At 40.6% G+C, this 267,057-nt stretch overlaps 7 protein-coding genes across 15 annotated transcripts in view; 3 read left to right on the top strand and 4 right to left on the bottom strand.

Annotated features, from left to right (window-relative positions):
- Nucleotides 1-27,001: 27,001 nt before the first annotated feature.
- On the bottom strand, nucleotides 27,002-56,346 carry LOC115052338 (transmembrane protein 132E-like). The gene is made up of 10 exons (XM_029516406.1): nucleotides 56,277-56,346; nucleotides 51,910-52,837; nucleotides 46,352-46,498; nucleotides 42,282-42,453; nucleotides 39,122-39,265; nucleotides 35,524-35,732; nucleotides 32,187-32,367; nucleotides 31,874-31,987; nucleotides 31,598-31,789; nucleotides 27,002-28,501 (listed from the first exon to the last, which is right to left on the bottom strand). The coding sequence occupies exons 1-10, from the start codon at nucleotides 56,344-56,346 to the stop codon at nucleotides 27,002-27,004; spliced, it is 3,657 nt and encodes a 1,218-aa protein (XP_029372266.1).
- A 10,671-nt stretch (nucleotides 56,347-67,017) lies between these two features.
- On the bottom strand, nucleotides 67,018-104,296 carry rimbp2a (RIMS binding protein 2a). The gene is made up of 22 exons (XM_029515605.1): nucleotides 104,169-104,296; nucleotides 91,670-91,759; nucleotides 89,827-89,949; nucleotides 87,281-87,385; nucleotides 86,413-86,463; nucleotides 84,166-84,370; nucleotides 83,081-83,235; nucleotides 82,867-82,946; nucleotides 82,625-82,734; nucleotides 80,110-80,928; nucleotides 79,832-79,855; nucleotides 78,592-78,743; nucleotides 76,739-77,512; nucleotides 76,277-76,432; nucleotides 75,789-75,935; nucleotides 74,693-74,795; nucleotides 72,610-72,779; nucleotides 72,299-72,467; nucleotides 72,040-72,140; nucleotides 71,792-71,863; nucleotides 71,486-71,650; nucleotides 67,018-69,086 (listed from the first exon to the last, which is right to left on the bottom strand). The coding sequence occupies exons 4-22, from the start codon at nucleotides 87,380-87,382 to the stop codon at nucleotides 68,859-68,861; spliced, it is 3,783 nt and encodes a 1,260-aa protein (XP_029371465.1). The 5' UTR covers nucleotides 87,383-87,385; nucleotides 89,827-89,949; nucleotides 91,670-91,759; nucleotides 104,169-104,296; the 3' UTR covers nucleotides 67,018-68,858.
- A 15,921-nt stretch (nucleotides 104,297-120,217) lies between these two features.
- noc4l (nucleolar complex associated 4 homolog) lies at nucleotides 120,218-124,347 on the bottom strand. The gene is made up of 15 exons (XM_029516237.1): nucleotides 124,195-124,347; nucleotides 123,955-124,075; nucleotides 123,625-123,731; nucleotides 123,051-123,158; nucleotides 122,722-122,871; nucleotides 122,494-122,596; nucleotides 122,319-122,353; nucleotides 122,184-122,234; nucleotides 121,963-122,074; nucleotides 121,743-121,803; nucleotides 121,512-121,622; nucleotides 121,222-121,385; nucleotides 120,981-121,063; nucleotides 120,714-120,827; nucleotides 120,218-120,558 (listed from the first exon to the last, which is right to left on the bottom strand). The coding sequence occupies exons 1-15, from the start codon at nucleotides 124,345-124,347 to the stop codon at nucleotides 120,439-120,441; spliced, it is 1,593 nt and encodes a 530-aa protein (XP_029372097.1). The 3' UTR covers nucleotides 120,218-120,438.
- Nucleotides 124,348-125,488: 1,141 nt separating this feature from the next.
- On the bottom strand, nucleotides 125,489-127,892 carry pus1 (pseudouridine synthase 1). 3 transcript variants are annotated; one of them, XM_029516150.1, is made up of 6 exons: nucleotides 127,566-127,892; nucleotides 127,124-127,350; nucleotides 126,901-127,038; nucleotides 126,631-126,733; nucleotides 125,792-126,483; nucleotides 125,489-125,680 (listed from the first exon to the last, which is right to left on the bottom strand). In XM_029516150.1, the coding sequence occupies exons 1-6, from the start codon at nucleotides 127,627-127,629 to the stop codon at nucleotides 125,648-125,650; spliced, it is 1,257 nt and encodes a 418-aa protein (XP_029372010.1). In that variant the 5' UTR covers nucleotides 127,630-127,892; the 3' UTR covers nucleotides 125,489-125,647. The 3 variants fall into 3 exon arrangements, with proteins under 3 accessions (XP_029372010.1, XP_029372011.1, XP_029372009.1); XM_029516151.1 differs by having other exon boundaries at nucleotides 125,489-126,483; nucleotides 127,124-127,370; XM_029516149.1 differs by having other exon boundaries at nucleotides 125,489-126,483.
- A 4,112-nt stretch (nucleotides 127,893-132,004) lies between these two features.
- atp2a2b (ATPase sarcoplasmic/endoplasmic reticulum Ca2+ transporting 2b) lies at nucleotides 132,005-154,571 on the top strand. Of its 3 annotated transcripts, XM_029515102.1 has the most exons (24): nucleotides 132,005-132,609; nucleotides 132,947-132,964; nucleotides 133,095-133,177; nucleotides 135,237-135,341; nucleotides 138,164-138,302; nucleotides 142,923-143,003; nucleotides 143,770-143,855; nucleotides 144,405-144,560; nucleotides 144,746-144,887; nucleotides 145,170-145,336; nucleotides 147,131-147,219; nucleotides 147,354-147,456; nucleotides 147,570-147,701; nucleotides 147,854-147,973; nucleotides 148,138-148,356; nucleotides 148,466-148,589; nucleotides 148,761-148,972; nucleotides 149,095-149,315; nucleotides 149,404-149,606; nucleotides 150,040-150,125; nucleotides 150,259-150,392; nucleotides 150,711-150,828; nucleotides 151,008-151,128; nucleotides 153,561-154,571. In XM_029515102.1, exons 1-24 carry the CDS (start codon nucleotides 132,492-132,494, stop codon nucleotides 153,572-153,574), a joined length of 2,991 nt encoding a protein of 996 aa, XP_029370962.1. In that variant the 5' UTR covers nucleotides 132,005-132,491; the 3' UTR covers nucleotides 153,575-154,571. The 3 variants fall into 3 exon arrangements, with proteins under 3 accessions (XP_029370962.1, XP_029370960.1, XP_029370961.1); XM_029515100.1 differs by lacking the exon at nucleotides 153,561-154,571 and having other exon boundaries at nucleotides 151,008-153,512; XM_029515101.1 differs by lacking the exons at nucleotides 132,947-132,964; nucleotides 153,561-154,571 and having other exon boundaries at nucleotides 151,008-153,512.
- Nucleotides 154,572-155,248: 677 nt separating this feature from the next.
- On the top strand, nucleotides 155,249-253,801 carry bcr (BCR activator of RhoGEF and GTPase). Its single transcript, XM_029515604.1, has 24 exons — nucleotides 155,249-155,540; nucleotides 155,809-157,727; nucleotides 199,560-199,744; nucleotides 205,548-205,652; nucleotides 206,942-207,127; nucleotides 211,298-211,405; nucleotides 212,964-213,024; nucleotides 213,161-213,213; nucleotides 235,308-235,448; nucleotides 240,848-240,969; nucleotides 241,250-241,415; nucleotides 241,545-241,664; nucleotides 241,981-242,056; nucleotides 242,293-242,397; nucleotides 242,815-242,889; nucleotides 243,332-243,429; nucleotides 244,109-244,240; nucleotides 246,364-246,423; nucleotides 246,713-246,822; nucleotides 247,794-247,933; nucleotides 248,442-248,576; nucleotides 248,709-248,814; nucleotides 249,521-249,683; nucleotides 249,789-253,801. The coding sequence occupies exons 2-24, from the start codon at nucleotides 156,119-156,121 to the stop codon at nucleotides 249,876-249,878; spliced, it is 4,146 nt and encodes a 1,381-aa protein (XP_029371464.1). The 5' UTR covers nucleotides 155,249-155,540; nucleotides 155,809-156,118; the 3' UTR covers nucleotides 249,879-253,801.
- An 8,430-nt stretch (nucleotides 253,802-262,231) lies between these two features.
- adora2ab (adenosine A2a receptor b) overlaps nucleotides 262,232-267,057 on the top strand; it is a 7,548-nt gene continuing 2,722 nt past the window's right edge. The window contains exons 1-4 of one of the 5 annotated variants that reach the window (XM_029516165.1): nucleotides 262,234-262,559; nucleotides 265,055-265,148; nucleotides 265,228-265,508; nucleotides 265,716-265,847. In XM_029516165.1, coding sequence (XP_029372025.1) covers nucleotides 265,309-265,508; nucleotides 265,716-265,847 — 332 coding nt within the window. In that variant the 5' untranslated portion in view covers nucleotides 262,234-262,559; nucleotides 265,055-265,148; nucleotides 265,228-265,308. Of the gene's footprint in view, nucleotides 265,509-265,715; nucleotides 265,848-267,057 lie in introns of all 5 variants that reach the window. The other 4 variants (XM_029516163.1, XM_029516162.1, XM_029516164.1 and 1 more) reach the window with 4 other exon arrangements.

Raw genomic sequence — 267,057 nt, 5'->3', positions numbered from 1 at the left:
CATGTCAGCAATTATAGAACATAGGAGAGAAGAGTTAGGAGCAATTTTGTATTGTATATAAATGCAGTTTGATTTGAAGGTAATATATGTATTGTAACAAGTGCTGTTTGATTATGTTTTGTCTTTGCTCTTAGTTTTGTTTCTGTTTTGTCTCCAGAAACCAGATCCATGCATGATTTTATTAAAGAGGAGGCTGATCTGTTACTGGAAATTAAAGCGTGTAGATAAATAAAACCTCTGGAGACAATTCAGTTTAGTATTACTGCACTCATTTATTGTGGAGCTGAGTTTTGGATTGGTTTCAATATGTTGGTATCGGTTTACAAACTTGTGTTAGCACTAAATTTTCGCATCTGAGGTTAGTATTATTTATATGACCCCCTTTCTGCTGTACATTTCACAAAGAAAGATTTTTATTTTCTTTTTTTAAATGTAAAAACAGTATTACTGCTACTCAGTAAAACGCTGATCTTCATCAAGACTATCAATAGACAATCAAATGAGCAGTGTATGACTCAATTCATTTACAATGTCAAAGAAAAATCTGTCCCTCGAATACGGCCTGAATTAGAGCTCAGTGAACACAACTAATGTTTATGGCATTTTGGATAACACAAAAGAAGTCATGACAGTCACAAATGAACACAAACTGTGAAATGAAAGCCCAAATCTGACCTCTTCACTATGTTTGTCATGTGGCAGTACTAGTCAAGCGCATCCTTTTATATCTCTGTTTAAAAACTGGCTGCTGGACTAATTAAAAGTGAAGGTGACTCTTCTCCACTATGCTGCTGTGTGATTCATTGATCTGTCTGATGTACTTTTCCCTCAGCCTGTCTCATTCTGCTCATTTGACTGGTTTATGTGAGTACACAGACAGTGGCTTCTTCAAATATCAAAATGAAGTGCCTGTTGTTGTTGACAGTCAGTGTGGCTGCCAGCTGAGGCAGAAGAGATAAGTTATCTGGCATCAATCGTCCCGTCATTAGGAACCACTGATGCATACAGATATTCCTGTAGTTTTTCTGCCCAGTGCGTGTCTGTTACGAATTTATCTTCAAAAGAGAAAATGGTCAGGTAAAATATATTTATTATTGAGTTGTTGCAGCTCACATTGTGATTAGGATTAGGTCGAAGGTAAAACCGTCATCTACATGGACGAGCTTGTCCTAGAAGCCACATGTTGTAGTAACTGAGCACGGCTAGTGGATAAACAGAAAGAGCCAGTTGAAAAAACAAATGTCCAAAAAATAATGCAGTATTCAGAATGTGTTTGATAAATCCTGTGAATACCAATAGGTTGCTAAGAAGGTTTTTAAGCAAAGTTCAACAGCGCCCTAAAAACCTTGTAACACACTAGGATAATTAGCCTTTTTCTTCAGGATCACAGGCATGCACCCTTTTTCAAAGGGCATCCTAATTAGAAATTACTTAGTTCAGTCTCATTACATGTTAATGTGGCATTTCCTATGCAATTTGTCATTCCCACTTACTGTACCTATGAATTCAGTCGAATGTAATTTACACGCTAATCAAGATGAACTGGAGGACCTGTGCACTGTGGATGTCCCCAAGTTGCCAGGGAGGTGTGAAGGTCATGAACATTTTATTTGAAAAAGAAACAGAGACAGTGACGCTGTTTACAAAAGTGCAAATTGCAAATAAATGCCTTTTAACAGATACGCATAATAAAAGTCTGTGCAGCATCTAAATTAACACTGAGCAACTCAAGAAGATCTTAATAATTATGTGGTGATGTGATTCAGACTTTGAGCAACAGGAAGGTGCTAATAACAGACATGATTTATAATGTACAAATATTCCACATACTGAGCTCGCTCTCTCACTTTCTATCACTGCTGAGCGTTAAAGCCCTCAGACCTGTACTTGTGTTCTGGACACTGGACTTTTAGGTGCTCCCCTGGCTGCCAGGTTCTCCAAGCGTGCCGTTAAGCTCACTAACTAACAGACTGGCTGACTGACGGCTCCCATCAGGTACAATGGAACCTCCCACTGTTACAAATCATCTCCTCTGACATTCACTCTGCAGACACAGAACTTGTTCTCCCCTTATACAAATTTTACTACCACTGCTATTGCCAGTGATACTCAACAAGACTATATTTCCTTTGCATCTCCTTTCAGTTTCCTTCATTTGACATGCAGGTTGCAGACATGCATCACCAATTACACTGCTGATGTTCTTTATAAATCCACCATGTCAAGGCCATGTCTCTGTGACTGCTGAGGCAGCAGCAGACAGCAGACAGAAAATGACAGAATACCAAATGTGATTGTAGAGAATTGACCTTCATCCACCTTTATCCTATTTCTTAAGTACGCCCCACGTGAAATTATTCCAAGAGACAGGTCTATCCCAACTATCCCAAGCAATTTGTGTAAAAAAAAAAATAATAATAATCAGGAAAATAGGTTCATTGCAGCTCACTTAAGCTAGAAATGCAATAAGACCTATTTTAAAACGTTACTTTACAGTAACCACAATTTCTTCATACACTATTAGCAGTTACACAGCTGCAAATTGTTTTACTTGCTTTCCAGAGCTGAAGTGTAGTCAGGCTCACTGTTGGCGTATTGCTATCTTGAGGCAGCAGAAATGGACAGCTGACCAAGAAAAAACTGGTTTTACATCAGCGGCGCAGTATTTCACTTTTATTTTCAGTGCACATTTTCAAGAGAGAGATACGCTCTTACACAAGCAGTCAAACAACGTACCAATTTCCCATGGGCAGAGTAACGAAAATGTTGAAACTTCAGATGTTTGGGTAAGCCAAGTGGAACATTAGAGTGCAATCTCAGAAGAGTGGAGCATTTCTTATGACTTATTGTCTGTTGCACTACATTGCCAAGTGTCTCTGCAGAGAATTGCTCTTTCTTACTACCTGGGAAAAAGTTTCACACACACAAAAAAAAAAAAAAAAAGAGAAATAGATTTATTCACACTTTTCTTAATGTTTGAATAAGATGCCATTCTTTGGAGAGTTGTGAGCAATACCGCAAGAGTCGACAGGAGCTTCTAGCGACATTGCTCTTTGATCCCATCGCTAATATCATCCACGAAATTGGCATGCACTGTAAGAACGGATTACCAAAGTCATTAGAAGTGATTTTCTGGGAGATGTTAATGTCTGTACCAAAAGGATTAGTGTTAATAGCAATCCATCTAAAACTTTAAAGTCAGTTGGATATGCAACTTTAAAGTCCAAGTATTTCATTGTGGGTCGAAATGGTGGACCAACCCGCAGCACAATGCCAAAGATGAAGGTAATGTCTCCTGTTTATCTAGCCAACTGTCCAAACAACAAAATTGTTCAGATAGCATAATAAAACCGAGCGGCAAAAGCAACACATTCAGTTGTAGTCTGTAGTGTAGATGTTGCTACAACCTTTATTCAATATATCACAGCTTTGCATTATGCTGATTAAAAAATAAACTCAAATTTGTGGCCTTAAACGCACTGAGTATTTCAATGTGTTTGCACACATAATTGTTGTTCCGTTCATCAATTTAAGCCAAATGTATTTAGGAAAACAAACCTGGATCTGGTGTGTGAGCTATCCGAGGGAAGAGGCCTTGCATTACAATTGTTAACACGGATGTGCATTGTACACAGGCCAGGGTGAACTCCTGCTGGCACAGTTTATCTTTTCTTGTGGGTTCAGATAAACTGAGAATTCTGGGTATGTTTGTGTCAATGTGATTCATGAGTTAGGCCAATGCAATTAAGGTTACTTTAAATGTGATATTGTTTTCTTTATTCTGCTGACATTGAAACAGTGCTGTTAGTGTAGATGAAAACATTTTTATTTTTTTTTTGGTCCTGGCTACATTTGTAAACGACTGTGTAAGACACATCCGGCCCTAGAGAATGTCACAATAAGTAGTTTGACGCAGCCTTGGCAAACAATGAAGAGCTCAGTGAGGGAAGTGAATGATGGGCTTTTTGTAGCTGCGCGCACTTGATCATTGGAAAACCCTGTGGTGATGGCCTTATTGAGCGCAAAGATGAGACAGGACTGCAGCTGTTAACACACACCTTCAACTTTACACAGAGCACCACTTCAACTCTCCTCTGGAATTAAATTCTGCTTATTTTAACTCTGATGGTATTTTTGTTTTTAGGTCTGTGCTTTCCATTGCTCTGAGGGGAATGTGTATTCTCAGTCCCTGAAGTGATAATGATGGCTTGCTTTCTGGTTTCTTTGTTCTGCAGCACAGTGTAACAAAGAGACCAGCCTAAGATATCTGCCCTTGGTAGTATCATAGAGAGGGAACTTCAGGAGCTCAGGAATCAAACAGATGGAAGTTGTTGTTAATTTGTCACCGAGTCAGTCTTTACGTGTTGAAACGTATTGAAAAACTTCATTCAAAATCCGTTTTCCTTGTGCAAAAATAACACCCCATTTATGAGCAGTCACAACTAAAATTTTAGGTGTCTCTCATTACATTTTACTGGTCATAATTATGTTCATGATGTTACACGGAGAATATAGGCAATATCTTGAATGTTTGGACCGTCCAAAATGTGCGTTCCAGATCGGGTTGCCAACTTCCTGAAGTCGATATAAGGGACACACAGTATGCAAAACAAATATAATGCCTTACGCAAACGAGAGAGTTCTCATAGCTAGCATAGCAGTGGCACAGTGCTGTTTCACTGGTCAGTAAGTCATATTCCAGACAGGCAGCGAGTTAGCAACGGCAATCAGAGCCGCAGAGTTTCATTGTAATAAGATTTGCCCATCGTGGATTTTTTAAAAAATACAGACCAAAGCGCGTCCCTTATCAGTTCAATAAGGAGCCCATCTATTAGTTGATTACATGATTACACATTTTAAGGGACAGCTGGCCACCCCTGTCATTCAAATTATGGCAACTCGTAACTTTGTGATATCAACAGAGTTCAGACCAGACATAACTCCAGTGCAGGATTGTCTACAGTTAAATTTTGACTCGCAGTTTCTTAGTCTGAGATAAGTTTAAATGTGCTGGGTAGAAAATACAGAGCTTAGAACTACGCTGAAGAGCTCTTTATTAATTTGAGTTTTGACCAGTCAGTCATTCAGATGGAGCTATGTGACATTCACATTTTTCAATTCACATTGCCTCCAGTGTTTTCAATAGATGAGCCGGTCCGCTCTTATCTGACTTCCCTTCCATGATAAAACCAAAGCATACAGACAGATTGCTTAGGAGAAACAGTACTACAGCAGCAGCAGCTTCCAAGTCTGATTATCTGGTCTGCAGTGATAAACAACATTAATGAGACCAGTTAGCAAAACCTGCCATATTAACAGTGTCGCAGCGCCAACCATTGCCTGTATTTTAAGACACAGTCAGCTTTGTGCCCTTCATAAACTGCAGAAAGACAGTAACCACAGAATAAAGAGGCTGATGGTGGACTACTTATGTCCAGCCTGTTCAGCAGTTGAATTTTAACTGGGAAAACTCACATGGGAGTTGTAGTAAGACTGCTGTGAGAGACTGTCTCTTATGCTTAAGCCCGCTTTGTATAAAAGATGATTCAGAAATCCACAGAAACTTGAAATGTTTGAAGAGTATGAGATTTCATGGGAAAGATAAAATCCTCTAATGTGAGCAAGTTAAAGCCTGGTGAGTGTAGACCCTGCAGCTGTTAAAATGTGGTTTCAGAATGAGTCAGTGCTTCTGGCCTTCAAACGTTGGAATTTCACTCAAAGTTTCCACATTAAGGGCCCCTAACCTTACAAACTAGACTACAGACCTCCATCTTATGAGATTTGATACGATTTTAGCTATTTTACTGCAGGCAGTGTTTGAAACTTGTGACCAAAATAGACATGCTTTCTGTCATTTACAGATGGGTTTACAGTGGATAAAAAGGATTCCCCCTTCTGCTGGAGACCCTGAAGAATCCTCTCAAAGTCATCTGGGGTCCCCAGATCCCACTTTGATAACCACTAGACTATGGGAAAGGTTTTAGCCATTACTCCACTGTCACATCCCCTTGTGCAGACTGGTGTTCCAGAGTCCAAGTGACTCCTCAGAGGTTTAAACTTGCTTGGCTCGGTTTCAAAGCCCAGTCGGCCTGCCTTTACACACAGTCACCTGCTAATGCAGCATGGTGAAATGAGGCATTACTGGAAGCCACAGAGACTGAGCAAATCAGCTGTCGAGAAGCAGTTTGAGTACTAGCGCTTGATGAGCTGGAGAAGCATTGTGTTCGTTTTGACTTCCACCACTGGCATTGGACCCCTGGCACTTGGCTCAATTTATTCTATAGAAAGCCCTGAACAGAAATGCTCTGCAAATTTCCACAGTGTTGACTTGGCAAATACGTTGTATTGCACAGTTGTATGTCACTGTCAAGCATAAAGGAAAATGATAGTTTGCGGTGAAACAGAAAAATAAAGCAGTTTGAAGCATTTTCTATAAAAACTGAGTGACAGTCAATTAAACTCACCTTCTAAATTATTTGTGACATGCATTTTTGAAGAGGAACTTCTGCCTCACTCACATTTCTTTAGGTTGTGTGTTGCCAAAAACAGATAACAGGAGCAGACTCTCTGTACTCCTAAATTCAATCTGTCTGAGTGTCAGATGGTGAGCTGCTTACCCTGAAACCTCAAATCTACTTGTTGATGTAATGTATGAATTGAGCAACTGAATTTACCACAACAAGCTTACACACCGCAAAAAAAAAAAAAAAAAAGCGTCCTGGAAACTCTTTGTTACTTTCACTTTCAATAGATGTACTTAAATTAGTGCCAAGCAACAAATAAATCATGGAAAAGTGCATAAGAAATATTTAGCAGTACTGCACAAACAGGCCTTTTTTCAGTAGTATAAAATAAAGTGCAAATGGTTAGATTTCATAATTTATTTCTATTTCATTGATATAGGACCAGGCTGGAAATGCTATCTATATCAAGGCACATGAGAATGAGTGCGAAGTTGCTAAATGGTCTCACAGAAAAATGTTCCAGCTTCACTTCCAGTGTCTTCACACACAGCGTTTGTGCTCCAGTTTCCCTGCCTCTCTTTTGTATTTGTCTCAAATTTAGAAGGAGAGTTATTTTTTTTTTACTCCCTGTGAAGCATCTGACCATTTCAAAAAGAAATCACGTTTTATTTCAATCGCTGTGATGCTGAGAAACCTCTTTCCCTGTGTTGTGTGATATTTTGCTAAGCTGTAACGGATATGTGATTTATGTTAAAACAGCCTAACCCAAGGTTATACAACCCTAGAACATATTGCATTTCAGTGTTTTCTATTTAGACAGACATAAATATCTCTAAATCTGCCCCTAATTTAACTCCAACAAAACAAACACAATGTAGAGCTTTTCGCAAAAGTTATTAATTCAATTAAATGCAATTGCAAGCAGATAGCAGAAGAAAAACAGAAAAGACTTTCTGTGTTTTTGTTTGCCTACGATTGTTTATGCCCTGCTCGAGAAGTGTGGTTTTTTTTTTTTTGTGCATGTGACAGAAAAACACTGGCTAGCACTCTTCCAGGAAAAGAACACCAGAATAAATAATGCCAGTAGGAGAAAACACACACCCATACGCACAAACACACACATTTGCAGTTTGATATCAGCATGTTTGGGTACAGCATACATTTCCAATAAGATGCTTCAGTGGTAAACAAATATTTTTCCCTGGCTATACAGTGAGAGAGCAGAAACATTTCAATATGCTGGACTGATGTGTAAACCTTTAAATTTAGTATTTTCCTAATTTCCCACGGTCCAGTAGGGAAATCTGTTTTTCCAGTTTACCGTTTGACCTACATGCAGCAGTGTGGCATAACATTATGACCACCCAACATTATAAGAGTTTGTGTTTGGAGAATCCTAAACGAGCTACCAAACAGCACTTGTGCTAACAGGCACAAAACGCCTTCACTCAGGACTTCTTTCTTCTCCTTTTACACATGACCAGGTGCAAGTAATGAATGCGCATTCACTCATCTTCAGCCGCTTATCCATTTCCAGGTCACGGGAGGGGGGGTGCTGGAGCCAATCCCAGCTCACACTGGGCAAGGGCAGGGTACACCCTGGATAGGTCACCAGTCACCAGTCCAGACAGACAGACAGACAGAGACCAATCACCACCACCACCACCACCACTCAGACCTACAGACAATTTAGACACACCAGTTAACCCAAACATGATGCCTTTGGATGGTGGGAAGAAACCTGAGTAGCCGGAGGAATGGGCATGGAGAAACCCGCAACCTCGTATTTGTGGGGCAACAACACTAACCAACATGCCGCCCTGATTCTGCACACTGGACACAAGTTTTTATTTCCACTACATGTTACACAAGATAACAGCGACTGTAGAATAGAGTCAGCAGAGGCTGTAACTGCTGCAGTGACAGAGTGCACTATGGATAGCTAAACACTCCTTTCAAGTCAAATATATTATATTGTGAAAATCTTCGGTAGCAAGCATCGGTTACGTGCATTAAGCTAAGGCAGGCCGAATAAGAAAAATGCTGATAGTAAGCGAACTCATTAGTGGAACAAAAGGCAAAGTGTCTCGATGTTGTCAGAGGCATAGGCAATCTGAGTTTGCTCTGACGATCATCAATCAGCACAACCCCAATATCAAAAGAAAATTACGTTCACTATTACAGATAAAGGATTGTATGGACATCTCCCCGGTCGTTAACTAACCCTTGCCTGGCCTGACCATCTGTGGGCACAGATGAACAGAACTGTGATGGCATGTGAAACAGCTGCTCCAAAATACTGACCAAAGGTGGTCGTTCGCTCATGTGAATTCTTTCAGACCATCTGAACATAAACTTTTTTACTTTGATCATTCTGCTGCGGCAGACACAGCTTTTCATTCCTACACATCTGCTGGCAACACCAAGTGTCGGCATGCCTCTTAACATGAAGAAATGAAAGAAAGGGGTCTTATATTTAATGTGCCGTTAAAATGAATCAGCTGATCGCTGCTACAGGAAGGGAGGTCCCTGCACTGTCAGGCCTATTTTCACTTCATCTGAGCTCAGCAATTTATTTAACTACAGCTTGTTCCTCAGAGCTGACAGCAGAGATTACCCATACGTGGAGAAGAGAGGTTGTTTCTCAGTTGAGTCTTATGCCTTAGGCTCTAATCAATGAACCACTGTCTGCCCACATCTTTTCAAGTCTCATGTAAATTGTGCATCTTTGTTTATGGCACCATGTCACCATGTCTGTATGTTTAACGTGTTGGGTTTCTTTGTTTTGCTTTTTCGACAGTTTTATTGAGGTGAGATGTAATGTGGGAAAGTCTCTGGCAGCTCTATTATCTGCATGGTGTCAGCTTGTCTGCAACTGCATGCTTCCCTTCTTAGGGCCCACTCTCCCATTCAAACATTTACTTGCTGCCCTGACAAACTCTGTCAAGCCCCTTCTGCCTCTCTGTCAGTGAGCTGCGCTTACTTACTATACTGCTAAATCTGCTGCTTCGAGGCTGCCTACAATATTTTGTGGCCCCTTTACTGAGTGTGTTTTGCAATGTTGACCAAAGATCAGCTTGTATTGTTTTTCACCCGACATGTTTTCAGCTCACTTTTTCTTCACGCCACCTGTTTAGTAAAATTTAGGTTTATAGTCTCTGTAAATATGAGTGAGAATAGCCAAATACAGCTAATTTTATATTTTGATTAATCAGTGCATGTGGTTTGAATCCTAAGTGCTATCTTTCTGTCTGAGTGCTACCTAACATCCACTGTGACTCAGCATTTGATAAAAGTCAGTAATTGGGGGCAAAGTGTAAAATGATTACTCATTCAATTAACCCTCTTAAAGCAGGCAGCTCAAATCACAGCCGGACGTTTAACCTCTCCTGTGAAAGCCTCCCAAACCTGCAGATCAACCTGGAATACAAATGGATGACCAAAATGGAGCTTCCAGAGCAGAGAGGGGAAAAAAACTTTCTGTAGCACATGGCAGCTCAATTAAAAGTGTTATAAATGTGGAAATCATTCTGGGTGCCGTTTAGCCAACCGCCTGGGAGGAAGCAGCAGCAGAAAAATGTCATTTTACTTATGCAGCAAATGAGAGTACGATTAAGTGGCTCTGGAGGCTGAAGCAATCTGCTGTGCAGCTTCAACAATGAATAGGGAGCGCAATACTGCCCAGTAGTGGCTTTTAGATAAAGCACTTGTTCTTCTTGGCAACGGTTAGCTCCTTTCACTTGGAATTACCATTATAGATGACCAGAGTGGGCCCAGTTATTAATGTCTGGAAAGGTCACTCTCCTAGTTCCTTACAGGCAATTACTGTACTTATTGTATTATTGTACTACCTGAAAATTTACATCTAGGTCACTGTATTTGATGGAAACAGAGTGCTTAAGTATAAGAAGATATATGTAGCCAGATTTTACTGAATGGATTTTAGAAATTAAATATACAACACCACGGCAAAAAAAGAACAATGAGTAAAGCTCTAAAAACTCAGAAACAGAATCAGGAAATGGGGAGTGGATTGTTTTATGTCTGGAATGTGTTATGGTATTGTTCAGGATAAATCTAGGCATATTTGAAAAAGAAGTTGGATTCTCAGCTGAGACACTCACATAAGAATTTCCATAAGTTTTGACAGTGTCACAAAAATAAAACAGATGGTTAGTTTACATGGGTTTGACATTTGGGAAATTATATTGGTGCAACAGTTTAAATGATGGACAAGGTAGAGCGGAGTGGCATTTTCTCCTGTCTTTCCTACGCCAAACGAGAAAACATGAGGCATCGAAGCTCCTTTGAAGGATTTAACCAGCTTTTGTTAGAGCTGCCACTTAGATAATTCTAGATAATTTCACTCAATTAGGAAACATTCTAACCAACCCAACCCCCCCCGCAAAAAAAAAAACATAAATAAGGCAGCCAGATGCTCATGTTCCCCAGAGGAATGACTAGTTTTGATGATGACTTTTCATGTATCCATGACAGTATTTTCAGCCTTACTAGATACAAACTATGAATAACAGACCTATGGTTGACTACTTAAATGACCAATTATCTAATTCATTTTAATGTGCCATGCATAATCAACTGCAGCACTGTTGTTGGTTCTTCATCTTGTCTAAAATCATCAGATTTTTTTGTTGTTGTTGTTTTGTTTTGTTTTTTATTTTATCAATAATGAGTGCTGCATTCAGGGCATTATCTTTTATTTTAAACTCTCCTGTCCTCCCACTTTCCATTCATTTCCTGCTACCGCCCTTCATCTCCCTCCTGGCTCCAAAAGGAATCTGCTTGAAACCATCTGCCTCCTGATGCAACAAATGCCTCCTCGAGTCACTAGAGAGAAGGAAAGGAGTATGGGAGGACACAATAGCTCCATTTACAGGAGCAAATTCTTCCTTTTTCTTCTCTTCCCTTCATCCGTCCTGATGCTGAAGCTCCACAAGTTGGATATGGACAGTATACAGTTTCACTGTGGGATAAAGAGAACCAAGTGTTGGCTACTTTGTTGAAGTTGGTTCACAAGGAAATGAATGCTACAGTTCCGGTCATCCAAATGGTCAACTGGTGAGTAATAATGCTTGAGCAATTTCTCCTTTTACACCTCTACTGCTGTCTTCTCAAGTAGTAGTACATAGAGTATGCGTATGTATGTGTGTGTATTCCCTTATTTCTTATTTTATCAATGTTTGCTCTCTGACCACAATTCTTCTGCTTGGCTGCTCAAATTCAGAGGGCTTGGCACTCCGATCACATATCTCTACAGGATGTTTGAAGGGTGTGATAGAGGATGAAACTATTAGTGTTCAGAGCACGGGGCCTGCATATATCAGTAGAGCCTCAGAGAGACAGGTTGGGTTTAAGTCTTTGTTTCAACACTGTGATTGTTCTTGGATCGGGGGGGGGGGGATCCCACTGTTTTCAATAGGAAAAATGACATTTCTGGTGGCATCTCTGCTGCCTTTATAAAACTGATCATGGAAAAATATGTTTATGTATTATGAATGAGTGATTAACTCTTGTCGAGTGGGCCGCTTAGATGCATCAAATTATGTGTATTGAAATTTAATAAAGCAAACACCGTTTAACCTCATGATCATAATCATATAACTAAAAACAGGTCTGTGCCAGATATCCTGTACTGACACAACACACAACAGGTGACTTGGGCATTTATTGATGTTTATGGGACTTTTAACCACACACGTCATGCCAGTGTGAAAGGACAACAGCAGTCATTGGCTTTGTCCCAGAGAAATGACTCAGAGGGTGTGTGTTTGCTACAGAGTGGTAATTTTCTCACAGTGCTGCAAAATACTGCAGAATGATGGGATGGAGTTGTTGCTAAATCCCAGAAATGCGACTATGACACATCGACAATGCGAAAGCTTTCTAACCATGACCATAAAGGCCCACGTACAGTTAAAGTCTTTATCCTTGAGTAAATTATTAATTCAACTAATCAGCTCATCACAATGATGATTGCATCTTTACATATAGAGGAAGGTCACCCTGTCACTTTGCATCCTCGCTCCCTTTATACCATACACTCACATGTGGTCATGTGGACTGGATGGTGTGCGTTACGAGAGAGCCCCAGGTAATCTTCCACTTGCTATACATGGGAAAGATTGCATTACTCTCCATTTGGCCGAGCGCTGACTACACCAAGGGTTTGATTGCCTCCATCTGTAGCCATTCAGACCACATTCTGACAGCAGTGTGTTCTACATGTGTTGTCTTTTTCCCCCCTGCTCCACCTAACATGGACAGAGAGTGTGGATTGTAAGAAGCTGTTGCTGTCAGCAGATAAGGAGCTATCCAAGGTACCAACTCTTACTGCTTGTTACACACATACACACACACAAAAAAAAAAAATCCAGTCGTTCACCCTTGTTCTTCAAATTAAAAACCATTCAAACTGGACTGTACGGTGATGGTGGAGTTTAGATAAGCGTATTGGCTGTATTGTTTGTGTGTCATGTCACATCCTCTTTCTTTATTAGGTTCTTATCTGAATGCTGTTTACACGAATAGAACAAGCAAAGAAAATTGTTAAGATTTTCTTGATATCAATTCCGTTATGGATTTTGCGTATCAGGTTTGTTTGTTTTTTTTACCAGCTCTCTTAACAATCCATTAATTTTCCATTAATTTTCTGTGTGCGGAAAAAAAGAGTACGCAACATGTAAGGCTATCTTCCATAGAAACAAGCCACATTTATTGAAAAGAGCATCTCATCTACAGTTAATCTTTCAATATCAAAACTTAACACAAGTGAATATTAACACCGATATAAATAAGAAAATGCAGAACATGCAGAACAAAAAACAAAAAAAAAAAAAAAAAACTGAGCAGTCCTATAGCCTATAGATCATGCACGAGCTGACAACATTTTTCACAAATTTTGCATAATTTTAAACTAAAAAAACATTTTTAGTCATTCTCTTGCCTCTCCTACCCATTCCCATTTGTCCACTGACTCTGTGGGGCCAGAAAGTAGTCTTTCAATGTATTGCAGGGTCTGCTTGGACACTCAAGAAAACATCCAGTCGCTGACATTGCACTGGAGCTACCTTGCAATAAAGCAACTGCCAAAATGTCTCTTTCTACCTACAAAACAAAGGCTGGAGATGGAAGGAATGTGGACTTACACAGTGAGCAGACAGATAAATAAATGCCTGCACCAACTGGTATAAAGCCCCTTTCTTCACTAAATGGTAATGTTTCTCTGATAACAAAACTTGCTACATTCATCTGGAAGGACACACAAGTGGTGAAATAATTCCATGAAAAAAAATGTACTTTTTGAGAAAATGAAAAATGTAGTGGCAAAGAAAAAGATTAATATCATACAGTGCTTCTACACGGTGAGTTTAAAAACAAAATGTAATAAACTTAATTCTGCTGCTGCTCCTGTGTTGCAACCTGGACATTCTCATAAGAGAAGAATAATGAGTTTACTGACATGAAACGGCTTGGTTTTGGTATGTGAAGGCCCTGAAAACCTACACAGATATGTGCAGTCATGTCATTCTGGTTCGCTGTCCAACTGGGGGCGATACCAAAACAAAAAAGGTGATGGCTAATGCAGTGATGGTACAACAATACAAAAAAAAAAAAACGTATTGAGCTAAACTCATAATTTTGTGGTTCCTATATTAAAAAAGCTAAAGAAAGTAACACTAAGTAACTGTTATGCAAAGATATACTGTTGGGGAACTTTAGGTCTAGATTACGGTAAAAAAAAAAAAGAAATTTAAACCATATTATGGAAATTAAGTATATTTACAGACAGTGCACAGGCACACAACTCCAGAGTATTTAAATCACTTCGTGATGTCTTTTTCTCTACAACCATTTTTGTTACAGAACAAACAAACATATCTCACAACTACTTCAGCACAGGCTGTTGGAGTATCCCATATTTGTGCTCTGCTTCTTAGATGTGAGTAAGACGATTATGCACCTAAGGGAAGTAATCCAGTACCCAACACTACTAGACTATTGCAATAATATACACATATTCCATGGGCTTGTTTCAAATAAAAAAAAAAAAAAGCTGTGAATGCTGCGTCCTTCCACCCTCGTTGACCCCAAAAACTGAGATTACTGGAAATGTGGAAGGCAATTTGACAATGCCGACAGGCATGTTCATTGCAGACCCTTGGCTAATTTCTTGGGGGGAAAAAAAAAACAAAAAAAAAAAAAAACAGAGCTGTTGCCAATCTGAACAAAAACCACAGTGTGAAATCAAGATCACTACCAGTGTGACATGAGAACTCTCAGCATTTTTTGAAATCTGCATCCGGTGTTGATTCAGCTCCACTCAATTATCCCAAAGATATGGCGAATTAGACAAAGTTGTTGCTGCATGGGAACAAACACTATGAAACTATGAACTATGGAAAAGAGCACCAATTAAATACTGACATTTTCTGGGTTCTCATCCGTTTGATCTCCATATGCGAATCTCGTATTTTCAGCTGAGAGAATGGCAATGTTGCCCACTGAAACAGGCCAAGCAGTTACATGACTAAAGTCAACATGATTTCCGACACACATCACAAAACGGACCCTGGAGGATAAAGAATATACAGCATCATCAGATAAGCCTGTTAACTTATATACCGTTTCAACACTGCACTGAATAGACAGGAGACTGTCAAAACAAATTTCCTGATTCCACTCTGCAGGTAGCATAATATAACCTGGAGCAGAGGGACATTTAGTTAATTACATTATCTACATTCTTAACTGATCATTTCAAATTAAATTAGCCAGACATGAGAAGTTATTTTAAGCTGTGAAATTTCACAGTATTTAATATGGAAACTCTACAAGAAAGACAGTGATCTTTTGTGGTCCATTAACAAATGAAGATGCAGAGGAAGGAGACATGGAGACTGGTCATCACCTGAAGGACGTCAAAAGAAGAACCTTTACTAGATTCAAAAGATTTAAATGCTGATGTGACAAGTCAACTGGCTGAGTAATCATGCAGAGAGGCTTGGCTGAAAAAGTTCATGACAATTTAACATAGTGAATTAATTCACATCTGATGAAAACCCACAAACTCGGGTTGGGACTTTAACGATTCCGCTTCCTTCTTAACAGTACCATACTTTACCTACCTACAAATACAAAAAAATTATTGGAACTGTTGCACAGTACAATCATGAGGCAGGAGGCTGATGAAACAAGACCTTAATCTCCGGGAATGTACCATGTTCGACAGCCTGAAAAAGCATGTATCAGCGCTGCAGTTTCATCACAGTCGATGTGCCACCAGTGCAACTGATGACTGCATTCCACTTAACACACTTCGCCTTGTTTTCTTCAAAATTGTTAAAATACAACCACGCTTTAGATGTTTTCTGTCTTGCTTTGTAGCTCATTGTCTCTGTTCCGCATGACCAACGCTCGTGATCTGAGATCAGTGGGCAGATCCACTCAACCCACTCATATATATGGACATGATGTCACCACAGTCACTTCAATGCACGAGCACAGCCAAATGAAAGAAAAATTACACAGCTGCCAACAATCTAATACCCGTTTGCAGGAACCATCAATCCAAAAGTGATGGAGCCAGTTCCGGAACTGGAAATTGAACCCGGTTCCAAAAAAACCGGATCCGGGTCCCAAACCCTTCCCTACAACCACAATCCTGATAAGACCTTTTATTTCTAAATCTCAATTATGTGAAAAATTTACTAAAAGACAATCAAAACGCAAAACTGCTATTTGTACTGTCAATCATAAGAATGACTAATATCAAACAGCTCCTCATAGTAATTTAGGAGAATGGACAGATATAATGCCAACCACAACCTTTAATTTTCTTTTTGATTGTTTCCTGTCTGAGACATTTTGTTTTATGCAATTTTTCATGTGCAAAAAAGGAAAATAAAAATCATAATTTAACAAAATAACAGTAATGTAAAGAACTCCTTTCAACCTTTTTTATGTTTCATTTATTGTTATATACTATAGTAATTTGTGTAGGTTATAGGTCCAGGTCTGAGTAGGACAGAATCTGGATCTAGACCCAGCCCATGCTAATGAACCCTGCTGCTAATGTTACAGTTAATTAATTCTATACTGCTCTATAATAAAAAGAAAAACGCAAAAACATGACTCATCCAGGACGAGGCTTGACATATTGTGTCTCCTCAAGTGAAACTTGAAGTTTATCGACAGATCGTATGGCATGGGATCAATGTACTCGTGTACTCTGCTCAGAATTGGGAAAACTTCCAATACTAATGAGAACAACTTGCAGTAGGCGATTCAATTAGAAACAGTAAAAGTGAGAGGAGAAAAAAGAAATCAAATTCACACGCCAATTTCTTCCTCTACAACCAAACAATCCTCAAACAACGACAGATAAAATCGTTTATTCAGGAGAAACTACAATACAGACCTTGGCAAGCAAAACAAACAATTTAGGCAACTGGTAAGCATTTCAGATGTGGACTCATGAATAAATGATCCTCAGATCTCTAATTTGACATCAAAAAGATATACACTGGGGCCACTATCAAAGGCCTTCAATCTCCACAACTGAGGTGTCACTGCAAAGGTAATAACTTTCTATTTCTCCCTCTTCACAACCCTCCCTCGTTCTGTGGCTCTCTCGTTTCATGCAACACAATGTAATTGCATCTCTCTGCCACTGAATCCAGGGCAGCGACAGTTTGATACCGACACACCAGGCTCACAGACATCCTGTGGGTGTCAGGACATCAGCAAGCTATGGAATTCAACCGCCTGTTGGGTGCACCCCTGCGCGTCAATGCTTGAACAGCAAAACCACTCCTGCGTGATTTCACACATCTAGTGGGCCCCATGTCTTGAAACGGCACAGTCATCTTCATGATCTAAAAGCACACCCATCTGTTTTGGAGAAAAGATTCAGGTAATGCCAGATGGAGGCCTGAGGGGAGCATGTGGGTTTTTAAGCAAACTCTTTATTTTATTTTATTATTTTTTTTTATTAATTATTATTTTTTTTTATCTTTTTTACAGGGAGGATTGTTTTAGCAGCACCACTAAATACAAGAGCCTTGTTTAAACACAGTGATTGAATGAAGGTATGAAGGCTAATTACAAAGGTTTTATCTTGTTTGTACATCATACTGACAAGTGCTACAGACTGCTTAAAGCTTAGGATTTTGCTCTTAAGCTTAGTCATTCACTGATCTGGAGAACACATGACGTTACCACCTCCACAGGTTGAACCTTTACCTCATATTCTCTGGGGCAAAAAATGACTATGAATCAAAACATCCTGATATAAATAAAAGGCAGAGACTGAAATACTTGTCACTTTCCTTTACACTTACATTATATGTACTGTATATTTCTATGTATTTCAACTGCTGTCCACCATTGTGAACCCTCTTACACAATATATTCCCTTGGACTCTGAGCTCAGCAACCAACACAGGTCAACCGTCATGTGAAAGAGTTGCCACCTGCAAAAAATATCCACTTTTAGATTAGTTTCTGTGTGTTTAACTTATTAAAAATGCTCACCAAGGCGTGAAAGATTTAGTGGCTGCATGATCAGAGACCTGACAGCGACGTGATGTGTTGGTGACTCGCAGCTCTTGTCCACATTTTGTATAAATGGTTTGACACAAGGATCCTGCGGGTCACTGAATTTGCTGTAAAATACACCATCAGTGAGTAGCCCGCTGGTAGAAAATGGATGTTAAACACAGGTCTTAATCGGAGTATGGCTGTCTCCTGTCACTGAAAGCCAGCATTACCCATAAGGTATTGTGCTGAGGAAAGAGCGCAATACCTTATTATGCAAGGGAGCAAGCTGTCAGATGTGTGTGAGAGTAACACAGAGATTTCTTATTTAACATTTGCCATATATATATATATATATATATATATATGTGTGTGTGTGTGTGTGTTACCACTCAAAAGGTTTATGGAATTGTAATCACTCAAGAAGCACGCTATTAGTGGTGTACCGACTATCAAAATGAAGCAAATAGAGTTGTAGACACCATTTCAGAGCTTTTCACTCTCTGTAATTGGCATAAACTAAACTGATGGGCTGTGTCTCCACACCACAGGTCTGGTCTGTCACTTGCCCCCCGCATGCCCCATGGAACTGAGCTGCAAATCACAACATATCAGGAAAAATTAATCAAGACACCCCTATGGTAAACAGGCTACTGCTGAATGAGTATTGTTGAAATAGAATTGCCTTTTCTTCTTGAGCTGGATAAGACAAGTATTGCACTGTGGCACAATTAACGTAGTCTCCTGCCTCCAGCTGAATGTGAGAGAAAATCAGAGGCAGATAAAGCACAAGAGGGAGAAGAAGACAGAGCAGCAATAAACCTGCAAATCAACTTTATGCATTCATCCCTCCTGGTTAGTGGTGCACAACAAGCTCAGATGAATAATGGTTAAACATAAATAAAAAAAAAAAAAACTCCATACTTTCTTTGATTTTGAAGCAAAACCGTTCGCTTCATTCAGCCAAGTTACATTTCACCATGAAAGATGGATATGCAAACATAGAAAATAGAAGGATAACTTGGCATCTAGGCTCTAACTTCGGCTCCAACCACATGAAGATAACAAGTTCAGGAAGGCGGGAAACTTTCACTCTAAGGCACATCAGTTAAAAAGCCCAAATTTTCATCTAGCACAGCACATCAGATGAGCTGCTGTATGCTCAATCACCTGCTATGCACCTCAGGCCATACAAATGAAATTTTTAAGTGAAGACGGTTGAATCCAAAACAAGAATACACGCAAGCAGCACCAGTCCAGAACCCAGCAGCAATGCAAAACTTATTACAAAAAGAACATTTACAGCAAATCATAAACAGGATGGAGAAGGTCTTTTCATATATTAAAGAGCAGCAGTTTAACAAGTGGCTCAGTTGGGAGATAAAGCAGGATATCAGCAATAAATACAAAGAAAGAGTTGATTGCTCAAAAAGTGAGATATTTTTTCATTATAATTTTGAAGAAAATGTGAATGAATGTGAAAATCATGAGGACAATATTAAAAGAGAAGCAATAAGAGTTTCAGAGGGAACAAGTCATGTTTACAACCCTGTAGCAGGTAATGGCCACAATGTGACTTCAAAAAACACACAACTAAGACAATTAAGGACACAAGTGCGGGAATGTGCCATGAAAATGCATCCAACAGATCAAGAGAAGGATTGCACCACAAACATACAAAAACAAAAGCAGAGCGTAAGCAGTAAGTACCACACAAATAGAAGCTAAACAACCATAGCAATTGAGTCTGTTGTGCAGTCAGTTACTGACGCAAGCAGCACACATATTCATCAACCAGCAGACACAAGATGACAAACAAAGCAAACAAACAACCGGGACGAGCCAACACTTAATCCAGAAAGTAGCTGTGATTTACCTGAATGTTGGCTTTACTCTTGGGCTGGAGGCTCCTCAAGGTCTGAGACTGGAAACAGGACAGGAAATAGGCCAGGAAATGACACAGGTCACGGACAAAAGCTGAAGTGTCGCAACACAGGAGCACCATGATGCAGCAGGTGAGGGGTGGGGGCGGGGCGATGTATTTAATGGACAACTTGATTGGTTGTTTAATTTGATTTTTCATTTGTGGTTTAATTAGCTGCTTAATATGCAGTTTAATTGGTAGTTTCACGAGTAGTTTAATTAGCAGTTTAACTGGAAGGCCAAAGGGTAGAGTATTAAAATAACAAGGTGAAATGTAAATGTACACACAGACACACAGAGGTTCATTTATTTATATATCCTTCTGATGTTTTTGTTCAAGCATAGTCATTAACAAACTCAGACTCTGAATAACTTATTAGCATTATTAAAGTACAGTATGTATGCAAGGTGTTTTGTCTAAGTTGCATTTCTGGACTTTTTCCTGAAAATCAGGACCTGTTTACTACAGTTACTGTCACCATATGAATAACACATTTATTTATTTATTTTGAGGAAAAAAAAACATAGTGTGCTGACAAAATCTTCATCACTGTGTTTATCCTTTCTTTTCTCTCCTTGTCCTTTTAAGTGAATTTTTGTGCCCAATCCATGTCAACTTTCTCCAGTTTTATCCATAGACAGCAATATTTCCACATGTCCTTGTCCCCACTTCAGCTCTTTGAGCAGTTTTATTTGGTCACTGCTCCCTCTGTAGCACCAGACACCTGCTGTAAAAAGGGCTGTAAAAAGTCAGTTTTTGCTCTGCCTAGTCTTGATTTGTCATCTGCATCTGTAGGTACATCCCTGTGTAATTGTGTGCATAAAAAACTGTTCATATGATTGTAATTTTGTGGAGTTAAATGTAATTTAATTGCTGTGTGGAAAAAAAATTAAGTGTTTTTCATAAAGTTTAATTTGAGATAAGCATGGCAGAGCAAATTATATTAGTGGCTTTGGGCTTCAGTCTGAAGGAGAAAACTTTTGTGCGCTTTATCGGGTAATCTACACTTATTTGTAATGTTTTGTGCGGAGTGAAAAATCTCCGCTATATTCCAAAAATAAACCGTCACAACAGACTGATTTAAAAGCTGAATACAATATAAATGTGAACATGAAATACAAAGAGGTGAGAAATTATAATAATAAAGGAGTGACGAAGATTCATAAATGTAGATGTTTCTAACAAGGGTATATGAAAACTGCCATCGCAGTCACCAGATCTCCCGTTTAATCTGAGGATCAATCTGTCTAACCCCTTCAGTACAAAAGATTGGAGCCTTATTCAATTTTTCTGTGCTCCTCTATGTCCTAATTTACAGCGCAATGGCTTCCCTGATGGCTAAATTAAAAAAAATTAAATGCAAGATCCATTAAAGCTTCAGCTCTGTATGAATCTTGTAGTTGCTGTAGTTCCTTCTTGTGCATGAGACTGAGATATTCTCAAGACAAAGGAAAATGCTGTCTCAGCAAAATAAAAATAATAATTAAAAAAAGGAAACTTGAGGGGAGACAAATATCAAGAGGATATAGCCTTTGGAATGGCAGGTGTGACAGAAGGAAATAGTGGGGGGGGGAATCAAGACAGGCAATTTTTGTTTCAGGGAAGATGAATGTGTAAAGTGTGGCGTAAGAGGCAAATCAAGCAGAGGAGAAGAAGGCGGGGAGATAAAGAGTGAGTGGGAGGAAATAATGGTTGTCAAGGATTAAATGAATAGGGAAGTATTTACTGTAGATCTTCTAAACAAATGGGCATACTGTAGATGAAAGTCTGCTGCTTACCATTGCTTCAAAATGTATTTCAGCCATCAGACTGAACATCAGACTCTTCCATATCAGCTTTGCGACCTTTCATGTGTTGTACCTCTTTCTGCTGCATCTGAGAAAGTAGTTGTCTGCTTTACCTTCATCCTTAATCCAACCATACGCACAGACTAACTTTCTGTGTGCATGCGTACGGATGTGTATATTTCTCAGACACACGTGGGTGTGCACAGACACATACATGCACAAGTTGCTCTTCAGATGTGAAATGAGGTGGGAAAGGAACCGGGAAGCCAGGCAGGCACTCGCAGCTATCTCAGGGATGAGTACAACTGCTCCATTACAAACACTTTTAATGTTGCCGTGGTGTGTCTGACTTGTTTGGGAGTCCCATCGTTTTATTTTTCTTGAGGGTATTGATGCTATTATTCTTCGTAGCAATTGTGTTGCAACTGTGCAATAAAACTCAAGCATCATAAGAATGGCCACACATTAATGAACTGATAAATTAATAGTTGGGTATAAACAGTATTTCAGTGTTTCCCAGCTGGGTTTTTGTGCAACACATTAAAAACCTTAGTAAGCGAATCAGATTACAGAAGTGATAGAGGTGAAAGAAACCAACTCTGCATCTTTTTCAAAGACTTCTAACAGGATTAGTATGAATGCAATATCTTTAATTCACATAGAATGTGTTAATCCACTGATCAGAACTGTGTAGTCTAATGAATCGAATGAATCACTTTTGAAAACAATATGTATTTAGAATTCTGATTTTATTTGAACAATATATTCATGATTATTTTATTCCCATTAAATATGGATGTGGATTAGCTGCAAATTGTGCATTTAATTCGAGTGTCATAGTTAGCAGTCTCAGGAATAAATTATTTCCTTCAGTTGGTTACTTGGCACCAAACTCGACCATTGTTCATGTATTTGGCATATGCATGATGGTTTATATGAATAAGACAGAGACTGAGATGAATATGGAAAAATAGCCCATTAAATAATTGACAAATGATTACACTCAATGTTGTTTAGGGATATGTACCCAGAGGCTGTTTGGTTTGTTTGTGATTGTTTTTTGTTTTGTATTTTGAACATTAAGCATATCTGTCATTGTTTACTATGATAAGTATATGTATATATCTATGCCCTTGTAAGCCCCATATTATGTTCCAAATTATACCCAGATATAAGCACAGAGAGATATGTCAAAACAAGAGAACCTGACCAAGCTCTGGCCCTAAAGGATGCCTGATTACTGTTTGTGTTCATAGTTTTTCATAGAGTATGAGCTTGGGATCTGACTCCCCGTCTTCGACTGACATTCAAAGAGAAATAAAAGAATGCACTGCATCTGATCAGGTAGCATGTCATTTTGTGCAAGCTTTTATGCTGTTCATCCAGTGCAATATTCATTCATTCACCTCCTACTGCTTATCTGTTTCTGAGTCACGAAGGTTGTTGGCGCCAATCCCAGGTGACACTGGGTGAGGTCACCCTGGACAGGTCGCCAGTCCATCGCAGGGCCAACACACAGAGACAGACAGAGACCAACAACCACTCACAGTCACACTCATATCTACGCAATTTCAGAGTCACCAGTTACCCCAAACATGATGTCTTTGGATGGTGGGAGGAAATCAGAGTACCCGGAGGAAACCCACGCAGAAACACACAAACTCCATATAGAAAGGCCCCAGACCGGGAACCGAACCTGTGAGTCCAATGACTTTATTTATATACTTTTTATTAATTTAGTTGCCTGTCATCATTTCCATCAGCCTGAGGTAAGATAATTATCTCTACAATAAATGACCTGCTAAACACTCACATGTTACTGTAATATTGTTATTGTGACAATTGGCAGCATTTTTATGTTAAAGCACTGCAGTGGCAGTACAGGCTGGCGGAGCAATAAACTCTGGTTTAACACAACATCACAAATACAGTCAGTTATTTCATCATTGTCCTGGTTTTAAAGATAAATTAAAAAGTATTAGCATATTTATAGATGTTTACCCGACCGGGTGCCTAAGGCTCATATTGATTTGGCTATACCTTCACAAGCATCTGGAGTCAGTCTCTATGGTGATTAGAAAGTACCTTAGCAAAAAAAATTCCTGTACAGTTCATTCAACAAGCAACGACGACAACAACACAAAAGCATAGCTGACTTCATTCTAGGACTTTCTGAGGCGCAGACAGGGATGAGTCATCCTGTCTTTCTAACCCCCAGTCTGTTTCTCCATCTCTCTTTCCATACTGCTGTGGCAGAAAGTGAGGGATCAGCACTGCTTTATCCAACCCTCCCATTTGGCAGTTCCATTTTCCTTGGCCACTTTGTTACAAACATTAAGTGTTGGGACATCGTTTCCTCGTTGAAATAAACAAACAGCTATGATTGCTATATTCGTTTACCTGTTGTAGCTGCTGCTTCCCCGAACTGAGATACCTCTTTTGTCAATAGGAGTGGCTCTGCCCCTTGAACTTTTTCATTAACACAAAGCTGTCTCATTAACACAAAGAATCTCTCTTTCTCCTATAATCTCCTTCTTTGTAAAAGCGGTGACATTATCACATGATGCACACCAAGCACTGTGCTGACAAGCAATAACAGCAATGAGTGTCACTAGGAAGAACAAAGTGCTTTGTTTTAATGAGCTGCCTTTCAGTTTGAGTCCCCCTCCACCTGTGATGTGAATTACATCTTCCTGTTTGGTGTGTGTTTCTTTTGTGTCTGCCTATCTATTCTTTTAATGTTCTCTTTTAAGTATCAAGGTACTGTGCTTTTTACATTCACTACACTGAAGACTCCATAATATATAAATAGCATCTCATCTGCAGTACATTTTCACATGTCAGTTTTTTTTGTTTTTTTTTTTTTCTTTTCTCTCTTCCATTTGCAGCTATACCTTCACACAAACACCCGCCTGCTTCTGCGACCATGAATTTTAACTGTGCAAGCAGCCTTGCGAAATAAGTGACCTTGTCTTTTTTGGCCTACATTATCAGGAGTGTGCCATGGAGAGGGTCCACTAATACACACTAATCCTCCAACACAATGACCCCAATCCTTTAAATCTGTCAATAGGGAAGCTGATGCTCCAGATTACAGCTCCTGCTGTAATGATACGGAGGGACTCGGTTACTGTCTTCTTGTTTTTTAAGACAAAAACACAGTTTCATGAAGTAACCCTGACTGCTGTCTCTACGGAGTTGTATCTCAATTGATTCAGTCATTCAAAAAATGTTAGGAAAATTATATTCCATTATGTTGTATTGTGAACCATTCCTCCTCAACTCTTCTCAAAGCTTGTAAGCAACGTACAAGCAACTTCAGAACTATGCCAGAGCTGTGATGGAAGCAGATACCAGACTGCACATTTGAGAGCAAAAGGGGTGAACTTTTTTTTCTTTTTTTTTTCCAGTGTAAAGTACCAAAAAAGCTCTAGTGTTTGAGGGGAAAAATCACATTGAGATTGTGTGAAAGCACTGGAGTCATCCAAACAGTGCTGCACTTCTGTCTTAATCATTACTGTGTCTGAACTTTTGAGTTTTGAATCCCATCCCCGGATGATGCTGCAGGTCTGCAATCAAAAGATGCTGTGCCAGGATGCGCTGCAGAGACAACTTTGAATTACTACTTATCTTCAAGGCGAGTTTGTTTACTTCTCTCACTGCTGCTGGACAGATAGATTGCCTGCAAGAGAGAGAGAGTTTATACATGGCAGAAAAGCGCTGGGCCTGTAGGTAAAGAATTTTGGAAGGATGTTATTAAAATTTGCTTTTATCAACACTGTAAATCCACCCTGATGCTGTTGTGCAGGAGGGCGTGACGATGGATGCTGTCATATCCACAGCTGCCAGCTCCAGAGGTGCATGGCATCAGATTATCTAGGCTTCTCTAGGCTGGGGAGGTGGTTATATATCAGCAGCTCCTTGAATGTAATTTTGAGAGGTGTAGCTGGAGTTACCACAGAGACACAACAAGGTGGATGGAGAAAAAGAGACAAAGGAGTCATCAGTTCTTCTATGTAAGCGCCACCATTGATAAAACACCTGTACTTATTTAGGCATTCTTCTAAAACACATAAAACAAGGACTTTCTCTTTAAACCCCCATCTGCTCTCTGTGGAACAATTTATGCAGCTGCACATGTCCCAGTATTGCAGACACATTAGATGGGTTCCTGTCATAATGACATTTCAATGAATGATAACATCGGCCTTAAATCACATTCAATAGTTATTATGCAGTATTAAATCTCACCGACTCATAGCTGAGCTTCTGCCTTTAATCCATAACTTTCACTGTGCTTTACAGTGAATGATTCTTTCCCAATTTTTAAAGGCTTTTAAAAACAGAGTGATTGAAACTGAATTAAAACTGCAACAAATGCATGTATTCTTGCTCTTTATTAATAGGAACTCAAAGGAAATACACATCACATTGTGGTTGTTACACAGGAAAAGGCATAATTTTTCATTCACACATGGAAAATCTAATATTTGAATATGTATTGCTCTGAGTCAAGATACTAAGATTAGCCATTTTTACAAATTATTGAAGTAGACCCACAGGAAAAGCCTGAAGCCCAAGGTTAACTGTTAAAAAAAATAAATCTGAGACAATGTCCACATCAGTCTCTGCGCAGACTATATTTGCATAGCATGCATTTAATTAAATGAGTATCTGGTGATAACCTGCAGTGACACATTGCTCAAAATAACTTGACAAATGTTGCATATTTTCTGAAAAATTGCACAGGCTCGTCAGGTATTCTCCAGAGGAAAAAAAAAAAAGTACAAAAGGCTGGAAAAGAATGGAATTACTGACAAGAAATAATCCCTCCTGTACTGCATTTACTGCAACAAACTGCAATGTCTGGAGCCATCTCCACAGGCCCCACACAAATCCACATGAGTAAAAGGAGAGGAAAATTTATTTGTTTGGAGTTTTAAATGTAGAAACAAGTAACAATGTAGATATATGTATATTTACAGAAGTGGATCTCTGGAGCACATCATCTTCTAACTGAAGAAAACTTGTATCTCATGTTGCTCTTCATGGAAAAACATTAAATGTATTTACAGACTTTCATAAAAAATTTTCTTAAGGTAATCTCAATAAATTCAACTTCTAAAGTGATCTTTTATCAAAAAAGGAAAACCAGCTTCTTTTCTTTTAGAGACTACATTAGAATATGTTGTGTATCAACAACTTTTTTTCTTTCAATCGCTCCCTCTCGCTCACTCGTGCAAACAAACCAAATACACAGCCAAACAGACTCACTGGGGCTCTCCAAGAGGTTTGACAACAGGCCATGGCATGTCAGGTAAAGGTGTCTGAGGCTCAGCAGAGACCTGGTTCTGCTGCATCTTCTGGTGGGTCCAGTTTAAGTCAACTCCATTCTTCTTCAGTGCAGCCAAGTGCTTGATGTCCAGTGTGGTGAAGGTGGTGAACTGGACTTGGTTCCTCTTACTCGTGGGGGAATGGAGTGGCTCGTTGCGGTGTGGCCTAGCCAGCAAGGTGGCTGATCGGTTTGCCATGGGCTCGATCACTTTTCCCTGAAACTGCTGCTGCTGGGAGCTGGTCCTGCTGCGGCCCAGGGTGGCAGTTCTTTCGGGGACAGTGGGGGCACTCACAGTGGGCAGGGTGCTCTCCAAGTTATGGTGGCCCATGGAGTCTATGGAATGATGCGACTCCAAAGGGCACTGGGTCTCACGTTTTAACGTGGACACTTGAGTTGGGGCACCCGGAGGAGGGACATTCTGGTTATTGCTCCCCAACCACACCCAGTCATGCTTATGGTCCTTCAGGTTGCTTGGCGGCGGGTCAGCCTGTATGGGTGTCTTGTGATTACGGAAACAGAGGTTATATGAAGCACAATTCAATAGAAAAGCCAAGATTGCAACACAGGACACCCCCACCAACGCGTACATGCCAATTTCCAAATCTGACATAGCGCTAAATGTGCGAATGAGGTCGCTCTCAATTACTTCAGGAGCTTTAGGACGCTCCTTGCTGGGTGCCACATCTGCATTAGGAGTGTCTTTGTTCGAGGGTGAATTGGGGTTATCAAGCATGTTTCCATAGCTCCTCTTCTGCTCTTCACCTTTACTGACAACACCCGCTGAAGTTGCTATAGGTTTGGCAGTCCTTATTGGTGTATTTGAGCTCATTGTGTTCATACTGGTCATGGCTGTTGTGGGAGTGACAGTGTATGAGGTACCTCTTGTAGCTCCGGTTGTAGTTCCAATCCACACAACATGTGGCTGTGAAGATTTTGGAGAAAACACAGTGGTGGTGGTTGTTTTCACCAGGTTGGTCTGGTGGTCCTGTACTGGATTTCTTAGCAACCACTTATCCATATCCGTGACAGCAAGCTGTGATGTCATTGTCGTTTTAAGCACCCCTAAAACTTCTGATGGGCTCCCATCATAATCTCTATTTCCATCGGTGCCGACCCCACTGCCTCCTGCTGCGGCTTTTCTGCTGCTCTGATTTGCTCTGAAGTTGATTTTGAGGAGCCCCGTGCCCACTGCAAGTTTGCTCTTCCTCTTGGACTTCTGGCACTCCTCACAGATTCTCAGCTCCACCTTCACCAGTGCCCCCTGGCCTTCACCTTCACCCCGTGCTACTACAAACGTGGAGAGCGGGGTGCGGCGTACGGTTGCCACCGCCTCGTCAGGGGTCGAGACTGTCAGCGAGTAAATGCTGTGGTCAAACAGCTCCAGGGGAACAACAGCACCATCGCTGAACTGAACCCAGCAGCTGACCACCGCTTCCTGTGTGTGTGAACGTGGGAGAGAAAGACAGATTGACAACATATTACATTTGATACAGTACGGGATTTTATGTGCAATGAAAAAAATCAAACAGGTTAGAGCAGAAGCAGCAGATTCATATTTCCTCCCTGCAGTGGCGCACATCTATATTATCATGATTGTTAATAGCACTAAATTGCCTGTTCTAATTTTTTTATGATTACAGTCAGTGGGGTGCTGCTATGCTACAGATTATAGTCTTATGGAGCAATAATATGCAGAGGTGGCAAAAGTACTCATGATATATGAATACTCAAGTAAAAGTAAGAAAGTACAGACTCTGAAATATACTTTCAAAGTAAAAGTAAAAAGTAAAAATACATTTTTGCCGTTAGTGAAACACAATACATTCTTTGATCATTTCGGCTACAGTTCTCGGTTCGCTCTCTACCATCTCCTCACTCAGTAGACTTCTTCCCACTGTTACTTTCCCCCACCTGCCCTTCTACTCCTTTCCATCTCTAGTTCGTCACGTCTGGTACATATGCTTTTACTTTGTGTCATAATATGGGGAGCTTTTAAAAAAAAAAAAAAAAAAGTAGCGAGCCTGTTTTTACAATGCAAGGAATAGAAAGTACATATTTTTGTGAATAAATGTAGGGAGCAAAAGTAAAAAGTCATCAGAAAAATAAATGCACAAGTGAAGTATAGATACCTGAAAAGTATACAGTACAGTAGTGTAAGTGCAAGTATTTGTACTTTGTTACTTGTCACCTCTGATAATAGGGAATATAATTTCACCAAAGTGAATAAAGAGAGCACAATGGAGATCCAAACAGGAAGAAAAATTACAAAAATAAGGTCATTTTAAGAGCAGAATTAACCAGTCCAATCACATTAATACACAATGACCTATTTTCTGTTGCTAATGTGAGTCACTGGGCCACCACAGAGCTAACCTATATTTTGCATTTGAATGCATTATGAATTGCCCTGAGCAGAACATTAACAGTTTGCCATCAAAGGCACAATTGGCTTGTCATCTGCACTGGCGTGGCTCTAATAGTTTGTTATTGACTGACAGACAAGCCACAGTGGCACCAGGCTGTAAAGTGTGCTTTTGTCCCAGCAACCATGGCCCCGTCTAATTGCTAGCCCATGCCCAGTTTGAAATGGGCGAGCTGCCACGGCTAAATTTCTGCAAGTTTTCAACGATGATCATCTGTGCACTCTGCCTGCCTCTTCTGCTCTCTGGCGCAACATGTTAACCCTGTAATGGAAGTGTTTAAATTAAAATCCTCTCCAGGAGGAGCCCATCATATCTTTGCTGTTAAATGAGCATTAGGTATATTTCAATAATACACAATTGAATCTTGACAAGTTCAAAAAGTAATTTTAAGCTCCCCATTCATGTTCTGCCTTCCATTGTTTGGGTTGGTACATATCCTGCCACTGCTGCCTTTGCACTAACAATCGAGTCTCACATGAGCAAACATGAATGCGGAACAGAGTGCTTATTTCCAAAAATGAAAGATTTTTTTGTTCAGCTCTTGTGCCTATGGTGCTTTAAATGTAGGTTTTTGTGCTTTAAGTTGTATAAAAACATCTTGGTACGAGAGACACAAAGTCTACTCTGCTTTATTCCATTTGAATGTAACCAATAATAATACTGTTTCATGCCAAGTTTCCCCAAAAGAGCTGTGGACTGTTTGAAAGACACCAAACAAATTGACAGCAGAATCTGTGAAGGTAATACATTGAAGGCATGAGAATGAATATTTTTTTCTGAAGATAATCAAACTTCTGAGCCCTAACTTGTCTATGAATGAACCAAGGATAAATGTTTCACCTTTTGCTCCAACAGAGGTCAGACTTTGTTTCCACCTCAAACTATAACATGGCAAAATGTGCTTTTATTTTCCCTCAAAGCAACAAGACAGATTTTTGCCTACTTTTCGGCCCCTGTTGCCACATTTCTCTTGAAGCTACTACCTCCAGCCAAGATGACACTTTTCTCAACTGTCCAGATGTAAATCCTCACACATTAATAAAGTTTTCACGGCTACGCAACCAAACTATTATTTTCAATGCATTTATAAGAATGAGATAATACATACTATACGGCATAGTGGATTATGGGTAAAACTAAATTTACAAAAAAACATTACAATCATTCAAATTCTTTAAACAATTAACTCCACCTACACGGTTGGCAATTCCTTTGGCTTTAACAGAAATATGATGAAGTCCTAAAGCTAGAATTTAAATACTAAACTCAATGATCAAGGACAAGGTTTGACTTGCATAATCAAGGAGGCAACAAATAATTTTTTTGTACCCGGTAACAACAAAAAGGAGCGTGTTGGTGTTAGAGCGCGAGTCTGCGAGGATGCTGATGCTATTTATACTGTTGCTTCATTATATATGCATCTGTTTCCAGGGTGGTGTGCTGCATAAAACGTGGGAAACTGTCAGTGCCGGGGGCTTACTTGTTAAATGCTTGCACTTTTAAAGAACAATAACGCAGGGATGTTTTATGACTTTTACACATTGGCAAACGCAGGACTGCAGAAGCTACAGCCTACTACCAGAGAGAAACAACTCACTGAAAAAGGCAATACATAATTACACAGAATAAATATAAAGGTAACAGACATTACAGTTTCAGCTTTCATATTTAATCACAGCCCATAGCAATCTGAATTCAGTATTTGCTCTAATGCTCTCATTTTTTCACGCTGACAAAACTGCGTCCATGGGTTGACGCACACAGGTGCCCTCATGGGAGCTGCAAAGAGTGTAGGCATTCACTATATTTTTACTGGATAAAATAAGAATGCTTAAATTTAAATGTTTTTTAGGTCATTTTGATTTCACCTTGTATACATGTGCAGAAGAGCATCACTGTTCACACAGTAAGGAAACACACTTCTGTTTTTTTTATATTTCTGGTTCCTTGTGATCTACATATTTGGTGCTTTTACTACAATTTGAAATGACAACAGAATATGTTAATGATATAGTAGAAACAGTAAACGGAGACAAATACTTCCTCAGACAGTTGAGCTCTGCCCTACATTTCGGTGCTTTGTGTGCAACAGTTTTCCAGGGGCTTACCTGTTTGAGCTGTGTGATCATCTCCCGTGTGGTTGCCGTGGCGATGATGGCCCTGTTGCTGCCTGGACTGAGCTGCAGGGACAGAGAGAGTCCAGACACCAACTGCACTCCCAGCTCTGTCACACTCACTTTATCATCCACCACCTTGATGCTCCTCTCAGCCAGGACAGAAGAAGTCAGAGGGGACAGGACCTGCAACAAACACGACCTCATTCAACACGCATGTAAAAAAGAACACAGACACACACACATACCAACAAGGACACTACGACTCACCTGCAAAGTAGTAGTGCCCACAGTCCGCCCCTGCAGCACCACTCCATTGTGTACGCGAGCTACATCAGGGTTTGCTACGCTTAGAGAATAGCGTACAAGATTGGTCACATCCACCTGTCAATAAAAGAAAAATGTTACTTTCATTCACATTAAGTCCCTACCCAAAACCTGACTGCAGTGATGTATGGTTATCATCATTCCATTAATTCAGTGTCGAGCAAGCTGTCATAAATTTGAGAGCATGACTTTAGATATACTGCATTCTGAAATTAAGTGCTGGCTTTCAGCCTTCGTTAGGATCGTTACATTTTACCTGCCAATCAGGACCCAGGAAATACTCGACGTTTTCTGCCCCGGTGATCAGGTCAGGCAGGACCTCAGCACTGGCCTGAGCCACGAAGGACGTGAGAACCCGGAGCGTGGAGTGTTGATACTGCAGCATGCAGCCCCTGCCCTTCCTAATTTCCTCCTCTTCCTCACTATCCCACGTAGACCTAGCACACAAGAAGGAATCAAACTGAATGAGTTTGATTTCCTGTTCAGATGAGTACTTATACTGATTTACCAAGGGTTGAATATTCTGTCCATGTCTTTTCCTCAAGGTTTGCTTGCATGCGGTTAGTTTTACATGCAATAAAAACACCACTAAATGTAAAAACAAAAATCAGCATGCCAGCATGGTAATTAACATATACTGTATGTACAACTCAACAACAACACGTTTCCATGCAGTTTTGAAAAAGACAAGCTTTTTTATTCAATTTCTGGCAGTAAAATTGAGGAAACCTTTCCTGCTTTAGGTCAGTAAGGACACCCCATTGTAAAATGTCAAAACAATGAGAGAGAGGATTTTAATTACTTTCAAGTTAACATAAACTGAGTTGATTGTGACTTGAAATGGCTTGGAGAACTCCACATGATATTCTGGAACTAGAAGCTTCAAGATACTTCAAGATATTTGGGGGCATAACTGTGGATGTATTTTAAAGGTGCACCTTCAAACACATAGGCCTCTTTGCCTGACATCTTGAGAACATCAAAAGAAGTTAATCAAGATATCAGGAAAGGTCATGCTACTGCTCAGGAAGCGGACGGCTTCTGTGTCCCAGAGATAAACGTGCTTTGGTGCGAAAATATGAAATGAAGTCCAGAACAACAGCAAAAGACCTTGTAAAGCTGCTAGTTGAAACAAAAATTGATTTCCTTGGCCATAACACACAACGTCATGGCGAAATAAATTTATTTGGCTATATCAAAGCAAAATCTCAAAACATTAATGAAAAGGTTAAAGCTTAGGTGTGGATGTACGTATCAAATGGACAATGGCCCGAAAATATACCTCTAAATTAATTGCAAAGTGGCTCAGTCCTATAGAAAATGTGTAGGCAGCACTGAAAAGGCAGCTGCAAGCAAAAAGGTCCACAAAGCTGACTCAGCTCCACCAGTTCTACCGGGAGAAATGAGCCAAAATTCTGGCAAGATATTGTTAAACAGATAAAAGGCCCTTCATCTAGCCAAGTGTACGGAAACTTCTGAGTTTGATGAAAGCAATTTAGAATTCTCTCTGTCATTATTCAGATCTTCCACAAAAATAAATAAATAAGTAAATAAAAGCTAACCAGCCTAAAACAGAAAAGGTTTCCACAATTTTACCGTAGGACAGCATGGTGACTCCAATAATCCGTTTTTGTTCTAAGCCACATCGGTAAGCATTGCTAAGCTAACTAACTATTCTAACAACATACTGACTGCAGTTTCATTTTCGGTATAGGCTATATCAGTGAAAGAAGCATTTATCTTGTTCAAGGAGGTGAATTAATAAAGTTTCCACTCAGGTAATACTATTGGATTTTAAGAACCTGGAAAATAGTTGAATTTGTATGAACTGCTAATTGGGTCAGCTCTAAATTAATTCTTTAATCAGATTTAATGACACTTCAAAATCATGACGCGAATGTGAAATCTGAGCTCATAAATGTAGTTTCCTGCACGCCAGCAGAGAGAACCTGAAGTGCGTCACTTTACTCGCTGATGCTGCGTGATCTTCGCTCATACATGATCTTAAGTTAAATCAACCAGGATCCCAAGGCTGACTGGCTTGTTCATGGGCGATAGAGGTTAAGTTGAGAACTCTCCTCAACCCCTCAGTAATGATCATGTAATTATCATAAGCACAGCTGGTCTGCCATGCACTGCACAACAGGTGGGCTGGAGGATTGTTGGATATGTTTTCACACTGCAGGCAGAAAACTGTCAAAAACATTCAATCCAAATTCACATCATTATTCTGCAGCCTCGGGTTAAAACTTAACATGTGATAAAGAAGCCGCTTAAATTCAATGAATGTGACTCAACATCAGAGAGCAAGCAAACAATCTTCCACCAATCCTGGATTACAGCAGTCATGGAAACAAGTCTGACTTTCAAAACACTTGGAACACAAACATTTGGTTTGTTACGCTGAATCTTTTTGCCAGTTAAACTTCCTTATTTGTTCCATGTTGACTTTCTCTATTATTGTGTTCCCCAGTCAACGAACATTATTTTCAGTAGTATGAATAAATACTATTAGTGTTAACTAATTGCAGGAGTTCATTCCATTTTGCAAATGCTGAAAGCTTTAATGAAATGAATAATTTCTTGCAGCAAAAAGAAAAAAAAATGCAGAGAAGGATAGATAATGGTTCCATGATGCTATTAGTCAATGTTTTTATGCCAGGCAAATTTCAATATTAGTCTTTCTTACTGCTTTCAATAAAACAGAAATTCCAGCTGCTTCTCTGCCACATATGCAAATTTCCAGCATAATGGCATGGCACAAATAAATTCTGCACTTTTTTTTTTTTTTTTTTTTTTTTTTATCACAAGTTGAGAGAAGCCATTACAATAACATGATATAGAAGTTTCTGACCTAGTTTGTCTTGCTGTGCAGAGCTGGGTATTGAATGTTTTGGGAAGTGAAAGCCCAGAAAAAATTTCACCCTGGAGAAAACAGCTCATCAGTTGGCTATCACCATTACTATTGAGTGAAAAATAATGGCTTTACTGTAAGTATTGAGTGAAATTCCACTAACCTTTATCTCCAGGGCCACTGTGTTGGCTCTGCAGTGTCCCACTCACTAATGCACAAAACAGTGACTGACATACTGCATATGCAGTCTACAGAAAATTGGAATTTAAATGGATTTAAATGAGAAAACAACGCAATATCACTACCACTAACTACAGACTCTAAAAATAGCATACGTTTTTGACAACATCTCTCCAACTGTTAATTAAAAGAAAAAAAAATTTGCAAAGACACAGGAAGATTTCCTGCAGTGCTGGCTACATCTTACGTTTTTTTTACTTTTAAATGTATCAAAATAAGGCAGTCTATAATAATGCAATAATTGGCTGTTTATATATAGATATAAACATTTAAATGTATGTGATGGCAACATCAGTGAAATGTTAACTATTTTCCTACACAAAGTTTGGGACTTACTTCTTACACTTGCTGCTGTTGACTTGGGGCTTGACTCAGGGTCGAACAGCCAATACTTAAGATGATACGCATTTTTTTTTGTATTTTCAAAAAGCATTAAATTATGAATTATATGTTGTATCTCAACTGTGTCATCTTCAGGACCAGACTAATGGGACCATACCTCCTGTTGCCAGTGGTAACAGGGACCCGCCAACCTTTGATCTGGCTGAGCTTGGGGTCGGCCACATCGATCAGCAAAGGCAACCGCGGCATCCAGACACTCATCTCCAACTGAGTGCTCAAGAAACCGTAGGTAAAGTTGACCATCACCCTGCTGTTTCCTCTCGTCTCTTTCCCATTCACATACAAATAGTCACAGCGCTCGGACACCTGCATGAGAGACACAAACAAGGAAGTGGAGAAAGGTCAGAGAGGCATTTTGAATTTCACCAAAAAAAAAAACAGTCAAATTAGACATTTGCTTTTGTTAGTTTGTCATGACGTTAATAAAAAGTTTAAATTTGAGGTAAAAAGAAAAATAGATAATATTTTTAGAAATCCTGAGCAAGAACTCAGGCTGAGGTGTAACGTGGATTCGACTTTCTTCAGACGATCTCTACATTTGTAGCAGCTTTTCCGTGTAGAGCCCCGAGGAAGATGAAGAGTTTTTCAAACTGACAGAGAGCAGAGTAGGAACAGAGGCACCAGTACAAATAAGCTGATACCACACAGACACAGACATTTTATTCATTTTGTATAATTTCTAAAGTCTGGCCAGGGACATGCAGTGTGTTTCTGTTCATCTTATATAAATTCAGTGGTCTCCATGAAACAGTTACAGAATATAAATAAGCTCTGCCTTACGATTGCTCCTGTTTTGCTGTTGTACAGTAGGTGGGTGTGTCTCGGTCCCCACCAGTGAGAGCAATGAGGTGAGACGCACCAGTTGGTGTGTTTTATTTAAGATTGGAAACCTATCGCCACCACCGCCTCTCTTATCTTAAACCGGTGGCTCCACAGAGGTAATTGGAGAGCACCAGACTGGAGAAAAGAGTGTAGCACTGGAGTGAGGGAGGCAGGAAAGAAAAGGGGTAGTCAGAGAAAGTGAAGAAAAAGCAGACGGAGGAATGACTTCCTAGGTAAGTCAACTTGAAGTCCTTTGGAAATGTTGAAGGAGTATAGTCTCTGAAGATCTTTTCAAATAATGCTGACTGGACGAGACCAAAACCTCTGATGTGTTGTGCTGCTCTAAGTTACTGCACTGTAAGGTTAGTGCATATGTGGAAAAAAACATTTACACGCATTTCGATCAGGTTTTCTCAGTTAGGACATAAAAAAAAAAAAAAAAAAAAAAAAGAGCCATTAGAATTTAAAAAAGTTACTTTAATTGTAATACCCCAGTGCTTTATTTTAGAGTTTATTCTTAACTCTTCAGTGGCCATTCTCCTGTCTATTTTCATTGAAGGGATGTGCTGTCAGGACAAGAAAGCCAAACTACAAACATCAATTAAAAGAATACTTAACTGGATGAGACATCTCAGAGCAACACTCTGCTCCATGAAAGATCAGATACTTCTTGTTTGCATTCATCTTGTAATCTACCTACTAAATCATTAAGGAGTTAGTTTGTTTTGTGGATTATCTTGCAATAGCATATTTATCTAATTTACATATTTACAGTAAAACATATGACATAATACCCAAAAGTCTTAATTCTGTCCTGATTTTTAGTAAGCACATTAATATCTCCTCCTTCCCCGAGAGTGCTCCATAAGTGCATGTTGGCTATCGTTATATTTAGGCAGGGACATACAGGATTCTGTGTGTTTCATTTCATTTTTATGTATTTTATTACAATAATGGAAGGGAGAGGTCCACCGGTGTTAGATACATTACTGGTAGAAAAGTGTGCCGTGAGAAGACAACAGCCTAATTATACATCAGCCTATTTATCAAAAATTAAGTATTCAATTTTTTTCAAAGCTTCGGGAGTCTGATTACTTCTCCTCATGGAGTATATCAGTGATAGGCATTTTCACGACATCAGCCAATATTTCAACAGCTGCCTTCATGCAAGGTGCGTGATAAAAGGCGGAACTGCCCAATTTATGCAGGGTGATGGCATGCCAAAAGTAGAAAGGAAAGATGAATGAAATAAAAAACGGAGTTGAAACCGTCCCAGTGAGGAACCGGTTCAGTTTTTAATAATCTGACATGGAGCAAACATTATATCAACTTTGTTTCTGTCGTGATTGCAAAAGATGGAGACACAAAGAACTTGATCGATGCTGTTACATCACACAACAAAGCTAGTAAGAGATGGTTACAGCGGATTTAATTACTTTAGTTGCACTGCAGCACCTAAACCAAATGTGTAATACCCTCGCATGTCTCTCTATTGTCCATGATACATTCTATTTAATGTAAATTTCTACTCTATCTTGTACATCTAATTTTTGTCAGTTCAAAGAAAGAATCTTGATGCTTGTTCAGCCTGGAGAACAGAAGGGTGAAGATCTCAGGCTCAGAGCAGGGAAATATTCTGAGCACAGGAAAGATGAACAGCAAAAAATCATCAGACACAGCAGGCTGTGAATTCAAGTTTGTTTGTTTTTTTTTTAGATTTTTTTCCTGCCACTGCATTTCATTTAATTTCAGAGTTAGTGAAATATCTATGTATAGTGTGTATATATATGTGTGTGTGTGTGTAGGTCGGCCATGCTGGTCTATTTAGGCTATAATAAAGTCTGTGGTTTTCAAGTTTAAACTTGAAACCACTTGGTCTGTGGCTTTGGTCTAAGAGGGTTCAGTGACAGCAGGGAGCATTAGGTGGCCATTCAGAGACACAAAAATAACTGGATTAAGTTTCTCTGCTGATACAGAAAATCATTACAAACACAGTCTCTCCTCGTTGGCCCTTTCTCCCTCTATTAAGCTCATGCACCCAGCCGCACTATCTCACGCTTGAAAAACAAAACCCAATGGCTGCCATGTAATCTATGGAAAAGAATATAATTCTTTCACTTCTTTGTGCTGGTCTTTCTTTACATGCCTCTCTGTCTCTTCCTCAATCCCTGCTCCTGTTGTTCTAGTAACATGGATCCATTACACAAAGGTCGAATCACTGTGCTTATGGACTGAGTGGTGGGATCATGAGCTCAGTATCTAATACCATATGGAGGGGAATGTTTTTATCCTCTATGATGCTTACACTCGAACACAAACTGGCACACACACAGACATAGAGAGAGCATGATGCTATAGTGACAGACAATGAATGTCTGTCACTATAGCAAATTCTGTTTAATTGTTGTTAAATATTCAGCAAACTTGCTTTGTATGCAAACTTGGCATCCACGAGGTATCAAATGTATATCGATACTAAATGAAAGAAAGAAATTGCTGCAATAGGTGCTTTATGTACATACAGAAATAGTTTTTGTCTGTTTAGTCCAAATTATATATTACTTGTGGATGGTTTACAGACAGCACACACAGTGAATGCTTAATGACCAAGCTGCTCAGTTTCCTATTAGGTAAATTTAACTTGTGTGGCATTAATTCCATAAAGAGAAATTCTACTGAGAAGTCTTGTATACAAGCAAAACCCATTAAGTAGTTACAATGCTACGACTAAGGGAATGGAATGTTTTATCGTATGCAAAAATTTTAAAGAGCAGGTTTTTTTATTTCATGTATTGAAATTCATAATCAGCATGTAATTTACTGCAGTGACTTTCTAATCAAAGATTACTTGGCGTGTTATTGCAATGGCTTACCTTGAGTACATCCTCCTCTGTGGACCTACAGCTGGTGTAGTTGGTCACATCCGTGACTGAGCCATTAGCCTCCACAGCCAGGGTTTTCACAGGGACAGACACCACTTTACCAGTCAGCACTGCAGTATTCAAGACATCAGTGTTCTGTGCAGGCACAAGTGCAAATTGAGAGCAAGTTAGTAATGCGAGCTGTTACAGTATCGCAGGTCATCCACCGTTATGTACAACCCAAGAGCAGATGCTTTGGACTGTTTTTCCGAAAGTTCACTTCTTACTAAGTCAAACGTGTGGTTGCTGGGTACTTTTGTGAAGGTAGTTGAAGGGTTGAAGGCTGGGAGTGAGATAAACCCTTTGTATCTCATTTGCTGGCTATCAGCTGAAAGATCAGGGAACTACATTGGATTTTTTTTTCCCCAGGGATGAACTGCAACTCCGAAAACCTGGTTTACTTTCCACCACCGATTTCCTGAGGATGTCATTTTTAATGGTACTGCAGATTCCCCTCAGTGCTGAAGATGTGTTTCCAAACATTTGAGGTCCATGCTCAGTATAATGTTAAGAGAAATTAAGAAAAAAAAAAAAGTGTGTTTTTATTACTCCAGCAAAACAGACAAGCCTACTGCATTGTTTTGGTCAAAAAGCAGGATTCGCATACACTTTGCACATATGCAACAGCAGTAGGCTGAGCATTCATGAAAAACTTGTTGAAATTCACAGCTGGACTAATACATTATACAATATAATCAGTACTTGCATGGGGGCAGGGATGACAGACAGAGAATGGGTGTTAGCACGACTAACAGGGATTAAAACACTCGCCGGCTGACAAAGTTGATTCATTTAAAGACACTGACGCAGAACTCAGAAAAACAGGACAGATGTGCTAAAAAAAAATACTAAAAGTAATATCTCTGGGATGATAATATAGAATACAATGAACACAACGTCTATCTCTTACACATCTGAATTAAAAATAAGTCCTTTAATGTAGTGCATTGCCCTGAGACTAGATCATACTAAACAAACACCTAAAACTGATTGCATTTCTAATATTCTAACCAATTTTCTCAACCGTGTGCATCTATGTAAAAGATGAGAAACAGCTTAACTCTGATGCGTCCTCTAACTAGACATCAATCACAATGTAGCAAAATTTTTCCTCTTTAACTCATTCTTCAACATGGATTTACAAGTACTTTCGAGTTTATAAGATCTCTGGAAACATCATTTTAATCTGCTGTAAGTGGTGGCAGCGTGTGTGTGTGTGTGTGTGTGTGTATATATATACAAGAAGCTCAATGTGTTATTTTTCTCCTGATGCTAGTGGACTAAAGCATCATACAGCATTCAGCAGATGTTTCCCGGCAGCTCCACATTCTGAACTCTGTTGGCCTGACAGCTGCTGACCGCAATTGCAAAAGGACATGCTCTAGTTCAGGCTGCAACACTGGCCCGAACATAAGCCACTGGATCAGCGCTAGCACAAAATCAGAAAGCAATATCAACGCTCTGCGGAGCTGGCAGTGTCACTCTGACAGATCTTGATGTCCGATGTTTCCACTGGCTCTGCTGTTAATTTGTTAAGGCGATCAACTTCAGCTCAAGTAGTCCGGCTCCACTTTCAACCTGCCTCCTTTCTGAAAACAGTGTTATATTTACACTCTGTGGTATGTCATGGTATTGTTTGTTTCACAGATTTATAGCCTTCAGTATTCAGTAAAAATTGCATGACATTAACATGAGGCGGACATGTAAGCTGAACGGGAGAGAAAATCAAAGACACGTGGCCTTCCCATGGCCTTCATTTATTAATTTAACAATATGAAATCAGATTTACTTGTAGCCTTTTATTCACATCTAATAATGGTGGAGATTCATATCTGCCTATAGCATTAATTGTTTTTCTATAAATATGAAACCATTGTAGTTTAACGGAAAAGAACCGCAGCCGACACAGATTGTTCCCTCTCCATGGTTACGACGCTTTTCCTCCTGTGAATCCTCTATGTGGCTTAGTTGAAACATACTTGCTCCCCACTGTTTGCCTGATTTGTTCAGCTAAACCTCCTGTCAGAGATGAGCTTGGCTCTACCTTATGTCTGGTGGTTGCTCTGAAAATATAAAATGCCTTTGAGACAAGTACACAACAGCAGGGAATGAGTTAAGAAGTAATCAGAAGTAGAACTGTGATCACAGCGTGTCATTTACAAGCAGGAATAGGTGACTTCAAATGTACTGAGATCTATGATAAGCATGATGATGATGAAATCTAATAAAGCGATTCTGGCCAAAACTACTATGCTGGTGACATATTATTTTACTCCTTTAATAACTAACACTTGTAAGACTTAACTCTGCACATACAAAATAAGAATTAGGACTAAAACATAGAAAACACTAATTAATTAGCGACAAGCACCTCACAAACGAGTCGACATTTGTTTACTGTAAGATGTCCAACTTCAAATACTTCTAGATAGCAGAGCAATGACTTGAGCATCTGTGCAAACACGATGGAGCTACATCAGTTGTTTATTCTTTTTTTTTTTTATTTCACAACCTGGACTGCACTATTAATGTAACATATTTAAGATGCATCAATGTCAAATCGAATGATCTGGATTTTTAGAGTGTAAAACTGTCTATAATTTGGGGTATAAATACCAATTTCATTAAAGGAATTGTCAGGTTACAAATATTTATGCGAGTCATTATTTAAAGTTTATTAAAGTTGCATTACATTACATTTTGATCTGCCATTGTAGACAAACACCATCCTAACAATTCACACACTGTTTTGGGCCTCCTTATCGGGGACCTTGCTGTCTATGACGCAAGGTGCCAATGTGATGCAGGGAGAGGGTGACGCTTCCTTTATCTGCTTGGTTGTTAGAAGAGTGAGTTCACACTATCTGCCTGTTCCGCTGACATGCAATGTGTCTTTGTAAACAGTTTGATGTGATCTTAAAGAATACATTCCATTACATCTGAGAGCGGTAGTAGGACACCCCTACATGAACTGTCTTCATGTTCCAACAATTTCCCCTCCCTCATATTAGTAAAGATTAGTAAAACTAAAATAGTGAGAGTAGAAGGTGTCTGTATACATTTGGGCACTGGAAAAGAAGAAATATAAACAGCGCATAGATGATGTCCTCACCATGACCAGAGGTGCCAGCCCAATGTAGTCCCTCTGAGTCGTGTGGATCCGCATCGTGCCCACATCCTTGACATTTCCTGGCAACTCCAGACGCCAGGAGATCGTCTGACTCTCAGGATGCTCTGAAAAGCCTTTCGGCACAAAGTCAAGCTGAAAAACCTCCAGGAGACCTCTGTTTGAAGACAAAAGTTTAAAATATGAAATGCTTCGACAAGACACAGCAAATCTTCGTAATGTTTGCCGTGCAACCAGCCTGGTCACAATGTGCTTAATGTGGGATAACAGTGACACAAGTGGAAAAGAGTCAGGAAACTGATGGAGTAAAATCACCTACACTGCAAAAACTATGTGCTGACATCAGCCTCCATGAGCTGCACAAGTCAGGCAGTAGAAATGGAACACATCAGTATATTTAATAAAGCAAAGGTGGGTTTTATTGCTCATGATTTGATTCAGTGCTTAATTTCTAAGATGAAGAATGTGCAATTTCTAGTTTTGTTAAGGTTGCATTCACATCAATCGATATCTTGAATTAAGCCTGCGTGATAGCTGATTTTGGACATTCACTAATATACAGTACTTATCTGTGGTAAATGTTTTGCAAGTTTCGGACATAATATTTGAGATTTTGTTTGTCATTTGTCAATTATCAGCTCTGACTCATTGAGAGTGATACTCATCATTTATTATTACTTCACGAAAACAAATTTAAATCAAATGTTGAATGTGGAAAGCGAAGAAAATTTGATGTAATTCTGTTAGTTCCCCCCAAAGTTAACTTCAGTTTTCATTTCAAAAGCAATAATTGTGGTTTAAAGATGGCACCATTTCAAAGTCAATTTAGTCTATTTGCCAAATCGCTATATTTATTCCAGCTTTGACAAAAAAAATAAATAAATAAATGTAAAAAAAAAATCTGTCTGCAGATAGATTTCTTATTAAAGTGAAAAAGATGTTATTAGACATGTTTCATACAAAGATTTCCAATGTCAAGAGGTAAAGATATTTAGTATGACAGATGCAGAAGGCAGTGAGGTGAGATAAGTGCTTTTATACTTCTCAGAGCAGAAATGTAAGTAGACATTTAAAAACTGCCTGTAAAAGTGAACAAGATGGAAATTGCGCTGACTTTGATCCAAAACAAACCGCAGTGTTTAAACCAAAATTGAGCGCAATACAAATGAGGTCCCATCTCTGTGAGCAGAAAGAAGAATAAGGTGAGAATGTGAAAGGAAGATTAGGTGAGCTGACAGAGATTTCAGCCAAGTATTCTGGTCAAAGGATTGTCAAAGAAATGCCATTTGATGTTCCTTGACGTTGGAGAGAGTGTGTCGGGAAACCTGCCAGTGTGAACGGATCAAAGAGAACTTACAGCAGAATGTGAATGGAGCGGTGGCACTTTGAAGTGGAGTAAAACTTTGCATAAAGCAAAACAATGAGCCTCTATGTGGCTTCAACTCACATTTAATAAAAAGGTCACAGATGTTGAAATCGGCAACAACAAGGACAAACCTAGGCTTGAAAAAAAAAAAAAAAAAGTGCGTCTGATTTGAACAGAAGAAAATGTTCATTCTCTATTGAGAGAAACTCTCAGTAATAACAAATAAGCAGTTTTCTAAAAGAGACCATTATGATGTTATGTGTGGCACTCTCATCCATTAGCATTGGGCCAGTGGTTGAAGTGAGGAGGAAACATTTTAAAGTCAAAAGCTTGCATGAGCTTCCAGAGTTCAATTAAGACTTGTTTGTCTTAAAAAAAAAAAAAAAAAAAGAACATCCCAATGGAAATCTGTTTCCCATCTCTTAGACTGAGATCCTCTTCCCCACTACGAAGCTGTTTACACAGAGTCAGTGATTGAGAGAAAGGTTTTAGCAGGGAAAACAAAATAACCCACCCTACCTCACCCCTCAGTCTTGCCTAAGCTACGCTACACCAACCAGCTGCTGCATGTGTCATCAAATATACAAAACAAACAGAAGTGTGGCATCAATATAGAATAAGAATACTTCCTGAAAAGGAAAGTTATTTCTTTAAAATCACTGACAGATGGCTATAACTGCAATTAACATTTAGACTAAACTCGAAAGTAATTGCGTGGAATTAAAGCAAGTGAATTTCAAATGTGTTTTGTACCAAGCATTGATATGAACTTAATGTCACGTGTTGTTTATTTTCCCTTATTGTCTTGAAAAGGATGTATTCTGACAGAAAGTGGGTGAAAATGATTCACACTGAGAAACATAGAAGGGGTTAATACCCCTATTTCCTGGAAATCCATCTGTTACGGTGGACTTTAAACCCTGGACATATCATCACTTCAAAGTACAGTGGTGAGTGAATCTGTGTATGTGTTTCTACGTGGTCCCTGTGTGTGTCTGTGTGTGCGCACACGCACGCACGCTCTGGTGGGAGCTCAGCACAAGGGACACGACTTGGAATATCTGTCCTTTCTAATCTCCTCTTCTGAACGTGCAAGCACTTAAGCCTGGATAACGTAGCCGTGATTATGGATGATTACAGATAAGTGGGTCGGAGGGACGGTGGGTGGTGTGTGAGATGTGTGTCTGTGTGGGTGGGAGGTTGCTGGGCAGAGGTGGCTGCTGGTGTGTTCCAGCACCAGCATCAGGCAGAACTGATGAAATCAGGTGGTGTGAAATAGGCAGAGAACAGTCAGGGAAAGTGCTACGAGATGAATATTCATTTCTAATAACTTTTTAGATTTATTTTTATTTTTTTTTAAATGGGTATTTCACCGGGTTTAATAATTACTTTATTTTAGTGAATCTGGAGACAATTTTATCAGGCTGACATTTTTCTCCTCAAAGTTATTTTAAGGGACTGTCTTAAATGAGGCATAAGGGTTAATGTTAAGTGTGCTGTTGCACAAGCCACCTAATGTTTGTTCGAACTAACCACCCAGGCATGCATAGGCCCGTATATTCATATACATTTATATGTTTCCCTTTTTTCAGATTTTTGCAATGTGAGATGTTATAGCTGCCCTTTTCTATATTTGCTTGCTGTTGTGTTTAGAATGTTGCAGGTTTCCATTCAATTAAATTCAATAGTTCATAGTCATTGCTTATAAAAAATAATTAAATGTTGTTGGAGCCATCACAGGCTTGGCATAGCCAGAGCTCAGCAAATGTCTTGACGAAGGCATCTACTTGGCCCTGTGAACTGGTTTCATTTTTCTAGAACTCCAAGGCAGCTGAGAAAACAGGAGGCCCCAATTATCAACCCTCCATTTCCAAGCATCGCTGTATCCAATTATCAGCCTCACTACTTCCAAGTGAAAACCAAACCCAGCGACATTGGTCAAAATAACTAAAATCCAAGGATTGAGGATTAAAATAAAAAAAAAAATGGTTACATAAATAGTTACATGGTGATATGGATTTATTCCTCCCATGGTTGTTTTATCATGTTCTTTTCACTGCAGTATCAATTTAACATTCTGCCGTTGTCAGACAACATGCTGATTATAGAAACGAGGCATTAGAAATGTCTGTAGGAGTGGTCAGTCAGTTTTTATTCATTACATTTTTTAGTTACAACTATTTATGCATGAAAAAGTATCTGCGAGTGCTAAACCTGGTGAATTGCAATATAGAAAAATATTTTCCTTCTTTTTGTAGCCCTTTTTTCCCCCCCAAATGATCAGGGGTACTTTCTTACCGCTATGGATGGAAACAAGAACAGTACTTGGAAACTGATGCAGTAACAGAACTTGACTATAACCACATTCTGTGTGCTTGCTTTCAGAATGTGCATGAGCACAACAATATAAGGCCACAAATGATTGGTTTTTCCCTTGAAAAGAACTTATTAATTTAGTATTTTTCAATGCTTGCCGAAGAGAATGTAAGATTGAGGAAATGTTTTCATGAGAAATGATGGCATTCCCGGATGGGAGCAGAGGGAATTACTTAAAATCTCTGAAAAATAAAGGCAATAAGAGATAATAAGAAGTGAAAAAAGATTGCTTTGGGAACTTTTGGAAAGGGCTGCCGAAAACAAACAGACCTCTTGTGTTGTGCACAGTATACTGAACACGATGTGTACCGACCTCTTCGCGGTGATGGCAACCTTCCTGTGGCTGACTACAGAGACTGTGCTGGGGTATGCTCCTCTGCTGGGCTCCACTGAAAGGTCCCAAAGTGCAGAGTCGCTGGGCCGCACTGCGCTGAATGACAAACCTGTTCTCACTGTCGCTCTGCAGTAAATGTAAACACACACAAAATGAAAAAATTAGAATACCTGTCCGGCCAGTGCAAAACATAGCATACATTTTAATCATGACTATAGGTGCACTCTTTAAGACAGTCTCATGAACTCCCTCATGATTCATGTCTTCATATACTGCAGTGTCACTTCTCAATCTTTTGTTACTAGGAAATAGTAGACACAGCCACTAATAATGCTCCACCACTGGGCAAATCTATCTCAATACAATGTGTGTACTCTGTTGCAGCATTACAACAAATTTTGCCTTTCACTTTTGTAAAAGACACTCTGCATCTCTCTGTGTCTGCTGCCTGCATTGTATACAGCTTGATGTATTTGTTTGCAAAAGCATGTTTTTCTTTTTTTTTTTTTTTTCCTCCTCTGTATACAGAAGCATTGTTTTCTGCTTTGTGTAATTAGCCCTTCATATTGTGCCACAGACCGATGTGTCGCAGGCTGCTGGCAGACTGAGAATTAGCAGGGGTATTTAATTCCCATTAGCCCCGGGGAGAAGTGGGAATCAGTTAATCAGTTGTCTGATTGAGACACAAACACAAACACACACACACACACACACAAGTCTGCTGGGACAAACTGCTTATTATGAGTGATGTGGCGCCGGTAGTCCAACAAACACACAGGGATTAGATTTTCTTTTTTAAGCAAAATTCCCTGTGATGATAACAACGATAATAATGTTGAATGTTGTTGAGTTTTAATACAGTCGCTGATGAATTTTGGGAGTTATGGAAAAATGAAATGCTGAAATGTGAAAATGAGACAGGAAATTCATCTGAGCCGTGTTTAAAATGCATGGATTCTCGAAAGTACACACACACACACACACACACACACAGACACCTAGCTACAGGGTGGGAGCGCCATGTGTTTCTCAAACAGGCCAATTCTGTTCATGGCAAGGATTCAGCAAGGTGCTGGAAACCTTCCTTGGGGAACGGCAGGCTTTGCTTACTCAAGAGCATCACTCAGCTCCTGCAGATTTGTCAGCTGGATATTCATGCTGAGAATAATTTGGAAAACCTCTGCCTAAATAAAAGTGTTACTTTGAATGCCTTTGAATTCAAGTACCCCAAAAAATCTCAAGCAGACGCGTGACATGCTGGAAATATGCATCTCACTGAAGGTGGATGGTGGCGATGAGAGAATATTTGTCCACGAAAGGGAATGTAAACAAATTCACCACACCATTAAACCCTGGCCACCTGTCTCATCTGCTGACACCAGTAAGGACAGATCCACACTTTGTCCACATCAACAGTTAGACAAGATACAAACTTATAGTTATAAAAGTTACAAAAGCATGTTTTCTATACAAAATTACAGCAGTGGCCGGATAGTAGGGGATTAAATTTATATACCATTTCCCCATAAATGAGGACTTAGGAATGAGGTTAAGTAGCATATTTTATTTTTTACTGCACATTTGTTGTGTCCAACAATGGTTTAGAGAGGTGAATTGCTATTTTACAGCACACTGTTTTTCTTTTATAACAAACAGTTTGTTGTCTCAGCCACACAGCAGTCTTCGCATCGCTTAAGAACATTAAAACTGACAAATGGAGAGGCAAATACGCAAGTCTATTCATGCTAGAACAAGGGCCCTGCATTCACAGGAAGCACACATTCACAAACACACACGGGAATACTGATTTGTAATCAAGGTGCAGCCCGACTAATCAATAACCATTGAGACCGAGGTCAAGGGCAACACAGAGGGAAGCAATAATAGGAGCATGCGCGCACACACACACACACACACACACACACACACACACCTACCTACCTACCTCTTTTGGGGACACTACAGAGACTTGCATTCATTTCCTGGAGACTAACTTTGGCCACAACCTAACATTAGTACCTTACACTAAGCCTTGCTCCAACCACAGAGTCTTCCCCTTTCTGGAACACAAGTGTAGCCACCATTTGGACATGCTGTCCCATGTTAATGGGTCTTTCACCTAAAATGTGTCCCTGAAGGTAACATATGGATGAAACACATGCCCACAGTAAACTAACAATTCAGCCAATGATGGAAAAAGACAAACCTTTAGATCAAAACCGTGTAGCCAGAGGCAAAATCTCTGAAAGCATGTGCTAGGTAAAACAGTATATACCATGTACCCCAAATATACCACGGTCTGTATTGCTTAGTTACAAAACAGAAAGGTGAAATCCTGCAATCTGATTGGCTGCTAACTGTGATATGAGTGTATACCACTGCGACTATTTTAAAGCCTTGTCACAGCATATCATTCCACAACAATGTATCCATGACAACTACCAACTGTTACAGCAGGTAGCAAAAAGTAGGCATTGTTCTTCCGTGGCGTAATGAGCATTTACCACAGCCTGTTCATCCAATGATTATCCAATTTCACCTGATTGGGACACTAAGCCTTAGAGTACCAATAAGATGAAATTGGATGATGATGATTTCTCTGCAGTTGGGAATCACTAGTTTAACATACTGGAGAGATCGAGATAGCAAATCAGAAAAACAAATGTTATTTGTTTTGTTGTCGATTGCTTACTTTAGAAAAAAAAACAAAAAACAACGCAATTGGTTTCTGTGATCAAATTAAAAGGACCCGAGTTACCCATATTTTCAAAACTTGTTTTCTTGCCATTAGCCCAGCTTTGCATCAGAGTGACAACAGCACCACCTCAGAGGGCAAACTACTTGAGCCAGTTCCTGTTGAATGTGGGCCGACTCTGATTCAGTGCCAGGATCTTCCTGTGCCCAGATCACTGACTTTCTCACTTACAAACGGACACGAGCACTCCTGCAGAGAAACACCTTTTTGGGCACTTCTGACACCGCCCAGAGTTCATGACCACAGGTGGGGGACAGAATGGATATTGACACATAAAACACAGTTTTACCCAACTCATTCAATCTCTTTGTTTAAAACTGAGAGAAGCTGGAACACACCCAACTCCGTTATTTGCCTGTTAATTTCATTAGTTATTGGTGAAGAAGTGAAGGAGGATTTCTTTTTCAAGTAATTTGTTATCTGTGGACAGTCCACTTTCCCTCACAGTGATTGTAGTTAGTCTACTGATAAAGCATTGTTTAGTTTCTGTTAGTTAACAGGTGCCTAAAAAAGTGAGATCACAAAACGGTTTAGTTTTTTTTTCTCAATTTGATGAGCTGTATGTGATGAGTGTGTTGAAATGATGCCTTTATTCTTAGCAGGTAGATATAATGGCCTTGAAAAACACGCACATCCTACACACACAGATGAACATAGTTAATCCTGGCAGTCAGCCCAGATCATCTCCACTCCAAAGGGTTAACCCCTCTTGATTCATTTTCAATCAGGCCCCCAGATTATCTGGCCTAAACCTGCTGGAGTGGACTCAATCTTGGGCCAAAGAGTGAAGTAGAGCAGGGATTTCTCCCAGGAGGAATCAATCACTTTGCCAAGTTCCTCAGAGCTTGCCTTTGACTTGGACTTAAATGTTGGATTCAGTCCCCTCTTCTTGTCCAATCTCATTCTGGTTGTGGCAGTGGGTCAGAAGTACAGGGACTGGAATCATTGACCTGAATGGAGGAACTGTGGTGCCATGGTCAGTGTCTCCGGGTTTGGAGAATATCAGGTGAAGAGTCTGTAAATTCTTCCAAATAGTCAAAACAACAGCCAGTATTATAGGGTCAGCATCTCTCTGCCAAGCTGTATTCATATAATTTCAAAAGCAGTAGCAGAGCCCCATCCAGGTCACCGGGTCTGTGTGTTTGTGTGTGTGCAGATTTGGTTATGTCTGTGATATTTCAGAAGAGCACTGAGAATGACCGACACACTAGAGCAGGTTTAACTGCATGTTGTACGGATTGCTCCACTTATTTTAACATTTCTCTCTATTTGCCTGTGTCCAGATTGCGTTGGGCTTGGTACATCTGTAGCATGATACCACCAAAAGATTGGATTAGGGAGAAATTTTTGTTGCTTTACAAACAAAAACCGTTAAAGGCGAGTAGAGCTGGGTAACAGTAAACTGTACTGGCTTTAAACTTTACTGATCCGAGACCTGCTGATAAAAACTATTCTGATGGTGTGCTGTGCATCAAAAGGAAGCAAGTAGAATCTTTCATAGGAGATTGAATCGTGTTTTTCAGTGCGACAGGCCTACTTCTATATTAAGTTCACTTTTCTCCACAGGAGTGGGGAAGATGTTAGTTATTTGTTTCCTGCTCCATTAAATAGATGCATTATTTATGAAGTCAAATACCCAAAGAGCCTCGTTGAAATGTTCGTGGGATGTTGAGATATGAAAACTGGTGAATGATTTCCCAATTATTTCCCTGTTTATGGAAGAGTGCTCTCCATAACTCCCCACTAACTGAGAAGTTGGAGTAGACAGAATATAACATGTCAGTAATTTATGAAGCCAGTGAAAGTGGCAGATAACACAAGTCATGTTGGTGCTCAAGGATATCATGGCACGGCCTTGATGGTGAGTCATATCAGTATTCAAGTGCTATAAGTAACCATTTAAATGCATGGAGCTTATCCCTCATGAAGATGCTGAAATATACTGTACATCATGAAAACTCAACTTGGTTTCAGTATCTTCTTCTGCTTCATATGCGTCAGTGATAATTACATTTTATGCGACTCTTCCTAAACTTGTCTTGACAAACTCAGCCATGTAGTTCAGTAATTCTTGTTTTCTGGGGAGTAATATTTTTCACTAAATACAATCTGAAGGGCCAAAGTGCGATGTTGGTATACTTATAATGGTGTGTTCCGACTCCTTAATGTAATATTTCTTTATTCCACACTAAGACAGAAAACATCGGCTTACAAGATACTTGCATAGCTTTCCACATCAGGCAATAACATCAGCAGTGTGTGCAAAAAAAAAAAAAAAAATCAATCAATAAAAGGGTATTTTTGTTTGACTAACCTCTACAGAACAATACATAAAAGACAGATCAATACAGTTTGTGGATAAAAAGAGTGCAGCTGCAATGCTCAATTGAAATCTCAACTTCCCTTTGGCTTATGAATCAGTGTGACCTTAATTTCCCTCACGAACTCAAGGCTTGACTTCAGATCTGCACTGACAGATTTGAGATTTGGCTGGTAACAACACTCTAAGCCAGTCTAATATTGACTGTAAGAGGATGTTTTCCACTGAGGTAATTCTTTTTCTTTTCAGTTTTCTAATATTTTGGAAAATTCACTATTTCCTTCCTGGCTAAGATTTGAGATGAGATGAGCAAAAATCTCAGTTGACACCTGAGAAATGTAACACCACAGCCAGTCAAATATCTTAGCTTAAAATAAAACTGGAGACTAAAAACCTCGAAAAACAAAAAACGTCCCAAACTATAGCAAGAATGCTCTAATAATAAGAGGTATGATCTCTCACCTGAGTGTAAAATTTTCCAGCGTAGATGTACTCACTAGGAAGACATAGAAAGTTGCCACATCAGTGGTCTTCAGGGGCTTGGAAGAGGTCTGGATCACCAAAGCACCTCCAAGCCTCAGCCGGAGGAAGGTGGGGTTTCCTGGGGGAGTTCTGAGTAGATTAACACTTCCTATTCGCCGCATTGGTGTCCCTGATCCCCCAGAGTCTCTTCCTCTTCCAACTCCCACACGCTGCAGGCTATCCTGCGGTGTACACTGGCCTGTCTCGTCACTCCGACTCTGGAAATAGACCTCCACAAGGTTCCCCTGAATCCCCTTAATTCCTTCAGTTTTTCCTGTTTCCCTGCTAGAGCTTCCTGATCGGCTGGCCGAGCTAAACCAGACAAGTTCTGGCTTCAAATGTGCCACACAAAAGCCACCTGGAGACACCAGGCACGCCCCACGGACCTCCCTCGTCTCCCAGAAGGCATAGGCCGTCACACAGTGAGCTCCGTCCTTTGTCTTGACTCTGCCGCTTTTCCATCCATGATCTTCTCCAGGCTCCAATCTTTCTTGCCCAATAGCTATGCTGCTTTCTGTGGGCATGTGGAAGAGGATCTTAACCACAGGAGATGAGGAACGAACTTGGCGGACCAAAATGACTGGCAGTATGCTGCGCCCACTGAGGAGCATGTCTGAAGGAATAGGGGCATCTACAGTTAGGGGGCCATATGATGCATTGACAGTTGGCTGGGAGATCTCAGTGCCTGGACCGGTGATGAGAAAAGTTTGAGTCTGGACCTTAATGCTGGAGTTCCCTAATGGCTCTGGACTGTCTGGTTTCAACATCACATGGTTAACACCCAGAACTTGGAGGTTGACAGCAGGATAAACTGGAGATGTTGCAGAGGGCACCCCAAGATCTTCAGCCACCATTTGACTCTCAACCACTGGGGAGAGAGAATTTACAGAGAGAGTTTAGCAAAGTAACTTCTGTGTCACTGCTTCAGCATTTCAGATGTCAAAGCTGGTGATACACATATTTGCCACTTACAAAATCAGGCTATTACAGTAATAGGGAAAATGCAGGCAGGATGAAGGGAGTTGAAAAAGGGATTTCTGCTGAAGAAGTGCAGCTAACGGTGGAGGATGGATGGGTGATTGGTGCGCCAAAAGGGCTGAGGGGGGACATCAAAAAATTATTAAAGGACTGGCCATCTTAAAGAACCAGGGCGATGAGACTCAGAGTAAAGGCAATGACTGGATGCATCAAATATGCTTCCCCCCCCAACAAGTTATCCCTTCATTGAAAAATTGGATAAAGCAAATAAAAACAGGTGTGTTTATGGTGAATGAACACCAGTACTGGGACAAACATGAAAGAGAAGCGTATGACACGAATAGGCTGGGATAGAAAATTGAATGAGCTGGAGGCAGAATTGTCGTGTCTCATAAAGCTGTGGCCTCTGTGCTGGATTTGAAGATTTTGCACATCAGATGTCTGTGAAAAATAACTAATGAAGCAATTGCTGCAGTAACTTTTAGGATGAACATTAAGTGATTTTTTTAATGGCTATATTCTTAGCGAATTTTGGACCCACTGTGCCTTTTGAGCATCTGTAGACTCTGGCTCTTCCTCTCCCTAAAAGGGAAAGAGACCCTTTACATTATCCAAAGCAAAAAAAAAAAAAAAAAACTGTATTTAACTGCCAAAGGCACTCATTGTAGTTAGAGTGACAGAGCAAACGGCCATACCACATATTGCAATTTCAAACTCTAGCCTGTAGCATGTAACCAAATAGCTGCCAAATGTAAGCCCTGCTGATGACACTATAAATAACTAAAAATAATTGTCATAGTAGATAACGTTAGCAATAAAACACAGGTATGTTCTGCCTTGTACATAAAACGCCTAAATTCTACCTGTCCATAAATAAATAAACTGCACATTCCGCTCTCCACATACTACTTCTATGCAATGTAGCAAAAAGAGCAGAAAATGCAGCATCTGATGTTAAAAAGGCTCTTAAAACTTCCAGGACTCTCTATATGACTACTCCCACTTTCACCTGCCAAAGATACTTGTACTTTGCTATCCTCCATGTTGGGCCGCCCTGGAATTAATGTTTGTTATTTGACTTTCTTTTCCCTCACAAAATAACTTATTGAAAGCCAAATGCAGTGAGTAAGTCAGTTATATATCATTCTTTTTCAAACCACATTTCAAGAATACATCTATATGGAAATCAATTCCCTTCCTGAAGGGAAAGGAAAGTCTAGGAAAAAAATACAGACGACAGAGTTAATATCAAAAATGTAGTAAATAGAAAAGCATATAGGAAGCTATCTTACATATTCCAGTGATCACAGTGATCTTGTAAGAAGTTTCACATGAAAGGCCGATATAGCTACTGGCTGTGCTGCGCATATGATTTCTGCCTGATCACAGGTAACATAAAACAAATGGTGATTCAAGTGTGTAACATGACTTTTGTTTTATATTGTCTATTTTGGATTGTTTTTAATTACATTTGGTAGACACAAAGGTTCTAGAGCAAGGATCAAGTAATTAAATTTATATGAGGATTCATATTTGAGATCGATTTGCATTTTAGATTGAAGCCAAAAACAGGAATTAATAGTAAAAAAAAAAATAAATAAATAATAATAATAATAATCAAGGATGTGACTTCAAATGCTGGTAAATTGCATCTAATCTAAAAATGTTGGAGCTGTTTGATGTTTGTGCATTCTAGTTTTCTCTTGATTATTTTATCATCAGTATTCTACTCCAACAAGGATGAGAGAAATATGAGAACACTTGAGGCTTTTATTTAAAAAACAAAAAGGGGAAAAAAAAGAGAGGTTTTTTTTTTTTTGGCTGTTAGAAAGGGCTGTGAACTGGAATAGACCGGCCTGTGCTCTCTCACAGTTAAAATTAAAAAATTAAAATATGCCCTTGTGCAAAATGGCTCTCATCAGATGGCTGTATACTGCAGGTCAAAGCAATTAATGCACTGAAGAGCACATAAAGAGGAAAATAATTTTTTGTGTGGTTCAAAACAAGTCGGCAACTTGTGTGATCGTAAAACAACCATTGAGTTGAGGATGTGAGGATGTGAGGCTAGATAACGCTCTCACATGTTGCTAGTTCAGATTAGACTGTAAGATAAACAGATATTATCCCAAGTTTTCTTAGAATTCTTTGGTTCAGTAATGTCATAAAATCACACTATTTCTGTTTTAATTGCTATCTCAGATCTGAAGGTTAAATTCACCCCAATGCTGCTGTACATCAGTGGTATTTTTTTATTCATTCATCTTCAACCGCTTATCCGTTTCCGGGTCGCAGATCAGTAGTATGTCTTAAAAGTATTTCTTTTCGATTAGATATTAATTTAATGAGCCGTGGGTGGAGTCCCTGAAGTATCTTGACTTATGATATTACAAAAAAAAAAAAAAACATGAACCATCTTAAATATTTTAAATGTTAGTCCAATTTCAGACCAGCTAGCTGACACAACAGGCAGCACATCCGCGACTGGCCAGGGAGATAAGGCTGCCATGCATATTCATGGTTCCCAAGTAGAGGGGATATCAAAGGCTGAACCCTATCACTTAGACACGCATGGAGAACATAGCTGCACAGCTGATAGGCAGGAATACAACGGTCCCAAATACATATAGGGGGAAAATGCACACGCAGATATGAAACCAGGCAATCACCGATAGCAGTATTTCACATGACATCAACATCACAGAGAGACAGACAGCTTCCAGCGCAGGTTATCTTTAAACAACCAGAGAAACGGATGGACGTGGGAGAGGATGCTTTTACTTTTATTTAAACAGAGGCAATGAAATGGACCGAGGCCCCGGGTCTCAAGCAGAAAGCCCTGAAAAATAAGGCGTATAAACCCCACATCACTAAAAAAAAAAAAAAAAAAAAAAAAGCAGTCACCTGAACACATTCTACAATGAAATGGTTTCTTAATCCAAATGTGACCATATTCTGAATGGATTTGGAATTTCCTAATTTACACAGCCATGAAAGTCTTTCAGTGGGCCTACTTACAACTTTGTGCTTCTGGTGCCCTAAAGGAAAACAGGAGCCCACCACCCCATCCTCTGCAGAGCCAGATTTATGTGTTCAAAAAGAGGGGGCACAGAGAAAATCTATAAATGCAGTTTGTGTGCGTTTTTAGATCATCAAAGCTAATAGTCGAGCATGTGTAGTCATTTCATGAACGTTCCCGAAGCCTTTGAGCTACATCCAGTCTAGTCCAATTATCTCTACGCCTGTGAGCTCCAATGCCAAATGAGCTGAACGCAACGATCAAACCTGTGGACGAAAAGGAGCGGAAAACTCGGAAAACTCACAAATCTCACCTTGAACAGCGACGAGCAGAGCCAGCGCGACAGCAGGGAGCCGTGAGCTCAGCGGAGAGTTGGGCTTCATCTCAGGGAAGTTGCCAGGTCCGCACCGAGGGACCCAAGGAAGGGTGACTGTCTGCACTCGGACGGAATTAAAACGCTGGAAATGAATCACTACATTGTCTGATGAGTGATCAAGTCACCTCCTTTTTACTCCCCTCCTCCAGTAGCGGCTCGAAATGTTTGTTTCTTTGCTTGTTTAAATATTGGTTCACATTAAATCTCCTTCTTGTCTCCTTCTCCGCCGGGCTCTCTCGCTCAGGAGAGGGATGTTGTCCTCCGGGGGGGGGGGGGTCGGCTCCAGCTCTCCAGCTGACACGGCAGGACAGCAACAGGCTCGACTGTTCCCATGATGGAAATCGGTAAACATAGGCCGTCTGTCAGATTAACTCGGGCCACGTGGGGTAAATCGCCGGTAGGGGAAGAGCTGTGCGCAAATTAAATGCACATGAGGTCAAGAGGATCACTGGTTCCTCCACGAACCATTTGAATTGCTGGTTTAGGAAATTAAAGATATGATTCTGGGCCAAAGGACGACATGATATGTGCAGAAAAACATCGTGATGGTCATTAGTATTAGACTTGTCTTAAATAAAAAGAAAAAAAAAAATGTTTGTTCCATTGATGAAAACATCATTCATCTTTTCGCTTCAGCTTCAATATATTTCTTACTCTACTATAATCAAGATGTTCTGCGAAGGAGGAGGACTTTGTGTTGGTAGTGTCAGTGCTCAGAAAGTGTTGGAGAGAGATGAAAGTTTTAGGTTTTGCCAGCTGTCAGCTGCATATTCTCAGCACATGGCTTCACATGGGCTGATAACTTGGTGAGCAGGATGGAGCAGATGGATGAAGGCACGATAGCTAAAGCCTCATGGCGTCACAGCACATCATACATTTGGCATGCAGGCTGGACTTCAGTCTTCTGTGACTCCTGCTTGACTACACAAAGTGAGTGTCTCTTGACAATCTTTTCTGCATCCACACAGGATTAACAGATTTGCGGTTAATTAAACTGCAGTTTATCTGTTTGTTTTTGTGTTTTGTTTTTTTTTTTTCCTCCCTTCCTTCCTGCACCACTGCAGGTCACATGCAATTTCTCAACACCTTTTTGCCTTTTTATGCACATCATTTTGTCTGCTTCATCAAAAAGTCACTCACTGTGCTCAGGAACATCAAGCATCAGTGTGAGTTCACACCCAAAAGTGAAATAACATAATGTAGCAGCTGCAAGATGGTTGCTTACAGGCCAAACCAGTCACATCAGGGTGGAGGGTTCATATCGGGGTTATTCTCTATAAGAGCAGCACAGGGGCAGTCAGGTTACACACACAGCAGCGTTTCTCTCTCTCTCCAGTTCAGTAGTTATCGTAGTTTTGCCGGGACTTTGGACTGACGTCACAAATGCATCACATGTGTGTCCCACTAATTAACCCCCCCGTGCTACACAGGTAAGGAGGAACCATCGAAACTAACAAAACTAAATTAACAGTATAAAACAATGTGTAACAATTCTAACCTTACAATAAAGGGCAATTACACTAATAATATGGATACCACAGCAAGTTCATAAAATAAAATAAACAAATACACACAATATGATAAAAAATAACTTGGCTACAATAAGAGGAGAAGTTTTGTGTGTAAGGGCGAACCAGGTGGACGATTCAGTTTAAGCACGATGTCATCCATCCTCAGTGATTCCTGAGACTTCTGACTGAGACATCTAGAGTGCTGACATCAGTTTTACAGTAAAGAACAGCCATAGTGAGTTTAATGAGCTCGGTCATACTTGTCTCCTCTTTTCTGTCCTCGAACACCCCACTAAATACGTGCTACCTGAAACAAATGTGATGGAAAATGCCTGCCACTGTGCCCAGTGCTTCATTGCCTGTTTTATTGCAAGATGACACCAGCAGGGTGACAGCATTATGCTTGCAGACTTCATAGGCAAATAAACATGTTCCTTTGTGACAGCAGAAGCTGATTGAAATAATACATTCCTCGGACAGAGTGTTTGGGGTCTCTAAATGCCAATAAAACATTGAAGAATTAATGTATTGTGTGTTATCTGAAGATATAAACTCCACTTTACTGTACACTCGCTGCATTTTAAAGCCACCAAGGTTTAGATTAAGCAGTTTGTCTGTGTCTTTGGCTGGATGTGATTATTAAGGCTGACAGTGGCAGAAGCCACTGACTGTTGAGTCTGGGAATGCCTCCAGATCTCTGTTGTTGTTCCACAAATGCAACCCGCTGCTGGAGCCATTACAAAATGACAGAGGTGGTCAGATGCACTGTAGGTGACTCCATCACTGGATATAAAGCTGTAGCCAGGGGGCTGAAAAGAGTTTTGGAGGTCATTTGTCGTGGAGCAACCTTGGTTGAAATCAAAATCCCTGTAATTATTTTTCCATTTTCTTTTTAAATAGCAAGCTGTGCCCATTTGAGCTGAAGCAGAGAAATAGTCAAGGAAATTTTCCTTAGTACATAATCAAAAGCAAGGCTCAGTCAAAGAGTCAGGACATGAGTGATAGAAATACCTCAACATTTGGCTGGAGTTCTGTGAAGATTCAGTTCAGACACTCGTAGTCCCACAAGGAGGAATGGGTTTTGTGTAGAGCTGCCGTTAGACTTGCATTGTTGATTTTTTTTGTGTCATTAAAATTTAGGTATCCATTTGTGCCCTCATCAAGATGCAATGCAGTGTGGTGATCTCCTGACTTTTCTTTTTGCTCCATCATCAGGTCAAGATTCACAATTTCTCAAATACGTTATATATGTATGTGATAACTGTACTTTGTGTTGGGAGTTGAACTGCTTATGGTAAGCATTACGTCAGCATGTTAGTGTTAGCACGTGGGCTATTTCGTTTTAGCTGGATTGCAGCTGAACTGAGAAACTCCACTTACAGTGGGTACAGAAAATTTTTCACTCTTAGATTGCAGCCATTTGCTAAAATAATTTAAATCAATGTTTCCTCTAATGTACACACAGCACCCCATTTTGACAGAAACAAAACATTTTCAAAATGAATGAACAAAAGCTGAAATATCACAAGGCCATAACTATTCAGACTCTTTGCTCAGTATTGAGTGGAAGCACCCCTTTGAGCCACCAGTCATGAGTGTTCTTGGGAATGATACAAGTGGATTTGGTGATCCCTGTCATTCCTCCTCGCAGATCCTCTCCAGTTCTGTCAGGCTGGATAGTGAACGTCGGTGGACAGCCATTTTCAGGTCTCTTCAGAGATCCTCAGTTGGGTTTCAGTCAGGGTTCTGGCTAGACCATTCAAGAACAGGCACAGAGTTGTTCCGAAGCCACTCTGTTATTTTAGCTGTGTGTTTCGAGTCATTGTCTTGTTGGAAGGTGAACCCTTGGCCCAGTCTGAGGGCCTGAGCACTCTGGAAAAAGGTTATCATCCAGGATACTTCTGTACTTAGCCCATGATGCTGCCACCACCATGCTTCACTGTTGGGATTGTATTGGGTAGGTGATGAGCAGTGCCTGGTTTTCTCCACACATACCACTTTGAATTAAGGTCAAAAAGTTCAATCTTGGTCTCATCAGACAGAAAATCTTATTTCTTACAGTCTATGAGTCCTTCATGTGTTTTTTGGCGAACTCTAGGTGGGCAGTCAGATGTCTTGCACTGAGGAGAGGCTTCCTTTCTCCCATCTCCCCACTGCATCTGTGGAGCTTAGCCACAGTGATCTTTGGGTTCTTCTTTACGTCTCTCACTAAGACTTTTCCCCCGATTGTTCAGTTTGGCCAGACGATCAGCTCTAGGAAGCGCTCTGGTCGTCCCAAACGTCTTCCATTTCAAGATTATGGAGGCCACTGTGTTCTTAGGGACCTAAAATGCAGCAGAAATTCTTTTGTAATCTTGGCCAGATCTGTGCCTTGACTCAATTCTGTCTCTGATTTCTTTGTGAGATCCTTCAACCTCATGATTCTCATTTTCTCTGAGAGGTGCTGTAAGGTCTTCTATAGACAGGTGTGTGCCTTTGCTAATCAAGTCCAATCAATTTAAACACAGCTCAAGGACAAGCAGAAGAAATGGACAGCACCTGAGTTAAATATACGAGGTCTGAATACTTATGGCCATGTAATATTTTAGTTTTTGTTCTATAAATAATTGCAAAATGTCAACAATTTTGTGTATTTCTGTCAAAATGGGGTGCTGTGCACATTAATGAGGAAAAAAAATCCATTTAAATGATTTTAGCAAATGGCTGCAATGTAACAAAGAGTGAAAAAATTAATGGGGTCTGAATACTTTCTGTACCCACTGCATTTATCTCACTGACCCAACAGTTTTATTAACAGTGAATCCATCTTAAAATACGCCCTTGTACCAAATGGCTAGCATCAGATGGCTATTTACTGCAGGTCAAAGCAATTAATGCACCAAAAAGGACATACATTTTTTATTTTTTAATGTGTTTACTTCTCAAGCCAAGACATTGATAACACGTTTTATGCATCAAATGGAAATGGCTTGTTCTTTAAATGATGCAGCAAACCTGCTTGCCATCCAGGTTTGAAGAAAATTACTTCAAAACAACAAATATGGTAACAAAACAAAAAAAAAAAAAAAAAAAAAAAGAGGAGTAAAAAAAAATGAAACATGGCATGCAGACACAGCTGCAGATGAAGAAGTCAGAGCAGGTTATGTCAAAGATCACCTTTTACCTGGAGGTTGACATGAAGTACCATCACCAGCCAGTGCAGACTGGGGTCATCATGTGATTAGTGGATCTATTGACCTTTACTGACAGTAACCCAGCCCTGCGATGGATACGGGACTGGATGTTCCATCTTAATAATTCCTGAACACCGCTTTTGTCCTCAGTCAGATACACAGTGATAAAATGAACTCTCATTCATAGATCAATCAGGGATTAGGTCAGTTCAGCTCAGTTTCATTCTGCTGTAGCCATATGAGCAGAGTGGATAATAACAACCAAGTGGTTCAAAAACACTCAAAAACAAATAGAGCAATAATTCATGAAACCCTCTGAATGTCAACTCCTTCTCAATCGTCTACTACTCTAATCTCAAGGGAGGGCTGAAGTCCAGTCTTGGCGCAAAAAGATCTCTGTACGCCTATACAATAGCACTTACCACCGCAGCCAGCCAGGCAACCAGTCTTTTCAACACTCATGCTGCCAGAGTTGTGAGGGCCAAGTTGTGGCCCTAGATGTCTCCCACTCCAAGTGGTCTAAGACACAGATGAGGGTGAGGTGAGGACTGTGCCCTGAGCCCTGAGCCTGAGCCGTCAGCCACCATTCTCCAGCCAATGACGAATGATGCTGCTTTTGAGAGTGCGGCTGCCATATTCTTCAAGTTTCCTGAGTAACTAGTTAGGAAATAGATCCTCCCACTGAGAGTCTTCCCCTGCAATCGCCTGCTTGGAAAACACATTGATTTTAGTGCAGATAGATGGAGCCAGGTAAATGTGGATTACAAGTTTATAGTTAAGAATTCCTTTAATCAAAGCTGGAAAACAAAAAAACTTAAACCTACCAAGCACTATCTCAGCTCAACAGGCTGTATTATCACACGTTTTCAAGGATGCCATGTTAAACCAAAGAAATTATTTTTATTTTATGTATGCAAGACCTGACAGCCTGGCAGTGAGATGACAGCTGCCCCTGGGCGTCAGACCCTCAGGTAGCCCAGAGGCTGCAGGGTCACTGTGAGGCAATTAATCTCTGATAATTTTCAATGATTGCAAATTAATTTGGTAAGTGTATATGCAGCACTTAAGCACTTCAGTGAAATCAAGCCCTGAGGCAGTTCCTCCAGTTTTACCGAAACCTCTGGCCCTGTCTTGTGAGTTTATTATTTCAGTTTCATGATGGAAAAAGAACACGTGTCACAGTATGAGAATTCATCAAATTAAACACATGCTTTACATGTTTTGTGTTAAAATCAGTTGAAACGCCTTTAAATAATGTGTGTGGCGTCTGCTGTTACATATTAGATGTTTGATAGACTTACATTTTTGGTAAATAAATTGACTTGGATTCAGCTATATAGCCCCAAAATAACTAACACACCAAATTTGCCCTTAGCCAACAATCAAGCAGTGGTTGGTTGTGCCATCTAGATCGAACCCATGCTTTCTACGTACATTATGGTTGTGAAAACCATTCACGGTCTGTGCAAAGTGGAAGAAGAGGCAGATAGACAGGGGAACATTGGTGAAGTTTTGCTGCAGGACCCTTAGGCTGGTTAACTCAGCCGTGTATAGCTGGAAAGGAATTCGGTTATTATATGCAAAGCACCATAATGCCATGCGCAACCCCTCCTGAACCGCTTTACCACACAGCTGCTCCATAAATTTAGTAGTTTTAAAACTGTTCGAGCTCAGTCACTTCAAAAGAAATCTCCGGCCGCATATCAAAGTCAAATTAAAATATTTTACTCGGGAGATCCCTGCTGTGATTTCGAGGTAGTAGGGTCAAATGGCTGCTGAGTGTTTAATTTGCACTCTGAGGTTTTGTGAAATATTCAGGAAGGCAAGCACAAGATGGATGTCTCTTTATGTCCCCCTCTGGTGGCATTGCAGGTGGAATGAAAGCAAGAGATAGAGAGGTTACAACTGGCGAGAATTTTAAATATCCATTCGCCCTCGGTGTCATAGTGGTTAGCACTGTTGCCCCAGAATAATAAAGTTGTGGGTTGTGGGGCCTTTCTTCACAGAGTTTGCATGTTCTTTGCATGCGTGGGTTTTCTCCGGGTACTCCGGTTTCCTCCCACCGTCCAAAGACATCATGTTTGGGTTAACTGGTGACCCTAAGTTGTCTGGAGGTCTGAGTGTGAGTGTGAGTGGTTGTTGGTCTCTGTGTGCTGGCCCTGCGATGGACTTTGCGACCTGTCCAGGGTGTGCCCCGCTCTCACCCACTGTGAGCTGGGATTGGCTCCCCCATTGGCAACCCCCACGACCTGGAAACGGATAAGCAGTAAAAGATTAATGCATGAATGAATGGCCCTCAGGGACTGGAGAGACTTACAGCTCAATATAGATCTTTCAGACTGCGAGGGAAAAGACGAAGAGAAGGTGAGTGGGTGAGGAGAAAGACAAAAGAAAGGCTGGTGAGATTGGAAGAAGGTGAGGAGAGGAAGGGCAGGGAAGGAAGAGAGTATCAGCCAAATATATTAGAAGCAACAAAACAAAGATTCATTGATTTACAAATTCAATCGCCTCTCGTTCTTACCTCTCTCGAGAGAAAGGGTGTTTCAGCATGAGCATGGAACAACAAACCCCACTGAAGGGCTGCAGCATTTTTGCCCATGCTCTTTAGTCTCTGTGGTGCTTTTCTGCATGAGTCAACATTAAAATTAAGCAAATGGTAAAAACAAATGTGCATATAGAAGAGAGTGTGAAAAAGGCAGCAGAAGGGAGAGGAAGAGGAAACTGAGGGCTTTTCTTCCCGCAAGTTAAGCCTTGTAGTCTTTTTAGCATGGAAATTTCTGCTAACTGTGGCATCAATACATTTTTATGAAATTTACAGGTTTGCCACTGCCTATGTGATTTCCTTCATAATTTAACTGCAATACTCTCAACCACATGCTATCACTGTCACGAACTGAAAAGCACTGCTGCCCTCCAGAGGACTGTGGGGCAACAACAACACACGGGAGATGAGTCAGGCTGGTTTAAACATGTACTAAACATGCAGATGACATGACAAAAGATAACGGAAAATAAAACGTTTTGCTGGTTTCAATTGATGCCAGTAGTTTGAACATTGACTCCATCACCTATAACATGAGTATATGTTTACTGGACTGAGGATATAACATAATAAAAGAACTTAGCCTGCCGGAATAAAATCAATATATGACGGATAAATAATCATGTTGGAGATGCTAGATATAGTAGTTTTTTCTTCCTTTCACTGATTAATGGGCTTTGCTTTGTCAAATGTATAATATTTCACTACAGACTTCTGAAATGGTACGAATAAATGTTTTCTATATGAACAGATACACTATATTGCCAAAAATATTCACTCAAGCATCTCTTGGTACGCCACCATACCATACCATATGGTCTATCGTACTTTAGAGATTTTGGACAATTCCGTGCTCCCAACTTTGTGGGAACAGTTTGGGGATGGCCCCTTCCTGTTCCAACATGACTGTGCGCCAGAGCACAAAGAAAGGTCCATAAAGACATGGATGAGAGAGTTTGGTGTGGATGAACTTGACAGGCCTGCACAGAGTCCTGAAATCAGCCCGATAGAACACCTTTGGGATGAATTAGAGCGGAAACTGAGAGCCAGGCCTTCTTGTCCAACATCAGTGTGTGACCTCACAAATGTGCTTCTGGAAGAATGGTCAAAAATTTCCATAAACACACTCCTAAACCTTGTGGAAAGCCTTCGAGAAAAGTTGAAGGTGTTATAATTGCAAAGAATGGATTAAGAATGGGATGTCACTTAAATTCATTTCCGGCTAAAGGCAGGTGAGCAAGTCCTTTTGGCAATATAGTGTATATGTGAGATCTCACATTCTGAATTTATTGATGCTGCCTTGCTCACTCTAGCTGTCCAAGACCAAATATTTTAGGCTCCATCCTGCCTGAAACGGAAGGATTAGATTCATGACCGTCAGTGACAACCTGCTCCATCTGTTCAACTTCAAATCTCATTTAACAGCAGTTCAGTTTGTCACATGGAAATCATGTCTCTCTAATGCTTTGCTTATTTGTAATCTGTCCCCAGATTGACTGCTAACAGAACCAACAGACACTAATTTGTGTCATTTATTATGTCTTGGACTGTCTTTTATCATCATCTTATTATTGTGGTCTGTTAATGCTTGAGAAGCTACACCAAGAATTTCTTTCAGCCTAATGATCATCCTATGACAGAACAAGCGTCTACGCAACATGTATAGCATCCTATTGAAGAGCAAAGCGTCTATTTTTGCGCTGCACATTCACAGCAAGGTTTTTTTGAGTGAATGCGCCAGAATTACCAGAAGATCAACAGAGAAACAGCTGCAATACATTTGAATGCACCCATTAGGACAGGACTTCTATTGACAGGTCTTCTTCTGATAAGAGTCACTAATAGTTAGTCAGGTCTCCGTGTTCATTTATTAGACATGATGCCTGATGCTCTCCGGATGGCTGTGATTTATTTTGTACAGCCACAAAAATGAGCCATGACAACGTGCTGTCTGATATTGATCTTCAAATACTGTCTGAGGTTCCATAACTGAAATATGTTTGTTACAAAATATCCACATAGAGGTTCAGCTTCCAACATGATTTCAGGTAGCTGCTTCAATAAAACACGATACACTTTTTTTTTCAACTCAATGTAATTTTTGTGACACTGATAATGTGATAAGAGTCAGTCAGACCCATCAGATCAGGATGTGAAGATGTGGTCAGAAATTTTTATTTTCTTCCCTTTGCAACCGCATCAAATAAGCACAAGTGAATTATGTATATGGCCATTATAATTTGATACCGTGTTAATCCATGTGGCTGATACCAGAAGAAAAGTGTCAGTGCTCAGTCACAGCCAGTTACATGAGTTTTTTCTTTTATGTGTCTCATCAGGTTTCATTTTCCCACAGCAATCAAATGAAGTCTAAATGGGAACAACTCCCTTACCTGGCTAATGTATATGACACCCAAATAAATGTGACACAGCTTTTCTAAAAAATATCAAATTTAATTTAGATATAAAAGTTTTGTTTTTTTTTTTCACATGCACACCCACACATAATAACCATAAATACTGTCCAATGATTTCTCTTTTTCTTTTTTCCTCTTTTTTAAACTTTGATTCACAAAGCAAGCACATACGGTGGACTGATACATCTGATTTCAAAGGACACTATGGAGAATGCTTGCAGTCTTTTACAGGGAGTGCACTAAAAAAAAGGCTGTCATAAAATCAAGTAGAAACATTTATAAATTACCTACAAATGGATCAAAGTACAAAAGAGCTACAGTGTTAAGAGACACTACATCCATTCACAAGAGAATCATCTGGTATTGGAACACAATATTATTTCACCTTTGTGAGAAACTATACAGAAACAGCTTTGGAAAAAAAAAAATAATCAGTGTAGACCTACGCATTTCCCAGGGGAACTCTTCCTACATCCCTTTTTGGCAAGCCTTTTTTTGTATTGCATTTTATCAATAATATTAACAAATGATGTCACACAGTCAACTCATATCTGAACCATTCCTCAAGCGCAACTTGATAGGAAGGACAACTGGAGCTTAATGAAATAAAATGGACATTCAAAACTAAAAAGAAAGAATATTAATCATTAAAGCTATCCCGTCTGTTCGACACCACAGCACAGAAGATGTTGGTACAGTATGCAGATGCTTCCTCTCAGTAATGCGACATAATATTTTAAGTAGTACTGTATTCCCATGGTCTTGCATAATTATCATAGCCTGTGTTTTTATAACTAGATAATTACAATATGTGATCAGCAAGATGGGAGAGTCGCAGTGCAGTTTTAAGGGAAATTAAAAAGGTCAAAACCAACAGCAGCTTAAAAAGAATCTGTGAATCTAATTCTGAAATCTGCACTTAAGCTGAGCTGAAAGGCAACAGCAAAGACAACACATTCGACTTTCGTGAAAAGGGAAAGTGAAATGCTAACAGTCAATGGGACTAATCACAGTGCACATTTAAATTTAGATTTCGGTACAAAATTTTAGATTTTTTTTTTTTTTTTGTCATTTTGGGGACTTGAACAATAATGATAAATTGAATGAGAAACTGATTCTCAAGACAGGATGTGCAGAATAGTTTAGTATGATTTCTGCTGATTTAATCACATTTTCTCAAACTATTGTTTACTGGCATTTTGCAAATAGACTTAAGTAAATATGTAAAACATTCAGTGAGTCAACGGATTAAATGGAGGTACAACAGCATTACTAATCAGAGTCTGCATATTTCATAAATTCCTAAATTATCTGAGCTCATCGAAATAAAGTAAATATCTGGTCTATATAAGCTGTGAAACATGTTAACTTTGTATGTTATAGTCCTTATAGTACAAGACATGTAGCGTATGAATCTTAGCAGAGACAAAACATATACTCAAGTTAAATAAGTTTGTATTTCTCTCCAGAGACCTCAGGTACATGCAACAGAGCCAGAGAACAATCCACACCTTGCCATTTGGATTTGTAGTGTCTATGAAGCTTTAGCATTGACCCTCTACAACAACATGAGACAACAAACTAAACAGTGCACAGGCAATGGAGGTAGCAGCACATCACTAGATCACAGGACCAATAAATATATGGCCTCTCCTTCAGTAAATAAAAGAAAGAAATAAAAATAAATGCGAACAAGAAACATGAAAGGTGCAAAACATGAATGCATCACATACTTGCCTTAAACCACACGAACACACACACACACACACACACACATACACACACACACAGGCTCTCAAAACATATCTTTGACCAACCATCAAACAAAACACCCACCTTTGTGCAATAGGCAGACAGAAACAAAATTTAGTCTTGAACTAGGCATTTCATGACAGTTTGACAGTGAGGACGGCAAATATCTCTGCCTAACTTGATTCTCAAAACTAACAAAGCACAAGCGAACTGTCATGAAACAGAACCCTGGTGTGAATCAACCTTGTATTGAAACGAGGACTGCCGCATTCATATTTTTTCTTTTTTTTTAAAGGCCACTGATACAGCTAAGCTCTTCTGCTGTTTGTGACTTCAATGCCCTGTTGCCGATCTGCCATTCTTTTGTTATTCCCGTCATCAAACTCCTCACTGTTGAGTCACAGGAAAAAGTGGAAATGTCTCTTTTCCCCTCTGTATGACTGTATGCTACCACCTCTATGATATTGCACTGAATAAAGCCTTTGTGTTAGCAGCCAGCATTACTTCACAGAATGCCTCAATAACAGTGTAGTCTATTTGAGGAATTTCTTAGAGGAGCATGATGTCTGCTTCCGTATAGTGACATCAATACTCCAAAAAGAGATGTTTTTGTGTGTGTGTTGTTTTTTTGTTTTTTGTTTTTGTTTTTTTGTTTTTTTCATTTTTGTGTTTTTGGCTGAGAAAAGCCTGTTGGAAACTTAAATGTAACCAGATGCTTTATTTTCACAGCTACCCTGCTTGAAATAAATGTAGTTTTTCGAGTGATGATACAGAAAAAAGAAAAATACATGTCATGAAAATACTAGTTTTTTTTGTGTGTGTCTTTTGTTGTTGTTTTATCCTCCCTGGATCTAAAATACATCACAGTAACATATTTTTCTGTCTCCAGGTGGCTTGAGTTTGGCACTGCACTGTACAGAATTTAATTGATTTGTTTCCATCACCAAGCATGAGTAATTATATCACTGGTTATATTCAAATGGGCTTATGCAACCTGGAGAGAGAGAGCTCACATCCTCTCTGTCATGAGTTGTTGAATCAATTGATTGTATGGATGCAATATACAAAGCCTGGCATGTGCACATACTGTACATTTACGGCTTGTTAAAACTGTTTGTGTGGTTTTATTTCACAGGGGAGAGTCTCTTGAGCAGTTTCTTCCCCTTGGAAAGGAGTCCTTTCTTCTTCTTGTTTGCCAGGTCTTGAGGGTCCCGGGGGTCCGGCAGGACATGGGGGCCCCTTGTGGGACTGAGGGGTCTCATGGTGCCTGCCAGGAGGGGGCGAACAATCGGGGATGGGGCTCGGATGGGTGTGGCATCGTTGTCGGCCGTTTCTGTGGTTTCTGTTGTGACCTGAGGAGAGAGGCGATGGGGAGGTGTGGAGGCATGGGGCAGCGAATTACAAACGAACCAAGATTTCTAATACAGCAGAGAGGGTTGTGATTCACAAGGGATTATTCAAGGGCAGCTGGCACCTTTGTAATTGAAACTGAAGTTTTTTGGGGAAGGGGTTTTGCATCATGAGTATTAAGCATTAGGTTAATGCCAGGAAGCAGGTTGTTTTATGCCTTTCTTTTTCACGGACTAGTTAATACATTTTAGGCCTTAATTATGAAACTATGAGGAATAAGGGCCAACATTAACTTGACATTTCTGGAAAACTGTTTTAGTTTTTTGGCATGACATTTTCGTACTAACATTTTTTTCCTGTTCAGTGTAAGTATTAGGCATATTTCTGTGCACCAATGGAAAGTTGACAATATTTCCTGAGTCGTTCAGTGTGGTTTCTGATGTTGGCAGAGACGGTTCTGTCACACAGTTTCACTTTCACAGCCCTCATGAAGCAGATAATTTCAAGCTTCTGAATGTTCACCAAATTTTATAAAATTAATTAAAGTAAGAAATTATTACTTCGGAAGGACAGGACTGAGCAGCCTTGTCAGCAATATCCACTCTAAATGTGCTCAGGTTTTCTGATTTGTAAAAATATATTTCACATGAGAAAGGGCAGAATTTCTCAACCAGTGCAAATTAAAGCATTTTCAAGTCAGTCCATCAACTCCTTTTAAGAATCAATCTTAACAATCTACACAACATATCCCTAAATTACTGATAATAAGATTAAAACATTATTTAAAACCTAATTAACAGTCTCAACATACTGAACTGGCAAAAACTATCAGCTGTCTGCCTGTGTTAGATTAACAGATATACAGACAAGTTTTATCTCTCTCTCTCTCACACACACACACACACACACACACAACATATGTAAAAGAAACACTGAGGAGGAAGCCATTAAATGTTGAGCACGACATTAGTACACCACAGAGCTGGAGAGGGCCACCATCAGTAGGCCACGAGGGAACATACAGTACAATAATATACAGTACAACACCCAGGGATGGAACTGCAGATACCAGGCTTCTCATCTAATGCAGCAGCCCTACACAGTTGTGTGTGTGTAAACTTGTGGTTTAGTAGAGTGTGTGTTGGCATCACACGGTTGTCAAAGATTTCTCATAAATATGATGCCTTTGACTGTCAGAATGGACACAGTGCAAATATGACATGTATATCATAAAAAGCCCATTAAGATGTGTCATATAATTTTATGATTTAATTTTTATAGCTCATCGGGAGACAAAGCATTAGAGAAACCCTTCACAAGTGTGTCCATTATGTTTAAGTGCCCACAAGCTGTCTGCATTAGAGGCCACAAGTTTGGTATCTTAAGTTGACGACTTACTGTACAAGGCAGACAGAGCCATTTATGGTGTGAAATGAACAATCTTCTTCTGTTTGTTTGTTTAGTTTTGCCAAGCAGGTGAGGAAAAACAAAAAAGAAATCAGATGTGGCAGCACTGTCACCGTTGTTAAAACCCACACCACTATGACAACTGAAAACAACAACAACGTGAACACCACCACCAACATACATGAACACAGAGCACACAAAAGAATGTTTTTAATATCCAATTTTCTTCTTTTATTTTTCCATTGTAGCAATACAGTATGGATGTCTCAGTGCTGCGGTTAGTTCTTGTTCTTGAGCTCAGAGCAAACATGGCACTATCCACTGTCAACAGGGCTGAAAAATAGATTTGATGTGTGTGTGCAATATACATAAAGAAACAAAGCCTCTTTAAGGAAATACAGGAGTTGAGCCAAGAAAGTTAATAAAAAATTTATCAAGTTTGAAAAAGGCATGCTTCTCTCTCTCTTTCATCTTTAAAGATTTCTTCTCAAATAATTTCTCTCAGTGTCATTGGGTAGCAATTTTTGTGTTCATAAAGCACTTCTTACTATTATTATTATTATAATAATATTATACACAATAACCACAATTTGATTTTGTGTTTTAGTGCAAAGAAGTACCAATTTATCTTGTGTGAGGAATGAGTTGAGCCTTTTTCAAGTCCTCCTTAACCATTGCCACATGCATAAATCACTCGCAGAGCTCCCACAGTCTATTCTCTCTCTGTCCATGTCAGGCTTTGCTTCTTCCTTTCTCTGAGACTCAGAAAGGTGTTAACACTGGATTTTTGTCCCCTTTTCCAAAAGGTGAAGGGGAGGGAGAAAGGGGAGGGTTGTTGGTTTGTATAGAGTCATCACTGTCACCACATGGACAAACACACACAATGAACAGCACACAGACGGCAAGTGGAGGAAGCAAGAGACGGAAATCAAGAGAGAGGACGGAGGATGGATTAACACAGGGCCTAGCGCTGAGAGCGGCGATGATGATGTACCCGTTTGCCCTCTGAGACACTGGCGGCAGAGTTGGCAGGGGGGCGGTTGGCTGGCTCTTCCTGGGGGTAGTGGGATGGAGTATCAGTCAGATACACCTCCACATCATCAGGCACTTCTTCCAGGAAGTTAGAGGGAACCAGACCACGGTGGCCATTGATCTCACCCTGTGGACAGAAATAACGAGGCCTAAACATGGTTGGTGCATAAATAAGGGTTGAGCATGATGTATTTCACATTGTTTTAAAAAACACACACACTCTGCTATCTAACTTCTGCTGATGTGGTGACTTGAGAAGAGCACTCACATAATAGAAGCCATCTTCATCGATGTCTCCAAACACAGCAATGATGTCACCAGCACAGAAGGTCAACTCAGCCTATCAGGAGACAGAGAAATAGATGCAAATATACAAGAAATAGGACAAAGTAAAGTCTGTTTTATCAAAGTCAAAGTGTTTTGATATCATCCATCTTTCAGACTTTTATCATTGTGAAAATGTTGAGAACAAGTGTGAACTGGGTAGTATTAGTTTGTGTTGTTGTCATTTGATACCTCAACATCAACATTTGGGGAGCTCTCCCGGGGGTCGTAGTCATACAGAGCCACCATCCTCCTTGAGGCCTGGTCTCGACGGAGGCCTCTTCTGTTCTGCTCTGGAATTGGTAAAAGATGCCATTTTAACCGTTTCTCTCGTTCTCATTCAGAATATTTTAATAGTTTCTCTACTCAAGGACTCTGAAACATTTCCATCTTTGGGTTTGCTTGAACCCACGCATCTTTCCTTCCCCATGAATGTGGGCCTGTGTAGTACCTATTCTGTCAACAGGGGTGCTGAGTGGCAGGAAACCCTGTTTGATGAGCTGATCCATTGTCTCCTCATCCTCTGCTCGTATCTCTGACACCATGTTACAGGGAATGAGCCCTGTCCTACCTCGCACTTCCCCTCTGTAGAACCCATCTGGGTCTTTATCACCATACACCTGGTGGCCAGGAGAGACAAAGAGGGACAGTTAGTCTTCGAGCGTTAAAACATACATCATACTTCTATTATACATATAAACTAATCTAAGAGGAGTTTGTGAATCAAACAAGTATCTGGCCATCTTAATTTTAAACTCCCACCCGAATTATCTGCCCCTCTTTAAAGGGCAGCTCCTCGTCTGCTGCATCAGGGTTTGGGGACATGGACAGGGGGTCATAGTCAAAGAGGGCCACAAAGATCCGGAAGGATTCCTCGAGCGCTGACTCATCATAGTAGGTGGGAGAGCGACGATCCCGATCCCTGTACCCATCTTTAAAACATGAAAGACAGACAGACAACAGACCAAAGAAAATGGGACCTGCATCTCTGAACAGGGAGTCTGGATTTGTGTTGTAATGAGTCTGTATTTGTAGCAAGATTTCACAGCTCTGCAACAAAACCTAGAAATCACTTGGTGACAAAAAATTCCTGTACATAAATCAATACTATAATGAGCATGTCCATATGTTTACATAGTGATGTTTTGCCATGTCTCAAAAAAAAAAAAAAACAACTCAAAAGAGATCAATGAGAGGAAAATTTTCATTCTAATAAGACCTATTGATTCGCTCATGCAGTGTTGCAATACAGATTTGATTTTCTTGTCTGGTCATATTTGTGCCTGTCAACATGCAGGAGGAAATCTGTGCCTAGTGAACCATTTCAATCATTTACTGAAGCATGCACTCACTCACCCACCCACCCAACCACACACACACACACACACACACACACACACACACACACACAGATTTTGGGATTTCTATCTATATTAATATTTGACTACATTTACACATATGAGAATATATGATATATGAGAAACAAATGAGGAGCAAGACAAGACAAGGTGCAATGCAATGATTCAGAAACATAACATCAACAACACGCAAGACTTTGACAAGCATGCTACAAAAAGGCAAAACAAAAAAGTGTATCTGAAGCCAACAACTCCATATGTCTATTTTTTATGTCTAATTTAAGAAATTCAAAATTTAAAGCAGACATCTATATTTATGCTTCCAATGATGCTTGTAGCAGCAGACCTAAAGAAGAAATGGCAGAGTTGTTGTGGAAATCTGTCATTTAGTTAAAATTGACATTGTAAAAAGAAGTGCCTGATGATTGAGATATTCAAAACTCAAACAAAAAAAAAAAAAAAAAAAAAAAAAAATATATATATATATATATATATATATATATGTATGTGTGTATGTCTAAAGAACATAAAGCCATGTAGTCATTCTGTAATGTCAATTATTATTTCTTTAAATTTCATGCGCAAATACTCCCATTCTACAGGTAGGGGGTGTAGTTGTACCACAAGGGGGATGGGTTTAGCAGGCATCTGGAGTTCAGTGCAGTGTGTGAGGCATTCTTTTAGCAGTCAATCAATCATTTATCATCTGCAACTGTGGAAACGTTCATCCTGGACACCAGGTATAGCTTGCCAGTGGGTCCACTATTTCAGTGCAGTGCAGTCATGCTGTTCAACTGTAAGCATAATAATAACTTATTATTTAAGAGAGAGAAACAGGCACTTGCAAGTGGCCAGAGCTACAATTTGCTGTTGGCCAGTTGCTGGTGGCATATTTGTTGCCATGCTGTGATGGTAAAAACAGGACTGCAGGCACATACCATGGGGAGACCTGGTGCTGCCCATGTGCCTGCGGGATGACCGCATCCTGTGTCGAGCTACTCTGCCATAGTAAACATCCTCGGTGATGGGGGTGAGGTTTCCCTCACTGTTATTCTCAGAGGTTACCTCTACAGGAAACACCAATTAGAGGGTGACGGGGTTACAAAACAAAAGCACAACCTACCCCCTGCAAAACGTTTAACTCAAGATTTGTTGCGCCACCTAAAACTTACAAGGTCATTAGAAATGCACACAGGAAAGCAGCTATGAAAAACGACTAAGTCAGTGCTCGAGCAGATTAATGCATCACTTTGGACAGCATTATTAGAACATAGCCAGCTTGTAGCAACATAACATTCTATGCAAGATCCAATGTTCATGTAGTGAAGGGCTTGGATATGGTTCAGAGACACAAAGGTGAACTGGACACACAGAAGCTCATGAAGGCTTTAACAGAGAAACAAACACTACTGGACCACCGCACACACAACATTAATTTTTAAAAAGTTTTCCCTTCCTTTCCTCCAAAGCCACCTGCCCATACTGACCAATGGAAGGGACCATTAGCGGTCGCCTCTGGGGTTGGGGACCACCATGATGAATTCTTCTCCCGGTTTCCCTATCATGGCTGCCTCCAGCAGGAGTGTTTATCTGTAATGCACATAAATGTACAAAGCATTTGCAAACTTTAGACATTAACGATTTGCTGAAAGACACGAGGACAAATTTGCAAACAATATGTGAAAGAACACTGATGTACTTGCATGTAAAAAAAAAAAATAAATCATGCAGCACTCACAAGCAGGCACGCTGAAACACAGACACATAGACACACACTCAAACACAAGTCCACGGGAAGTTTTCCAAAATTAAGCAAAAACGGATAACATACTTCTCTATTCGAAATTGCAAAAGAAATGCATAAGGCCGTGTTGAAGCTTTGGCTTTGATTACAACACTCCATCTGGTCAAACCAGTGTCTCTCTCCAACATGTTCAAACTCAGCTTCTCTCTGTCTCTCCATCGTGCTGAAACATTAAGGATGCTTTCACACACCGAGCACCTTCAGGCTACTTCTGATCCTACTGAGAGGCTGTACCATACAACACAGACTGTATAATGACAAAACAAAGTTGAGACAGTTGTAGCTTAGAGCAGAAGAAATATTTAACATTTTGTGCTCAAAAATATCATATACCAAACATTAATCCAGACGAAGGCTGAACCACCATCAGCCCCACAACCTGAGCAGCAAATAGCCTTGTGTTTTCCTGAGAGCAGCCCTGGAGGCCATCTGAAACCAGCATTTTCACACCCAGAATGTCACTCTCCATGGTGCTGAAAGATTCCCACCAGCTCTCCATCCTCATCGGCTCATCTGTGTGTTCATGAAACGGTCAAACACACCAACTGCAACATCCTGTCTATCCGCAGGCTGAAGCTGCCAGACCAACTTCAGCCCCCCCTCTCTCACTTTTGATTTTTAAACTCAACTAAACTCAGCACACACACTAACAACACATATCAAGTGCAAGTGAAGGCAGCAGACTCAATTGAAGTATCTGTGCCTGTGCAGTTCTCTGAAGAATAATAAATTTGGATGTTTATGACTCTTGGGTTTAGAATAAGTGCAAAGAACTGCACCTTAGGTGTGTTGTGCGAGTTGCGTCGGCGTCCCTCTTCCAGCTGCATCTCAGAGTACAGCTCCTCCTCATCCTCTTCCATGATGTCAGACAGGTCAGAGCCCCGGCTGCTTTCGCTGTGATAATCTTCATTGTGACTATAGTGAGGCTTTTGGTAGTCACAAAAACACACATACACACATACACACACACACACACACACACACACACACATACACAAACAAACACACAGACGCAATTGTTTAAGTCCACATACATACATAACATACATGCACACATCAAACACACGTGGATGGGCAAACGCACACACGCCCACACACACATACACAGAGGTACGAGCACAAGAGTGTATGCATGCTACCACCCAGACACGCATGCACAGACACATCCACACATACACACACTTAGGAGATTCTCATTTGAGAAACACATTTGGAGGTGAAGTAGGAAAGGAGGCAAAGCATCTGTCCCTTATCATGTTGTTCTTACCGGCCTCCCCAGCTCAGAGCCTCTGAGGAACTCATCTACTGAGGGTCCTCTTCGTCGGCCGCGTGCAAACCCTTCTTCGTCTTCCTCCTCCTCATCAGAGTGATGCTGGTGAAACGAATAACCCTGCTCTCCGTACCTGCCCTGCCTCCTGTCCCCCTGACAACATAAAAATGAACAAAGTCAATAGCAGAGGCATGGAAATGACTGTGGTACTTGGTTGTTGAACTTTGCAAAAATTTTGATGGGAAAATTATTTTTATATTGTACGGCTTTGCCAAAACAATTGGTTCTGTCCTTATTGTACTATATACAGACAGTGAGAAAATATTCTATAAAATAATTGATAAATAGCTTCTTTGAGTTTTATTGTTTAAGATTAAATTCAGAGTTTGTCTTGCTGTGAATGCTTCTGTTGACTTCATATTCACATTGTATATGAACAAGAGATTGAGCATTTCAAACCTTGCCACTTTCCGCTGCCACCCTTTGTGCTGCTTCTCGAGCTATTGCCTTGGCCGCCGTGTCTGAGATAAGTGTGCCTCGTGGCTGTGGAAGGATCCTCTGAGGGGAGGGGGAGCGTGGATTTGCAGGTGGAGGGGCTTCAAGGGTGTGGCTTTGCATGGGCAAAGGAGGCTGGGAGGATGGAGAGCGATTGGAATCCCAACCAGGCTGGCCAGGTGGAATAGCTCCTCCCTGGTGTGCTGCATGCTCTTTGGCATCCAGGTCTCTGGCACTTACTGGTCTCTGAGGTATAGGGTGGGGCTGGAGGTGTGGCAGCAGGGGCAGTTGGTGCTGGGGCCTGGGACCTTGATTGGGTGGGTGAGGCTGAAGATGTAGGGGCTGAGGATGTGGTGGTCGAAGTTGGGATTGCAGGGGTCCCCCTGGATGGGGAAGTCTGGGATGGGGTTGCGGGTGGGGAGGATGAGGTGGGAGTGGTTGTCCATGTGCCTGGGGTGGAGCAGGAAGTTGGGGCACGGCATGAGGAAGGTGAGGAGACTGGATGTGGGGTTGAGCATGAGGGTGAGGGTGGGGCCCTGCATGGGGGTGCATTGGCGGTGGCAGGGGAAGTGGAGGTAGAGGCACAAGCAGGTTGTTTGGAATGACTGCGACGTGGGAATCCTGGGATTCTCCCTGTACTGACAGCGTCCTGACGATGACTTCTCTAGCCTCGAGGCACTGAATCCTTGTCAGCTCAACAGTGACATAGTCTGCCATTGGGTACAAGACCTCAGCTATCTGGATTGAAAAAGAAAATAACATGTTAAAATCAACAGAAGACATCTGAAGGGAAAACATTATTGCATGCATGATTGTCATAGCTCATGCTTCTGCTCCCTTTGGCTCCAACCCAGGAGATTCATGACTCTCTTTCTCTCTCTCTCACTTTGTCAGTGCTGTGAACTGATCACTGTCTCAGCTACTCCCCCTTGGTTTCTCTTTGCCCAGCCACAGTTCTCCTCTGCTGCCCACTCTGAAGAAATAATCAGCTTGATTATGCATTCCCCTGTTCCAATTCTGTGCATTCTGCACTTAAGATTGTCTAGCTAGCCTTGTAAGAAGGTTGAATCTAATTTCAGGATCCTTTAATCATTTTGTGCCACCCCCGCAACAATCTTGTAACGTTCTGAAGGCTCAATGTAATTAGGCAGAAAAGCTGCAATGCTGTGTGTGGTTTAAGACATAACACGTTGCGTTTTCTGGCTGCACTCTAAACTGTTTTTGTAGCTGTCATATTTTAAAATCCCTACCTGATTGTCACTTATGAGGCCTAGGCTAAATGGTACTTAACACATTTTGAAAAATCCCACTCCAACAAAGGTACTTTGCTGCCCATTATAGTTCAGCGTTGATTTACACTTTCATATACTGTCTGCAGACTTACTGTAACTGTCACCAGAGGGAGTGAGAGACCTTTGCAAGACATTTCAGAGGTTCCACAATGAGAAACTACCACTGATACTGAATCACAAGTAGGTGGCGTTCCTGCGTGCAATGAAAACCTGATGACATAATGCCATACTCAATAACAGAGGCTATTGTAATGTGTATTCCAACTGAATCTGACAATTTAGTGTGTCACATACTATGTCTGTGCGCTGCACGAAGGCTTTCCAAATATTGATGACATATTATGCTTGTCAATTCTCCAGACACTAATTCCTCTGTATGCATAATATATGACGTAAAGACTTGTTTTCTTGAATCATGAGTCCTTTAACACAAGATGAGCTTCTGACCATCACTCACCATACCCTCATTAAGGGACTGAGTGAAAATAAGAGCAATCATGGTTGGTAATACTAAACGACACTCACCCTCTGTCCTTTAGTGCATACTGCATAGCCAATGACGTTTGCCCCGTTGGAGGTGCCGGTGGGAGAGAGGATTGGCGGCTTCCAGCAGACTTGCAGGACCCCTGGAGCCTGCCCACAGAGCACTTGTACATCCTGGGGAGGGAGGGGAGGGCCTAGGAGGTGAGAGAGTTGGTATGAAATTAATTTTAATAATTGATTGTTTAGCTATCACCAGTGCACAAACAAGAGGAAAGGGTGTGATGCATTCATCAAATGCACTAATGGGGACACTCACAACCATGCACATAAACGTCTACATATGTGGGGGCATGAAATAATCATTTGCGCCACATGGTAAAATATGTGCCAGGGTCACATTCAAATCCTGTTTTATACATGGTCCATGCAAATACTTGGGATAATGTGATATTGCTAGTGTGGGGCAGTCACAAGACATGGTGTGTTGTGTTGATAACATGGAATTTAAGTCATTAACGCTGACCTTATCATCAAACGTAGCACTCTTAGTGCTCTTGTTATTTTTACATTTGGCCATAATTTCTCCTGGTTTGAAGGGTCAACATACTATACCCACTACTCTTTGTTGAAATAGAAATGGTAAAATGAAAAATTTGGGCTTCTTTCCATTTGGAGCAAAGCTTGTGGGACAAAATCCAGAGAGGCTAACTGGAGTTCATTTTTTTGTCTTCCACCCTCCTGGATCACTGCATAAAACATGCACAACTGCATTCAAGCAGAAGCAAATGCACACTGATACAAAATGGTCATTTCTGTGAGCAGTGGAAGGGCACTGCTTTGTCTAGAACTGGTTATTCCAGGCTAGACTACAGGCTGAGTAAATGACTCATCAGAACTGATCTTATGATGCGATGAGCGGCTGCTATCTAATTAGTGACGTGCTCTGTAAGTAAGCACACTTGGGCAAAATTGCATTTAAATTTGATTTGGAAAAAAAAAAGAAAAAAATGTATTAAAATTTAATTGGATACATGTATGACAACATGTTTGTACATTAAGTGAAAAACTTCTTCAATCTGAGTGATAATAAAATGCCACTTTGCCCACATCCATTAGCTAATGAGATCATTTTGAAGAAAAGGCTATTATCATGCCCAGTCATTTGACTATAACCAGCTTCCAAAAGCATCATAGCACTAATGTCATCTGTATCCTTTGGTATACTGCAGAAAGTGCTAACACATAGGAGAAACCCGGCCCAGGACTGAGGTTTCATTCTGACCTGTTCTGCAATATGGTGTTGGACCTAGACAAAATACAATACACAACAATGATATGGTAAGGTACTGTACCCTTGTACAGTAGAATACAGTACAATACAATAGTACAGTACAATGCCCAAAAAATTAATATGAAATTGCAACATGTGATAGCTGACACTATGGTGACAGAAACAGTAGCAGCCTATGATCTCATTGTCATACATACGTTGATAAAGCATGGATAAAACACTAATACTGAGCCGTGGATATATAAAGTATAGAAACGTGTGTTGCTGACCTGCAGCTTGAGTGCAGAACTCCACACCAGCTTCCTTCCTCTCCCTCTGTTCTAGTGGCAGTTGCCATGGCACCTGGTGTGGCTGCGCTACCACTGTCACTTTGTACACTGTCAGGGGATTCAAGTTGAGGAAGCGGAGTCTATACCTTCCTGGCTTTATCACTGCGTGTTCTACCCCATCCAAGAACACAGTGTGACCATAGTTACTGTTACTAGGCAACCAGGAGAGCTCGGCAGTGTCACGCTGGATGTCATCCACCCGCAGACCGCATGGCGCCACCACCACATTGGCTCCCACCAGCAAGGTGCATCGCAGCTCGTCTGACAAGCCCCGGTCAGTGACGCTCTGCACAGACACACGATGAACGCATCCGTCCAAGTCCAGCTTCTCCAGCAAACACTTGGTTCGGCTGCTGTATGGTATACTAGCACGAAGTTCTCCATCTACTAAGACGTTGTAGCCAGAGATGTTCCCCCAGCCCAAAGGCACAAGTGGAGACTCCCAGGCCACAATGACGCTCCGTGCCAGCTGCTTGATCAAGTTGATTTTTCGGGGATAAGGCACAACATCTTCAGCCAGGTCCTCGGGGTCAAGGGCCCCCCCTGTCCCATTGCTACAGGGTACCAAGGCGTTAGCTGAACCCAGGAGGCCATCCTGAGAGGCGCCTCCATCCACTGCCATCAAGGCCATGTGTGTATGCTCCATTGGGCCCAGGTGTTCCCCTCCCTCCCCAGCCTGAATTGCTGGTTTTTCCTTGTCCTGGACAAACTCCACAAAGTTGGAAGGTACAAGTCCTCGCTGGCCATCAAGCAGCTCCCCTGTGACACAGAAAAGACTTCCATATTTTATGGTCATGTTTCCTAAAAGCCTCAATACTACACCCTTGTGATATGGCTACCTTTAGTGTCCCTGTGTGGTGCCTCCCACAAAGAGCCTAGAATTAAGAGTGGGACTTTTCCAAGATAAAGATTAAGGAGAGCAGATATATGACCACACCTACATCAGTGAGCCTTTTTCCCTTACAAGTTGGGAATAAATCAGAGAGTGAGTGCTTACAGTATGTCGTGTTCCCTAAGATGTAAGATGCACCAGTGATTCCATCTTTTATACTCCCTCCAGTTAACACAGAACTGAGAAAACACTCCTTTTCTACATTTCCAGGAATTTGGATTTAACATCACTGCTTTTCAACTTTTCCATGAACACCCCTAAAGATTGAGGTGTTGTGGTCAATGAAGGAAAAACTAGGTGCACGTGCTCTGTCATTTCTCCCCCAAAAGGAAGGATATAATAAAAAAAAATGACTACCTACCAAATTGTTGTTCAATCCCTTCTTTCCACCGAGGCCTGGAAGACCTTAAAACGACATGTGTGGGTCTGTGTCTATGTGTGTTGTTTGGATGAAGCTATGATTAAAATGAGTCCCGTTGGATTTGTCTTCAAGCTAAAAGGAAACAAGGTCTCATCTTGACAACACCTTGATCTCAGGCCCAATTCTCCCTCGCTTAGAAAATACAAGGCTTCTCTAAGATGCCATGCAATCGCATCGCCCAGAGCTAATTAATCACCGCAGCTGAGTCTACGACTGTGTCTGTTACAGGCTAAACTAGCTAAACTAACCCTAACCCACTAGCTACAGGGATTAGGACTGGCTCCGATGGAGAAGCCTTCATAGTTTTAAGGAGATTATACAAGAGAATGACTACAGTTACCACTTCAAAACTGTGTGCCGGAGTTTTTCCTGGCAACTCTGATACACGAGCACACTTTAACTGTGAGATATACTCTGAGGTAGAGAACAGCTGAGTTATAATTTTAAAACACGTGACAGTAAAAAACACACACTGATAGCAAAGGGGAATCACAATTAACTTAATATCATTTCAGTGATTTTGTTTGGATAAAAAAATTCTGTAAACTTTAATATAAGAACATTCAAATGGGAAGTCTTTAAAATCCCTGTTGCTGCTATACAATAAACATATTGTCTGAGGTAGGTATGCTGCTACCTTTGAACAGTGATGGCTGCTTCAGCATTACCACTCCTTTACATTGCATTCTCATTGTGCAATATTGTAATGTTAGAGTGCGGTATGCGGTACAAAAACATGTAAATATTCAACAACCACTCAAACATTCATGTTGCACTGCATAAATACTGCAGCAGTCAGAATGTCTCTAAGCATTTAAAGGCCGAGCACAATATTTTGTAAAAGTAAGTAAGATAATCATAGTAAATCTATGATTGGCTTAATGATAATTGATACATTATTCAGACATGGTGTTGGGGCGTGTCAAACATTTTCTGTTACAGCAGCAGACTCTGGTGAAAACTCCAAAACGTTAAAGGCAACAAAGGGCAGCTCCTGCTTTATTTTCATCTATAACCAACATTTGTTTTCTGCCATCTGCCAATTCATTGCCTGCTCACTAGAGACTTCAATATCATTTTAGATTTCATCTCCACCTCAAGAAAAACTTCAAATGATTGTACCAGCCTGTTTTATTGCTCACCTTCATAGAAACCATCATCATCCATGTTTCCATACACATACAGATACTTTCCAGCCACAAGGGGGAGTTCTGCTTCTGGGTGCTCGTTTGGTCCATCGTAAGGGTTATAACTAAGGGAAAAATATCAACATGTCATGCTACTTTATAGGACAGTAGCCCTTTTGTTATATTTTTAAATCACAAAAATTCATAACCTGTTCATAAACTAAATAAATGTAATTCGAAATAAAAATCTGACTCACCTGTAGCGGGCAGTGCAAAGACGGACCTGGCCTGTGTAGCGAGGCTTGGACCTGGGTGATGGGCTGGCCTCATCCTCCATCTATGGATTGACAACAGAGCAGCAAAAGATATTTATAACCAAGATTCAACCACACCCACTCACACATGACTATACATGTCTACATGGCCAAGGTAATGTAAGACAAAAATTCTTCAAGCCGCTATAAGACCCACCGCTGATGAGGTCAGCTGTCGAGGGCTGCTGGGGGTGTCCGTTGTCACGGTGGATTTGATAGACAGCGATTCTGGTCCTTCTCTGTCCCAAGTCTCCGGCATGCAGGGCAAGATCTGGGAGATCAGTATCTGCGTGCTTGCTGCACTCTCATTGCCTGGGAGACATTGATTTCCATAACAAATGAAGAAGAACTGTCAATCCATCTCTACCTATTTGCTGCTCACTGCACAGCTATTGATCTTCATTCTAGAGGCTATTTCATTTCCATCAACACTTCACATTAGTAATGCATTTGTCCTTAAAATACCACGAGTTCCTTGTGGGAGAATTTTTAAAAAGGACATGGAAAACAAAGCAAGAGAAAACTGCAGTGTAGGAGATTAATTAGCTAAATTTCCTTGAATAAATTACTGAAAGTCAACAACATGGATCTATTGCATCTGGGTTTTGGTGGTTTGTGAGTGAGTAATATTATGCATTAGAACAAAAGCACCATTGAACCACCTCTGTTTCAAGTGAGGCAAAAGATACAACAGGATTTTGCAGCACTTCAAAGACCTTTGGTCTGTGCTTGATTAGTTAAATCTAAATTGCTGATATGACTATATTTGCAGGTTACACAGTGTGTTTTGAGAATACTAATGTGTATACCACATTCATTGTAATTCATAAGGCCTGTGATCAATTAGGGTAGATATTGATCTGATCATGAACATGCAGTACCACCGTTGATGCCGTTCACATCTGGTCAGGAGTAAACTAATCCAGCTGTTATTTTACCTAAGACTGCTTTCTCTCATTTCATTTTGATCATTTGGTGGACGTTTTCATCTTGTGTGTATAGAGTGCATATATCTTTAAGAATGGGCGGACCCCACTGGGAGTGAACCATTTAATCCTTACTAACATTTTGTCACTGTCAAAGTGCACAGAGCAATGTTCACCATTGAGTGAGGAAAATCATTATTAGACCATAATAAATACTACCATTGATACGATACGATTTTTGATTATAGATCTAAGAAATGTTTTTGTTTTTTTTTTCAAAGTTAAGTTTGATCGTGAGGTGGGACTGTTGACACACCTGTCTCTGTTTGGCCTTCAAATCCAACGATGACTTGTGGGTGTTTCTTGACTTGTGATTGGTGGATCTGGGATGTGCAGGTGGAATTAATTTTAAGGATGTCCACAGTATCAGACTGCAAACGAAAACTCAGCAGCTCTTTTGACAGCTGGTGAAAGTGTTCACTCTGTGACCTGCATTTCTGTTCCAGGTCACGAACCTTGACCTTTGACAAAGAATGAAAAGAACAAAAGAGGTTGATAATGAATGAGAGAAGGAAGTGGGGAAAAAAAGACAGAAAAATAAAAGGAAGCACATGCTCCAACACAAAGCATGGAATATACCTCATAACAAGGATGTGCACAGATACAAGGCATCTAAAGAACAGCCATGATTTCATTTGTTAATACTGATAGAACAAAAAAACAATTAGAAAATTATCCCTGAGGAGCTATTTTCCAGCTTATAGCAGAATATTATACTGAAACCACTCAATACAGCAAAACTCTGATAACAAAGTCCACAAGGAGTAAAGAGGATTAGAAAAAACTTACAGTATAGATATTAAATACTTCATATCACTGAGAGAAAGGTTGGGAGATCTACATATGGCTGTTTAGTGTTGTTTTGACAAGGAAATGATGCAAAAATATTATCATTCAGCTTATATATTGTGTTTTTTTTATATCAAGTACCCACTAAGGTCTCATAGAGGGGAAACTAACCAGGGAGGAAAATAAATACCTGCAACATTCTGTCCTTATTGTTCTGTTCAGATAAAAAGGGGGGAAACAGAAAAAAATAAAGAAAGAAGAAAAATTAAAAAAAAAAAAAAAGAAAGACATGCTGACACACCAAACAACAATAAATGCTATCTTAATTGATGCCGAAGATGGAAAAAGCAATGCAAGACAATTCATACATCACAGTGGAAAAATATATGAAGGCCAAACAAAATTAAAATACAAGACACGAAAAAGACAAATACATATTTGTCAAACTAAAAGAAGGTTGCTAAAGCACAGAATGTGGACTATTTTTTCACAGAAGACAGAACAGAAGTTACAGGTTTGTCCCAGTGGAGCTATGGTTTTCTTCCTATTGGTGTGCATTTGCCCATTAGTGTGCAGAAATTAGTGAAGAAGCCAAAAAATGTATTACATGCACGCGTCAAAACAGAGCTATACCCCTTCACAGTGACATTTACATTTCTCTGACCAAACTCTTGATGTTTATCTGAGCCAACTCAGGCTGCTTGCTCAGTAAATCGTATTTATGTGCTTAAGATGGATAATAACATGGCCTCATTTGAACTACACTCAAAGAAGTCTGCACACTATTGTCGTGACAAAAGGATTTAGAGGGAAAAGAGAAAATAATTTAAAGTTGAGCTAGTGACAAGCATCTTAAAGATGAAACACTGTGATTAAACACAAGTCAGCGATTTAATCGTGGGGAAATTTAAGCATTCTAAGTCGGTCTTGAATACTTGGATGCAGGATTAATGGGATATCTGAGTTGTGGTAAAAGTTTGTATTGATATTGCACCCAACAACACAACAAAAGCCTACAAGAAGAGAAAGAGAACACTAACTTCGTTATATTATATCATTAAATTTGTGGCCCCACAGCACCTCTTTCCTGGTAAATTTTATCAGTGAGCAACCTCTCACTATTCTACATCTCAGAACCAATAAAGCAGAAACATTAAACAAAGATCCACAAACATGGCAAATGGCATGAAAGTGAACAAAGTAATTGTCTCATCTTGCTCAAAATGTAAGTGCCTACACATTCATTATCCATTCACAAATTGTTTTTAATTACATGGTCTGACCAGACATGACGAGGAGGCAGACTGTGCTGTTCTCATGCTTCCGGCAATCAATATGTTTTGTTGCACTCATACTTTTTTATTCTTATTGATGTCCAAGTTATGGATTCATAGTCCCCAAAGGATGAAACATGCTGACTTTGGTGGTCTCTGACTTTTCTTTTAGCAAAATCAGCAGTTATTTCACAATAATTTTATAAAAAAAAAATAAAAAATTTGCAGTTGTTTATACTTTATATTTCTACCTCGTATAGCTAGTGCATGCATGCACATACAGCTGTATTATGCTATGTGTTTCCCATTTAACATCCCTCTGTCTCATACTCCATGAAACATCCTGGAATATTTTTTGTTATTATTTCAACTAAGACATAAAATATATTTGGTAAACTAAGCATGAAGGGAAAGATCTGTGTTTGTTCATGATACTGTACCTCTAACAGGTATACTGCCTCCTCATGCTTTTGGTCAGCTTGTACCCGAGCCTGCAGAAAACACACAGAAACACACAGTGACAGCTGACACCGTGATCACAGTCCATGAGGCAGAACAGACAGCACACAGCTGATATATTGTCAACTCAGTGCCCAGAGGAGGTTCACTGGTGGATCACAACAGGAGATCTCTTCTTCTGATGGTACAGCTCTCATGAGCACTTGCATATTTATTTTCAGACATGTTGGTGTCCAGTGAAAGAAGTGCAAGCAGTCTTTAACATTTAGCAAATCATTTCACAAATCACTCTGGTTACACGCGTTAATGACTGTGATGTTGCAGTTAAACATGCAGAGAAGGAAACAAATAACCACAGGCCAACCAGAAGACAATTTTAAAGCATTAATATTTGAGCAGCTGAGTATTAAACTATCAAAAACTCATGATGACTGAGTGTTCCATATTTGGAGTTTTCTTTGTCAGATAATTAAGCAAAATGAGGACACATAGCCATTTTCAAAAAGGTACTAGACAGAATAGAGCACCTTGAGCAGTCAGGTCTGCATACTGAACAACATTGTCAATGTGTATAAATTTATTAACAACTACAAAGACAACTTTTTAGCAGGGAACAGTTAAATCTATGTTTCTAATAACATTTACTGAGCTTTCGACATTTCTGAGGTCTTTACTTTTTCTTATACAGTAGCAGCAATTCAGAGACAGTGAAATAGCACAAACTGGCTTCTGACACTACAGTAACTGAGCTTTGTCAGTTATGCTGAGTACTATGTAAACAGCATAAAAAAATCAAGCCTTCAAAAATCACCTTTCCTTTTGTTTTTGCCTTAATCCATTTGGCCATACCTTTTGAAGTTGGTTGATCTCCTTCTGTCTGGTGTGAAGGGCCACCAAGGATTGCGCATAGTCTGTCTGCAGCTGCTGCTTTAGCTCTAGAGCCTCATGCATATGCTGAGAAGCAGACAAGGAGAGGGAGAAGAATAAGTTATGGTCATGCTAAAGGATGCTAGTCTGAGATTTTAACTGTTTTCTATTCAATCACAAATGTTACAGGTAGATCATGAATTTCTCAACAATTATCCTAATATTTGTGGCCATCCCTGGCCCTCAAAACAGGGTGTGTGTGTGGGTGGCCTGGCTACCTAAACTATCAAGGTGCCTTTTTCCAGTTTTTCCAGGATGTAGAAATATGTCAACTTTAAAATTTTAAATTTAAACAGGAAATATGACATTATGAAATCTGCTTACTATCTTTCATCCTGACAGTTGGATGTGAAGATAGACACCATTCCCATATTTCTAGATTTATCTTTTGCTTTGGACAGCACTCTCAACCTCAAGTAAGAAAAATCTTACACAATTTTTTCCAGCTTTTTCCAGAATTGCCAATGTAAATCTGTCACATTAAATCTATTATATACGCCAGCTTCACTCAGATAAAGCTTTCAGATATGGTCACTAATACTGATCTCAAATCCACTGTTTCTGAAATCAGCCAAGTTATAACTGTATAGTATCTATCCGTGGAGTCATGACCAGCTGCCACATCTTGCAGAAACAGAGTTACGCCACAAGATGTTTTTGCAGGCTTAAGAAGACAGTTTAGAAAGCTCTAACATTCATCATTTTCTGGCTGTATTCTCACTCTCCTGGAAAAAAAAAAGAAAGAAAGAAACAAAAGAAAAGCTTCTTTACCTCCTGGAATGCCTTTGAGGTGTCCTGAGCAGGCAGCCACTGTTTTGCATAATCAGGAAGAAGCTCTAAGCTGAAGAGCAATGGGCTGGCTGAGCAAATGACACTGTCCTTGAATTTTCAGGGAGAACTTGATCATGTCACCTACATTTTCAGGAAACATCCTGCGATGTCATGTGAAAACAGAAATAGACCTAAAAGCTCAACTTGCTGCCTCACTTTAAGTGTTCATCTTTGGCTGAACTGAAAGAAAGGTAGCAGAGGAGCGACTAGATCGAAAATGCAACAACTCAGAGCTGAAGTTTCAATAAAGCTGGCTGAGAAGTAAACACTATTGATGGCAGACATCTTGACAGGAAATCTAGATCTGTCCAAAAATGAGCGTGAGCCCAGTGGTGTAACATCGACAAATAAAATGTATGGCTCTGATTTATGCTGCTGTGCCAAAGACCTTGAATCAACTGGAAGAAGAATCGTGTCAGCTGGACTAAGCAGGCTGCTCCCCATTTAGAGTAAGAAACCACCAAAAACCACCATTACAAAACACTCAAGAACATACATTACACACACTGCTGTAGGAGGCTTACGCTGTTTGCAAATCCCAGCTGACAGGGCTGACATATAGAGAAACAACCATTCACACTCACAATCACCAATTAATCAAATGTGACTGTCTTTGGACTGTGGGAGGACTGCTGAAGCACCCAGAGGGAGAACAGGCTGACTCCAAACAGCCTCATTTTAGAGCTACATTATGTTCACCCTGCCTCTTCGGCTGACCACTGCTGCAAGATTGACAGTGATCACATTTTATCACAGTGCATCTCATTATTTTTGACCAAAGAACCCCTTTAAAGTAGGCTGTCATGTTCCTGCTTTTCTGTGTTAACACATTGTATTTCCTCGAGCTCTGCTTTCTCCACCCACATCACCCTGTGTAATTTTCTCTAAATAGTCTCTTTGTCTTCATAATCAATACACAATGAGAAAGTGACAAACCATTCTCAGCTGTATTAGAGAGCAGGTCAGTTTTTCTCAGATGGGTACATTTCTCTCTCTTCTGAAATATCCTGACAAACAGACAATCAATAAAAGATACAGGAAGACGAAGATTTGTAATGAGAGTGCCTCTCGCGGTGCAGTGAGGCTCTGTCTGATTACTATTGGCAGACCAGATGCGAAGAAAGAAGGGCCTCTCCATGAAACCGATGACATATCACCTTATGCGTTGCATCGCTTTCCTTCAAGTTTTCTTCAAAAACAAACACATAGGAAATGGGAATGTTTCCAAAAAAAAATTGTTAGCTTTGAGATCAATGTCTCAGTTGTCCCAAAGACAAGAAGAAATGATGATAAAATATATAATAATTTACTGAACTAAATTTTAATTTAAATATGCACATATAATTTAATTGACAGTTAAGGGGGATTTAGTTTACTTCTTTGGGATGTGAGTGAAATATCACAAATTGAAATTGCATTAAAGGAATTGGGTTTCTTTGAGTCTTGGATGGATGTTGCATGGATTTCTGGCATTATGAAGTCATCTGTAGCCGAACCAGAGCACTTCATTTTTTCTGAGAAAGCAGGGATAAGATGTTGCTGATGTTGTTGTCTTTATTGCTTGGAAAAGATATATGACGCAAGAATTAAAAAATGAAGACACTGGAAAGGAAGTTATTTCTTTAGTAATGTCTCACTTTTAGAATCTGTTCAAGGTTCTCCACTTTGCCTTGGAGTTGGCTCCTCTGCTGCTGGGCTGCGTCTCTTTCCTGGCTCACTGCAGCAAAGGTCTGTCTCAGCTGGTCATAGTCTGATCGCACCTATATAGACAGAGTCCAGGTGGAAAGGAGAGACGGGACAAAGAAGGGCAAGAAGAGGTTACACTGGAATCGTTCAGAAGAAGTTTATAAATGAACATTCAAAAAAATATGTATAGAGAAAAAAGAGGGAAAAGTTAATTTCATCTGGTTCACTTGAAGGTTTTCAACATGTAACCATTATTCTTGTATTTCATGGTAAAAGAGGAAAGCACAAACCCAGCTTTGATTAGCTTTTTTCTCGCAGTAGACCTCGTTTTTACATTTATGAATAGAGGCAACTTCTTTTTCCTTGGCTGGAGGGTTGATTGGGAGTTCGTACTCAGAAGAGAAATTAATCAGCACATTTCCATTTAGCCTTGCTGAGACAGAGCTGCTGACTGGGGCCTTTGGTGACTCATTTCTTCATCAGTCAGGGGCCTTGAGCTAAGCTAGTTCCTCTAAAGGTGGCCTCACAGGATTCAACACAACCATCCCTCAGCCATACACCCACAATCTCATTAATTAACAGAAAACATGAGCGCACAATAGATAAACTCAAAAACCACAGAAATAGATGGTTTAAAAGCAAATAAGTTCATTCATAAGAGAAGTTTATGATTGGAGCTGGTGTTGAAAACTTCAGTATATCATTACCAAGCAATTATATTAAGGACAACTAAAGCAATTATTTGTGGAGATTTGCTAAGTGAAGATTATTTACATCAATGAAATAAATGATATATGAAATATGTATTGTATTATATTTATAATATTTATAATATTCATTTATTTTCACATGAAATAAGTTATTTAAGAAAAATTTGTGAGACTGAAACACAATTGAAGTGCAGGGCAAGATATGACATCAAACATTTAAAGCAACGCCCTGGTCACTAAACAACATGCCAGCGTTCTTTCCGGTAAATTTAATAAATTCTTTTAGTAAATATTTTTAAGGTTTAAATCAACACAAGCCCTGCAGTAAAGACTATGTTCAAGACGCTGGAAATATTTATGATTGCCTGAAAACTACAATTATTTCAGATCACTCTCTTGAAGTCTGACAAAGATGTAATAATATAAAAGCAATCGATTATCAGTGAGGGCTTTTTAAAATCAAAAGAACTTTCATTCAGTAGCTCTTTCGCTCTCTTCAGAGTCACGTACATTTTGCCATGATTGCCCTTGGAAGTCAGTCACATTCATTCATACTGCAACAGTTGTCCCGCTTACTCGCCATCTCTGTGCCCACCTTGCACAGATGGCATCTTTTTGTGTGGCATGCTGAAGCAACAGCCCTGAGCTGAGTCCCTGGACATGTGTCAAATCTGCCCCCCAAGTGAGAGTCACTATTAGCACCAGAGTAGCTAATGGCCTGCCATCACAGACGGTCACTGTGTCTGGGTCTGTGTGCATGTGGGCACTTAGGGACCAAAGCTGGCCGGACCAGTAAAGACACATTGAAAGGGAAAAGGGAAAAAGTTCAGCGGCATGTTTTATGTGCTGGACAATGTGCTCGAGATTTAAAGAATTCAAGAGGCAGCATGTGAAAACATATATGATATTAATAACATGGCTGCAGGTTTATCGATCTGCAGAAATGAATCACAGACTCACATCTTAATATAAGAGATTGTGCATGATATGTCGCGCCTTATCTATACGACTGCAAAAATAAACAGATTTTCACACTGATCATCGGCTGGTTGGACCACTGATATTCGCTGTGTGTGCGCCTCACCTGGTCATATTTCAATTCTTTCAGGTGGTGGTTAATCAGCTCAAGCTTCAGACGATTTTTCTCCTGCAAGGCAGCATGGAGCTTTGTTTTCTGTAGGAAGAGCGAGCACAGAAGTTAAGTGCATTTTATGACATATTTTTTCCTTATGGCAAAGACTTTTATGCTTCACGATGTATGTAGGCCACACATTGGGTCTTATTAACTATTATACAAATGACACATAAAGACTCAGGTTAGTGCCGATCTCTCCCTCGGTCTGTATGCATGTGCATGTGTGGCATAGCTTTCCTCCATGATGTTTTCTGGAGGAAAAAACCTGCAGCTGCATACTGTCATCCTCCATTTGGTATGTGGCATTAGGAATAGAGGGGGAGAGTTCAAAAGGAAGGGAGCAGAGGAAGAAAGCATCAAGGAAAAAGCATGCCAGAGGGACAGTTAAAAAAGGAGAAATGGAAGCGAATAAATGAAAAGATGTGTTTATAAAATCTGTGAAATCCAAAATGAGATTAAGTTACACACCACGTAAAAGGATTCAGGAAAAGGTGTGCAGTTCCTGTCTGTACAGATTCACATTCAGAAGTTGTCATGCCACTGGTGCTGCAGGTACTCAAGCATTACATAATTACGCCAGAGTCAAACTAGGGCAATGCTCTCCTCCTATCACAGCTCTGAGCAGTCAAGAGACATTTCACTGTGACTGGTCATATACTGGCATATAATATCACTTTATGCTGGTGCACTGAGCTCATTCTGATGATTGCCATTCTCAGCATCTTGACTGCAATATGTGGACAATTCATTCATACCAGCCTTTTCACTATTCAGCTTTGTCTTTAGACAAAGAGCAGTCTGTGGCTTTATTTTCTGAAGTCTGAAGATAATATGGCGGCTGTGATTCAGTTCAATGTGTCTAACAGTTTTGACAATATTTAGATAAGTAGATTGACAGCCTCCAATGCAAATATGTGCGGATTCGTAACCAATAAAGGCGAAAGTGGGAGGTAAACACACTACTGAAGTGGCTGAAACACACTACTGAAGTGGCTGAAACACAATCTAACTTGTAAAACATGCATTTTAGTTCCATATTGCACAGCAGTCAGTCTTGATTTTATTCTACATGGATGTAAACAGTCACGACACAGTGATACACCAAAAATAAACGCGGCATACTGGCCTGAACCCGATGCTCCAACAGAAAAAGGTTGAAGCTTTTCTGTGCTTGTTTCAGTACAAGAAAGGATTGTGCAGTGCAGAGCTTTATGATCAAATTTATCAGTACAAATCGAAGAACTCAGTAAACCCAAGAGAAGAGGGAAAACAGACAAAGTGAAGGGCCGGCAAGCTTTATCCATCTCTTTGTGTGCAGACAGAGAGACAGCTCAGGCTGTCGGAGGAAGACACAATCAAACCAAGACACAGAGAGTGAACAGACAAGGACAGGAAGACACAGAGAGATTGGTGAGTGGGTTCACTGGCTGCTCTTATTGTGTAACACTGCCACGTCACATCACTGCAGATCACAGAGCAGTCAGTGCACATAACCACACCTAACTACAGTGGCAGCCAGAAATAAGGTTGTTCCTCAGCCTGTGAGTGTTAATTATGAAGACGTGGCACGTCATTAGGGTGTCAGCTGCAGTCGTCCTCTGCTCTGACATCCCCAGAACATGGCCTTGTATTTGACATTGTGGGAAAGCAGGGTGTGGGCTCGAGGGGATGATAAAATTTTAACTGGGGGGGCGGTTGCCTGTTGAAGTTGAGTGTGACAGCAAACACAAAAAAGGAAAAAGCACTACGTTTCAAAGAATTCCTTTTATGGGCCTCAGTAATGATGTCGGCTCTTACACTTCCTCCTGCTTCTACTGAATCACACATTCACAGCTCTGCTTAACACTCAGTAACATCTTGTAAACAGTGCTACACTGCAAAAACAAGGGACACACACACACATTCCCGTGCCAATTTAAATCGTCAATATGCACAAATAAAGAGAAAACAGACAGCTACTTCTGTCCTTCCCTTCTGTCTTTTCTCTCCATTTATCTCAGTCTTTCACACTCTTCCATCACCACCATGATTGTCATCCTCTGCCTAAACCCAATCATTTTGCTGCTAGTTTATTTTACTCTGCTCACTGTGGCCTTACTCTCTGAGAAAGTCCCAGCACCTAGTGGGACTTCAGTTTAGTTTTCTTTTTATCCATGTGTGCCGTTGGACCGATTGTTTGTGTTGTAATTTCTGGTTGTGGAAATTTGTATCCATGCACTTTTGGTTCAAAAAGACAAAACATGAACTAGTAACTTTCCTACCACAGGCTAGACTTGACAAAAGCTTTCAAGAAATAAGTAGATGTTTTGGGAAAACTATTTAGATGAGAAAATTTGTGCCACGGTCTCATCTGTGTCAACATCAACAGTGTTGACATAATAATGGTAACATAATAATGCTATCTTAGCGTTGCAAAAATACTTTTTTTATTATTTTTTTTTTTTTACTTAAACAGGCAAGCTCCATTTCACAGCTTCTGGTTTTTGTGCCAAACTAAGCTTACTGTCGCGTTATGGCTTCACACTTCATGGGCAGATATTATAGCAGTGATGTATTTTGAAGTCTGATTATATTGTCTGCTCTCTGCAGCTTGCTGAAACATCTTAAAATAGCTTTTCACAGCCTTTATTCTCAGTTCAGGATTGATCAGACTTGCTCCAAACATTTTCTGGAACTTTACTCCTACAACAAACGAAAGTAATACTGCAATAACACTAAAAGAAAAAGAAAACTAGTCTCTTATTTTTTGGTCATTTATCAGTAAATGTTTATTTTGTTCCAGGAACTTTCCTGATGGTTTCCTGCTTCACTGATGATGATTATACTTATCGAAAATTATTCATTTTGATCTTATAGACAAATCTCCTTAGAATCAATACAAATGGGAGGAATCTTACACAACTTAATTTTTCCTTCTGTTCACCAATGAATATACACTGCTTTCTTTAATCGTAAGTAAATATCATTATGTTCTTGAAGCTGTTTCTGGGGGTAAATATTTTAAATCCTGAACATGCTGGATTTGACAGTGAGCATTTGAATTTATTTAAGAACGTGTTTATTCTTTGAAATTGCGAAAATGCCACTTTACTATAAAACAACCACTAAAAAGAGTGAATTGCAACATTCAAGTACTAGCTCGTCAGACAGCAGAAGATTACACAGACAAGCTCTTGGATTTGCTTATTTCAGAAATAAAGGTTTTGGATCAACCTGGTAATGCTTAGCTTGGCAATACATTAGTAAGAATAAGCTGCTCCCTTAATAATGGAGAATAGAAAACGTGAACTGGTGGGTTACTCCTGACTTTAAATGGGAACATTGTGGGTAGAGAGCATTTTGTTCCACTTAACTCTGGAAAAAAGGACATCAACATTTTGAATCTTCAGTGTGAGTAGCAATGAAGTCACAGATAAACACTGATGCATTTAGTTGCTGTTCGGTAATGGAAAAACAACAAACAAACAAAAAAGATGGTTAGTGTTGAATATAAAGAAATAAACATGTAATTACTTCTGTAAGACATCACTGCATTCAGTATTTTTCCAGCATAGACTCCAAGTGAAAGTCAAAGTGGAGTTAAAAAAATGATCTTCTCTATTTTTAAAACTAACACCACATTATCTCCACATTGTTCCGCTACGTACATAAGAAACATCGCCTCTCTACTATCCTTTTAAAATTTGATTTAGTGCAGCCCAGACTGGCTGACCTTCCAACAAAAGACTTCACATAAATGTATTTGATTATTTTAATTGTATTGAGATGTTATTTCCCAAACAAATAATTATTCCATTACTTTCTGCCGAACCTTGTGCAGACAACTATAGTTACCCCTTTAACACTGAAGATTCCTTTGGTCCACCTGGACATTTTGGCCAATGTTAACCATTAAAGAGCCAGAAAGTGTCCTGTCAGTAAGTGCTTTTGCCCATTTTTAAAGAACACTTAGAGTACAACCTTTAATATCCGGCAGTCTAGAAGGAGAAAGAAGGAGCAGATTTGCCGACTTCCAGCAACAGCACGAGTGGAACTGAATTCACATTGGCTGTGAATGCAACTTCTTAGCTCTCAGGAACTGTTGGAATTCCTTCGATAGAGCAAACATCCATGAACTTTGAAGTGTGGTGGCTCCTGGTGCCGACGCTCGGTCTAAAAGCGTTCACGTGTAACTGTGTGTATACAAGTTCATCTAATGACTGTGTGAGAGTGTATGTGTCTAGCTGTCAAAGATTATTTCACATTTTTGTGGTTAGAGAACAAATGAATGGAGTCAGTCATGACTGCTGTCCCACCGCTGATAGCAGCTGGAACATTAGCTGTCTGTTGAGCACTGCCAAATGCAGGGGTCGGCAACCTGGGGTTCCTTCATTCCCCTGCTGTGGCTCCCTGAGGCTTTGAGAAAAATAATGTGAATAAACAATGGGTATTTCATTCAATGATTCTGGAGATTTAGGTGATCTTGACCCCTGGTAAGCTAACTGGGGGTTGAAGTAAGGAAAATAGAACCTATTTCTTTCATTTCATAAATGCGACAAACTACGGTTCTTATACACATAGCATAAGTGTAATGAAACTATATATGTGGTGCTACCTGCATTATAGCTGTAACATAGGCTTTGCGGCTACAGATGGCGTTCATTTGGTGGGAATCATGCAAAAATATTCACGCTCCTTAACTGCTGAAGGCTAATGGCTGTAACAGTCAGAACCATGGACAGCTCCTCAGCTGAGCCCTCTTACAGCGGATCAGGACCAACGCTGGAAAAACGGCCCTCAGGACTGCAAACTTAAAAACCAGTCTAAATCTAACCTAAAGGCAATATGTCTATGAATATTTTCATTCATCCAGGTTATTGTTCTCTCTCTCAAAACTGATTCGTAGGCAACTGGACTTGTATTTGTCTATGAAGATGTTTCACCGTTTCACCTCTTATCCAAGGGGCTTCATCAGTTCATGCTTGTTGGTCTACTAGTCCACACTAGTCTGACCAAGACAGTGGAGAAAGACCCAGGCATTTAACCTCTGCGGGTGTGTTCACCAAAAGTACCTGTGAAAGTACGGATTTCACTTGACCTTTGTTGCGGTCACGTGAACGACAGTTGTTAGGGTCAGGTGTACCCCTGGTGAACGACAATCGTTGAGAGTCGTCTGTGGTTAAGTTGTTAGTTCTCCTGGGTACAGATGATAGGGCGACATTGTAAATGGGAGATAGGTGGTGTCGCAGACCCCCCTCCCCTGTTAAGGGATGGTTTTTCCACTTTTACATAGATGGCTTCCTCTGCATTTGTTTACAACCTGGTTGCAACCTGATGTATGTTATCCAATGCAGTGAAGAATGCAAGGACGTATATATTGGGGAGACTAAACAACTTTTAAACAAATGCATGGCCCAACACAGAAGGGCAAACTCCTCAGGTCCAGTCTCAACTCGCTATTCCCATCTAAAGGAAAAGGCACACTCCTTTGAAGACAGCAATGTCAAGATCCTGGACAGAGAGGACAGATTGTTGGTTTTTATAAAACTCATATTGTCTGACTTTAGTTAAATCTTTATGGTGGTGAAGGAACCTCTGCAGTTTGATTTTTGACTACCAGGAATGACCTGAACACCATAAGTAGTCATATCTCATGAAAGGATACTCAGAAATCCTACTGCTTTATTCCCCAAAATAACCAAACATGATTTACACTTATTCAGGTGTTGCTGTTGTCTATTGGAGGTATTTTGCACTTCCTGAAAGCCTTATTGTATCACTATGTAGCCCTATGAGCAGGACAGACACAGATGAGTCTGGGAGAGCCAGAAGCCAAAGTGTCTCCCCCTACAGGCTTTACTGCCACAACTGGGCCCACTGACCTTTAGGGTCTCTTACTGAACTGTCACTCTCTGTGTTGAGTGAACACACACTCACACACTTACTGTGGATTACGAACGATTTAACGTCAGATTGTGCTGTCTTTGTCTGTATTATGCATTTATCGTCTAGCATTAGCAAGACCTGCGCTGCAGCATAAAAGATGATACATAACAGAATTTGTCCTCTCAAGGGCTCAGTAGATGCTTGCTTTTTCACAACAGAAAGTGCAACTTCAATCCCACTTGATCTTCAGCGAAACAATAGCTTCCTTGGCAGAGTGCAGTGAGCCTTGAAAACATTTTGAGATCAATCGTTTCTAATACTGTGCATTAGCATCATAGGTATGACACCTGAACAAAAGTTTCATAATAGCTGCAGAGTATATTGATTTTTTTTTTTTTTTTCACATTTAAGTCGTTAAAGGTCATTCCATTCATTCATTCATCTTCAACAGCTTATCCATTTCCAGGTCACAGGATGCTGGAGCCAATCCCCGTCCACATTGGGTGAGAGCAGGGTACACCCTGGACAGGTTGCAAAGTCAGCACACAACAACAATTTAGAGGCACCAATGAGCCCAAACATGATGTCTTTGGATGGTGGGGGGAAACTGGAGTACCCAGAAGAAATCCACGCAGGCACAGGGAGAACATGCAAACTCTGCACCCTAACCCAGGCCAGGAACTGAACCTGCAACCTTCTTATTGTGGGGCAACAGCACTAACCACTACACCACAGTGCTGCCCTAAAGGTAATTTTAGAATTATTTTAATAAAATTGCTTGTTTATTTTTTGTGCTTCTGATGGAGTCATTCATGGCAAATGTTCCCATCATGTAATTTATAAATTATTCATCAACATGCTCATAAAATTATGTGTCAGCGTCAAAGCTGTATCAGCTGAACTTCCCTGAGTGCATGCCAATGATGTGCCCCTGCATTCATTCATTCACATATACAAACACACATGTGAGTGTGTGCACAGAAAACATGGCATATGTCCAAGCCATAAGGCCTTTTAGGCCATGAATAAGTGAAAACTGTGGACACAGGTGGCAGATGATAGAGCCAATATGGCAAAACATCAATTTTAGTTCGATATTTGTGTCTATGTGCAGCACATCCAGGCCAACATTAGACATAAGCTCTTCCGCATCCAGTGTTCCAAGCCCCCATCTGAATGCTAGAGATTCAAGATCAAAAATAATCCCTTATGGCAAGATTTACTTCACATGACACATATACACTTTACTTTCGAAATTTAAGTTTCCACAATATATAATAATCAAATAATCCCTGCTGTTAGTGCATATAAAATAAAGGTTTTTAAAACATCTGTATACAAATTACTTTCCTGCAGATTTAATCATGTGGATCAACTGGAGCTTGAATGGAAACCCATCCTACGCAGTTGTAAGAATAATGTTTCAAGCACAAAAGAAACGTCTGTAAAATTGTTGGTAAAATGTCTTATGGGATAAGTACTGTCTTCAGCAAAAATCAAGCAGGTAATGTTTTCTTTAAAACACCCTAGATTCTCTACAATCCCTCATGTGTGATGCACTGCATTTGTGTGTTTTCATGTGGCCTCATCTGCCTGCTTCTCTTAGAGCAGGGGACAATCCAGACTTTGACGGAGGGAAGAAGAGAGAAGAGCGGCAGGGAGAGGCCGGCGCGACCGTCAGGAAAGATTAACTTCTCCTCCATGTAACACACATCCTCATTCACCTCAATAGTCCACCTCCTCTGTCACTTCCCTCGTTACTCATCCAAGCTCGGCCTAGCTTCTGTAATGTTTGTTTATGCGTTGTATACATATATACAGTTTATATATTGTTTGCTCCTGAGTCACTACTGCTGCTCAGGGGCAAGTTGCCAAGTAACTCCATCTTTTCTCCTCTTAAGCTGTAGTAACCTACTCTAGTAGTGAGCTTTAGTACTAATGTAATAAATAAAACCCTGCAGACAGCAATCTTCACTGCATCTCATACTGTGGTGTGATGGGTCTAATAAAGGCTTGATCAGCATCTATGTCAGCCTGTGTGAGATCAGTTTCGAGGCTTGTCCAAAAAAAAAAAATTATAATAATAATCTACAGCCTTTAACAGTTTTTCCAATCAAAAAAAAAAAAATAAATAAATAAATAAATAAAGGAGAATGAAGTCAAGGCCAGGCAAAGGAAAGCCAGTGAGAGTACATATGTAACTTTGTGTGGTTTATGTGGCATGTGGAGGTGCTCCAGCTGTACTGTATACGGAGGACACTCTGGGAAAAACAATAGCCTCCCTAGAGAGTATGTATCCCACACGGGAAATATTAGGCCATGGGAGTGGGTATACTGAAGTGTGCATGCATGCTCTATGTATACATGTGGGAGAAGGCAGCCAGAGTGAAACAAGAGAGCTTACCGTGGCAAGCAAAGCTTTCAGTCACATCGATGACATAACATATTTGATGTGAACAAGACCTATTATTCCCTCAGGCCGCACAGAGAATATCACAGGGCTGGAGTAGAAGTTCTGAGGAAGATCAGTGTCATGCTAATGAGGAGCCCAAGAGCTGGTTAGGGATTACATGTGCTTGGATAGACCTTCATGCTCACATAATGCTTCGATGGACCTTCATGTTCAGAATACACGATTGCACACACATACGCAAGAGCACGCAAACACAAGCTTGCACATAAACACTCAAGCAGAGGCAAATGCTTAAGATGCTCTCACATGCACATACAACACCCGGCCAGAGATGCACACGTGCATACAACGGCAGACACGCACCGATACTATATCCACAAATACACACTCAAATGACCCCAATCTGCAGCAAAATATACCGCACAAGTGCTAAATAATTTACACCTGACCTCACTGCACACTTGCTAAAATGTACAGTGTGCAAGAAATATACTCACAGAGTCTTAACAGAGGTTTCTCAGTGCTAGTTTCAGTGGTGGTTTACAATGTAGACTCATCTATAAAAACACACTATTCTAACTTCACACCAGCTGTACGTATATCATAAAAAAAAGGCATAAAAGAATAAGTAAGCTTGTTCGGCAGTGCTAAATAGCACAATGCAGCTGCTAATGACAGTAGAGCTTGTAATTCATCATATTTTGATTTGTATGTTTGCACGTCTTATGTATGTACTGCTTGCTCTAAATTAGCAGCAAATTCTGAAATGATTCCTCCTCTAAGCAGAGCAACAGCAGCAACATGGACAAAAGACTCATACTACCATGACTCCAAAGCCTTTGAACAAAGCATGCAAAGCACAATTTTAATCTCTCACAGACTCCATACTCATCAAGCTCATAGATGTTTGGACAATGTCTTGTTGATTTGTACCTGCTGTTTGTGCTTGAGTTTTGGTTTCGCTTGCAGTGATATAAATGTTGAGGATTCTATAATGTTTGCCATGTTTATATGTTTCTGAAAGGTTTGACAGCAAATGTATGATTCCAGGGTTTGGGGTCTCAAGTGAGCTGGTCTCTGTGGCACAGAGCAATAGGTGACAGTTACAGGAGCACAGGTGCTGTCATGTCATCTGTATGTGAACAAGCTGGCCTGTCTGACATTGTGTGCACCCCTCTCCCTCCTTCTTTTGTTCCTTCCTTGCTCCCACACCTTTCCATTCATCTGGTTGCCTTTGGTGTTCAGTCTAATGAAGACTTTTCTCCTATGTTCAATCATTCAAGCTCTTCCAGAGACAAACACTAGGGAATGTTCGAGAGAAGTGAATAGAAGGGCTGAGTGAAGGGACACAACACAGGCAGATACAAAGGTAATCAAGAAGTGGAGCAGTGTCTTAGTATAGCGAACTAAAGCTTAAGGAGCAGGCGGAAAGATGGGGAAAAATACAAATCCAATCGCCTTTGTAAGTGCGTTTCTTTGTTAAAGGGCTCTCCTCTCGTCTGGCAGTGTCATGGTGTAGTGTAGCGATAGAAAACCAAATAGGCCGCAGTATGAAGGTTTCAAAGGGCATTTTGGTCAGCTACACTTTTGCTGTCTGTGCGTCAAAAGTACAAACTACTAAAAACATTTGTGTCATATACATAAAGAATATGACCTGATCACTCAGCAAGGACAAACACAGTGATACTGAGTGGAAAAGTTACAAAGCAGCTACTGTCGAAATATCTTTCTTTAACAATTTGATTGGTCCTCCACCTGCATGCAAAGGTTAATTAGGTGGTAATCATGATCTCCTTTACCAAACTGTATTTGTATTTAGATGATCCACTGACATTCCCTCTCTTCCTCCTCTTACTTTCCTCATCTGCCCCACCCTGCTCTTTTGCTTTTTCTCTCTGCAGTGCTCTGTGTCTTTCCTTTAATATAACTTCTAGATGTCTTGGAGAGCTGCCAGAAAATGTGAGGAGAAAACCTTTATTGTTTCCCTCTCTGCTGCCTAAATAACATCAACATTTATGGCATGGATGACTATGGCATGGCTAACAATCAATAATAAATCCCAACTCATATTCAGGCATGTGTTCACATTCAGAGCTACACACACACACACACACACACACACACACACACACACACACACACCAGAGGTAGGGGTGAGGGGATGGGGTGATAGAGTTGCTATAGAAACTGTTGTCTTTCAGGTATAGAGTGTCAGCATGATTAAAAAAAATAGTCATGAACTACAGCATTCAATATCTGATGTCTGCTGAATTGTGAATGTCCTGCATACAAACAACAGCTCTCTAACGTGTTTCCCCAGTAAAACCTACAGGATGAATCAACAGTTTGTAAAGAAAAGCAGTGTGTGTATACACACATTTACACAAAGCAATAAAATACTATTCAATGTACCATCATACAAACCATAGAACAGACTATATTTGATGTGGATTGGAAGTACATGGTTACACTGATGTGTGTGTGCATCCAAGCACATGTGCAAACATGTGTATGACGGCATAAATGTGAAATTGTGTGACTGTGTGGATTTCAAGTGTTAAAGTGTTTTGTTTTGTTTTGTTTTTTTTTTATGTATAAATTAGTTTCTGCCTGCTCAGTAGCGCATGGGTATATATGCCTACAGGGATTATTGTCGTGATGAACACTTTGATTAGCCAAAGATGCTGGATTTTGGCTGCCAGACTCCCTGATAATCTTAAGAAAGGATCAAGGAAATCAGCCATGAGACTGAAAACACAAGTTTCATTACCCCCATCTTCTTCTCTGCCTCTCACTCCTTCTTGCCCTCTGGCATTTAACTGAACATCAGCTAACACAACCAACCAGGCTGCCACTTGGACGTGAAGAAGAATCAGGGGGAGAATAGTGGAAGAGGAGTAAGATCAGGTGTGTAAGATTTTCCCCATCAATTCTGCAGCCTGGTGTTGCTTCAGAGTCTAGAGCAAGGAAAAGACTAAATATTTTAGAGAGAGAGAGAGAGAGAGAGAGAGAGAGATAAAGTAATGGCAATCATACAAAGCAAAATGAGATTTAAACCGAACCGTCTGTGCATTTCTTTCTCTCGCTCCTTCCATTTTTTCCTTTGGTCTCTCACCCACCCATATAGCCATATATTCAAACATAAGCACAGTACAGGGATAAGAGCCCTGTATATTCTAACCTACATGAACAAGCACCCTCCCGTTTTACAGTATTTACTGTAATTTGTCAGTCAACAGAGAAATTAAAGCGATCACTGAGTGCCTGGCAGCAAAACATTTGTCTCTCATTTCAAACTTTTCCACAAAAACAAATGTCCATTCACTTCATGGCTTACACACAATAGCAAAAATGCTAACAATTAATAAAAGCAAGGCGTTTAAACGTTTATAAGACCAATGACATTATGAGTTATCTAAATGGAGCAGAGAGTTTGACAATTTTCTTCTACAATTTAACACAGATGTGATGTCTCGTTGGGACAAGTGAATGGCAGAGAGCTAATATCAGTCCTCACCAACACCTGGCAACCCCTCAGTAGGCGGGAACCAGGAAAAGCTCAGGTTACCCGGAGCTGATAACGTCAAAGCATGCGCACACATGCACCAACAAACACAAACACAAAAATCAATTTGTTTGACAAAGCACCAAAGATAACGTGTCTTCATGTTATTTTACAGATAATGATGCTTGTGCACGCATATACAGAGGAAATATTATGTACATAAATTGAGAGTGCCCTAAAAGGCAGCTTTATTTTACAGCCTCTGGAAAATCCATGTACACACATGCACATACCCTTTTCATGCCACAAATACACCAGTAAAACCTTTAACTCTAACCCCACCCCTCAACACATAGCACACACACCCACACATCTCCAAACAGGTGGCCTTCCTTCAGTCAAGAAACAAAGAAGCTGGATCTTGCCTTTTCATTATTAAGTCCCAGAAGAGACAAAATGTACAAATCCTCCACTCCATGGACAAATGTCTCTTCCTGCAGCAGCTGCAGGGAAGGTTTTCCTCAGCTGCTTAGCTATGCTAACCCTGTGCACTATATATAGGATTCACCAGAGCCAAATCAAACATCAACACACTCATGGGTACTGATGCAGCGACAAACAGCAGCCGTACAGAGAATGAGTAGTCACAAGGGATTCACATTTACCGTGTTCGTTGGCTAGTACAGGGGCATCTTGACTGAGGTGTCGCCTCCTCCTTCTTCCTTCTTGCTCTGCTCTCCTCCCTTCTTTGCTGCTCTCTCTGGGTGGGGAATTGTCAGACGGCTGCAGCAGCAGCAGCAGCAGCAGCAGCAGCATCAGTAGAAGCTCCGGGGCCTGCGTGTCTCTCTCTCTCTCTCTCTCTTTTACTCTTTTTCCTCCGCCCCCTCTCCATACACACACACACACACACACACACACACACACACACACACACACACACTCTCTCTCTCTCTCTCTCTCTCTCTCCCTTTCCTATTCTCCCATTCCTCTCACTCTCTACCCACCCCCAAAAACCTTTTCCTCCTTAACACCCTTCCTCCATCATTTTCTCTAAAAGGCGCTCTCTCTTCCTCTGCTCAGCTTCCCCTCTCTCTCCTGTGCTGTACACGCTTGTGCAGCGAGCTGCGGAAATCCACTCCGTTGAATTAATCAGCCAGCTCCACTGTTACAACCATCAGCTACATCAGTAGGGTACTGTTATCCGAAAGGGCATTGCTGCTAATAGGGAATGGACATCTTAGGAGCTGGGGTACAAATAGGGATGGCTGACTGGAAGGATGCCCTGTACAACCACATTCTGGACTTTTCTGCCTATCTGCCCAATTGAATGAAATGACATCAACCTGCATGATGCTAGCTGCTGTCATTTCATAGACCAGCCTTCCTTTCCTTGGCTCTGCAATTTATGTCTTAAGCTGCGAGACTATTTGGACAGGGTTTGATTTATGGCACTCTCTACCATCTTCATATTGTGGCAATTCCATATGTAAGATTTCTTTTTCAAGGGTTAGAGAATCCCTCATCACTTTCCTTTTTTTTTAGTTTCATTAACTATATTTTAGTATGGATGAACATAGAATAGGGGCCAAATGTTTCCCAGGATTCTAGCATCTTAAAAAAAAAAAAAAAAAAAAAAGTGACCATCCAATATTTGTACGCCACCAGTTAAGAGGATTTCACTGAGGTGCTTGTCAAGTTTACTGGAAGAAAATCCACACATTTATAAAATGAAATTAGATCATGGACAAAATTAAACAAAATTTTTATCCCCATGTATCTGATTATTCAATTTTGTGTGTGTTCCAACTCTAATCCTCACAGTTTCACATTTTTTAGCATTTAACTACAAAATGGAACACACTTGCTATCACACTGCCTACACTGCCTTGTCACAATGAGTAATTATATCATGCACGTATCATCTTGTGTGTGGGGGCTCGTGCATGTGCCTGTATGTGTGATTGTGAATATGGGTACTTCACAGATACCTCCTAAAATGACTTAATCCATTTAAGGGGATTTTCAATTAATCCAGGAGGGCCCTACATTTTGCAACATTTTTAGCATTTCAACATTTTTCTGATGATGCAACATAATTTGTTTTCACTTCCCATTTTAAGGGTTATATGATTCAGTGCTCCCACACAATGGAACACTTTTTCCCAGAGCATTTGGGTCCAAATTAATAGTGACTAATTCACTGTGTATCTTAAATACAATGATATCCTTATTCTCCTTACTTATGCCCCCTCCCTTTTTTACCAGCACCAATTCAGCAAAAATGCAGTGGATGCCTAGGAACAAAAATGTAACTTTGTGTGTTGCAAGGTGGTATACAAGTTCTTTGTTAAGTTTAATTTGTAAACACAGACGTGATGTCTCATTGGGACAAGTGAATGGTAGAGAATTAATGCCAGTCTGTCACAAATGGGTTAATATTCATCACCAACACTTGGCAACCCTCAGCAGGCGGGAACCAGGAAAAGCTCAGGTTACTGGAGCTGATAACGTCAAAGCATGCACATGCATGCACACAGCAACACACAAACAAAAATCAATTTGTTTGACAAAGCACCACACATTTGTCTCTCTCCCAAAGATAACATGTGTCTACATGTATATTACAGATAATGCTTGTGCGCACATATACAGAGGAAATATTATGTACATAAATTGAGAGTGTCCTAAAAGGCAGCTTTATTATACAGCCTCTGGAAAATCTATGTACACATATGCACATACCCTTTTCATGCCACAAATACACCATTAAAACCCTTGTAGTCAACACTGTGAAGTACATTATTAATTGAGGTTATGTGGATTAGGAGCAATTGCCAATGAAGTGCAGCATGAACAGATGGCACAGCAGCTTTAAATCTATGATTACTTATAGTCTAAATGACTTAATAGGGTCATAATATGTAGTTGTATTGGGTTGAGGAAAATGTTGAGTGTACAGTAACTAGTCCTTTTTTTTTGTTTGTTTGCTTTTTTAAAAAAAGACTAAGACTTTCAAGATCATTAAGAGAAGCTAGGTTAGAGTAGAGCTGAGTGCGGTTGGGGGTTTGGGTGGTCTAAGTGTTAATCCTGAAAACAAATAAAATTGAACCAGGTCATTTGCATTATGCCATCATGATATTATAGTTCTGCATCATTCAAATATCATTCACAGACTACCGGGAACTCATTTCAAAATTTGTGTCTGGAATGAACTCTGTGAAAATGTCAGAAATTTGATTACGAGTTGGCATGACCCTCCCTGATATACATCAAATCTGTTTAGATTACTGCAGGCTTGAAGCTGTACAGACCAGACCAGTGACCTCAGTTAACCTTTCTGCCTGAAGAAGAAGAAAAAAAAAAAGGGCAGTAAAGACGTCGGAGTAGGAAGTGGGGGTGATAAAGTGATAAACTTTAAATGGAGAGAGAGAGCAAGCTATGACAAAATACAGACGCACAGATGAATGTTGTAGAAATATAAAAAGTATGGAAGATGTTCAAAGACAGTGACAGTGAGACACAATGGATGACTGTGAGCTATCACTAACCCATGCAATCTATCTACTCGCATATTCTCACCACAGGCTATGTGAGCTGTTGCATCACTACCCGGTGACTGTGGATTTGACCATGTTGTCTCATTACCAAAAAAAATAAAAGGCATGATGGACACATTTCAATTAGATGTGACTATTGAACATCTGTAGAATAAAAAATACCTTCATTATCTTATATCTTATATTATATTTAAGTTCTAGCTGGGTGTACAAAGTACAATGGCTACTGAAACTTTTTCTTTTCAAATACAGTTTTAAAATATATTGGGGAAAAGAGGTTATCATTTTTCATTCTGAGTTTGTTTCTCAGGATAATCAACACATTTCAAAATAACCGAATTGATGAAATTTAAATGTTTGATATTAAACAATGGTTAAAATAAGGAACCACAGCAGATTTAATATATATATCTCTAAGGATAGCTTAATCAGACCACCAGTATGACCCATTGCTTTAATAGATTTGATCTCACATAAAATGGAATAAGTGATACTGGGTGAAAAAAAAAAAGGTTCTTTTCTGCCCATTTCGTTTCGATTTTTTCCCCTTCTTAGTTTTACTTAACAAGACAAGGCATGGTCTGGGAAATGGACCGGCAAAAAGAGGATAATGTAGTTATATAGAGACAACTTGCACCATCTGAAAGACAGATTCAATTAAGGAAAGAACAGAAATCTCAGTCAAAACACTCCCTCTCTCACATCAGCTGTTAACACAGCCTTCTGAGTCAAAATAATGTGATTTTCTTTCTTTGTGTGTGTGTTTTTTTTTTTTTTTTTTGTTTTTTTTTGTCTGTCTGTTTGTTTTTTTGTCTAGACCCTGGATGATGGTACAATTATTATTATTATTACAGTGTTACAGTAACCTGGACTATTATTAATCCTGGTAAGAGTGTGCATCTTTGATTAGAGGGAGTCAGAAATGGAGATTACTGGGTCAGTTGAGACAACACAGTTATTAGGGATTATTGATTAAACGATGCTCCACTGTGCACTGGGACAGCCCATATCATGAAGACTCAGAGTGGCCCAGCTGCCAGCAGTACACAATTGTTGCCATAGGGATGGTGTCCAGGGAGACAGCTGTGGCCTTTTAGCAGGAGTTACACAGCACACCGAAGGTCATTTCCTCACCCAGGTTACATTTTTGCGACTGTTGATCAGATTGTTTCCACCTGTCCACCTTCACAATACGTTTCTTGCTTTTTAAGTAGCAAAGTAAGACTTGAATGTCTGAACAGACAATGACATTGCAATACAGATGAGGAACACAATGAAATTAATTCTCAAAAGCATTAAATATAATAGACTGAAGTGCTGGTTTAGTTATTCAGCTGGCCGCCAAAACCATCAACGTAACCCAATCATACCCAAGGAGAGGTAGTGAAATTACTTCTATTTCAGAAATCATTCAAGCTTTCTTTGCAATATTGCCTAGTTGGCATCCAGCTGTTCAAAACAAAGAAATGTGTCCTTGTGGGTCACTAGACCAAGTCTTGCCACAGCTGGCTTGTCACACTCATGAAACATTACATAAATTAGCAAATTTTAAGAGTGAGAAAAAGAATAGTAGTATTCTAGTGATTTTTCAGCTTTCAAGTACATAGGTAATGCCAGTGAACATGTGGGGTCTGGACATAGAGAGCGTGGAGGAGTACAAATACCTGGGGGTTCACCTCAACAAAAAAACGGACTAGTCACTCAACACTGACACACTGTACAAAAAAGGGCCAGAGAAGACTGCGGTACTTTGGAGTGTGCAGACCTCTGCTGAAGACTTTCTACGACTCTGTGCTGGCCTCTGCCATCTTTTATGCAGTGGTTTGCTGGAGCAGTGGAAGTTCAGAGAGGGACAGGAAGAGGCTCAACAAGCTGGTCAGAAGACCAAGATCTGTCCTGGACTGCTCTCTGGAAACTGACATCCATCATGGACAACCCCTCCCACCCCATTCATGACACTTTGGAAGGACCAAGCAGCTCCCTCAGTAACAGACTGTTACACCCGTGATGCAAGAGGGAGTGCTCCCGCAGGTCATTCATTGCAGCAGCTATCAGACTATATAACATCTCTCTGTCACTGCAATAAAAACTGCACTCTGGACTACTTACATCTATATTACCCTTTTTTTTTTTTTTTTTTTTTTTTGCACTACCGGAAAGTTTTGGTAATTTCACTTTATCATGATCACTGCCACTTTATGTTTTGCTTTGTATTACAGTTTGTATTTTTTCCTATACCTGTGGTTAAGGGTGTAAACAACAAATTTCCCATACGTGGGATAAATAAAGTACTACCTAATGTTAAGCCTTATAAAACCTTATGTTATCTTTCAAATGTTTTACACATGATTAATCTCAGGAAGAGAGTGACAGCAGAGATAATTTTTCATTTGGATTGTATCTAGTTCTTATAAGTGGGGAACCACAGCAGATGGTATTGGTGTAGTTGGTACTGATGCAAATATCAATTTTGACTCCAATAACAGCCCAATGGGTCAGTCTAACGAAGTACTGTAATTGAAGAGCCAGAGTGAACAGAAACAGACTAACTTCAAGTCATTGAGGTTTCTCACAGCAGCAGCCATTCTGCTCCAACAGCTCAGTCTGTCAGTTTGTCTGCACTCCTGCAAATGGGCTTGTTGCCAAGACAACGGCTCACACGCCTTGCAATTCGAGACAACCTCAGGGGAGGCCTCCAAAGGACAAAGTCACTATATAAATAAGCGCATGAATGAACATAGAAAGTAAACAATTGAGACCAGGTGGAAGGGGTATATATGTACAGAGTCAAGCAAGTCTTCTCACGATAGGTAGCTGCATCCTTGAAAAACAAAATCTGTAATAAGGACTGTAATTCAAGTGATCTCACTGACATTCTTGAAATACATTACAAAATAAAATACCACAAAACCTAAAGCAAAAACTATATCTGAAAGATAAGTTATCAGCAAATATACATTTAATGCCCATATCATTTAATCAGGTATTTGAAGGCAAAAAAGAAGTCTCAAATGTTGAATTATCTGAATGGTGAAAAGTAACAGGGTTGTTATCTAAACCCAGATAACAAGACTGAGGATAAAAAAATAAAACTGGGTTGAGAGAATAGGACATTTACCAGTTTCTTGTACTGCTGTTTCTCTTGGCGAAGCGTGGCTACTTCAAGCTTTAGAGCTCTGTTTCTCTCTTCCAGCAGTCGAAAGCGGTTCACATTGAAGGCATACGGGCCTGTAGCTGGCTGGGATGAAACCTCATACCTTGACTGGAAGACAAAATTTTTTGGGGGTGGGGGGGAAATGAATTAAAAAATGACAATCACCAACATTACATTTCATATCACATCAGCACTTTGTGCACATATCTGTGCTAATATACTGATGCTTAGCCATTGTGATAAACTATTTTTTATTTGTTTATTTATTTGTTTTGGCTTGATTAGATTAGATTGTGGACTTGATGGAAAAAAAATGTTTGATACTTCACCTAAGGACATACTAGCAGCACTGGACAAAAGTGCTATCATCTCATCTAGGCAACTTGAATAAATGGACAGAATTACAAGGCCATCCATCAACAGAAGTCCAGAGATTCATTCTCAACACATAATAGCAAACCATCCAATCAACTGACTGACAGACTGGCCAGTCTAAAATGGAGGAACAAGGAAATGGAGGAAACAAGCACTTGATTTAAACAAGTTCTGAAAAAAGGCTGCTGTCAATCTTGGTTACAGCAGTGTACACAGGCATTGGTTTTAATCCTGTGGGGTCAGTCACAGGAAAAGGATTACCATGACTGAAAATGACGCTGCTACTTCAACAGGTTTGGAGCCTCAGCAGGATCTGCCACCAGTGTTCTCCTTGAAAATGAAATGCTTTTGATGGCATGGACCAGCTTCGAAATCACATTTTTCTGCACTATCTGCAATAGGCAGGCTGGAAACTTCTCTTGAGGTCTGCATCTACTTTTCTTCATGCCAGAGATAAATTTGTACCATTTATTACAGCTTACAGTTGCGTTTTAGAATATAATGGCTCTGTTGTAAATGTTTTACTTTTCTAAATTTCACATTACTCAGTGTTTGCAGATAGAGGAATTGTGCTGCTGTTTGGCTGAAGTAGGAAGGAAGCTGACTTGTCTGCAGATCCTAAAAATTAAACACCGTCCAAGGTTACAAATATGGCAGAAGAGAAAACTCATTTCTATCAGTCAATATAAAAATTAATATGGTGCGCCACGCTAGTCTACCTAGTTTGAGCAATGCAAATACATTAAATGGGATTATTTTGGAGAGCTACAATCTAAAACCACAAATGGAGTGTAGTCTTTCCACTTGCCTCCTGAAAAAGCATTCTCAGCCAGCCCCACTTCTAAACTATTACCAGAGCTATAAAAGGGAAACATTATGACGTAGATAAAAGAAACCTGTGCTGCATTAAGACTGAAACCTGTTCCCACTTCTCTTTTTACACATTTACCTCTGCTCCCAGTCTTTTTTAAAGTTACCTTTTATTCATTTGGAGGAAGATGAACAAAATGCTGGAAATGGGACTGTCCTCATGGAACATTTTACAGGTTTCTACTTGTAGTAAGCACTGAGAGACTGACAGATGGTTCCAACATCAGCTTTTATTATTCTAATATATCAATTATCATATTACCAGAACATGTGGTATTTTGTCAGGTCCACAAAAGAACTTGCACAAGAACAACCAGATTCTCTGACTACTAGCCAGCCTGTCATCCTCCAACTTAATACGAAAAACAAAGTTGCCGGCAAAATATCACTTGCACTGTTTACACTGACAGCCAAAGCTTCCAATGCCAGTATGATGAACCTGCCAAGCAGACAGAAAGACAGCCAGATCCACCTCCTAATACAGCAGTCCTGCCAAACAGACGAGCCCACAGATAGACCCACCAGTGTAACGGTGGATCTTCCCAAGAACAGAGATGGACTGACATGCCAAGCAGCACTGCTGGTTTTTCAAACACTAGTTCCAACACTTGTTAGGCTATTTACAGTGAGATATTAGGGCATATGGAACTCATCGATGTGAGAAGTGATTCGTGAGACATTTACATCAGAAAACCACTGGAGCAAATATTAAATATGCCAGAGAATATATATGTGCATGTATCAAAGACAGGAAATCGATCAGGTAGAGACATGTTGGTAAGATGTGATGAGTTCAATATCCCAATACGTCAGGATGAATAACAGCACAGATCTGGAGGCAGTGACTGCAACTAGACCAAAGTCTGGCAGGGCCTAACTGCACCATTCACTTGGGAGAGGTCATCTCTTTACTGAGGGAGCTGCCAAAGCTGCTCTGACAGGGGCTGTGTCAGAGATGAGAATTATGACGCACTGATGCCACAAGAAATAATGATGCTGTAGCGTTAGTGTGTTACTACTAAAATAGTGATGAACGCAGCATGCAGAAAACGTCTGTGATCTGTGAGAGCTGTCAGCTAGATTTCCTGAATGTACACAAGGCAAAATACAAAATGGCGTGAATACAAATATTTCACACACAAAACTGTATGATTTCTCAAATCTTTCAGAATGGCCAAGATGGATCAGAAGGTTCAGAAGATTTCATAATGCATTCGGATTAGATAAAAAAGGGGAAGAATAACAACTGAATTTTCTTCACTATGCTATGGGTGATGCAGCAGATGATATGAATAAGAAGAAATATGAAGTTAAAGCTGCATTTGAGAAGTATTGTATAGGAAAACATGACTTTTGAAAGAGCCCAGTTTAAGAAAAGATGTCAACAAGATGGAGAGAGGGCAGAAACAATCACCACAGCTGTGCAAAAACTAGCAAAACATTGTAGCTTTGGTGTGCTTAAGAATAAGCTCATAAGAGACAAAATTGTGGTTGGTATAAAAGACTGGAGGCTGTCAGAACCGCTGCAAACGGACTCAGAATAAACTTTGCAATACTGCACAGCAGTGCAGTGGGACGAGATCCCAAGATTAATGTGGAGGCTATCATAACAAATGTGAAAAATGGAAAAAAAAGTCTCAGCACACTGGACAAAAGACAAAACAAGGAGAAATAGAGTGCGGCAGAGGTGGAAAAGGACGCAAATATGCACGGAAAGACTGTCCAGCTAAAGATTTGGAATGTACAAAGTGTCACCAAAAAGAAAGTGTCACCAAAAAAAAAAAAAAAAAAGGACATTATGCTGTACCTTGGTTCGAGGACATAAGACAGTGATGTTCGACCCAAGTTCATAAGTGAGAAAACTAAAAAGGTCTGTGAAAGTGATATTACTGTCCCTAAACGTTTAAATAGCAGCCTGTGTAGAAAATTCTAAACAGTCTGTTGCTCGGATTTAAAAAAAAGTGTGTTAGTACTACATTACCCATGGTGCACTGGCTGTAAGCTGTACACTATTTCCTGGGTCATGAGTAAAGTTTGTTGTCATTCCACCTACTCCACATCCCATCTCATTAATGCAGACGCCATCTCCTGCTGGATGTGAGCCAAAAGAGGAAGACTTAAAGGACCCTTTTCCCTTTTTATGTTTGAAAAGTATGCACAGAAAACACAAAAATTATTTCATTAAGTGATACCAAGCAGTTTATTAAAAATCATTTCATGTGTATTCCAAGTTTCTTGTATAAGTGTGTTTAGCTTCTTTCAATTAGTATAAAATAGCACTCCAAGTACAGTCACAGGAAAAGGGCCATTTGGCTACAAATTTAATTTTGCCTGAATGAAAGGAAGAATTAAAAGCATTTGAAAAATAAGCGATTTGCTAACCTAAAACCTGTCTTACAATGTCTACCAGTTGTCATAATTGAAGCCATGTAAAGATGTCTACAAAAACATAATTCCAGTCTGCTATTCACATCCAGAATAACAGCTATGAAATGGAATAAAGTGCTTACAGCAATGTAGAATAAACTACACTCAGCAATCCTTTATTAATTACAAAAAAAAAAAAAAAAAAGTTATGCATTACTCCCTAGCAGAGCAAAAACTAAAAATAAAAAGCACAAAACACACCGGGCATGATTTGTGTGAACACTTTCATTTCAAGCTGATGAAAAAAGGGGGCTTGGGTAAGTGTTTATTAAAAGCAGATAATGTGGGTAGCTATTAAAATGTCACAGCATATAATTACATAATACAGGCTTTTTGCTACTTTATGCCATGCACAGTAAGGTTCCTTTCTACTTTGAAGGTAATTAATTACTACTAACTTTAACTCACAATGACAGACAAATGTTCTGTGTATTCAGTCAAGAGCTTAGTCAATTTCACTTTCTAGTAATTTTTGTCTTGGTATTGTCAGATGATTTATGGGGGAGGGACACAAAAGAATGGATTAGAAAAGCAGCAGGTGGTGGCTGGATTGTAACCAAGGCACTGAGGTTAAGTGGCATGTATTCAGCCAACCAAGCTACCAGGATACCCCAAGGTAACATATTTTGATTTAGTGTGATTTAAAAATCGACCATCATATCGCCATCTGGTGTGTGAATTACATACTTACACCAGTGCTGCCCAATGCACTCAGCCATGGATCCACAGTTACCAAGCCACCATTTAACAGACTAAGCTTATTCAACCATTTTTGTCCAAACCAAGTGTTAGGTTAATTTTGGGGTTCTTCAGAGGGGGGAAAAAAACCCACACACACCACTCACTGCTCCTCAGAGGGAATAAATGTCTCAAAATGACCAACTTCATTGAGAATCACAACAGCAGAATCATGTAGTGTTTGAGTCTGAAAAATCAGTATCCCACAATCTAAAACTCTCTATCTATCTATCTATATATAGAATAAAGGGAGTGGGACAACAATTAGAGTAACACGTATGTATCGTGACAGCTTCCCTACCTTAAAAGGCAGCAATACCGCCTTTACCCCATATTTACGCTTTCCTTCACATAAACAGGCTGGCAATGAAGGCAGAGGCAACCCATCCATTTGTGTACATGTGTAAGTCAGTATATGAGTGCATGTGTGTAATTTTAATAGCTTGCCTGCTTTGTATGCAGCTGTAGCGGCACTATAACAGTGTAAGCAAAAACAGCTACAGTAGCTTCACAGTCCTGACACACACACACACACACACAGAATCATCCCTGAACCCCTGTTAATGCCTCCTCTTGCATGCTCTAGCTCTTGTCAAATCGTACTTTAAAATAAATAAATCACCCCTACCTTATCTTCTTTTTCCATCTCCCTTATACAGACATCCTGCACGGCCTCTTCTGGCCGAAAACATTCCGCAAGAAAAAAGAAAAAGATATATAGCTTTCCGTCTCAGTGTCTGGAAATCACTACATCATAGATAAAATGAGCATGTCCTATGTCTTATTTTCTGAAGAAGCAGAAGATTGCCATGTTACAGATGGAGGTAGGGATCTATACACAATGCTTGACATTTTATCATCATTTTAAGGATGTTTCTTTCCCTTGATTAGCCAACCTGATGGTCACTTGCCTTAGCTCAACAAAACATAAAAGACAAAAGTGCCAACATATTGTGAATAAATCTGATCTCAAGCACTTAGGCCCTCCAAGTGGACTGAAGGGTCACCTTCCAAATGACAATGAGTTGAAGCATACTCTGATTATCCACACAGCTTCATCCGTGCCAATCAAAAAGGTGCTACCATGAGCGCTTCAACTAAATGATTAAGGGGTCGAACACTAATGCCAACGTGCCATTTCAGTTCTTCATTTTTAATAAACTGCCAAAATTATAGATTTAAGCAATGAAATGTGATTATTTTAACAAAAAGTGGGAAAAGTGTAGCGGCCTCAACACAACATTAACAGACTGTAGAAATGTAATTTAACTGACGTATTACACCGATACATCATTTTTCACTTTTTTTGCATTACTATACTACTCATACTCTAACTTTCTCCGAACATTAAATCAAATCAAACACTGCCCTGTTTCTTTTGTGTCCCTTATCGGGGACACAAATTGAATCAGTGTGGTGGTTTTAGTGAGGCCACGCTCGCAGCAGGTTCTCTGTGTATTCTGTTATTAGCTTCCCTCTGCTTAACCCTGGGACAGAGGAGAAAACGGACAGAAACAGACACTAAGTATGCGTGAGTGAGGAGAGGAACATACGCTCTGTTCCAATCTGTTGCCTAGCAACACTTGCTCACTGTCTGTTCCCATCCTTACGGCAGGCATTACTCTCGCAGAGAATTGGTTTTCAGGCCTGACACAAAGCCCTGTGAGACTAGGGTCCAGGAACACAGAACTGGATCGAGCAGAAATACAAAATGTTCCCTTCTAATATGCAAAAACCTAAGGGCAAAGTGTCATTTAGTAACTTATACAAGCTGTTAGAGTTGGACCACATCATGGTCTCATTCTCAACTTGGTGGATTTTAGACATCAAGATGCATTTTCAGAACTATGCTGTCCCCTTGTGTCCACATTTGCTCATGGCTGGTTCATGGCTGCTAGTGTAAGAAAGGTATCCAAACGTCAGAACCTCTGGACTGGGGTAAGTGGCTGCTTCTTTGCAAATGTATTTCAACTTAGTTTAATTACACTGACATGCACAATTTCAATGAATAACTTCCAGTGGGAAACACACCATCTTTACTTCACACAGACACACTTTCAGGATTATTGCAGTTTCAAGGTGGGCACAGCAGATGATTATCACAAATTCAATGTTTGACTTACAGTGAAATATGGTCACAACCTTCTTTCTGAGAATGGCCAGAAAAGTGTTTCTGTGTACTATTAGGAGGTTGAAGTGAATTTGACCTTTTGCACATAAAATTCCATCCATTTCATTTTGTCCGACTACATGTGTTGAACCGCATCATAATTAAGAAACTAATTCTTGAATTATAGCCTGAAATTTGTGGCAAGTTTGACAAAACTCCATCAAGGCTTATCCGAGATATCCCACCCACTAGAAAAGGCCAAAAGCATGAGGCCTCACACACACACACGCAACACTGTTAACGGTACTACATTACTCCACTTCTCTGCTGTAAAGAATGTACTATGAGAAGGCTGACAGAATGCAGAGGACAGATGATAACTCTGAAAAGAGTTCCCGGATGTTATGTCATAATGATGTTTAATGAAGGTCAGATTAGGTTGAGCAGATGTTCCTTTTTTCTAAGGACAGGTCATAAATTTGGTGCTTTATCCCCAGAGTTCCTCCTCTCAAGTGGACTAATAACAGAAGAGGTCTGTTATATGTTTTGTGTAACAGGATCATTTTAATCACAGTTAGTGGTAATATAAAGCCATACAAATGATTATTAAATTATCAAATGCTAGAAGATATTATCAAAATAATCTAGAGCACAATTATGTTCAATAATTTTCAATGAAATACATCTCTAGTAACAATAATAGCAACACAGATATGTGGCATTATGTGGTACCACACTACCTTGACCTTGGTGTGCAGGTGATGATGGTGCAGGTTTCTGGCAGCGATCATAGCCAGCTGTCTCTGGATCCACTGTAACTCCATCTGAGACTGCCTTAGCAGCTCCTCCACATTAGTCTTGTACATGTGATCCCTCATTATCACCTGCAAGATGCACACGACCAGAATAACAAATCGCACACCCTCCTCATGCCAATTGTACATACAATGAAAATATCCAATTCAATAAATTGGAAGTTTAATAAATAAGTTGCACTAATAGCTCACTTTTTTTGGAGAGATTCCAACTGGAGTGAGTTTTCTTCAATCTATTTGTAATTTTTAGAATGACCTCCCTTCAATCCTTAATTTCACTTTAGAAAAACTACTGCATTAAATTTGTACTTTGTAGAATAACAAAGACACCTTAATTGAATCAACATTTACTGTACAATGCCATAATCTTCACTCATTTAAAAAAAAAAAAAACGACAAAAAATAACTACTAATGTTAGTTTTCAATTTCAGGTCACTATCAGTCAATAAATAAATAAATGAATAAATAAATAAATCTCACTACTCATAAAACACTGTTGCCACCTGCACTTTCTCTACATGTATTTGCAGGTGCTGACTGATGTGATTGATACATACATGAGCAACCATGTGTACAACTGTGTGCACTGAGGAAGAGAGAGGGATAGAGAGAGCCCCACTCAGTTACATAAGAGAGGATTACTGTATCACAGCAACACAATGACATGGGGAGCGCTGAAAAATCTGCTTTTATCAGTCCTCAAATCCCCATCTATGCTGACCTCTTCTGTAGCTTTGTGCAAACACATACACACACTTACACACAAGAAACCCAGTATTGACTGCAGTTACAATGCAGACCACCAACATGTGGAAGATTAAGAAGGTTAATACTGCTTATACCTTAGGAGATTTGACGTACGTGGCTCCATTGCTGCAGCATAACAAATACTCAAACAGCTGATTTCACTCAGCTGTTGACCAATTTATATACTGTTACATTCGCGTGGAAAATAATTTAAATACAGAAACAAAATATTAAATGAGCTATTCTTAACTGTAAAATAGAAAAGTGAGCTGTTATTTGGATACAGTAAACAATTTGTTCATAAATAATGTACTAAATGTACAAACAATGAATCTTAAGATTTCATTTCATGTTTGCGCTCCCTCTTTCTGAGGTGAAAGAAAAAGAAATAGAAAGAAAAAAAAAAAAAAGTCCAGTAGAATTAGTGTGCTCCCTCTGCTTTCTCATCCTAATGCTCAAATAGCTTCTGTGCTGACTCACCTTGGACAGCTCTTATTTCCTAGGGGGGGGGGCAGACATAACAACAACACTGCCACCACCACACACAGCTCAGGAGTCCTGGAGATTTATGCAGAAATGTCCTGTCCTGCCAACACCTCTGAACCTACAGTGCTGCAAAGCATCTCTCTCTCACTGATTTATCAAAGTGAGAGCAAAGCGCCATTATCCAGGCCTGAAAGGGGATTCTCATCTCCGATCTACCTATCAATTAATCTATCAAACTATCACCAAAATTAATTTCATGATATTACAGCTTTACTTTAAAGAGGGATAACTGTTACAAAGCCTTTAGGCAACTCAGCTAGAATCTGAGCTATATTTCATCGTTGCACTTGGGCACGAACAGCCAATTAAAAGACAGCATTTTGGCGGAGTTCTGTAATGGGATCGTTCACTCAGACAAATATATGTCCATGCACACCCTTGCAGCTGTGAATGTTTTTAGAGCACTACGCCACGATTCTCAAGCTTTTAATGGACCGCAAAGTTTCAGCAAGTTTCAGAAAATCTTTAAAAGCTGAAAACCTGCGCATTGAGAGTATTCTCAAAAGGCACAATAAAGTATCAACACATGATCTCGCAATTGATAAACTTTTAAACACGCATACAATTTGGTCCAATGTTGTCCAATTTTGTCACTTAAACAGTTTATTACCCATCTAAGTGAGGCTCCTCAGCTCCTCTCATCCTCTTCACGCTGATCCTGTTTTGAATTCTCGCCTTGTTGGTTTTGGCAGTCTGGTACCATGTCCCCCGCCCGAGGTCCTAAACAACAACGAATATAAAGAAAGACACAAATGCGCTTTATTTTATTTAAACCATCCTACCTACAGCAGAGGCTGGGTGCAGACTCCGATGCTTCCATGGCAGTTTTGTTTTGCTCCTCACACCTTGTCCATCTGTGTGTGTGTGTGTGTGTGTGTGTGTGTGTGCCCACGTCGTTGGGCAGCTTCCTTCTCATACGACTTGCTCTATTCTAACAGTTATGATTCAGACTTTCTTTCATGGTGTTCGTGTACCCAGAACCGCCTGCTGTGGGACCATATGGCACACTTACCGAGAGGACGAAACACGATCAAGAGGTGGGAACAATGCCATTTAAGACGAACCTCTCACCTGTACAATAATGACGGCAGGCTTCGCGGCTCCTTGTAGTATTTTGGGAAACGAACACCTTTAGTGTTACAAAATACATTCACTGTTTGTAACGAATAAGAACAAAATGCCACTCAATAAATGGCAGACTAACACGTGTTTTCACTTTAATTAGACAAAGGACAATCAAAGAGCGCGTCAAAGTGACAGCCAATCAGCGTAGCTCATTCAGGCCACGTGACGCGGCAGTATCAGCCTCATTGTTTTTTAAAGTTTTAAAGCAAACATGTTAGCCATTAATCAGTATGAGAATGAGCTTTGGAAAAATGCTTTTATTAATGTACAATAGTCAAGCATCTGGAACATCAACAGTCATGGAGGAAAACATGTCAACACTAAATCAAGCATTTTTTACGCACTTGTCACCCTGCTGCTGCTCTCTGAAAGATAAGTCTGTACAATCGTCCTATTCAGTCCAGATTGCGGTTGATGAACTGGTCCCAGAAGATGATAAACTGTAAATGCAGTCTTTTTTTTTCCTTAAACTAATTCAGACAGAAGTGCTGCCCTAACATGTCTCCCCCTCCTTTTAGTAACTGTGAGGCAGTTTCAAACTCCAGTGGGATGCTCTTGTTCTGGGTCGGCTTCAGGTCTCTCTCCATCAGCTGGGGATAAGAAGAAGGAAAATGAATTATGGTGTTCAGTCTACTATGAAATTACTAGTTCACTTCTATTTAGTTTTCATGCACTGTTGAAAAAAATCAGTGTTAACAATTAAACAAAGCAAAAAAACTATTTAATTTTGCAAGTGTGCCTTCACCTCAAATGTTGTCAGCTCCAACACCTCGCTGATGTCATCCTCTTGTTCTGACAGGGGAGTATTGATCAGTGTCGCAGTTTTGGCCACATCAGGATGGTAATGTTTCTGTAACGTCTGCAGAAAAGAGGAAAGTCAAATGAATTTCTTTCAATCAAGTACGCTTTCATTCGAACACACTTATTACCAAATCTTGGCCTTGTTTTCCAGTAAACATGCAGAAAACATAGCTAACAAATCTGCCTGAATCCTTCACCATCCAATACACACCTTAACTTCCCACAAGCTGCTCTCTAAGGCACGGCAATGAGCTGGGTCCTCTTCATCCATTAGATATGGGTCCTCCAGAGTCTCTGTTGTTATAAATAAAACAAATTTATAAGATTTATAAGACTTTGAGAAATATGTCCTGAGCATTGACAACCCTGAAATTGTAAACATTAAGTTTATTGACAGAGGAAAAAATTGATGCTGACATAATCAAACTGTGAACTGAGAGGCTGACTCTTACCATCTTCCGTGGTGGGCTTGTGAACAAGGATTCTGCATGAAGGGTGACGACGAATCAAGTTGGAAATGAAGGGCAGCAGTAAGAGAAGGCCCGCAGGAGGTGCTGTTAGTGCCAAGCGAGCCAGACGTTTGACAAAGGCAGCCACTAGGTACACTGGTAAGTGACTGGAGACAAGTATAAACATAAACTTTCAAATTGCTACATTAAGAAAATACATACTTTTGAGTTTTTAATGGTCATAAGCTTGAATAGAAAAAAAATACTTTTGAGTGAAACATGAATGAGTTTACCTGGAGCTAAGAAAAAGGTTGGCTAAGTGGAAAAAGCGTGCTCTGTACTTCACATGGAAAATTGAAGGCTCAAGTAGATTGTACAACTTCTTGTAGAAATCAGGATAATTACTGAAAAAATACACAAACACACCGCATACAATATTTAAGTATGTAAATATAGCATGATGTATTACAGATTTATAGGGAGCTGAATGTGCAAATAGCCAAATTATTGTGCATAACACTTACAGGTTGTGTTGATGTATCAGGACAAAAAGGCCATTAAGGGCAAGCAGGCTAATAGCTCCACCTATTGAATTAAAAAATAACAACATATTACATTATCATAACCATCACCCTACTGAAATATTGGATCACTGAGACCATGTGGGTTATTTTGAAGCAGTCAGTTTCAGCTCACATTGATTTATTGGACTACTCTCACAATTCAGCTACATGAACGACTTACCAACTTCGTACACAGCAGTCAGGAAGTCAATCATTAATGCAGGTTTACTCATGTGGGGTAAAATGGAGTCATGGAGGATCACCAAGACCTTTTTATACATGCTGCTTGGCAACTATAACACAGAAAATAAAAATTGATTAGACAAAGTATAATGTTGACTGTACAGTGTTATAGATGTGTAGAGGCAATAAAAATGAAGATTGGGCCATCTACATATTTACCTTATACTTGAGAAAGCCAAGCCACATCCTCTCAAATACACGCTTGTGTTCCTGTAACATGTTTAAAATCTGATTTCAATAACATTTTTGTCACAAGCAGAAACGTGAATGTTTGATTCAAAATATTTGACTTACATTCAGTTTAGCAGCTTTCCAATCCTCATGTTTGGCTGAAAATATTTATTATATCACTTCAATAACAATAAAAATTAATGTGCAGTTTACTTTGCCTGAGATCATTAAAACAAGGTGGAAACTGATGTTTATTTACTCTACTTTTGTGTGACTGGAACTTCAAAGCAACTCTCACCTTCCTGTTTGACCATAAAGTTGGTGAGCTCTGATTCCTGGCTTGGCATGCTGATGTTGGACATAAGCATGAACACATTGTTCTGGTATATGGGCACCACTGCCTAAAAAGAGCAAGATAGGTCAACAGTATTCAGCACATCAGGGAATATTTACTTGATAAAAAAAAAAAGATAAATGCTATTTTAATGTGATAAACAACAGTGCCTGACAAAGTGAGTTTTCCTACCCCTTTGTTTTTGTCCATGACTTTCCCCACATTTTCACAGATGGAGCTCATGACATAATAACGTACATCCTCCATCTCAAGGAATTCCTGGAGTCTGGAGATCAGCAGGGAGTTGTCTGAAGTTTTGGACAGTAGTCTGGACACCACTGCCTGAACATGAAATAAGAGAACAATGTCATCAGATTATTGTGCCAAATGTAAACAGCATGTTAAAAATTACCTTATCTCATGTTTTGGCTAAACATACAGAGGAAATCAGAGCAGCAGCATAGAACTAATATATATTCCCATGTTAAAAAAAACATTTTTCAGGTTGCATAAAATCAAACCTGGATGAGTTCCCTTGGGAAGCTGTAGTGTTCACTCCAGTCCAAGTCCTCAAGAGGATGCTGTCCTTCTCCTGCAGCAAACTTCATCAGGCAGCACAGGGCACTCTCCTGTGTTTGGGCAGTTAATGATAAGAGTTAGTAGTTAAGAAAAAGGAATGGTGAAGCACATTTTAAAAGCTTGTTGTGAGAATAACTATGCAGTGTTGGTTTGTAACAAAATTTGACTTTGTGCCAAGCGCATACATGTAAATTGAAAGCCAATAATCTCCCACATATTAACTAATGCCCTTTGAGACACAAATTGCTTTTGAAGCCAGTTATAATAGACTAGCTTTGGGTATATAGTTACTTTAACTGGACCAAAAACAACCAAAGTAACAGGCTAATCATGCAAGGATAACAGTAGGTCTCAAGCTGTCAGTATTTATGGTTGTATCCACTGAATGTGGATGCCGCACCACACATAAAAATATATTTTACATTATCTTTTGCCTTTTTTTTCATCTCTCCATTTACCAATACAATCGGCCTGTTGTAGTGTCTTGGTGGGGGATAATTAGCTCAGTCCACCCACCTTGATGTTGTAAACTTCATGGTCGAGGTGCTCAAGTAGAATCTCCACGCAGCTGTTGTAACGGTGTCTCATGAAGATGCGATACTTATCCTCAGCATTATAACCCCCTGGACAAAGCAAACATACGAATGAACGAACACAAAGACACACACAGAGTTTAATAATGTGATTTGCAGTTCATTTTACAGGTTTTTGTAAAATGTTTGTTTCATGTAACAGGACTTAGATATCTCTGATTTTCATGTCATACTCCAACAACCTCCTGGTCTGTGGGTGCAGCAGAAATGGTGAGGAAACTGTTCTAATCCGTCCACATGTCACAGGGCTCACCCTTCAACGCCTCCTCCTCTCCGGGCAGCTTTCCCCTCAACAACTCTTTCCTCTCCAACAAAGTGCAGAACAATTTGCCGCATGCATTTACAGCATCGATAACGTCCTTCTCCTTTTCAGACTGCAAGCATAGAACAAAAATACAGCGACCGAAAGAAATCAAACCGACTCTAAGTAAATCAGATTTACTAGCTGTGTCAATATTACACTACAATTAAGCGTGAAGTTGTATTTACCCACCTGAAGGAACTCTAGCATGTCAAAAACGTCGTTGGCGCATTTTCTGCTTTCAAGTACACTTTCAACTTTGCTGCTGAGGTCTATTTTAGCTGTTTTTGCACTCTTTTCTGTTGTTTTGGCTGAACTCACGTTGCGTTTCTTAGCCGGCGCCATGTTGGAGTCAGTAATGGTGCTTTCATGTCGCGCTGTAAAAACATGAAAAATCAACACATAATTTCTACAAATACAGTTTACGACACACAGTATCTTCATGAATTCAAAATCTAAGATGAATAGATTGTAATTATACATATATACACATATATATATATTTTTAGCTTTTTCATTTTTAACTATCTTAGAGTGATAAGCAGAGTTGAGACAGGGAGACCGTAATTTCCCGTAGGAGTGTAAACTTTGAATGCGGCATTAATTCAAGCCACACATGCGTTTCATCGCCGCCTGCTGACCGGAGGGGGGAGTTTTATTTTATGATTTACCACCTCCGACTTTCCCTTTATTTATGGCTCGACTCTGTCAGCATGTTTAAGTCTGTATTGCTTTCACATCAATACATCAAACTAATTGATAATTGTATGTCATGGTAAAATCATTGAATGATGATAAGAGATATCTGCCTCTCCAAAACAGAAGTGAGCAAGGGCGTAACTTTGGGTCTACTATTGGGGGGGGGTTAAATTTAAATATTTAAATATTAATAATTTAAATTTAAATAATAAATATTTTTATTAAATCAGAATGATGTGATTATATTGGGGGAGTTATATTGGCCGGATCGGAGAGTCATTACCCTCTTATCCCCTGTGCAAATTACGCCCTTGGAAGTGAGGGTGGCAGGAACAAGTCCAAGTTAATTTGAATTTATTTGTTTCTGTCTTTGCACCAATATCTGTATGGTCAGTCTTTCTGTGGCCGGTGGACTCAATAGGTAATACATCATAAGATAGCACCCCATCTTCACTTTCTCTCATATAAGGCCTTGACTGGTTTGTTTTAACCTTGACTATATTTATTTTTCTCTTCCCACAGTTATTTAAATGACCAGGACCTAGTATTTGTGCAAGGGGTTGAATCTAGTTTGCCTTGACTGGCAATACACTCCCAATTCTCATTTCTTGAGGTTTTAAAATGATTAACTGTTAGAAATTAGTTAAAAGATTTTTTTTCAAGAAAATAATATAAATTTATCAGAGGTCCTCATCAAACAAAAAGAAACAAGCCTCTCCAATAGTTTCACTGTGATATAGATAAGAAAGAATGTCTTGAATAAATAATACAAATGCTTGTCTTATCTTGTTATTTGTTTTTAATGCAAGATTTGTAAAAGAAAAACAGACATTAAGCCCACATAACATGTTGGAAAGATATACTTGTCCATTTAATTTGGAAGCCAATTTCCAGAAACAGAAAGAGATACATTTGTTGAGTGCCTTCTTTCAGCAGGCAGTGTGACCTAATCTGAGACATTTCCTTCTTCTGTGTTGTCCTAGAGAAAAAAAAAGAGGCAACGATCTATCAGAATATGCAATTGAATAGATATTTCTTAATAGCATACATCAGGTAAAAAAGTGTTTCTCTGTTGCAACTTTACAGATACCAGTTTGGGATCCTTATTATCAGCAGCTGTGGCCTCAAAATCATGGATATGAAGTGTAGACATCCAGCTGACCATGGAGCCCTCCTGACATTCTGTCTCAACAATGGTGGGGTATATGTGAGCTTCCTTAAAAGCCTTGATTGCTTTTTCTTCACGTTCCCATTCCAGACGCTCATGCAGCCCATCCCCTCCAAAGCGTTTGTTGTAATGGTCAAAGTGAACTCTTTCCAGGACCAGCCCCAGTCCTGGAGCTTTAGGCACATCCACTTTCTGTTGTCCCCAGCTCCGCTCCATCACGTCTTCTTTTGCATAGCCCTTTATCACCGCAATCACCAAGCCAATCATCTTGCGGATTTGGTGCAGCATAAAACTCTGACCTCTCACAGTGATCACAGCAAACTCAGCTTTGTTGCGGATGAAGGGCTCTCCACACGTCATCTCTGTAATATATCGGCGTGCGCTGGGGTCATTTGGAGCCTTCTGGGAGGTGAAGTTATGGAAATTATGGGTGCCTTTGTAGAGAGCAAACAGACGGTTCACCTTACTAAGTGTCTCTGATTCTAAGCGAAAGGCCTCTATATTCCCTGTATCATAGTCTTTCGGAGAAAAGGCAACTGTTGGAAGCATATAGGAGTATGTACGAGCATCACAGTTGTTTTTGGAATTGAAACCCTGGGTCACCCGTTTAAAACCTGTGGGACCAAATTTAGAACATTAATTTCTCACTTACAGATTTTGTTTTGTAGTATTCATAATCCTAGCATCTTGGGCATGTTAACCAAAACGTAACTCAGCAACTATTAAGAGATAAGTAGAACTACATAGAACCAATGTCTCACCAAGTACTCTGATCTGTGCAGGCAGATGCTCATTGATTTTTTCAACGATGTCTTCAATTAGCCAAAGCTTTAGAGATACCACTTGGCCAGCAGCAGACACACCCTGAATAAGTTAAATAAATAAGCCAATGCCAGTAATATGGCTTATTAAAATATTTAGTTTACAGTTTACACACCATATAACATTTAGCCCCCATAATATCACACTTGTCTATGCAGGCATACACCTGTGAAGTGACTTCCAAGTGTACTACTTGTATGTATACCTACCTTATCTGTTCTGGCACATCTTTGGAAAGACATCTTCTTCATGTCATCACCATGGTTTCCAGGAATGCAACCAGATTTAACAAGAGCTGCTACCAGGTCATCCTCGATGGTCCTTAACTCAGAATTGCCCGGATTCCTCTGAAATAATAAAAGCGATAACATTTAGCAAGACATAAGAAAATAATAGTGCTTAAAATATTGGTAAACTGGCTACAGCATTCACCTGCATGCCATAGTATCCCTTTCCAGAGTATGCCATGAGGAGGACCACTTTCTTTTTGGGATATTTCCTTTCATCTTCAGAGTTCACCCCCTCTACTTTTATTCTTTTAGTAGCCTGTGCCTTCTCAGTGGAGTCTTCATTTTCTTCGTTGGGTCTTTTCATCAGCTTGGCTGCAGGCTCATCTTTAGATGTTTCACTCATGATGCAACAGAACCTATTTAGGCCACCTGGGAAGATAATACCACCTCTGTGTAGCATGGATATAAGGCACAGTTACATTTACGACAAAAACGCATCTTGCACTGTTTTGAATAAAAAAGAATAAGAGCATAGGTTTGGCTACATAAAAGTTAATAAAATGAAATCCTTAACAGCTCTGGAGACTCATTCAAAGCTGTAAGAATGAATTACTTCACGCACAGTTCTTGTTGCCTTGGCTTACCCTTTGTCCTTTGCGTTAGTGTATGGTTAACTAAGGCACTCAGCAGTGATCTGAATTTAAACATGTTAAGCCATCATGAGAAGATTCTTCTACTAAAAGATGCGAATAGTCACAACAGCTGAACCGACGGAGCAAAGAAAGAGTACGCGATCTTCCGGTAAAACTAACTTTGAAGTATTCGTGTACGAAACGTGAGATCTGCCTTGAGTCAGCGTTTGAATCAAATATTAATAAGTATTAAAAAGGGAAAGAATAAAACGAGTGCTGTAACAGGGCAATCTGTACTCAGATAGGTACGGCAACACACACACACACGCACACGGCCAGTCTGAACTCCGACCTCTGATGTAGTTATCGCGAGACTTCTCTTGCTCTCGAAACTGCATACAAGTTGCATGTGTACTAATATATTTATTCTGTGTGCATCGTTCCCATGGCATGTTAACTTTGGAAATTCTATTAAATTTCAAAGCACAGTTCTGATTGTGTCTAAAAAGCTAGAAATCGGATTTTGGTCACTATGCTTGATGAAAAGGTTTCAGGCTTCCGGGTTACTTCAGCATCATGTGGCCAATTGAGACTGCGCAGTAGTAGTCCCAGCTCTGCGGGTTCGTGAACGTGGCTCGCTCGACGTGAAACGATCCAGGACAATTTTTCTCAGTTACCTCACATGAGACTGCATCGAAAAATGTCCTACACTCATCCACTCCACTCTTACATAAGCCGCAATAGTTGAATAAAGAAAAGGAACGTCTATGATATTGTTGACTGAGCATCACCAGCTATACACACAACTAATCATTGCTCTGTTAAATATTTTCAATAAATTAGCTTTTAACCTTTCCAAAGCCCAGAAAGAAACCAGAAAAGTCTGATGAATGGTTTGGGGTGAGGTGAACAGTTTGATTAAGAAGGTGAGCTTCTTCACACAACAATGTTTTTGTCAGTCAGGATGAGACACCGCTGGATTTGGATCACAGAAACCATCCCGTTCTGAAGTCCTCTGAAATACTCTAGACCTGCTAAAAGATACCCTCAGAGAACTATCAGTGACACCAATAAAATGAACTGCAAATGTGACACAAAATCAAAAACCTTGATGGATGAAGAAGACCTATTTATGCCACTGGAAACAATGGGAGTGATTGCAGTGTAACCCTAACCTGCTATGCCCACGCATAGTTTTACCTACACATCCCCTATGAAAAATTTGAACCTCAATTTTTAGCCGATCTTTTCTTAAATCTCATAGGCAAGAGGTGAATGTACTATGTGCTTGAGATTATGGTATTGACTTCCAGCACCACAGTGCCATTAAACTAACAGTTTCAAACAAACAAACAAACAAACAAAACAACAACAACAACAACAGCAACAACAACAACTCTTATTTCTGCTAAATTTGGAATTCTGGAAAAATCCAGAAATAATCCACATGCAGTAACACTTTTGTCCACTTGAGCGCAGCCAAATTACACAAACAAGATTCATCAATTTGATATGGAAATAATATTCTGAGATGCAAGTGACACAAAGTTGCATTAAAGGCTGTGGTTTGCCTACCTGAAGCTTAAAGTAAATCCTATGTAGGTTTTCATAGGAATGTGATGTGATATTTTAGGTTGTAGTCTGGGTCAAACATCAGATGAGCTTTCCATGTAGACTAGACTACAATGTATGTTTAAAAAAAGAAGACTACAGTATATGTCATAAGCCAGTATTCAAAACTTTGTGAAGACGGGCTGCATGTGTCCACTGACAAAATGTCCGATCACTTTTGTTTAAACCAGCAAACTGAATTCTTAATACAGCTGAAGAAAGCAGAGGCAATGATAAATGCGGGTTCGCTACAGAAACCAAAGACACGACCTAGCCTATGCTTTCCTCTATCATATTCAAACCATGTGCACAAGTCTTACTGTGTTAACTGACATTTCACACTCATAATGTACTTTGACTCAACTGTATGCTTAAGGATAAACGCTAAAATCAATTTAGAACAGCAAAGAGGGTGAACGCATATAAAGTGGAGAGGAATGTATGTGTTTCTCTAGGACACTGCAAAAAGAAAGAAGTGTGGTTGCCAAGAGGCCAAACCTTTAGCCGTCTCATATCATGATGGCCTTGCAACGAACACTTACAATTTTCATAGTACCTTATAAGGTGGTAAGATAATTTTCAGTTGAAAACCCAAATGCCAAATATAGGCTCCTTATGGGAACAGTGCATGTGCCCATTTTTCGAACAAATGAGGATTTTACTGAATGATGCATGCACTACAGTGCACTATAGTGATTCTAAAAAAGCTGAAATAACCTTTTGGCAAATGAAGTAGAAATATTCCTACATTATCATGTCATTGTAAAGAGCTCCTGTCTCCTGTTTTAGAGTAAAATTTGAAAATGTATATTGCTCCACTCAGATGTCCAAAATAAACTCTTGAAGGAATCCTCAAATGACAAGCAAGACTCTTGGTGGATAAAAAAAATATATATTATTTTCTTTGACCAAGACAATATTATGTAATATGTTAATCAGGGTCTTTTCTGAAGTAGAAGAAATATTCCTCCATGCCCTGGAGACAGATATAAACAAAGCTGACACTGTTATCATGCTCTCTGTCCTTTCATCTTTGTTCCCGTGTATAGTTTGGTAGAAAGAAATGCACAACAACCATTTGAGGAAGGATTTTCCAGTTTCCAAAGATGTGGCCTTACAAGGAGCCATTAAAAGGCTTTAAAAAATGACCTAAACCTTACTTGAAGCTCACACTCATCTTTATTCCTACTTTATATGTGTGAACTGGTGTAGTCTGTGCTTACAAGGGATTCTGCACAGCAGAACCTTGATAGTGGTGAACTGAAACTGAATGTGCGCGTGCTGCCTCCACATTTATTTAAAATAAATAAATAAAATTTAAAATTAATTATACGCCATCCTCATTGTCAGCAATGAAATCCACAGCTGTAGAAACTGAATACGCTACTGGCTGAGTTATATAAGCTGCTGAACAAAATAAAACATCTCACACTGCATCTGACGAATGGATTAACTTTATTACCAGATAATGAAATAAGCAGTAGCCCATTGGTGTAATTTGTACTAATAGGGAGAAAATATAACAGTTTTTCAATCCATTGTTCACAGTGACAGCAAACATGATGTTTACTGTTTACTGTCTTACAAAAAGGAAATAACAACTATGTATTGCCTCATCTCAGAATAATATAGCTTTTTATTTATAGCTATGTAAGTGCAAAAGATTCCTATGACTCATCCTTTAAGACACAAGTTTTGATTATTGGCATTATCACTTAACAAGAACATCCCATTGACAAATAAACAAAATTTACTTGTAGTAAAGCAGTGGGGACAAAACAACCTTGATAGCCCACTTATTTATAGTACTTTTTTATTCTTATCTCTGACTACTGTGTGTCTGAGTAGTTACAGATGATTTTTTTTTTCCTTGTCAACGATCAGTCTGACAGTGGCAGCAAACAGTTATCATAGTTTCTGAAAATAGTCTCAGTTTCAGATAGACAGCAGATACTGTAGGCTGCAAAGCATGACACTCTAGAAGCTATCTCACCATCTGTGGAGATTTTAAGTGAATCCTTTCTTTTCTCTAGGATAAAGCACGTCTATGTTCTCTCATCGTGTGTAATCCGTTTTCTCAAAATTTGCATATGCAAAAAGTACAGATATGTCATGGTCCAATTTAAGTGTACAAGAGCGAGACCACTTTAGGTCTAATTTATTAGATACATTCTTGATAAAAAGCCAGAGAGCAAATGATAGAGCTGACTGTGTTATATCACAGACAGGGTTCCTCTGTCAACATCCAATAACTCTGTAAAAAAACAAACAAACAAAGAAACAAACAGTGATATCTGCAGTTGTACCAGGCTATAAAATGAAAGTGTCTACTGGTGGAATGTAGGGATTTATTGACATCTAAATTTGTATCCAAATTTATCTATTAATCCCTTTCAAAATAGAAAAAGAATGTTTAACATTATCGGATGGCTTGGAAATCAACATTGAACCAAAAAAGGTGTGGTGTCGTCAGAAATATCAGCAAATTACCAGTAAATTACTTTAAAATGATAGAGCCGGCATATGTGTGTTAAAATTTCTTTTTCCAGTACATGCTAGAGATCACAATTTAGTAGCGTAGTTAGCGTAGTTGTAAAATTATTATTATTATTATTATTATCAGCACAATGCCCACAGCCAATCAACTTAATGCCCTTGTGCACTTTGGAAATGATGCAGATAATAATGTAATGTGGCATAGAAATGTAACACACTACTGTCGGGCACGGTGAAAGACGAGAAGAAGGATTTCCGGTGTGTCCAACCAATGAGCTGGTTCCACATGCGGACACTGAACACCGCATTCGACTTACGCGAGAGCTTCAGCGGACAAACGCGATTGGTGCCGATCGGGACGTTGACGATTCTGCACTACACACGCAGAGCGGTGAAGGGTGCCGAGCTGTAACTCAGCCACATGTTTAAACCATCTTTTTGGTCCACAATTGAGCGTTTTGAAAAGAAGAGGGAGGTGTTGAAAACCATCGACGGAGACTGCGATGTTGATATGAATAGTTTTTTGAAGGTCTCGTGGGAAAGCTAGCGGACCACAGCCGGCGAATTCAGGCAGAGCCAACAGCTAGCGTTAGCCTGTTAGCTACCATTAGCTCCGGAGCCGCTAATCCCTCCGCTTTCGCCAGACACCTGCCCGTTGCGCTGCCAGGTTTTATTCCCGACGAACTGCTAACAGTACACACTCGCTCGAATATTTTCAGGTATTTCTGTCGTAAATCACGGAGTGACGCCGAAAAAAAAAAAATAACCGCGACAGGTTGAGGTCGGGACCATCAAGGCGAAACAAGCGGTGTCCTCAAGTGGCCATTCACCATGGACAACGCACACACAAAGACGGTGGAAGAAGTTTACAGCTTTTTCAACGTGAATGAAAGCACCGGCCTGAGTTTAGATCAGGTGAAGAAACAACGTGAACGATATGGACCAAACGGTAAGGAACTGATCGTTTACCCGGTAGGAAAAACAAGCATGTGTGTTGCCCTGCGAGTTATGTAGCCCGATGAATGGGCCATGCCTCCGGCATTGTAACGGGCGACCTGCGGAGCTATAAAAAAAATAAAACGCTGTTGACGTCATGAGCTGTATGTTGAAATATTAGGGAGCATCACTTTAGTGACTCAGTCAGTTCTCAGCAAACCATCATCCGTTTTAATGTGCTTCTCTGCTGCTAAGCCATATGCTGCAATTTTACACCAAATAGTTGCGTTTGATTAACTGCCTGTCCTCTTTATTTTTTTCGCTTGTGTCGTGGATCGAATGATCTGCAGAACTGCCAGCTGAGGAGGGTGAGTGCACCATTGCATACATATGAATGTTTACTGCTTTTAGTCCTCCTTTAATATTTTCGTCGAAAATGGGCGGAGAAATTGTTGCTAATTTTGCTGCATTGGCTTGACTTAAATTCATTTCTTCTAGGTAAATCCCTTTGGGAGTTGGTGATTGAACAATTTGAAGATTTGCTTGTGAGAATTCTTCTACTTGCTGCCTGCATATCCTTTGTAAGTATAACATTTTTGTGTGGATGTGGTTTGTTCAGTGTTCATTCGATGTATTTGTTTTTTATATATATATGGCCAATGTAATATTAAATAAAAAAATATCAAAATTATCAAAATTGCTAGCAGATAAAGTCCATGAGCAGATTCTGATATTTGTATAAGGTGGTGAGTTCAACACTCGACTAAAGATACGTTAAGAATGTAAGCATTTTCCTGCATTTGTACTGTACTAGATCAGTGAGAGGGTAATTCACTTTGAGATGAAATAGAAGAACCTTTAATTTCCTTGTGTAGTGTGTGTGTTTTTTTTTTTTTTTTTTTTTTTTTGAGGGTGGGAGTTGGGGAGGCTGGCCATCTGCCATTGTTTATCTTTATCTCTTCCGCTGTCTTTCTTTTCACTGCTGTAGATTTCTTTTATTTACTGTGTGCAGCTCTGTTGACCTCCTAGTGTAGATGGTCCACTTCTTATCAATGCTGTTCATAGTGAAGGAGAAAAGCGCTCAGTATCTGTCTGATGACAGAACCAATATTATCTTCTTTTATCATTCTGTCTTTGACATTTTTCTGTAGGGTTTATATTAGGACATCAATACAGAGAAACCCAAAACTATAAGCAAATGCTGACAGGTACTTACTCTGGAAACAAATTATTGTCACTTTAACATGTTTGCTGTCTATTTGGCTTGTGGTTTGAATAAGCACAGTGTTATGTATTTGGCAGCTGAGTGGAAGTGACAAACATTTCTCTTATTAAATTTCATGGCATAAATTTGCGCAATGCAATCCAGAGACACTTGTTTATTGCAAGTGTCAATATTACACCTGTGTCCAGTTCTCATGTTATTGTGAATAAATCACAGCTCTGGAAATAAGCAGACATACCTATGTTTAGGTTCTTTTCACCAAGAAATGGCAGTTCCTCTTTAGTTTGTGACAGTGTCACACATTACTATATGTGACAGTGTTTCTAATCGCCCACAGCTAGCTATCTTTGCAAAGGTCAATCGGTGGCAGTATCAAGCAGAGTGTAAAAGTGGTAACACTTTGTCTTTGTTGTATACCAAAATTTGTTTAAACTTTAAATTAATTAATTAATTTAATTTTAAATTTGATTGGCCAAGCCTAAATAGGTTGTTTAACTAGAGGATGGGGGCTTATTGGGATTTTGTCTGACACAATTCACTCCTGGGACAGATTCTGTAAGAGGAGAAATCGGTTCCTGCACTATTAATCTCTCTGACATGACTCAAAAAACAAAACTAAACACTGGGCTCTCTTTCTGCAACACTGGCAGAGGTTGGCTTGATATTTATGGTGAATTATTGTTCAATGCTGAAAACAATTATGCAAGATATTTAAAAAGCCAATGCAAGGTTCTGAGAGGACTCCCATGGTCAAGAGACTGGCATTTGTTCATTACAGAAATATGAGAGAATATTATGTAATAAAATCCAAATTACCTGCACCCTGGAATCAAAGTTGCTTGAAGCTTCTATATCCATGTATACATCTTTTCTAGCTTCACTGTAAGACTAAATTAATTTTGGTTATGATGCAACATAAACTATCTTAGGAGGTGTACATTTAATCTTCTCAAGTTCTTTTGTAACATATTTGTACTTGTGGGATATTGCATTAGACTAAGCTAAGGGGAAAATACATTTGGAAATCCATTTAATACACAAGTTGAAAATAGCTTTCTACCTCCTGTCTGCTCCATTCATACCATTGACATGAAATGGTTTACCACACTGATATTATCAATTACATATTGTTGAGTTTTTGAAAGCCCCATCCACTCTCATTTTGGTTGAGAATATCATATTGCATGGAATTTGTGTTCCAAGATTAAATTTTCAAATGTTTTCAATGGGTTCTATTTTTGCAATAAAACCTATGTGACCAGAATTCAAATTATTATCCACTCCAAATACCTCTTGGTGTGATAATCCAGCAAATAGGATAACTAATTTCTGGTTGTTCTATCGAAGTGTGTCAGAGTTAAGGACTTAAATGCTCACTGTATTTCACACTTTCTTTTTCTATGTTTTGTGTTTAGGTGTTGGCCTGGTTTGAAGAGGGAGAGGAAACGGTTACAGCTTTTGTGGAGCCTTTTGTTATCCTACTTATTCTCATAGCAAATGCCATAGTAGGCGTCTGGCAGGTAAACACCCTTTATAAATGCATCTATGAATTGTTCCAATTTGGAAGTTGGGAATGTAAGTACATGGGGGGATCTATGTAAAATAAGGATTCTTTCTGAAACTGAAACCATCAAAGTAAAATTGTTCCAACAGAGCTCATCATTTTAATTTTTTCATAAAATAAAAAAAAAAAAAAATAATAAATTTGTGCTTGTTCCCTTTGACTGAGCGGGGCAACATTTAGTCTGAATGAAACAGAAATATTGATTTGTTGTAAATGTTGCTCATGAGAAGCCATTTATTTCTCTGTTCATGTGTTCCTGCTAAGGATTGGCTTTGCCTGAGGATTTACAGTCTCATTTCCTTTGAGAGGCATTATTGATTGTCAAAATACACCTTAATTAGCAAGCAAACACAGTCACAGACATGGATGGAGGCCCTCACCTGCACACAGAACAAAACCTGTTTTCTTAGTTTTTTTTAGTCTGACGCCCATACCAATCAAATTCAGAGTGAAACAGAAAACAGTGTGTTACCCCAGAGTTACTCATGACAGGTGGGTGCACCATGCATTTTTCCTTTGTTTGGCAGGTTGGGATTAATGCACACGAAAACTGCCCAAAGCAGAATTAATTTGCTGTATATTTGGGATGTCACATTAGGGAATTAACAAAACTGTTGAGCATGTTAAGACACACTTTTACACTAGACTTTACATTTCCATTCACAATCCTCAGTGCCTAGAAGCTCCAGTGAATTGTAACTTGTTAATATTCAAATTATTAATGTTAATTAATGTGTACGTGAGTTCATTTGACCATGGAACCAGTGTTAAGTATTCAAGGGTTGTAGGTGTTGTTTGTCAATTTCATGCTCATATCAGAGATCAAAAGTCCATCTCTGCTTGATAGAATGTCTCCTGGGGAAAAATGTCTCAAACTAATTTGAAGAACAGAGTCTGATTTGTAAATAAAACTTGAGCTCTTTCAGACTGGTTAAAAAATGCTCACAGCTGCTATCATCTAACCTTTGCTAGCAATGGAAAAGGCTTTAATTTGCATACTTACTTGGGTCAAATGACTGCACTAGACACAGGTATTTATTGCTCCAAATGGCATTAATTTAAATGCACCCTCCAAGGGAACATGTTGATTTTCCGTACTGAGTTGTCTCTCAGGGTACAATAACTGTCAACAGATCTGTACCTGCTGAGTGCTGTGCAGTTAATCCAGAGATATCATGACTACCCTGCCCTCACGGATGAAAGTGTGAGCTGCATCCCTGAAACATTTTTTAAAAACATGCAAGTGTCTTGCTAGCATCTCTTTCCTGTGTCTGTGTGTGCGTGTACACTCTAAAACTTAATGAAGTGACATTGTGTGTCCTCCAGCAAACTGAGCTAGCAAGGTAAAAGGTGTTGACTGTGGATGTACCTAAAACAACTTATACCGGATTAACTTTGGTATAAAAAGGGGTATTGGTAAAATTGATTAGAGGAGACATATGGTAACTTGGGTGGATCTCTCCTGGTTTGTCTTGTAAATTAAATGCTTGCACGAGGTCCTGCTGAGAACCTTAAATTGTTAATTAGCTAGTTGTTCACCTTAGTTAATGCAACAATAAGTGATGCACTGGTGGTGGTAACAGAATCTGCAGCCTTTTGTTGTCATTTATGTGACTCTAACTGTTAGTACAGCCATTCTTCTGGGGAAAAAAAATGTCCTTTTGCATGCCCCCTCTAAATTAATTTCACTTTGTAAACACTCACCTTTACTGGCTGCAATTTTAATGCCTTTGTGTCCCCATAGCTTTTTTCCTTCCAAAAACCGTGCTTTACTGGGAGCTGTTAGCCTGTCAGCTATGTCTTTGTGAGTGCTTCCTGTCTGCCATTTGGGTTGGGAGCTCCCACTCAACCTGTTCCATCTGAGGGCAATTTGTCAGACAAGGAAAAGCCAGCATTAACATTAAGGCCCAAAGTGAGGAATGATTTAGGATGGAATTGGGCATGCAAGAGCGGAACATTTGGAGAGAGGAGGACAATTGTAGTCCTGTTGTGATGGTTAAGATAAACACAAGTTCCAACAATTTTTTTTTGAAATGAAAATGAAGGAAAAAGCTTTTTTCCTTTTTTAATTTCATAGCCATTTGTAACATGTTCAACAAGTGTTGACATAACTGTTCCAATGTCTATAGCCATGCCATGATGTGCACTTATTTTATTTATACTTTGCTTATGTAAGGATTAGGTTTTCCTCTCACACTCTTATTAGTCAATTTTGAATGATCATGCTTCAGCTATCCCAGCACATACAGGACACAGACTACACAATTCCTTCTAGAGGTGGGTGACAACCTGTTTAACAAACAGTCACATAATTTTTTATACCCTTTTTAAATGGAATGTTCCAGTAAATCCATTGTTTTCATAATACCCTCATACATTTAAGACACAGGTCTTTAATCCAAAGTTGTCCACAGCTTTCCTTAGCTGGATATGTAGGGTTACACCAACCTGAGTAAAACAGTCAACATGTTCCCGCTAATGCTTCCTTTTTAAGGTGGTTGAGTAGATTTGTCATATTACCTTTGGATATCCCAACCACTGCTCGACAAACTACACAGCTAAGTTTGCTTTTAGAAATATTTGGGTGATAAACCAACCATTTCAACACTGCTACTGCTGATTGTCAGTTTATGAACATAGAAGGGGTCCATAGAATACTGTTGGTACAACAAAAATATTTCAAAGTAGATCATGGATGATTTCAGGCCACCCACATCTATAAATTCTGTGCTTTCTCCTTATGTGAATTAATCATTTAATCCTTTTCCTACTGTTCAGGAGCGAAATGCAGAAAATGCCATTGAAGCACTCAAAGAGTATGAACCAGAGATGGGGAAGGTGTACCGCCAGGATAGGAAAAGTGTTCAGAGAATCAAGGCCCGTGACATTGTGCCAGGGGACATCGTTGAGGTCGCAGGTAAGGTGGAAAATATTAGGCATGCAATCATCAGACAGGGTGTGCCAAATAAGGAATGAAATGTAAGAAAATAGGTCAACAACAAAATCACTTGAATTACTCCGATTTAAAAAGTTTGTCAACACAAAGAAATGCAGATCGAATCAAATTTATCTCACAGATGCTTTTGGTGACTGTAAGGTGTACACTTGATGTTCATCATCATCAAATTCTATAAACACAGCTGATCTCTCATCCCGTTCATCTCCCATGACAATTTCAGAATAATGATAACACATAATAAGAAAAGCAGTTATGCAACACAAGAGTAGAGGTCCAATCTGTTCCTGAACATTTCTTGGCTAACCTCATCTTGGATGAAGCCACACATATATTTATCCCTTCTGCGTCACTGGGCCTCATTTCTCCCAGTTTCTGTGGGCTGTGTTTTGTTTGTTTGTTTTTTTTTTTAACTGATCAGTCTTTTCTGGTTGGCCTCTTTCTTCTTTGATCCTTCTTTCATTTTCTTGAGATCATTTTTAATTATTTTTTCTTTGTTTGTTTATGAAGTAGCTTCCACTTTCTTTCTCCCAAACGTTTGTCAAGATGGGTTACAGAAAAAAAAGATATTTTCTCTCAGACTCTGTGGCCCAAATCTGTACTTGGATATATATTCAGTGTAGATTAAGAGAACTAAAATTCTCTTTATAATTCTCATACTAAGATTTTTTTTTTTTGAGACTATAAAATATAAATAATATAACATACACTTACTTTTAAAAGAAGACACAAGACACATGAGCAAACTGCATACATATGGTCTTAAACAGGATGGTTACAAAAGTACTGAGAATGGAATTGATCAACATGTAAAATTGGATGGTTGTGTGAAAAGCGCACATTCCTTTCTTTGGACACAGTGAAGGTTTTACCTACTTCTCTTTGCTGTCTCAACTATAGAAGACACATCACTTCATGTATTCCAGTCTTATAATGGTTTTCATGTTGTTGTGTTTTCACGTCTTCCCTACAGTATTTGCTTCAGTTTGTTTTGCTGCAGTATGAAGTGGTCATCCATAACTGTAGCTTGTTTTTCTCTGTCTTGTGACAGACTCACCTCCTTTTGTATGTTTGGTACAAATTTTGAGCCACCAGCTGTAACAAGTGGACACCTAACAATCATCTTTTAGAATAAATAGATGAGATGTGTGTAGAGATGTCTGTAGCAGCCTTCACTTCACTCTAATTATGTGCTTAGATAATATTGTTTTAGTCTTATTCACATATTGAGTGTAAAGCTACCACTAACAAGATTTAGTAGTGATCCAGCACAGGATATAGAGCTGTTTTACTTTAGGTGAAGTTCCTGTTGAGACAGCCAAGTCTCAAGAACACTCATGACAAGCTTGTGATCGCATTTATTCCCAAGACAAATGACCTTGCAGAGGTCACAGGTATTTCTTGGTTCCAGCTCTGGTTGGCAGTGATGGGATCATGAAATCTGAGTTGGTGTAAAAATTTTTTACTTGTGGTAAAGATCATGATTATATGATATAAATGTATGTTAGTGGAAATAGCTAATTATACACTCTTAGCTAAACTTTCATAGGTCAAGAAACAATAACAATTTAATATATTTATAATCTCCAAAGCTGTCATGTTTGTTTTCACAAGATGTGATATCAGAGCAGGATTTCCTGCTGCTGTTTGTTTGGAAATTGGCCACTTGTACTGAATGAATGACCACCTATAAAATATGCTTTTATTGTCACCATTAAACGCACCAGTCTCTTACGTAGGGGGAAAATATACAAAATCTTGGTTTAAAGTTATTGAAACAGAATTTGTCTACGTTCTATCCCCTTTTCTCATACAATGATCTCCATCTTGTGTTTTCTTGCAAATGCAAAAATATTTGAGCATTGCCTGTCAAAGGCTTCTTCTGCGTTGCTGATCATGCAGTAACATAATATATAACAGTAAGGTATAGTGTAGATAGCTTTCACATGTCCTTGAACATTGCCAAAATGTCTTTCTTTTATAACTCTTAGTGTCAAAGTTCTTATCCCCCTTGTTTGTCCTCCCATATCTTTAGTTTCTGGCTTGTATCACCTGCATCAGTATGACTTGCTGTCCCTCAGTTGAGCAATTCCTGCCCTGTCTCTTGACGACAGTGAGGTTTCATTAAAAACCCCAAGTGATTCTACTGGTTTAATTGACTGCCAAAGCTCTACTGAGGCATTGTGGCAATTCTTTGCTTCTTTGCTCTCTGTTGGCTTGCTTTTGTTTCATCTCGCAGTGACTTATTGGACATGAGTTTTTTGGTTGCCAAAGTGATGGCCTTGACCCTTGTAGCAATGACATCCTGTGCACAAGGAATAAAAGAATGTCCAGTCTTTCTTTCTTGGTTTCCCTCTCTTTGATTCACTGTCTGGTTGTATTTTACTTGGATGTGTCTTACACATAAGACTGCTCATTAGGGAAGCCAGCAAGGCAGGGTCTATCTTTTAGAAAAGGCAGGTTGTGTTGAAACAGGTTTTATGTGCTCCAGATGACCACGTGGCCATATTTCCGCTCTCATGTATAAGAATATAGGGTGGTCTATCCATCATTATAGCAATGCTATTTGTCTCTGTGTGTCACCTGCTACCTGTCCATTCAATGTTTCTCTGCTTCTAAGGTGATAAAAGTATTGCTCTATTCTTGAGGCACCATGGAAGAATTACATTGTCATGCATGTTTGTGCATGTTTGGTCTTGTGCCCCCCCCCCCATTTATAAGAGTTCAAGAAGGCTGTAGGACCTTGAAATGTCTCAGAAGGCTGTAAGCCTACGTGCTAGGACATCGGAGAGTCTCTGTCTCTGGCAGAGAAAACCCCCTAAGGAGCTCTAAAATTTCACAGACCTCCCATGATGAAGAACAAAGCATTATATGAGAGAATTTGTGCAATAACTCCTGTTATGAGTGATAATGTTGACTTCATCTCAGACTTTGATAAATGGAATAGTTCCTATTTCCCTAGATTCATCTCAAGAGTTGAGACTAAATCATCAGTGAAATCATGGTAGGGTTTAGATAATGGTCAGGATAAAAAAGGGAAAGTGTGGATGCAGACTATGGCCTGGACAGGGTATGAAGATGACATTACCAACTGTTACAGTGTTATCACTTAAGTACAGCCAGACATTTATGCCTCACCCAAAGGAACAGATAACACAGAAAAAAAATCCTTTATTCTCATGGGAGAAGGAAAGGTCCCTATCCCGCAGGCTGTCCACTCTTTCCCAGAAAAATAGGAGCTAAAAAGGGTTCTCTCTGTAAGATGAAAGGAAAGATGTCGTCACTTGCCAATTCTGGGTCAGTGCAGCAGGATGATTACAAAATTACTATTAATATATTGCAAAAATTGTTTGTATCACCCTTAAACAACAACATTAATTTCAAATGTATTAATAATTGCAGTATAATTTTTAGGAAATTACTGGTTGATATATACTCTGCTGTTTGTGAAGTAAGGGGTTCATTATTCTATTGAAAGTAGGTCTACTTTTGATAGCCTAAATAATAAAAACGTCTTCTTGCTAGCAACCTCTGATTCTATTTACAGTATCCAATAATGGGAAGTAACTAGGGAAGCGTTTCACTATTTCTTCAACATGAGGTTTTCTAATTAGTGACACTATAGAGGAATTATCACAGAGGACTTTGAGTCTTCAATATTACCAGCGGCTGCAGTTTCTTATCTCCCCTGTGTCCTCCCTCATGCTATGCTTGTTCACCTCTTCCACTATCTACTGTGTGTTAAAGGAGGATCTAGTTTGAAGGCAGGCAGGTGATGATGAAGTAGTTTTAACATCCCCTACTCAACTGAAGGACCATATTTGGTGGTGTAGCTAGTACAGTCCACAAGCACTATCACTCACCATCAGTCCAGCATTAATACAAGTTATAGTAATATGATAAATTTTTAATTTATTATCACAGTTTATAGCAAATAAGAAACATTTCAGTTTGTTTCATGGATTGCATGTTCCTTGTGTTGAATTTCCTCACTTCACTCTTTGTAAAAACTGTCAAAAGCTCATGTGAATGGTGGGAATGAATGAGCAGTCAATACACATAACATGTCATACTGTTTCTATTTCTATTCATATGAACTGGATTCTCCTCGCTTAGAACAGACATCTTTTACTCCCCACCTCCCCCAAATCCAACAGCACATGTCTGCAACTGATCAAAATAGTTTTCCCATTTTTGGACGTGTGTTTTGCAGGACTCATCTGATCCCTCTTCCCATTCTCTCCTTTTCACTGATCTCTTACCCTCCTCTCAGAAGGGTACAGTGGAGGCTCAGTTAGTTTACATGTCCGTCACCACTCTCAGCACACTGCTCTTTTAAGAGAATTTTGGTCATTGCTTCATATTGCTTTTACCTTAAATTAAACATGGTGTGTGTCTGTGTGTGTGTGTATTTAGCAGTTATTTATTATGTTTACCCTAAAGCATTTTCCCATTTTATTGGAAAGTTCTAACTTTAGAGGTGACTTGTTACATGTAAGACATTTACATGATGCCACTCATCCTCTTGATTCATTTGACAATTGTCTTTATACACTCATACTTTCCTTTTTCCTTCCACAGTTGGTGATAAGGTGCCTGCAGACATCAGACTGTCTTCTATCAAGTCAACAACACTGAGGGTGGACCAATCAATTCTTACAGGTAAAACAGTTCCAAAATATTTTACAGTCCTTTTGTCTGTGTATGTCTCTCTCACCCATTGTTGACCTAATACTGTCCCTCATGTTTTTTCTTTATAGCTTATTTACTGTATGATTATTTCTTTGCCTGCCTCTGCAACAACACTCATTTGATCAATCCTGATGCAGTAAAATACAAAAAAAAGCAGTTTTGGCCCCTTTTATTACAACGACTTCATTATACCCTGTGGCCAATGGTTGCTAAGTCAACACCTCAACAAAAAGATGAGTGTATCATGTGAATAAAAGGAAAAGTGAAATCCACAGATGGATAATTGGGCAGTGAGCTTAGGGAAAGAGAACACTGTGGTGGATAATGCGTGAGAGAAGAGGTTTATGTGAATCAAGTCCTTAAATCTCTTGTCTTGCTCTGCTGCCTTAATTGGTAGCAAATTCCTGGGGATATTTTAGTATTTCAACTATTTTTCTCCTCTCTTCCTTTCCCCATTCATGGCCTGTCAAATACTCAGTGCCTTACGCTGTCAGAACAGTGAAGTCTTCAGTTAATTACACGCACAAAAACACAGTGCAAGCACACCATCAGATATAGGGTTTGAAAGGCAATGGCAGTGCAGAATTTGATAATTGTCAGGCCTGTTTAGTCAGTCTTAAAGCCTCTTCCACATCTGCCCGAAGTGTGAGCCAAGCTTCACTGCTATCAATTTGATATCCTGCAAAGGGAATCTGTCAATGCTTACCCCTCTATCTTATGTTTCTGCTACCTGCAGGAGAGTCTGTGTCTGTGATCAAACACACTGACCCCGTGCCTGACCCTCGTGCTGTCAACCAGGACAAGAAGAACATGCTCTTTTCAGTGAGTGACTCATGAGACCGTTTTTGTCTGTCCAGTGTTATTTCTAATCAAATCAGTTTTTTTTTTTAAATATATATATATATATATATATATATATATATATATATATATATATATATATATATATATATGTGTGTGTGTGTGTGTGTATATATGTGTATGTGCATAACGCTTATATAACGTAAAATCACAATGAAGTAACTTCAAGGCATTTGCATATAGAGCAGGACTAGACTAAACTCAGTGACAAGGAAGAACTTCCTTTAGAGGCAGAAACCTCTGGCAGAACTAGGCTCAAGGTGGGTGGCCATCTGCCTCAACCAACAGGCTTGAGAGGGAGAGACAGGGTAGAGAGGGGAAGGGATAGTATGAGGGATAAAGAGAACGAGAGTTTACATAATTCATTTAGGAAAGTAATACGTTAATGCTTGCTACATGTTGACTCTTGTGTTTGTGTGTCTTTTTGTGACAATTCAGAAGTCGTTTTACTAGTTTGACCTGCATGCTTGATGTTTGTACTGTTGTCTGCTTTTCACTACTCTTTCACAGGGCACCAACATTGCAGCTGGTAAGGCTATGGGTGTGGTGGTGGCCACAGGCGGCAACACGGAGATTGGAAAAATCAGAGATGAGATGGCATCAACAGAGCAGGAGCGCACACCTCTGCAGCAAAAGCTGGATGAATTTGGACAGCAACTATCCAAGGTTACTATTGAAGTTGCATTCTTCTCTCTCTGTTTTTTAATTTTATTTGTCCCTTAAGATATAATCGATAAAATAAATACACCTATTTGTCTGCTCAGAATGTACAACATTCCATTAAGTTAATTTCTAGGAATGATATTAAGTTGCATGCTTTATAAATTATGATTTATACACTATGATTCAAGGTAATTTCGTTAATCTGCATTGCTGTGTGGATCATCAATATTGGACATTTCAATGATCCTGTTCATGGAGGCTCCTGGATTCGAGGCGCTGTCTACTACTTCAAGATTGCTGTGGCTCTGGCTGTTGCTGCTATCCCTGAGGGTAAGCTGGAGAGCTGGACAAATACAGATATGCTCTTAAAATGCTATTTGTCTTGAGATATTGTTCTCCAATATTGTGCTGTTACTTAGGCTACTGGAAAAGTTGGTTGGAAAATCTTGTAATCTGAGTTATTTTTTTAATGCTTCATGTGACAGGGATAAAGGATAGGACTGCACTGCAGTTAATGAATGTAAATGGATGAGATTTTTTTCCCAAATATAAATCTCTCTTGCCTATGTCTTAATCACCCTCTTCTGTGTTTATGTTACTGTGCCTCTCCAGGTCTGCCTGCTGTTATCACTACTTGCCTGGCTTTAGGAACACGCCGCATGGCCAAGAAGAATGCCATTGTCCGCAGTTTGCCCTCAGTGGAGACCCTTGGTTGTACATCTGTCATCTGTTCTGATAAGACGGGCACGCTGACCACCAATCAGATGTCTGTGTGCCGGGTAAGCATACAATCAATGCTGGCTGAAATGGAAGAAGCCAGAAATTTCTCATCTTATTAATTTCATCTATAAAATTATTAATCTAAATGTAGAATAGGATGGTAAAAAATATCCAGAGTTCCATCAATTTAAGATAATTTACAAATTTACAGACTTAATTATGAGGACATTTCAACAAGAAAGGAATTCTTAACTTGAATGATGTTTGATCAACTCACATGTTGTTAGCCAGGTCTGTCTCAGCCTTGCAATGAACAATTCAATGATTTGTACAGTGAAACGACAGAAAATCAAATCTATCAAACCAAAGTCCAAACCAGAATAACTTATGGTTCATGATAAATGGCCTCCCATGTTTGACCCTCTTTTTCCTGACAGATTGTTTTGTAAATTGGGCATCAATACAGTTCATGCTGCCTTGGATCTAATTGCATAAACTGATCATTTCAGCACATTTAAACATCCTAAATTAACAAAGAAACAAAAACGTACTTGCTGCTAATATTTTTTTAGGTTTTTTTTAACCTGTGGTCAATTTCTTGATCCCAAAATTCAAATTTGCCCAAAAGTTAGTATTCAGTTTAGTTTACAACCAGAAAATGGTCTCACTGGGGGAGTGTTTGGGTTGACTGCATCCTCTTCAGGAAATCACTGCAATTAGCAGGGACAAGGCCTGCAGTGCACAAAGAATTGGTTGTTTCATACCCGAGGGAAAATGGAAGATGAGTACAAAAATAAATTGAATTTAGAATATTTTGAAACTGTGGCCATACATGGAGAAATAGCTAATAATGGCAGAGATCATCTGTCTATTCATTTACTTTTTTATTCCATAGGAGCATGAACTTGAGGCCATCTAAACTACTCTCTATATCCTGACTATTTTAGACTTGAAATGTGCACGATTTCCCCATCAACATTATTTCATTTGTTTCTGATCATTTTAAATTCATCATGCTCATCATGCCTCCTGTGTTGTCCCATCTTTCTCAGCTTTTTATATTGCCACTCTTCTTTTTTCCCCTCTTCCCTCCTCATTCCACCCCTCCACCCACCCCTTCTTATTCAGACAGCATGCTGATCAGTATGCAGTAGTTAGTCACTTGCAGCAAAACCAGCAGAGTTGCATAACTGACCTTGTGGTGAAAGATTCTTTCTCTCCTTTCATTTGTTCTTCACACTGTGTTTTTTAAAAGTGAATCTCACGTTTCACATTATGTTTCATGTTAAGCAATTTTGAAAGGCTTCTTTTAGAAACCAATCAGATGCTAACTCTGGCTATTTGACAGTCACTTAAAGAAGAACCTGTGCTCAGTATCTGCAACATCCAAGCAGGGGAGTTTCATTTTCTACATCTTGTGTTTTGGTTAGGACCACCACTGACCTTATGTATTGTTGCCTGAGGGGAGTACAGCCATAATGCATAATAGTATTCAATCATAATGCATAATATTTTCATCAAGTGTGTGTATCTGTTCTTGACTCTCTTGAATACTTGACCTAAATCTATTTGTGCCTTACAGTGACTCAACTTTATATGGTGTATTCATGAGAAACTCTGCGTCTGTGTTGCTGCAGCATGACATTTATAGCCTTCCCCACCAGAGTTCCCGGTGTCTGTTTATGCTCAGCACTTCATTGTTTTATCCTGAAGGTTTCTTTTGGATGGTAGTCTGCTGCCATCTGCTGAATGCAATGTCCCTCAGCCTCTCAGCCTTTTCTTCTAATTAGGAAGCCTTTGTACACAGTGGGTTTGTTGTATGAATAATAAGTACTATTCCTTTTTATTTCTAGATGTTTATCCTTGACAAAGCAGAGGGCGAGCACTGTTCCTTAAAGGAATTCAATGTAACAGGCTCTACATACGCCCCAGATGGGGAAGTGTGAGTATTAAGTGTTGTTAGCGTCTGTATTAACAAATGAGAATAATTAAAATTAAGCAGTTATTTGTTTTTAACTAATTGCTCTTTTCTTTTTTCTTTTTTTCTTTTTTTTTTATATAACTTGTTTTCTTTAGGTATCATGATGGAAAACCAGTTAAATGTTCCCAGTATGATGCCTTGGTGGAGCTGGCCTCTATCTGTGCTCTCTGTAATGATTCCTCACTGGACTATAATGAGGTTGGTAGTGAATAATTTTTCATTGTTAACTGCCGCTTAATCCTTGACAAATCCTTTTTGTGTTACATTATCTACTGAGGATTGACTATTTTTGTGTATATGTCTCTGTACAGACAAAAGGTGTGTATGAGAAGGTGGGTGAGTCCACAGAGACAGCTCTCACTTGCTTGGTGGAGAAGATGAACGTGTTTGATACTGATGTTCAAGGCCTGTCTAAGGTTGAGCGAGCAAATGCCTGCAATTCAGTATGTAACATTAATTTCTTTAAAGTTATATCCTCATTAGAGAAACTGTGCTATTTGATATGCTTAAACAGGACAAAACAAACAAAACGCAAGCCATTCACTTCTTTTAGGAAAGTGAAGAACATGCTTATTGCTGTTTTTTTTTTCTGCAGGTCATCAAGCAACTGATAAAGAAAGATTTTACCCTAGAGTTTTCCAGAGACAGGAAGTCCATGTCTGTATATTGCACTCCCAATAAAGCCCGCTCCTCCATGGGCAAAATGTTTGTAAAGGTAAGAAATAACTATGTATTAAAGTTAAACTAGTTTTCCCTAACTTGATAGTATTAAAATAATGATAGTTTTCCTGGGATTGTTAAAAATATTTGTAAGTTTATCTTGTTAAAACATTTCTTACAGACTGCCATTTGTACTCATTCTCTTGCCTTTGCTCATAGGGTGCTCCTGAGGGAGTGATTGACAGGTGCACCCATGTCCGTGTAGGCAGCAACAAGGTACCATTGACACCTGGAATCAAGGAAAAACTGATGTCTGTCATCAGAGAATATGGAACTGGCAGGGACACTTTGCGCTGTCTGGCTCTAGCCACTCGAGATAATCCAATAAGCAAAGATGAACTGGTGTTGGAGGACTGCACTCGTTTTATTGAGTATGAGGTAAGAGCTGGGGCAGATTGATATGGCTGGATTTTATTGAACCTTTGGCTTCTAAGGTTATTATTCTGTAGTTATTTTAAACAACAATTATTTCTCTTTTATCATCCAGACTGATCTGACATTTGTCGGCTGTGTGGGCATGCTGGATCCTCCCAGAGCAGAGGTGGCAGCTTCTATTAGACTCTGCCGTCTTGCTGGCATCCGAGTAATAATGATCACTGGAGATAACAAGGGTATGTTGTGAATGAAAATGAACGCACAAATATCATTATAGTTTTTACAAAATATTCATTTAAGAACATTTTACCACTATTCATAGATGCACTGTAGTCCAGCATACTTGAATACACTTGAATCTGAGAAAGCCCTAGGAAGTAAATAGTCTTCTCTTATTTACACTACAGGCACAGCTGTGGCAATCTGCAGGCGAATTGGGATTTTCGGAGAGGACGACGATGTCTCCAGCATGGCTTACACTGGGCGAGAGTTCGATGATCTGTCCCCTGCTGCTCAAAGGGAAGCTGTGGTCAAGGCTCGCTGTTTTGCTCGTGTTGAGCCTTCGCATAAATCCAAAATTGTTGAGTACTTGCAGTCCTATGATGAGATTACAGCTATGGTAAGAAAAAGGACATGCTCTTGAGTCGTTGATTATTAACTCTAAAACTCAAGTAATTTTTGAACACTTGGAAACGTAAGGTTATTTATGATGTCCTGCACTGCTTTTAATCCTCCCCTCAGACTGGTGATGGAGTAAATGATGCTCCTGCTTTAAAGAAGGCTGAGATTGGCATTGCTATGGGCTCAGGCACAGCAGTGGCCAAGACTGCCTCTGAGATGGTGTTGGCTGATGACAACTTTGCCACTATTGTAGCTGCAGTTGAGGAAGGCAGAGCCATTTATAACAACATGAAACAATTCATCAGATACCTCATCTCCTCAAATGTGGGCGAAGTTGTCTGGTAAGAATGACTGGTTTAGACATACACCCACATAATACCCTCTATATCTGAATCCCACTGATTTATACTGTTCTTCTTTTATGTGTAGTATCTTCCTGACTGCAGCTCTGGGCTTCCCTGAAGCTCTGATCCCTGTTCAGCTGCTTTGGGTCAATCTGGTGACCGATGGTTTGCCTGCCACTGCACTGGGCTTCAATCCACCAGACTTGGACATCATGAACAAACCCCCACGCAATGCTCGCGAGCCCCTCATCTCTGGATGGCTCTTCTTTCGATATCTAGCCATTGGATGTAAGAGAGGAAAAGTGGATAATTATTGTGTGGCAGTAGTGTGTAGCATGTTTGTTTTTTTGTTTTTTTTTTTCTCCCCCCTTCTTTTCTCCAATGTGGATTCAACAAGTAATTTTAGGGGGTATCCTCATGTGAACTGATCATTGCTGCTGTTTCCTGTTTTGTCCTGTTCCCTGAAGTATGGTAGAAGAATTAACCTTGTTTGCAGTCATATAGTGATGCCGATGGTTAAATGTTCTGTCAGTGCAGCCTAATCAGTTTAAAACTATTAGCAATTAGATACTTATAATTTGCCACATTAACACGATTGAAATGTAGGCAATCACAAGAAAATGCTCCCACGTAATTACTGTTTTTTTTTTTTGTGTGTGTCGTGTCAGTTATTACCTATGTCATCATATGAATGTATGACTGATGTATTTTTGGTCACCAGGTTATGTGGGTGCTGCCACAGTTGGTGCTGCAGCCTGGTGGTTTGTTGCTGCTGAGGATGGGCCCAGAATTACCTTCTATCAGTTGGTATGAACAACATCCAAAAAACTATAACCCCAACACTCAGACACAAAACATGCTGGCTGTTTACTTCCAAAACGCCCTGGTCCACCAAAACCATGGTAAAACTCAATAATTTTTAATCTTCCACTTCCTGCAGAGCCACTTCCTGCAGTGTGGTCCAGAGAATCCAGACTTCCAGGATATGGACTGTAAGGTGTTTGAGTCCCCTTACCCAATGACCATGGCCTTGTCTGTGCTGGTCACCATTGAGATGTGCAATGCCCTAAACAGGTCAGTGTGAGCAAGGTATCTTGCTGCAGGTCTGACTTTTCCAGCAGGATTGTACTTGATCAGAAGAAACAAATGTTTCCCCCAGATGTGAATGACTAGCTGAGCTCCACGTTTATTTATTTATTTATTTTTTACTTGTACCTTTTGTGTACTGTATACTTAGACCTAACTAGTGTCTTTCCATTAGTACTTGAGGTTTGTGCTATATCCTCTTGGTCTTTATTTCTACATACATTAAACGTACAATGAACATCTATTGTATCCAAACTGTGAGTGAGTTGTTAACAAACATCTGCACATGTTCTTGGTGTGTTTCAGTGTGTCAGAAAACCAGTCCCTGCTGCGTATGCCTCCCTGGGAGAATGTGTGGCTTCTGGGAGCCATCTGCCTCTCCATGTCTCTTCACTTCCTCATCCTCTATGTGGAGCCTCTTCCAGTGAGAAAGACGTCTTGTGGTTTTAGTCTTGATTTTGTATTGGAAAATGAAAGCATGTAGACTAAATACTGCGATCATGAATTCTGAATTCTGCTAAACATTAAGTTAAATTGCCAACCAAAATTGCAAAACATGCCCTGCAGGCTGAAGTGACACTTTTATCTTGTGCTCCTTTTCAGATCATCTTCCAGATCACCCCTCTGAATCTCACGCAGTGGTTGATGGTGCTCAAGATCTCGCTGCCTGTTATTTTACTGGATGAGCTTCTCAAGTTTGCTGCCAGGAACTACCTGGAGCCCGGTAAAGACTTGGAGAAGCCTGCCAGCTCCAAAGGCTGCACCCTGTCTGCATGTATGGAGGGAATCTCCTGGCCCTTCGTGGCCATTTCCCTCCCTTTGGTTCTCTGGATCTACAGTTCCGACACTAACATGGCCGACATGTTTTGGTCCTGACTGACTTGAGCACAACCTCGACTTTTCCACCCCCACCCACCCACCCACCCTGCCATCACTTCACTCTTTCCTCTCCCGTCCCCCTCTCTGCCTTCCTACATGTGCATAGCTAGCGTGTGTGCGCACATTTGTAGAGTAAGTGTGTGTGCTTGTGCGTGCCTATTGTGTGTGTGTGTGTGTGTGTGTGTGTGTGTGTGTACGTGTACGAGAAGGACCAACTTAAACACATGAAACCATAATAGAAATTGTAGAATAATAGAAAATGTTAACATTGAGAAGTCCCCTGTTTTGAGTTGGGATAGGATTTGTGAATGGGTGAGGCTTTAACTGCGAGTGTTAGACGACCATCACTCCTGTAGCTGTGGACTGTTGCTGGTTTGAAAGAAAATATACTGTTGCCATTTTTTTGTTAATGTGAATATTGCCTCTGAGGTTTATATTTTTAATGATTTTTGGGAAGATCTTTTGTCTCATGTCACTACAGTAACAGGAGATTGTTTTGCTTAAATTCCCTCTTCATGGAAAGAAATTATTGAGATATCAGAAATTCATTGATTTGTACAGAGAATGAACACTATTTTATGCAAATTTTTTTTAATGGCTCTGTAAATTTTTTGACCAGCGTGGCTTAAACATACCGCCTTGATTTATTTTGTAATGTTTACCATTGTGTCTTCAGTATAAACTCAGAACTCTTTCAGAGAGGACCACCTCCATGTGGCAGACAAGAATGGGGAAAGGTTTGGGAGTGAACGTTTGAATGCTCTGCTTGAAAGAAAAAAACAAAAAAAATTCAGAACAGCAAAAGCCGCATGTCCTGTGACCAAGCATGAACTGTGTGGTTTTCATTCCTGATTTAATAGCGTATGCCTCCCACCCCCTCCCATCTCCCATCTCCCATTGTTTGAATATAAGTTAACTTCAAGGATATATATATATATATATATATATTTCTTTTTTTTCTTTTTTTTTTTTTTTATATTACTGTCATGATTTGAAAAATAAGCCAGTTTTTCTGCACTTGGCAGAGCACAGCTACCTCAATATGATAAAAGAATTGTTTTTACTCATCTTTAGATGCTTTTCCTCAATGGTCTTGCTATAGCATAACATCTGAGGTGTGCCCCTATTTGCTTGTGCAGAAAACTAAGAACACAACTTCCTTCTAACACTTTTAAAGATATATATCGTTTGTATTGATTGACCTTCATTAACTTTATTTGTTTTTTACTTTGGAGACAGAAGTGGTTGATGACCATTGTTTGATTCAAAGGACAGTAATATTAAAATCTTAAGGAGAAAATACTAATACAAAAACTCCAACTTAAACTTGGATTGTGAATAAAAACCCAAAATGTTGTTTTTTACTTCAAGGAAAAATACATTTTTGAACCCTTTGAATCAAAGTGTTTTCTTTCTTTATTAAATACAGTTGAAGCCAATGGTTATCAACGTTATTCATATCCAGTGTTTTTGTATGTGCATTCCAATACTTGAATACAAATAAGTTCAGACATATGAATGCTTCAGTTTTCTTGGCACAACATGATTGGAAGGAGATATTCATGACACAGTGGAACAGATCTTGTGTGTATTTGACTTGCAGGCTTGAAAATGTAGAGATCTTAGTTTGTGCTGGGGATACCAGACTTTGTGGTAGTATATACATGCTGGATCAGAGCCCATACTGTCAACTGCACTAATCCTATCCATCCAGCATCCTTTTGTATGGAAATTTCCAAGTGTGAGAAAGCCCCCATCTAAAGCATGTTCTTTTTGGAGTGTATAAGGCCTGGGTTTATTCGCACTTTGTGTTTGTGATCCACATAACAACTGTGTGCTTTCTTCCTCAATGCCTTCCATTGGCTCCCCTGTCACTTGAGTGAGTATCCAATTGTCTTTTCACATACTGAACCAAATGTCACCTCCCCGTAGTAGAATGTAATAAGGCAAGTAGATGGCAAATAAACTTTGATGTGAAATAATGACCTCTAGGCAACGTTAAAACGCCAGGAGCTTTAATGCGACTCTTCATGTTGTGGAGGGATGATGGGTTTCCAGTCCATCTTTCAAAAAAGAAAACAATAACAAACAGAAACCTGTTGTCAATGTTGTTGCGATTGTGAATGTCACTGTGTGCTGCTCTTTTCACCACCTTGACACTTGCTTATATTTGCACAAATTATACCAGCTTTTGACATATTGATGGCGAAATTATAATTTTAAAATGGGCCAAAGAGTTTTGTGTTTTTGTACTAACCGTTTTTCTTTTCCTTTTAGGTTGGCTCTCATAAAAAGCTTCATAAAACTTAAGAGTAAGCTTGGAGGCTGGAGTTGTTCTACCATCCAGCATGTATGCTCACTCTAACTTCACACACCTCAGATACCATGATGACCAGCTGTGTGTGTGTGTGTGTGTACGTGTGTACCTTTGCACCAAAAAAAGGTTTTCACACAAATAAGACCAAATACATAAGGGTGTATAGTATATAAAATAGTTTGTTTGGAAACATTGATCTTTGGCCCCATTTGCCACAGCATACAAACACACTTATACCTCTTTGTGTAGACACTATATCAACATTTCCAGTTTTGTGTGCAGGGAAGTTCTCATCACCTTTGACGCCCCTTCCTGCATGAAACATTTTTCCAACTTGCATATTAACTTATTAAAATCTTTAGAAACCACTGGGTTGAATGGTCTTAGCTGTACATCAGTGTACAAAAATCATGCATGTGTTTCAGCTGTATCTAGGCTTTGCAATTTGTATTTATAGATTCTAATGTATAGTACGTCAATAACATTAAGATGGATATATATCGTAGATATTGGAAATCACTGTTTTTATTGTAACGGTTTGAGGATATTTGCACAATATTAGTCCATGACAAGTGACTCATGCTGAACCTGACTCTACTTGAGTTTGATTTTGACCCCCCCCCCACCCTCCTTAAACTGCTGTAGGCCGACCACTGAACCATTTACATCCTGATAAATTGGTCCTTTTGAAGTGAGGATTACAGACTGGTAATCTTGCAATACAATGGTGTTCTCCTGTTTTCTTATAGCCTCTGCATTATTATTATTATTATTATTATTATTATTATCATCATCATGTATCCTTATCAACTGCTGTAAAACTGTGATCTAATGTGAGGGCGGCGTGTGCTGTCCCATCTGCAACTCCTGGTCAAAGAACTATATTAACCATGTGTAAAAAGATGATCATTATTGCAGATTAATAATGATTGTAGATGCATTACTGAGGTTGTGGTTTCAGGTAAATAAAAGTAATATAGTATTTAAATTGTCTTTTTTCCTTGTTTTAGTTAATGCATGTTTACATGGGCAATATTTAGTTTTAAACAAGTAACTTTATTACTACTTTATTAGTAGTCTAAGACAACTGTGTTGCGATATTTAGTTGTTTACTTTTTAAGAGGTTGGTATAAAAAAAACAACAACAAAGTAACATGTATAATATTAATCCACTAGGTGGCAACATTTGGTCAAATATACCAACAGCAAACCAGCGCGGTTTGTTCCACCTACCTGACAAGCTCTGAAACCAACACAAAAGAAGTAAACTACTGAAATCGGCCAAATCAGCAGTTCTTCAATATCACAAGGGGAAATTTTTGGGCACCATGGCGAACTCTTCGTCTGCACGGTGAGCAGGCAACATATCAGTTGTTGGTTGCTGGCTGTGTGTTACTGCACTTTGTAGAATAAAACAAAAAGCATCCAACTGCAGCTGTAGTCATAGAAAAGCATAGCTACGAATGTGCCATGTTTCTCAGAGCTATATAAAGTATGAAAATAGTGGTCAGACGAGGCGCGTGTGTGGCGGAGCTCTGCTCTGTCTCTTTAACCAGCTGGCTCCCTGTCACTCTGGTCCCTCCCATTCCTGCGGCCCCTCCAACACTCCTGGCTTGAGATGGGAGCGCATACAGCGGCACCATCACGGCCGAAGAACGTGGAGAAATCTGGGAAGAGAGTGCTTTTATTTATTTTTAAAAAATAAAACAGCAGCAGCAACCACAAAAGGGAATAAAGTGGAGTAATGAGCCCAAAGGTGTCCTCGCCCCGGGTCCGGCCGCTTGATCTCCTTCTGTGAGAAACTCAGATGTGGTCGTCGCTCGCGTTTTGCGCTTTTTCTCCTTTCTCCTTGAGCGCTGCTGGTACAAAGGCGCAGCAGCTCCGCCTGGCCTCTCCGCTTTATGAATGGGTCGGAGTGAAGGGACCAGCTGACACAGACAGTGAGTAAACCCAGAATATTAAAGCACTTTGTTCATTTTTTTTTACCCCCCTCCTCCTCCTCCTCCTTCCCTGAGATCCAGATCACCCGCAGAGACAGCTGCTGTCATTCTGCCGAGGCTGAGATTTTTTTTTTTTTTTTTTTTTTTTTTTTAGTTTTTTTGTTTGTTTTTATTCTTCGTCTGAAGGTGTCCTCTTCTGGAATAATGCATGAGAAGGACGAGCCCTGCTTCAGTTTTTTAAGCCCATTTCTCTCCCACACATTTCCAGTTATTCCTCGGTGTGCACGGCCGGGCTCTCTGCTTCAGGATGGGATGTATTGTTGCGACTGCACAGCCCACGACAAGTGTCAGCGATCAGACGGTGTGTTTGTGAGCCGGGTACCCGAAGGCCTCTTATAGACTCGGACTTTGTCGTGCAGCTGGAGCCGGACTTTGTTGTCGGGAAGGATTCTGTGGACAACCGGACTGAAAAGAGACGATCGGTGCGCCCTTGGCATCTGCCTTCCCCTCCTCCTCCCACCCAGTCCACCCCCGTGTGTGTGACTGAGGGTCGGTCACAGAAGCACATCAGGCACAATATGGTGGAGCCGGTGGGATTCATAGAGGCGTGGAAAGCGCAGTTCCCAGAGTCGGAGCCCCCCAAGATGGAGCTGCGGTCGGTAGGGGGCATCGAGCAGGAGCTGGAGAAATGCAAAGCGTCCATCCGGCGCCTGGAGCAAGAGGTGAACAAGGAGCGTTTCCGTATGATCTACCTGCAGACTCTGCTGGCCAAAGAAAGGAAGAGCTATGATAAGCAGCGGTGGGGCTTCAGGAAGACACCACTCAACGAGGGGATGGACCCCGCAGCCACACAGGGTGCAGAGTCCCAGTCCCAGCAGCCACACATGCAGGAGACAGGTGGGGTTGGACTAGGAGTAGGTGGAGGGTACACTGCTGGCAGTATGGAAAGAGGCCGTTACCAACCTCTTGGAGATGGAGCAGGGCGGACCAAACCCAGACCTCCACCAGCCAGGAAGTCAGCCTCCCATGGAGATGGCCTGGAGTCAGCCTTTGAGGTGCCCCAGCAAGTTGAGTCGACATCCTGCGATAACCTGGATGGCCTTTCACCATCCAAACAGAGAGGTGGCGTCGCCGTCTCTCCGCGCAGGCCCATCCTTCCACCCCCAGACAAGGATCTGCCCTCTGACCCTAAGGACAAACTCGGGATGGGACTTGGCGTGGCAGCTCTTAGATCCAACTTTGAGAGGATCAAACGGGCCAACTCTCACTCTGCGGGTGATGTAGCAAAGGGCCAGGAGAAGCAACTCCCTCCGCCACCACCTCCGTTTTACACTAATATGGAGTTCCATCACGAGAGGGGATTGGTCAGGGTCAATGACCGTGAAGTCTCTGACAAAATCAGCACCCTGGGCAGCCAGGCCATGCAGATGGAGCGAAAGAGGTCTCTTCACTCCCTCCCAGGTAACCTGGCAACAGTGGCAGGAGAGCTTCGGGCCAGGCCGGTTTACAGAGGACGGTCCACTGAGAGTACCTGTGGCTATGATGCAGAATATGAGGATGGGGAGCCCAACCAGAGACATTCAGGGAGGGCTAATGGGGGCAAACCTCCGCCCCCGCCTTGGCAACCTTCTGACTTCCAGGCTTACTCCAGTGTTTATGTTGGTGGAGTAATGATGGGTGAAGGTGGCGGTGGGGATGGTAGAGGTAGTGGAAGTGGTGGCAGTGTCACTATGAGAGACCATGGGGGTGGCGATGACCACCTCCTCACTTGGCCGCGCCGCTCGTACTCCCCTGGTAGCTTCGAGGACGTCGGCGGAGGTGGCGGCTACACACCGGACTGCAGCTCCAATGAGAACCTGACATCCAGCGAGGAAGACTTCTCCTCAGGCCAGTCCAGCCACGTCTCACCCAGCCCCACCACAGCCTTCCGCCGGCCTTTCAGAGATAAGAGCCGATCGCCTTCCCAGAACTCCCAGAACTCCCAACACTCTCTGGACAGCAGCAGCCCTCCAACACCCCAGTCCCAGAAACGTCACCACCGACAGCAGGGGGGCCATGTGGTCATGTCGGAGGCCACTATTGTGAGTGTTCGCAAGACTGGTCAAATCTGGCCACCTGCTGCCCATCATGACCTCTTACCCCATGGAAGAACATCGCATGACAACAGTTTCCATGGAGACCACCTAGGTAAGTAGAAGATGCTGTCTTTTATCTTTGTTGAGGTGGAGAACAGGTGGGCTTAAGTACATAGGACATTTCAGAGCCCACACAGAAACAGTACTTCTGGTAGTGTGTGTGTGTGGACTACAAAGAAAGCTTGATATGGTGTAATTTAGTCACGCTGGAATTATCTTGGCATCTCTTCTTTTGCATTTTTAGCGTCTTCTTCACTTTATATGTCATTGCTCATAAAACCACAAAGCAGCCGAATATTCAAGTGATTGATACTGTGCACACAAACACGCCGGCTTGTGTGTCCTTTGGAAGGCCTCATGTGGGAGATGGATGAAAGATCCACTTCTGTTTGTTCCTGGAATGTCAGTTGGGTGGGTGAACACTAAATGTGGCCAGTCTGAGTTGAAACTGCAGGTCTAGTCTTTCTCAGACGACTCCTGTGGCTCTGAGTATGGAATTCCAATCACAGTGTGACAGAGGAGACGAACCTCTGAGCCTCAAACTCTATCTGTACTTGCTTATATAACAGACCAGGACCAAAGAAATCCACTGTAATCTCTCCAAACAATTACCTCCAGTATCCCTAACCACTAAATTGCAGCCTCTGAGCAATGGCACCTGTAAAAGAACAACAGCTAGATGTGCAGCCTGGAGTGAGATAAACCGGGCTGGAGCAGAACAACGGAGGAGTGTGTTGCATAAAGAAGCGCATTAGGGGGGCTTATTTTTCTGTAATTCCTCTGTGAAGTTTCCATTGTGGAGTCTGTGTGAGCTCCCAAGAGCTAAAACAACTAAGCGCTGTTCTGGTTGCTCAAATATTTGAACGTTTCCGTTCGACGAGGTGTGTTTTGCAACAAGAGCACACAGTCTGGCTTGTTGTCCCTCTATGGTTTTCTGCTGTGGATGTGAGTAGTGTTTCAGTGCCCACTGTGTTGCAACAGATTTGGGACTGGTGCCCTGCTGGACTAGACAGGCAGCGGGATTCTGGCATAGTCCACCTTCTCTGGTGCCAGGGTGAACTGGAAAGAGGTAGAGAGACAGATAATAAAAGGGGAGAGGAACAAAGGATTGGGATATTAAGTGGGGAAATGGAGATGAAGACAAAGGTCAAAAAGAAAGAGAGTCTGAAAGTAGGCAAATTTCTGTAATGCGATGGCCTAATTTCATCAGTGTTGTGCTGCTGTCATATGTGACTCAGTACTGGGGGTATTACTGTCATCATTCTGGGTAACATTACTGCCTGAAACTTGATACATCTCATTGCCTAAATATCCTGAACAGAGGGCAGGTCTCTGTGCATCTATAATTCATTTATGCGAATAGAACTACTGACACCGTGGCCCTGGTGGAATCAGCTAAAATGTTTTTTCCAGACAGGATGCTATCGTCAAAGCGCGGGGTCGCATCCTGTCTGGAAAACCATCTCAAGCATATTTGTGGTGAAGGTGAAAGGCATCTTCCCTTTTAATTACTATTCCCTCTCCGACGGCAACAATTTAGAGAACATTCCTTGGTCCAACAACAAGCAAGAGTGTGTTAGTCCCCAACAAATGGCTGGCTAATTCCCCAGCTGCTATATTCAGGATTATCATTGTACTGTCTGCTCTCTTTGTTTTAACATCTTTTCCACAACAATGAGCCCGGTGGGGAGTGAGGCAAGACGGAAGAGCAGGGACGGAGAGGGAGGGTGGATGGGGATTGGGGGGGGGCTGTTGTAGACAGCGATCCATTTAGTGGGATAATCTGGATTTTAAGCATAAGAAGTAAAATCTTGGTTCGATGCCCTGCAGAGCGGTTTTGTTTTCTAGTTGGAGTTTAAGCTGGGAGGCAGATGGGTGTGCTGCTGACAGCGAAGGTGATGATAACCACAAACTTTGTATCATTTTTGGGTCCGGTAGAAAAGAGAGATGCCAGTAAGGGAGGAAGAGTCTTTTCGATGCGCAGCTGATGATGATTATGATGATGAGCGGGACGGCTTTGCGAGGAAGGCCGAGGGAGGAAGAGTGCAAGGCAGGGCTGTCGTTTCTCGCTTCATTGGTCAGGGATGCGGGGGCTGCAGAGAGGCGCAGATGGGAAGAACTCTCCTGTTGCGTAACAGAAACACACAGACTCAGGCTCGTGTACTAAGACGCACACATTTATTGTTTACTTGTGCATCTTGAGACTGTTTTGCCTTCAGCAATAGGTGCGCACATATGAGTAGGTTAATATAAGATTCAGGCCAGTTCCACTTCAGTCTGGACACATGATGATCATCCTCTCAGGGAGCAGTAGATCATCTACTCTTCTCTTGTATGCCAACAACAGTAGTAATTGCTTCATGGTGTGTTTTGTTTATTGAATCTTGGGAGGGTCTGGATACAAAGTTTTCATGCTAAGAAGAGAATATCAGGTTTAAGAGCTCTGTGACAGAAAACAGAGAGAACAAAGGAGTGAACATTTTAAATAGAGATATCTCCCTGGAGTGTAATTCAGTAGGAACGTGGAGACACCCAGCAAGTCAAATCTACGGCTCATGAAGAAACAGTATAACATGTTTCTTTCTGCTGCCAGCTTTTCATTTTGAAGTGAAATGAAGAAAGATGAGCTGTGAAGTGCAGCGTCAAGCATTTGATCATTTGTACCGAGTTGAATGGCTGACAAGTCTCTTTCACATCACTGCGACTCAATTATTCAGCTTCTCTGCAAGCAAACCCCTGAAGTAGTAAAGAAAATTCAAATGCAAAACGTGAAAATTGATTTTTAAAGAGGAGAAAAAGTTCATAGTCAAGTCGGAATGTGAACCAAATAAAACCAGGAGATATAATCTAAATGTTCTGCACACACTGGGAGCATGGACAGGTAGGAGAAATATCAGCTTTGTAAATAGCGGAATGAAGATCAGAGGGAGTTAAACCCTCTTCTGGTACTTAGCCATGTCAGCAGGCATTTCCACAGGCCTTACTATGGAGTACACCAACAAACCCAAACACATATTACCTGCTGAAAGTTTGACTGAGCTCAGTTAAGTGAAGAAAGGGAGCTTTCACTACCTCCTGGGATGAAATGGGTGGTAACTGAAAATACCAAGTCTCTCTGTACGCTGTTTCCATAGATTCATTTGAATGGAAATCTGTCTCTGTTACCAGTAAATACCTGTGGGTTTGTGTCGCTGAGGGCGGGGATGCCAAAGCAAGACAGGCCTAAAAAAAACTTCAATGGTTTTATTGTCCAGCCGCTCCAGCTCCTTCAGCTTGGTCCTGTCAGCAGCTGTAATTTTCGCTATGTGCAACCTCTTGCTCTCTCCGTCTTTCGTCTCTGGCATTAGGGTCTTCTTTTGCATAGATAAGTGCTTCTGCAATCATAACACGCAAAGGCTGGCTTTATTATTTCATTTAGTATTCCGGTAAGAATAGTGTTTGCAGGTAAGCAAAACATTTAGAGGCCATGGTAAAAACTGAACTTATTTAAATTAAAAAGGCTTTTAGATGCTGAAATTATATAGCCTTGGCCAGAAGAGTTTACAGAGTGGAGATTGAGTTGAAATGGTTTGCACATCAGAAGGTACTTCTAAAGTAGACCACTAAGTATAATTATAATTATTAATTAGTTGTTTAGCTGACTCACAAACTGACTGACAAACTGACTTTAACACTTGTGTTAAATTAGAGTAGAGCCTAAAAGGCATTGTATGGAACATGGTTCACACCTGATATTTGATCAAATGTTGTTTAATAATTATGAAACGGCAAATAGAAATATCAATTCAAATATCAAATCAGTTTTACTAATGAACAAGTATAATCTGAAACACCCCATCCATTCTACCTATAAACTCTGAATCTCATCTATTTTTCCACGTAAACAAATATTAGTAAGACAAGATAATGCCCATATTTATGAAGGACTAATTGGTGCAGATATTTCTTCAGTCTTTATTAGCTCACACATTTCATCTGAGTAACATCTAATGACAACATTCCAGATAGTTAGAGACTTTGGCACGTTTTTCACTGACACAGCCTTAGTAATGAAATCCACAATAAGGACAGAAACAAAGACAGAAAACCGTCCTGACCCTGAGGGACCTTTGATTAAATCTGATGTCATCAACGACACTCTGCATTTCTGTGTTTTTTTTTTTTAAACGTGTTTATTGCTTAATGCCATGATGTGAAACACACACATACACACAAACAAATTTCCTTAGAAATCAGAGTAGAGGTTGTTAGTTAAGTCAGTGTGTTTACGCGAACGTGTGTGTGTGTGTGTCTGTCTGCCTGTCTGTCTGTCTCAGGAGATTTTCTGTGCAAACCTAAATTTTGTAACAAGTGGGTGATCAGTAGAGAAGACGGCTTGTAGAAGCAATGCCAGAATGTGAGCAGACTGCAGTTTGGGCCTCCTTGCTCTGTGATACAGCATGTATTTTCGTGTGTGTGTGTGTGTGTGTGCAGGGAGGGGGGACAGAGGATGGGCACGAACGGCTCACGAGACACTGGAAGAGAGTTTGTTTTTTTGTCAGTGGTACCTCCAGCCAAGCCCACATGCCTAACTGCAGTCCAGTGTGGCACAATGACCCCTTTCTCACAGTCTGAGAGTGACTGTAGCTCGTTCAGTGTGTGCTGTCCAGTGAGTTCGGCAGTGAACGCCTCGGTTACCTCAGCGGGCACACAGGAGCTGCAGGCTCACAATCAGGCCCTGAGCGGTGGAAAGAAAAGGAGAGAAGCATGGGTGGATAAGGAGAAGAGGTAGAGGTGTAGGTGGAAGGGGGGGGGAAGCGGATCTGCCTCTCTTGCCAGCTGGGTGCTCAGCTCAGCTTTTCATTGGGCTGCTGCAACCTGCTCAGACCAAGCACAAAACGGCCCCTTTGTTCCCTTTGCTTGGGATCAGTTATGGAGGAAGAGAACTTCCTTTCTGAGAAAAAGTGAAAAGCCTGTTTACTCATTCAAGATTTGAGTTTGCTGGCGTGTCTCCACTTAATGCTTTTAAAGAAGTTGGTCAGGAAGATTTACTACATTTATAAGATCATGCTCCCAGCAACCAGACCTTTGTCTGTAAGTCATCAGTTTGTTGACTTTGACAGTACCCTAACCTGAAATTAAAGTGATCAACTCAAAACATTAGATCCAAATATTCTATGTCTCCACATATAAAATTACCAAAGCACACAAAAAAATCCTAATGAATAAATAATATTGAATGTAATTAATGTTTGCATGGCGTGGCGTAGTGCTGATGGTTTGGCAGCGGGCAGGAGGGGTGGAGGAGCTCCAGCAGCGTCACAGTGACCGTCAGACTCAAGCTGCCTGGTCGGGTTTTTTGTAGTCAAAGTTAGTTATACTTCACCTCAGAGCTCCAGGGTGTCTTGTGTTTGATGTACAGGAAGGGAAAAAACATTTTAAAGTTAAATAAGGGATTACATACATCCACCGCAGAGCTTTGGACATGGGGCAAAGGGTAAGCTGATAGGGTGCTCATTACTGGACGCTGCAGACACACATACAAATGTAAACTCACATAAACGCAGTGCTCCAAAGAGTAATTACTCCTCCCTGCTGCTGTTTATTTCTTCTCCTTTATTGTGTGTGCTTGTGTATCTCCAATGCCAAGCCTCCAGCCACAGCTTCCCCTGGTGACTGATAGGTCTTGTGAAAAAGAAAAATGGGGGAAAAAACTTGGAAAATCCCTCACATAAAGTCTGCTGTCCCACTCTCCCTGTGTCTAACTTGTAACTTTTGAACAGCAGCCATCTTGGCTCTGCATTGTTACTGCTCTTCTTTCACATTTGGCCCCAGGGCTGGGGAAACTCTGCTAGTTAGCATCACGAACCACTCACCACAGGCCTCCGGCCTCGTTATTTAAGTGCTTACTGGTTTGTTCCCTGGTCTGTGTTCCCTGAGTTAGCTGCACAGTCGTTAATCACAGCCAGCCCTCTAAGGGACTGGGTTAAAGATGTGGGGGTGGGATGGAAAGAAAGACCTGGTTTACGGCGTCTGGTTAAGACCACAAGGCAATATGGCGTATATGAAGATTAATATCGGACTGACCCACATGGCCCTCAGAGCTGCAGTGTGTTTGATTTGTCAAGATTCACTGGTGTGCTGGTCTCAACATTAAAGGGGCACTCCACCTATTTTACATGCTGAAGTCATTGTATCAGTCACACGAAGTACCGTACAGTTGTGTGATGTCTTCTGTGGCCCTGCAGCTCTGTTGAGAGGAAGCTGCAAGAAAATTACTCAGATAATGCTGCTGGAGTATATCAAACTGGACTTTTTTTTATCCAAGAACAAAGCAAGAAGAAGAAAGCAGAAATACAGAAAATGACGGTAAATATATATAACAGCTCATAAAGCGGATTCAGTAATGAATGTTAGGCTAAATCAATAAAGTTGATGGATCGTGGATCCATCAAGTTGATGGATCGTGGGATCTAGTATAGATTCAGAGAAGTCAGATAATTTATAACATTTTAGATGTTATGGCTGTAAATGACATGAACTGGTGGGTTTGTGGCACTGGCGTTCAGCACATTTACAAATGAAAGCATAGTGATATTCTACACTGGATTAAAGGGCATCAGAAACCTGTCCAGTCATGCAAACATGTAAACCTTAATCTCTGCTCTTTCGTCTGGGAATTAAAAACTGGCTGACAATCAGATTACTATTAGTTGCACCACAGCTCACATCACACCGTTCTCATTAGAGCACTAAAGCATCACGTCCTATATAATATGTAGGATTATCATCGCTCAGAAACAAGCAAAAGCATGCATGTGTGTTCAACACATGCGTTTAGATAAATTGTTTCAAATGATGCATTTCTTCAATTTAATGAGCCTTTCTCTCATTTTCCACATTATTTCTTCCCTCTTATCTTTCGCTATTCACCCTCTTCTCACCTACTCAGCTTCCATTCCCACATCTTTCTGTATATTTTCCCCTCCATCTCTGCTCCACTCAGCTAGCTGCTTCCAGTTTCCTTTGCTTGCAGCCAATTAGAGGTGCATCACCTTTCCATCTTTGTTTTGGCGGGTTTTTCACAGAGCAAGGGGGGGAGATCAAAGTCGCACCCCCCCCCTGTAGGAGCAACCAGGCTCTCTCTGTAATTCCAAAAGGGGTTTAACTGTCGAATACCTATAAAACAACACAATCAATGCCAAATGTCTCTTTGCAACAGAACAGCATAGACTGCCGAGTCTGTTCCCCTGCACCTATGCAGCCAATTCTCCTCAGTCTTTTTGTTTTCTCTCTTTACCTCCAGCTATATCCTCTCAATGATGTCGGTACATGTATGTTCAGTGCGTGCAGCTGTGCAGTGGTGGTTGTATGGACGCAGATAAAATCTTATAATTCCTCTGGAAATTGGTTTAGTTGACTTAAATGGTAACCTTAGCTTTCTGCCAGTAGTAAAGAATTGTGCCTCACTAAGGTTTAGGCTATAAGTAGGCTGCAGTATGATTCCCTGTCCTTCACTTTATGAATGACCCTGAAATCCTTCAGTCTTTTGTCCTGTTTTGCACAACACAAAGGATCACCAAAGACTGGGAGGTGAAAATAATTCAAGTAATGAAATATCAAGAAAAGCATGCATGTATACAATACATATAAATATTGTATAAACTTATTATTATTATGTGTCCCTTTGTGAGCTTGTTTAGCAGATTTTGTACGGGATAAATTGGGTGACTCAAAATTAAATTGAGTCACCTGAATGTGTCCTGGAGGAGAATCAAAAAATGTTTATACTGTTCCCACCCGACAATTGTGCATAGAATCATGACAAAAGACCTTGATGGTCAAAAGTCCGCGCATTAAAAACTCAGGAGTTTGCAATATCCAGTGTTGTTGCATCCCCCTTCACCCCCCTTTAAGATTTGGTAGAAAACAGTCATCAGTGCACTCCTGCCAGGAGTACACCTACACACACACGCAAAAAAAAACAAAAAAACCCTGAAGTTGTTTCCACAGTGAAGCTGACAGACTGGAGAAGAGGGAGGAAGTGCTTTAGACCTTATTAGCTTTATGTTGCCACAGATGAAGAGCCATAGAACGAGACGCACTGTCCTCTTTTCCCCAGACAGGACACATGCATCGACTTAGACTCTGCTCTCTTATAATCACAAGCATGGCAGCAGACATTTAGTAGTTCCATCACTGCAGACATCCTACCTGGTTAAATAACATTTCCTTTAAATCTGCATCCGCTGTCCCTCTCAGCATGCTCAGAGTGGCTTTGAGAGTGTGTTTATTAGCCAAAAAAGAGCTTGATTTTGTTACATACAGCATTAATGTTAATCAGCTGAGGATAATATGACCTGACACTGCTGACCTTTTTCACTTTAATTGGAATAAGTATACATGAGTGTTGACAAAAATTGAGAGGCCTGACCCCTCATGGCCATTGGAACATTCGACTAAAAACACATATGAAACCGACCCCAGACTATCTCTTTCAAATAAAAAAAGTCAATTTTTAGATTTTTTTTCCCCATGACTCTTCACCCTATGGCCCTTTATCCCCCTTGTGGCCTTTCCGCTGTCTTTCCGCCCATCTCTGTCATCTCCCCCAGGCTCTTTGTTGCCGTACTGTTTGTACTGGGCAGCTGGATGGATGTTCAATAAATGGTGGCTGGGATGGGTTAAGGGCTTCCCGGGTTCTTAAAGGTGTTTGGGTGTTTTTGGGTTTGGGGGGGGAGCACGGAGCTGTGTGAATAACAATGAGAGAACAGAATAAGAAAGCGAGGCCATAAAAATGACACATTATCAAACTCATGTGTGAAGTGTTTGGTGGCTGATCAGCGCCTGCAGCTGGCTACGTCTGTCTGCCACTTCAGTCAGGAGAGAAAGAGAGAGAAAATGTCTCGAACTGATCAACTCTGAGGGATCGGTTGTGATTTGTGTCTAAATGGACATTTGTTAAATGTCAAAAAAATAAGCGTGTTTTCCCAGATGTGAAGAGGAGTTTGATCTCTATTATTCTTTCTCAGACTGTGGATCCTTTTATTGTCTGTTATTTGTTGAGCCGCTTGTTGCAGAGAGACTGGATAACTGCAGGCTCCCTGGGAAGATCAGATTTCATGTTACTATCTGCCTCCCTCCCCTTCCCTCCTCTCTCCTTTCCCCGAATGCCCTTCAGTAACATCCTTGCTTCTTTTTATGTCACTTAATATCCCTTTCTCTATCCCCTTGACCACGTCTCTTTCTTTCAGTCAGTGCTGTTCAGAGTGAAGATCAATGTATAATATAGAGGCAAGTTTTAAGCCCAATTTGCCCGCAACAACTGATTTTCAAGTTCAATGAGAGAAAGCGCTTGTCTAAAAAAATATATCATACATATCATATCATTCACTTCATCTCATAGCATTTTAACTTGTTGCCTGCCTGTTCAGACACAATCACAATTATATCAAATTGGTTCCATGCGAGCTGGAGATTAATCTGAATGGAATTTGGGCAGGTTCACAGAAATATGAATGAAAATCACCGATCTGCAGCAATCTGTCGTTAAATGTGTGATGTGGAGGTCTTTTCACGCTCACTCGGAGTTTTAAAAGCCTTTTATCTACAGCTTCATTGTCCCTCTCTGTCTTTCTGTTTCAGTCCATTGTTTGCGCTTTTTCCTTCTGACAGGCAGCAGAATCCTAACCGCTGCTCTCAGCCTTATTCTCCTCCTACATGCCCATTGGGGAGCAAAATGGAGACCAGAAACTCTCTAGCTTTTCCAGCTTGACCTGTCCCAGAGCAAAGCCCTTAGAAAGCATATTTTTGTGGTGGAAAGAGACTCAACACAGCTTGCCAACTTAGCTTCTATCGAAGTTATGCAATTATCAGGTTAGGCCTGCAATCTGTAAGTCTTCACAGAAACCTTGTGCAAATAACCAAGACTTCATGATAACAAGGCAGCACAGAAGGCGTGTGATGTTTGCCATTGGCTGATGCTTTGTCTAAGATGGCTAAAAGCCAAATGGGCAATTCAGTTCAAACACAAGCACGTTTATCTTATTATCACATCAAAAATGAAACTGGGAGCAGTGGGAATAACCCACCGACACCCTGGTGTGTAAACTGTCAAAGTGGTGTTCAACAAAGCTGACTGAGTTCTCTGAAAATACTTCTCTGTCTTCAAAGAGCAAAACTAAGTGTGCAAAATGTTTGCGAATGTAGGAGGAAGAAGCCATGAAGTGATTCCTCATGTGCTGCTTTTGTTGTGGGATTTGGAGCTTCCTCTGTCGTGTCCACATGGTGTCCACATGGTCTGAGCTCGGTGTCATTTTAAGAAGCTTTTTTTCCCCCTGTCATCTGCTACTATCTCTCACTCTGTTGGTTCTTTGCTCTTTCTTTTTCTCTTCCAGTACTCCAGTTTTACATATTTTCCTGTGTTATTGGCAATGCAGCTCCCTCTCATTTGGCCCACTTTACAGGCCTATAAATGGCAGAGCGTGCTCAGCGCATACTGGTAGTGATTGTCTTGGAGTGACATCTTAAGAAGTTTTTTCACATCAGAAAGGAGAACACACAGTAGCCTGCCTTGTCGACTTTTTCTGTGTGCCTGTGCCCAACAATGTATGCCTAAACTTAAAACCGAAGCCATTAGCTTTCATTCTCTTCTAATTAGCTCTTCAAACTGTTGTACATAATTTTTCCTGCTCTGTCTCCCCTACATGGATACACAAAAATGCAAATGCGCATATTTGGGGACAAAGTCACCGTCTCATTCACAAGGTGAGCTGAATAAAAACCCACTTAGTGACAGCTAATTTTTTTAAAGGCCATGTTTTCTCGCACCGCTCTGCCTCACTTCCTAATCCCCATCTCTGGCATCTATCTTTTGACACTTTGGCTCTTTTCTGTAAAACTAAAAACTGGCTGTAATGACACAGGGCGTCATATTCCCAAGCTTCTCACCTAGTAGCCAGCCTACAATGCCTCTCCACCCTCATTCACACAAATGAACACACTTACACAGCTACTTCCTAATCAGATGGGTAAACCAATATCAACAATGTGGTGGTGATGTAGATAGTCACTGTAGGAATGCTGACTTCCTCCCGCAGTGCTGCTCAACGGGGCACTATCGCCTGTTCCTACGAGATTAACATCTCTGCTTTTTTCTTGAAAAGAACCTAGAATATTTAGTCTGTTAGTTTAGTTACATTTCACGTGTTCCTACTGACTTCTTGTTGTCATCAGAAACCTTTTGTTTTCTGTTAGGAGAGCAAACATTTGTAGCTGTCAACAGTTTTTTTCAGGAATGATAGTTTTCTGATGAGTGACTACTGTTGAAAACCTTTTTCTTCACTCGGTCTGCCAGCACATCCAGCTGCAGTTTTTGAAAAGAAGAAATAATTGCTAACATTAACTAAAACACAGTGGACAGATGAAAGGAAAGCGCTGTCTGAAGCCAAGACTAAGGAGTCATGACATCAAGCAGAAATCAAACAACACAATCACAGCCAATGCTACAGTATGTTTCCATGGGGTGATTTAAAAAATGGCATTAGGTTTTACAACAGTTTTTGTGTTGACAGGTTATGAAATGTCTTCATGCAAAAAAGGAGTTTGTATTAGAGCTAAAACCATTAATGAAGCATGTGAGATGCAACTCTAAACAATGCGTCTTTAACTATCTATTGAGTCACATAATTAATCTGCAACCCAGGTCTGAGCTGCAACATGACGACTTTCACACTATGATGCTGTTCTGATGGAAAGAGGTGGAAAAGAGGAAATCAGTTTGGCTGGACACAGGTGTCAGATGGGGAATCTCTTTATTCACATCAGCCCCACTAACAACGTAGTCAGAGACAGAACCAGCCAGAAAAACACGTGACATGCTTCTTATACCTAGGACAGGTTACGTGTGTGTGTTGTGTGGATAGCCTTCACCCTTATCTTGAACTTCAGCCATAGTGATTGTGCAGCTCTGGTGTGGTTCTTTTCCCTGGCACCCAGATGTCTTCTACTTATTGTTTTGACTTGTTAGGCGCCAGAGCAGGTCCAGATGACCTGACTCTCATATTGATGCATGAACAGAGACAAGGCCTCTGAACCTTGTCTTTCTTCCACATATCCCCCCTGAAATCACTATAGTGATTTAGGCTAAATGTGTTGATTATAAATGATGGATAAAATAACATAGCAAAACTAAACAAAAAAGTAAAACGCAAAATTACATTATGTACTAAAACATAAAAATAATATGATATACTGAATCACAAAATTTAAACTGAAAAGTGATACTGAAACATAAAAAATGATTTTGAAATACTGGATATTGTATAAGTCCACCATTACTGTGATAATGACAACATTCATCCAGATACACTTTGAATACATACGACAGTTCACAACTTCAGAGATGTATGGGAGCGAAAAACCTTTCAGGAAAATTCTCCCATGGGCCCTTCCCCTCTGGCGACCAACTTCTGAAGTCACACCTTGAACCGTGAACCATCAACACATTTTCATTAAAAACCCAAACACTGAATAATGAAATTAAATGGACATTGATATGATAATCAAATCAAAATAATCAAACCTGCTCTCACACAATATATACACAATATATATATGTATATATGTATATGTATATATATATATATATATATATATATATATGTTAAAATAATCCGGTGTTGCGAACCACTTCACGTCCCCCAGTAGTCCTTGGACCACTGGACGCTGGATGCTAAATTATTTCCCATCCGAGCTCCCTGCAGGCCCATCATCATGTTCGTGTGTCTGTCCATTGCTCGCAAGCACCGTCTCCTCAGCATGGGAACGATGCAACATGTAAAAAAAAAAAACAGAACTAGAACTATGGCAGCACTCATGGCTTGGCCTTGGCCAAAACGGCTCCCCATCTTCCCAAATTTAGGTCCAGCCAATCCAAAGACAGGCTACCTCCCCTACCAGCATTTCCCCTTAATTTGTCTTTTAACTTTTGTAAATTAGTCATTGCCTTTGTGTCAGACTCTGTTTTCGTTGTCTTGTACACTTCCTGTTTTATTTAATCTCGTGTTCCATGGTGTTGTTTGCTATTTACGTCCCGTCTTTGTTCTTGTTTGCTCCCAGTGTATGACCGGATTGTTTTTTGACGTTGGATTCTTCTGCCTGCTTCTTGCCTGTTTTGTCTGCCTGATCCTGCCAGCCTTTTTGTGTATGACCCACTGCCTCCATTTGGATTAAAGCTCTTGCCTTACTGGACTCTCTACCTCTGCCTCGCTTCCCCTTTTTTGCACCTGGGTTCACTTTCGCCAGCCCTGACAGTACAATCTGGCCATGACTGACCGAGCAGAAGGGGATGCTATCCACCGTGCCCTCTGAGCTCAGGGAATTGGCTCTCTCTCCAGTCTGGAGCCCGGTGTTCAGTCACTCTCTGAGCACCTGCAAGCCTTGGCTGCTCAGACTAACCAAAGTATGGCTCACCTTGATTCTATGACTCCAGCAGCGCATGATCCTGTTGACTCTTCCCAACCTCGAGCATCTCCAGCTCCGCCAAATCCTACATCTCCTCATTTGGAACCTAAAGCACCACTCATTGAGAGGTATGATGGCTCTCTCGATACTTGCCGCTCCTTTTTGACCCTATGCTCATTGCCTTTAAAACTGCAACCTATTACCTTCGCCACAGAACGCTCCAGGGTGGCATATATGATTAAAAAAAAAAAACCTCACTGGCTGAGCTCGTGAATCGGCTACTGCTGAGTGGGCCAAGCAGTCACCTACCTGTGACTTTTTCTGCTGCTTTGACCCGCGTATTTGGCCAATCTACCAGAGGCCAAGAGGCAGCGCCAGCCCTTGGTAACCTCAGGCAAGGCAGGAGTCGTGTCATCGACCATGCCATCCGTTATCGCACCCTAGCAGCTGAGAGTCGCTGGAATAATGAGGCATTGGCAGATATGTTTTACCTCAGCCTTTCAGAGGATATTAAAGACTGTCTCACCACTGTGGATTTACCTACAGACTTTGAAGCCTTAGTGGAACTCGCTATCAGAGTTGACAACCGGCAACGTGACCGTGAGCGGCTCCGTGGACATGCTATGCACTGCTATGCCCCCTGTGGCCAGCACCCCAGCACGACTCCAACCACCTAACCCAGGGGTTGGTCCAGCTACATCCCAACAGGAGCCCATGCAGCTTAGTTGGACTCGACTAAGCCCTGTGGAACGGCTACGACGTCAACACGATGGATTATGCCTCTATTGTGGGGGTTCTGGTCACTTCCTCGCCCAGTGCCCAGTAAAAGCCCAAGCTCACCAGTAACTGGAGGCCTACTTGTGAGCCACTCATCTGTTGGCCCCAACCCGGTACCCTCACTGACACCAGTCCAGCTTTCAATCCACTCTGAGTCTCTCTTGGATGGATCTGCCCTAATCGATTAAGTAGCTGATGAGAGTTTGATGGATAGGTACCTGGCTTGCCGACTTCAACTCCAGCTACAGCAGTTGGCCAAGCCAGACAGTACCCCCGCTTCAATGGGGGGGTACTGTCAGACTCTGTTTTCATTGTATTGCACATTTCCTGTTTTATTTTGAAAATCTCGTGTTCCATGGTGTTGTTACTTCCCCTCTTTGTTCTTTTTCCCGCCATGAGTTGATTTCTAATTTGTTTCACTTGTGTCAGTTCCTGTGTATTTTAACCCCGCCTCATTCCCCACGTCTCTGCCAGATTGTCTTTGTTACCTCCCGTGTGCTAAGCTCTCTCGCGTACCCTGTTGTTTGCTCCCAGTGTATGACCGGATTGTTTTTTGACGTTGGATTCTTCTGCCTGCTCCTTGCCTGTTTTGTCTGCCTGATCCTGCCAGACTTTTTGTGTGTGACCCCACTGCCTCCATTTGGATTAAAGCTCTCTACCTCTGCCTCGCTTCCCCTTTTTTGCACCTGGGTTCACCTTCACCTGACCTGACACTTTATGAATGATCCATCAGCATTTGCGTTGTTTGTACAACAGTATTTTCCAAACATTTGACACACACCTCCTCGTTCTGCCGTCATCCGCTCCAACACTTGTCGATTCTGCCATGCTACTGTGGAAGTTGCATGCAACTGTTCCCCCAGTGCTTTAAACAATTCACTGCTGTAGTTAGTGTACCTCTGTTGATTGTAGTGAATGTAATTTATCCAGGCTACATTCTTATTGATTGTAATCCAAGGCAATGTGGACTCTAATCCTGCCTTCACTTAATTTTGTGCCTTAAATTCATCGGGAATTCCTGTTGGAAGTCCTATTGCATCTAACTGTATTCCTTTGTCCAGAATGAAATGTCGCTTTGACCTTCGAGGTTGATCTGACTCCATTTCCTGCTTGACTATTTCATTCACTCCTTCATACATAACTACCATTGGAATTCGCAGTCTAACTAAAGCACATAATCCCATCCACCCTAATGGGAGAACATTACGCAACACATCCTCCCCACACAACCAAAAACTGTCGGTTATAGCATTGGTCTGTTCACTTATCAGGTGCAGAATTGGGCAGGTCATATTTACGGTCTCACAGCCTTGGTTCAGTGACACTGGGTTTTCAAACCATACAGTCCTGGTAATCAATTGAGGTTTTACCTGTGACTCTGGAAACCATGACAACACCCAGGTGACATTACAGTTAACAGTTGTATTCCCCACCATTATGCCTCGGGAATCATTCAGGAAACCTCCGCTGGCAAAACACTCATACTTTCGCGTATGGTCAACTTTGTAATCGGTTGGTGGCTCGCTCTGTGATGTAAGCATGCTAAACTCCTCACACTGCTCCCTGAACCGATAGTTTGGGCATTTATCCAAATAATTCTGATTTTGCCTGGATCCATACAGAAATCTACAGCGGACACCACACATTGGGTTTCTAAACAAGGGGCTCACTCTTTCCTGTGGCTTAAACTTTCCTTTGGTACATTGTTGTCGTTGATGTTCTGCGCAATCTTTAAATGTATATTTCTCTGGAATCACCATGGGAATTGTATCAGGAGATTCGGCTCAGGAGCATTCCATTGTTTCCTCTTTCTAAGCAACTGGTTTAGATCAGCTTGATCATAGTCCTGGCTATAATCGTCATATACATCTTGCTCATTCTCCTTTGTCTTATCTAAGGTTGGAGTGATTTCTTCAAACTTAATACTTTTAACTGTTGGCTTAATGGTAACTGTACTCTTTACTATTTTCTCAGTCACAACTGATTGGTTCTGTCGTTACTATGGTTACAGGGGTCACTATCTTATTGGCTTTTACTGTAGTCATAACTGTAGTTATTTCATCTAACTTAACATCACTTGGTATGATCTGAGGTGTCACCCATTCCCATGCAGTGTACTTGTCTCGTCTAATTAGTGTCTCAACATGTTTTTTACTTGTAACGGTTGGTGTGCCATGAACCTGGTGTAGGAAATCTGGTATGGGCCTTAGCGCTGTCTGGATGGATGTGTTTGTTTTTGCATCGTACTCATCTGAATGTTTGGGAGTGGCTCCCTTCAGGGTCTGGTGTTTTCCTTCCGGCGTCCTGTAGTCGCTTGGATCTTCTTGGTTGTCACTTGCTTCATCTTGCCTAGATTGCCTAGTGACATCAACAGGAGAGTGCTTGTAACAAGTTTGCACCACACCAGTTCAAGATAAGGGTGAAGGCTATCCACACAGCACACACACGTAACCTGTCCTAGGTATAAGAAGCAGGTCTCATTTTTTTCCGGCTGGTTCTGTCTCTGACTGCGTTGTTAGTGGGGCTGATGTGAATAAAGAGATTCCCCATCTGACACCTGTGTCCAGCCAAACTGATTTCCTCTTTTCCACCTCTTTCCACCACAACAATGCAAATGCAGTTGTGTAGATGATGAACTGAAGATGTTTTCAGTTAATGGATGATGTTTTAATCCGATAACAGTCAATGAGAAAGTTTTGCATACTCAACTCAACTCCACCAGACAGTCACTTTCAAGCTGTCTAGTGGCAGCAGATGAACAGTATACACAGTGTAAACCACATTACAGTAGGCCAGGCTATACGCCCAGTCTCATGATTTCATCTGTCAGATGTAATTTAGGAGACTCACTTAACATGTGAAACAGAGACAAATATCTAATTGACTATAAGCTTGAAAGTCTCTTTGGTACATAGTGCAACTACACAAACAGTGAAAAACATTGGCCCAATTTAATTTAATTCAGTACTGTGCTACTTTATATACTGTCTTAGATTTTTTTTTTTTTTTCTGTTTGGAGACAAATGCTAATTGGGAAAAATGGCATTTTAAGTGATGGGAAGAGATGTATGTCTGATTAAATGTCCAGAAAAGAGACAGTGATGTCTGACAGGAGCAGCACAGTCCCTGTTTAAATGGAGGATGAAGAACAGTGCTGTCAGTAACGATTGACAGGATGCTGTCCCCTCCCCCTCTCTGCAGTAGATTCGTTGATGGCCAGCAGACAAGGTGTCTCAGGGAATCCATGTTTCCCTGAGAGAGCTTTGGGATAGCACACACATACAGACAAAGATAAACCATGGTAGAAAACTTCAGAAGCATTACTATTTACTCTTGCTGTAGGCCATGTCATTGGATTTTCCTGTGAATACAAAGGAAGAAGATCGTCCTCTTTAGTGTGTTTAGTGTGTGTTTCCCAGTAGTGCAAACACACTCAGTGTAAACAACACGTTTCTCCCCTGTGCTGTTCCTGTTCTCTCGTGTGCACTGTTATTGGCCACAGAGGTATGCCACTCCCTGCTGTTGATGTCAGTTAATATGAAGACAGAAATGTGTTCTTGCATTTATTGTGTGTGTGTGTGTGTGTGTGTGTGGGGGGGGGGGGGGGGGGGGCAGGGTTCCACAGGAAGACCTATGGTGCCCACAGTCCGCTCCGGGCCAGAGAAGAGTGGAATAATTTTATTATAGTGCTGTGCCAAGCAAGAGATATTCATAAGTGTATTGATTACTTAAGTGAGAGCGCCCATCAGAAGACCTCTATAAATCTCTAAACAGCAGATGGCTGAAGCCTTGTCTGAAGGATATGACTCCAATCAGTTAGACAGACATGTTGCAGGGTGGTGGCTGGGCCCGTCCTTTACTCAGACAAGATTTCACTTTGCTGAAATCTTCCCTGACAGCTACAGTAGTACTACAAAACTAGACTGTAACTGGTAATTATGAAGCAACGCCACTTCAGAAAGGTTATTAGAAAGTGTCATACATTTCCCACAGATCTTGGAGCAATAATTCATTAGTAGTGTGTAGTCACGTTGAGCCAGCGGTGTCATCTCTAAATTGGAAGGACCTATTTGGCTGTTTCAAAGAACGATATAATAAAGGCAACTTGCAAGAGAAACAGATGGTGTGATTGTGTGAGTCTGCTATGCACAGTGGAAACTTGCAGCGTTTTACACTGACACAATTAGCCTTAATGAATTGAATTGTCCTGCCAAGGTAGCCATGACTTAAGTGAAAGGCACAGCACAGACAGAATCATATTCACCTCTGGCAGAGAGAACTGTGGCATCTTGCTTCAAGGCCTCTGTTGTTCCACTAAGGGAAACAGATGGGTTAGTTTTATTGAAGTGTGTGTGTGTGTGTGTGTGTGTGTGTGTGTGTGTGTGTGTGCATATGCTTCAGAGGTTGCTTGAGTGTCCAAAAGCTGCATCCAGCTGTGCTGTAGTCACTGCTGAAACCACAGAGGTGTTTCCCTGCTCCATTTGCACTGTGAAAACAGGAGCCTTGTGACTGATAATTGTTGCCATGGTTCCATGCTATAAAGTCCAGGACACAATCTGGCCTTTTGTCTGTCCCAGAGGTCCTAATAAGTCACAGTGAGGCATTTTCAGCTGCCTTTTTGCCTCAGTTTATAACCTCTAGAGTAAATCTTAGTCAGTGAACATGGACAATAAGTTTGCCTCACTTGTCCTGTCAGCAGGGTGGTATGATGGCATACTGGTTGTGAGGCCGTGTTCAGTGTGTTTATAAATCAAGACTTATGTGTGCCATAAAGCTGTTCTCAAACAAACAGGTCCAGAAAATACAGAAATTGAATGTGAATACGTTAAGTGGCGGTTGATCACCTGCTGTAGTAAGTACAAGGCTTTTCCAGTTGTGTGTGAGGGCATGTCAGTGTGAAGAAAAAGTTCTTGTTAGGCTTGATTAGCATCCATCACCCTCCAGTCAATTCTGTTTGCCCTGCTGTTGGTTGGCCTGTCAGTCACTCTGTAGTGGATTATCTGTCAATCAGATGTGAAGACATACTGCACATGTATGTCTTGAACTCTCAGGACAGGACTCACATGCACAGGTGCAGACTGAAGAACATGTCTGTGCTGGAAACAACAGCCATACATCTGACTTTCATGCGCATGAGGAGGAACTGAGTGGCTCTGTCTTGATCCAAGATTAAAACTAAAGTGGCGTGTTTCCAGAAATACTGCAGGAGAATTGCATCCCTTGTCTGTGGGGTGGGGAGTTGATCCCAGTTACTAAATCTCTGCTGCCCGTGACTGTGTCTCTTTGTGTGCTAAAGGCCGTGATATGATTTGTTGGGGAATTCTTCGCAGCATGTCTGAGAAATCCGCTGTGTTATAAAATAAATGGCCTGAAGCACTGAGTATATATTAGAGTAATAGTGTGTAGTGTGTAATGGTGTTTTATGCCAAGTTAATGCACTAGACTTTTGGCTACAAAGAACAATTTAAAATGTATAGGATTGTAATAGACCATAATCTATGGACAGTTTAACCTTGGCTCCTCTGGCTTCTACCCAGATGCTTCTCTGTTTTCATTCTTTATATTTCCCTCTGTCAATGCGCTTTTAAATTCATTCTCTGGTTGAGGCTCCTATGAAAGTGGCAATGCTGTAACTGGCAATGCGGCATTTCATTTTTCATGTGCCATGTTGGTGATCAGAGACTAGCTGGTTTATGTCGCTGCTCTCCTTAAACATCAAGTTAAATGCAGCCCATTCTGCAATGAATTTGCAAACGTGTGTTGCTTACTTGTATTTCTGTCTTTGGGAGTCTTTCCACTCCCTGTGAAGATGAAAATTCACCGTACCCTTTCACTCTAAAGCTCCTCTCATATTACCGCAAGTACTATTGCATCTTCACTTGACATGGTAAAGGTGAGAAAGTAAAGGACAGTGGCATCATCCTATTAATTTAGCAGACTCTGACAGATCCTATAAAGTGAAAGAACAAGGCACCGATATCAACACTTCTCAGAATGTCTCTACTGAACTATATCAATCCATCAGAGTGTATTTTGGAGCATTAAAGGTGAAATTGAATGTCAAAGAGGCTATATATCCAGGTTAAAGTATTATCCTATTCAGATAGCAGGTTCAGACTGGTATTGACTGTGGACCATTTTCGGTTGCCATTTTTGTCCAAGGGCCAGACCTCCAGAGAAAAAGAGCTATCTGCCAGTAAAAATCCATTATCTGTCTTTCCGTTTGCAAAACAAAAAGTGCCATCTCACTGCCTCGACTTATTTTTAACTCACTTTGAAGTGGAAGCAGGGCAGGATTTAAGTGGAGATGACAAGCAGAAAGTGGTGAGAAAAGTGGTGAGAATAGATTTTTTGCAAAACGTATGGGACACAAATTCTGACTCGAGGTAAATGTGTGTTGTTTTTAATAATAAATATTATTTTTAAATTGGCAACAGCAGAAATAAAGTTCTGGAACATAACATGGACCTTTTAAGTCCAGCAGATGCACATCAACATTAGCATTAGCTCATAATCCTTTTTAACTTGGTGTGTTTTTGTTCTTCATTTACTCCCAAGAGAAAATCTGCCTGTTTATATCTGTAAAAACTACCTGCCACAGCTAAAAACAACACCATCAGAGGGGCAATAGTGGTAGAAAAATCCACGTGTTGAAAGTAGATAAAACTCAGTAGTGCTGAGGGAAACTGCAATGTCAGAGGAAACTCCCTATGGCTTTGTCACCTAGAGAGAAAACAACCCCATTTATCAAGAGTTAAATCAAACGACCAGTTTATTTAACCGGATAGTTTGACCTTAAATAAATACCTAGTTAGTTAGCTAATAATTCAGGAGACAACTTGTGTTTACTTTTATTTGGAAGATTTTGAAAGGCTTAAAGCTGAATATAAGGTTATTTGGAAAACGTGGTGCACAGTTTGCCATCGCTTTTGGTAAACCCACTAAGACTGGGTCTGACTTTCAAGGATGTAAAATCTTTTGTCTTGTGAAGAGAGCTTGAAAACACCATTGTCTGGCTAAGAGGTTTTAGTGGATTAATATGAATATTTATTTATTTATTTATTTTTTGTGGTCAAGGCTGGGTGACAACAGATATGCTACAAACGCGTTGAAGTCGGATGTAGGCAGAGCTGCTATATTTTGGCGCTGATGTCACAGTCACTCTTTGTTTGTGAAGTTGAATCATGGATGGTTTGGGGAACATGTGACTGAGGGGACAAGAGGGGTGTGGCATCGCATCTTAGTGCTGGTGGACACGCATGTCTTCATCTGTGTTCACTTGAATGAGAGCATGTCTATTTTCAATGAGGCAGTGCAATTTCAAGGCGTGGAACATCAACTGAAAAAAAAAAAGGAAAAGAGGGCAAAACAGATTTTTAAATAAACTCATAGAGAGGATGAGTAATGAAAAAGGGCCATAAAAGGCTTCCAGGCATAAGAGCAACCGCCACACGAACAAGTGCTGTGAAGTATTTTCAGAGTGGGACATAACATATGTGGAGGTCATTTTTTTGAGGCAAAGCCTGCTAAAGCATATTTAAGTCATATATCATTTGGTGACTCAGACAAAACAGGCCTGTGTCCTATATGGTTGTTAAAGAAACAATCTGGGAAATGCAAGTACTTATTTGGATCTTAGTCACATCTGTTTGAGTGCAACGGTGGCGTTTTCACATTCCTCTTCATAGTTGTTTACACTTCTCTTCAAAATGCTGTTATTTTGCCTTTTCTGCTGAAATCATTTGTTTGGATTTAATTCTCCTGCTCTTTAAGAAGCGATCATCAATCAACAAAAGGTATTGCAACAAATACTTAATGTAAAAAAAAAATAATCCATACAGTCTTACAATCTTACATATGTAAACATATTGCTCACATCTTCTACCGCTTCTCCGTTTGCGGGTCGCGGGGTGCTGGAGCCAATCCCAGTCAACGTTCCAGGCGAGAGGCGGGCTACACCTTGGACAGGTCGCCAGTCCATCACAGGACCAACACACAACGACAAAAAGACACACAACCACTCACACTCCCATTCAGACCTACGGACAATTTAGAGTCAGTTAACCTAGACATGCATGTCTAGGTTTGGACGGTGGGAGGAAACCCACGCAGGCATGGGGGTTAAAATAGGTCACCTTGGATCATTTTTGCCGAAGTGATGATTAACACTAAGTGCTCGAAAAGTGCTCATTTCCCTCCATACTAAATGTATCATTACATTCTGAAATGGACTGGACCCATAAAGGCCCGGATACAGCCAATTGTAGCCAACCTCCAGCCGTGGCAAGGTTATCAAAGAGCTGACAAAGCTATACATTTTAGTACGTGTGTGCATGAGTGTGTTGGTGTACGCACGTGTGATAAAAGAGAATTTTTGGACTGCAGACAGTCTCTCAGGCCCCACAGATATCGCTGTGGGACCATGTATACTGTGTTATTGATGACTTCTATTAAAGACAGAATGACTCGGAGGAGGCACTTGCACTCACAACTTGCCTTGCCTGTATATTATTTCTGCTTTCTCCCCTCAGGAAGCTGTCAGGGTACATAGATAAATACTAAATATTGCTGAGGAAGAATGAGAGCCAACTGGACTTGATTTGGTTGAACGGACTACAACAAGAAAAGTTTTCATTAAAAGATGTCCTATGCTATTTACACAATTGGCCATATTTTAGTGCTGAAATGATCAGTTAATAATCAGACTGATGTTGATTTGCTACAGCTAAAAATTTGCCCAAATAGGAGTTGAAGTCATTGATAAATGGAGTCTTTACAAATGAAATGATTTATTGATCAGTCAAGAGTATAATCAGCATACGAAACTGATCATCATTTCCAGCTGTATTTAGCTCATGGCAGCTGAAGTTGTGATGATCAGTGAGCTAGAAAAGGGGAAAGGCCACAGCTGACAGAGATTCAGAGACAGAGGGAGAGGTGAGGATGAACTCCAGCACATGCTACTTTCCCACGCCACCCAATATCTCCGCCGACACACAAACACACATCTCTCTCTTCTCTTTCTCTTTTCTCTCTCTCACACACACACACACCTACAGCCTCAAAGGTATGGGTGAACTGCTGATCGTTTTCTTGTTTGGTTGCAGTGGCGCTGGTCCAGTAATGACAAAAAGTGGGTCACTTGAGGGTCTTGTCCCATTTCTTAGGAACTATTATTTGTCCTCACTCAAGTGTGGCGAGGCCCCGCCGTCCATTGTCTCACTTCTGAATGGATAATGGTCTCTCTCTCTCTCTCTCTCTCTCTCTCTCTCTCTCTCTCTAACTGTCTCTCTCACTCTCTCCACCACCTCTCTGCTTCTCTGTCCCCGTCCTTGACCACTAGTTGACTCAGTATTTCCTCAGGCTCATTGCCAAGGGCTCACGACTCTGTGCGAAGAGGTTACTTTGGCCAGTGCCTGGTGCAGCTGAAGAGGGTGTGAGATGTTAGTGCACTGACAATGGTGTGTCAACTTGTGTATGAGCCCGTTGGCTGACTTGTGTTGATTTTGCAATTTTACTGCCAAAACTGATATTTTGAGAGATAATCAACATCTACAACTTGATATGTTTGATTTGCTTTACACTGGGATATGCAGGCAATTTAAAGCATCAGTAAGAACAATCCAATAACATAATCTCTTATATGTATCTGGTGGCAACTTTATTAGGTCTAATGTGATCCAATACAGTTGTCCTACCACTGTATGGCGTTTTTACACTGAAGTATTAGGTCTGTTACATATTTAAGGACTGTCATAGTGATGTGTGGCACTTGAAATATAGTGGTTTTTCTCACATTCTGCCTCCATCATATACCTGTAAACTTTACACATGAGCAAATAGTTATATTTGCAACATTTCAACAAAAACTGGACAATATGAGCCATATAATGGTAAACTAAGTGTATTGTAGCATAATGATGACAGTGAAATGTGTTTCAATGTGTATTTTTACTCAAACTTATACTTGAGGTAAATCTTGAGCTATAAATGATAGTTGAAGAGATCTTTGTGCCTATATTGTTTAATTCAGGTGACATTTTTAATCCAGTTCTGTCCACAATGCCGACTGATTTTATTTGACTGTTGCTTGCTCATATGAAAACTCTCATGGGTTGTGATTCCTTGTGCTTTTACCACCCTTATTTCCCATAGTGCTATGGGGGGACTTTCAGTTCTAAAGTGGTCTTTGTGATTCTACTAGACAGAAGTGTTACACACAAAACCGCAAGCATAAATACTACATGTCCTTACACTTCTGTCACTAATTTGGGTTAATTGTTTCCATGCAGAACTAGTGCTTTCATCGTGTATAATTACAAAGCCTGTCTGACAAGTCTAATGACATACATTCAATCCTCACAGTCAGACATTATATGTCAAAATGTGGGTCAGACCTCTCAAACAGGGACTTTTGTGAGAGTTTAAGGGGCCCCTGGCTTCTCTGTCCCAGTGATATCCCTACAGTAGCACCATGTTATCGGTTTCTGCTTACTGTCAGTAAGACAGTTCTCTAAGTGCTCAGAGAAGGCTGCTTTTGTTGGCAGATACAGGGGTTAAGGGAGCACACGCACACCTAACATTCTGTGAAGTCAGACATGAGGGACTATATGTGATGTTGGGTTCATAAGACTGCTTTGTGGGTGAATATATTTCTTTAAACTGTGGTTTTTGCCTCCCTACATAAAATAAATATGTACACCAGCGACAGAGATTCTGTCTGCCTTTATGTCTGTCTGTTGTGTCTGGCTTATTTAATGTCCATTTCAGACAGTTGGTCTGTATAGTCTTTGTATAGTCTTTATTTCCACATGTGCATCTGTGTGCGTTTGTCTTTGTCAAATGCAGATGCTTCTGTGTGTTTATTTACCTTGTCCCCCGTGTTGTCCATAATTGACATTTCAGTCACATAGTCGTTATGATGATTCAGAGATTCACGAAAGTGCGCAAGAGGCCAGTTTGCACAGCGACAGTGAGGGCGACAGCACTCTGAGAAATTCTTAGAGACTAAATGGGAAAATAAACATCCAGTTCCAAACAAACAAACAAACTAAAACCAAACCCATACACAGACAGAAAGTTAAAATGAGCTTCATGAGACATGAAAATAATCCACAAACCTTAAACATTCAAAAACAGGCTGTGTTAATTCAAATCAGATTTTTGTGGTCGGAGTTGAGGTTCTTGTTTGTCTGTATTTATCGTGTGTGTGTGTGTGTGTGTGTGCATGTGTGTGTGTGTGTAGGAGTAATATTAACTCAGACACAGTATGTCTTATGACTCATTGTATCTGTCTGGTGAGGGTTTATCTTCACCAGAGGTTAAGAACATAGTATGCCCAGCTACAGAAGGAAGCTGCGGATGGTTGGACTGAAAAACAGTCAGATGTTTTTGAAGAATGATCTTGGATTGATGGCCTCCTGTTTACACTAAATTATTCAAATTCACTGAGGTTTCTCATATACATCAGCTTTCATATTTCAACTCCAAATCCACAGCACATATTGCAAATATGTTTTAATCTGAAGACACTGAAAACACACAATAATATGACACATTGGATCACACTGTGTGTGTGTGTGACCTACTGACAGTGTTTACGTGTGCGGTTTGCTGATGCGAATGCTCATTTGAACAATAGCAGCCCATGTTAACAAACACATGCAAACGGTATTCTCAACAAACATACAATCGCGCACACATGCACACAGAGGTACAGCTATAAAAGAGACAGACAATGCACGTTCACACGCTTGTTATCTGCTTCCTTGCTCTGTCGTCTCCTTCCTCTCTCCATCAGTCAGACATACAGATTATAGTGGAGCACATGACAGCCACAGGCATTTTTTTTTTCTTTTGAGTTATTGGTCAAATGACTGATTTGACAGAAAGTATTTGCTTTGAGACTTGTTGTCCCTGTTTGACACCATCTATCTTTCTCTGACTGAGCTGTGAGAGCAAGTTTGGTAATGCCCGCATGTCAAAGTTGAGCAAAAAGTCCAAACCAAACATCTGATGCATTTGCTCTTTTGCTGTAAAAGGATTTTTTAAAGGCAAAATAAATTTGAGGCTTCAATCGATTTTTTTTTTGGACATCCTTGTTTACCTTTGTGCATCCACAACTGTGTTCCTCTGTGTCATTCCTGTATGCTTGGATCTTATAATGGCATAGAGTGAATGGTAATCTTTATGCATCTCTATTGAAAATTGAAGCATGTCCATAAGTAAGGAAAGGAGAGCAATTTCACACCATGTTTTTGGCAGTAACCCTTTTTTTTCCACATTCCTAAGCTCTATGCAGATAAATGCCATATCACCACCCATCCGTCCAACAATTTGTTCATCAGTCCATCCATTCCTCATATGAAAACCAGTAAATTCCCTCTCAGTGTTCTCTTGCACCAGTGCTGCTGAAAACAGTGTGACATTGAGCTGAGCCCAGCTTCTCTTTAATAAACAGCTGGCCAGTCGAATCATAATGATGTGGCTCTGTGCTTCGCTTGCATAATGACTTTTCCACCATCATCATGATTATCATCATCAGCATTGTTGTTCGTTCTGCCATTTTACCCCTTTAGCTCTTTTTCTCCTCAAATCTTTCTGTGGCTGTTCTGCCTAATATACATGGGAACAAGTGATGGATGAGTGTTGATTAAAAACTTCAGACGAAAATTACGTTTTAAGGAAATGTTTTTCTAACAATCAAAAAAACTTTAAAAGCCATATTAACATCCAGCATCAGTTTGTGAGTGGAAAAGAAGAAACCCCATCATTAAGGTGCGTGGAAGGGGTTTTTTCACACAGCACCCATTGTACTGGAATGGGATCAGGTGCCAGAGTCCAGTCTGGCTCACATTATGAATGGTATCTCAGGCTGGGTCAGCCAGAAATCAATGTAAACCATGGTTAGATTTATATGAGCGAGAAATTGTCTTCATACAAGTCTGTTGGACCAGATACACCAGATACATTTGGTTCTTAGATTATAAATTTGATAACACCCTGCTAAAAGGTGAATGTAGTCAACCCAGGCGAAATAAAGCCTACATTCACAACCAAAATTTTACATTTGTATTTGAATCTCACATACAGCCTGTGCTCTGTAAATACTCCGCATTTCGGTGTGTCTGGGTTTGAGACAGGAAGTGTTTGGATTCAACACAACAGGGTGATTGGACTTAAGTTAAGAAGCACATGCATATCACGTATTACGCACACACACACACACACAGAGTATTGAGACAGACCTGATTCATCATCAGACAACTCACAGGAGTGATGATAAACACGACTCCTTTGTTCTTCCACTGCCATCTTTTTTTTTCTTTTTTTTTTGGGTCACATGGAGTTGAATGTTACTGTGCGTCTGTGCTCTGATGAGGAAGTTGCCTTTTTAAGTGTGTGTTTGTGTGTCTGTGTCTGTGTCTGTGTGGTGTTGATTAATGGTGCGTATGTCCTTCTTAATACATATGAGGCCATATGTATCACATGAGGATGTATGCATGGGTGTGTGTGTCTGCCTATTGCCTCGTCCCTGGTATGTAATAAGCATGTGTGACTGTGGCTTTCAGCACATCTGTCTGGTGGTCAAGAAGCTGTGTGGCGCTGCTTTGCACCATTTCCACCAGCAGCTGCCCCACCCCCCACCTGTTCCACCCTTGGACACATGCACACAAAAGGAGGTCGTTTCCACACATCTTGAGAACGCCAGCACTCCATGGGGAAATCTGCCCCCTCCTCCCCACACCAACACACACACGCTGACGCTGTGGCACCCCTGGATTCCTCATGCAGCTACATTAATGTTATACTGCGGTAGTTTGGCGAACTAGGGCCCTGGGTTAATGCCAGATGTGATAAGTCAACATTTATACAGAGCGCCATCTCAAGGCCTGCCTTTGGGGTCTTTCTTTCATCAGTTTTTCTTAAAAAAAAAAAAAAAAAAAAAAGATTTCCCTTTAGGATTTATTCCATATTCTTAGATAGTGTGATGGGTATAGAAAATAGCTACACAGTCATATTAGTAATTCAAAGTATTTTCTCATAATTTTTCATTTTCCAACCCTGGCCAGATTGGGGGGGGGGGGGGGGGTACTCCACATTGCACACAGCTCAGTAAAGTCCTGTTATGCTTTTAGCAGTTTAAATTAAACCAAGAGCTTGTTTTTTCATTGTCGAAACACTTTGGTACAGCAGAGCAAACCCAAGATTAGTCCCTGTGTGCCTGTAGGAATCAAGACTTTAAAAGTGCTTATATGCTCTACTGCTCTCTGGAAATGCACTATAGTTAAATGACAATATACACACCCATGCATACACATGAGCAGCTCTGCAGCCTGTGGTGCCCTGCTCTCCCCTGTTTGTAGTGTCTTGTTACATAAGCAGGCTAATATTACCCTAGCAGGCTGTGTAACTGGCACCTCAATATCAGTCATCACCCCAAGAGAGGAAACGAGAGAGGAGGCAGAGGAGGGTAATGAATTGATTAGCTGAAACTTTAAGCTATGGGAGAAGGAGGAATGAGAAATAAAAGGATGTGATTGAAAAGGTGAACAAAAGAAAGAATTGAGTGAAGAATCAGAGGTCGATGGGAAGTCAATTTTTTGGCATCATATTTTTTACAGTTTAGTTTGATGCTCAGCTGCCCTTGTGACCGTGTTTTTAGTTTTCAGTGATAGTGTAACGTTGATCTGAATCTCTCAATTACTGTCCAGCTGACAAACAGAAAAGGTATTAACCCTCCAACCCCTGTCTTGCAGTCACTCTGGGCCTGTTGGAGTATTTCTTCTAACATAAATAACACAAATATATCATTCTTCCCTGGAGGCACCAGTTTTTTTCTCTCCCTGTCTCTCTCTCTAAGTAGTTAGTAGCTTCTTCGATCTTGTCTCATCGCTCTTCTTTCTCTTTCTGCCTGTTGCAATTTAGCACCAGTCAGACTTAGTGTGTCCTTTGAGGGACTTAGTCCTTGTCCCTCCAAAAAGCGTGTTTCAGAAAATACCACAATAATAAACTCGCAAATGTGAATTGTCAGCCCCCACCCAACACTATGCAATGGAACCCCTCTCCATCTGGTCACCACGAATGACCTTTTTACAAACTTGATCCATTCTCTCACTCAGTTAACCTGCATCTTCTTTGCCTGAGAACCATCCACAACCAAGGGAAATGTAATCCAACAATGACATAACTAACAACTAAAGATTATTCATAATAATTATCTCCTGGAATTATTATTATTATTATTATCTTATTATTATTATTACGCTTGTTGTGGCTAAGATTATTACTTTATTATAGCACTCTATATATATATATATATATATACCTGTATACTTTATTTATTCATGGTGGTGATGATGATTATGACTCAATAATGCTAATTGATTAATATTTGTGAAAAAAGGGGATAAAAATAAACATGGTAGGAAGAACAAAAGAACATCTATTTATTATGCACAACATACACAATTATGCCCTATTATTATTATTATTATTATTATTAATTTTATTGTTGTTATTACTGTTATTACTATTATTATCAATGCTTTGCTCCAGTTTTCTTTTCTTTTTCTTCAAATTTTTGTTGTTTACTCATTGCTATTATTATTATTATGATTGTGGTTATAAGCTGTGGTGGTGATGGTGGTGACAATAATGACAATAATAATGATTGTTCTTATTGTTATTACTATTGTTATTGTAGTTATTGTTATTGTTATTGTTATTATTATTATTAAAATGAAATGCCAGCCCTGTCCTGTTCGACCTGGCAACTTCAACTGGGTTATGTGATTACAAATTTTTGGAATTTAAGTCTATCTTTTATTAATGCACTGACTAGTTAAAACCATATTTGCCTTTAATGATAGAAATCAGATACTATCGAGAATATTAATTGTAAATACGATGATATGTACTTTGTTCAGCCCTGGACAGTGTCTGCAGACTAGACAAAGACAAATAAGAGGTTTGAAAGGGATTTGTTGCAGCTGATGAAGCTTCTACTGTGAGACTTATTTGATAAACAATGACATTAATGATCTTTTCCATCAAAATAATTCTTATTTCGTCTGGACAGATTTTCAATGAAACATCAGTAAGAAAATCAATCTGAAATTATAATACAGAGATGGACAACAACAGGATTTTTTTGGGGGAATTCTGGGGAAAATTGGGGGGAAATTATTCTCTTGTATGTTTCATTGTCTATGGTCTAAGGTTCTCTGGAGGATTAAATAAGCTGGTGGAGTGATTGAACAGTTATTCACATGAATGGTTATGCTAAATATCAATACTAATTATTTATGTTCATTCTAATCTCTTGATCAAATGATGTGGCTGGATGGATAGTTAGATAGTGGCTAGAGGGAAAATTATGTAATTCTTTTTGAGAAATGTTAGACTGCTGCAAGTATTCATGAATAATTTCATGGCCTTTTCCCGTAGAGTGTACTTTTTCTATCTATATATTACATAACACACTGTACTATTCTTGCACATTGTTACTGAGCTTTTATTCAAAAGTGCCATGCATAAATGCATTACCGTATACAGCTGCATGTGTTTTGCTGGCATGCAGGTTGTTACACGCATCTGTTTAATCATGTGTGTGTGTGTGTGTTGTTGTTTTTTTTTTTTTTTTTTAATTAACACATTTCCTGTGTCAGTTTGTATTTATGTGTAGGTGTTAAGTGTCAGTGTGACACTGGGTTATTATTAGTCGTGTCAGTGGAGCTATGGAGGACAGTGAGCCTGAATGCATTTCCGGAGGAAAGCAAATAAAAACACATACACATACCCCCAGAGGTCTATCCAAGGCATCCTGTGTCTCTTATAGATCCTGTTGCCAAGGAGACAAGTCCTTGGTTGAACACATCCAAGAAATACCTGGCAGGGTTTAGGAGTGGGAGTCAGGGGTGGGGTTGGGGGGTTCCTTAATTCAAACATCCCTGTTTATCATATGACAATGCATCTGTAAAGGGACTACAAATACCACTGGCCTCCTGCCATTGTTGCTCTCAGCATCACAATTGTCCCGCAGAATCCCTCAGAAATCCCTGCATTCTCAATAAGACCTGAGAATTGTTACGTTTTATAGTATATAGTGCTTTGCTTGGTTGACATAACTATCATTTACAGCAGGAATCACAGGGCAGAGACACAGTGGTCCATCAGGACAATGGTGAGATCCAGCGTGGGATCCTGCGTGAAGAAGAATCAGATAGCTGATAACAGAAGCTGGCTCAGTCTCAGAGGAGACTGTGGTGAGCTCAGCCCATAACCTTCAAGAGGCAGCAGCAGCCAGACAGCCAGAGGAATAGAGATAATTGAAATGAGTGTCTGTGTAGGCATTGGCTCTTTTTTCTTTTTTTTTTTTTTAATCTCTCTAATTATTCAATGTCCTCATTTTGTGGAAATGTCTGTGTGCGTTAAAAAGAGAGACTGAGAGTCGACTATAGGATTTTGTGCAGATTGGTTCTTGTGTATCATGAGTGTCGATTTGATCAGGCATTGTGTGAGGAGGTGAGGAATATAAGGTGCAAGTGTGTATTTGTGTGTGTGTGTGTGTGTGTGTGTGTAAGGGTTTTAAAGCCATTATGGGAATATGTGAGTGCTGGGTTCAGGTAATTGATGCTGGGATGCTTGAAACTAGCAGACAGTCAGACTGGCCCAGAGCCAGTGTAAACAGTGGGGGGGGGATTAGTCATGAACACTTACAGGCCACTGAAATTCCATGGTAACCAGATTGGGTGAAAAATGCATTAAAGGGATGTAAAAGTGACAGGATGTTAAAATAGAAGCGTATTTTATGGTGAATTTCTGCCTTATACTTGCGTTTTCTTTTGTTCTCTGTTTTGAAGTATTCTTACTTTCATAATCTCAAATCCGCCTCAAATGTCCATGAGCTAAATATTAATCTGATGGTTTGCACTGCTAATTTGAACAAAAAACAACCATTCACCTGGGATGCCTTAATCCTACTGGTTATTTTTCTTGAGTGGCACAAATAAAAGGTGCTTCTGTATCCTGACAGGTTACCTAATCAGAAATGAAATGCTCTTCCTGTTGGCTGTGGTAACCCAGGCAACAGTTCCCCTGGAGACAGGCTTTGGCAAATCTCTATGGTCCGTTTAGCAAAGTCCTCACATGTGTACCCCGAACAGCTCCACCATAAAGCAGGAGTTTATTGACCTTAGCAGCGATGATGCTGTGGATTGTGTTTGACCAGAGATTAGGCAGATTGGACGCCTTTGTGCTCACTCTGCTGTTTGTTGACGATAAGCACCGCTGTCGGCCGTGATGTCTGAGCTGGGAGCTGTGGGAGAGTGGACAGGGTGAAGGTAAAACTGAGTGTAGCCCTGTCAGTTTTTCACCCTTTCATGCATCTTCCGTATAAAGTTAATTTGATGATTTTCCATAATGCTGTGAAATGTTAAGGCATTTCTAAAGCACAGTCACAGAGCTCAGAAATTACCTTTTCTGACCTTTGGCCAAGCACCCAACAAAAATCGAATATCACTGATGAAAAGGCTCCATCTCCCTTTCCAAATTGATCCAACAGTCTTGTCCTACATTATGTCGCGCTTTTGTTTCATCTGTAAGAAAAAAAAAACAAAAACCCTGAATCATATTTTGCAGTGTGAAAAGTTTCCAAACGAGTAAATGAAATGATCTTATATGTTTATGCGAATTGGTTTTCCATTATCATATGTGCAATAATATGGAATTGATATCATATATATACGAACATTACAATGAAGAACGAGGTGCAAAATGATAACTAACTTCAGTATTACAAGGTAAGGCAGAAGTTCAGCTGTGTGGCAGTTGTGGTTTCTTAGAAATGATCTCAGCAGCGATGGCAGCCGGGGGGCAACATTACCTGCCTTACAGGACTCTGAGGATTGTAATGGGAGTGATGTAATTTGCCCCAGAGATGAAATAAAATACTTACCCATTGATTATCTTTCTATTGCATGAAAGGCATAAGAATACTTAACAGCAGACACTATGAGCTTTTGCATTTGATTACTGCTTTGGAAAGGACTTAGAAACCTGGTTTGACTGGAGAGAAAGCAGTGGCTACTTCAGCATTGGCACTCTTTATGCTCCAGTCTTCTGCTGTCGCACCCTTCTCATTTTTTAAATGAGTGATTAATGTGTTGACTCAACTTTACTTCGAGAAAACCACCAAGACTCTTGCAATTAATGGCTGCTGGTTAATGCTAGTTTGTCATCTACTATGTTTCCAGTCTGTATCTCCACTATGCAGGACACTTTTAACGATACATACCATAACCCTGAAACTAAAGCAATGCACGTTATAGAAGGTGTTAACACCTGAGAGCACAAAGTCAACACGGGTGATGTAGATTCCCCTCGTCTTGTTCTACCTGGTGACGCCAACAGCTCCTCTCATCTGTGTTGCCAAATTTACTATCAACCCTGAAGCCAGATTTGTATTCGTTATTGTTAAGCAAGTGTGCAGTATAACACCAGGCCTAATAACAACTAAGAAAACAAGTGAAAGTACAAAATAGCTGTAAGTAGTTGTTAAATTAAAAGTAGTATCATTGTGTGTATATATGACGTGATACAATGATCCAATTTGATGGAAAAGACTTCAAAGTCAATAATAATTAGCCCCCTGCTGAACATCTGCCTGTCAGGCACATAATCTACCTTTATTTGTGATCTGTCACACATTATTGCCTAATCATTCATCTTTTCTTAAACTGTCAACATAGTGTCTGAAATCATTTCTGAAATGGCAACAAGGATCAAATAGTTTGTCACAAATCAGGCACGAGGAATAATTAAAGCTGCACTGTATCTGCCATTTATATCTGCACAGGCAAAAGCACAAAGCCAAATGTGGAGGATAGTTAAGATGATGTGAAGCTTCAGGGTGAAATCAACAGGTAGGTGACTTAAAGAGCAGGTCATCAGGTTGTGTCGATTATGATAAGTTACAAATTTACTTAGTTTTTGTGTTTGTTTGTTTTTTTTTTTTTTTTGTTTTTTGTTTTTATTAATATCCGTTGTTTTAACCCATGTTGGTCCGCTTTATAATTATATTTGAAGGGGAGGCACATGTTGCTGAGATCTGATAAGGACTAGGGTGTATTTTTTCTGAGCCGGTATAGATTGAAGTAGTGACACTTAATTGGATTCCGACTCCCCTCCTCAAAGCATACACATAAACACACATACACACTCACGCGCACAGGCGCACAATATACACAGTAACACAAAGCCCAGGTGACCTTTGTCCCCACTCCTTCAATGCGTTAACCTCTGACCTCCAACCTTTGCTCTGCTCTGGGCTGTGACTGCTTTGGCTTCCAGCAACAGACGCATGAAAACACTTAACCCCTGTGATTATATGATAGTATTTTGCGGCACTCTGTATTTCAGTCTTGTTACTATGTTAGCCATGCTACTAACAGCTCTAAGGATGGCAGCGTTGGTCCTTTGAGCTTTCTCAAACTTAAATATCTTATCAACTATTGGACAGAATAGAGAGAATTTACCTCAGATATTGTGTGGATTTGACTTTCCCATCAGCCTCAGCTGTACTTTGTGTTAAGAATTTCACAGCTAATGCTAGTGTGCTGCACATGAAACTGAGATGGTAAGCGTGGTAAACATTAGCCATGCTAAAGAGTATCCTTAGAAGACGTTTTTCTTAAGGCCCTTTGGCGTCATGATCACTCACAGACTTCTTGCTTGACCTTCTAACTGAATCACACTCCCCTGAAATGCCAACAATGCTGAAGAACCATTTAATGATGATGATGAACTCAATTATTACTTTCTTACCAGTTTCAGCTGCTGTTAACGTTTAAAAGTTTTAGTTTGGTCACACAGTTTGAACTTCTTCTTTGAAGTGTGTGTGTGAAAGGTGGTTTTTACTGAGGCTGTAGAGGAGGATTGAATTCTCCAAACTCTGGTTTGATTGTTCCGGTCAAACTTTGGCCTGCTTGTATAGAAATGTTTGAACATACTTTCCGTTTAACAGAGAATGAATCAAAGAAATAGAAAATATATTTCAGTTAGGGGCATTCAATCTATTTTTATCAGGCACACAGCATTTAAAACCCACACATCACTTGTGATGGGCTGCAGAGTGCTTTGCGGTCTGCCGTGGAGACTTGAGTGCCAGCTTCAGTTTACATAAATTAATGAGGCTGCTCTCCGCCCACACAGAAACACACAACGACTATGGTGCTCAAAATGCATTAAAGAGAGTGTCAGAGGGCCGACGTCTGCCCGCAAAATTTACCACCATGGCACAATCACAGACTGGCTCCTGGAAAGGCCAACTTGGCGAGGAAATGAGAGGACAGTCTACGGATACAACAAAGGGCAGGAGATGCTGAGGGAAGACAATGTTGAGAAGAAGCAAGAGAGAATGGGAGAAAGCTCCCCTGATGCGTAACGTGAAAGGAAAGCCTAAAGTGTTGTTGTTGTGATTACTTTCGTTAACAGAGAGTAAGGCAGTCGACGCTTAACACCCATCATGAACCTGTGCTGAAAATAACATTGCCATACCATTTGCTGACTTAACAACTTAAAAGCCAACACTCTTCTATTTTTCATCATACATTACCATCTTTGCCCGTAGAAACCACAGTCTAATGAGTGCCGGCCATGTTCCAGAGCGGAGCTGGTAATTTAGCATGCTGTATTATTAATCAGAGTCTCTGTGTGATTTTGCAGCAATTTGAAAGCTTATTTCCCCCATAATGCTTTGGGGGTCAGAGTAATTCATCTCCTTCTTAATGACTTTAGCAGTTGACATAGAAAACACGACAGGCACTTGTGGAATCAAAGGTTTGGGCTGGCAGGATGAAAGTAGAGATTGCGTGTGTTGATCATATGTCCACTGAGACAGGACAGCGATCTCCTCTGAAGTTTCTTTTTCTGTGGCAGAGATTTATGAGACAGAGAAACATGGACAAACTGCCTACATCTGTCCCCACTGGCAGCTTAGGAAACCATGCAAACATTTAAACATGGAGGAAAAAAAGCTCATTGCACAAACAGTAGCGGTGTGAACCACATGGTACACAAAGATTCACAAGTGTCCCCTTTCTTCTGATCCCCTCTCTGATCCCTCTTCCTTCGATGAAGAGATTTTAAGCTCCTTCCTTTGTCGGTTTACTCTTTCTCTCATTCCTCCATCCCAAGACAAAGGGATGATTACATCACTGCAAAGAATGCGCTGATATTTAAAGGTGCAGTATCTCTGACTTGGCGACCATCCCAGTGTTATAACAGAGACCAGCTGCTGCTGCTGCTGCTGGTGGGTTGAATCCACAGAAATTATCGTTGCGGAGGAAATGAGATTACCTCCAGGAAACAAATTGGTTTATTATCATTTTGCAGCTTGAGTATGTTAACAGTGCCAACAATTGCGGACAAGGATGTGATTGGTGAAATAGTATTTGTGATACATAGAGAACAATCAAAGGAGAAGAAAGTTAATGCTGTAATGCAAGATGCCTTGTTGTCTCGGTCCTCTCGTAGGAGCTATACAAATACACAAATAAATTCAGAAAGTAAAACAAGCTTCCAGGGACTTATTGTCTCTGCAACGCTAGAAATCTGTGTAGTGAGACACACACTTTGTGTGTCATTATCTTTTTGAAAGTCATTTTGTTTCCCAGCTGAGCTCTAGTGAACAATTTCTGAGAGATGCAAAGTGACCACTGTGTCAACAAGTGAAAACAAAGCCCTTCTCTCTAAACTGTCCCTCTGGTCATGTCTTCTGAGGAGCTGAAACGAGCCAGCCCTTTAGATTTTCATGCCTAAATTTCAGATATTTCGGAGTTTAAAAATAGAGCCACCCGTGCACTATATGGCACTGCCACTGCCCTCCAATGACAAGATAGTGACATTTATCAAATTAACTGCTGTCAAGTGCCCGTACAGTCACAGGAGGATTACGGGAGAAAGACTGTGTTCAAGTTCATTTGACGGCATGTCTATACCCCCCAGCGATGCTGTAGCTGACGCTTCACTTTAATTTCCACAACCCCCTCTCCTCTCGGCTAAATTGTCACTAAATTGGATATTTAGGAGAAAGGGAACTCGGGGGAAGGGGTGCCCTCTCTTTCTTTTCCCCTCCTTGAGGCAACTCTCACCCTAGTTCTCTTTCCATCATAGTTTACAGTACAATACTGCATATAACCCTCCCACTGTTTTATGGAAAAAGTAATGATAATTGCATCATTATTTGGGAGGCAGCATCTTCTTTTTCTCTAGGAGCTTGAGGAAGCCATTAAATTACCCTCTCCTCTCTTGACCAGTTGCTGGATTAAGAGTGCTATAGCATAATATTAGGACCCTACAGGACTGCGTAGGACTTAAAGGTAAGCATGTAAATACATTTATGATTTTGTGTGTGAGAAGGAGCAAGGGGTGGGGTTATATTGGCGGCTTTAGGATGATAGGCCTTCTCCCAGAGTCCAATAAAGACATCAGCAGCTGGGCCAGATTTATGACGTCCATGCTGAGTGGAAAGCATGATGGGGGATGGAGAGGCAGCTCTCACTATCGAGGATATCTTATGCTTCCTTTGAGAGTCACTCTTTCGCTCTATCTCTGATTTCATGGCTCTCTGTCTGCAATGTCTCCATTCTCTCTCTCTCTCTCTGTCTCTCGACTGCTCGCTCATTTTCTTTCTTATTCTTATCATTTTCCCAATTATTTATGTCATAAAAGGAGATGCGTAAAAAAAAAAAAAGAACAATGACAATGACAAACTTTTCTTTGAACCACAGTCTTAATTGAGTGGTAAAAAAGGAATAAAAAAAAAATAAATAAATAAATCTATAGCAAAAAAAATATATAAAATAAATAAATATATATATATATATATTTGTTTGACTATGTTGAATAGCCTCTCAAAATTACTCTCATCAGAAAGGCAATGTTAAATAATGTCAACGAAATCAAAGTACTGACAACAAATCAACAAATGGACAAACTCAGTCAAACTGTTTGACATTTGAATGGAAGCTCAAAGTTCCAGTCTGCTCACAGTGTTTTAGAGTGACACATGCAAAAGCACACAACCACATGGACAATACATTTATGTTAGTCAATGTTTGTGGTGTGTCATGTCCAGCAAACACAAGCTGTAACCATTCAAAATTTGCTTGTAGCACTCCTGTCCAACAATTGAAACGTCTGTCCTCTGTTATATAGGCTGCCCTGTCAACAGATCAGTGTCACATGACAACACAATACCCCTGCCCGGCTTGTCATATTGTTTTGGAAAGGAGCATGGTTGCCATGGTACCGGAGCACCAGCTTTTCACAGTGTGAATGCAGTTTTCCACCTGCAGCAGGAAAAAGACCTGCTCCCCTCCCAAACGCTGTTTCCAAGTAAACATTTTACAGGAATGTGGGTGTGTATGTGTGTGTGTCTGTGTCTGTATTTTATTTTTGTGGTTCAAAGCAAAGTTTGGTTGTTTCATTTTGCCAGTAGTTTTCGGAAAGAACCAATTGCGTCACTGTTTTTTTTTTTTTTTTAACAGAGATATAAGACTAGTTTCTGTGTGTGTGTTTGTGCTCTCTAACCATATGCGCTAGTAAGGAGGAAGGAGATTCTTATCTATGAGCAGCACAATGATGATGAAGCCCCCCAATCAGCAGAAAACAGCAGGCGGGCAGCAGCTGACAAAGAAAGTGTGTGAGACAGACGGGGAGAGAAAGGCGACGTTAGCAGCAATGTCTGGGCTGTGATGAGGTCAGATGTGGTCAGACTGAAGCCTAGTGTTTCACGACCACAGGCTATAGTGACCCATTAACAAACCTGTAAACTTGAGTAACCCTCCCCCACTGGAAACTGCTGGTCATGCACACTTTTGTGTTCAATCACTTTTGTGAATACATAGCATAGTTTGATAAAATACAGAATATTTTGAACCTGTTAGTGATTACTAATGGCCTTTTGTGTACTTAGAAAAAGAAACTCCTGGATTGGCTTTTTTTACTTTAAAAAAAGCACATCAAATGGAGATATTTACCGTCTAGCTAGTGTATGCTTTTGAACCTTACATTTGCCAGAAGACACTGCATTTAGTCAGTGCTGTGATGATTCAGTTGGCATTTCATGCATCATAATGTATCGGGAGTTTATCATTATTAGTATGCATGACTGTGGTCTTAGGTCTGTGGCTGTGCCCTCTTCCCACCAAGAGATGTTTACTGAATAAAAACAGTTTTTTGAATGCTCAATATTTTTGGCCTTGAGGCTGTGTGTGTTGTATGTGAGAACCAAAGGCACTCCACACACACACAGACACATAAGCTAACACACATGCACGCACATACCCATACATACACTCACCCATTGTACTCAAACGTTCTGGAGAAACATCTGGAGGATAATTTTTCCAACTTCAGATGTTGTGCTCCCTTACATGATTACCCAGAGGTGGGGTCAGATTAAAACACATCCACACCTTGTATTTTTACACAATGTGTTTAAGAGAAGAGATTTTTGTGTCTCAAAAGAGACTCTGTTGGCCACCCAACTCTGTCAGTCAGCAAGGTGTTACGAAGCTGCAAAACAAACAAGAAGCTCAACTGAATAAAGTTCCCTAGTGTACACATGAGCCAACTAAGACCAACCAAGCCCTAGCCACAGGCCAGACCAGCACTGCGCTGATGTTCTTCAGCCAATTGTTGATAACCACGCTGTGAAGGAAATTTTGAAAACTTGCTTTCACCTGAATGCTGTGTCCAACGCTGTGCCATCTTGCTTGTGGGTGATCCCTTTATAAGAAAGGGGATAGACCAGTGGTTTCAGAAGGAGGGAATCACATGCACTAAAATACTCTCACCACTATCTCAAAACTCAGATTACAATACAATAGGAGGAGTGTGGCGTCATTCTCACCCAGGGCGCTCAAGACAATACTCCACTATCTGTTTCCATAGGAGCTGTTTTCTTCTGTATGATTATTTTTAAATCTGTCTAAATGTTCCTCGAACGCTAAATCATAATAAGCCACACTTAGATTAAAAAGGAATGAAGAATGTGTCGTAACCCACACATTTAGTTTGCTGAAAGGTATTGGCATTGTGGGAAGAGACTGTTAGCACACACTAACACACACACATAGCCTCTATGTTGGTCTTTACTGGGCAGAATGCGGTTGGTCGAAAGCAGCGCAGTGGGCAGCACCCACCCACAGCCAGCAGCGATGGGTGGGCTGAAGGTCAGACGGGCCCTGGACACACTGGCATTGTTGTTTCTATCTTTTTCTGTCTGTTTTTTTATACCATTGTGAGCTGTGACTGCAAGAGCATATGTCTGTGTGTGTGTGTGTTGTTTTCGGCACCTTAAAGCAAAGATTTATGAAAGTGAGACTGAAGTGGCGGGAGAAAACCATAAGGACTCAAATAGATATGGCCAAGAATGTGCCAGAATGCTTATAGTTGTTGTGAAATGTGTGTGTGTGTGTGTGCGTATTTGTGTTTGACTCTGGCATGTTATTGGTGTGAGTCAGCACCGCGGAGGCCAGGCCGGCTCTCCGAGAAGTGCGGCTCTGTTGAATGTTGGAGTGGGAGGAGATGAGCAAAAGGTCTTCTGTGACATTCAGAGACGCTTGACGTCTTCCCCCCAGTTACGCACCAGTTTCCCGTACTGCTGACTGTACTCGCTCCTCCTGGAAGCTGACCAAAGTTAACTCACCAAAATATGTTTAATGGAAGCCACGACTTGAACTTTGAACTAAATGCATGACCTTCTTGGATAAATGTGTTATTTGTAGTACAACCGTACTTCACATTGAGATCACTGACCTTTGTCTATTGTTCTTTATGTCTCTCCCACTCTTTTTCCGTAAAGGACAGTCTGAGTTACTGTTTTCCCTCTGAGAAAGTGATAGCGCCCAACACAGAAGCAGGTCAAAATGAGGTTGCTGAAGATTTCCCTTGAGATGCTTCGTGCTCAATTTATTTGAACCTTGACCCAGTTTGTAGTCGGTCTTTTCAAGTGCTACCTCTCGGAGCGTTGTGTTTTTTTTTATTTTTTTTTTATATGAATGCATGAACAATGATGCAGAGGAGAAAACTCATTTTGTGTGCCCCAGTTTCCAGAGCTGCATTAATTAGTGTTGGAAATTAATTCTGCAATAAATTACATGAGGCCAACTGGCAAGATCCGGCCTAGTGTGCATTGTGACATCAGCTAACATAAATGGATTCCAGTTAGACTAAAGCTTACTTAAGTGATGTTTTGCAGAAGAGATGAAATTGTGATTTATTTGATTAAATGTCAGTTGCATTGGGTGTTTCCACATCTTTACCCCTTTTAAAAGTCAATGCAGTACACACAGCTTCATAGTAAATATGATTTTCATGATTTGCTAATCAAAAGACATCCCAACGTCTGCATCAACAGTGGGCATAAATTTGGTTTGAAAGTGAAAAATATGTCATTGAGGTACTGAAACGGCGGCTGGAACTTTTAACCATTCAACCCAGTTTTAAATGAGACATCAAGAATTTTATTCAATGCCAGTAATGTATGAATATCACTTTTACATTGCCTGAGAAAATGCTTACTCAGCCAGATATTCTATTTCCCTGATAGTTGAAAGTGTGTGAAAGATGCTAATGTAAGGTTTGGTTCTCACAGATGGTCATTTCACCGGGACGCCCCCTACATATGGTTACGATGCAGACCGTGCTGAGGAGCAGCGGCGGCACCATGACATCCTGCCCTACATTGATGACTCACCGTCGTCTTCGCCGCACCTGAGCTCCAAGAGCCGCAGCAGTCGGGACACCCTCTCCTCGGGATCTTTGGAGTCCTCAAAGTCGGTGCGTATGCTCTTCCATCTCTTGGTTGATCTCGGTTTAGGAAAGTAGATTTGGAACTGGGAGTTTGTTTTCTATGCTAAAGCAAATTTAATTGGCTAAATATGTTCAACAGTTTTCTTCAATTAAGTTTCAGTTATTTACTAAAGAATGACCAAATCTTTTAACTAATTCATATCAATTTATTGATTTTAGAAGGTGAGGCATGAACTCAATGAATACACAATTCTACAAACACAGTTGGTATTGTTGCTTAATGACTAATACTTTAACCTCAATACAGTTAGGAAGCGGGCTAATCTATCCTTACAGCAATCCTGTTCCAGCAAAATCCGTCAGTTGATGAGAAATCAAATCTGCCATTTCAGAGGATTGATAAAGGACAGTAAGTCCTGTCTCATAATCACAGTAGCAGATGTCAATTGAAGAAACTCATCCCCTTTAAGAGTCTGGCTTTTCTGGTATTAGACTATCACTTCCACTACCCCCGACACTGCCTTCATCCTGTTACCCGCCTTCCTTCGCCCTTTCTTGTCTGCAGGGAGTAAACCAGTGATCTATGACGTCTGGTGTTCTTCGATGGTTACTGTGGAGAGGACACACACATAGGCCCATTTGCTTGCAAGCACACACACGCAAGAAGACACAACTCCAGAGTCAGCAAATACAAGTGAATATATATAAGTAATATCCAGGATCTATTTTAGCCTGGGCGTACAGTTTCACTCTATCGATCTTTTAGATTATATCCACTTCATTCATTATGTACGATTTTTTGTTTTATTTAGACTTTTTAATCTTCATTTACACATTATTTCTTGCTGTGTAGGTAAAAAAAAAAAAGACTTCCTACAGCAACGTTTGATTAGAATAGATCGGTATTGTGGAAGAAGCTAATTCTGCCTCTCCCCACTATGCTCTTGGTGGAAGTAATCACGTGAGTGTTCATGGTGCCGTGTCAGTTACTCTGCCCCCTCAGTCTTTGCCCACAGTCTGAGCGCCTGTCAATCTGATTGATGGCTTGCCAATAAATGCTGATTCCCTTTACTGCACCCAACCTTTGACCTGTGAGCTCGGAACTAACACTGATTTTAATTTATAGACACACACACACAGACACACACATTTTCTGCTTCAGCTTGCAGAAACCGGTTTCCTTTCTTATGGATACAAGTGCACACATGTATCTTCTACTCTCAGAACAGAATGAAAAATTAAATCTGGAAGAGATTAAAGAGGATTTGTTGAGTAGACGCTCATGTTTAGAGGCAGAAACAATGAGAAAACCTGAGGCGCTAGGTGTGTGTGTGTCTGTGTCGCTGTCTGCCTGTGTCTGTGTGTGTTTAGAGTTGGCAGAGACAACATCTGATGGCCAGTTAAATGTATTAAACAACCATACAATAATTAATCCTTCAGCGAATTCTCTGAGCAGCCAGACAGGCTTTCAATAACTGCCAAGAAAATGGAGTTACCATCGTCCTTGATTTGTCCTTGGACAGCCTCTTTTCAAACAATATCCCAGTCTAATTGATGAGTCAGAGCCAGTGAATCCTGTTTATTCATAATTCAGCTCTTTCCTGCATTGGAGAGGAAAATGGGGGGGGGGGCTCAATTATTGTCAATTATTCAAAGTTAGGTTGCTGATGTGACGCTAATGTGCTTTGATAATTCACATTTGACCCCGTGATGGACTGGCGACCTGTCCAAGGTGTACCCTGCCCTCACCCAGTGTGAGCTGGGATTGGCTCTAGCACCCCCGACCCGACCTGGAAACAGATAAGCGGAAGAAGATGAACGAATGAATAAATATCTGCATTAATCTTGTTCTCTTTTAATGAAAATTATGGCATGATTAAGCATTGTAAGCAAGCCATGTGGAATACCCCAGCAGACCCCATCTGACTGTGCTGATTAAGGCTGAAGAGCAGTTCAAATAACCAGAAGTAATGCTGCATAAGAAGCTACCTGTCATCTTGCAGCAGTGCATAATTGTGAGACATACCAGAGATGTGGTGATAGGAAGCTCGATCTCACAAAGCGAGAGATAGCAGTATGGGATGCTAAAGAAGAAAATTGAAAAGGGTTGATAAAGTGTGGTACAGGGCATGCACTTAATGCTCACTTCTGTCCTCTCCAACCTTGACTCTCAGTATCTATGGGAGATGACAGTCTCCTGCGCTCCAATGGGAAAAGAGAGATGGCCAGAGATGGAGAATAACGAGATTATAGTTTCTGCAGGTCAGGTTCTATCTGTGCTGAGCTACACTGGCATGCTTTTTCAAATAAACTCTGTTTTTATTGATCCTATTGTATCACGTGAATATTACCCATGCATAAAGACATGAGAAGCAAATCAGAATTTCTAAATCATGGTAGATAGAGCAGCCACTGCAGGGGGTTGGGATCGAATGTTAAATATCAGCTTTTACATATTAGTATTTGTTGACTTTACTGGATGTATGAAAATTTCCAGTCGAGTTAAATCTATATACACCCTGAGCAGAGAGAAGTGGGTTGTTTTTTTTTTTTGCCTGTTTGCTTTTTTTGCTTTTTTCATACCAGAAAAAAAAGCAGACACCCCTTTAGTATAGACTCATTAGCTGTCACATTGATGAATAAAAGATTATACGTCTGGAGATGTGGGTACTTCCTGGGGGAGTTGTCTGGGGTTTTACACACTTTTCGGCTCGTGTCTCCCCTCATGGATGTGGATGTTAGTTTCCGCTCTCTTTTTTTTTTTGGGGGGGGGGGTATTCTTGATACTTCAAATAGACCTTAATGTTTCTCATGTTCTTTTACCAGCTGATGAAGTCACACAGTTCATGCCGATACTTGTAGCTTAATTCTTTTTTCATTTACTTACAAACATTCATGTGGCTCCAATGCTGCCCCAGGCTTTCCCTTTCAAATCATTTGAGACAGACATATTCAATGCCATCGCAATTTATCATAATACATTTAAGAGAAATCATAAATCATAGATACATTTATTTACTTCCAGTTCCCTTTAACTCACCTTGATTTACAAGAGGAATTGCCTTGGCGTTTGGATGCCTTAGAATCTGTACACAATGAGCAATTACAACTTTTTCATGGTAAACATAGCATAAAATAAAGCCTAAAGCCAGGTGACTAGGAGGATAATCTGCATGTACTTTCAATAGCCTATTATGCTAGTCTCATCTGTGTCTGGCTTTCCCATTTATATCAATGTCAGATTATCTGAGCCACAGTTGTAGCCTTTAAATTACAGTCACTCTTCTGCTGTTGACATGAGTTCAATGTATTACTCAACCTGGCTGAGCTGCCATCATACAGGATCAAAGGTCATTCAGCTAAAACGATATACACTAAAAAGCACATTTTTAGAGCTGTTTACTGTTGCTCATGATCCTGATATGCAAACTTTATCTGTAGCAGGTGATTTAACAGATGGCTTCATCATTTGGCCCCTCTACTAACTGTGCTAATAATTGATTCCTAATAGAGGCCATAATAATTCAAGACCGATTCATAATATCCTGGTTTATCACAGTCCCATGAGTTGCATGAAAGCATCTGCTTAAGCAGTGGCCATGGAAACAGATTTCGGCCAATTTACCCCTCCACTTACAGTAAATGAATGCATATGCACCCACACAGTTCTCACAGTACAAGTTCTAAAGCAGCTCACACGAACAAATACAGCTACTTTGTGCTATTTTTATTTTAAAATGCATATTTAAGTAGTGCTAACTTTACGAGATATATGTTCTGAATGTAAATTAGGAACTTTGATAAACCATTAAAGTAATTCATGAGACAAACATGAGCCTGCACTAGTAGGAGTAATTTGGAGACGACAATATCAATGATTATGAAACTGATTATTGATGTCTAAAATTATTTACTCTGAGTGGGAAATTTCGGGGTGCCACCCTGTTGCCAGGGAACAATGCCCAAATTAGCAATGTTCAAATTATCAATGTCAAGTCTCAAAAGGGTTAACAAAAGGAGTAAATTCGAGCACTGACTTATGAATCCAGCAATTTTCGCAATTGTAGCCACGATAATCAAACAACGACGGTTTAAAAGAATATAACAGAATTTATTCACAGCAGTAATTATTCAAAATAACATCACTCTGGATAAATGGCTGTTAGTCTGATTATTCAATGACACATCAGCTACTAAACTACAACGGGTAACACACATGTAATAAGAACAGGTTAGCACCAGTCTAGCTACGGGTCTTGGGGATGTGTGTGTGTAGGGGGGATGGGGAGGAGAGAGAAGCAGAGACGCCCCCTGCTGAGGGCGCTGGCGTCCAGCCAATGCCCTCCTGTTCAAACTCAACCACACCTTAGAGGTGGATCCTGGGGTCGTGGCGCCATTTTCAAACAGGCAGACAACTCTGGCTCAGGCTTCAGGAGGGACACGTAGGCCTCTCTGTTGTTCTTTTTAGAGCACGTGGGAGGTGATCCCAACAAGTCTTAAACATGATGATTTATTTTACCTTTATTCTTCGTTGTTGTCAAAGTGAAGCCAATCTGTCTGTTGTCCAAAGCATCAATCAGTAGGTTCGCATTTCTCAAACTCCTGTTAAAATAATCTGAGTACTAATATCCGCTGTAATTTCTCCAAAGGTGTCATTACATTTTGATACAAAAGGAGGAGTTTATAGATTTTGTTCACCATCCTACTGCGTTAAGAAGAAATCTCAGCTTGGTCAGTATTGACAAATAGAACATAAAAAAATATAAACATAGCCTTTAAAAATGTAATAGGAGTACATAAATTGCACACAAAGCGCGCACATCAATTTTCCTGGGATTTAGGCTTGACTACTCTGAGGTTGACGAAACCAGGTAGCTTAAGTGTGGATAGCTGAATCAGAAGTCAGAGCAGCTAGAACCATATATGCGTTTCTCCAGACCACTTTGCCCTCATCACATACTCAGTCTCAGCGTTTCTCTGGACCCTTTCACACCAGGGAACCAGAATGATTGCTGCACAGACATAAATGGCAGTTATAATAAAGATTCTGCACCAAAAGTCTCCAGACAAGACCTGATCTGGGTAGGAATTTTAACCGGGCACAAAAACAGAAGTTCTTGTACAGAATCTTTCACTTTTATTCAGTCCTCAGTCTAGAAAGAAAAAATGTACCTGGTACGGGTCGTCTTTATCATGTCGGACTCCTTCTGTTCCTTCCTTGTCTCTTCTTTTCCCCCTTCTTTGTCATTTCTTAATTATCCTAAAATGACTTGTCTAGCTCACCATAGCTTAAAGGATTGGATGCTTCAACATCCTAATCTAGGCACACACACACACAAATAAGCCAACCTTGCACCCATGGGAGACCCTGCCTGTTGGAGTTATTTCACAGTTTGTGGTTAAGCAAGACAGCCTGAGGAATCTCTCCGTCTCTCCGTTCTATTTCATGTCCGTACTCCTCAGTGAGCTTTGACTGGGCTGACGGGAACAGGGGGGTAACCTGGAGAGGACTTCTGGAAGATGCAGTTGTTGCTGTTGCTGTGACTTTCCATACTTTAGCACTCACAAACAGAAAGCCAGTCTATTTCAAGCTCAACTAAGAGCCCTTCACTTTGAACTTTACAGAAACCTCATGTGTTAGGGTTAGGGTTAGGGTTTGATATCATGCCCCCGACACAAAGAATCTAACTGTAAACCTTTCAGTGTGAAAACAGTTTGTAAGTGTAAGTTTAAAATGTGTACAGGATTGGATTACTTTGTCTGCATATTATTTTACTCCTGGACATTGTTGTAACTTCACATGTAACTTTTTTTTTTTTTTTTTTTACAGACGGAATGTGACTTGGAAAAAGGCTTGGAGATGAGGAAGTGGGTCCTATCTGGGATCTTGGCCACTGAGGAAACATACCTCAGTCATCTGGAGGCATTACTGCTGGTGAGAGCCCACACCAAACACACACAGACACACTCATTACATACATCCCTATAATACAGTATAATCACATTAGGTCTCACTCTCACCCCTTTGGTGCCACTGGATGTACCTGCAAATGTAAATGGATACATTAACAGGAGCCGTGAGATGATAAAAATTATGAAAAAGACTTTTTGTCACACCGTTAATCTGTTTAGTTGTTATGCTCTGGCTTATTAGGCCCATTTGAGCAATGTTTCAAATGAATATCACCTACTCTTAAAGCGAGACTTTGCTATGTTGGCTGCACCTTCTGTGGGTAGAATTGGAAATAAAAGATAATGAGACATTAAGTTTCCCATATTGTCAATGATATTTTTTTCCCCTGTTTTTTCCTTCTTTAGTCAGTTGTGTTAAAGATGCTGTTGTATTCATTTTTACAGTAGCATTGGATTAAATGACTGGTTGTAATGTCACAGCAACAATTCAGTATTATCACGTGGCTCTTCAGTTCTCTTCAGCTCTATGGAGCATGTTAGCGTTCAGCTTATTCTTTTATTTTTATTGCTCCCAACTGGATTGTTAGTCGGAGGTGGTTATTGTTAGTAAAAAAAAGGTAGATAAATGGAGTGTATCCTACTATGTCTGCCCAGCACCGCATAACAGATGCAGATGGTCAAAGTTAGTGTCTACCTTGCCAAACAAAAAGGAGCAATTATTAACTATTGAGCCAGATGTTATTGTTGTTTTTTTTTTTAACTGACCATCCCAAAGATGAATATAAGACTTAGATTGAGCAGGCAGCACTCTGTGTCTTCTAGAGGTTTAAATAACTACTACTTTTCTGACATTTCCCACCGTTTCTTCTTTTATGTTATTTAAATTAAATTATTTAATTCACGTGAATTTAATGTTGAATTAATCAAACATGCTACAAATAGTTACAAGACCAAGCATGAGGTATTCATTTAACATGCTAACTGTGAACTAACTGCAAATTCATCATAAAAATGTACTGCTAACATTAGCTGAAATTACCAATATGAGCCACTAGTCATACCAGACTATGTGAGGCTGCAGCATTAAAACAAGCCAGTTGAATAGTTTGTTGTTATTTGCTTTAAACTGAGTCAAAATTTTCACTTTAGAAAAAACTGTCACAAATATAACATCGCAAAGACAAAACAAAACAGTGTTTTGTCTTTATGAAGGAACACTTTCAATTCTTTTTTTCTTTTTTTTTTTTACAATTTTAGCATGTATCTGAAGTTGACATCGATGCTGTCATCTTCACTGTTTGTTCCTTTCAGCCCATGAAGCCTCTAAAGGCTGCAGCTACGACATCGCAGCCCGTCCTCACTGTGTCCCAGATAGAAACCATCTTCTTCAAAGTGCCTGAGCTCTACGAGATCCACAAGGAGTTCTATGATGGACTTTTGCCCCGTGTTCAGCAATGGAGCCACCACCAGAGAGTCGGTGACCTCTTCCAGAAACTGGTGAGGATAAAGAAATGCCCCCCCCCCCCCCCCCTCAAAAAAAAAAAAAAAAAAAAAAAATACTGCCAGTATTAGAAAGGGCACTCTGGGTGCTCTAGCTTCATTTTCCTGTGGATACAGACCCAAAACAAACATACTTTGGTACATGGAGAATTAGAAGACTTTCAGAAGCAGCATCTGACTGTATAAATCAGCGAACCACTACCAAAAATGTAGATTAGATTTCAGTAGCAATTCTCTTCTTCATCATTTCAGATTTAGATAACTCAAATTTGAAGTGTTCTTTTTTTTCCTCTTTCCGCTTCAACAGCCGCTCGCTCACCCTCCCTCTGCCCTCCAGTTCTGCCAAAGGCGGAGGGGCCAAAAGCACACTGGGTCTATTTAATCATTTTCACAGTGGGTCAATTAACCTACAATGAATCATTGTTTAATTCTCTCTAAAACACTGCTCATCTCCCTCACTCTCCTACTCGCTCCCTCGTTCTTTCTCTGTCTCGTTTGCCCTTTGAATCACTTGTGCCAGAACACACAGACATCTACACATATACACAAATGGGCACGTGCGTGAGCACACACACACATAGAGGGAGGTGTAGGCATATTTCACAATGCCATCTTACTGCCCTCGGGGAGCTGAGGCCATCGCTGCACTGTGTGCTTTGTGTCTTGAAGAAGCTGCTATAAATAGGAGTCTCTTTATCTTTCACTTACTCACTCACACATGCATGCTTTCTTATTAAATTAGAAGTTAATTTAGAAGCATTTTAATAATTTTTTTCCCTCCTCCCTCTGACGAGGCTTATAAATAAATATTTAGCAGAGTGATTATAGATTGTCAACAGAGCCATTGTCAGTCATCTGGTGCTAGTGTGAACATACGTGAACCCATTTTCTTTTGTCTGCTCTCAACCATTAAGGCAACCTCACAAAAACACCCAGTATCAAAGTGTCTACACTTTTTCTATCACTTTCAACTATCTGGTTGTGTTTGTCTTCTTCCCAAAAAACATTCACACACGCAAAGGCACACTGCACACTGCTGCATTCTGCCACACTCCCTCCCTTCAGACAGTAGTTAATACAAGTCAAGCGGAGAAAAGACACTGAGCCCAAGAAAAAACGGGGAAAATGCTATATGACAGCCTTTCCGTCAGGAGGTGGAACGGGAGGAAAAGAGATTAGATGGCAGTAGTAGAGGTGATACAGGCAAGGAATGGGTGGGTGGGGGAGGGGGGCAACTAAAGTACGGGTAGGCAAGCACATTTAGGCTGCTGCATCTCTGCTAGAGCTGTCTCGCTGTGAATCTGAAATCTGTGGGGGTAGCGGAGGGCTTAGGAGTCATAAAACATCCGAACAAATAAGGTGCTAGACTGAGAGAAAAGAGGAAGAGGCAAAGCTTCAGTGACAGGTTATGAGCATGAGTTTCATACAGAAGTGTTTGAAGGCTGAAAATAGGGCTAAATCACACATGTGCTTCTGCTGCTCTTAAACACACTTCATGCAAAGTGGCGAAGAAAAGGTTTTATGGCGTGACGACAGACAGGCCGATAAACTGGCTTTGAATGTTTTTCCTCTGAGGATGAGGAGAAGGTGGTCCAAAAGGCCTGCTTATGGGAGGAAAAACAACATGGATGCTCTGTTGTAGAACATACAGTATCAGTGAACACTTTTACACTGTGTAGTGTGTTGTAGTGTGTACTTAGTGTGTGTCGGAGGTTTGCGTATTTCTTCTCGTCTGTCCTATTAATATGAATCATTTCAGCAGACTCCGCTGTAACTTTGTGTGTCAGATCTGTCAGATTTTATGGAAATTTTGTAACAAAATCTGCTTTTGATGAAATCCCAAGTGAGACCTGCACCATGCGCATGCTTATTCATGTTACATTTTGTATTTGTGCAACCTGTTTTCGGTTGCTGTTTGCATTTTCAGGGCTTTATAAAATAAGAGCTTTTATTAAATCTCTCATCTTAATGCTTTCCAGGGAATATTTTCATAATGATGGCCAAGTCTGTGAGAATAATATGTGTTAGCTCTCTTTTACATACCATGCAGCTTAAAACAGGTGCCTCATATAATGACTGTAGTCCCTCGTGATGCTGTTTCCTTAATGTTGTTTTCCACTGTGGATTACACACATAGTCTTGCACAGGAAAAATCCTGAACTGAGAAATCTAAACCCAAGCAGTCTCTTTCATCACCCAAAGCCATTTCTGATATGATGCTTGGTAAGCCTTTGTGCTTTTGTGAGTGGCTCTTTGGATGTGGCTGGCAGACATTCGGTCTTTCTCTTCTCTTGACAGTCAAACTGTCACGCTCTGAATGGCCTCTGCTGTGCTGCAGATTGTGTGGCCCAGGGCAGGACACAGGATTGCAGGATTGTGAAAATTGGTTTAGTCTTCCCCTCCTACCACTTTACTTTCTCTTGGTTTGTGGTTGTTTGTGAAAAACACAACTGATCCATTTTGGAACTTTTTTTTTTTTTTTTTTTTGCCTAAAATCCATTAGCTGGTACCTTAAAAGACTCAGATTGCTGTAATTTCTTACAAAAGGAGGCAAAACATTCCACTGTGTCTTCCATTTTTCATGGTGAATCATTGTCTGCAGCCTTACAGCTGTGGCTACTTTTTGGATCTTTATTCACCTCTACCGCACAGTCACACAGCACCGGTGATAATACAATAAATGCAAACAATGTTTAGGAAACTTAAGACTTCACCCCTCAGAATAGGTTTTAAGAGAATGAATGATGTTTTGAAAGTTTGAGATCCGACAGATGTGTAGGCATCCATTGCTCTTCATAGGATCATATATAAGATAGCCTTTTATATACTGATTGCTCCTCCCTACACAAAGTTGCAAAGGAGTTAATATCAAAAATAATAATGCTATACAATATAAAACTGAAGTAGACATTACACTGAATAATATCAACATTAAGATTAGATTAAATAGAAATGACATTAAAGACTGTGTGCGATTATATTTAATGCTCATGCATGGTTCCCTATTGAACTTTGTGGTGGCAATGTTACAATGTTCCCAGATCCCAGCAATTCCTGTGATGAGTAATGGTATCCTAATAGTTAAAACATGATGAACAGAATATTTCACTCTGGAAATAACAAAAGACCTCATCCAAAAAAAAGTTAGCTCCGCATTGGCTCATACTGAGCTCATCAATGATAAGTTAGGTCAGAAATAGCTTTAAAGATTCTCTCATATTCTCATTCGGCTCAGTTAAGAGTTACTGAGGTATTGTACATGCATGTGAGATGCTTCACACTACGCACAAAGACCGCTTTCACTGTTCTCCCTTGTCCTTTGGTTTTTGTTCAGGAGATTTCACTGTCCTTTTGTGTGCCACGGAGCTGGATCGCAGCGCTGGCAGGCAGCATTTGCCAGAGTTTTATTCAGCCATACTGCTTCCTAAACGTGCTTTCATAACCTCAGTTACACCAATCATTAATTACTCGCCCCAACACAGAGCAGGTCTCCTTGGTTGCCGTGGCAACGGGCCTAGCTGCAAGGAACATGCCATTGTGGGGAGCCCAGTCTGTGTCTGTGTGTTTCCTTCAGTCGTCTGCAGGTCATTTCCAGTCTCTCAGACACAGCTGACAAGACTGAATCTCTCCACTCTGTTTTGGCATTTGCACCTCAGTTTAGTTTCGTGTTTTTTTTTTTGTTTTTTTTTTTAAGTTACACTGAGGTCAAGGTGGATGTCATATTGTCTTTTTTTGTGAGAAATTTTAACAATACCTGTAGACATTAGTGATCACCGGCTTGTCTCTTAAAACTGAAGTGTTGTGTATGTTTATTTGTTTGGTGGAACTTTAAGGTTGCAGCTGGCGTGCCGTGCGGGGTTAAAGTGGTGAAGAGGGACCGTCTGCTTGAGTATCTTGCTGAAAGACCTTTGATCGTTTCCATTGCTTTCATTGTCTTTTTATGAACTGTTTTGTCTGAACACACAGAGAATGATTTTTTTGTCAGCCATTTATCCTACAATATAGAAACTGGCTGTAAATGGAATAAATAAAAGTTGATTCATACTTTCGTTGTCTCCCTAGTCACTCTTTTTATTTGGATTACAATTATGAGCCGACTTCTTGCTACTGTTGTTTACTTGGTTAACCCTACATCCCTCCTCTGTTCCTCTTCTTGCTCTCCATCAGGCGAGCCAGTTGGGAGTTTACCGAGCATTTGTGGACAACTATGAGCTGGCAGTGGAGACGGCAGAGAAGTGCTGCCTGGCCAACACACAGTTTGCTGAAATCTCTGAGGTAAGTAGGTACTGGGGGAAATAAACAGCAAGCAGAGATAGTAATGTGAGTTTTTATATTAAGCTCTGTTGTTAATGTGGATAAGATCATAGACTGGGGGCCCAGTGTTGTTTCATTGGTTAATCTAAGATCTGAGTTATGGGACGATTTTGCAACCGTGTTAAATCAGTCAGTCAGGTACTTAACCCCTGCATACCAGCAAATTATCCATTTGACGTTCACAAGTTGGTCTTCTTCTTTTGATGAATGGAGCAGTGCTCTTTCTAATTAGGATAAACAAGTGAATGCTCCGTTCACTAAACTCTTTGTTAAACTATTATTTCCTGCCTGTATTTCATAAGATTATCATGTATTTGGTGATCTTTTACTTCTGCAGACTCCTTTTGGTTTATGTGCCTCCAAAGAGGTAGAAACTGTTGTGCACTACCCACAAAGCACTGCTCTGCTACAATAGATCTTCTAAGATGTCCTACTGACAACAGAGGATTTACTCATGTGTTACTAAGGACAGGAACAGTTTCTGATTAGTTTGTACCTGATGTACTGTACTCGCAAAATGCCCTCCTATTATTCACCCAATCAGCTTTTATCATTTCCCTGCACTTACATTTCAATGTTCTGCAGAATATTTCTTTAAAATTACAGCCTCAGGCTATTCTATGTGTATGTGCGTGTGCGTGCGTGTGCCCATGTGTACATTATTGTTTGTACATCAATTAAATGGAACCATACGAGGGCGGCGGTTTGGTCTCACCTTGGTCTCCCTCTCACATCTGGCCAGGAAAACACAAGCTCAGTATCACCTGCACAGACTAGATGAGGCTTGACACTGTAATACATTTGTGAATTTATTTTATCCCCAAACACAAGTTTCCAACAGCTGCGATGGCTCGGAATCCTAATTTATTTTATCGTGGACAAACTAGATTTGAAAACACTTACTCTCATGTCTCAAATCTAGTTTCGGAGGCTGATATAATGAAAGCGTTTGGTTTGAACAAGTCATCTACAATCCCAACTGCGTTATGTTCAATTAATCTAATATGTGAAAGTGCACATTTTGTGATTTTTCTGAAAATCTTACACCATTACAGCTGAAACTGGTTGTGGGAGGCTTATTGGAGCGTAGTGTGTACATTAAATGTTGCAAACAAACATTTTTGACATAAGTCTAGATGCTTCTGGTCCTATTTCTACCTCTGTGCAGCAGTTTCCAATCCATCATAATCTTAGTCTTAATCTATGTTTTATGAGGTCTACCAGTTAATGCTGAGGCTGGTGTCGACATGCAGGATGGGGAATTCATCATTGTGTGTTTGTTAATGGTCTAAGTAATGATGCATGACTCTGAGCCATCTGAGCAAGATGGCGGTGCGGTGGGGGCGTTGCTGAGGATGCCATAAGTAATTTGGGAGTGGATGACCTCATAGCAGGAAGAAAAATAATAACCTCACCGGCTATTCCGATAACTGATGAGTGCTGAGCTTGTTTTCAGGGTCTTTCCTTTTTACGGGGTTTTCTACTTCACTGTTTGAACTTGCATTTTGTCTCCAAACAGAACCTGAAAGTAAGGAGTCCCAGGGACTGCAAGGACCAGACAGCCAAGAACTCACTAGAGGGTCAGCCACCTCCTGACGCTTTTACTTTCATCTTATGTTAAAATGAATATATTATTAGCTTAAATATTTATGCTTAAAATATGATAGTAGTTCAATCATATTAATAACTATGTTTCCTGTTCTTTCTGATTTCCAGCTTTACTATATAAGCCAGTGGACAGAGTGACACGCAGCACATTGGTACTTCACGTAAGTGAGCATTAATGCTGGCACAGCAATTCTCCTGCAGACTAAACCACACTGTGTTTCACTGTTTGTCTCTGTAGCTCATGAACTGACCATAAATGATATGACACTGGTGATGTGTCAGCAACGCATTTGGCCACCATCTCACAAAAAACCTGACCATCAAAATAAATACAATTCCAGTACTAGATCATATAAGATACTAGAAAATTCCAAGAAATTTTGAAGTGCCACGGGTCGGCGTCCCCTCGCCCGTCGTCCCCTCGCCCGTCAAAGCAATCCTGCTGAAATTTACGTTCGGAGAACCGATTGACCTTGATTCAGTCAGTGTGTCTGTATATCTGTCTCTTTGTGTGTCTGTGTATATGTGTGAGTGCATCTGTATATCTGTCTCTGTGTATGTCTGCGTAAATGTGTGAGTACGTCCGTATATACGACTCTATTTGTGTCTGTGTATATGTGTGAGCGCGTGTCTGTATCTGTCTCTGTGTGTATGTCTGTGTATATGTGTGAGCGTGTGTCTATATCTCTCTATTTCTGTCTGTGTATATGTGCGATTGTGTCTCTGTATATGTGCGAGTGCGTGTCTCTGTGTGTGTCTGTGTATATGTGTGAGTGCGTGTCTATATCTGTCTCTGTGTGTATGTCTGTGTATATGTGTGAGCGTGTCTATATCTCTCTATTTCTGTCTGTGTGATTGTGTCTGTGTATACGTGTGAGTGCGTGTCTCTGTGTGTGTCTGTGTGTGTCTGTGTATATGTGTGAGTGCGTGTCTATACATGTCTCTGTGTGTATGTCTGTGTGTATGTGTGAGCGTGTGTCTATATCTCTCTATTTCTGTCTGTGTATATGTGCGATTGTGTCTCTGTGTGTGTCTGTTTATATGTGTCTCTGTGTGTGTCTGTGTATATGTGTGAGTGTTCAAGGTCAGAGGTCAAGGTCTTCTGAGCCGTTTAAACTTTGAACGGCGTTTCTGTGACAAAGTATGACGAAGCAGTGAGGCTCCAAAGTGAGGTGGGTCTGATCCACAGCAACAGCTGCACACAGACCTGTGCTGAGGGACCTGCGGTTGCCACGGTGATTTGAGAATTCAGTCTGGTCAGAGCTGAGACTCCCTCCAAAACTCTCTCAAAATTGGCTTTTGACCACCTCCCGAACTGCTTCGAATTGCGAGCAAACCGTAGCTCCGTTCCCAAAAGCGAAAACACCGTGAGAGGCAGAAGAGTCTGGGGATTCCAGCAGTCTTTGTTTGATTTGAAAAGTCCTTAAAATGAGCGTGTAGGGACAGTGCGAAGTCAGAGTGAAATTGTTTTTAGTGAAACCTTGATTTGCATTGCAGTCAATTGGGGCAAAAGCAGGTGTTGCTGGCGCTCTGAGCGCAACTGTGTAAATTTGGTGAGGAGTAGAGCTGTCAAACTTAGATTTTATGAATCCCAAGACCTGTGTCTACGTTTTCCCAAAAAATCATTTGCCTCCCTTTCACGGTTTGGCCGTGAGCTCGAGTTAAAAATGAAAATGTGGGTGAAATTTTCACAGTGCTCTCACTCTAGTTAACGACCCTCTCCACTCTAACTTGGAGGAAAAAGTGAATCGGACTGCTCCTTTGAACGCTCGTAGTTCGAAAACCGTACAACTTAGGAGAAAAAGGTTTGGTGTTCTGGAAAGAGCACAAGATTTCCTCCGTTTTGACGTTTGAATGACATTTCTAGGCGCACGTATGACTGAGCTACGCGACTGAGAAAATAGGTGAAATTCGGAGGCGATTTTTCTCCAAACCCCATTCATTCCTATGGAGAATTTTTGCTGGTTTTTTGGGAATAACTTTGGGAAAAATGGGAATATCGACTACCCAGAACTTAGCACACTTGTCCCGATCGAGCCGCACGTTTTGATATATATATTGTAGGGCTACGTCAAGCGGTACGACCCGCATTAACTGCCGAAAATGTGACGGAATAATAATAATATTAAGAAGAAGAATAACTAGAAAATTCCAGGGAAATTTTGAAGTGCCACGGGACCCGGGGCCCGTCGTCCGTCGCCCGTCGTTCCTTACCCGTCGCCCGTCGTTCGTTGCCTGTCGCCCATCGCCCCCCGCCTGGACGAGCAATCCACGTACCGTCATGCTGTTGAAAGCCATCCTGGTGAAATTTCCGTTCGGAGAACCGATTGAGCTTGATTCAGTGAGTGCGTGTCTATATCTGCCTCTATTTCCGTCTGTGTATATGTGTAAGTGCATCTGTATATTTGTCTCTGTGTAAGTCTGTGTTAATGTGTAAGTGCATCTGTATATCTGTGTCTGTGTATGTCTGTGTATATGTTTGAGTGCGTGTCTATATCTGTCACAGTGTATGTCTGTGTAAATGTGTGAGTGCATCTGTCTATCTGACTGTGTGTGTCTGTGTATATGTGGGAGTACGTCTGTATATCTGTCTGTATCTGGCATCTCTATATCTCTGTGTGTGTCTTTGAGAAGAAATCATTCAAAGTGATGGCCATAGGCCACAGACAGAGTGAGATGAGACCAGCATGACAATTGATCTGTGATTGTGTAGTAAGCGTAGGAGCGATGATAAAGTCTGTGTAAATGTGTGAGTACATCTGTATATCTGTCTCTGTGTATGTCTGTGTAAATGTGTGAGTACATCTGTATATCTGTCTCTGTGTATGTCTGTGTAAATGTGTGAGTGCATCTGTCTATCTGACTGTATGTATGTCTGTGTATATGTGTGAGTGCATGTCTATATCTGCCTATATTTGCGTCTGTGTATATGTGTGAGTGCGTCTGGATATCTGTCTCTTTGTATGTCTGTGTATATGTGTGAGTGCGTGTCCATATCTGTCTCTTTGTATGTCTGTGTAAATGTGTGAGTGCGTCTGGACATCTGTTTCTGTGTGCGTTTGTATATCTGTCTGTGTCTGCATCTCTATATCTCTGTGTGTGTCTTTGAGAAGAAATCATTCAAAGTGATGGCCATAGGCCACAGACAGAGTGAGATGAGACCAGCATGACAATTGATCTATGATTGTGCAGGAAGCGTAGGAGCTATCATAAAGCCTTTCGTCACAAACAGAGGTCAAAGTCTCGTGACCTTTTTAAACTTTGAACGGAGTTTCTGTGACAAAGTATGACGAAGCAGTGAGGCTCCAAAGTGGGGTGGGTTTGATCCACAGACCTGAGCTGAGAGAGATGCGGTTGTCACGGTGTTTGCAACCCGCGTACCGTCATGCTGTCGAAAGCCTTCCTGCTGAAATTTCCGCTCGGAGAACCAATTGAGCTTGATTCAATGAGTGTGTCTGTATATCTGTCTCTGTGTACGTCTGTGTATATGTCTGAGTGCATCTGTCTATCTGACTGTGTGTATGTCTGTGTAAATGTGTGAGTGCATCTGTATATCTGTCTCTGTATATGTCTGTGTATATGTGTGATTGTATCTGTGTATATGTGTGCGTGCATCTGTATATCTGTCTCTGTTTGCATCTGTGTACATGTGTGAGTGCGTCTGGATATCTATCTGTGTCTACATCTCTATATCTCTGTGTCTGTCTTTGAGAAGAAATCATTCAAAGTGATGGCCATAGGCCACAGACAGAGTGAGATGAGACCAGCGTGACAATTGATCTGTGATTGCGTAGTAAGCGTAGGAGCTATCATAAAGCCTTTCGTCACAAACAGAGTTCAAGGTCTTCTGACCTGTTTAAACTTTGAACGACGTTTCTGTGACAAAGTATGACAAAGCAGTGAGGCTCCAAAGTGGGGTGGGTTTGATCCACAGACCTGATCTGTATATCTGTCTCTGTGGATGTCTGTGTAAATGTGTGAGTGGGTCTGTATATCTGTCTCTGTGTATGTCTGTGTACATGTGTGAGTGCGTCTGGATATCTATCTGTGTCTACATCTCTATATCTCTGTGTGTGTCTCTGAGAAGACATCATTCAAAGTGATGGCCATAGGCCACAGACAGAGTGAGATGAGACCAGCCTGACAATTGATCTGTGATTGTGTAGGAAGCGTAGGAGCTATCATAAAGCCTTTTCTCACAAACAGAGTTCAAAGTCTTCTGACCCGTTTAAACTTTGAACGGCGTTTCTGTGACAAAGCATGACGAAGCAGTGAGGCTCCAAAGTGAAGTGGGTTTGATCCACAGACCTGAGCTGAGAGAGATGCGGTCGTCACGGTGATTTGAGAATTCGTTCGGGTCAGAGCTCAGACTCTCCCGAAAACGCTCCGAAAAGTGGCTTTTGACCACGTCCCGAACTACTTCGAATTGCGAGCAAACCGTAGCTCCGGTCCGAAAAGCGAAAACACCGTGAGAGACAGAAGAGTCTGGGGATTCTGCCAGTCTTATTTGAAAGGAAAACTCCTTAAAATGAGCGTGTAGGGACAGTGCAAAGACAGAGTGAAATTGTTTTTCGGAAAACCTTGATTTGCATTGCAGTCAATTGGGCCAAAACCAGGTGTTTCTGACGCTCTGAGCCCTCCAGTTTAAATTTGGTGAGGAGTAGAGTTGTAGAAATTTGATTTTCTGAATCCCAAGACCTGTGTCTACGTTTTGCCAAAAAATCTTTTGTCTCCCTTTCACGGTTTGGCCGTGAGCTCGAGTTAAGCATGAAAATGTCGGTTACTTTTTCACAGTGCTCTCACTCTACTTAACGAGCGGTTACACTCTAACTTTGAGGAAAAAGTGATTCGGACTGCTCCTTTGAGAGCGCGTAGTTTGAAAAGTGGACTGTTTAGGAGAAAAAGGTTTGATTTTGTGGAAAGAGCACAAGATTTCCTCCGTTTTAAAGTTTGAATGATATTTTTAGGTGCACGTATGACTGAGCTATGCGGATGAGAAAATAGGTGAATTTTTGAGGCGATTTTTCGTCGTCTCCCATGCATTCTCTATGGAAAATTTCGGCTGGTTTTTTGGGAATAACTTTGGGAAAAATCGGAATATCGACTACCCAGAACTTAGCACACTTGTCCCGATCGAGCCGCACGTTTTGGTATATAAATTGTAGGGCTACGTGAAGCGGTACGGCCCGCATTAGCTGCCGAAAATGTGACGGAATAATAAAAATAAGAATATTAATAAGTATGGAGAAGATTAAGTAGTGCCTCGTGCTATGCACAGAGGCCACTACGAAGTAGTGTCCTCTGTGCTTATAGCCCGTGGCACTAAATAACTAGAAAATTCCAGGGAAATTTTGAAGTGCCACGGGGCCTTTTGCCCGTCTGAGTACCAAAGTCACCCCGATCACATTTTGCTTTGGAAAACTGATTGGGTTCTGGGATCTGGATGCATGAATACGCACAGAATGATATTTAAGACATGAGTCTGCTGAACGTACTAGTATGTTCAGTTGGGCCTTCCCAGCCCATATATTTGGGACAGATGTGTAACAATCAGTGTTTGATTGATCTTCCTTACTGAGGTGCTGCAATCAATGAATTTGCATAATTTTATTGATGTTTTTTTGTCATGCTTCTCTCATGTTCCAGCTTCACTCTGGATTTGACAACTCCTTTGAGCCCTCATAGTTTCACGTTATATGTCTCTGTCTCAATTTTCACAACAGGCTCATATATACGACAGACTATTGTACTGTAAGTCTGTGGACAGCATTTACAAAACATTTTGGTCAACATTCAGTTTTACCTACAAGATGTATGCCTCATTAACATGACAGTGCATCAGGCCATGCCAGAAAAACTGAAGTGATTACTTTTTCTGCTACAACATCTAACTGCAATGTGTAAATAATGCATTGATCATATGAAACACCATGTTGATACCAGTTCATTTTGCACATAATTTTTATTAAACATGAAATTTTTGAAAAAGCAAAGTGGAGACTTCAGATTCAAAACTTTTCACACATCCCGTAGTAATACTTTTCATCCTGCTCAGACAAAAAGAAAATGGAAGAATATTGTAAATAATGACAATTCAAATGGTATCAGAGCATACAACATCATTGTGCAAAAATTAAACTCCTTCATATCATCATCAGAAAAAATGGGAATTTCACAAACTTACTCTTCACAAATCTTAAATATTGAATATAATTGAACACAATCGAACAAATAAATCCAAAAAGACAAAATAAAATTTTCTATCAAACATTGTCATCACTTACCTCTGTGTCTGCATTGTCTTCGATGTCAGGTGGGATCTAGGTAAATGCAACATTACATGTGTGTATGTGTGTGAGGTGGGGCGGGATAAGGGGGTGGAATGTGTAGTGGGGGTTGGGAGGGTGCTATTTACCCATAGCTGGGACAGTGGTTGACGAGCACCAGGGCACGTCCACACGGCGGTGGGCCTGTATGCTGCGTCTCTGGGGCCCACTGCTGCTCCGAGATCCCCTGCAGTTCAGCCTGGGACCGTGAGGTACCCAGTTTCCGTGTGTGGCCGCGAGGAGGCACTGCAGGAGTCTTGGTAGTGGAGAGGCTATATACTGGCAGGTGGAAACTAACGTAGTCAGCTCCTCTTTTCACCCTCCATTAGAAAGGCTAGCCAGCGGCAGTAGATGTAAGCAAAGAATAGCACACAGAGCACCAGTAGCACCAGCAATACCAGCACCAGCAGTAGCAACATGCACTAACTCTAAGCACTACACTACAGCACTTAACGCTTCACACGTACCCTGTGTTAGCACACAATGCGGTGTGTACAAACACACACACACAGACAAAGACACACACGCGCACACGCAGAGAAAAACACATCCATGCACACGACATAGACACACATAAAGAGAAACACAGAGAGAGAACACAGTACAAACCACACTACAAATGGAGCAGGCTCTGATGGAGACCATACCACAACACAGGGAAAAAGGGTTGCAAAAGAAGGAGAACATGCTCCAAGATTGGCCACGTTGCCGAAGAAATGAAAACGGCGAATGAGAATACCTAGCGCTAATCTGGCCCGGTCCTATCTGCTGAAAAGCGTTGAAAGCGATGAAACAGCTACGCCCTATACTTACCAAGAACCATTTTCTACCTAACAGTTGCCAAATGCAACTAAAACGAATGAAGAAACCTGATGGAATAGCCATCCAGACACGATTCCACGACTGTGGAAAGAAGAACAAAAGAGGCAGCATTGTAAACAATGCTGAAATCAAGAGTCTCCCGCTGAAGTGAGAACACAGTATACCGCACTGTGATAGCTATAATAAGTTTGCAGCACACCTGATTGAATGCAAGATTCCGGTCGCGAGATATAAATGTGATCAATCAGTGTCTGCTTTTCTGTTGTCGCAGCGGAGACAAGCTGGCTATAGCCTCTGGACTCAAACAAATCCCGGATGGCTTTTTTTCCTTTGGAGAACAGGTCTTCATTGAAGTCTCCGCAGACCACAACAGGCTGGCAATCCATCATCTCCAAGGAGTTCAAGAGGCTTTGAATGTTGGGAAGAAATGTTTCAAGAGAGAGATTTGGTGGTCTGTACACAGTGGCTATCACCGCTCTGACAGGGGCCTCAACTTTAACAACAGCAAACTCAAGATCCGGCACATGTTGAAAGTATCGCCGGGGCTCCGCTTGAAGATTGCTCTTGTAGTAAATGGCAACTCCACCGCCCTCTTTTGTAGCCATGTCTACTCTGTTTGCGTATGAAACGTGTCTGTTGCGCGCAAACAGGTCGTATCCGTCCAAGTGAAACTTTGGCGGAACGAACGATCCAGTCAAGTGAGTTTCTGTGATACATAAGACATCGGCAAGCCTGAACTCGTGATGACATTTCACATCGTCAAAGTGCGACGGAAGTCCTTCCGCGTTGTGATGGACGATTGCCAACGTGGAGCCAGTGTGGTCTGCTTTTTTCACAAAGTGCAACAGTGGTCTTGTAATGTGGAATGAAGCGTGGTTCATGTTTTCCATTGCCGTCGTTATGTTTTGATCAGCATAAATCTTTTTCTCCTCAAACTCAACGATCTTCAGTCCTTGAAGCGAGTTTGTACGGCTAAGAGCGACGTAGGCCATTCCAGGTTCGAACACACGCTTCAGACACACCACTGCAGACTTCATAGTCATGCCTTGCACTTTGTGAGCCGTACAACCAAATGCCAGTTTGATTGGGAACTGGCGTCGAACCACTCCTCTGACGCTCGTGCTTTCCTCCGATCTTTCGACGTACACCAAGTCGTCCGTCGGTCCTCGAATCCTTTTGCGGAATTTTTTACCCGATGTCGGATTATCCAATTCGAGCCCGATCAGCGTCACCTTCGTCGATTGGCCTTTTTCGCTTTTTTGGACAATGTTCCTGATTGTGGCGAACGTCCCGTTAACAATCCCGTCCTCGATATCCAGGTTGCGAATCACCATTACCCGTGCTCCACACGCAGCTTGAATGTTGTCTGGCAAATCCCTCTTTTTGCCCTTGACGCAAACATGCGTCATGAACATTCGTCCTGTCCGTGGGTCTTTCTTGTAGTCCTCCGCCGGAATGTCTTGAATTTTTAAGTTGAGCCCAGTCAAAGTAGCAGAATTGTGGGCATCAACTTCTTTGTTGGTCGCAAAGATATGCAGGGCATCGGCCGGACAATCTTTGGCTTGAACGATGGCCCCCGTGAGCAGAGCTCTGTCGTCGACGCTGAGAGGATCCGTCTTCTTCTTGGTTCTGATCCTGTTCAAGAGTTCGGCAAAAACGCGGTCGTCTTTTTGCCGCATGATCTCTGTGAGGTTAACCATCTGGAAATCTCTCCAGAGATCAAGAACGTCTTCCTGAAAGACGCAGAGGGGTTTGGCTCTACCAAGAGGTGGCAGCTGGTAAAAGTCTCCAACTGCAAGGACAGACATTCCTCCAAATGGTTTCCTGTTGCCTTTGATTTGCTGAAATCTCCAATGGACGTAGGCAAACAGCTCCTTAGAAACCATGGATATCTCGTCTATGATCAGAATCTCCGCATTGCAAAGCACCGCTCTGAGATCGTCCAGAGCGTTTCCAAGACCTTGATACGGTGTCTTCAAAGTTCTTGGCAGCTTCAAGATGGAATGCAAGGTTTTCCCAGAAATGTTGAAAGCTGCCGTGCCTGTAAACGCAGTAAGAAGCACCGCAGGCTGGGACATGTCCGCAACGTTGCGAAACCTGGGAAGTTGGCGGAGAATCTTGGTGGCCTCTTGATACACGCACTTGATGACGTGGGATTTCCCACAGCCGGCTCCCCCAGAGATGAAATAAAAGAAGGGTTCAGGATTTTGACCCCAGACACATTTCATACACCACTCGCGCACGGTGTAGAAAATAGACGCTTGCGTTTCGTTGAGGCTTCGATACATACTTTTCACGAAGTCCGGGCTGAGTTTCGGTGCCTCGATGGCCGGTAGCGCTCCGCCGCAATCAGCCTGGATTTGGAAATCCGGAACCTGGTCGTCTTCTCCGCCATCGTCGGGATTGACGTCTTCCAGCTCGGCCATGCACTCCAAACGATCCATTTCGACCTCTGGTGCAAAAGTGTTCCAGGCGTTGATCACCGGTCCTTCCTCTTGAAGTTTTTGCAGCGCTTTCTCCATTTTTTTCCCTTGTCCTTCGTAGCGCTTCCTGTTGAAGTCTACAATGCCTTTTACTGCCATTGAGCCTTTGCGGCCGCATTTGTAGAACTCCTGATATGTGGGATGGCTTTCGGACGTGAGCTCATCATCTTTTCTGTGCGGTAAGTAGAGCTTCAGCAGGCGTCTGTAAAACTTTTCGGGTTGGTTCTCCTCCGAGTACCGAGTAAATCGGATGATGGCAGCTTTTCCCGACGTCCTCTTCTGAATAAATCCTTTGTCGTTCTGGAGGGGAATGGCATTGGGTCCGAGAGCTTGCAGGCCATAGAGAACTCTGTACTGCGACACAAATTCAGCGAGACACATGAATTGAAATTCACGCGCTGCGGGTCTGTGTGCGTACTTCTCAGGAAATCCAGACATCCACACGTCCTCGTCGTCTGGATTCATGTTCATCAGCGTACTCATCGGGAGACTCATTTTCATACCATCCTCGTCCGTCTGTATGAAAATGACCGAGCGGGTGCACTTTTTCAGTGGCAGGCTGCATACTCGCGCCACTGCTTCCTGAGCGCTGACCTCCCTGTGCTTGGCGTAAGCTTGCATGATCTGCTTCATTTCGTCCCGTTCGTTGACCTTGGACTTCTTCACTTGGCGAATGACCGTGTCGAGGTACTGCGTCATCTCGTGCTCCGGCTTCGATACGTACGACATCATGTACATGATGCAACTGTAGTCGTCGAGTACGTACTGTATATCCATGTTGGCATTCCAGGCTCGCAGTAGATCGGGGTTGTATCCGTTTACCCAGCTGTCCTTGGGATCACGCTTCATCATGACGACCATTCCGCAGGTGAGGTCGTCCACATATCTTTCGTATTCTTCTTTGGTCATCTTACATTTTTCCAGCAATTCGGACAAATCCTGGAACGATTCTTTTGGATCGTTCAGAAAGTCTCTCAGCGCTTTTAACTTTTCCTTAGCCTCCATTTGTTTCTTTCCAACAAATTTCTTGTTGGACTTGAATTTGGATTTTTCCCCACTTTTCTTTTTCTGGACATCATCCGCTTGTTTTTTCTGCTGCTCATCATCTTCAAGCACGGGGTCCTCCCAGGGCGGGATGGTGATTCTGGTCTTCTCCATGGGGAGCTTGGGGAAACCAAATCTGCAGGCTACGTTCCCTCTCCTGCACGTTTTCGAGTGGTTTCGGCTGTGGACTTGAACCTCCGACACTATTTTGTGGAGCTCAGGGTCAGCTTTCTCGTCGGGCATCTGGCAGGTGATGTAGCGGTCAATGAAGTTGACGAGATTGGCCATTTCGACGTCATCCTCGAGATCGAGCTCCGGTGCATCTTTGATCCAAACCAGCATGTGAATGTGTGGACTTCCTCGCGCTTGAAACTCCACCCGATAGAAGTAATCCTCCACCGGCCCAATGGGCTGAGCTGGTGACAGGATCAGATCTGTAAGAAGCGCATCCACCCTCTTCTCAAACATGCGCATGACAGTGACTGGGTTGCTCTGAAGAATGTCGCATTTTTCGCTCCAGTCCAGGTTTGAAAAGTCCACTTCTTCACCTTGCTGTGCTTTTATGACCTCAATAACTTCAGGCCATCTCATTTCAGCAGCAGAAAAGGTGACAAAAAAGGTCGGCCTGCCCAACTGTCTGACCATAGCGTGTAGATCTCGAAGTGTCTTCTCCCAGTACGCTGGAGTTCCTCTAAGGGGTTGCATGAACCGCGTCACTTCCCTGTTTTGGATGAGTTTTTCCAATTCTTCTTTATCCTGAAGCATCTGGTTGCAAATTTTCCTCCCATCTTTGGTTTTCTTCTTTCCCTTCCTCGTTTGGATAGACATGCTGTTGGTCGCCATGTGAGTTTCCGTCACAAACTGCGCAAAGAAGAGGTACGTTTGGTCCTTTGCAAACCGGCTGTCCACACATAAGAGCCTCGCGTTGAAATATTTACTTGGGGACAATTTGATTTCCCTGGTCTGGTCCAATGTGTTTTGTCCAGTTGGGAACTGGACAGGAAAAGCCATCGCTTCAAGTTTCGGTACCTTGAAGAAGCTGACGGGTTTGTTTCCTTGGGCGGGAGCGACGCTGAATATCCCATCTCCGTAGGATAGAACTTCCTGCGCTATGTCCAGAGGCTGCATGCAAGTGTCCAATGCCAGACCTGGTCTGAGATCCTCTTTCTCTTGGTCCACGTTGTTGGGCTGCTGTTCGTCAGGCTGTGCGGCGTCTGCGTTGACCTGTCCTTCTTCGACCGGCTGATCATCCTCTACGATTTCAAATGTAACGTTTTCGTTGACGGTTACATCGCGGTATTCCGAATGCTTCTCCTTCAGAGTCCTTAGTCCTGCTAGCACATTCTTCATGTTCACAGTGTAGAAGTGCTGATGTCCCTTGTACTGAATCTTCCGTTTCAACTTGACCTGCAGCAGCTGGGCTTCGGGGCTGGGTCTCGGAAGAGCATTCACTGTGGCTTCCATTTCCGATGGGACACACACAACTGCACCATGTACTGCCCGTTGTCGTCCTTTTGGCAGTGATACGATTTTTGCAAACGGCAAGATTTTTGCGATCAGCTGCCTTTCGAGTACATTTAACTCTTCTAGCTCCGGTGGAATGGGTGCTAGCGCCAAGTTATTGGCAACCGCGATGGATGGCATATCTCCTCTGGTGAGGTGGCGGTCGCAGGTGTGGCAGATCCACTCCTGCATCCTCTCCTGCGGTACGGTGCAAGGGGCTGAGCATTGACCTTCACATTTGTGGATATACTTACCTGTCAAACATTCAGCCACAACGTGAAGGTTTTTGACATATTTGTCTCTCTTGCAATACTTTACCTGATCTGGGAAGAGAGCTCTGTTGCACACTGTGCAAACATATGTGGGCCCATGTCGAATCCTTTCTTGAAATGAAGCGATAGCAGCTTGCATGGAAGGGTTAACCACAGGCAGTGGAGTTTCCGGGCGGCGGCTTGCGACTTCTCTGTATTTTCTCTTGATTCTCAGTGCACACTGCGACTTGTGACGAATACGAAGAACAGCATTTAGAGCCAGTCTATCCTTTTTGCTTTGAGTGCAACGCCCAATATGATGCAGCCTGAATTCTGGGACGTGGTGATACTTTGTACGCTGGTACATTTTCTGCCTGCTCTGAAAAACAGGATCGGTGCTGTACCTCTCCCTCAGGTACATTTTCTTCCTGTTCTGAAAAGAAGGATCGCTGCTGTACGTCTCCCTCAGGTACATTTTGTGCATGCTCTGAAAAGCAGCATCGGTGCTGTATCTCTCCCTCAGGTACATTTTCTTCCTGTTCTGAAAAGCTGGATCGGTGCTGTACCTCTCCCTCAGGTACATTTTCTTCCTGATCTGAAAAGCTGGATCGGTTCTGTACCTCTCCCTCAGGTACATTTTCTTCTTGCTCTGAAAAGCAGGATCGGTGTTGTACCTCTCCCTCAGGTACATTTTGTGCCTGCTCTGAAAAGCAGGATCGGTGCTGTACCTCTCCCTCAGGTACATTTTCTGCCTGCTCTGAAAAGCAGGATCGGTGCTGTACCTCTCCCTCAGGTACATTTTCTGCCTGCTCTGAAAAGCAGGATCGGTGCTGTACCTCTCCCTCAGGTACATTTTCTGCCTGCTCTTGAAAGCTGGTTCAGCGTTGTATCGCCTGGTGATGTACTCTTTCTTTTGTTTTCGATGATGAACGTCTTGGGCATATTTGGTTTTACTGGCCTGCATTTTTTTCAGCTGGTTTGCACTGCTTCCTGTGCTTTCATCTCCAGTTGGTACACTTCTTTTGCGCAACGCTTTTTTTCGCCTTTCCTTGCTCAGTTTGGACACACCTTGAATTGCTGTTGTAGCATGATGGTTGATGTTGACTGGCTGATTGATGTGCAATGTCTCTGGTTGTTTGACATCCGTTTTTCTCCTAGGGACGTCGGCATCCACACTCGTCTGTTCTTTCACTGATTGCCCAGGGGTCTCTCTGGAAACATGTTGACTTTCAAAGGAAACAGGCATCAATTCATAGCTTGCATGTGGACCACGTTCTTTGAAAAGTTCATGCAAGTGCGCGGCCATGTCACTCAGGTCACTGAAAGTCAGCATAATGGCAGTTCCTCTGGGCTGTGGCAAACCTGTCTCTGATCTAGAGTGGGAATCAAAAAATCCATAGTGTCCAGATCTTTCTCGGAAAACTGCAAAGCATTCTGGAGCTACTATGAGCACAGCATGGCGCACGTCTTGTGAAAGGCACTCCAGGTTCTTGGCAAGAGACAACAGACCACTGTCTTCTTCGACTCTCAGGCCACCTACCATCAGATCTGACGCGTTCATGTTGACAGTGTAAACATTACTCTCGGTGAATACCTGCTTAGGCATCTCTTCCAAGGTTAGATGGTCGCTTTGGAATTTGTTGTCGAACAAAAGCTGCCGTTTAACACCTACATAGAGTGCATTTCCCTGTTCAAGCACTCTGTCAAGAGAGATCGTGTCGAAATGCAACCCTTCGTTGTGGTAGGCCAGAAAGGTGAGAGCCATGCAAGTGCATTGACTGTTACGAGAAAAATCCCCATACCTGTCGTCTGCCTGGGAATGACTTGCCCTCACGAATCGAATGCGCTGGCCTGGTGCCATGAAGGAATCCTGAAATTATTTTATGAAGGAATGCTGCAAATTTGGTCTCTTTTTTTTTTTTTTGTCTTATTGTTTTTATAACTGTCAGTTTCATTATTATTACTACCATCATTTATCGTAACAATTGTTATTATAATGAATGAAAATGTTTTATTCTGTTACACATGGGTCACTTGTTTGTAACGCTTGTAAGCAGACATGGCTAAGCAATATCTTTTAATTATCCTTCTTTTGACAATCAGTTGTTTCAGGACAGCCACTTTTCAGAAGATATTTTCATGCGTTATGCTTTTATAGTGTGCATGCACATAACCTGGGGCTGGTACACTCCATGACACTCACTGTTGACTTTACGTGTATAAAAATAAATAATTGAACAGCATTTGCTAAATATAACAATTTGGACAGTGTTACAATTATTACCCATTATGAATGTTTTAACTGTATATCTATTGATATGTTAGTTCATGTGAATTAACTTGTTAGGGTATTTTATATTCCTAATTTGTTCTAAATTATTTAAAAATGTTTTTTGAATAGAGGTAAACCACACAGACACGAAAGTTCAATTTATTCAGCCCTTTACACAGTACCTCGGTGCCTATGAATAGATCTTGTAGAATAATCTTGACAACCCCTAAATAACTGAGTCCTACCTTCATAGCACTGATATTTTAAGAAAAAAAATAAATAAAAAATCATCACCGTTGGAAACCAGCACGCAGGAAAATTTTGTTCCATCACGATTATTAATGATTCAGAATGAATTTGTGAGATTATTTTAAATTACTTTTGCTAAAAAAAATCCCATGGATGAATGAAGCTGTTTTGTTTTATATGATGCACTTCAAAAAAGGCCATTCTCTTTTTATGCTTTTGAGTTGAGGTAAACCAACCGTGAAGCACGTTTGTTTTTGATGCAGCTGACTGTACTGTAAATATTCAGGCAATTGTGGAGACTAAAAAGTACCTTATCAGGTGAAGCAGAATGGCAAGCTGTGTCCTCAATGGTGCAGAGTTGTCCAGCTGGTGAAGACATCCGACTTCTGGCCATCTGAATACATAAAGCAGCAACATTAAAGTAAGAGGAAGACTTCAAGTGAGGAGATGCATGTTACTGAATGAGACTAAAACTTACTTTTGCAGGTGGAGAACAGGGGGATTGTGGCTCGTGCAAACTAGTGGGCAATCTGGTCAGAGGTGATCCAACCAGCTGATGAAAGATGAGATGAATCAGTGTAGTGGACAATTCAGCTCTGTATTTTTTAAATGAGAGAGCTGCAAATGTTCAGTGTTGCACAGATAAAAGTTGAATGAGGTAACTTACAGCCTTGGGCTCAGGAGAAGACTTTAGGTCCACACACAAGTTTGACCTGCTGAACCGGAGAGTGTTCAGCAGGGGGAAGCACTCCTCCTGAAAAACAAAACACAGATTTACTTCTGATTAAAATTTGTCCTGTCACAAACACAATTCGAAGAATGATGAATGATCCCAAAAGGAATATTATTATTTATGAACAACAAACCTGCTGTTGAGCCATCCCACGCCGAGGTAAACCTGTGGACCTGCGAGGTTCCCTGGGCTGGCTCACCTGTTACCAATGAAAATGTAAATTTTAAGTGTAATCCGCATTGTCATTGCCCCTTTTGACAGACCGCAACGCTATGAACAAATTCCAAACTAATACAAGAGGGAGGAGAACATACCGTCACAGCAGAAGAGGCTGGGCCTGAAGGCGCGCCCTCATCCGAACTCCAGGACAATCTGGGTGGGGGTGTTCCAACCATCTGAGAAGATAGATATTAAATCTGCATTTTCCCCAGACAATACGCAGCATCTGAGTAATGACTGTATCATATTTAGTTATTCTTAATAGGCAATTGTAGCCAAGAACCATGATGGTATACAAATAAATACAAAGGTAAATGCATTGAATTTTATTTCAACACAGTTAAACAATTCTCCCCCATGTGTGGCTATGTCAAACGATTTCACGCAAAGCTTGCATCGCCGATTGCATGAACTTTCTGTTTGCACCTTTTTAATACCTACAAATTTATTTCCATACATGTGTATAAACCCAGTTATTAAACTTTTGAGAGTGAGGACAGTCTACACAACTTAACAGTGAGCTGCAAATCCCCAGTATCTGTCATTTGTGATAAGCGTTAACATACCTTGTTCACTGAAGAACGGACTTTGCGATGACGTGCTCCCCTGGCTGGGGGCTTGGACGCAACCTGTGACATCAAATGAAATCATAACACGTCACGTACCATCATTACAACTAAACATTAATATGCATTGCCATCACACTTATGGATTGCGTGAGCTAAAGTTTGACACTGACCTTCTTGGGCTTGGGAGATGGCTTAAAGTCCGCCAGGCAAGATAAGTGAGAGGGAGAAACTTCCTCCATAGCACATAGGATGGTGCTGCTGAACCAGACGGGGTTCAGCGGAAGGAAGCACTCCTCCTCCTGTACAACACAAAACAGGAAGTCTTGTGATTACAATCTCTTTTCAATAAAACGACCCAAAAGGATAACAAATACAACCTAATGTAATATTTGAAAATCCATAAACGAATCACAAACCTGCGTTTGAGCCATCCTGGGCTGAGGTGAACCTCTGGACCTGCAAGGTTCCCCAGGTTGGCTCTTCTGGAATTAAAAAAAGCATCACATCGTATGAAACAAATCTATCATTGTAACCTACATTAAAAGTTTCAGAAAAATAGCACATTTCACACAGTATAATCACATCATACTATAACATTTTAAGTCCCAAGCACACCTCATAAAAAGCGTCAATTACCTTGCCGCCCCGACCAACAGTCCTCCATTCAAAGGGGTCAGGTGCAGGTGGAGCAGGGGACCTCTCCCTCACAACCAATTTAGGAAGGACTTTCCTAACTGGAGGTGATGGCCTGGGAGAGACCCGGGGGGCTGGGGGTGGTGTCCTCAGTTGCTCTGTAGCGGCAGAAAAGAGCAACCGAACGAGGATAGCCATCCCCTCACTATCGCTCAGGTGGACCTGAAGATATAAGAAAAGAAGAAAGAAAATAGTAAACATTTTAAGTCTTAATGACAACAAAGAAAGAAAAAATGGATTTTTACACACATAGATATTGTACTTACACCATCCTTGCTCCACAACTCCAAGTTGCTCGTGGGGAAGTGCTCTGTAGCCAAAAAGAGGTACTTCACGCCTAAAAAGAGTGAAGAGAGCAAAAAAAAAAAAAAAAAAAGAAGTCAAACATGTATTACGACTTTACGTGCTAAAATTTAATACATTAGCTGTATGAAAGTTACATTTTTTCCCCACGTACCCATACGAGCAGCCACACGGCGATATGCCTGACGCAGGTGATCCTGGTAGTCAGGGTCACAAGCCAGGCGGGGAGGGAAGTCGACAACAAAAACCTGTTGGGAACAAAACAAAACCTGATCATTAATAAAATATTACTCTTTCATTAAAAAGCATGCAAAGCCCATATTGTTAAGACACCCACTCAATAAACATTTAAATGTAGAATAAAAGCTTACCTTATGCCAGCGGTTGCCAATAGACTTGAGGAGATTGGCAAAGTCGATGGCAGCCTCATCAACCGTCCTGCTAGCAGTAAGGTTGTTACTGGGAGCCAGCAGACAGACAGCCTCAGGAGTACGAGGAACTACGGCGTGTAGAACCTCAGTACGGATCTGAGACGCGCAGGCTCCCGGGGTCGACATGATGCCAAAGGAGAGGTCTGACTCTGGCATCGGAACAAAACCATCTACAATGGCACGTAGATGGGAGTCCCCGACAATCAGAACGAACTGCAAAAGTAAATACCATTTAATTAGCATGAAAATCATGAAAACATCGTGAGATCTCATTCTCTCCCTCTCTTTTGTTTATTTTAACAACAATCATACCTTCTTGTCAGGTGACTCAGGCGGGATGACCAATTTGTGACTGCGCCCTGTGAAGGGTGAAATTGGCCACCGCAACACTTTGTGGCGCCATCCGGTGCCACGGCCTGTTTAGAAAAAGATGGAACATGAGATGAAGAATGAGCGACATATCTGTAAAACTCCTACAACAATCACTCTATCATGAGTGGAAAAAGTGCAGGAAAGAAAAGCAGTGAAACTTTTACCAGGCGTGTATATTAAACAGAAAAGTATAAAGACTTAATATTACAACAGCTGTACACTCACGTGCATAAAACTTGGCACGCGCTTCATCCTCTCCTCGCAACTGTCTGGCTGGCAGGGTGGCTCCAACCACCTGATGACAAATGACAAATGGATTAAATTTAAGATGAAATGAACGGTGTAAATGTGTGTCATTGGAGAGACTGAGTTCTTTAAATGATTGTGCGTGTCATTTCGAATCATACATACGTTGTTGACGGAAGAGAGGGTGCAGAGGGGGTGGTCTGGCTCAGTGACCTTCTTCCAGCGTTGCTTCTGGGCCTCGGAACGTCTCCCCTTCCGCGGCATTCTGAAAAACAGTCAGAAAGAGAAAAAAAAAAAAAAAAAAAACACAACACCTCCAAACAAAAGGGCGTTAAGCCTACACTAAATCCTAACCGAGACAATTTATCTTTAATATATATTGATAGTTAATATCTTAACTGAATCAGTATTATATATTATATGCAAGGAAATTGTAAACAATTCAACAATTGTGTAAATGTAGTGCAGGTGAGATGAGTTGAGTTGAAGTCAGGCGAGTCGAGGTCAAGCTCAGGATGCTGCAAAAGCCGCTCAAAACTTTGATCAATCAACAAGAAGCTGCAATGGAAAAAAATGTCTATTACTTAGACAGCTATGAATAACATAAGTAGCACTATTTTACATCTTAACATGTCATGTCTGTCTATGGGAGGCGGCAGCAGGGTGGTAGTCAATCATTCATCTATCTATTCCCCACTACAAGGAGTGCTAGAAAAATGTAATCATGTGTAAATCAATTCCAACTATGAGCACTCTGCTAGAAGTAACAATAGCAATATTATAATTTATACTTTTGTCATATACGTAAACGTTAACCAATCCCGTGAAAGGCTTTTGAGTTTTATTCGGTGGTAGAGTTAACATTAGTGGCTTTGGATGCGGCTAATATGATAGCTACCAATGTTAGCTGCGTTATACATGTTAACTTGTAGTCAACCAATCGGAATAGCAGTTTTTGCACAGTCAGCAAACAAGTTAATACTGTTTAACATTTACATTTTCGATTCAAACACAATACGATGTGGCAAAGTTAACATTTGAGCAGCTAATGTAAAGCTAGCGGAGCTAATCGGAGAATACGTGCTCTTACCTCGAGTGAAGGATCAAAGGGAACGGTTCAAAGCCACAGTCAAGTTTTAAGGAAAATGAAGTGGACAATCCAGAGTCCTGATTGGTCGTTGCTAGGCTGCAGTTGACACGAAATGTCCAATAAGCTCCACGCTCCAGAAAACGACGCATTTGTACATATAGTATTGTTGACTTATGAAAGGCACCTTTTTGTGTTCATGTTTTATATTGATTTTATCAGGCCACTCAGTGAGCAGACCAGAGAGCACTCGCTAACTCTTAGCGTTTTCGTCAATATCAATTTTCATGACATCGTTAAGTTTTGACAACACAAACATAAAAGTGTCCTGGAGCTTCAGCAATATGATCAGTTAACGTTATGGGCAACGAGCCGCTGTTAGGGCTTTGGGACGGGGCGCAAACAGCTGCAGAGGGATGTGCAGTTTCACGTTGACACCATAAAAATGTACAGTGTCACCAGATGAAGACGGTAAATTAATGGACAAAAACAGGACTTGCCGAAGCGGGTAACGTCAGTGCCGATTGAACAGCTGACGGTTCTGTTCAGCGGGAGTCCTCAGGATGACAACGGATCGTATGTAGGCTAATGTAGCCGCCTGCTAACGTCAGAAACCCCAATCGGTATCTCAGAATCGGGGAAGAATTGATTAAAAATGAGGGGCCATGGCGTTACCAGGCTGCTGAAAGTATTGGTATGTTTACTATGGAGCTATATAAAGCATATTTTTGGGACTGAATGATTATAAAATGAAGTGACACGTCACAGTACGATCGCTCAGGATTATGGGTGTTGTAGTCTAATGTCGTCTCTGCTGACATCTAAAGGATTCACGGTCATATATAGGCTGCTTTCAGCCATTATGGCCCTTACCTGTAGAACAGCCTCCCAGAGAACCTCACGGCCACAGAGACTGCTGATGTTTTTAAAAAGGAGCTCAAGACTCACCTTTTTAATTTGGCTTTTAACTGATTCCTTATTTCTTATACTCTTTTACTAAAGAAGGTGCAGCTGATGAGCAAAGGATCACTCCAACCATAGGAGGGAGGGGAAGACCCACAAAGCACATACACACATATACAGCCAGTGACATCATTGTAAAAGCTGAGAAGGGCTGACATTTAGAGACATTAGAAAGATGAATTGTGATGTTGTAAGCGTAGTAGCTATTATAAAGCCTGTTGTCACCAACAGAGTTCAAAGTCTTGTGACCCATTTAAACTTTGAACGGCGTTTCTGTGACAAAGTATGACGAAGCAGTGAGGCTCCAAAGTGAGGTGGGTTTAATCTACAGCAACAGCTGCACACAGACCTGTGCTGAGGGACGTGCGGTTGCCACAGTGATTTGAGAATTCAGTCTGGTCAGAGCTCAGACTCCCTCCAAAACTCTCCCAAAATTGGCTTTTGACCACCTCCCGAACTACTTCCAATTGCGAGCAAACCGTTGCTCCGTTCCCAAAAGCGAAAACACCGTGAGAGACAGAAGAGTCTGGGGATTCCGACAGTCTTTATTTGATTTGAAAAGTCCTTAAAATGAGCATGTAGGGACAGTGCGAAGACAGAGTGAAATTGTTTTCAGGGAAACCTTGATTTGCATTACAGTCAATTGGGCCAAAAACAGGTGTTGCAGACGCTCTAAGCCCTCCAGTTTAAATTTGGTGAGGAGTAGAGCTCTCAAAGTTAGATTTTCTGAATCCCAAGACCTATGTCTACGTTTTGCCAAAAAATAATTTGTCTCCCTTTCACAGTTTGGCCGTGAGCTCGAGTTACAAATGAAAATGTCGATTAATTTATCACAGTGCTCTCACTCTAGTTAACGAGCGGCTCCACTCTAACGTTGAGGAAAAAGTGAATCGGACTGCTCCTTTGAGAGGTCATAGGTCGAAAACAGTACCATTTAGGGGAAAAAGGTTTGATGTTCTGGAAAGAGCACAATATTTCCTCCGTTTGAAAGTTTGAATGTCATTTCTAGGTGCACGTACGACTGAGTTACGCGACTGAGAAAATAGGTGAATTTTTGAGGCGATGTTTCGACGGCTCCAATGCATTCTCTATGGAAAATTTCGGCTGGTTTTTTGGGAATAACTTTGGGAAAAATCGGAAAATCTACTCGCCAGAACTTAGCACACTATTCCCGATCGAGCCGCACATTTTGATATATATATTGTTGGGCTTCGTCCAGCGGTACGACCCGCATTAACGGACAAAAATGTGACGGAATAATAATAATAAGAAGAAAAATAAGAATAATAAGTATGGACAAGATTAAGTAGTGCCTCGTGCTATGCACAGAGGCCACTACGAAGTAGTGTCCTCTGTGCTTATAGCCCGTGGCACTAAATAAGTATGGACAAGATTAAGTAGTGCCTCGTGCTATGCACAGAGGCCACTACGTGGCCTCTGTGCTTATAGCCCGTGGCACTAAAATATATATAGCACATCACTGAGAAATTCAAATTTTGTGTTATGTGTGTATGTGTATGTGTATTTTTGTTTAAAATTTGATATGTTTTGTACTTGTAAGTGAGGCAAATGGAGAAGAGCCGTGAAGTTATTATTCAAAAGTCAAACTCTAACTATACACAACTATTTGTGTTTTTACCTTAATATGCTTGTCTGTAAAATATTTCTTTGTCTTTTTCTGTGCTGTAGGACCTGCTGAAACACACACCCACCAGCCACCCGGACCACCCTCTTCTGCAGGATGCCTTACGGATCTCCCAGAACTTTCTATCCAGCATCAATGAGGAGTCAACGCCTCGACGGCAGTCTATGACAGTCAAGAAAGGGGAGGTGAGTGTTTAGCCAGTTTTTATTTCTTGCTGTTTGGTTAAACGTTGGAAAATAAATCACGTTTTCCAAGTATGACATGAATTAGTTTAACTTAAATAAAACAAGAATTCCCTCCACTATAGACAGATGATGGTGAATTTCTAGATAATAGTGATTGATTTTTGAGCATGATGAAGCAATGACCCCTCTAGATAACTCTGAGGACACAAAATCGAATGAGTCTACAGCTGGTGACAGGCCACCAGTCTGCATCTCAGAACAGAGCCCATGCCCTTATATGGTCATACCAGGGTTGCGTAGTCATGGGTGATCCTCTGCTTGCTCTGTGCGTCTCTTGTGGCGTCCCCATCTCTCCACCTCCCCAATTGCAAACGTACACACACATTAATGTAACACCTACCCCCCACAGCCTCTCTCATCTCTGGAGATGACTTCACGCACATGAGTGGATGCATTTTGATTGATAGCTAGCTTGACACTGCTGTACATAATGCTTTGTAATGAGCCACCGGTCCGCTCTGACTGGCAGATTCCAAATTAATTATTCATCAACAGAGGGCAGGAGCAAGTGAGTGAAAAAAGCTGTTGGGTCCTCCCTCTGCTCACAGGGGGTAATTACCACACCCTTCCCACAAATTCACTCTTTCCTACCCTCTCTCTCTTTCTTCTTGCTCTTGTTTTCCTTTGAACACACACACACTTGCCTGTTGTACCTCCCTATCTACCCCCACAGGCTCCTGTTTCGCCCTAGTCTGGCCAGACCTCCACACCAGCCATCAAATATTTATGGAGGATACATGAAAGCAGTACATGGCAATCAATGGGACTCATTATATTGTACCTTACCATATACAGAACATATAATATGCCAGGGGTTTTGTTCTGCATTTCAACTGAGCTGCATTGTGTTTTTCTTCAAAAGGCCGTCATTACCTGAAGTTGACAGGTAAAGAAGGTAAAGAGAAGTTGACTAGCTGACATTTTGCATCCGGTAACAATAATGATGCTTATGCTGAGAGATTGTCAGCCAGGAGTAGAACTGTAATCACTTGTAGTAGAGAATATCCGGCTGAGATGTGATTGCTTTGCTGATTTCAACAGTTGAAATCGAAGTTTCGAGTAATAATCACTGACCATCTTCTATTTTTCAATATTGACGGTGTCTTCAGTGGCGGTATGCAGGGGTAGAATAGCACAAGTGGGTCCCGGAGGCTCTCGTCCGGCCAGATGATGGAGGGGGCACGCAGAAACTGCTCAGTATAAAAGCAATTCACCCCCTCACGCTGCTTTGTTTGCCTTTGGGATAGATACAGTCTGTGTGTGTGTGTATGTGTGTGTTTGTGTTTGTGTATTTTGAATAGAAATCTACAGTACTCTTCATGTCTGCATGTCTTTCTTTCACTGTCATCACATTACCACATCTACATATACACATACACACTAAGAAAATGCCCAAATGCAGCAATGCCTCTTCAAGCATATATTCTAAATATAAACATGGATCTTTTGTAATTTAATGCCATTACTTGAGCACATACTCTCAGTGAGGCTGGGTGAGATGGTGAGATGGTCAATATTTAATATGTATTCTGTGCTGTCAGTGTGCGCTGCCTTGCATCACACTCCTTCCCGGTCATCTATTTTGAGAAATAGAGAAAATAGCAATTCTTGTATGTTTTTTTTTTTTTTTTTTTCCGATATCAGGAAAATGTCATCTGATGCACTGCGACTGCTAGTTTGTTAAAGATGTCTTTTCTCCAGCCGCAGAGAAAAGCTGCAGCATAAGCACATTTTAAATTAATCAAATTCCTGAAATCAGACCTAACTAAAAACCTAAATTTAAAGTATTTGATCAGTGCTTCAGTTTGCGATTAAAGAAATTATACTCATCATTATCAGTGAGTTCAGTTGACTCTAAACCTCAGCAATGGAGTTTTGATGAAAAACTTAAATGTGCAGGATTGGCAGGTAATTTATGTGCCTGCGTTGTTGTGTCTCTTCACGCAACGCATTCACTCCTACACAGTTGAATGCCTGGAAATCTCTAATCTGGCTGTTATCCCTGCTTTTATCTTATCTCTGTATAATGGGATCCGAAGAGGAGAGGATTACAATTGAGGATTGATGGGCAGTTTAGTTCCTCAGCGCACTATTTCAAGTCCAGGTCACTTACCTGAATATGACAACAAGATAGTTGGCTCTAGTGTAACACAAAAGGGTGTGATTTATTGTTTCACCCTTCGTTCCCTAAACAAATTGGTCATTTTAATTTGCGTCCGGTGTATGCTGTATCGTAGTCTAAACTAATCTAACGCCGTGCTTTCTGTTTAGTAATCCAGTCAATAATCTGGTCTAGTCTAAGAGCTCACTGCTGACTGGGCATGATTATCACAGGAGATTTTAGCTTGTTGGACAACAATGCTGCTTTGAAACATAATATTTAACATTAAAAGTTCCACAGATGATCCAGAGGGAGAAAAACCTGTTGGAGGAGGAGGCCACACCAGATTTTGGAAGGGGGGAAAAATAGCTGCACTGGTTTCTGTGGGCTGGGAGTTATATTAAAAGGCTCTGACCACACCCAAACATCATAGTGAGGTGTGGTCTGTCATGAGTTGGCCCATAGTCAGCTGTGATGTGGCATAACTGTTACACACTAACACAAAACGGCAAGCATGATTATTACACTGAGTTCTTTGAATATTTAAAAATGAAAGCTAGACAATAAGATAACGTGAACAGAAGGAAGAAAGAGCTAGTTATACATCAGTAAAAAATGTGCAGCAGAGTTGTCAGTCCTTAGCTCAGGTGAGGATGTAGCCTAGTTTCCTTTCTCTATCTGCACCAAGAGACTCTGACTTTTTTGAGTTTGAGTGCACTAAAATCTCGTCTTCTGACTTTTCATCTAGTAGTTGCAAATTGCAAATTGCAAAAAGTCAAAGGTTTTAATTCCAGTGAAATATATTAACATCACACTTTTTAAGCCTCACAGAGCAGCTAACATGACTGTAGATCCCTCTGTCTATTTCCATTTATTGCTTACAAATGGTACCTTTTTGTATTTCTAATGTCAAGAGTACATGTACTTTTAATGAGAACTCCAATCTTACAGTATCAAACTGGCCCAATCATGTCAACTAGACTGTGAAGTAATTATCAGACTGAACATTTGCTGGTGTATGTAACAAGCATTTCTTTATAGTAGCTCTAGTAGTCCTCTTTCCCGCAGTAGTGTCGTATATGAATAGTGTGCCAAAATGGAGAGACTGAGGTTCCAACTACTGTATAGCACACATCCAAAATAAAGGCTGACTGACATGACAGGATGCAGATTGACAGAAAGGAGGCAAGATGGAGCCTTGGCTTATATCCGGGTTTGAAATTATTATGCATTACATGTCGAATGTGTCAGTCCTATGTCGTCTACCTCCCAAAACCCAAAGATGGAGACTGAGTGGTGAACATGCACAGGGAGTATATACTCAGAGACTCATTTTACATATCTACTGGATCGGGTGGTTTTAGTAGGACCACTGTGAAGAAGAATGAATTATTTGGACAAGGCATTTTTCATCATCTTGTTGTGCATGCAACTGACAGGTGTGACATCCCATCAGCCACCAGTGATAAATGACAAACAGAAAGCAACTCATCTGGAATTTATCTATTACAGAGCACCATCTACTCAGGTTTCATTAGTGTTGAATAATTACAGCCACCATTGGGAAATATATTTGTATTAGATTCTTATTGTGTGCATCAGGATATGCGTCAGATTATCCCTGTGTGTGAGGAGATGCTTTAAGAACACTCCAGAGGAGCTAATTTGGTGATGTGTCACATGGTTTGGTGTCCACAGTAAGAAAACTGCAATATGACAACGAATCCTTTGGGAGCAACTCTGGCTTCTTTTTCCTGCCTCTATTTCCATTCCCTGACACATTCAGTCTTTGGTTTCTCTGCCTTTTTTCACCCTTTCTCCACCTTCTGCATCACCCACAAGTATTAACGCTGAGTGACACAGCATAAGGCTCTTCTCTGCCAGCAGATGTCCACTAAAGTCTTGTAAGTGCATTAACCCCTCTCCTGCTTTTGCATCAGCTCCACTTCAGTGTGTTCTGGAAGTGACAGTAACTGTGTGTTCAGGATGGAGAAGACAGGAGGGGGAGGTCACTATAATGAAGACAGATATCAAAGTGGTCAACAAACCCACTTACTGATTTGTTTAGGTGGGAGAGCAGTAGATGTACCATACATTTCTTTAGTGTCCTGTTAAATCTTCAAATAACACTAAATAGAGGGTAATTATCTGAGTAAAAGGGTGCCGGAAAGCATGTGTATATATCTAAGAACAAGTGCTCTGTGTAAATACAGTCTATCCAAGAAGAGGTGACTCGAGTGCAGTTGGCCTTGGTTGTTGATACGTTTTAATTCTGATCCTAAAGGCCTATATGTCTTTGACTGCGGGGGAATCCCAGATATTCAGGTCATTACCAAGGCCATCAATATCAATTTTTAGCAGTTACACTGAACTGAAAAAGGCTCTTACAGAAAAGGTGAACATATCTACAACCAAGTCTAATTTCCCTGGATTCAAACCCTTACCTGTCTGATGACAGACTGGTACTGAATTTATTTTTCAAACCGTTCATAAACAATTATTTCGTGCCATTTAAAATTTAATGAGACATGTCTGCGCCCTATGTCTCTTCCAAATCAGTTTTTTACTTTGGAAAATGACATCACTGCCCCCTTTTGGCAAATGATAATATTACACATTCATTATATAGTCTGACGTCAGTGATCAGTCCTTGGGCAGCAAATATCCATTCTTTTCTTCTGCCTCCTCACCATCGCTGGGGGTTTGCTCATAATAACAGAATGTATCAAAGTCAGGTAATCTGTTTACTCAGTGTGATGCAATACTAAACCCTGCACATCTTTTCAGTAAGAAATTGGTTGTTATTGAAAAACAGTTGGTTGCACATTAGCCACTACACTGACAAATTAGTGAAACATTTTGAAGCTTTTTTTTTTTTTTTTTTTTTTTTGATGATGAAGCATATAAAACTAAACCTGTTTCGTCCCTCTCTCCCTCCTCTTCTCTTCTGCTGTTTTTGCCTCCAAATTCTACACTGTAGAACAGGATTGGGAATCTGGGAGGAGAGGAGAAGGGATAAAGCTTTTTGGTGCAGCGCCAACACAAAGGCTCTGCAAACTAACTGTGTCACTGTGTCGACGAAATATAGCAGATTTTTCACTGTGACATGCAAAAATGTTACACTTTTTATTATAGTCCTGTTTGAGTGTGATTCTTAAGGTTTTTCTATCAGTGGCTGTGAATATCCACAGTAAAAGCTCTGTTACTGATCCTCCACTGTTACCTGTCGTCACCACAGAACCGGCAGCTGCTGAGGGACAGTTTCATGGTGGAGTTGGTGGAGGGAGCCAGGAAGCTGCGCCATGTCTTCCTCTTCACTGATCTGCTGCTCTGCGCCAAACTGAAAAAACAGATTGGAGGGTAAGAAACATGACGGGTTTCATGTTTTAGGAAGTTAGAGAGTTTCCTATGCTGACATAAACCATAATACAGTGATTGTAGTATTGGATAGGCAGGGCAGAAAAACTATGAAATGTCCTTATTGTAATCTCTCTTTTCTCCTCTCCCTCCTCGCATTTTTTTGTCCAACCCATTTCTCCTCATACATCTTTCATATCCGCATATCTTTTTTTTGTTTTTTTTTTTAACTTACCTTTCACCATCTATCTACTGTCATTCTCCTCTCTTGTTGTGAGCGCAGAAAAAACCAACAGTACGACAGTAAGTGGTACATCCCCCTGACTGAACTGACCTTCCAGGGTCCAGAGGAGACCGAACCACTTACCATCCCCCAGGTCCCAGATGAAGAGCTTGATGCGATGAAGGTCAAAATCTCACACCTCCGCAGTGAGATTTTGCGAGAGAAGGTAGTGCTGGTATACAGCGATCCAGATCTTTGGACACAGATACCTTTTTTGTTTGTTCCTTAACTTCAACTGAAATGTTTATGAATTGTATGGCTGTAACACCTCAGTCTCTTCCCTTTCTGAAATCAGAGAGCCAACAAAGGTTCAAAAGTCATCGACCGTCTCAGGAAGAAGCTGTCTGAGCAGGAGTCTCTTCTCCTGCTAACATCTCCAAGTATGCCCCTTAGAGTCTACAACAAGAATGGCAAGGTGATGACACTCTTCATCTTAAACCATCCCTGCTTCTTCATTCTCATTCATCTATATTTCATCTCTTCTTCTCAATTTAGTGTTTTGGTTACTTTATTTTTTTTTTTTGTCATCTCTGCTTCATCTCCAGCACATCATTCTCTTGCTGAGCCTTTTTAGCAATGGTGCTTTTCCTTTTCATATCTTGCGTCTGCCAATGTGAATAGTTAACAGCTGATTTTAGCATTTTAGTTTGTGTATTTGCAGATATAAAGTGTCAGCTTTATGTTTCACTCCAATGTTTCTAAACAGCCACTTTTATGTGTTCATATTTCAGAGTTACGGTTTTCTGATTTCTTCTGACTATGAACGTGCAGAATGGAAGGACATGATCAAAGAGCAGCAGAAGAAATGTAAGTGTCCCAGAAAGCTCATGTTGAACAATGTACATTGTCTAAAATAACATCTCGGATATTTGACACATTTTGAGCAAAATCTGGGCACAAACATTTCTTGTCTGGGAATATCAAAACAGAGACCCAAGTTTTGACCTCAGAAAAACACAGAGAAAGTCCACAGAGAGTTGCTTCAATAAAGCATAAGTTTGTTGTGATTTACAATGTCATTTACTTGTTTATCTCCACTCAAGGTTTTAAGACATCCTCCTTGACTTCCATGGAGTTGCAGATGTTAACCAACTCCTGTGTCAAACTACAGACTGTCCACCACATGCCACTTAGCATCAATAAGGAAGGTGAGGTTCAAATGCATTGGAAAATAGTTTTTAAACCTTCAAATGGCATTTTGCTAAATGGAGTTGTTGCCAAAAAGCACTTAGTCTTCTGGATTTGTGAGTTTATCAGAATGCCACATAAAGAATAGAAGTGTTTGTGTTTTAATTCTTGCTTGATTTGCTGCTTTTCCTGTGTCCAGGTTCTGTATGGAATTTTTGCTGTTATTCACGCAGTATCTGAAAGTGATGATGATAAATCAGTGTGGACAAATGACGATGAAAAAGAACAAAGAGATTTACAGTTTATACTCTACAGTTCTGTTTTATTGCTTCCTTCCACATTTCATTCTGCTTCAAAACAAACAGAGATCTGCATGCTTTTCTCATCCCCCCCTCACTGTCTTTTTTTCCCTCCCTGCTCCCTGACTGTTTTTCCAGAGGATGAATCCCCCGGCCTCTGTGGGTTCTTGAATGTAATCGTCCACTCTGCCTCTGGCCTCAAACAGAGCTTGAGTGAGTCACTCACCTTTACCCTTTATGCAAACAGCACAAAATACAGATCAAATCTGACAAAATGAGTCCCTGAAAGAAAAAAGTCAACTTTAATGTGACTGTGAAGCAGTGGAACATTTTTACAGTCGCTTTAGCTGGAAACTTGGAAGAAATTTCCTGTCGAATTTATTTTCATTTTAGCTTAAAATTTTCAAGTCTTACTGCAAAAAATCTTTTTAAATGTATGCCTTTAGCTGCTGATTTAGTATAGCAGATGAATTGCTTTCTGAAACGTATAAACATACATGCCTGAAACAATGTGCCAAACAGAGAGAAGAATCACAATCAATTACTGATCTGTTTTCTGGGACAACAGCCAACATTCAGCAAGTTCAACTGCTAAAGTAATGCACTCGCAAGAAAAACCTTTCTGTTGCCATATCAATCCTCTCCTCTCTGGCAGATCTCTACTGCACATTGGAGGTGGATTCTTTTGGCTTCTTTTCGAATAAAGCCAAGACGAGAGTGTATCGATACACCACTGAACCCAAATGGAACGAGGTAAGAGACAGTTTTTGATATGCACATGTGAGCTTTCATTTTCCTTGTTGGGATAAAAAGTCTTGGAAGAGTTTATCCTGTATTTGACATCTGGTTCTGTAATCAGTCAGCTGTCCATCTCCTAGTAACGACACGATGTCGAACGGAACCTGCTCAGTGCATCTGCGGCCCCTACATTTATATAGCAAACACACTCGTACATATGCACATGTGCCTGAAAGCCCACAAACATGTATGCATTAATGACACAGCTGGATATGGAAGGCTGGAAATACAGAAGAGGAGAGGTTTGAGACACAGTCAGCGGATGGCTTCATCTGCAGCACAGTATGTGACCCAACGACTTCGAGGATTTTGCTCAGCAAAGTGGAAATAATAGCTGCTAATGAGGAGCTGCCGGTGATGACTCACATCTGTCCAAATGCTAAGCGAACCAACACATTGTGGGCCTCAGAACGATGTGCAAACCATTCACAGAGAGCTTCCTTACATAATTACAGGGAATATGGTCAAGTATGCCATTGCGGTGGGATATGTGGGTCAAAATATATAGACTTTTTTGGAGGTATAACCTCTGCTTGTCATTATCTTTGTCATTTTTGTTGTTATTCTCGTCCCTGTGCTTCTCATTTTATGGCACAACAGATGTTTTGTTTGTTTTTTTTTTTCTTCCAATCAGGAGTTTGAAATTGAGCTGGAGGGCTCTCAGACCCTGAGGCTGCTCTGCTATGAGAAGTGTTACAACAAGACCAAGCAGAACAAAGAGGATGGAGAGAGTGCAGACCGCATCATGGGGAAAGGACAGATCCAGGTATGACATCACCCAACACCAGAAACACACACACACACACACACACACACACACTGGCTCACTTGTCCATTCAGAAGACACACCATGATTCATTATTGACCAACAGTTAGTCTGACACAACACCTTGTGTGTCATACCACAGACACTGCCATATTCAGGATATTAAAACACTCATAAAACTCCAGGGTCTGTAATGGTTATTGAATGATTTCAGTGTCATCCTGCACAAGTGGAAGTTACATCTATAATATGAATTGTCATGTCCATGAAAATACCAAATTTTCAGTAGCTCTTTGCAGCTAGGTGTCTGCTCATAGGATCGACAGCTTGCAGGTTGATCGCAGATTTAGAAAACACATGATTAGGTATCGATGTGACATCATCCTGCAAGGTAATCCCAGGTCTCATTCAGGACAGAAACAAAGGTACAGCAGGCTGAAACATGAGTCTCTGCTTTGATGCCGCCAAATGCATCCCTCTATTTCTCCTCCACCGACAATCAGGTATAGGTGTGTGCAAGTGAAATAGACGCTGCTTCTTTCACCTCATGCCCTCAAAAAACACAAACTTTTCTGTTTTAATTGACCGCTCAGAGAAAACCAAGCTATATAACGAACAGCTTGTTCTAACCGGAGCAGACATCTACACTGGGACAAGTCTACCACAGCTGCTCATTGTCTGCTTTACAGTGAGTTACAGTCACATGCTCCACCTAGTGGTTTCTGGTAATTTTGTGACGATGATCACCTCCTGACAGATGATGTCATCCTAGTCAAACAGCCCAGAATGGTGAGAAAGTGGCCCGGCAGGATTTTATAATAAATGCAAGGCAAAAAAAAATAACAGCTCATATCTTTAGCAGAAGCCACAGCAGCTGATAAATTCCTAATTTTATTATCTGGGTTCACTGGTTCCAACACAGCACTCTTAACAGCTCCGACTTTAATACATCAGTCTTCTTTAATCCTTGCTAAATATGATATATATGAAATTCTCTCTCTTGATCATCTACGAAACACTACAGCAAATGAGCCTAAGCTTAAGAGTTTCAAGAGTTTCAGAGTTTTATATTGTTATAATGGTAAAAGCAGTAAAATGTAATGTTTTGTGTTTTTTTTTTATATATATATATTTGCTCTTCGTTTCATAAATATACAGATTCCTTTTAAATGTCGGCCTGTCTCCATCTTGATGTGCAGCGTGGTAAACCTTTCCCTGCTCATAATTTTGGCTCAATTTCCGCATTTAATAGATTTTAGTTTCACAGATCTGTGATTTATTGGTAAGTATTATGTGGTTAAATAGCAGAGGGGCTGCAGCCTGGGGAAGATAAAATTGTGTTTGTTGGCCCCGAACTTGAGCTTTTAAAACATTTTCATGAGGAAGCAAGAGGAACTTTGCTGTTTTTAGTGGAATGTAATTCTTTACAGATAAATGGCTCAAACCAGAGCGCATCACTGGCATCAGTGCGAAATTCAGTTATGAGAAACATGATCCAACTTTGCACGCAACCAGATGGGGCTTAGCCTAGGTAAACATTCAACATCAAGTGCACTGTGTGTGTTTGGCTTTGTTTACTTCAGTGGGTCAGATGTGTTCAGCTTTTATTGCCCTGTGTGGCATGTCACTGAAGGTTTTAGTGTGTTTAAGTGTGAACATATCTATCCATCCATCCGTCCATCTTCTACCACTTTTCCGTTTCCAAGTAGAAATATCGAAATAGTAAAACTTGTAGTGAAGCAAATTGAAGGTAAACAGAGTAAATAAACAAAAATGCACATTTTGAATTGGTAATCCTCCTCTTTAAGAAACTGTATAAAATTTACTGCAGCTGTTTCAATCTGGATCTATACTTGTACAATTGACCCTGGCCCATAACGTTTCCTACTACCCTCAATAGTTGTTTTTTTATATCCTGTTAATTAACAAAAAGGCCAGCACAGTTGATTATTTGTAATATCAGGGACGAGTTTTTATTAGAAACACTTTACTAATCATCATCTTATTGGACCAACAGCTGTTTGACTAAGGCCTTTTTCCCAGCGTGTTTCCATCATGGTGTAAATTCCTTTAAAAATTAAATAACATTCTGTATATTGTCCTTTTGTGTTTAATTCCCTAAGCTTGACCCCCAGACTCTCCAAGGCAAGGACTGGCAGAGAACAGTTATTCCCATGAATGGGGTGAGTTTATCACACTAACCAGGCCTTCTATAACATCAGTGTATTTCCTCTTTCCAGTTGATCACATACTCATAATAATCATCACTATTTGCTCCAATGCAGCATTATATTCACTTTATTTCCACAATGTAAATTAGTCATTTCAGTCTAAACTTTGGAGGTCTATAATGAACATCTGAGGATTTCCTCAAGCTCATGGAAAGCTATAGCAGGTGGATTTGAGGCTTGTAGACTGAATTCTCGTGCTGTAAATCCTGTTTTAACTTTAAGCCCCTTTTTTCTGTGTTAGATTGAAGTTAAACTCTCCATGAAGTTCACCAGTCGAGAGTTCAGCTTGAAGAGGATGCCCTCACGGAAGCCTATGGGTGTGTTTGGAGTCAAGATCTCCACAGTGACCAAGTGAGTTCATGCTTAAATAGACAGAAAGGACCCAGTTACAGAATAAATATCTACACACATGTATTAAAAAAAAAAAAAAAAAGCTAAGCCTGAAGGGAATGTTATTTGTTTTGCAAGCTATTGTCCTTAAAAATATTGAGGAAATGAAGTTATATCAGATGTTAGGTGAAAGGTTAAGTGATCACCAAAGCCATAACAGGCCATTCTGGAGGGGACATATTCAGCAAATTTCATGGTAACTCATCTAGTAATTGTTGCAACAAATGTCAACATGACAGTGGCACTAGAGGAAAAATCAATAGGATACATAATAATGAAATCATGACTCTAATGACCATCTAATAGTTGAGTCATTTCAGTCTAGACTGTAGTAGTGATCAGTGTCAACCTGAAAGCAGAGCCACAAACAAGGCTGCAAGTGTCTGTATGTATATATTACATTATTGCATTATTTTCCTGAGTAATACAACGATTGCTTTGGGTTCCTGCCTACCAGACACCATTTAGTTTCCATTTATTTCCTGTGCAATAAAAATCTACTTTTAGTTCAATTATGGATATTTGTGTCAAAACAAACATAAAAAGGAAGGAAAGGCACAATCAGGGCAGAATGAGGGATAAAACACATACAGTAGTAAATTCACTGGTGTTTGTGTGTTTGTTGTTGCTTCTGATCACTGACATTAATGAGGATTAAAGATAATAAGTGGGCTAATGAGATTTACAAGAGGAAATCAATTAGCATGGCAGATAAAAACATTTCAACAGAAACACAAGCAAAGAGACAGAGGCATTACAAGGCCCTCCAATTATCAAAACAGGATAATACACAGCTATTTGTCATGCATTTTTTCAGTAATCAAATAAACAATGCTTCATCATTGATTTCAGTATCGATGCTCTGAAGTGTTTCACAAAGGCTAACATTAGCTTCCTGCTTGTTATTGATATTTTTGTTTGTCTCTCTGAAGGCGAGAGCGCTCCAAGGTTCCCTATATTGTCCGGCAGTGCCTAGAGGAGATTGAAAGGAGGGGAATGGAGGAAGTGGGCATCTACCGAGTATCAGGGGTCGCCACTGATATTCAGGCCCTGAAGACTGCCTTTGATACCAGTGAGTGCAGCCTTCATCTACTTAATGGACATCCTTTGCTTTATATAATAATCAAATCTGTCCTGGTACATTTTTGGCATTGGTTCCTGAAAACTTTAAATTTGTCCCTATTTCTATTAAGCCTTGTATGTGACGTTGTAGACTCATATTGGATGGCACTTAAATATTGCATTTGGTCTTAGAATATATATAATTTAAAATTTATAATGTAGCTATAACGCTGTGTCAGCATTTGCAGGGAAGAAAGGATATACTGGGAAACCCTTTTTCTAATCGTCTCATCTCTGTTGATCAGCTGATCATTAGCTCTGAGTTTGACAAGAGGAAATGTCTTCCCTAAAGTCATTTGTGTCCAATTTATGTGCTAATGAATGCATGGAGCATCTTTTGTGGAGTGGGTGGTACCTCCCTCTGATGAGGTTTCACAGTGACTATCTGCTGGTGACGAGATGTTTCCTTGCCGCGTCACTTTCCTGTGTCACTGCTCACCCTACCTATTTTCCTGCAGACAATAAAGACGTGTCAGTGATGATGAGTGAGATGGATGTCAATGCCATCGCTGGGACTTTGAAGCTGTACTTCAGAGAGCTGCCAGAGCCTCTTTTCACCGATGAACTCTACCCCAACTTTGCAGGCGGCATTAGTAAGTCAACAGCCTGCTGATATAATCTGTTGAATAACCAATCAAGAAAACAATTTATTAGAGCAGTTTATTCGAGCATTTATTAGAGCAGCAAATATAAAAAACTCTTGTCCTCTCTCTTATTTCTCTCAGCCCTGTCTGATAGTGTGGCTAAAGAGAGCTGCATGTTGAACTTATTGCTGTCGCTGCCAGAGCCCAACCTGGTCACATTCCTTTTCCTCTTGGATCATCTGAAGAGGTATGAACAATTGTACACATTTGTATGTGCATTATACATAGACAGCAAGACAGAATAAATAAAATTTGGATGAATACAAACCAAAAAATAACCATACCAAAGTGCATTCAATGGCAGTCTCACTATATACATATATTAAGATTATTGAAAATTATACGGTTAGAAGAAAAACAAATCTCATTCACTGGTAATATTTAGATCCTATTAAATGATGAATATTGTCCGTAACAATGTCAAAGTGTCCAATATTGGATTTGTTAGACTGCAACAGTTCAATACAAAAAGAGTTTAAATTTTAATTCATATAAAGCAAAATAAAGCCAAATGATCTTGATATTGGAGAAGCTTTATTGTGTAGTATCTTCAGGTAATAAAAGATGATGATGAGTCCAACAAAGTGTTTGATTTCCAGTCTTAAGACAAACTGGCCTGTCGTTTCACCCCAAACATGAATGGAAGTTGGGGAATTAATAGTTATTCAAGAATTGAAATCACTGTCAGTAAGCACTGACTGTTCTATCATCTCTATTTGTCCCCAAAATGTCAGTGGGAAAACAGAATGAGCCTGAATCCTCCCTGGAATAAACCACTGTCCTTGGCTGTCACAGAAATGTCCCACATTTTCACTGCATCGCCTACATGTTGTCTTCGCTTCTACTTACCTCACTAATGTCTAATGAAGACTTGTCTGTCTTCCTCTCCTCAGGGTGGCGGAGAAGGAAAGTGTCAACAAGATGTCTCTCCATAACCTGGCAACGGTGTTCGGTCCAACTTTGCTGAGGCCCGCCGAGAAGGACAGCAAGATCCCCGCTAACCCCACGCAACCCATCAGCATGGGGGACAGCTGGTCCCTGGAAGTAATGGCACAGGTGACACTAACAGATCTTACCTCCTTGCAAAGCTTTGACCGATTGCAGGTGTGAAAAACCAAAAACCTGATACCCGCCTCCCTCCCCTTTTTAATGTTCTTGCAGGTCCAGGTGCTGCTCTATTTCCTTCAGCTGGAGACCATCCCCACCCCAGACAGTAAACGACAGAGCATCCTCTTCTCCACCGAAGTATAGAGCTAAAACTAACTATGTCTACCTGAACCTTTGACCGTAGGGGAGTGGAAAAAGAGACGGACCTTGGCTCAAAGTGAGCCTACAGTAGTATGTTTTTGAATTGACTGAGTGACTTCCTTTAGGCTCTTACAGGTGACAGTTGTCTCTGCCAATGTCTGCCCTGCCTGAACACGAGAGGGCACTAGTCAACGTCTAATGCTCAGAGGATGTAAGGTGGTCTGCATTCATACTAGTCATATTTCATATGATTCCATGTTCGTTGATGTTATAACATGCATTTCTCCAGCCGGCCCTTTGTTGGTCTCAACATTGAAACTTCTAAAACTAAAGAGTGGAACATGTCTGTTTTGATTCATGGAATTAGCTTGCCAACAAATCACAATTTCCATGTATCTTTGTGTTTTAGCACCGTTCTCCATATGTCTTTTCTTTTTTTGTTTGTTTGTTTGTCTTTTGTTATTTTTTTTTTTTTGACAATCATCAAGTCAAGACTCTTGCAAAACGCTTATTCTTGTCAAACATTGCTACATGTCCTGTTGAGGAAAATTCAAATTGTGTCTTACATAATCTCAGTGCATTGTTTCTGAGAAGAGGAGGGGAGGCGTTTGCGCCGCATGTTGGATTTTAAAATGAACATTATCGTCACTGTCTCTCCCTCTTTTTTTGTGTGTGTGTTCCAAAAATTCCAAGAAGCAAACTCCTTTAAGTTCAAATGTTTACAACGTAAACAAAACCCAGTTGAAGCCAGAGACAAACTCAACAGCTTAAAGGTGGACTGTGACGACAGAAAAAAGCACCCAGACGTTTTGAGACACTGCAATCTGACTGCCTACACTTTGTTTAACCGCAAAAGAAAGATTCCTCTATTTGAGTTTTTCATGTCTCAAAGTAGTCTTCAGCGTAAATACCCAGGAAGCAATATATTTTCTAACATAGAACGCTGTGTTCATATCTTTGCTGACAAAATGTCCTTCTTCTTGTAACATAGGACATCTTGCCAAATCAATGTGTTCTCTGTTTGTTTCTAGGAAAAAAGGAAGCCGTTGTATTTACAGATACCCTATGTACATAATATTAAAGTTGTATTTTTCTTTTCTTTTCGTTAAACATTATAATCATTGTTGTTATTACTGTAATTTATTTTTGGGCTTGGAGGATAAATTGGTTTGTTTATATGTGAACTTTTTTGGGTTTGATTAAGAAAATGGTAGGTCTTAGCCTTGACTTCAGTCCTTGCAGTACATAAGCAGGATTTAGCCTTGACCTTATAGAAACTACTCAGCTGTTCTGTCCAGCCTATTAATTACTCATTTTAAATGTTATTACGAAGGTAACACTCACGTTGTAGTTTCATACTGTATGCTGCTGTGGAAAAGGCACAAGCTCTTTAACTGCTGGGTGTTCCTCAGCACAGATATTACATCCAGAGACCATTGCCTGTCTAGTATAGACATTATGCAATGTCATAATACAGCACACACAGACACACACACACACACACACACACACACACACACACATACAGAATTGTCTCTTCAAATCTGCAGAAGTGCACTCATGCAATGTTAGAACTACTGTATTACAATTCAAGTGACCTGAGCACTCAGCATTCATGTCCATTGAAGAGCATATCTCTTGGTTTGATGAAGGAACCTTATTTAGTTTCATCTCGTCCTGACGTATTGTGTATTTCTCTGAAATATCCTACTAATTGTTTGTTCCTTTAATTGTTGAGCAGCCTGAGGGTTTCGACTCCATAGTCGGGTTAAAGCTCTTTCAATATTTTTTTGCTACTAAAACATTGTATTTCCAAGTTTATTCTCTGTGACATTGATTTAACATGCAGGCATGTGTGTATATTTGGCCTTCGGCTTTTTCTCAGTTTTAATTTTTGCTGTTCTGTTTACAAATGTGTCTTGTCTTTGGGATGCTGGTGACTCAGAACAATCTGGTTTATGTTAGTTGACTGTCTTGTTATCTAGCTAATTTGAGGATAAATGTCATGGTTGGTTTTCCAATTATATCAGAAGCATGGAGTCTGAAGCAATTGATCAGTGTAATAGGTGTAAAAAGGGCTTGTAAAATATCACAGAAAGGCATATGTGCAAGTGTAAAAAAAAATTGAACGTTTTCATGTAAAAACGTTTTAAACGTTTTTACATGAATGTCTTTGAATGGCAGGAGGAGTCTGTCCCTTTACAGCTTATAATGCTCTAAAAGAAAACTGAACAAAAAGGAAATCAAAATTTGATGCTCAAAAGATATTTTATGTTGCCTGACATCTATAGGTCTACAGAAAAACCCTGCTGTCCAGATTTTATTCAGAAAGTGTTCATGCCTTCAATCCCAACACCATTGTGTGTGTGTTTTTTTTACTTCTAATGTGTACTTTGACAAATTTTGACCTATGTAGCATGTTCACAGTCTCTCATCGTCTACATTAGCATCTGTATTTTAGGATGTGAGACAGAGAGTCACTCCGCCATTTAATAATTCCTTCATTCATGCATCACCTATAGAAGTCCCAATTGCCTACAATACTCTACCCTATCGTGCCTCGACGCTTCTCCTTTGGTTTAGCACCTGTGGTAAATGACAGTGAAAAAGAAAGTCTGATGCTGGAGATGGTTGTTCAGTCTCTTGTTGCCTTTGCTGAGGACAGCCACACACCTTACATCCATGAAAGACTAAGACAGGACCTTAAACTTAAGCATGGTCTTAGCTCATATTGGTACATGCTCGCCAACTTATCTGACTGTGATGCTGTAAATCCAACTGTGTTTAATTTCAGTCTTATTGGGGCAATTATTTTTTTATTTTTATTTTTATTTTTTTGCCTATCTCTTAAACTTTCCAACTCTTTTATGCCTTTTAATTTTATTTATTTATGCTTTGACCCAGTTTGCTATGAGAAGGTCTACTGGATCTATTTATTTATGATATAATGTCATTGAAAACTAATAAAATTGTCTTTATATGGGGTTTGCTGTGGGAAAAAGGAAGTCTTATGTTACAGTCTGTTTATCCAGTTAAAGTTAGAGCTGTTTGTCTCAGAATCACAACCTGAAAACATATTTTAACCTCCAAACACCCACATTGTCATCTCATGCATATAGTTATTTGTGTTGAACAACAGACTGGCCACTGTGATTGTTTAGCTATCGGATCGAGATAATTGAATAGCGGGTGCTGTTATTATCAAATTTAAAGGGTATTTCAGTTTACGTAACTTAAACTAATCCTACTTTTTCACAGAGCTGTGTAATATGTATAATACTAGAGAGCACATAATTTGTTTTCTGTTTTATTTATTGTGGCGTCCACTGATGTATTGATCGTCCAGGATTGATCAAGCTAGTACACCTTTAGTTTCTTTGAAAAGCCAAACTGTTGCTATGTGATAGAGGAGTCTGATATTGCTCTAAAACCTGCATTGTTTTGGTCTATTGATTGTCAGTGTTACTGCATGTGCTGTCTGTAATACACTTTCATCCAAACCTTCTGTCCTGTTTAATTTTTCAGCACAACAGCCTGGAAGTATGGCACAGCTCTATGTGAAAATGACTTGCATTTATCAGACACAACCCCAGTAACTCCCACTGCATATCCTGTACGGCAGTGAATACTTTGCCCCTCTGTTGCCATTATTCTGACACTAAATTAAGCTTCTTTTCTTTTCTTTTCTGTTTTTAATTCAACAGACAACACAAACCTGATGATGAGACTTGCTGGCCAACCACAAACAGTTTTTCTCTTTTTACCTTAATCAAATTTTTTGAATCTTGTCTCTGTTCAATATTCAATGTTCTGCTTGTAGAACTGTAAAAAGGAATACTGTATTCTGAGGGAAAACACGTTTGGAAGGCATTTGCAGCCCATGTTTGTACACAAAAATATTAAATAAAAACTCCTGTATCTTCAGACAGAGATCCATACAGCATCTCTTTTTTTTTTTTTTTTTTCACTTAAAGGATATTAAGATAAACTACTTCAGCACTGAATGCTCCATACCCTGTCAGAAATAAGGGTACAGCTGAGGTGCATTTATGTTCTCCAAGGTACAAATGTTGGTGATGTGCCCTCTAAGGTCTCTAGATGGTCTATACGGTACTTACAGATTTGTATGAAGGCCAAAGCCAATAGGGAATGGCAGTATACAGTAAGAGGCTTGTTTTTCAAAGTTTTCTGGTCCGCAACACTGATGAACAACAAAGCTCAATGAAGAAATGCATTAACAAATGAAAGTGGGATCTGAATGACCACCAATCCTGTGACTTCGATACAATCAGCGTTTGACAGCTCACACATGCGCAATGATCGAGCAGACCACGCAAGCTGCTAATCTCACCTGTCACCGTTTGGCACGCAAATCTGAAGATGGCTCTTTCAACGGAGCTTCTCCTTAAACTGGAGGAGTCCGGAATAAATTTGACAGAGGAAGAGGCTCAGGGGTTCAGAGGTAAAGTGAAGTTGAACTGGAAAGTAAAGTAAATCTTATTTTGAAACCTTATTTTTCGAGGCCACGCAACAGGTTATAGTGCATGGAAAATGTGTGAAATGTACAATCTCTTCGGATTTTTATTTTGAATCCACTTACTGGCTGGAATAAAATAGTGTAACTCAGTTGATAACTGGCTAAAAAATGCTTCACCATCGCCAAGATAACTGTAACATAGATGCGGTGTCTTAAATGGCCATAAGGCACAATTCTGTACCTCTCTGAAGCCCCTGCAACTTTCACGGAGCGTCCCCGTTTGATTGTCTGGTCAGCAGCATTTATGCTCAAGTGCGGTTAGTTGTCCCATCGTTTTGGACAAAACATGATCGTTTTATGATTCATTTCTCTTTCAACCACATCACTGCCATTATGTAATTGCTATTTTAAAGTGATCATGATAGACAAGGCTAGACAAGGCCAAGTGAGGCCCACGACACCTCCAGGAGGTTAAACAGTGATCACTGGCGTCCCAGAGTCATCCCCTAATGCCAGCCATCACCACTCCTCACACAAAGACAACTATCTCACACAGCACTACTGTCAACTACTCTGACCTCTCACCAACTGCACCAGTGAAAGCGGGGTGGGGATACAGATCCTGGTTGGGGTAGGGGGCATGAAAGTATAGAGGGTGCAGGAGGTGGAGGACAAGCTACGCTAGCAGGTTCAGCAACTAAACTCACCTGAACAGCCCTATACTCAAACAAACCCATAGGATAATTTGTGTTCTGCGTGAGACAATGTCAGAACACACAATGTGAGTCAGCAGTGCCTGTATTTTAGAGGTAGTCCCTGAATAAATCATATGTCTATCTATTAAATCTTCACTCTTACTTTGAGGTGTTAAATTCGTAGAAAAGCCAAATTTGCTTTTAACTGTGTTTCAAGGCACACTGTGTGATGAACATTCACAGTTACCACTTTTAAATGGGGGTTGAATGTTTTATTCTTGAATGTATTTTTCTTACAGGTATCCCACTAATGCATTTGTATTAGCCATCGGACCATCAGTCCCTGAAACACATATTTAAAGCAGGGCATATACCTTTAATTCATGTCTATGAGGTAACAAGGTGTAAGGACAAATAGGGGCAGAAACGACCAAGAGAGCCTTCTGAGGCTGCAGCAACATGTTGCAGATCTGTATCAGAGGTAAGATGGCATATTAATAAGTGAATTTCTGAGGGGCAAGTATTATTTGTCTTCGGATAAGAGGTTTCTAGACATAAACTTAATAAAAATAAAAAATAGATCAGTGAAAAATATAATTGACTTAAATATTTATTCACCCCAAAATTATTGTCTAAAAATAGTTCAAGGACTCCCTCTCTTTAAGGAATGTCTTTGAGATATGAAATCTGTGAATGAAGAAACTCTTCAAATAATTTTTTTGTTGACAGTACTATTCATTGCTTAGGTTAATCATTTAAAAAAGTGCTGTGATCAAGGTGATTGAATTTAATGAAAAATAGAAACTAAAGTAAGCACAAATATTCCCTTGGTCTACAGATTATAAATAGTCATGTTTAACCTGTGTCTGTGAAAACTTGGCATTTTGGTCTTATTTTCAGCATGCCCAAGGTCTGGAAGTAGCAAATTGGAAACGGTGTAATGCATTGATGTGTTCCAAGCAGAAGCTCATGTTAACAAAATTAATTGTGGATGCACTTTTCCTGAGTGTAGTTTTCCACCAAATTTTTCCATGGCTGCAGAGATCGTGTTTGGATGGAAAAAAGGTTTTGCATCTCAGGTCAAACTGTTTTACCTTTCAGTTTTTAAACCCAGCAGTTGCCGACTGTAAATGGTGAGGATGCATCCTCTATTGAGAAGCATGTGCATGATCTGCATATGCAGTATAAGAAGATGCAACCAGACACAAACATGGTCAAAGACCGCATACAGCAAACCTTTGCATGGCGGCGGAAAGAGTTCCTAGATGGTATGGCAGCTGAGGATGTACTGAAGAAATATTCTTTCTTAAGAACACTGTCAGACGTAAGTGATGTATGAATTACTACTAGGGGTACTATTACTAACCATGTTCTGCCAAAGTCTCTGTCTCTCCCAGCTCCTCCTCTCTCTCCCTGTCCTCATCCTGCAGGTGGTGACTCATCACCATCCCATGTTCCTGCAACACCTGCTGGTCCCATATTTCATGAATTCTGTACTACAGCTCAACTCCATGAACTTCATGCAGCAACATGTTCCTGCCTACACCCCCCCTCCCCAATGCCTGTCTCACGCTCTCTCTCTCTCTCTCTCTCTCTCCCTCCCACTCTCAACCCAACCGGTCGAGGCAGATGGCTGCCCCCCCCCCTGCCAAGTGCTTGCTCATCGGGGGATCTGTTGGGTCTCTTTAAATAAATTTAGAGTTTGGTCTAGACCTGCTCTATATGTAAAGTGCCTTGATGTAACCTTGTTATGATTTGGTGCTATACAAATAAATCTGATTTGATTTGATTTTGAATTGTAGTACATCTAATCCAGAAAGATTTTTTTTATGAAGAATTTTTTTTTTAAGAGCGTTCTTAAATCTTAAAGTGAACTGGTAAAATAAACAAGTAATCTACTGTACATCTACTCTTTCAGTTGTGTGATGAGGTTGACAGAATCTATCCATGTGCTGTTAATTTGTGCCATTGTTGGAAAGAGGGCTTTTTGCCGATAGTGCAAAAGGTTGTCCAGCTGGTGGAGGGAAAATTCCCACTGGCCAAAAATTACTCTGAAGCAAGGGAGGAAATGGTGGCTGAGGATTTACCAGGTATTCTCTCTTATCTTTATTTTAATTAATAGACAGGATGGTAACTTTTTGTTGCTTGTGTGTAATTATTTTGTCTTTTTTTTTTTTTCTCACCACCATGAGTTAATGGATAAGTCAATATGCTGTTTTAAGTACTGTCATAACAACAGTAACCAGAATTTCCTAAAAAAAAAAAAAAATTAGCAGAGGTCTAATTTCTCTGGTGGAAATTTATCAGAACATCTTTTATGATTACGTCAGTGGGTCATTGCACTTGCTCTCACCTGAGGGACCGATCCTCGAGTCCCTGACCCACACGCATGCATACACACACAAACATTCAAAGAGTGTATTTCATAAACTGTTGTCTTTAAAGACCTATTGCACTATGTTCTGCAGATGTTGACTTCCGTGCTGCCCTGTATCTTCAAAGAGAAGGTGGATCAGTCGATCACAGTGGGACAGGTATGATATTCTGTCCTATAATGTTGTTAAAATAAGTTTAAATTTGTTTTTCACTTTTTCATATTCCCCAATTTCAAAGCCCTGCCCAGCTATACATCTGGTAGACGGTGACTGGAAGACAGCCTTTTCCAGAAAGGTTCCCTTTTCGATGAAGGTGGATGGTGTGGAAGTGTGCCGAGGAACTGGAGTTGAAGATGGGGTAGTTGCAGCCTTCTGTGCCTACTTCGTCTTCAACTTGACATCCCCACTTTACATGGAGAGAATACTTACCTTTCTCCAACGCACCATACTGAACATAACTGTTAACTACCAGTTACCATCACCAGAGTGATTAATCTCCTGTTCTGAATATGCCACGACTGTACAAGTGTCCAAAATGTGGAAGAACCACTTTCACTTTGATGAAACTCATCCAACATGTTGGTCTTACCCATGTGCACGAGGCCAGCTTTAACGCCACTTGCGGACTTAACAACTGTAGGTCATTTTTCACATTATATGAGTCTTTCAGCCGTCACGTGTATCACAAGCACAGGGCACATGTGCTAACTGAGAGCAACAGTGATGACGACGGTCAGAACAGCTGCAATAACACTGAACTACGCAATGACAACAGGATATTTTAAATGACATGTTTTTGTTTTGTTATTTTAAGGAGGAAGAAGAAGCAGAAGCTACTCTGATGGTGCTCACTTCAGGGAACACCTCTTTTCCAGAGGTAATTCTAGTGCATTACGTCTTTGTTTTTATGAAGATGAATTTGAAGTGGCCAATCCCTTGGGCTCAAAGCGAACCAAGCACAAGCTTTGCGCTTTCTATTATACTTTGGGCAACCTTGACAGCAAACATCAATCAAAACTGAAGTATATACATCTAGCTCTTTTAGTCCAACAAACATTTGTGAAACGTTTTGGTTTACAAACCATCTTAACACCTATGTTAAATGATCTCAGAAAACTTGAAAGAGATATGATCACTATCGCAGTGGATGGCATTGAGCAGACGTTTTATGCTGCCGTAGCTACATTTTTAGCAGATAATCTCTCAGCCCACGTGCTGGGTGATTTTACAATGTCATTTAACTCACAAAGAGCTTGTCGCTTTTGTATGGCAACTTACACAGAAATAAAAGAAAAATCCTGAGATTTTGTCTTGAAATGCTCAGAGTATCACCTAAGATCATGTATTGAAAACCCTGAGCATAAAGTGACATGGAGTAACGGGTCCTTCTCCTTTAAGTGAACTTCACTACTTTGATGTGACAAAAGCATTTCCCCCTGACATAATGCATGACTTGCTGGAGGGAGTCATTCCATTTGCATTGAAACTACTTGTGTGCCAAGCACACAAAGAAAAGCACATAACAATAGAAGAACTTAATGTAGAACTACAACATCTAGCAACTGGTCAAAATGACAAAAAAAAAACAAAAAACAGACCAGTACCTCTGTCAGAGGGATTGTTACAAAACGCAGGAATTACAGGATCCACACCTCAAAAATGGTGCCTTTTCAGGCTGTTGCCTTTTTTAATGGCACACCGTGTTCCAAGCAATGCCAGTTTTTGGGATGTGTTTCTGATCTGCCGTGACATAGTCAGCATTTTAACTGCCCCTAAACTCAAAAGGGAGAATCTGTTGTTACTGAACTCGCTGGTTAGTGAGTTTCTTTCAAAACTTAAGGAGGTTTTTGGAGATGTAATCACTCCAAAATGTCACTACATGATACATTACCTAAGACTAATGACCCGTATTGTGCATGTGCTTTGAAGCAAAGCACCAATATTTCAAGACAGTTGCAAGTACCTGCAGAAATTTCATCAACGTTGCAAAAACCTTGAGTGACAGGCGCCAAATGCGACAATTTCAAAACGCCATTCTTGACGAATTTGAGACTGTAACTTGTACACTGTTTTCATCACTCCCACTTGAACTAAAGAGATGTGATGTACATGGAAATGATGAGACATCTCAAAATATGCAGTGTGTCTTGAGTGTGAGTGTGTGTTGTTGTCAGTGTGAAATATTCTTGTAAAGATGTATTTGTTGTTGACTACTTACATGCAGAGGATATTCCTCTTTTTTCATTGTGAAGTATATTTTGAATAGTAACACCCAGTGGTTTCTGTGTGGAAAGCTTCTTGTCCCAACCTCCTATGATTCACACGTGGATCTCTGGAGTGTTATCAAACCAGGGCAAGAAATGGACTTTCAGTCCCTTGATCTGACTAGTTGTAGGGTTCTCTGAGAAATGTTTAAAAAGAAGGGGATTGTTCTTTAAAGAGGCAAAAATTCTGAGACTGTTAAAGTGATTGTTTGGTGTTGCAACACTATATGTTTTGAACACAGACAAAACAAGCAAAGCTAAATGGCTGAAGTGCAGGTCAAATATACTTTTTGGAATATAGTTTTCATCAACTTAGGTTGTTTCTTTGTTCAGGCAATCATTTTCGTAAGCAGTTTGGGTTACACTAAATATTTAATACAGGAAACAGGAAGTAGGATTTCATATCTGTTGGCTGTTCTTAACTTTTGATTTTTTGGAGAAGTTAATAGAACAGAATGCTGTGGCCTCATTTTTGGTGTATTTTAGATTGACCTTTATTTAAAGACTGGGTGCAACATTTATTGTAATACTGTTCTGAACAACGTCGCTTCATGAAAGAAAAAGCAATTTAAAAGGGGAAAATGCAGTTAATGTCAGTATAAATGGTATTTTGATACTGTTTGTATTTACAAAGCAGATTAGTGGTTTCTGGAGTTTTAAGAGAAATAATTTCTGTTAGAAATGTTACATTATTTAAAATAATTATATAATAATACAATAATAGGTGTTGGCAATGACATTGTTTTATATGAATTTTGACATAAAGTAGCGTTTTAACTACATGTTTGAGATGTTAAAAATGTCATGATTTGGGTGTGTAAATAATTTCTAAGATCAATAAATTGGATGACACATTTGACTGTTTTTCATGTTGTTTTGAGCACAAATTTGCCAGCATAGGGTACAAGTGGTTTGTCACTGGGGCCGTACCCCTTGAAAGACCAAATCTGTACCCAGGTGTACATAAATGTCATCATAAGGCTCAAACTGTGAGGGTACTAATACCCTTGTAAGGGTACAAGCTTTGTACCTTTCAAGGTACTGCCCCAGTGACAAGCCGTTGACACCTCAAAGGTACAACTATAGCACATTATTACTGACAGTGTAGGGAAAAAAAACTTTTCATTTGGCATATATGCAATTAAATGAATGTGAATTCTCCAAATATAAACATTAAAAAAATCATTCATAAAACTATGCAGATACGTAGCTTAGTTCTGAGACTTACCTTTGATTCACATCAAAGGTACATTGATGTGATTGATTGATGATATGAATGATATGAATGTAAGATCAAAACGCTGACTCCTACTGGCTGCTTGTAGGTTTAGCAGATTCAGCTTGTCTAAAACTATTTGTATGTATGAAAACCTGAGAAACTGAATATGGAGCATTTCAGTACCGTCACTGAGATATCGGTGAGGTTGAGTCTCTTCTGCTTGCTGAGTCGTATTGAGCTTTGTCCCTTGTCACACGGTCGATTCTCTTTTGGTTAAAGGATGCTCAGTATCTATTGTGGAACAAAATGCTTCATTGCGTTTGTCTTACAAACAGGTGCTATCTCTTTCAAAAGTGCTCATGCAATCTTTAAACCCAATTTACCTCCGGGAGACTACCTTTATCTTGCAAAGCCCTAACCCTAACCAACAATAGGCATAGCCAGCAACAATTAAACATGTAAAGAAGTCCCCCACTGCCATGGGACTGCTCTAAAAGCCTCTGGTGGGACACAGAGGCATGAACAAGCCGAATAGGCTATGTTTGCATTTAACAGGAATCCTTAAGGAGTGATTTACATTTTACCACCTAGATAAGCCAGCAGCCATATTTGTGATCAAAACGTCTAAATACCACAGCTCCTGATGCACGCTCAGTCTCATCTCAGGTGGAGCAAGCCTCCACAATGATGGCCATCATCACATTTTCTGAAATATCTCATTTCTTTTGTCAGTTCCATTCCTGTTGACTTGTGGAAGCAGGATACAGTTTGAAATTATCCATTTAACACAAACACTCAAAAACCATTTAGCTTGCAGCCCATCTAAACACAAGGAATTATGGATCTGAGCAGTACAGTCGAGCTGACATGCACTGCTGCCTGTTCTTTGTAAGAGATGTGTGTTAGTAACACTTCTCTAGTCTCGTTAATCATTTGTTCGTAATGTATAATGTTCAAAGTTGTATATTGTATAAAATAATCTATGTACACACACATATACACATAAACATATTCAAGGTTTGGAAAGGATTCCGTCTCATCGTTGCCCGTATGTATTTTATAAAAGAAATACAAAAACTGCGACACATTGACATTTTATGTTATTTATTTTACCAAACAAACTCAGGAAAAAATGCAAAAGGAACATGACGCAAACCACAAACATGTGGTGGAGGGTGTGCAAATGAAGGCAGACAGGATGTTATGTCTTGTTTTGGTTGTATATTTTTTTTAACTAAACCGGGTCTCATCTTATGTTTATCACTCATACTTTCTTTCCCTCTCTGTTATAATGGGTTTTTTCCCATCCGTGTATATTTCACTGTTAACCAGAAGCCCCCCGCCCCCACAGCATCGCCACCACTCAAACGCGCACACACGCACACAAACACAGAGGCGGCGCGTACGTCTGCGCGTTTTCCTGTTGTTGCGCATTGGTGCGCATCTTAAAACTTCTCCACACAGAGCGAACGAGTCAACGGATTTATTTGTATCTTCTTTTTTTCTCTCTTTGGTTCACTTTCACTTTCTAAAATCTGGTCTGAGCCCGTTGTGTTCTCCCTGAGTCTCCCATGAGGGCAGACAGCCAGTAGACTTCGCCCTCTCAATCGGCTGACCGACGGGAAACATCTCACTGGTTCCCCACAACATTGAGGTAAGAATGGAGTTCTATTTTTAGTTTCTTAATTCATCTAGAGTTTAATTTCTAACAATCTGCAGTTAAACGGGTGTTTTGGGGACAGTGTTTTAAAAGCCACTCAACCTGTATTGGCTATTCCTTATTCTGTTGCTATCAGCTGAAATGAATAATTGAAAATATTATGGCCACTTTATTTATCGTCGTTGGAAGATAAATGGAGATAGACACTGGGTTACTGAGTATCTGCCTTACAAAACCACACAACTTTTAGCTTAAACACAACACACACTCTGATGTTCAGGCAATATCTCTGTCTCTTCTGCCTCCTGTCTAACCCTCGTCCTGACATCTTGAGCTCACAGTGGTTTAGTTGGTGACAGGGCAGCGACAGTTCCCCTCCAGCCGGATATATATTTTCTTATCACTTCCTCCAAGACCTTTGGGCACTTTCTTTTCAAAATAACTGAACAATTCAAGTGGTACAAAGTTCAATAAGAAGGCTCACCCCCTAGTCTGTACAACATTTGTGCATTATTAGCCAGCGGTTGTTTTTGTAATGACTATATGAAAAATATATTTTTTTAATGTTTGTTCAGAAACCTTTGCAACCTTTTGCAGAATCTCAACGTCTGGAGAAGTGTCTGTAGCTTTCCAAACCTGCTGGATAAACCATGGTTTTTAAATTCCTTCTGCCTGTAAGAAGGTTTCAGCAGCTCAGCAATACAGGAAAATTGAGACTTTGGTCTGATTTGCTGCCAACCAGTTTCACTCCAACTTAAATTTCCCTTTATGTTTTCTGCATAATTATCTGTAATGAGTTGTTACTTTTCCATAGAAGGGCACAAAATTTCAGGATTGGGGGGAGCCAGCTTGCTCTGGCTTGAGCTTTCTGATATATTAGAAGCCTAAACAGCAACACTCTGTTCACACTTTGTTCCTTCAATCATTTAAAATTTAAATTCTTATATATTCATAACAGTCAAAGGAAATGTGAGCTTCCATCTTACTAGACCTGAATTTAACATAATTAAAATTAATGGATGACTATAAACATTTTAATAATATAAATCTACTTTCTCTTCATCTTGAATTAACTTCACATCCACTGGGTGTGAGCCCAGTGAGCGTTTAGATGGGGGCTACAGGGAGAAGCCAAAAAATCTTCTTAGGCTCCGAGGACTCTTAGACCTGGGACAATAAATATAAAAATGTGTTGAGCCACCTCACAATTTTGAATTCAAGTCAGCTGTTATCATTATTACCTTAGTCCACCTAAACATGCCACAAAAACTTGGACATCTTATTAAATCTTATATCGGCCAATTCTCTCACTTGGCCATACATTTTGGAGCTTGTTGGAAAAAAAAACCAAACAAACAAGCAAAAAAAAAACAAAAACACTCCAGCAGTCAGCCTGTCAGTGGACAGTCGCAGCACAGATGGCAGAGTGATGGATGAATGACAAAGAAAGAGAAAAACATGTCAGAAACTGGCAGGATTACTGAAAGAATATAAACTGGTGCAATATTCTGCTTAAATTATGCTGCGTAAAATTGTAAGAAAACAGTCACTCACTATCTCTGTGACAGAGTATGAATGTTAGACAGAGACAGGTCATCTGCTTGCTCTGTTTTCTGTCAGTATATCCAGCTAAAAAAATTAAAATAACACACAGACATGACAATAACAACATTTTCATCTGACATGAACGCACATTGTGTAATGGGTCACATCGGTGGGACACAGCTTTTTAAAACATCATTGCAAGTAATGCAAATGTATTTGCTGGAGGTCATTGATAATTTCAGTTATTTCTAAGTAATGGATAGATTTGATTAAGCATGCACCACTCAACATAAAGCATCAGTACAGCTTTAGTTAAATTTGTGAAACATGATGTGGCCATTTTTTTTTTCCCTCCTCAATCTGTGGTCCTGTAGTTATTTGACCTATAATTCATTCAAATGCCTTCTTTGTGAAGGTTAACCAGGATTACACTGCTGTTTGTAATAATATTCCCTAATCTGCTTACAACATTTTGGAATTTAACAAAAAAAACATGTGAAAACAGAAGCAATGCGGGTGTTCCCGCCATTGTGTGATGACTTTCAATTGAAAGGTGACCTATTTTGTGTTATTATCATTGATTTTGGAAGAAAGCAGCTCATTGATGGGAGTAATTTGTGTGTGGAAGGGTTTTGGGAAACTTTTGCTGAAATAGAAGGTGCATTGTCAGGCTGTCTGCTTTGGCCCTGTGTGGAAAATAAACTGTCCACTCCTGTCTTACAGAGATAGATGACTTTTCTGTCCCGTGTGTGGTAACCTGCAATCTGTTTGTTCAGGCTATACAACTGAGATTGTGTTCTCCCGCTTCCTCTCTCTCTCTCTCTCTCTCTCTCTCTCTCTCTCTCTCCACTCTCACACCAGATCACTGCCCTTAATTTGGCAGCCATTGGGCAAAACTCCCAGACGTTCTCTCCTTGATATTAACCTTTGATCTGTAACAAAAGTTTGCAGAGCTGCACAAAGAAGACATGACATGAAGAGCCGCGAAGAGGAAGACTGAATGATACTCGTGAAGTCAAGTGTGTTGTGTTGTTTGTGGTGAGAACTTCCTACCTACTAGGTTATTCCCCAGTGACAGGCTCACTCCTTCAATCACACCATGCCGTTCTGTGAGCAGGTATTTTGCGTAAAAACATGTCAAGCCGCTGAGTGTGTGGGATGAAAGTACAAAGAAAACAAAGAAGAGGAAGAGATAACCATGCTGAAGAATGGCCAGTTGGTCTATGTTTGCCTGGAGCTGATGATTGCCTGCCTGGCTGTGGCTGGGAACCTCCTGGTGTGCTGGGCTGTCTACCTCAACTCCAACCTGCAGAGCATTACCAACTTCTTTGTGGTGTCATTGGCAGTGGCTGATATTGCTGTGGGGCTGTTGGCAATTCCCTTTGCCATCACTATTAGGTATCACGATTGTTATTCTGTTTTTACATCTAATCACCTTCTTACAACCCAAAATTACAATCGTGCTGGATTAAAATGTAATGAATCGTCCCAAAACTCTGTTGCTGATTTGGGGTCTAAATCAATTAATCTAAAAACCTATGAATTCATTACACTTGTAATATGTATGTTTTTTTTTTTTCTTGTCTTTTTCGAAATCTACTTCAGTACTGGCTTCTGTGCCAACTTTTACGGCTGCCTGTTCATCGCTTGCTTTGTCCTGGTGCTCACCCAGAGCTCCATCTTCAGTCTGCTGGCTATCGCTGTGGATCGCTACATCGCTATCAAGAACCCGCTCAGGTCAGGGCAAAGTAAAAAATATTAAGTGAACACCAAACATAGATGTCCACAGTTTCACAAGTTCAGGTTCACTTTTTAGACCTTTTGGAATTTAAAAATGTTTTCTTTTGCTGTTGAATTTGAAATGTTGGCTTTTAAGCAGTACACTTTCGCTTTGAACACAATGGTCTTTTCAGACATCAGAGATGAACCATTAGAGGTGAGGTGTTATGTATCAAAACACAATGAATTACTGGGAAATCTTATTCAGTTAGGGCTAATGTGGCCGGCCGTGGGTTGACAGAGATGTATGTCTCCACAAGCTTAATTGGGTTATTCTTTGTGTGCTGTTGGAGAGATGAAACCTGTTGAAGGCTTTGTTCATTACCATCCACCTACATCAGCACCACTCAAATACCACGTCTTTGAATTGGTTTATCTTTGCAGTTTACAACAAAGTTCCTTATTCATGCTTTCCACATTTTGACAGACCATTGACTCATATAGCTTGTGCATGTAAACAAGACTAGTGTTGTTTAGTCACAGTTTCATTCCTTACTGCTGTCATGGGAGGATATTTAATCTACTAATCCACAGCAGGTGACACATTTGCATAAGTAGTTGCATAACAACTAGTGTGTCAATTTGTGAACGCACAGTAGGGCCACAGCCCCGGCAACAAACACTCATTCATTCATCATCACCTGCTTATCCATTTCCGGGTTGCGGGGATGGTGGAGCCAATCCCGGGTCACACTGGGAGAGGGCAGGGTACACCTTGGACAGGTCGCCAGTCATTCACAGGGCCAACACACAGAGACAGACAGAGACGAACAACCACTTGCACTTACACTCACATTTATGGGCAATTTGGAGTCACCAATTAATTGGGAGGAAACTGGAGTATCCAGAGGAAACCCACAGGGAGAACCCAGGAGCATAGGGAGAACATGCAAACTCCGCACAGAAAGGCCCCAGGCCCAGGAACCAAACCTACAACTTTCTTATTGTGGGGCACTAGCGCTAACCACTATTTCACCATGCCACCCCTGGCACCAAACACTGGAGCGCTAATTGCTCATCTGAATTTTAGGGTGCCCAATATGCCGCCTTGCCCGCAAAAGATATCAGTCATATGATGTAATGGCTACCAAACACAGGGGCAAATCAGCATGCGTAAGGCAGTGGAGGTGGAATTTTGGCACATTAAAACTTTTAAAAAGTAATAAAA

Source organism: Echeneis naucrates, chromosome 12, assembly GCF_900963305.1.
Source record: "Echeneis naucrates chromosome 12, fEcheNa1.1, whole genome shotgun sequence".
Lineage (NCBI taxonomy): Eukaryota > Metazoa > Chordata > Actinopteri > Carangiformes > Echeneidae > Echeneis > Echeneis naucrates.
This window is presented reverse-complemented; position numbering and strand designations above follow the sequence as displayed.

Coding starts and splice junctions, on each gene's coding strand:
- LOC115052338 (XM_029516406.1), bottom strand. CDS start 56,346: ATGAAGCCCAACTCTCCGCTGAGCTCACGGCTCCCTGCTGTCGCGCTG. Junction 42,454..46,351: donor GTTGCCATCACCGCGAAGAG/GTCGGTACACAT, acceptor GTCTTCAAACAG/AGGTCTCCTGGAGGTTTTTC. Junction 32,368..35,523: donor GTTACCACTGGCAACAGGAG/GTATGGTCCCAT, acceptor CTTGTGTGCTAG/GTCTACGTGGGATAGTGAGG.
- rimbp2a (XM_029515605.1), bottom strand. CDS start 87,382: ATGCATGAGGCTCTAGAGCTAAAGCAGCAGCTGCAGACAGACTATGCG. Junction 86,464..87,280: donor AGATCAACCAACTTCAAAAG/GTATGGCCAAAT, acceptor TGTTTTCTGCAG/GCTCGGGTACAAGCTGACCA. Junction 69,087..71,485: donor GTGTCTCAGAGGGCAAACGG/GTACATCATCAT, acceptor CTCTCTCCTCAG/GTCACAACAGAAACCACAGA.
- noc4l (XM_029516237.1), bottom strand. CDS start 124,347: ATGGCGCCGGCTAAGAAACGCAACGTGAGTTCAGCCAAAACAACAGAA. Junction 123,732..123,954: donor AGAGGAGGAGGCGTTGAAGG/GTGAGCCCTGTG, acceptor TGCTTTGTCCAG/GGGGTTATAATGCTGAGGAT. Junction 122,075..122,183: donor TTGGCTTTCTCAAGTATAAG/GTAAATATGTAG, acceptor TCTGTGTTATAG/TTGCCAAGCAGCATGTATAA.
- pus1 (XM_029516149.1), bottom strand. CDS start 127,629: ATGTTTAAATTCAGATCACTGCTGAGTGCCTTAGTTAACCATACACTA. Junction 126,734..126,900: donor GATGTGCCAGAACAGATAAG/GTAGGTATACAT, acceptor TAACTTATTCAG/GGTGTGTCTGCTGCTGGCCA. Junction 126,484..126,630: donor TGCACAGATCAGAGTACTTG/GTGAGACATTGG, acceptor TTGGTCCCACAG/GTTTTAAACGGGTGACCCAG.
- atp2a2b (XM_029515100.1), top strand. CDS start 132,492: ATGGACAACGCACACACAAAGACGGTGGAAGAAGTTTACAGCTTTTTC. Junction 147,457..147,569: donor CCTCACTGGACTATAATGAG/GTTGGTAGTGAA, acceptor GTCTCTGTACAG/ACAAAAGGTGTGTATGAGAA. Junction 150,126..150,258: donor GAATTACCTTCTATCAGTTG/GTATGAACAACA, acceptor CACTTCCTGCAG/AGCCACTTCCTGCAGTGTGG.
- bcr (XM_029515604.1), top strand. CDS start 156,119: ATGGTGGAGCCGGTGGGATTCATAGAGGCGTGGAAAGCGCAGTTCCCA. Junction 244,241..246,363: donor TGGGGAAAGGACAGATCCAG/GTATGACATCAC, acceptor TAATTCCCTAAG/CTTGACCCCCAGACTCTCCA. Junction 246,823..247,793: donor AAGATCTCCACAGTGACCAA/GTGAGTTCATGC, acceptor GTCTCTCTGAAG/GCGAGAGCGCTCCAAGGTTC.